This window comes from Harpia harpyja, chromosome 17, assembly GCF_026419915.1.
Source record: "Harpia harpyja isolate bHarHar1 chromosome 17, bHarHar1 primary haplotype, whole genome shotgun sequence".
Classification (NCBI taxonomy): Eukaryota; Metazoa; Chordata; class Aves; order Accipitriformes; family Accipitridae; genus Harpia; species Harpia harpyja.
In genome coordinates this window covers 2,374,225-2,604,524 of record NC_068956.1, presented here as the reverse complement: position 1 = coordinate 2,604,524, position 230,300 = coordinate 2,374,225, and the positions used below count along the sequence as shown (strand labels likewise).

General features: G+C 45.9%; 2 protein-coding genes across 7 annotated transcripts; both read right to left on the bottom strand.

Moving 5' to 3' along the window:
- Nucleotides 1-40,925: 40,925 nt before the first annotated feature.
- Nucleotides 40,926-51,975, bottom strand: KLHL35 (kelch like family member 35). The gene is made up of 7 exons (XM_052812935.1): nucleotides 51,848-51,975; nucleotides 48,505-49,395; nucleotides 46,415-46,599; nucleotides 45,723-45,841; nucleotides 45,033-45,221; nucleotides 44,182-44,370; nucleotides 40,926-43,362 (listed from the first exon to the last, which is right to left on the bottom strand). Exons 2-7 carry the CDS (start codon nucleotides 49,392-49,394, stop codon nucleotides 43,174-43,176), a joined length of 1,761 nt encoding a protein of 586 aa, XP_052668895.1. The 5' UTR covers nucleotide 49,395; nucleotides 51,848-51,975; the 3' UTR covers nucleotides 40,926-43,173.
- A 4,131-nt stretch (nucleotides 51,976-56,106) lies between these two features.
- GDPD5 (glycerophosphodiester phosphodiesterase domain containing 5) lies at nucleotides 56,107-229,302 on the bottom strand. Of its 6 annotated transcripts, none has more exons than XM_052812737.1 (17): nucleotides 229,066-229,302; nucleotides 166,990-167,164; nucleotides 106,541-106,644; nucleotides 100,788-100,881; nucleotides 100,049-100,108; nucleotides 96,676-96,774; nucleotides 94,441-94,534; nucleotides 90,640-90,785; nucleotides 80,347-80,429; nucleotides 76,950-77,100; nucleotides 75,408-75,626; nucleotides 72,888-73,045; nucleotides 70,818-70,965; nucleotides 67,439-67,521; nucleotides 64,687-64,701; nucleotides 60,257-60,369; nucleotides 56,107-58,880 (listed from the first exon to the last, which is right to left on the bottom strand). In XM_052812737.1, the coding sequence occupies exons 2-17, from the start codon at nucleotides 167,104-167,106 to the stop codon at nucleotides 58,765-58,767; spliced, it is 1,800 nt and encodes a 599-aa protein (XP_052668697.1). In that variant the 5' UTR covers nucleotides 167,107-167,164; nucleotides 229,066-229,302; the 3' UTR covers nucleotides 56,107-58,764. The 6 variants fall into 6 exon arrangements, with proteins under 6 accessions (XP_052668697.1, XP_052668699.1, XP_052668698.1 ...); XM_052812739.1 differs by lacking the exon at nucleotides 229,066-229,302 and adding an exon at nucleotides 224,798-224,817; XM_052812738.1 differs by lacking the exon at nucleotides 229,066-229,302 and adding an exon at nucleotides 222,945-223,025.
- Nucleotides 229,303-230,300: the final 998 nt, after the last annotated feature.

Here is a 230,300-nt window from a genome sequence, read left to right as displayed (position 1 = left end):
CAACAACGCACTGGTCCAGCACACGCCAATAAATACTTCTAGGTTTAGGCTGAAGTGTTATAACACTTAGAGCTGGGATTTGCTTTACTTTCCGCAAGCGCTAACTTTAAGCAACAGGCTGCTCTTCCCGCCCAAATTAATTATGCAAGGCAGCTACTTCATCAGAGGCGGGGAGAGCTGGGCAGCTTCCATGGAGCATGGCAGCTCCAAAGCCCTCCAAAACCAGAGGGTCTGATTTGCTGGGTGTAGTTAAGAAGGAAACTGCCTTGGGCTTGGAGGAGTCATTCAAGTATTTCAAAATGAAAATGCAAGTCCGTGATACACATCCTCCTCCTTCTATATAAGCACTCCTCCTATACAGACCCCTGTTCTGTGCAGAAGTAAATCAAGAGTGATTCCAGCCATGGCTGGACCAACTTTAAAATGAGTGAATGTTTTAGGAGACCCAATCTCCTTCAGTTGCAGAGAGCCTTGGTTGCTACTGCTCTTTGCTATTCATTTTGTACCAATGCTAAGGCACCCTGTGATGGCGAAAATCCCGAGGGTGCCAAGCATTGTACAGACACGGGACAAAAACACAGAGACCCACCCAAAGGACCGTGAAGGCAAAGCAGGAACCTAAAATCGCCTCAAGCTCCTGATGGTCACATTGTGGCGAGTTCTTTTTGGCGACAGGAAGGTTGGGAAGCACCTCCTTGTTAAAGGCATAAAATACAGAGGAATATTTGTAGCGACAGCGTTTGTACAAGCCAAGAAGAAATTAGAGTAAATCCAATCACTGAACCATTGCAAAGCACCTCCGAGAAGATGTGAATAGTAACTAATGAAATATTCAATACAAAGGGAAGTAGATTACATGCCTGTGAATAATTGTGCTGAGCGTGTGCCTCGCTCAGTAGCTGAAGGGTCCTTGTTACACGTGATTAAGTAATTAACTTTTTTTGTGTATAATTACCACGATTGCACAATTATTAGAGAGGAGCCCAGTCCAAAGCTCCAGCACCAGATGTCGGTGGCCTGCAGGAGGTTTTCCTCCAGATCCCTGGAGCTGCTGGTGTCCCAGGGAAGCAGGACCTGGCAGGCGTCTGGCTGTTGCTCTCTGATGTCTCGGGGCCCATCACTTGTCTCTGAATCAGATGCACCCGAGGAAAAAAGGCACCATAGATCCAGTCAGCAAAGGATCTTATCTATACACAATTATTTGTAGTAACCCAGACATCCATGGTGGAAAACATGAGGAAAAAAGCTTGTTCTCCCATCAGTATCTGATCTTCAGGGAGCTGGCTTGGAGGGGCAGAAAAGCCAATCCTAACATTCACTAAAATGAATATTTTCTGCCTCTTCAGCTCCCTGAAGCAGCTCAGCACAAGGTGAAAGCAGGAACAAGTGGCCACCAACTTTCATTTCACCAGTGGAAACTGTGGGGAATTGTGTCCGAAGTAGGAAGGTGAAATTTCACAGAGGTAGGTTTTGAAACAGTGGAGTTGATTTAAATGCTCACCCAAATCAAGGCAGAAGATGCCCACTTCAGAAAACATTTGTGTAACTCATAAATAACCACATAGTTTTCCACCAGACTGGGTGCAATATTTCAGACCAACCAACCAAAAAAAAAAAAATTAAAATTTCATTTCATATAGAAAGGCAGTGGTCTGATTTAAATCAGCATCTCCTCCTTCTCACCCCAAAATTTTCCTGTTGCCACAAGCTGGAATATTTACTGTTTATTAAGAAAAAAATAACAATTTTTGTATCCTGGCAGATTCTGTTCCCCATTGCTAATATTTCCCTCCCCTTTGTCCTGGTATCAACTGCTATCCTCAGTCTCTTGCTTCCTTCCACTTCTCTTTCCATTTAGCTTTTCTTCCCCTACATAGTATGTCCCACTCAGGTCCCTCCTACTCTCAAAAATAATTGAGTTACCAACTGTCATATTGCCCACCTGGCATACTGTATATAATTTCCTACCACGCTTGTCTTTTTAGATTGCAAAGTATTTGTGGCTGGGAGTTTCCCTCATTTTGTGCTATTCACTGCTCTGCCTGTCTTTCGCTTATCCTAAGGTATTACTGTAATAGACGTGATTAATAGGAATTATCCTCCCACTAGCAAGACTAATTCAATGCAACTGAATTTTGCATGACTGCTTTTATCTGTAGTGTACTCAGTACATCCTTACAACCTTGGCTGTGCTTTGTATATCAGCAGCGGTGCAAAGCTGTAAGGCTGAGGGAGAGGAAGGAATCCCCCAAGCAAAGAAAGCCAGGGCTAAAATAGGAGCAACACAGGAGACCAGAAATTAGAGCAAGGAAAGAAAAGGAATATTTCCAGATCAGAAATGAAATGCAATGGAGGGAGATAGAGGCAGGAGGCAAAGTTTTCTGTTCCCCTCTCCAGGAGCTGGGTAATAAAACTGGTCCCTAGAGAAGAGGAGCAGAAGTACTGGAAGAGGAAAGTGTTCAGGAGGGTGTTTCAGACTGGATTTTGCCCTTTTTAGGTCCCGGGCTTCACAGATTTGAAGACTTCTGCTGATTTTCAGGGAAAAGCATTACTCAAGGCTGAGGAGATGTGTAAAGTTCACAGGAGATGTTTCGCCCACCAGCGTGAACATGGATTAATGCTGCACAACTCCTTATCTGATGGGTTATTTCCATTTAATGAGGCAGTGACTGAAGGAGCTCGGTGGCTGGGGAGAGCTCCCAGGCAGATCCATCGAGGACAAGGGCAGAACCGAGGGGGGATTCAATTAGGATTTGAAGCCAACAGCATCCATGGTGTAAAGTGGCCAAAACTGCTGGATTTGCATCTGTTGGATTTGCCCGCCTGATTTATGGGCCACTTCCTCAGAAGGGTGTAAATACCTGCAACTGGATTGACTCCTTGCGGATTTACACCAGCCATGCCTGTCCAAATGGCACAGAATATCCAACAGCTCTTTTTAATGCTGTGAATAGCATGTTGGGTTTGGTTGGCTTCCCCCCTGCCGCAATGATTCCTAGATGACTTATGCTCCCTTGTTTCTTCAAGGCTCTTAAAAATCCTGACCTGAATTATTTAACCTCTGTTCACCCCCCCTTTCCTCCATCGCCTTTTCTCTTTTGTTTCCTTTACCTTGATGTGTTTATCTCCTGTTCTGTCACTCCAGACATTTCATTTCTCCTTCTACCCTCATGCATCTTTCATAGTTTACCCCTCTTTGCTCTGGCAAGGGGCAGGTTTTCCTATTTGGTGGCAATCACTTTTTGTGACATATCTAGGTTACTGTCAGGACTCCTTCTCTGTGTAAAATGTCTTTCATTTTTTATGAAACTGCTTTAATAATTTATCCCCCATCAATGATGTATAATGAAATCACCGTCCTGAAATGGCTTTTCCATGTTGAGGTAATGGAACAGAGATGGGTTGGAAGGTGCTATCCCCGGATGGTATTTTGGTGCAAGATAAGCCATGAGTTTCAGGGGAAGGAGAAAGCTGAAATAGCTGAGAAGATGCTATTGTTTGGGGTCTGGATCAGAAGAGAAAGGAATGGACCTGCCTTTACTTTGCCTATAGTGCAGAACATCAGGAGGTACATGAACCATCGTGATACTCTCACTGGTGGCCTTTGGCTCAGAGCTAACCAGCACGGAGGTGAATCACCAAAAATAGCAAGACCCAAAATATCCTTCCCATAAAGTCGTATTCACACATCTCGGGATGGCAAAATCACTCCATTACTTCCCTTCCCTGAGCTGCAAATTTCCCCACTGTGGTCCAAAATGGATCACAAGATGTAACTGAGGCTTATGACCCTCACCACATCATGAATTTATGGTGGTGGGAGAGCTGCTGTAGTCCTGGTTATCTAGGGATACCTGTGAGGCAAGGTTGGTGGAAGTTTTATCTTTTATTGGAAAAGGAACAAGGGTTTGAGAGGACATTTTCTCCGGATCACAACTGCTGCACTAAACTGAGTTGAGGCTGTTGATCCAGACCCTTGCAGTGTTCTAGGATGGGTTAATTAAGGAGTCAAATGCACACATGCAGTATTTTAATATGCACAAGCAATTAGAAGGTACAACCAAAATCCTCTTAATTTTCAGACAGGAAAGTGCATGGGCCAAATCCTGGTGTAAAACACCACCACTGCATTGCTTTGAGCCTTGGCTTTGGAGGAGTGCAGATGACTTAACACAGCAGAGGATGTCAAACCTAGGATCCAAAGGATGCAGCTTGTTCCTTCCTGACATTCAGCAAAACCAAACTGCCAGATCCCAGTGATCCTGACCAACGGAATAACGTAGCCTTGGATCCAGGCTCAGCAGCTGGAGCCCATCCCTCAGGAAGGCCTCGTTCAAAGAAGTACCAAATCCCTAAGTATGTAAATATTTTCTCTCATGCACCCAGAGTACACAAGTTATTAAAAATAATTAAATTAAAGCTGATATTGGATTATTTTTTGTGTTTTCATCCTTTATTCTCCAGTCACAATTCTCTGTAATCACATTTTTTAAAACCAATGGAAGCAGAGATATTTACCAATCCAACTGAGTCTAGCAGCTGCAAAAATAAATGTTCCTTTAAAAATAATTGCCTAAATTGCCCTAGGAGAAAAAAATAAAAGAAAATTTTTGCATGGAAGTAAACATGAAAGGAATGACTCTTTTTTGCCTGGTTCCTCAGTATTTATCATTTGAATATATAAATCTTCATAGAAGTCATTAAATAAAGCAGCTCAAGAAAACATAATTGATTTCCCTATGTCCTCTGTGTAGCTCATTTCTGATTAACTATTCCTTGTTTATATTTCCTCAGGAAGAACGATGAATATATGTTTATGAAACTGCACAATCACAACTCCCAGAACAGCAGGTTTTCAAAGGGTGAGCTATTTTTGTATTCAGCATGAATGTATTGCACAGGGCACTGACGACAGACATGATTGTCCGGTAGGAGTTAGCATCATGACAGAAGAAGAACTCGGTTATTCATTCACGTCTAACAGAAATATGATAAACCAGTTATTCAACCCAGGATACAAAACCCAAAGCAGTCACAAACCAGAAAGTTTCTCAAAACAAGGCAAGCTAATAAAACACTTAAAAAGCTCATGGCAAGGTGCTTAGGCTGGGTGCATTTTAGGAGGAGGAAGAGGTTCTCCAGAAATCCAGCTTAACTGTAACAATCCTTATGGGGTTTTATAGGAGATGTATATGATGGGGCATTCTCTTTTCTGGGCCAAAGTCATATTAACAGAGCTAAAATCTCCATTGGTCTTCAGGTGTTAATGCCACTACTCTCTGGGACATGTAGGCTCCTAAATAAATTTTGAAAACGGTCCTCAGGGAAGTGTTTAAATGGCCTTTTCCCATCCGCACTACCCTCTACACCACATTTCCCCACTTATGCATGGGCTTTGGTCTCCATCCCCCAGGCACAAGTAGATGAACCTGGAGGTGAGAGCATCACCAAAGGCCATGTTTTATTCAGATTCTTCTTCTAGGTTTACAACAAATGCCTCTATTGAACCTCACTTGGAATTAGAGTGACTGGGGACATCCTGAAGGGATGACTGGTCCAGCCTTCCCTTAGAAGGAGGTGGAAACAGAGACAGAGAGCCCAGCACGCCCAGGCACTGGTCCAGGCAGAGACCTGGGAGACAGGCAGCAGAAGAGAAGGGTAGAAGACTTGCAAGTGCTAGAAGGGATTTATCCAAGCACACGAGCCCTCACCATCTGAGATGTTTACTCCAGTCTCCTTCACAGCCAAAGGAGAGAAATGGGCACTTCCAGGAGACAACACATCTCATCCTAAGGGAAATGGTGAAGGTAGCTTGGATGAATTGCATTCCAGAGAGCCAAGCCAAGAATGACTATATCTCAAATGTTTAAATTTATATTTAGATGTCTGATGTCCAGGGAGTTGAATCTGCAGTGTTGGCACCCTGTGCCCCAGAGCAGCATATGCAAAAGTCTGGTAATACCTTATGTGAAGTTTGCATTGCATCAATGATTGCACAAAAAATGGAGGGAAAAGCCTTGCTGTAATAGCAAAGTGTAGATTCATTGCATCTAAATTTAATACATGCACATACCATCCCCAAATGATGTTAGAACTGCAGCTGCTAACACAATATTGGATCATCTGCTCTGGTGCTGTAGAAAAGCAAAAAAATACTTTTTTTGCTTGTTTGCAAATAGAAACCGAAGCACAAAGAATTTAATCACTTTCCCAAGTTGCTATAGTGTGACTATAGCACATCGCCGAATCTCAGTCCAGCATCAGTCTTAGCTCAAGAAATTCTTTTCTAAGCGTTGTCTTCAGAAACGTGCAGTTTTCTCCCTCCTGAAAGCAACCCAGCAGCTCAGAAATGGGTGACTAATGCATTTCCTGCTTCTGTCTAGATACACACAAATTATTCATAATTATTTCAGTGACTTTTTCATTTGTCTTAATTTGCATGGCATAATGCCAATGATGTGCTGGATTTCCCAGTGAAAAGTGCGAGGAAAAGGTTAAGCTGAAGCTGTGCTACAAAGCATCACTAATAGATTTGGGTAGAACTTGGTGCTCCTTATCTATCCACCCTCTCCACAGTCTCCATCATTTTTATCAGACAGACTTTGGGGTCAAAACCCTAGAAGACTTCACAAATACCTTTATGGACATGAAAATATATGCTCTTACTTTAATTAGGATAGGCTTTTTATTTTAAAAGACTGTATTTAAACATTTCAGGAAGGAAGTTGGAAAGCCACTTCCCCTCATGACAGGCTATTCTTGAAATGTTCCTTCTAGACTGTTTTCTTCCAATTTCCTCTGAAATAGCAGACATCAATCATTAAGGGAGTTATAATGCACAGCAGGGGCAATAGCTCTCCTCCAGCATAAAAATTCCAGTTCTTCACTGCTGGATTTTTAATTGCCTGAAATCTCTCATGCCCTTTACTTAAAAAAACAAAAGAAAAATAGGATGCTAAATTTCCAGTGGGGGAAAATAACCAACCCACCTCTTGTTTATAGGCATATGAATTTCCTTATACTCGGCGTAGCTAGATAGATTTGGGATTGGAAGGGTGAGGGAAGAAGATCCTTGTCCACACTCCCCTGAATTTCAGCAGAGCCCTGCTCATCTACAACATTTAAGCATCTTATTTGCATACCTGAGATGTTGAAGTCACTTCATGTTATGCATGGTAGAAGGAGTCTCCCCAGCTTTCTCCTGCAGTGAGATAATTTCAGATATACATGCAAAGCCAGCAAAGTCATTGGAGAAAAACCTGTCTCCTTACAAACATCTCTGCACTGGTATGAATGTCCAGCTTTGTAGATTCATCAATCATTTCTGTGAGGGGATGCTTGTTACTGGCCTGGCCAGTATCTGTGGTTGAGTTGGTGTCTCCACTACAGAATTTGAACCCTGAGATTCTCGCCTTCTCCAGCTCACCAAAATTGCTGTGCATGGCAACTTGACTCCCAGCTGTGCTGATTCTGAGACAAATACACTAAAACATACTATTTTCTTTCTGCCTCCACCATGACCTACAGTTCTGATCAGATTTCTGCTGCAGGACATGCTGGCTGGAAGTGCAGGAAAGTGGATATACATTCCTTCTTAACGGCAGACTGAGCTTGGCCTTAGGAGAACACAAAATGAGGAAGGGCTCGACACGGTTATTCTCTGAAAGACTCCAGACCTTCTATGAGCCTATGTTGTCACTGTTATTCTTTCAGTGTTTTTGCTGCCTCTCCTTTGACCCTTCCAGAGCTGGTGCCATTAGGACTAGGACGCCGGAGAGATGACCGGTTTTATCCAATACAGCAACTCAGTGACTTCCACTCTCCTTAATGGGACATCGAGGCAGTAGCACTCCATTGCTCAAGATGACAGCCCCTAGATGTCAGTGCAATGGCCACAATGGCAAAAGAATTTTCTCCCAAGAAGGGATCCCTCCCTCCAAACAGTCTTGGAGCATTTCTTATCTGTCTGGTCATCCAGAAGACCCCAATCCTGCAAACCCTTATGCCCATATGGGCTTTTCGTGATCCATACTTCCGTGCAAAGGGGTGCCACCATCCAGTTGATGGGACTGCATGTGACAGTTGTGTCCCAGACCAACCATTAAACACAGAGCAAAAAAACCCCCAGGGCTTAGTTCCTTCATCAAAGCTGAATTAACAGCAGTTTATTTCCTCAGCTCACCTTTCTAGCTACTAGCAGCAAAGCTCCTCCACCCTGCCCAATGTGTAGTACGAGTTGTATCTGGCAGGAGCAGACAAGCCTGACTTTGGTTTGTGCGACGGGGCTCAGGTTTTGGAACAGTTGCATAAGGAGGAAATGCGATGTGTGGGCTACCGTGCTTGTGGTTCAGCTTTCCAGTCATGAAGAAATAAAAATAAGTTAGTGGGTTTGCAGAAATAGGAAGATCTTGCAATCGCCACCGCAGCGATGTGCGGTCAGATGATTCCTCTCTGGGCTGGCTCTGTGGCCAAGGCTTTTCCACCCTTCCCAGTTATCATCAGAACAGAGCTCAGAGTTAATCCTTCTCATCCAGGAGGGCATCTCATCTTGATCTCATGCCCCAGGAGATGGGGAAGCCACCACTTACCTCGCTAAGCTCTTGTCTCTTGACACTTAAATATGCATTACTTTATTATGTCTGATAATAAATAGCCCTACTGAATCTCTAGGGGCTTCTCTTGGTGGCAACGCTTTCCTCTTTTGAAGGATGGCACTAGCCCTTTTTCCCTAGAAGATAACACTGATTGCCTGCTCTTGGTGACCCCAAAAGCCTATTCAGAGCCCTTCTTCCCAAGAAATCCTGTGCAGATCTCAGGCCACAACCTCCTGAATTTTCCCAGATTCTGACTTAGCTTTTGGCTTTGTTAACATGCATTTTGGCTGCACGGCCCCAAGCAATCCAGATTGCTCTGTGTGACTCATCATATTTTTTGTGCTGGCTGTCTTTGTGTTGTCTGTGAGTTATGTCAGTGGTAATTTTATATTCATTTCCAGATCATTGAGGAAAATGTTGAAGACTGTCAAGCCTTGTAGCCGCCTCTGTGGATCTCTGCCCAAAAGCTCCACAGGCAATCACAGATTTCAAACCAGCCAGGTCATCCAGCTCGTATCTGCTGATTGAAACCTATTGATTGCTTGTATCATTGATTAACATCTCCTTTTGCTGATGACATAGAAATATTTGGTCATTGTCATGCAGGGGAATTACAGCATCCAATATGTATTTCTGAGATTCTGACTATCTCTACTCAGTGACAACTCCAACCCCTTGCTAGGATTCCTCCATTCCCATTGCAGTACTTCTTTGCTATCTTCTCCCCAGTCATCATGTATTTTTCCTCGCAGCCTTCAGCTTCTCTTATTCATTTTCTCTCCTTCTTTGCCACTATGCATAACAGAAGATACATGCTTTCCTTTTTGCCATTTTTTTTTAGCATTTCTAATTGTGGACACTGAGCAGAGAAGGTTTTGACTCTGGCCAGTCCTCTTCTGTGTCACAAACCAAAATGTCTTAGATATCTTATTGGCTCTTGCTGAAAAGCTCCTAGATATCAACCACATTTTCTCAGGCTGAATTTTCCGTCTTAGTTCATCTCATCTACCTTGTTCCTCTGTGCAGAGGAAGGAGACATCTCAAACAATTCATTGCTAAGCCAAGGAGGAAAAAAAGGCAAATTGTTTGAAATCAGAAGGATGCATGTAGTGTCATTAATGTGCTTAAAAATGTATGAGTTGCAATTTATAACTCTGAGTTCTTCAATCACCTGACAAGATGTGGCTTGGATTTCATTTTAGTGCTAATGCGAAGCAAGCCAAGAGTGCATCGGTGCAGACGGGACTTTGTTTTTGGAAGAGCTGATCGGCTCCTGAGCTGTTTTCAGTAGACAGATCCGGGCAGCGCATGGAGATGCGGACGCTTCTGAAACATCAGGCAACTGAATGGAGGCTGATCTCTTTGGAAAAACCATCCTGCCACATTTAATCATGACAAGCGAACACAGGACGAGGCGGTACCAGCTGGTGCCATCTCTAGTGCTTTCAAGGAGCTCTGTAAAAAGTGCACTTGGAAATGCACCTTTGCCTCGGGCAGAATTTTAAAAAGGCAATGGCCCTACTCGTGCCACAAATTATGTTTCCATCTGGAAATGTGAAACAGTTATAATAATGCTCTAAATCACAAGAAATCTTCCCTTGTAGGCTTTCCCTGCCTCTTCCTTCTCTATGGAGAAAGGCAATTTTGCAACAAAGATTTATTTTCTGCAAAGGTGTGGTTTATGAACGGGGAGGCAGGAAGGCTGGCAAAAAAAATAAAGTGAAAACAGAGAAGGACTTGGGGATACTGGTGGATGAAAACTGGACGTGAGTTGGCAATGTGTGTTTACAGCCCAGCACATCTGACCAATATTTTTAGCACCATTTTGTAAAGAGGTCAGTTTTCAGAAAATCACAGAATCACGAAATCGCTGAGATGGGCAGGGATCTCTGGAGATGATCTAGTCCAAACCCCCTGCTCAAAGCGGAGTCAGCTGGAGAATATTGACCAGGTCATTGTCCAGTTGGGTTTCAAATATCTCTGAGGATGAAGACTCCAGAGCCCCTCTGAGAAAAATGTTCCAGTGTCTGATGCACTGGAAAAGTTTTTTCTTACATTTAAATGGAATTTTGAGTATTCTTTGAGTTGGTGCCCGTTGCCGCTTGGCACCACCATCAAGAGACACGGCTAGACAAAGACATGTCCACCCTGGCCTAGAGTTGGGGCTAATCCTGCTTTGAGCAGGTACTGGAGTAAAGATGTTCAGAGGTCCCTTGTCCCACGAGCCTTTTGTAGAGTTTGGCCACTCTCATCCAGTCTCTCTTCAGCAAACAAGGTCTCCAAAGGTCACCTCAGTAAAGAGACAGGAATGAGACAGAGACGGACTGTGCAATTATTGATCAAAATTAAAGCATGGAGCAAGCACAAGAGGCAACCCAACCGGTCTGTGGAGCAGAACGGGCTGCTCAGCCTTTCGGCTGTTGCTGCTGGAGCCAGACAGACACAGGCTTTTCTGGCTGTGATGAACGGAGGTGAAGGTTTCGCTGATTCACAGCAGGCAGGGGATTTTCTGCAGAAAGTGCCTGCTGTTAACTCTTTCCTTCCCTTTGCTTCCCACCTGGAAGCAAGGTAGCCTCTGGCTCTTCCCATGGTGGGCAAAGGGCTGCAGGGCTGGACTGTGGCTGGTGGTCGTGTCTTCCAGAGGTGGTTCTGGGGGACAGCTTAGCCCATCTAGAGCCTCCTTTGTCCCTTTTGCACCATACCCCTGAGCTGCAGGCACAGCTGAGCAACTGACACAAAGGTGAGAAGTTGTATCTGCTCCATGAGGTCATGGTGATGTCACACCGAGAAAAGGCAGCGTAAGGTGCAATGGAGCAAGCTCCACGTCGTGGGGGAGATGAGACAGGACTGGGTGGGTTGAAAATGGCACTGTCACACCTTTTGTGGCAATGGTTAGGACAGGCTTTGGGGTGACAGCAGCTCACACCATTCAGGAAAGGGAGTCACCGCAGCATGTAAATTCTCAACTTTTCTACCCAAAACAGAGTTCAAAGAAAGGGCCCCAAAATCATCTCCAAAGCCAAAGCACCTTTGCAGAGTCCAGCAGCATGCGCCCAGGGCCACACAGCCTTAAAGCCTCTCAGACCCATACTGATGGGTGCAATCAGTTCCCGGTTCAGGTTACTGAGTCCAGCAGAAATTTGAACCCAGCATTTTGGGTATGCTCTCTCTCTAGGAAAAAGTAGCCATTCATGGGGAGGAAAAATACAGGATGAGCTGATCTTCTCTTTCTCCTCTCTTTTTCCCTCAATGAAAAATTTCAATGGGTTTCATTTCCATTTTGCATAAGAATTTTTTCCATTTGGAGAGCTGTTGTTTATTATTCAAAGCCATTAAATATCCTCTAAAATCACAGTACTTACAAAATGAAAAAGGAGCTATTAGATCATCCAGTCTATTCATTTACGTGACTTATTAACCTCCGGTAGAGGCATCTACCACTCATCCCTTCAGGACAAATCTTGAGCTTGACTTCCCAAATGAGTGCATTCATCTCTCTGGCCCTAATTTGCATGAGCCTTTGGTGCAGACGCATTTGCAAACCTCCTCTGTGCTCAAAACCCCTTTACCCCCTCAGCCCTCCCAGCCACTCAGGTGACCCTGGAGAACAGCTAAAGTCCCTAAAGGAGACGCTTCACGTGCACGGACCCCACTGTTGCCATCTGCCAGCCCTGGTGCCTTTCTCCTTCCAGTTCACTGGACCGTGCTGTTCTAATTACGGCAGAGCCGCTCTTGTCTTTCAGAACTCAGTACTGGAGAGGAGATGGAAGATTTAGGTAGGCTGGGAGGAAAGAGGCTTAAGGACCTCAAGGAGCTGCAGAAGCGTGTGGTGGGGTTTATTACAACCAATCATCCATCCATGCATCCATCCATCCATGCATCCATGCATCCATCCATCCCACCCCTCTCATGTTCTCACTGAGCTTTCTGAACAGGACTTGTCTAGCAAGTTTAGTGACCCATAAAGGAGATATTTCCAACATCATAATTTCTCCTTCCCCAAAAGCATCATCTCATATATGCAATAACTGTGCAGGCTTTTTAGATGAGGGAGAGACAGGACGAGGTGCTCTGGAGCAGTCTGCTAGCTCTAGAAGTAGTAGTGTAGATGCTTTCATCCATGCCATGGGCAGCAAGATGGGTGGGAAGCACCCAGAGCTCACAACCATGGGGGCCAGCTCTTCAGCAGGGGCGAGCATAGAGCTGCTATCGCAGATAGGCACCCTGACTGCAAACTAATGAGGCAAATCCTGGTTACATCGCACTCTGAAGTAGGAAAACACTCTCATCCCTGCTCCACTGTGTAGTATACTAGACCAACATCTCCCAGTTGTGGCTGGATGCCATCGAGAGTATTTCTACTGCACTGGATTGTGCTTGTGTACTGATGCTGACGTGATTGAAAAACATAAAGAATTAAGTTCTTCTCAACCTTTCTGGACCCAGATGTCCCATGTACCCCAGCTATCACACCTGCACCTTTTTGTGGCTCTGGGGACATCTCTCATCTGTGACACTTTGAGATGGTGTTAGAGCATCTTGCCGCTTGCTAGATTTTGATGGAGGATGTTCAGGTGCCTCCTAAAATGGACTGTCCACCAACCTGTGCTCGAGGGCATGCTCCCTTGCTGCAGTTTACTCCACGTTTCCACAGGGTTGAGGACTTGAGTTAAATTCGATCCCAAGAGCAGTCCTGCTACGGGCTAAAACACAGGTATGGGCTGTAGGAAGGCACAGATACAAAAAAGCAGTAAGTTAATTAATTCCCACATGAGCTTTCTTTTGCAGACTGGTGGCAGAAGGTTGATATTGCAGCTACGGTGCAGAGCAGAGCATTAGTGAGGGCTTTGCAGAGAGTTTCTCTATAGCCATGAGGAGGTCACCAAAACTTTCTATGCCTCAGCTTATCCATTTAAGCAGGGTTTGCCTCAGGCTGTTCCTGTATCTAATGATACTAAAAAAAAAATCACTGGTCCTACCTCCTGTCCCTAAAAAAAATACCTCATAAGGATGTGAAAGGGCTCAGTAGCAGTTAATTTTGGAGTAACATCTGGCCATCTACTTGTCCACTTTCCCCACTGACTTCTGTAGGGCAAAACTGGCCACCCTTGTTCGAACACCTCTGACTCCATTTTCCAGCCTGTGGAAATGTATTTCTCCATGGCTTTTCCTGAAAAGCCTCCTGATTTCTGCATCCATAAATTTTGGTCGATGTCTTTAGCCTGGTCCCTTACTAAAATGGTCCAAAATGTGCTGTGTTTCTGCTCGACCAGGCAGCCTGGAGGTCTGCTGTGCATGCTGGTTTGCCACATGGATCATTACTTCTCTCCCTGGTTTCTGCGATTGTTTTTCCGTACTAATTAGTCTTCATAAAAGCCATTTCCAGAACAGTGTGCAAAGGCAGTCAGTAAGACTGCATCTGTGAAGTGCAATTTCCCTGCGACTAGCTTGGGGCTGCAGCACAGGAACCAGCTAAAGGGATTTAAGATCCCAGTGATAAACCTGCCCCTGTGCCCTGGGGAATGTCACAGTCACTGCCTGTGCCTCAGTTTCCCCATCAGTAAATTGATGGTCCTGACATTCATTAGCAACACAGCCATGTTCTGGAAAACAGATAATGACTGCAGAGAGCCAGGTAACTTAAAAACAGTTCTAATATCTTCTGTTTAAATCAAAACAAAGCAAGCCAATTTAGCCCCTTCCCAGTGATTTTAAAAAACATCTTTTCAATTGAAATGCAGCCTTTGGGGTCAAAAATCTCCTCCAGCAGCCTACACCTCCTATGTTTAAAGACTAAGAAATTGTTCAAAGACTAAGTGATCAACGAGGCTTCTTTTCTTTAAGTTTGCCGCAGGGAGATGTGAGCACCGAGCAAGGAAGGGGTGGTTGCAGGGTCAGGGTTTGTCTCACAGTCCGCTCCAAGCCCAAGTTCATCGGGGAACAGGTTGCAGCCTCCTCCGTGCCGCTGCGTGTCCGTGCCGGGATGGAGCCTCCCGCCACAGATGGACTCTGAGTCTGGGAACGGAGAATAAATGTGGGGTTTGGGGAGGGTGCAAAGACTTTCATACGAAGACGTTTAGGGTGTTTAGCGCAAGCTGTCACAGGTTTGCTGGCTGCTGGGCGCTCAGTTTTGACTGCATCTTTATGGCTTCCATTGAGGAAAAAGGGGCACTTTCTACCCCGGGGGCTGCTAATGAGGATGCTCAGCAAATGCAGAGGCAACCAGCATGGTTTAACTGCAGTTTTGTAAGTCTGTGAAAGGGCTTACTCCCTTTGTAATTTTGGGGAAGTCACCTTACTCTCTGCCTCAGTTTCCCCATGTACAAAATGGGAATTTGAACAGTTCTCACTCTCGGAAATATTACCCAATGCTTCAGCTCCTGTGCAGACATTCAGTATTATGTCTGTGGGGTGAAGGCCATATTGGGGTGAAGTTACACTATTAGAAAGCTGAGAGAGCGGTAAGATCCTGACATCCCGAATAATTGTGGTTTGTCAGCTCTGGGATGACAAGCTCAGGGGAGAGCTCTGCTTTGTCGGTGTTTGAGGCTGGGTGAGAAGAATCACAGCCAAGGTCTGCTCTCAGGACAGGATCACATGTATGCCCAGAGATGACCAGGCAGGTCCTTTGCTCTAGGAAAAGTCTTTTTACTCGCAGTAGGTGCTCAGGGTGAGGGGTCTGAGGCCACCCTGGAGAGCCTCCGCATGCCTCCAGGGCCTCTGGGAGCCAGCTGCAAGCAGAACATCTGGAATAGTTAGGAAAAACCCTTTCCCAGGACACTCAAGAGGTGCTTAGGGCCAGCCCTAAGGGATGGAGTGGATGTTGCGTGATGACATGCCTGGCTCCTGTGCATTTCTTAACCCATTTATAACAAGTTCAGAGTTAGTCATATTTGGCCCATTTATTAAAATGGACACTTTGGGGAAAAAAAACCCCCACACCTATAAGTCAAAGATTTGGTCCTTGAAGATTCTGATTAAAGTGTGTTCTGGGTAGTCTCCTTCTTACAGCATTAGGGTTGTGACTCATTTCCTTTTTATTGCTATGATTCGCTAATGAATATTCGTGGTCTAATAGCTGCCTGGTTTTGTGTTCAGGTTTCCTTTTTGTTTCCCTGCATCACTGTTTTCAATCTGACTCCAGCTCAGCAGAAAAATCAAATCTGAAATGCTGGCAAATGTCTTCAACTCAATTAAAACCTTGATTTATATGGTGCTTCTGCTACCTCAAGAAAGGCCATATATTTTCCTGATATTATGGGGAAATTACTCTGAGCCTATGAGAAAGTCAAGTTCGAGTTATGGTTATTGCATATTTCCATTAGCAAGCTTCTCTGCAGCCATGAGATTTTTCTTCTTCTTTGCTTAAAGAGAAACTTGGATGAAAACATTTGGATGTTCAGACCTTGACACATGCAAAATTTGGTCCTTCCTGACCCCACAGCATTTTCTGCACCCACTTAGATTCAGTGCCGCAAGATCTGTCTATTGCTCCCCTCCAAAGACACTGTTTATTTATTGCCTTTAAACCCTTAGCTGAGATTTCCAGGACCTTTAATTGTCTTTATTTTTGCTGTGAGTTTCAGTCTGAGATTCCGAGGAAGAGGCAAGGAGAAAGATGCTGTCTTACTGCCTTACAGCTCCAACCACCTTCTCCTGAGCTGCTTTCCTCTCCCTTCCTTGCATGCCAAGATTTCAATGTACAGCTAAAATCTTGGTGCTAAAATCGCGCAACTAAAATCTCTGGTCTTCACAGGGAAAAGCTACCCAAATTTGCATGAGACTGGCTAAATTTGGGGCAAAACCACAAGATTTGCTTCAGACATTTTGCTCAGTGGGAAAACCTGGCTGCTAAATTCTTCCAAGATGCCATCTTTGAAGGACATGTCCCACTCCCTTTGTGATCCCACGTGCATGGCTCATTCCCCTCTGGACATGACAACCAAATCCCTTGGGACTTCATGGCACTGACTCCATCTCTCCCCTGTTGACCCCTCTTTTACCTCCTGCCCATGACGCTCAGGCTGGATGGAAGTAGGTGCTTCATTCAAAAGGTGAGAGACAAGTAGAGCATTAGAGATTTCCCAGACACTTTTCAACCTAAAGAGCATCCGAGCAATTTGAAAATACACTGCACTTTGTATCTGCTGTTTGGCAATCAATGAAGGAGTGTGTATGACTGTGGGGGGGAATAAGCAGAATATTGTCCCTTGCCAGAAATAAGTTTATTGCTCTAGAAAAGCACAGTTTTACAGGGATGACTATAAAAAATTAATTAAAAAATCGATCATAAAGATAATTGGAACAATTCCACATCAGCTTCCAGGTACTGATGGTAGTCAGGACCAGCCCTGCATGATGTCTCTAGACCTTCAGCAATGGGGTTGTATTAGTGCACAACAGACTTGATTTCTGCTCTGTGAAACACCTTCTTGTGGCTTTATAGCTCATTAGTGGTCCGTGAACCACAGGTCAACACTGGATCAGTGCAGCAGAGCCTGTGCTTTACCACGAGCCACTTCTGGTCAGAGCTGCTTATTTCTGGGGGTAATTTCTTTGCTGATGTCTCAGAACAGAGGCATAAATCATGTTCAAATGCTATTAAACACAGCTGACATCTTCACGAGGCCTTTTGCAAGCTGATCACTTGTAGCTTTAATGACTGAAATGGTCATTGTTTTTATGGCCAGGATTTCCCCTCCCTTTGAAGAAGAGTAACATTCAGTCTATGAATTGCATCTCCTGACACCGCAACAGACGGCAGAGGGGAAGCCTCGACCCAGCAGAGGCTTAGTGAAAACCAAGAATCTAATACCCAAATCTTTCCAGAGGAAACATATTCATTATACGACAAAGCACCACAGGATTTGCCCACAACACCGGAGCAGGGATACCCGAAAGGGAGCTCGACCCTCTGAGAAACCCCAGGTTGGTGGGAGCTGCTGGTGACCAGCTTGTGCAACCAGCACCTTGCAAGCATCAGACCATGGAGCAAATAAAAAGGGAATGCTAACACATGTCCTGCAAATACCCAACAGCTAGAAAACCAGGGTAAAACTGGATCATGCTGTCTGAGCACTTCCCCAAAGAGCCTGTATTTACAAGATTTTTCTCTTTACAGAACAGCCATGAGTGTCCCTGCCCATTCAGAGTGGAAATTCATATAACGAGTCCTCTGTTTTGATTGTAGACCATATGGCCTTTCCGTCTCCAATCCCTAATACAAATCTGTTCAGATTGTCTCAGCTGCTCAAGTATTTGGTCATTTGTGCTGGCATAACTGCCTAATTGTCCTTCTTTGTCACGGCTCTTCTGGACGGGATTGGGTCTTGTCAGCAGCAGTGACTGAATTGATAAATCAGAGCATCTGTCAGAGGCTGGAGGGAGATGAGTGTCAGATGGGGAACGGACAGATGTTTTCTCATCCCTAAACCCATGACTGGCTGCAAAACCAAGTCGCAATTAATTCCCATTACAGCATCCCAGCTCCATCCGAGATGGGAGTATAGGGAAGCAAATCGAAAGATCTGGTCTCTAATAAATCCTGCCATCCCTTGTCAGACAATTTACCTCGGTGGCTTTAGCAATCTAAGCTGCAGCTATTTTATATATTTTTTAACAAAGAACGATCCTATTTCTTGAGTGTGCAATACTATATTTTTCTCATCTGCACAACTTCTCTCAAAGAGCCACTTCTTCTCTACAATTTTCCATAGAGTTAATTTAAATCATAATATTGCTCTGGAAATCAGCCCTGCAGAAACACTGACTGCAGGTACAGGCACGTGCAGGTGAACCCCCCACAGTCTGATACCAGCTGTGACTGCCCTCTATTTACCCAAATTAAATGTAAGCGAGTTAACATCCCTCATCCCTAGACAGTCATCAGCTTCCAATCAGTAATTCATCTTCACTCCCTGTTCCAGAGAGCACAAAAGGGAAAGAATACTAACTCTAATTTCATCAACTCTACTGACGCTTTCTTACCAGCTCTGTGAGCTTGCAAGGGTATTTCTTTCTCTGAGCTTCACACAACTGGCGATTTGCACCCCTTACTTATTGCTTTTTCTCTTCTTTCGCACATAGGACTGAGAGGATTTAAGAAATCACTTGGAGTTCAGCAGTCATAAGCTGTTTTCCGGTGGATATCATTGCCAGGAGAGAGCTCTTCACTTTTATGTAGTGCAGTTTTGCTTAAAAAAAAAAATATCCCACGACATCCCATCCTTGTCTTCTATGTGGAACTCCCTGCCCAGCCTTGCAGGTATGATTGTTTGCCTTCCTAGGATCATGAATCTCTGTTGTTCCTTTGCTTTATACTACAAAGACATCTCCCAGTAAGGTATAACTTTTGACAGAACAATTTTTAATGCATGTCAGGGCTGGTGTGCAGTGGGGAAAAAAACAGCATTTATAGAAGTCAGGCTTGGAAAATGCCAAGAACATGGGGGCAACCAAGTACTTTGGAGGGTGAGATGTCTCCCTATTAATTTCTAAAGGCAGCAGGCCCAGATGAATTTCACCTTCAGACACCCATTGCTGTCATCCCCTCCACAAAAGTATTTCAGGCACCGTAATGACACTGCAAAACCATACAGCTGGCCACAGCGTTCACTCTCCCAGGAGGAGATGGCTGGATGTTCTCCTGAGGTTCCTTCCAGCCTGGGTTACCCTGTGATCTCATGAGGGTGCTGGTCTGGTGGTCGCAGTAGGTGCCTGGCCAGGAGGAGCCAGCCAGCCAGCAGCAGACTCACTCTGTGCATTTAGTTCCCTCTCATCAGCTCCTCCTCTCTTCAAACCCAACATCCCCAGAAAACCACTCTTCAGATTGCTCTTTGCAGCATTTTCGGCTCTACTACAGGAAGACCAACTACTGGCATGAGAAACCAAAGCCCCCCTTGCTTTTAACACCAGTTTGTTAGCAGAGAATGCACCCATAGCTGAGAAGAGGTCCTTTGCTTCTCCAGGATAAATACACTAGCAACAAAAAGTATAATAGACAAAGTAAAAGCAAGCAGCTTTGAAAACATGCTGTCAGCAGTCTGTTTTCCCATCTGTCAATCCATCTGTCATTCCTCAACATACCTCTGGTACCAAACAGCTGCTCACAAACATCCCTTCCTCAGCAGGATTCCTCCCATAGATGCTTCAGGATTCCTGGATGTATTTGAGACCAATGCACTGGTCCAGCCATTTATCTGCCCAATCTCAGTAAAACTGAGAACAATTTTTACCTGGGATGTGGCTTAAACATCTATGAACTTGGGGGTTAAATCAGTGTTGGAGGCCACGACTTGTTCCTTATTTGCTCTCTAAACTCATTTTTACAGATGAGATACCTGTGCTTGTGCCCTGGTGGAATTCAAAGAGCCTGTGCAAGCTCCAACTTATGTTAAAAAAAAAAAAACGTAATGCAGGGATTTGGTGACTCAAAAAAACTCTGTTGGCCTCTAAGCAGAGATGGTCCCAAAATTGCACACATGCCCATCGTGCAAGGAGAAGGCAATATGTTCTCCCATGCATCCTTGGACATCCCAGCAACTGGGCGGCTCTGTTTTTTCCTCCTCTGTAGAAAAAACAGCAGAGAGGTGGCTTGGTTTCTGCCTAGTGCTCTTGATTTCTGCAGGCACTGCCACAGGAAAGGTCTGGGAGCTGAACTGGAAAGCCTCCGGCTCTGCAGACCCTCGGTGGAGCAGAGTCACTAATATGCCATGAGGGATGGGGATGTCCTCCCTGCTGCCTCAGCACTGGGAGCCACCAACCTCAGTCTCCCCTTTGGGCTCTTCCCTCTCCTTTTGTGTCCCTCTGGTTTGGTAGCCACAGGGAAGGAGCCTTTTAATCTCTCTGTCTCACCCTGCCCATTCCCAAAACATGTCTCCAATTTCCCTAGGCCATGTTGATGTTCTCAGCCATAACCAGGATGTGTATGGTCCTTCAAATGTAGCTCGCCTCCCAACTACCACCCTTTACCATAATCTTCTCCCTCATTCTATACTTAACACTCCACAAAAACACATACCCAGGAGAAGGTAGGGAGCTTGAAGGAAATAGAGAGGGAGAACAACCATATAAATGAAGGGATAAAAATCATATGCACCATGAAGGAGGTGATAATTTGAACAGAAGAAGAGGCAATGACCTAGGAAGAGACTGATTAAAGGGAAAAACAAAGAAAAGCCGGCCAAGGTTAGGAGAAGGACTGTGGTGGGGGCAGCTGAGCTAGCTACCTGTGAGATGAAGTCACTGCACAGCCTCCATGCGATGCTCGCCTTAGATGTGCAGGGCAGGATGGTGGCATGTGGGATTGCACCATCCTAGAGCCAGCCCAATCTCTGCCTGGACCACATTAACCCACCAGCAACTAGTGGTCTTCCAAAGTGGAACAAGGAAAAACAAGCTTTTTGCATCGCAGGAGCGGGCCTGGTTTTGATGTGGTACCCAAGGTCCTAAAGCTGGATATCCCGTATCGCCATTGCTGGCCAGATGGGGACTGTGGCATAAATTGTCCATGAAATTATGGCTTTAGCTCAAGGGTGAGATGTGCTGTGACATCTCAGTAGTGGGCACACAATTAACTATCACTATTTGGAGGATAGTAAGCATTTTCTGCAACGAAAAAAATCCCGCCTAATTCAGAAACAGTTAAAAGGTTCTGTTGCTTAAGAAATTGAATTCCTTTCACAGTTCTCAAAAGAAAAAAAGAAAAAAAAGAGGGGGGGAAGAAGGAAAAATATTACTGGTGTGTAGGTTTCTTCTCTTTGGAGTAACTGAGACCCAAAAGAAAGGCTAGCACTAGGGTTGCAGATGATAGTTTCTTCTTCAGGTCCAAAGAAACCCCTTGAAACCAGGGAAGCAGATATACAGCCACTGCATGCCCTGGAGGCAAAGCTCCTGTATGAACTTGGTCCTCTCTTACTGCTCACCCCAAAAGGATGCAGCTCACACTGCAGTCCCATGTTACCCCACCACTTCAACCAGTGCAGGTGCAAACACTAATTTAGGTCCCATACGTGCACCAGGAATCACCTTTCGGATGCAAGGGTGCAATGCAAACAAAGCCTCTCCCAAAACCTCAAACCTTCAGCGAGGTGAAACCAAAAAGTCCCAAACACTTTTCTCCTAATTCCCAGCCTGCTCTGTAGCAAACCTGATTAGTACGAACAGGTATTTGAGGAGAAGGTACCTTCCCACTCCCTACCCTCCAGCCCTTTATCCCTATTTTTTCCATGGCTAGGAAATCAGCATGCACAGGGCTAATTAGAGAGCAGAGATCTTATTATGCAGTGTGCTCAGCACGGCTAGCTGTGCTGATGGAGATGGATGGGTGTTGGTGGATAGGAGGAGAGCCGAGAGCACTTGTCATGAGCAGATGGCAAAGGGAGGGGAGGAAGGGGGAGAGGGGTCTCTTGGGGGAGTAAATCTAGCTCAGGAAAACATTCGTTTTACTCTCTGGCCCAGCCAACTGAATTAACGTGAAGTGCAATCGGCCTCTCGCCCATTAATGACGTGCTTTTGAAAGGAACGAGAAAAGAGGAGTCAATCAGTCGAGGTGTAATTGAGGGATGACTGATGGAAAGGCCTAATGCAGGAGCCTTTGCTGCATCGCGGTGAAATAATATATGGATGAAGCAACTCTCTCCCTTCCTGATGGCTTGGGGAGGCTTTTGAGCACACCGAAAACCCCCTCTGCATCTCCAGTGAGGGTGGCAGCTCGAGGGGTTGGGGAGAGCCAGGCTGGCACAGCACCGAGCAGGATGGGCCAGCACAGCACAGCACATCCCCCTCAACATCCTCGTGACAAAAAGCCACTGGTTAAACACCCTGCTGCAAATTTGGGTCCTATGTTTTCTCCAGGAATCGCCTCATGGCTGCAAGGGACCACCACGTGCTTGCTTTCCTTGCCAGCTCCACCACATCCTGCTAGGGCATCTTAGTTACTGGAGGAGGGACTTGGGCATCACCCTTGCAGTACCTGTGGGTTTGGTGGCTGCTGAGCTTTTATATGGATGGGGAGGTCAGTCAGTGCCCAAGATTTGCAGCTTTGGGTCTTTGCGAGCCAGAGATCTGCCAGAGTTGACCCGTAGCTGCTCAAACATGGTCTTCTGAGCTGGAGCCTGGGCCAACACACAAGAGAAAAACCATGGTACAGCTTTCTCCTCCAACCAGAAGGGATCCATATTGCATTTTCCCCGTACAAGAACAAGGATCTGCTCTTCACCCAACCCAGCCACACGGTTTAGTGCTTGCCCCAAGCATGCTCTGTCATCACCATGGCTGGAAGAGAGGACCAGGCAAAAAGTGTCTTGTTGTGGGGGTCGATGGGCACTCAGACACAACAGGCACAGGGACAAAGCGCTCAGCCTTTCCACAGTGCAAACATCCCCATAAATCATCATTACAAAATCCTAGGAGGTCAGGGTACCATTTAATGATATAGAATAAGAGAAGGAAGGGAGAGGAAAACAGAAAGTCAAGGAGATTCATTGGTCTAAGGTTCCTAGACACCCTCAGGCTGGCCTAGTTCTTTGCTAGTAATACTTGGAGAGATGGAGGTGGTCTACACATTCATCTTCCTGAAGCACCCTATTTCTTACTACTGTTTCTAGGAAGATGGCTCAGAGCATCTTCTCTGTTTAAGGGATGGTGCTGGAGGAACCACAGTCTGCTGTGGGTCAGAGTCCCATCAGCACTCCTGAGCTCTCCTTGAAAGCCAGAGGGTCAAAGGAGTGTTCAAAACAAAGCTCTCATCACAGATATGACGCTTGATTGCTTGAGGAACAGGAAAGCACTGAGACCCCTTTCAAGAGTGATCATGGTCTATTCAGGGCTGGCCTTGTGAGCAGTGGGTGGTTAGGAGCAATAGTATTATATTGTGTCCTGATCCCAGCCCATTTTTTCCAGGAAAAGGAGAAAAGGATGAATTGCATGTGTAGTTGGAGATTTCCAACCATCTAATCCTTATCGGAGACAGCAGCCCAACAGATGCACACCCCCACCTGCCCAGCAAACTCACCTTCATTTTCATTTTCAAACCTGGTCGCCCAGGGCTGTGCATGAGCATCACGGTGTCACGCACTGTTCAGCACACCTGCTGCTGGTACTGGCTCAGCCGTTTCCATGGCAAGCGACAGTGGGATGTTATTAGGGGCTCTTGCTTCCCAAGTCGGGATGCTGATGACAACAGAGATGCAGATGCAATGTCCTGAGATGCCTCCCTGCCATGCAACCTGTCCAACCTCAACCCTTAGGGGATTTATCATCATAAAAACCTCTCTCGCAAATAAACTTGAGGTTTTTTCCTGGAAAGGGGCTCTGTCGAGCAATAGATGGCCTTTCTTTTGCAAGGTGCCTACAAGCTGCTGTGGCAGTCTCCATTTTGCAGGTGGGGACCCATCTAGAGCGAGGCCAAGGTGAGGTGGATGGTTTGTAGTGGAGCTGGGTGCTGAGCCTCAGTGCTTCTCCCAGGAACCTATAAACCACTCTGCTTCCCCATGTACCTTAAGATAGTTGTGACCAGAGGTGAACTTGAGCTGGTTTGGGGAAGGAATCTGGACCCATGTTTGACGTTTGGTCTCTAACCATGACTCTTTTTTTCTGTAGCATATCCATGCTGTCATTGCATCTGTGTCTGCTGCAAAGCAGGGACATAAGTCTGCTTCAAACTTGTCTGCTCGAGATCTTAAAATGCTGTACAGAGCCCAGAGCTCATCCTGGGCAGCGCAGGGCACCCACGGAGGGAAATATTCACATGCAGGTCCCTTTCCAGCACCCAGTAATCGGGGTTAAAACAGCCTCCAGTATCTCGGCCTCTCCACAGGATCTACTCCAGGCAAGATACCTCTAACCTAAGTTTGTTTAAAACAAACCTCGTCTGGGAGAAAAATGCCCCAAACACACTCTTTTCCCCAGCAGCCACTCCCAGACTTCTGCTGCCATTACTGTGAGTTTCATACAACCACAGGACGGTTTGGGTTGGAAGGGACCTTTCAAGGTCATCTAGTCTGACCCCCCTGCCATGGGCAGGGACATCTTCAACCGGATCAGGTTGCTCAGAGCCCCGTCCAGCCTGACCTCGAACGTTCCCAGGGATGGGGCATCGACCACCGCTCTGGGCAACCTGGGCCAGGGTTTCACCACCCTCAGCGTAAAAAAAAGTCTTCCTTATGTCTAGTCTGAATCTATCCTCTTTTAGTTTAAAACCATTCCCCCCTTGTCCTATCGCTACAGGCCCTACTAAAAAGTCTGTCCCCATCTTTCTTATAAGCCCCCTCTAAGTACTGAAAGGCTGCAGTAACATCTCCCAAGAGCTTTCTCTTCTCTGTGTCTTAACTGGTTCCTTGCTACATTTAAATATGTTGGATCTAAAATATCACCTCTTCTCTTCTTTGCGTACCAAACCCCATTAGCCCATGTTTGCAAAGCGATAGGGTCCTAGCTCCTTCTCTCTGAAAGCAGCGCCCAGGTACAGCAGGACCCAGAACTGCAGGGCAGGGGATTAAAGATGGGGCTGCAAAGAGAAGATGGGTAAAAACTGGTGTGTGCATGGGTCATGTTGTTGTTGTCGACGGCTACTGATCCAGCCGCAGCCCGTGACAGCTAAGCCGGGACTCGTCCCCATGCTCTATTCTCTGCAAACCCAGATTGCAGTAGCTCTGCCTGCACTTGCAATTTTAAGGATGGACATAGCAGCAGGGAGAAAAGGACAACACCCTTTCCAGATTGAGAGAATCCTACCGGAAAGCACAGCAAGAGTGGGCTGAAATACAGCCTGGATAGAGCTACAAAGTCCAGGACTGGTGGTTTTGAGATGACACCCACTGGTGAGGAGCAAGACTGCAAGCAGGCTGAGGTGTCTTGGCCACACTGCCTTGAAACAACCTTGGGGTGAGTCTTCAGTTTTGCAAACTGTCCTTAAGAGAGACCAGATTTAACTAGCACACCAGGGGAAATACCCCCAAAAGTGAATGTACATTTAACTGCAGCCTATGGCTGGTCTGGGGCTGGCTGTCCCTCCCAGCTTCAGAAATGTCTATGGCGGTTTTGTAGTGATTATTTTACGTATCAGCAGAGCTTTTAAAAGACCTAGGCATGGACAAGGGTCCTGCTACTGTCCAGTTGTGGTAGGGTCCTATAACACACCCTCCCACAGATGGCACAAAGCAGGGGTTCCTGCCCCAGAAAGCTTATAGGCAATGAGAGAACAAGTAACTGATTGCACATGATTTAGAAAAAAAAAGGGGGGCAGAAAAAGGATGACCCATTAAAAAACATCAACAGGGACAATACTTCCAGCAGGAGCAGCCGTAATATGTGAGCCCAGGGAAGACTTTTACATGCATGGGAACCTCAGCATTCAAAGGTGGTTTCCCAGATCAGGGAACAAGCTGGAGTGAGGCTCAGGGGGACCCAAGCAGAGGTTAAACCCATAAAGTTACACCTTGAAGTCTGTCTGGGGTTTTACATGGGGTGTTCACAGCGGTCAGCTTGATCCTGCAGCCCCCCCTGCCCTCTGCACATATGTACCTTGGAGCAAGCAGGGGTGACAGCAGTCAGCATTTGTGTGGCAGATTAAGATGCTGAGAAAAGGGGGTGTTGGTGCTCTTGATGAATTTGGAGAATTAGGCAACATTTTCTCATGCGTCACTTCATGCCTCTGTTTCCCTTCTGAGCCGTAGCATGACCTGAGCAGCAGGTCTCTTGGGCTGAATTAAAATTTTCCCCCAACTTTTTCTTTCTCACAGAGAAGTCCCTGACCTCCTCAAAGTCAAAGATGGGTCCAATCCTTGAGCCACACAGCCAGATTTCACCTGCATCCCCAGGAAGCCATTCATATGCTCCCACCCAAGCCAGGCAGGCAATTTCCAATGACATAGGTTTTTACTTGAAAAAAAAAAAAAAAAAAAAACCACAACCCCGACCAATTTTATTTGACAAAAGTGAAAGTTTAGCGTTCACGGCCACTTTGACAAACCCGTTGTCTTACGCATTCTAAAGCGAACAGGTACCACAGTCCCCTCTCCAAGGTGGCCCAGGTATTATTTGCCTGGCCAGGTTCAAGCTGCAGGACCTGGACCCTAAGAAGCTGAGAATGGGCTGAATCAGTGCATGTCAGAGGGGGGTGCATCAAGCTTTGTTGATGCTAAGAGGAGTTGGTAAGCCTGGATTAAGCTATGATTCTGTGAGCCTCGTGCAGGACCTCCCCAGCTCCGCTGTAGCAGTTGCAGGAGTGTAATGGGAACCACATTTCCCTTTCCAGAGCTCATTTCAACCATCCTCTCCTCTGATCCCTGCACTTAAGACAAACAAGGACCAGTCTAAATGCCAGCCATACTGGTCGAGCTGGCAGCTCTGTGTGCACTGGAAAGGGGGTCTGAGCACCCTTGGCCCAAAGGGACACCCAAAGATGGAGAGGAACACAATACTCCCTAGAAGCAAAAGTTATTTTGCAGAGGTGCCTCATAGCCAAGGCCTGAGCCCCCATTTCATCCAGAAGATGGGAAACACCTTCTCCTTTCCCAGTTTTTCCAAACCGGATGGGTTTTGAGAAAATCTTGGGGTTTGGGGATGGAGAAGTGTTGATGTTGCAGCAGATGGCGCTTCCGCCTAGGAAATGGGGCTGGGAACAGGGTTCTTGGTCCCATGAGCAAGGCGGTGGCTTCCAAGCATTGACCATCCGAGATGGCATGTGTACCTTGCAAATAGCCCAAATTCAGGCTTGCTGGCCCTGCTTCACTGCTTTCAGGTGGTCTGCCTGATCCTCTTTCATCTCCCGCTGATAAATGCATCATTCACCACCACCCCCAATACAGAATATTTGCAGCCACCACCGCAAGCAAACCAAACTCCTGGTTTGGATCGGTCTTCACACATATTTGTGGCAACTGTTTGTTTGGAAAAAAAACCACTCAGGGAATTATACACCTTTAGAGATTTACTTCATGTTGAAGCTTTGTTAAGTGGGAAGGGAAGGGAAGAACAGGGAAGGAAAGCTTTCAACAAAATCAGAATATCATATTTGGCTATTACAGCTGGAAGTAGTGTTTTCAGGGTTTTAACCAAAATTACTTTGAACTGAATTTTATTATTATTATTATTATTATTATTATTATTATTATTATTGCATGAGCAATACAGCAAAATATTTCCATCTGCCTCAAAAACTAAATGCTCTTTCATGGAGAGCTTACGCTTTTTAAGGTCTTTCTATTGGTCTTGTCCAATAAAAACATAGGTCAAAATGTCAAGCAACAGCAAAATCTACACATATTTATATGCATGCACACATACACCATCCATCTATTCCCAAGTGCACTGTGAAATAATGGACTGAGAACCCATCAGATGGCAAGCTCATTACTTGACTTACCTGACCGATAATAATTGCTTAGAGAGAGGAGAAAAAAATATCAGTGCTCTCTGCTGGGTGGATGTGCAGACTTCCAGGGTTTCTCCCAGGGTGATTTCTGCATAATAAGGTTTTTTTCCTTATGGGAGAAGAAGAGGGCAAAGTCAGTCACACGATGGAGTTAGTGGCCATCCACATAAACATCTCTTTGCACAGCAGTGACTGAAACCAAGCTAATGCCCAGCGCTGATGGCAGATCCGTCTGGGTATGAATGGATGAGCCTCGGCAAATAAACTGCTCCTACCCCGCAGGTGACCCACAAAAAATTGCAATTTTCTGGCACTTTTTTGCTCTTTCTTGAATACTTCTATATCATAATTGAGGTTTTTTTCCCTCCCTTAATTGCTATTCTTTAAGGCGTGCAGGCTTGAGAGGGGCAAGATTTATATTAAAAGAAAGGCTTTTCTCTTTTCCTGCTTGAGCACAGGTTACCGAATTACTCTGCATGCCTTTGATCAGAAACACGATCAAATATTTATACAGTGGGACATCCATCTGTTCAGATGAATTCCCAGCAGGGTAGCTCCATTCCCGTCTTATTGCTCACTTTGTTTTCCTCACTCACTCCATTTTTCCTGGAATAAATTGGTTAAAGACTGACAGTGGAGGGAGTAAATATTTCTTATTCTGTCTCATCTGCACACATAGGAAATACTCTTGTTTACTTGCATGTGCATTTATTCAGCAGTGGGTTTGGGGACTGGTCTGCACACAAAGAGCTGTCCCCAGGCTGGGTTGGCTGTCGCCTCTGACTGTACATGGCTGGGCAATGCTCAGCCCATCAATCACCTATTCTGACACTTATCATGTGTATCAGCTGGAGGACAAATAAATTTCATGCTGAGATTCCTGCATTTCCATTTTGACCCCGCTGGCCTTCGTGGAAACAACATTTCTCTGTAATATCTATGCAATTATAGGGGTAGATACAGGACGTGTAGCAAGCATGGAGGAGAGGGGGGAGGATTAAACCTCCTATAGAAGAAAGCTCTTTCAAAGCAGAAAAAAATGCATCTGCATTGGTGTGGAATGTGTTGAGCCAGTGTGACTAATAAGACTAGAACAAAGGCTGAAAAATGAGAATACCAGCATGGGGATCCGTATGTATTTGGGGGCAGTTCAGCCCCAGGTTATGCCTGTAGGTCAGCCCTTGGTTCCCAGTGGATGGATGGTCTGTGCTGGGAGATTTACCCCAGCTGGGGCAGGAGAGATGCTCTCTCCGTTATTTAGCAGCCTCTCTTGACAAACTCAAATGGCTGTCCCGTAGGGTCACGGTCAATGCAGGCTGGAAGGGACTTCAGGAGGTCTCTAGTGCAACCTCCTGCTCACAGCAGGGTCAGCTCTTGGTTTAGATTCAGGGATTTATCCAGTTGTGACTTGAAAACCCTCAAGGATGGAGCTTGCACAACTTGTCTGGGCAAACCTTTCCACCAATTCTCTTCCAAATCCACCTCCGCTGAGACAAAAGCATCCTCTGGCCTCTGCCAGTGTCTCAGCAGGTGGGCTGAGGCCTCTTGAAAGAGCTGGTCATCCCTGGACAGACCAGTTCCTAAAGAGCTATGCTGTTATTACAACTGATTATAACATAGCCAGGTTTAAGCAAATCCATGTGCCAACACCTAAACCAAAGTCAAGCCAAGACCTATTGTCCGCCACCAGGAGGGAATGGGCTGAGATCAAAACCACGCAGCAAGAGGAAAGGAGTGAGATTGTAAGAAAACCCTATAGAAAGGAGTTTCATATAATACACCGTGTGCTGATTGCATTCCCATCTGTGTCTGAGAAGGGTGGATGGATGCTGACCGAGGCACCATCGGCGCTTCTCTAGGAGGTCACCACCACCGCAGGTTGGTGGAGGGGACATTCCTGGTGGAAACAGAAATACTGCATCACCGACTGGTATCGGAGACTGAGCAGGGGACAGGGAAAGAGAAGGAATGCCCCGAGCCTTTATCATTTATTTTATCTACTGCTGACTTTGTGATCAAAGCCAGCAGCTCTCCTCTCTGGCCCCTGGTTAGAAAGTGAATTGTCACCAGCCAGGGAAGTATAGTCAGAGAGCAAGGGACAAAGTCTCACCGGTTCAGAGCTGGAAAAGCTTCTGACCCACTGTCAAAAATCTCATCTGCAGCCAAAGCAAATCCAGCCCTGTCCTCTACCTAGGCAAGTCCTGACATCTGTATTTATAGACGTAGTTACCACTACATTAATGAGCTCTGGAGAGCGGCTGCTGCCAGCTTCTTTATAGATGGGTGGAAAAATATCATTCCAAGGAATCCCCCAGCTGGACATAAATATTTAGCATGTGATCAGCTGCTCAGTATTCCCCTGACCTGAATAAATCTGTGTTGTTTCCCCTGCCTTCAAATAAAAGGTCTATAATCAGGATCACTCCCCTCACTTAATCTTTTTGAGGGGCACAGTGGAGACTGCTGGTTTATATCTCTTTGTAGCCCCTGTATCACGCCATCTCTGGCAGAAAAGCTGTTTAAGGCCAAATCATCTCTCCGAGGCAAATTCAGCTCAGCCACAAAGGATGTTACGGTAATTCATATTGCATGTAGTATGAAGGCTGGTGGTGGTCAGCAGCTGAAACAGAGCCTGCTCTTGGGTCTTCCAGTTTGGAGCAGGCGTAAACTTGCCTTGGTAAACTCAGCCTTTTAGACCCCAGGAACAGCTATTTAGGCTCGGGTTAAACGTCTTACTAATCCAGTATTACAAGACCAATAGAAGGTGCAAGTAGATATAGAATCACAGAATCATAGAACGGTTTGGGTTGGAAGAGACCTTAAAGATCATCTCGTTCCAACCCCCCTGCCATGGGCAGGGACACCTTCCACTATTTGGTCAAAGCCCCATCCAACCTGGCCTTGAACGCTTCCAGGGATGGGGCATCAACCACCTCTCTGGGCAACCTCTTCCAGTACCTCACCACCCTCACAGTAAAGAATTTCTTCCTTACATCTAATGTAAATCTAGCCTCTTTCAGTTTAAAACCGTGACCCCTCATCCTATCGCTACACTCCCTGACAAAGAGTCCCTCCCCATCTTTCCTGTAGGCCCCCTTTAAGTACTGGAAGGCTGCTATAAGGTCTCCCTGGAGCCTTCTCTTCTCCAGGCTGAACAACCCCAACTCCCTCAGCCTTTCCTCATAGCAGTGATGTTCCATCCCTTGGATCATCTTCATGGCCTCCTCTGGACCTGCTCCAACAGGTCCATGTCTTATGCTGGGGCCCCAGAGCTGAACACAGTACTCCAGGTGGGGTCTTACCAGAGCTTTCCCTGTATATTCCCCCAGCAGTTTGTATTATATTTGTGCTTTCACTGTATATTCCCCCAGCAGTTTGTAGCTCATGGTTTTCTTGAGCTAGAAATGGTGTCTTTGTGTTAATACACCCAATAGGATTTTTCTTTCATGCACTTTGTCCATTTGCTTTCCTGAGCCCCTGTAAATTTTTGACATCCACAATGTCTTGTGGCAATGACTTCACAGATTAATGACATGAAGGGAAATATCTGCTTCAGCATGTTCGTAGCTTCCCACCTGGTAATTTAATTAAATGACCTCTAGGTTGTGCATTATGAGAATGACCAAATATTCTTTATTTATTGTCTTTAAACCACTTCTGGCATCTGTCATATTTCTCTTTATACAGCTAAAACGTCTCTGCCTGTCTAGCGATGTCTTTCTCGGCTCCCCCAGCCAGTCTGTGGTTTTGCATTGGAGTCATGCAAAGCCTGCTTCAATTCTCTTTGGCCAAAGGCATTGCAGACAATGCGAGGGATTGTAACCGGGCGAGCTCGTGTTTGCATGCAAGTAGCAGACTACAAGAGCTGAAAGAATTGAGACTGCAAAAGCCCTGGCACAGACCATGGGAGATGTACATTGAAATCCATGTTCTGCCACTGGCTTGCTGGGCAACCCTGAGCAAACAACGCAGAACCACCGCCCCTTGGGGCACTGGGCACCCCTATCCCATCAGGTTCAGTGGGAGACAGGTATTTCCTACTTTGGAGGTATCATACTGCTCTCCTTGCATGGAAGCTGAGCAAACTGCGCTAAAAGAGGGGCGTTGAGAAGTTAAAGGCATTGCAGATGTGGGGCAGTGGGTGCCTGTTTTAGCATGTGAAATGATTGATGGGCCTGCTGCAGAGGGGGGAAGGCAACCCCTAGGGCTCACCATCACCTGCTTTCACATGGCCTAAAGATGCATCTATTCATTTGCATAAGACAGCCCTTTTTTTTATTTCTTTTTTCCTTCTGTCATTATGAAAATAAAAGGTGATTCGGAGCCATTCTGCAGTTTTAGATGCAGGGTTTTTTGGTGGCAGCTTCTGCATGCCTTTCACATCGGGGGTTAAAAGAGGGCTTGGCCCTGAGGCTGCTGTAGTCAGTAAAAGGCTTTTTATTAACTCTCCTATGTTCTGCATCAGGCCTTAAGAGTTAAAAAATGGAGGGTGTTGAGTTAGTCACTAAGAAGAACTTTGATACCATTGCTAACACCTCCTGTAATAACTCCTGGAATGCCTTAATTAGAGGAAAAGAGAAGGAGAGAGCATGGTGTCTCCCAAAAGCATAAATCTCCTCTACTATTTGTAATTTCTTCTTGAGACTGGGGCTCTGGGAGTGCATTGCTTGGAGAGAAGGGGGAAAAAACCTCTTCCCCTTGAGAAAATAACCTTTGTTGTGCTTATTTTTACGTTTCTTAACAGGGTCTTGGGTCAGTCCAGGCTTCTTAGTTAAAAGGGTCTTAGTCGTAGTCTTCCCAAAAAGAAAGAAAGAGGGTGAAATAGTTTAGGGAAGATGTGGACTTGCTAGGAGAAATTTCTCTTCGTTGGTGTTTTTCAACTAGATCCGAATATGATTGCAGCCTGGTTTGCTTGGACTCGAGCCGTACACTTTACAGTATACCCAGATCATGTATTGCAGATTTCTGTTTTTCCAGGACCAAAAGGATGGGCCCAAAGCATACAGCCTCCAATTTTCATAGCAGCTTTAATTTACTTGAGTAATGATGTACTAAAAATGGTCCTGCTGATAAAGAGAAATGGTCACTAGGAGCAGGATAGGTGGTCAAATGCAGCAACACTAAACATCAGATTTAGAATAATCAAAGTGATCAAAATTGTACTTTTTATTTCACCTCTCATCTTCCTCTACAGTTTTCCAAAGCTTCACCTCTGCTGAGCCCATGCCTTTCCTCCACCACTAGCACGGACATCCCCAACAACTGTCATTTCAGGATCTGACCTCTTTCAACAAAACACTGCGAAATCAAATATAGGACCTCAGAGGTTTGGTTGCCAACCTCAGCACGAGAAACTATGAGTTGAAAGAAGAAATCAAAGACGAGCAAATTCTGAACCATGGCTTGCAAGCCAAGATGGGCTGTTACAAGATGTTGGTAGAAGAGTTGCAGAAGGAAAGGAAGAACATCAAAGACACAGCACAACAAAAGGAAGAAAGGCTCCGACTACTAGAATTCAAAAACAGAGCCCTGAAGTGTGCCAATAAACAAATCATCTTGCAAATCAGTGGTATGGCTGACCAGCTGACTGCATGTCAAGATTATCAAACTGTAACAGACAGGCTAGGAAACAGAAGTGAAGTTCAAAAAACCAAAAATTACGTTCAGTGCTTTGAGGACAAATTGGAAGGTGTCCAGCAGCAACATGAGAAAGAAAAGCAACAGATGTCCCAGTTACAGGAGGCACTGAGAGAGCTCGCCCAGGTATGCGAGAGTCAGAGGAACGATACAATGCAGCTGAAAGGGGAGTTGGAAACAGCAGGGAACCACGCAGCTCTCCAAAGATGCAACTGCAAGTGCTGGCTCCCCGTGGGATCACTGCAGTAGGATGGAGACAGGATTAAGATCATGAAAAGCTCCTCTGAGCCAGCTGTGATGAGAAAACTGCACTGGCTCAAGAACCTCAAGAAGTTATCCCTCTTCATAGCTTGTGTTGCACTTACGTGTTGTGCACCGTTTTGTCAAGGATTATTTCACTGCTGATGTTTTTCTGCTCTTACTTAGTGAACACGACATCTACGTGGTTGTGGAGCTCCTACCTCTATATCTTAACCTTTATCTTAAAAGGTAGTGAGTGGCCTCTTGCCAAGTTAGATTTGCTGTAATCCCCTGTTTGGCTAATCCTACTGAGCTTTGTAGTTTAAGAGTTCAGCTTAGTTCTGTGTCATATGTTTGTTATATAGGTTTTTATTTAAAATATGTATAATTTAGAGCAATCAAAATACACTGTCAAGTAGCTGTCCTTTCAGTTAGTTGTTCACTGAAATGCTCAAAGAATTTTTGTAGACACCAGAGAGATGATTCTTTCATTTAAAGTCTTATTTTACTTTACTTTTTTGTACTTCACCCACCTGTTCCCAAAATGAAGGCTGTTGTGCTGTGCTTCTTCAGAACTCATAGCACAGTGAAGAATTCCATTTGATCCAACTGCAGCTTTTTCTTCAGGGACCGGTGCTATAGCGTGGAGAAGGAAGGTATGTTGGATTCACTGATAAGGGAACAGAGATATTTGGTAGGTTAAATTACTATCTTGAGGGCTTAATTAATCTGCAGGTGAAGGTGGGTGATACATCCAATACCCTATTAAAGCTGCTAAGAGCACATGCATCTGTGGAGAGTGCCCCAAGCATGACCAAGGTACTGTTTTTATTCCAAGAGGACGAACCCCATACCAGTGGGACCATCCCAGGCTTCCTCAAAGCGAGGAGGGGAAGATGAGATGTACCATGTGGACAAAACCCCAGCTATTTCATTTTTTCTAAAGATATTTTTTTGGACATCCCAGAGCTCTTCAGATGCCCAGATCTGCCACCCAATTTGCATTTCTCTGGATTGGCTGGGCGGGTCGATGCAGGAGTAAGTTTTGTACCACGTGCTGTCGAGGTGTTGAGCTGTGGGTTGGAATGAGAAAGAGCCAAGGTGCATCAAAATAAATGGCTCATCATTTCCAAAGCAAAATGGCCATAAGCCACCTAAATCGAGTTCAGCTGTTAAGGGGGCAAACATAACCATGACATTTTAAAAACAGTGCAGAGATTTGAGAAATATTAGTTAAATAGGTAATTTTTTTTTTTTAATTGTCATTAAGGATAAGGGCAAAGGCAGAACAGAATTTTTGCTGTTGCTTTTGGTTACACTTCATGCTAAAGGTACATTTTTAATGGATAAATAAGATACCAAGAAGAGGTTAGACAAGACAGATTTAAGCAGTGCAACTTCAGAGATGGCTAAAGGTGCTTCAGGAGAAGAGATTTCAAAATGCTGCACCAGAGTTCAAGACTAAAGGTAGTGATGTACTTATACCAGCCCATGACCAGGATTCAGTGACCATCCCCCAGCTTTAGGTAGACAAGTGATGAATCTAAATTATCACCCTATCTGATACGCACTCCTTTTATCTTCAGTGAAGAGAGAAAAGTGCCACCAGAAGATAATTCAGATATCTTTATTGACCATAAGGTTTTAACCTCTATAAAGTGGTTTAAGTCAGGTGGGGAGACTCTTATCCCCAGCCCCCATCTCTGCTTCTTACCTGAGTCCTTGGGCAAGTCACTATGGCCTTTATCTATTCCTTAGACTGGAGAAATCCTCCAGGGCACCCAACAGCTTTGCAGAGCTGGGTCTTCATGTGCTTCCAATGCCCCCTCTTACTGAGGCATTTCCCCACCTTACAAGAGTATTACAAGGAGCGAAGCCCATTTCAACAGTGGAAGCCACATGTGGTGAGCTAGGCAGACCTACTTCATTACCGAAGCAACCACAGCTTAGCTCTTATGTACCTTTTTTGTACTTTATCACAAAGAATCACCTCCATTTTGCTCCACATCCTGGATTTTCCCCTCCTCTTCAGCCTTTGCATCCAGCTTTTGCCGCTCCTCTGAGCATCCCTGCCCCGTACAGAGGACGGAGCTGCCCGAGCAGCTTACGTGGGTAGAATAGCCTCCTCGAGCGGCTGCGGCTCCTCCGTGCAGAACAGCCCCTGCTTTCTGCTGCCAGTGGGGCTTGCTGTACACAGAGGCTTTCAGTAGTCTTTCGGTGTCTCGGTGGTTCATTGAAAACGGGCTCTGTCACCAAAGCGGTGAGCACAAAGGCTGCTGGCCACAGCCCAGGCATGCCTCTGAATCCCCTTTCTGCGGAGATTAATGGGAACCGAAAAGGGAGACCCCGCGCAGACTGTCAATGACCAGCGTTTTGCCAAGCCCAGGCTGGATGGGGGCCCAGCCAACATTCCCATGCAGAGCAGTGGGGTACCCTTGGCTGGATTTGTGGGACAAGTACCACCTTCTTCGGAGATGTTACGCCTGGTAACTCCTGCCTACCTGTGCAGTGCAGTCCTTGGGGACAACCCCAACTCCAACCACCCCTTCTGCAGCTAGCGGTGTTTTGGGGTAAGTTGCTCACGTCAAGGTTGCTCGGATGCAGATTTCCAGCTCTCTGGGGCTGGGTGAGTGTTGGTGTCTCAGTCTGGTGTCATCACAACTGGCTGATGCAAAATGAACTTTACGTACTTTATACCGTGTATCTCTGCAAAGATGCAGGAGGGCAATGCTTTCTCCAAGCCCAGTATTTGCTTGGACAAGGTGTCTCCTTCACACCACCTTCTATCATCTATGCTCCAGCTCATGTGGATCCATTTTTGGGTGACCTTCCAGAAATACTTGTGCTTTGTACATCAATCGATTGCTCTGTAACAAAGCACTAAGTCCCTCACCCTCCCTTCAGGGGAAGCTGCTCTCTTTTCTGTTTCGTTTTTCAGGTATAGTCTTAAGATTTTGATCACTTCCTAGATCGCTGAGATAGTTAAATTAGCTTTTTTCATTCTTGTTAATCCAAGAAACATATAAGCACCAGTGAAGGGAATACCTAGAGACGACCAGACCTTCCAGACGATCTAGGCCCTCGGTATAACTCTCTGACTTTTAAGTAAGTATTGAGTTCAACTTGAAATGTTTAGGACTTTTAGGTCACCCAGTTTTGTCTGCTGTTTGCACGCCTAGGAATATCTTTTTTTTTTCTCTACTTTGCAATAGTTCTCAGTCTAGCCTCTGATGTTGTATGGCCACAAGGTGAAAAACAGCATATAGACCGTAAAATATCAGCTGCTGCTTAGTATCGAGTCTCAGGACTTGGGAATCCTCTCCTTGCCTTCAGGCACAAGCTTTCTCAGGTGCCATTGCACCACATGTGAGACAAAGCAGCTGAGAACCAACACATGAAGCCCAACAGCTGGACAACCCCTGCTGTGTCTATACACACAACCCAGAGCTTGCACCCATGAAGAGCTGCAGCATGTGAGTCCTAAAAGCGGGATTCAATCCTTATCACTAGAAACTGGTAAGTATCTTATTCCACATGAAGTGAGAATTTGAAGCCAGGTACTGTGTCTGAATGACCCTGCCAGTCCTACCATTATTTGCATTTAATAGGAAATAAATCTGGTCACATTAATCTTGCAATAAATCTGACACAGTTCCCCCCTCCCCTTCCTTCTTACAGGAATATTTAAAGCTAGAGGGACAGCCACTGAAACTGCTATTATCTCTGCCCACCAGCTCCCAGCTGGCTATTGTGACCCTTAATCTGAGTTAATCAGCACTACCTCCTCCTTTCAGATGGGACTTGCATCCCTGCACACTGCTCTCCTGCCCCACGATGCTATCAACTCCTGCCAGCTGGACAGCTAAATGCAAAGACAGCTTTGACATCTCCAGGGGCTGGAGCGTAGTGATGCCCTGCCACATTCATGCTGGGGAGGTGTTTTTTCAGCTCTGTGCATTAAAAACAACAATTACCTTCTCAGCAAATAAGAGGGATTCATTAGAGACAGCACACACGTCAGTGGTCGGGTAAGAAGGAATAGGAGTAGGCAAAACAGCCCAGGCCAGGGGGATGTCATGGTATATATAGATGATATAACTCTGGAGGCCAAGCCTGTGTGTGACAAGACAAGACTAGAGAAGGAAGGTTTGGGCTTCAGAGAGGTGAAAGGGCAGCATGGGAAGCGGGAGGATGGAATAGTTTCTACGACCAGCGATAGCGTCACAGGCAGATGGCGAGTCAATGGCAGTCTTAAAGGTGGTCTCTGTCTGGGTCTGTGGAAGTCAGTGGTGGGTTTAGCCCAACCCCAGTCCATGGCAAAACAGTGAGGAGCTGTTGTCACCTCCCATAAGTAAGCCTTGAGTAAGCCTCCCATGAGAAAGCTTTGCCTGAACGCAGCTATCTCAGCCTTGCATTACATAGAGAGCAGTGGGTGGTGAAAAATGTTCCCCAAGGTGCCCGCTGCGAAGCACCTCCTGCCAAAGCACATACTAGTGACCTCTCCATGATGCCACAGCAGACCAGAGCTGGAGGCAGATGGTTTCACGCCATGCAACAGCAGGCTCAAACTTTCATTGAGACAAGTGCTATAATTACTCCTTCATTTATCACAGTTCCCAAGAGCGTGATAATTTGGGTAGAACTAAAACATCTCTTTCAAAAATGCATCTTGATGTAAAGGACTTGCAGGATAGGAGAGAGGCTTCCTCCTAAAGGAAGCCTTTTCCACCTAAAGGTTAGGTAGCTACTTCAAAGTAATCATCAAGGTCCCTCTCAAGTCCACTGAGAGTGAGAGGCAGCTCCAGTGGGCTACTCACCTTGCTCCAAGGCACACATCTAAGGCAAGGGGCTTGACTCCATCTTTAGAGGGGCCCCTTTTCCCTAGTGACTTTGGAGGAGGCTCCAGTTTCTATCTTTGAGGAGTACACCAGACTTTCTGATGGGTGAAAGCAGAAGCTTATGAACCTCAGGTTGGGTATATAAACCCTCATTTAGATTTACATGACTTGATCTTCCCACGATTGGGTTTTGCTTGCTGGGGAACTGAAGGACCCAGCAGTGTCTGTGAAGGTACCTACATGACACTCAGGTCATCAAGACTTGGTATCAAAAGCATCTGTGCCTTCTTTCTGCTAAATATCACAGACTGAGCACAATGTAATCTTTATCCTGCTCCTGAATAATTTTGACGGCTCTATTCTGCTCCGGAGGATTTTCATATGCTCCACCAAGTGGATCTGCTCCCGCAGCAGTGATAGCAGTGACCCAGTGCAGCCCTCTGTGTCAACCCTCCACTCACACATCCCAGAATCACGTCTCTGCTAACAGTATCACGCTGGAAACTATTTCAGCTCCTTCTCCACTCTAGCCACCAAATCCCTCTCTGGACGCTGCTCCACAGGACCCTTCTCGAGCTCTGGGTGGTATTTGTTTCTTGCCCAGTTGCATCATGTCTCATTTGCCTTCATGAAAAAGGCATTTTTTTACTAGGTAGCAAAGGCTAACAAAGCAGTTCAGCTTGCTTTCCACAGCAGCCCCGTCTTCCAGGTTATTTATAATTCTTCTAGTTTGTGTGTCACGGACGAATGTTATCAGTCCCTGAAGATCTTGCTGTCGACACCATCCATGTGATTTGTTCACAGTAAGCTTTTTCTTCCTTCTGGCTCCCATCCAAAATACAAACATACCCCAAATAACACAACTGCTGAGGCAGGCAGCAGGAAAACCAAAAGGAAGGGATGGTTTAAGTACTACTTGGAAGTGATTGACAGTCGCTGGTTTGGAGTGCAAAAAAAGTAATTTATTTTGTTTTTAAAAGCTTAAATACATAAAGCTGAAACTACCACACATGCTTTGCAGATGATCGCTACTTTCTTCTACATCTTTTGCTATACTGAGCTCCCACAACAAGTCTGTGCATTACTGTAAACACAGCAAGGAGGTGCTTTACATGTGGTCTGAGAAAAGTCTTCTCAAAAACTGAAGCAGATTGTAGTGGCAGGCAGTTTCATGCTTTGTGTTCTTCTGCCACACCAAGGAAGAGCAAGAATCAGCCAAGACAAATAATTTTTCATTTTCTCTGGAAATACTCTTTCCATCATGCCAAAATATGACTAAAAGTTTCCCCATCCTTCAGCTGAGTTTGAACGATCCAAGCACCTTCTCTACACTGACCTGGCCATGACCCCGCATAATAGTTAAAGATATCATTCCCTGCAGACAAAAAGCAATACCTTGAACTTCCTACTTGCTTAGACTGAGAATTCAAGTATCCCAGATAAAGGCTGGGATACCTCAAGGATGGTGCTCCCAAAGCTCCTCTGATGTTCCATCAACAACGTATTTTTGGAATGCCATGAAGCAATATGCACAAATGGAATCCCTGCAGCAAAAGCACTTAGGATTCAAGATGAATGTTTATTTCTAAATCAAACCAAGTTAAATTCCTTCCCTAACCCGCCCCTGCATGCCCAACAGCTCACAGCCCTTACAAAATACAAACACATTTCAGTGGTACAATGAATATCAGGACCAAGAATGAGGCAAACATTATAGTATCTATGCCACAACTTCCACCACCATGTTACACCTATTGCAACACACCACACATGTCAAAAGCACATAGGAAAGCTGACGAGAATATCTTCTACCCTTTTGAGCGTGTTTACTTCTACAGGAATAATGTGTGAAGTACAGTAGGAGACTCCCAGGAGGCATTAGGAAAAGCAGGAAAGACTGTAGAAAAAGAAGTTGTAAGTGCAACTGGAAAACTCTTCCTTTTTCCTACCAAGGCTACTGCTACATCCAAATATATTACTATGCTCTTTTCAAGAACAAAAGCACAAAGATCTGCCAGCAGCCGAGCAAGATACGCCTGTGTTCACAACCCTATTCTATATAACTTAGGCAAGGCAGAAATTTGGCGTGAGGACCATCCCTTTGATAAGGCCTGATTCCTCGCGATGCTCACCATCCTCAGCTGAGCAGACTTTGCTCAATGCATGCCCTTGCAAACTCTGGGTGCACTCATTCTCTTGAAAGACCAGCAGTGTTTTCCAAAGTGCAGACCAAGAGGAGAGTCTGTGGAGAGTTAAGAACCTCCTTGGCCATATGAATCGTAGGGCGAGGTGGAGATGCTGGGTCCAAAACAACGCACTTTGAAGGGGTGCCCATACCAAAGCGGTGAATTGCTTAAGGCACAGGGGAACAGTAAGAAGCAAAATTGGGGAGGAGAGATGGACTGTGATTTGTGGTCCTCAGGAAATCGGGCTATAGGAGGACAAAGGTCACTCTGGCCCTGAAGGTTACCACAGTGTGGGGTGATGTGCTCATGCTTTCTTTTGTGCCAATTTAACCAACTGAAGGAAAGGTTCCAGTTTCTTCTGAAATCTCCGTTCCCATTAAAGACCCAACTGTGGATGCAATTTGATTGCAAATAAAATTCCCTTTTACTAGCATGAATTTCCTTTTCTCTCCTCATGGGAATAACCTATCCAGCATTGAATCTCCTTTATATTGCTTAAAGGACACATTGTGCTGCTCATGATCTGATAAAAGGGCTAACCCACAGGCCTTAAGGAGAATTTGAGGCTGAGAACGTTCAAATAGTGCACCTCGATCAACAAAATGGCTATGAGAGCCCTGAGACTTTCCAGGCTTGACTATGATGAGCGTAAGGTACATTTCACGTAATGAAACACCTTGCTTGTCGCCTGGGCAATGGAAGAGCACACATTTCCTAAAGAGAAGAGGAGATCAGCGTGCCCTGGTTACAGCCAATTTTGGTTCTTCAGCAGGGACTTCTTTTTGCCATGTTTTACAGGTAAGGCTGATATTATCATGAAGAAGAGGTGAACTTCTCAGAGCTGACAGAAAACACAAGTACTAAAGAGGACCACATAAAAAACAGCTATATGGGGGGAAGCAGGCAAAACCAGGAGGTTTAAGATAATTAAAAGGCCCTGAAAAGGGGAGTATCTGGACAAGTGGACATAGTCGTTTCCTCTACTTCAGGAAGAAGTCATCATTGGGGTGAGGAAAGGAAGGTGCAGAGAAAACAGCAGCCAACCAGCAGCCTGCTGTAGAGGGGTGCACCCTGCAATGTACAAGTAATGGGAGTTTTTAAGAGACCCCACTCTACATTTGGCAGCAACTAAGTCCCTAATTGCACAACATGAACATTTACATGGAGCCATCAGAAATTACCAGTTCCTGTCATGGACTAAAGACACTGACACCAAAAGCTATGGCTATTCTACCAAATCAAGTGTGCTCAGGATCATTTCTAGACCTGAGACCAAATGGCTTGGAGGAACGCAGTCTGTGAAATCAAACACTTGCTCTCCGAATGAGCTGCAGATTCAGGCTCCCAGGGACTCTGTATCAAATCTGTTAAATACTGAGTTTATTTTAATACTTGCATACTCCAGATCCAAAATGAGCCAGATGTGATTCTGTGGCTACCATGCTTCAGGTCTTCATGCTTAATTCCTACACGTTAATATTCCCCCTACCTCTGCTCTCTGAAGAGGGAACTCTTGGCTACACGATTCACTTGTCCTCTCAATGACGAAGACACAGTGAGACAGCAGTCCAACCACAAAACATGCATGAAAAGAGATAACACTCTGTGCTTTAGAGGAATAAACCTTCATATAGCATGTGCAGCATGGAGTCAGAGCTTGGACTATTTAACCAGGCTTTTGGGGATTTAGTGGAGAAATTTTCTTGGGATATTGGCTTTGAAGTCTCAATCTCAGCTCTCCACTGTAATGGGATTAACTGTTCATGGATGTTAATGACCATGTAGGTCACCACCGTGGTTTGACACAGGGTTCTACAGACCTAAACACACAAATACCCGACAGCTTTAGCTAAAGAATTGGATCCTGTAACTGTAATTGTTACTGCAACAGTCTTGGGCGTCAGAAAGCAGCAAATACATGTCCTTGCAGGACAGCGAGCCTCTGTTGCCAGCATAACAGAAAACCATAATCTACAGGCAGAAAAACCTAAGTAAAGGTCAAATTCAGTAGTTCCAGGGGCTGCAAGGATACTTGAATCCTACTGTGGCAAGACCTGCAATGCAGCTTCACACAGCCCAGCACCCTTTCATCCTCTCACCTAGATCAGCAGCAAAGCCAATGGCATCATCAAGCCAGGAAAAACAAAAACAGAGGCTGCTCAGGGGCTGGCTGGAGCACATCATCTTCAGTGGCTTGTGTTGCCCTTCCCCACGCAAAGGTGAGATATCTGTCCCCAGGCTGGGTGGCCACTGTCTCAAGGGGAGGCTGTGGGTGGGAGGTGGATGCAGCTGGAGCCCCGTGGTCATCTGTTCATGCGCTGCAGGATGGTCACGCAGCCGTGATAACTGGTACAGCGCTGCAGCGGCGGCTGCTGCTCCACGCTCCCCATTACCGGGTCGAAAGTGAACGCTTTGTCCGTGCCTTCCCCATTCTCGTCTCGGCCACCCAGGATGTAAATCTTCCCTCCGCACACCGTCAGGCCACAGCTCTCCTGGAAAGCAGAAGGAAAACCCAAGAGCTGAGGAGCGAGCCTCTAGTTTTAGGCAATGGGGCTGAGTCATTGTGATGGGCTCAACTCTCACCTGCCCAGCAGAAGGGAGGAAAAGTAGGTAAGTGATGTCTGGCTCTTGGGGTGCTGCAATCTTACTGTTTTAGTAAGAGTTTAGGCACTTGAAACGCCTCAAGCCAGTGATGGGGCCGTTGCTGTTTCTGGCAGTCCCTCAGGCACAGCACAGACTCACAAGCATACCAAGAGACCAGAGATACAGCCCACCACCTCCCTGTAAAAGCCACTTATAAGGGTGCACTGACACGGGCATTTTAATTGAGATTGGGGCGAGCTGCGTCCCATCGTTCCTCTGCACTGTGCCATGGCTCACACTGCAGCGTGGCTTTGGAGTACAAAACCATGATGACACTAAACCAAGATACACGACCACCACCACTCCGTGTTCAGTCCACAGACCAGACTAGAGCCAGTATAACCCTCACCCTGAAACACATAGTGTGGAGAACAGGTCCTCAACGCCAATGGTTTCACCCTACAGATCCACTCCTCTGGCGTTAATAGCTAGTGTAGACCCAGCCTCACCAAGAAAACTTGGGTTTGCTGTGGGAGAGACATCCTCCAAGCAGCACGGACACCGATGGCGAGTACACGTTTGAGTTGCTCTGCAGAGGTCATGTTCACACGCTCAGAGCCAAACCCACAATATATTTTCCTTGCCTTCAACCTCAGCAAAGCACAGATGGCTCCTATTCTAGAGAGAGAGGGAAGGCTTGGAGTGTCTTTCCTAAACCTCGTCCTTACCAGAGGCCCAGGGAGGGTGGCCACTTCCCGCCAGCTGTCTTTCCTTGGATCGTAGCTGAAGATTTTACTGAGGAGTCCACCTACAACATAAATGATGTTGTCCAAGCAGACGGCACTGATGCACCTCTGGTAAAAAGGGGTGGGAGACAAGAGCGTCCATTTGTTGTCCTCTGGATCGTAACACTGGACCTGGGAGGAGAAACACAGCTATGGGAACACGAATTTACCACATCTCCCTGCTTGGATGAAACTGCTATTCACTAGAAATAAAAGCACATGGGCACAGAAACATGGATGGGAGCTTCAACACCCAGAGACCAGTGCAGTGAGCAAAGGGATGAAGGGTTCTAGTATTCCCTCTTGCATTCAGGTCTCCCAGACAAAATGGGGGCTCCCAGCATGGCTGTCCTTGACCACAGTTAAGCATTCAGAGATGGAGCTGAGAAGCACTGATGGCTTTTCCTGCAGCTCAGGAGACCAGAAGCATCACGTCTGGCTTGCAGAGGTCTCCTCCAGGCAATTACTACTGTTGCTACTTATCTGAAGTGAATGCCCACAGTGTTGGAGGTTTGTTCCTGTGGTGCCTCAGGGCTGACCAGGCTTCAGAGCAGAACAGGCTCTACTGAAACCATGCCTAATATACTGTCACCTCCTGACACCTTCCTTCTCTGGTCCCCAAGTCTCATTGGCTTCCATTTAAATGTATGGCTTCTCATCTTATTATAAGGGAGTCTTCATTAGTCTTCAAAAAAATCCTCCCTTGTGGCTTAAGGACAATTCCATTTCCTTCCACATTCCCTAGCAAACCTTCTTTTTTAGGTCTCTGTCCGTTCTTGATGCCCCAGCAATACCTTGTCAGTGTTAGCGGTGTCGTCCACAGCACCGCCCAGCACGTAGAGCTTGTTCAGGCAGGAGACCACAGCCGCCGAGCTCACGGCTTGAGGCAGCGGGGCCAAGGTTGACCAGCTGTTGGAGAAGGTGTCATAGCACTCCACGCTGGAGAGGCGGTAAAAACCATCAAAGCCTCCCACAGCGTAGATCTGCCACAAAAGGAGCAAAGCAAGCCGATTAGAAACTCCTGGACTCACCTAATGGACTACACTGCACGGCGTACGTGAGGGGAGGCTAGGACTTGGCCAGAAGGACAGACACCAAGCCATGGAAAAACTTTGGGGTTGGACTAGACCTTTAACGGACCTTTAAAAGTCCGTTCCAACTCAAACCATTCTATGATTCTGTGGAACACCCCACACTGTATAGCTTTCACCCAAAGACTTAATACAGCTATCTGCAGAAGCCTTGCACAATCCCATGGTAGATCTTATTGCTACAATGTCATTTGTGACTACTTCAGGTGACAACACACACCCAGCTGAAACCAATGACATCTTGGTTATGTCCTAGTTGTTCTCTCACCAAAACCATCTCTAAATGACCCATAAGACAAACACACACTGGCAGTTCCTCATTGTACTGGGCAGGAGGAGAAGAGGGGAACAGCGCTCCATGTGGCTTCTTCCAAAATTTGGGCCATTGCTTACCTTGCCCTGAAGTGTTGCCATTTTGTGCCTCCATCGGCCTTTCTGCAGACAAGCAACCTTGATCCAGACGTTCAGCTGGGAGCTCAGCACCCAAACATCATTGCTGCTGATGTGTCCTCCTGAAAAACAGAGGGATGGAGGGCTGGTGCGATCCCCAGGACAGCCCCATCACCTCAATACACCACAATTTTGCATAGTTCCTCCATGCAATGGAACAACTTAGGCCAGAATATGGTTGTTGGGTTATGGCCATGTAAATTCAGCTTCCCAAGGGAGATACTGTCTGGACTTTAAGGCACTTGTTACACTGCTCCATCCCTTATACAGAACTCATCTGATTGATAGGCATTATATTTTAAGTGAAGGACAGGCAGGAGATGGATGTTTTAGGAAACCCTGACTGACAGCCCACACCAAAACAAGCTCATTCCACAGCTGAACACTTGACAGATGCCCAACAAGAGGGAAAGGTTTTTTAATACTGCCATCCTCCCCCTCAAAGGTGAAACTGTTCCTTGGGACAGCAAAATCCAAACTGCCTAAGGATAAACTTCACCAAGAAGTGACTTGGCTCCAAAGCTGGGTTGCACATGAATGAGTCCTAGTGAATAGACCTAAGGAGTGGCTGTCCAAGCAGACGTCGTGCTACTCTTTGCAACCGGGAAGGGACCATCTGGTCCAGGGTATCTCACCTGATATGTACACATCGTTCTTCAGTGTGCAGGCAGCAAACTCTGACTTGGTGTAGCCAGGCACGCTGGAGAGGGCTGTCCACTGCCTGCTTTTGGGGTGGTAGAGGTCTGTGAAGGGCAGCTTGAGAAGGCCTTTCTTATCACAGCCCCCAATGATGATGATGACTTCTGCCAGCTCCATGAACCTAGAACATGAAAGGCATGGGTAACTCCCTGGGCCAGGCTACTCCTTTCCATCATTTCCCCCATCCTATCTAGGACCTTGGCACCACAGTCCAGTGGATAGACCAGGGTCCTCTCCTGCATCAGCTACCGATTTTCTGGGCAAATGATTTCACACCTGCACCTTCCCTTTTGTCTGCACGATCAAATCAAAGTCACCTCCCAACTTGGGTGGGAGGGGGTCCAAGCTGCATAGGGAAAGAAAACGGCAATGGCCTTTAGAAGTCCCTCATGAGATTGCCTTCTGCCACTCACCCTCCCCCTTCCAGCACAATCAAACCTAATAATCCTCAAGGCAAAGCCACGAGCGTGGAAAGCCATTCCTGGCAGCCTGCCTGCAGCAAGCTCTCTGCCTGGAGAGAGAAGTGTTTCCAGGAAATCTCTCTCTCTCCAGCCCTAATAGCAGTGAGCAGACAAGACAGACAGCAGGGGAAGGGAAATCCTGCCAACTAGGAGGTGGCAAGAGAGGAATGGCTCTGCAGGAGGGGAGAGGAGAGGAAGGAGGAGGGTGAAAGAGAATTTGAAAGACTTGGTCCAATCCCCAGCTCTGCCATGGTGTGTGCAGGCTGACATAATTCACTTAAGACCAAAGCTGCAAAAGGAGGGAGGTAAAATGTGGATGCTGGGGGGTGGGATTTATCCCCAGTGAATTTTAGCTGTTTGCATCCTTGAGAAGGTCACCACAGACCCTGTTGTTGAGCAGTTCTATATATAATAACCTGTTGTGATATTTAGCACAGAGAAGATGCGTCAAACCATCTCTTCCACCTGACAGAAACATGCCCTAAATCCCAGTCTGGGACTTCTGAGATGCACTGGGGCAACCTCCATCCTTCTGCCCAGGACGCTCCACTGAGCAGCAAAAAAACCTGCACTCCTTGGGCTGAAGAGCAGGAGAGCACTAGAACCTGGCCCTGCAGCCCCATGGTCATGGATTTCCTCTGGAAAAGGATGGGGAGCCTTGCAAACTGACTCGGTTTGATATGATCACCCACCCCAGAGCAGAGGTGTCCATCAGCACTCTTACCAAGCACACCCTAAGGGACCTGTGGCACCATGAAGAAACAGCAGAGACTTAAAAAGTGGCTGGTCAAATCCAAACTTCACAGTCACAAAAAAGTCCAGATTTCTACACACACACAACCCTAGAAATCACTTTTTCTTTGCCTCCTCCACTTTACACTGGCAGCTGCTTGGGCCAGCATCTCTTTATCTTCTTGCTGTTCATCAACAAATCAATGGAAAGAAAAAAAAAGAACAGAAAAAAAAAAAAAAAAAAGACATTTGGGGATGCCTAGGTAGCCACCCGGACAGTAACTGCTTTTTTTCCCTGGACATTAATTCCTGACCCTGCAGCAATGCCTTTGAGCTAGGCAACACGCTGATGGCCAGGACGATTGAGACTGGTCCAAGCCTTCCTGCTAACAGACAGCCTGGAGAAGGTGGGAGAGAGACCAAAAGAGGTGAAAGGAGAGCAGACAAGTGGCGGAGCTGGGAATGGAAAACACGTCTGAACCCAGAGCTCTACCTATTGGTGAAAGCAGATAGAAATAAAGAGCTACAAACACCCTTTCCTGCCCATAGTCTGGACACATATCTGGATAGCATCATTGCACACCCAGAGCAGTGTGACTAGAGCACTCCTTGCCAACCAAAAAAAAAAGCGTCACATGCATTAGTATAAATGTCACAGGAATCCTTTAAGCCAGGAAAACAATCTCCAATGCCTTCATTTCGGAAACAGGGAGGCCAAAAGAGAAGCAATTGGAGGAAAAGAAAAAAAAAAAACAGCCCAAGAACTCCCCTCAAACTTTAAGATCCATCAACTTAGGCCACGCAGGTCTAGAGAAGACGACAGCGTGTTTTACCTTCTGGGCCTTGATCGCAAAGAGCTGACCTCGTTCCCGAGGATGTAGTACTTGCGGGCCTCGTGCAGCAGAGGAATGCACTCCTTTGAGTCCTGGATGAGTTCATCCATTTCCACCTTCTCCAGAAAGTAGGTGGGGTCGAGCAGGGGCAGACGCACGTGCTCAAGGAGGTCCTTCAAGGCTCCCTTCCTGGCAGGTATGTCATGCCGGACCCAGCGCATGACTGCTTCAAAGACCACTTCCTCCTTGGGGACCACCAGCTGCTCATCGGACAGATATTCAACCAGCTCCTTCACACCCATCTCCAGGAACTCTTCATGACACGACACCTCCACAAAACACTCCAGCATGAACCTCTTGCTCTTTTCTGTCAGAGACGCAATGGAGAATGAATCGGCAAACTTCATGATGCCCAAACAATTGCATGGGTGAAGCTGGCCTTCGAGGAAGGTGACACAAGCATCTCTGAGCTTGGAGATCTGCAGCAAGTCAGACAGTTCCAAGATGCCTTCAACGTTGTCCTCCTGAATGATGATGTTCCCCCCATACATGTAATCAAGAAGGAGAGACATGGTGGAAGCAGATATCTTCTGGATGTTGATGATATCCTGGTGGCCTTCCTTGAGATTGCCACCAAACATGGCCCGGAAATACGTGCTGTTGGCTGACAAAGTGGCACGGTGACAGGGGAATTCTTGTCCATCAATTAATAGCACCACGTCTGTGAAGATGCCGCTCTGCCGGTAGGAGTTCAGTGTCTGGAGGATTTGCTCAGCATGGCAGGACCCACTGCAGAGCTTCATGTGCAGCTTTTCTTTGCCTGGGTCCCGCGTCACATTTTCCAGGCTGCTTGTCCTGAAACTTGATTCTTCTTTCATCATTCGATGCATCCTGATTGGGAAGCAGTGAAGGAGACAAGAGAACAGTACACTATTAAAATATCTGACTGCAATGTCCAAACACCATCACGGTTTCTGCATCTTCCTCGGTGGCATGAGGAAGTACAGATTCCAGCCAAAATAGAGTCAGACTCTGCCCCTTCATCTGCACACATGGCACCTCCTCAGTAACCAACATTTTCTCCAAACCACGGCACAGTGATGGGCACTAGGATATTTCCAATCCAACCCCATCTCAGTAGACAAACTTCTGCTTTTACAAGATGTTTCTTCTAAGGCAGTTGCCTTGCCCAACCTATGCTGTACCACCACCTTGACACCCTTTCTTTCTCACATCTTGCTTTAACTGGTTTCCCCATCCTTTCAAATGCAAGTGCTCCACGGTATAGCCCAGCTGGGAGCAATGCAGTATTTTGATTTTTTCTATCCATCATGTTTCTCCAGGTGTCTTATTCCAGGCAAAAATCCAGAGGTAAGGATGCGAGACTGAGATTTGCCAAAGGTAGCTGTGACACAACCTGCCCAAAAGCATGGGATATGTCTACATCTGACATACCTTTCTGCTCTATTTGTTCTCCAGATGATTTTAAGTGTTTCCTAAAGGACTTCATAAAGTGATTGCAATGAAGCAGAGCAGACTTCTCTTATTCGAACTCTAATGGTTCACCGTTCACACTGACAGCGTGAGCAGCAGGACACACGCCTGTGGGACAGGGAAAGTCATGTGCTCAGCCTGGAGGCTGCAAATAGCTGCACATCCAAAAGGGTGATCCCTGCTCAAGTCGGGGGGAGGCAGCCAGATCACCTGTAAAGAGTAACCCCTGGGGAGAAGGACCTTTGCCTGCAGAAAGGGGGTCTGGAAAGCAGAGGAGCATCGTAGAATTGAAATAGTGACAAGAATTGGCTATATCTGACAATGGTGAGTGAATCAAAGACCCCAAACACTCAACCACTGCCTCAACTGTCCTAGACCCGCTAACAGATTGGTGCTGCCCCATTTCTTCCACTTCTCCCCAAAAGCCTGCCCTGCCCCATCGCTGTGGCACAGACCCAGATGCTGGGGGGAAGAGTGAGGAGGGGACTGACCCTGGGTCTCCCTGCACTTGCCCAACTGCTCTCACCAGCTGGGTGTTAAATAAAAGGGGTGCAGTAATGCCACCACCTGTGTTTTAAAAGCATGGCAAAGAGTCAGCACCACTCCTTGAGCAGGGGTGCCAGTGAGGACCATCAACAGAGCACTCCTGATCACAGCTTCTACCACAGCCATGCAGGCTTTAGATTGCTTTTCTGAGGCTCTGTAACAGCAAAGAGCGTGTTTTGGGGAAGGGGGGTGGTGGTCAGGCTTTGCTCTTAAGGGCCCCCTAAGCTAGGCTCTGGAGCATCTCACCACAAGCCTCTGGCAGGAGCACAAGTCCCCACTGTGGTGATGAGTTACCCGACATCGGTGGCTTTGTAGTGTCCACACAGTCTCCTGCAGAAAGGCAGGTAGCACATCCTTTGAGGAGGGTTAACCTTGAATTTCTCACGAGTCAAAATCCCTGGCTTAGCTCTAGTCCTTCATCTCTTTTCCTATACCTGCATCTCCCGGACAGCCATCGCATCTGACCTCAAAGGTGCTCAGATTCTCCCATGCTCCAGAGGACACCTCCCGGCTGCACCTGCACCAGGGTAGCTGTGTGTAGCACAACCAAATCTAGTCCTGAGGATCTTCACCCCACCACCCCAAGAAAGCGTCACTGTATCCTTTGTGCCTGCAAAATCCCCCAGCAGTGGGGAAAACAGCTCTGCCCTTGCCATGGGGTTGCTGCAGGGACCTAAAGAGCAGTGAAGCAGCATGACAAGCCCTAACTAAATATCTAAGAAATCCTGTGGGAGCGGGTGAAGGCTCTAAACACCCTAAATGCCACCAATAGGTGCTCAGGGCTGTGTACAGAAGGGAAGCGCTGTTAGTCAGTTCAAAGTGATTTAGAGAAGTTACAACAAAGGCAGCTCTCTAGAGATGGTTTTGCAAACAGCACGGCAGACTCCACATTTCACCGACACACACGGCTCCAGCCAAAAAAAAACCCCACATCTACATCCCCACCTCTCTCCCTGATCCGCACACGTTTCCAAGCCATCAGGGTCACGCGCTGCTCCGCACGGCTCAGTGCTGGGAAGAAACAGCTCAGGCTGACCTCCTTACAAAGGGACACCCCTCCTTCCCTCCCCAATTAATCCAAATGCCCTTCCCCAGCTCACATCCCTCCTGTCTGCCCATGAGACAAACCATGCCAGCACCAAAGAAAGAGTGCGTTTGCTCCATTGCCCTCACCCATGCACACTCCTCTGCGGGTCACCCTCTCCACCCAAGTACCACACAGCAGCAAATGATGCCTTTTTTTTTTTTTTTTTTTTCTTTTTGCAAGCCTCCCCAGATGCTAGTGCAAGAAATCCAACATTACCTGGCCCACAGTTTGTGTTTTCCAGGTGGTACCTAGTGAAGACTCAACTTCCCTCTGGGCGAGCTCCCATCCACATTAGGGTTCTGCACGGAGACAGGTCCCCTCCGCAAAGCACACTCAGCCCTTCTGCGGTGACGCTTGGGGAAGCACAAAAGCATCCCCTTTATCCTCACTGCTGGAGAGGTGGAGGAGAAATCTGCTTTTGTTTCTCCTGAATGACATGCCAGAGAGCTACAGGGCATTAGCCATGCAGCTGTCAATAACAGCCAGCCAGGGAGGAGCCAGGACCCAGGGAAAACCCATCGCAGCTCAGGGAAAATACATCACACCAGGGCAGCTTAAGGGTCCGAGCCATCTGGAGAGCAAATTGAGGTCCAGGTGGAACGATTCATTTGATAGAGACTCCATGTCACTGGAAACCAGAATAAAGCTGATAAATAAAATACGGCTCTGTGAGCAAAAAGGCGCCCGGAGCAGGAATGGACTGGGTCAGGGAGGAGCTGCGGTCCCCCTCATTAACGTGTGATAATTAGGTAATTAGGTCCTTGAGGATGATAAGGACAGAAGGGGAGGTTTGTCCTGTGAGGCTTTCTGCACCCTCCCCTCTAACTTGATCCCAGTTGTTGGGTGAATTTTTAAAAGCTCACAGCAGGCATCAAAGCAGCCCCGAGGAAGCTCCACAAAGTAACCCTTGTGCTGAAGACTATCAACCCCCCTAATGTGATGCAGCCAGCCTTCCCTCCCTTGCCCAGCATCACTTCAAACAACTTCTATTATTTCACGCTAGACAGAAAAGAAATATTAATCATAACCAGCCCCTGCACGCTGTCATCCCAGTGACATCACCTTTCCATGGGGCACCGCTGCCGCGTTTGCTGGCTGGCTCCTTTCTGCTCCTCTCCCATCTCTAGGATGCAGGGCACAAGCTGGCATCCTGCTTGCTCCCAACATTTGCATATGAATAACTGGCAACCTAGAAGGGACTGTGGTTTCCCAGCCTGTGCCGTGGGCTGGAAGGGTTGGGGGATTTGCTCTTAGGACCTTCCACCCTGATAGATTTGGCACTGCCAGGCTGCACCGACCAGGGGTGCAACCATGTCCGCGCATGGATGGAGCTAGAGGTGACTGGAAGTGGCTCATCGGGACAAATAGCAGCAGAGCACCGATCCTGCCCTATGGGACACAGCAAAAAAGGTCTCCAGAGTATTGGAAACTCTTCAGCAAGGTTGCAAAGCCATCATCTCCTTGCAACCATAAAGCACGGGGCTACCAACCCGTTCAAAACCAAACCCCAGCTTCAGGCAGCGTGTGCAGCCCCAGGGTTGGGGAGGACCAGTTACTAGGAGTTGTAAACACACAAAGTTACCAAAATGAGAAGGCTTTGCAGGGAGCAGCTGTCCCCGTGCCCATGCCAAGCCGCCTATCGAGTGGATTTCTACAGCCAGACTGCGCTGCTCTTGGCCCTGGATCTCGCTGCGGGATGCCACCGTGCCCCAAAGCGGCTGTCGCTGTGCAAAGGCTGTGCTACAACCCACGCTTGTGGCCTTTTTGCATGAAACAGAGGGCATTAAACACCCCATAGAGCTGCAGGACGTGAGGGTGTTTGAAAGGGGTGTCTGCTAGGCAGCACCAGAGGAAGGATGCCTTACGCTGCCAGTGCCCTGGGTCTTCTCCCAGGGTAGATACAGATACCAGAAGCAGTGATTTTACAGCAGATTAGGACTCTAAAATCCCTTCTTCACATTAAAAACGCTCAGCCTCTGGCACGTGGCCTGTGGAAGCCATTAGGCACAAAGCCACAAGCATTAAAAGGATGCAAAAGGGAAATACGAGTATATAGGACCAGGAACTCCAGGCGCCTGCTGGGGAAAGCTCTCTGTGAATGTAGGACCAAAGCTTACTGAAGGAGCAGCAGAGTATGCATGTCAGGAGGAGAAAGGAATAGGAAGGAGAAGGGAGGCAGCTAAACTGAAAACAAGGAAAAAAGAATGGAAAGGTAGAAGGGAGTTTTGGATAAATCAGGTAACGGAGACCACGGTGAGACATCTTGAGGGAGACGGCCACTAGGATTTGATCGCGCTGTGGTCTGTACTTCCCCACCACACGCCCAAGAGAAGGAAATGCCTCCTATCCAGGACAGCCGTCTATGCACGCCTGGCACCACCATCCACGGCTCCACCTTGCCATGGAGAGAGTCAGGACACCCTCTTTTCACCCTCAGCCAGCTAGCAGAAGTGAAGGGCAGTCACCAGCCTCCGCGAGAAGAGACCAAAGCAGGAGAGCCAAGTAGATGAGTTAGGGCAGAGAAGTAACTAGAACAGAAACAGGATCCAGAAAGAAGACAGGGAGAAAACTAAGAGGCTTAAGAAGGGAAAAAAACCCTTAGTTTTCTATTTCACATATGGTCAATACTCACATTGAGCTTGAAACCCGGTCAGGAGCTTCAGCCAAGAAGAGGTTGCTTGCACCAAGAAGGGGAACCAGCCTTCAGCCTCATGCCACCGCTGCTGCTTACGTCGTGGCTAGACTTCTCACGCTGAGTTTGAACTTTGAAAGCTCCTAACCACTGCATCATATTGAGGCTTTAGCAGAGATATAAGAGATCCTTCTAATGGCAGGTAACTGCGTAGGCCTAGGGCATCAGCATCACCTCCCACACCCCAGGACTACAGCTCTACTGGCAAATTTAAAGGGCTGGAAATGTTCCCAGATAGCACGAGAACTATCCCAGCTATACCACTAAGCTCTTATAAATAAGGGCAGTTTTAGAGAGGAAGAAAAAGAGTTAAATAGCACAATGTTGGCTGTCCCAAGCCATTTGGGCTTAGAGCCAGCAACCAATCCTCCACTCTTTTATTTGAATAACAGACACAGCCTACATGACTCTCATTTCTCTCCTTTCAACTTTTCAATATCTTTCCCTAGGGTACAGCAACAACAGCCCCTAGTTAGGGATTATTCAATACTGTAGATATCAGGAGCTCTATCCCTTCCCCTAGGGCAATTTTATATTTAACACTCAAATGGTATTGCCAGAGCCAGTCAAATTCATGACACGGTACTGACTACCCATCACCAACCAGTGAGATAGCGTTGTATTTACTTTAATCCCTTCCAACTATCAGTTAAATGCAGCCATTCAGGGGCTGGAGAAAACAGCTGCTTAACAAAGAACAATCCCACACTGACCCAGACAAGATCCCCTTCTCAACCAAAGCACCCTCAGTTGCAGCTGGGAGCAGATCCTGGGGTAAAAATTAAAAAATAAAATAGAGCAAGCACCAAGCAAGCCTTTCCCTTAATATACACATCTAGCAAAGAACTGCCCAGGGACTTCCCAAGCTGGATCTCACGTCCAGACTCCTGTGTTTAATAAGTGCTAATGGATGTATCAGCCATTTCTTCCTCCTTGAACTTGCTTATGATTTTTGGCCTTCACAGCACCCTGGGGCAATGACTTGCATAACATGTGTTAAAAATAAATTGCTTCCCATTTGTTTGGTTTAAAACTGCTGCCTGATCCATTCTACGGGTGCATCATTGTCCCCATGTGGCCATACACACTGAAAAATTATTCTACAGTTACTGTTCATGGCTCAGGTCTGCACAGTTGCCTCGACTCCACATGACTGCTTTTCAGCTACTGTCTTCTGGTCATTTTTGTGACCCCCCTCTGGACCCGCTCCAACAGGTCCCTGTCTCTCCTGTGCTGAGGACCCCAGAGCTGGACGCAGAACTGCAGGGGGGGTCTCACCAGAGCGGAGCAGAGGGGCAGAATCCCCTCCCTCGACCTGCTGGCCACGCTGCTGGTGATGCAGCCCAGCATACGGTTGGCTTTCTGGGCTGCAAACGCACATTGCCAGTTCATGTCCAATTTTTCATCCACCAGTACCCCCAAGTCCTTCTCCACAGGGCTGTTCTCCATCCCTTCATCCCCCAGCCTGTATGGATCCCGGGGGTTGCCAGGTGGAGGACCTTGCACTTGGCCTTGTTGATCCCCATGAGGTTCACGTTGGCCCACTTCTCGAGCTTGGGATGGCTTCCCATCCCTCAGGTGCGTCAGCCACACCACTCAGCTTGGTGTCATCAAGAGGAGATGCAACACAGCTGTACCAATCTCAAGAAGGACAGATCTCCAAACCTCCCTCTGGTCAGACCTTTGGCACTCTCATGAAGCATGAAAAAGCAGAAACACAGGGAGAAGGATCAAGGCATCATCGTTATGCAGGTAATCCCAGAACACACAACAACATCACAGATTGGCAGGGGAATACTGACAGTTTATTTCACAGAGCATTGCAGAGTTTATTTTGGTCTAGGTCTATTTTCATCAAAAAAGTATCATCCTTTTAAAAAGAAAGGTAGCAAATATTCAGGACAATTATGGTAACAGTCAGTGCATTACGCATAAAGTTTGGGTCTCATCATTAAAAAAAAAAAGAAAAAAGTGAATTGTGAAAACAACTCTTTGTTGGATTGCTTTTAACACTTCCAAGCTTTTAAGCACTTGACCTTTCAATAAAGTCATCTCCAAAGATGAAAACAGAACATGCAGGTGATTATCAACAGATGCTGAGATTTAAACAAGATCTCTCACTTGGCAATGACAATCCACCAGGAATGTTTCAATACAGCACCACATTAAAGGGAGAAGCAACTTTGTTCTCAAAAGCCTTCAAATCCACCAAAATCTTGCAATTTTGCAGAAAAACCACACTGTATTTCACAGACTTGAGAGAGTACCATATAGAAGGACAGTATTTGGGGAAGGTAAGAGGCAGCATGGACCAGGGTCTTATTCCACTTACATTCATAAAAACCCAGGGTAGATACAAACAAATTCTTGATTTGCACTGCTTAGGAGGTCCTTATTAAAGCATGACAATTCATATTTTCATTATTAATAGGGGTGTATTTCTTTTACATAGATAATTTGGCCACTTTTGCCCCCAATTCTCACACACTAAGTCCAAGACTTTGGGGTTTCAAAACACTACTGGAGTACAGCTTAAAAAAAAAAAAAATAGAGCAGTTCAGTGCTGCCAAAACAAAACCAAACTGCTCGAGGCTGTTTTTATTGTGGCTTGTTTCTGGTCTTTGCAAGCCTGCTTTGTGCGTTGAATGTGACGCACGCCAGCATCCCCCAGACCACCTTCTTCTCTACAAGGTGACTTCTCCCAGCCGCTCACGGGCTCTGCAACCCAGCTTGGCCAGCACCCGAAGGACTCAGCCTCAGCTCCCATTCCCTCCATGGGAAACAACTTTGACGGTCCCATCGCTTTCAAGGCAGCCCACACCAAGCTTCAAAGGAAGATCGCGCTCAATGGGATTTCTCACGTCGCATGGCGTGTCGACCAAGATCCAGCAAGGAAGGAAGCAACCCCACACCAGAAGGCCACGGGGACTGAGCCAAGACCCATTCACAGCTCCAGCAGCCTTCCAGCTGGCTTCAGCTGCCTTGGGAACCAGCTCCGTGTGAACAGCAAAGTGACCCAAAAACAGGCTCCTCTCCACGAGGCCTTGAAGGTCAAGAGCAGAAAGCTCAGACCGCCCTTGGGCTGGCTGTGAGCCGTTTCAGGGAGGGGATAAAATGCAACTGTCATCTACTTAGTTTCTGAGCTTTTGGTTTGGTTTTTTTTTTTCTTTTAACCTCTGGTCTAGGATTTTGGTTTAAAGCCATTTGCATTGGAAACACGCTGATCCGAGCTCTTACCTTCATGAGCCTGTCAGCATCTGCTGCAAGACCGTCACTCCTTTGGAGGACGTGAACATGCAGCTTTTAAAGATCCTGCTTTTAAAGCAAGGAGGAAGGTCTCCTTGCAGGAATAAATTACACTCCAGGGCTGCTTCACCTTCCAAACTATTTACAACTCCTTCACCCATGGGCATCTGCTTGGCCCAGAGAGGGGGGGAAGTTCACACTGGACCACCACCTCCTCTTCCTACACGGATGCAAGGACAGGGAAGCAAGGAGCAACTGCAAATGCCACTTGGAGTGGCAGGCACTTTAGCCAGATCTGAGCGGTGATGGTGCCAAAGGCATTGCTTTTTGCAAGCCATTGGGGCTCCCGACAAAGCCCAACTCAGGGAGAAGATAGAAAGAAAGAAAAAAAGGAAAAAAAAAAATCAAGAATCAAAGCATTGCTGCCAGCAGAGGCCAATCTACAGCCAACACTCAGGATTTGCCTTCGAGACTGCGGCAGGACTTTTCAAGAGCGCCATTCCCCTGCGAGCATCCAGGCTTTGGGGAAGGAGGATGGGACAGGCAGAAGGTGCCCAAGTGACTGAGCCAGTGCAACCCCTTCCCTGGCTCTGAACTTCAGCAGGGAAGAGCAGTGCTATCTCCTCTCCTAGGAAAGCTTCTCTCCTCCAAACAGCCTCCTGTTGCATTAGAGCTAAAACTTCATCGCCCGGGAAAGGGGGAAGAGGAGGGGAAACAAAAAAAAACAGTAACAAAACCAACACTTCACGAGAACATCACAACGTTCAGCTACACAGTCGCTGCACCAAGGGAAGGAGTGGAGCAGGGCAAGGGGGAGAAAGGGGAGACACGTCCAACGTGTTTTTCCCAGAACCCCCCAAGGGGACTCAGGCTGTCACGTCAAGATTCAAATAACTTCAGCCATAAGGTCGAGGATTTAATGAACACGGTATTTCCACTCATGCCCTGGAAAAATTACACTCAAAAAAAAAAAAGAAGAGACAAAAAAATTCAGATTTTCTACATATTTACAAAAATAAGCCCCCCGACCTCACAACCAGGGAGGTGGAGCAGCTAATGATGGGGTATGGGAAGGGGTCTCTGCCCGACCAGCAGTTCCTCAAAGGTTCCCATCCCGCAGCAAGCAGGAAAGCATGGCTTTCGCTGCCGGAGCGAACGCGGGGGATGCCACGCGCCGGGGTTGGACCAGAGCCCCTCAGTTCATCCGCAGCTTGGTGTCCCGGTGATCCGTGGGGGTGACCATCTCGTTGGCATAGCCATTCTCGGAGCAGAGAGAGAGCTCGTCCGTGGTCTCCACGCCGTTGTTGATCTCTGGGGAGGGCAGAGAAAGCAGGGACATCGTCACAGGGCTGCAAGTCCCAGGAGCATCCCCCATGGATAGGGAAACTGAGGCACTGAGCAGCCATGCAATTCCAGCACATAGGATCTATCTGATCCTACAGGGATTTCACCCTGGGTTTAGTAACACTGCACTCATTTAAAACCAGTTCTGAACAGGATCTGCCTCCAAATAGGAGCTCATTTCTAAACTTCAGACCTTGACGATCTTGTCACCATCAGAGGCAAAACTGGATTCCCCCATATACATGATGCTACTCCACAGGCTGAGTTAGTCACCTGTGGGAAAAAGATGCAAAATACCTGAACTTAATCTCTACCCAAATGGCCATGCTGGAAAAGGGCAGACTCCTATAGTCACTGGTTTCACTGGGAAAAATGTGCAACCAACCACCAATGTTTTAATTGTAAACACCCACCCTAAGCAAGAACATTTGTTTCAGAGGCACAGAACTTTAATATGTATCCCCAACCTGTGAGGATATTTCATGTCTAGGACATTTTATGTGTAGAACATGTTGGGGAGGCTTAATTCTGCTGTGACCAACTGCTTTCCCTATCTGGGTTTCATGGATTTACACCTGATTTTCACCATCTCTAGAAGGCAGAATCCAGCCTGCATTTCACACAGTAAGCTCTTTGAAGCAAGAGTTGTCATTTTGCTGTGTATGTGCCCAGTACAATAAACCCTGATCCCTGCTGGAGGTCTCTAGCCCCTACATACAAAGAAGGAAAACCCATAACAAAGCTCAAGGGGAGATTATATTCACATTCCTTCAAATGTGAGTTTTCCAGCTTCACGCACCAACTTTAATCTTTTAAAGCTAAATGTTTCCCTCTTCGTACGCATTTCTGAGATCTTTCTTAGAGGTGGGGTGAGATGGAGACATTGCCAGCATGTTCCAACACAAGTAAACGCTGGGAGGAGCACAAGAATATCAGGAACCCCTCAGCCTGTAGTGTCACTGAATTCCAGGTCTACCCCAAGCTCATCACCACTATTTGTGGTGATCTATGCCATTATTTTAACGGGTTTTATAGCTTTTGACACGCTGTTAACAACTGAGAGCAGAGAAGATGTGGGACAGTACAAGAGAGCTCCATGGCGTAACTTGGGAAGTTAAATGCAGCATTTCTGAGCAAATCAGCGCTCAGACCTGCACCAGTTTGGGATGGATGAGCCATGACCATATCCCACAAGTGGTTCAGTGCAGCAGGGTCAGTCCAGTCATCCTGTCCCACCAGCAGATGATGACACCCGTATCAAGACCACCTCCTCCACCAGCAGAGAGCAGGGTGACAGCTGAGGGATGGAGCAAAGGGCTCTGGCCAACCAGCCCCATCCATACCTGAGAAGATCAGCTTCTCCTTCATGATCTTGACATCCCGGCTGGACCGGCGGACAGCAGCGCTGAGCATGATCTGCTCCGGGTTGTAGGTCCTGATGCTTCCTAGGCGCCACCTGCAAGACAAGAAGGGATCTCAGGGGCTGGTCTTCCCAACCACGGGAGCATCCTCAGTGCAAGTGGCCACCAACAACGCGGAGACCAACAAGTCCCAGAGACCCTCACGCCTTCGTTCCCTCGCACATACGCAACCCCTCACGGTCAGAGGATGTTCAGAGATGAGCATGTTATCTCAAAGGGGTACAGACATACAAGCAGGTCATCTTTAACCACCTTGAACGTCCTAATTCCACTGATTTCACCAAGGACAGCAGATGCACCAAACCTCTATCACATCAGCTATCCAGCTGCCCAAAGGAGGTAGGGCTGTTTTGACTCTTAGGGTTGGAAAGAAGGAACAGAACAAGAGACTAAGCCAAGTAAAGAAACAAACCATAACCTTTTCCTCACTGAGTGACATGCTCACGCTTGTGGGAGAAGAGAGCTCAAAGACAATTAAAGGTCTCAAACCTGAGACGCAGCAAAGACACTGACATGAGCTGCTCTGCAGGAAAGTACAAGCAGTCCCAATGCAGGTACCTGTCACGTGCCCTTAAATGTAGTTTCCCCCAGCTCACTTCCCTCCCCAAACGCCAGGTCTTTACTTAAATGTTTCTACACAAACCCTCCACTTTTTAAGCCTCAATGAAACTCAGTGTTCACCAAAAGTTTCCACCACATGAACAATATAAGGCTGATGGGAACTTGGCTCAACTTCAAATTAGCCAGACATTTATTCTCATTACTCAATGCATGTAAAGAAAATTACTGATGCCAGTAATAAGCAGCAACAGCAAGTTCAAGGGGGATTTTGCTTTTAAAGCTGTTTTTCAGCCTGGGAGCACCCCTGTAGCAGACCCTCAGCTGCAGAGCTGCTGGCATAAGGAGTGGAAGGTGGGCTGCTGCTGCTGCAATAAGGGAAAACAGGGCTCGGTGGGCTCAGACAAAGCAGCCGTACCCAAGATCCCATTGCAAAGGGATGCTGTTTAGGCCAGGCTTTCATAGCCCACACCCCAGCGATTCGTCCTACCTCCGGACCAGAGAGGAAGGCTTTCAAGTAAATCCCAGTCTCCCTGCCCGAGCCAGGGATGCTATAAGGCTATTTGATGAAGAAACAGCAGGGATTTAGGGTGTCTTATGGGATTTCTGATCTTCTGGCACCATCTAGTGGCTTACCTACACAAGGGAAGGTGATTTTTAATTTTTTTTTTTTTTTTTTAAAAGGTGACAACCACCTTCTCTTCAATTTCTAACCCTCTGCCCAGCCCCAGGAGCAGAGGATTTGAGAAGCCCCACACATCTCCAGCCTGGGTCCACAGAATCAGCCTGAAAAAGCGATATCTGCAAAAGAGGTTCTGCAATGTTTCTGGAACAATCTAGCTGGTGTTGATTTCATGGGTTTTCCATCCCTTTCCCAAATCCCAGTGGGTGACACCACACCATCACACTTTGACCAGGGTACGGATGAAGGCAGATGCTCTGCTACAGGGAAAAGAAGGGGTGGGATGGTGTCCTGGTGTTGGCTGGGATAGAGTTAATTTTCTTTCTAGTAGCTGGTACAGTGATACATTTTGGATTCAGTATGAGAAGAATGTTGATAACACACTGATGTTTTCAGTCGTTGCTAAGTAGTGTTTGTACTAAGTCAAGGATTTTTCAGCTTCTCATGCCTGGCCAGCAGAAGGCTGGAGGGGCACAAGGAGTTGGGAGAGGACACAGCCAGGACAGCTGACCCAAACTGGTATTCCATACCATGTGACATCATGCCCAGTATATAAACTGGGGGGAGTTGGCCTGGAGGGGATCGCTGCTCAGGAACTAACTGGGCATCAGTCAGCAAGTGGTGAGCAATTGCAGTGTGCATCACTTGTTTGGTACATTCCAATCCTTTTATTATTATTGTAATTATTATCATTATTAGTTTCTCCCTTTCTGTTCTATTAAACTGTTCTTATCTCAACCCACAAGTTTTACCTTTTTCCTTCTGATTCTCTCCCCCATCCCACTGGGTAGGGGGGGGAGTGAACGGCTGCGTGGTGCTTAGTTACTGGCTGGGGTTAAACCACGACAGATGGCAACACAACACAACTCACAGACCCACGGACAGAAGAAACACAAAGGAAGCACAAAGAGGTAAAGACATTAAAGTACAAAAAAAAAATTTAAAAATAAAAAAAATATTTTTCTTCTATCGTCATCATCTAAACTGAGCCACTCTGACATGGAAGATGACCATTTTTACCCTTAGTGTCCCATGCAGGCAGATCCCGCTAAGATCAATGTGGTTGCAAGTACATAGGATCTCACAGGATAAGACTCTCCTTAAACTATAATCAGGACCAAAACATATTGCTATGAGTCTTTTCTTTGCCCACATCATCAGGATTTTCAGCATCAGGCTGGGTTGTGTGGCCAAAAGGCATGATGATCTCTTGCCCATAGGTCCTAGACGTCCCACGGAGGGCATGGGCTATTTTGAGGCACAGACAGCCCAGCCTCAAAGGGGTGCAAGGGACCAAAGGCTTTTCTCCTCCTGCCAAGAGGAACGACCACTGCGCTCTCGTCCCCATCTCACATGGTGGCTGTGGTCAGACCCAGGGTGGTTAAATACGCACAAGAGGCCAATGACTCCTCTCACAGGGGTGCATTGCTCTGATTGAACAAGCTAAGAGAGGGTGACCCCAGTTTTCAGGGGTACTTTGAAATACCCTATTAGAAGAGCCACCGGTACATTTAATCACGATGCAACTCCAACACCATACGAAATACTCTGCTGGGCTCAGTAGCCTTTGGGTCTCCAGAAAGCTTGTTTAATAGAAAATAGCACCTCTCCTACCCCCTCGGACTCTGTTGTGATCGGCCACGTTTAGGACAGCAGCGTGCAAAAAGGCCAGACAGACAGCAGGTAGGTCTTGTTCTGGGAGGTTGGCATCAAAGCAGACCAGACGGACACGGGGTGGGAACAGACTAAAAAATACTGGGACAACAACACAGAGACAGCATACACCATGTTAGGGCCACGACCGGACCCTTGGTTTGGAGAGGAGATGCTAAATGGCAGGGAAAGGGGATCGGAGAGGGGCAGGTCAGGGAGAAAACGGGGTTGATTGGTACTGAGGTGATAAGATGGAGCGAGCAAAGACCCAAGCCAGCCGCAACCACAGAGTCCCCATCCTGCGACTGCTCTTGCCTAAAGCCTGCCCAACTCTTCCACGCCTGTCTTCTCCTTATCCACGAGCCAGGGAGCAAGGGGGAGGCGAGAAGGAGAAAACACCCAACCTCCCTGCACCCATAGAAGGGCTCAGCCCAGCCCCATAGCCAGGTCCTGTTTTGGGGAGATGCCGCGAGGACGTAACGCCGCAAGTCCAAGGTACCTCGTGGAGCAGGCAATGCTTGCAGGTGGCCAACCCCAAGCCCCGAGGCGGTAGGTGGGCAGAGGGAGAGGGGCAGATAAGCACAGACAGGGTGTAGCCAAATCCTCAGAAACACAACCCCATGGCACACAGCGGAAGGAATGGAGAAGGTTAAGACATGAAGAGTTTGGTTCGAGTACGGACACAGTGAAGGCTTTACTGCAGAAAAGCAACAGCGCTTCCCTCCAAGGGGAAGAGAACAACTGGTGAGAAAACAGCCAATACAAGGAGAAATCTGGGTTTCCAATTGATGGCACTTCCAATCCAGCATCCCAGGCTCACTCCCTTCCTGGGTGCAACGCTATTTATTTTCACACTGCATTTCCAGGCTCACAGTGGTGTAACTGAGAAGAGATTCCCGAAAGATCCCTTGCTCCAAGTGCAGCAATTGATGAGCCAAACCTTTTCAGCTATTAGCCTTATTAATTCATTCCCAGGGCTAGAGAAGCGCTACTTTATATAATTGAACAGGTTACATTATTTTCTTTAAAACTGGCCAATTTTGAAGAGGTTGGTCTCAAAAACCTCTGGTAAATGCAGGAAGGAAGGGGATATTTTGCATGGGATTATTTCTATGGAGAAGGCATTACGTCCACTAGGAATTTCCCAATTACAACACGCTGCAGGACCTCAGAATAGGGCTTTTTTAAAGGCAGCGACTTATACCATTTTAACAGAAGGTCAGATTGCCTTCAAAACATCCACCAGCTTCAGCATCAGGCTTCTGTGGTGCTCATGGCTATGGACTATGCAATGTTCAGACCCTTATAGTCCCCCTGTGAAGCCAGATGTTTGAAAGCATCATGAAAAGCTGCATCCTGCCCTGTCCATCTGCAGTGAAGCCATAGCAGAGAGGGAGAAAGAAAGAGAGAAAGGAAGGTTGAATGAAAAAGAGAAAGAGGAGGAAAGCACCAGAATTACCTGATCATGTGATAGCTGTGAGATGCCAGAATGCAGCAGAGAGAAAGAGGAGGAACATGCACAACAGTCAGAGCAGTAAGAAAATAAACAAGGCAAAGAGGCAAAAAAAGATCAGTTAGAAGTCATCACAGTTGGTATTTCCCCTCTGGAGAGGCTGCCACGATCCTGTCACCAGGGCTGAAGCAGAACAGCAGGAGCAATCCCTACCCATGGCTACGGAGGAGAGACAAGCCATGCGTAGGAGAGAGGACGAGCACATCGAAGCGGTGGCTCTGTTCCCACCCACCCCCTCATCCTTGCATGAAGGAAGCAGCTCTGTTTTGCCCCAAAAAGGACTTGGAGAAAAAAAAAATAATAATAAAACAAAACAAAACAACCACCATGACACTGAAGGCCAAATGCCAAGCCCATTTCCCGGAGCTGAATCACATCAGCAGGTAGTAGTTGGGCAATTCCGCTGCGATTTGTTTTCGATATATCCTCAATGCTGCTACCAATTCTTTCATGTGGTGGAGAAACTGGAACGGCAGGGAAATGGGTCTCTCCTGCGCATGCTCTTGGAAGAGCAAGCCCTTTGCTGCAGAAAGTCCAACTTCTAGTGCTAGAGTTTCTCCTTCTTCCTTCTACTAACTTGGGGTTGAGTTGTCCCGAAGGAGAGATCCAAAAGAAGGCATTTGGCCCTGCTACGATGGACCCCACATGGCCAGACCTCTCTGAGCAACTCAACTGCCTTTCTACATCAGGTCCAGAGGCTGGGCAGGCAGCTCAGTGCTCCAGGTTGATGGGCCCTGAGGAAACCTGCTAGCAGTTTCCAGTTCTTCTCACCTGTATCACGCTTACCCTGAGGGTGGAAGAGAAATCCTGCAATAATGCTTTCCTTCCTTACCATGCTTCCTCTTGCACTATTCCATCAAACCTCTTCCAAACTGGAAGAAATTCAATCTGTGCAGAGAGGAAGAGTCTGGCTATTGCAAAGTCCACGTAGCTGCAACTTCTCCCTCTCTCCAAGTGTGCATAATTTCACTCTGCTCTGAGACCTATAGTTCCCATCCAGCAGGTTCAATCAGTTTAATTTCTTCAGCTGTGGTCTCCCGGGTCTGATTCAGGAAAGCCTTCTAAAACTGACTTTGGGAGATGATACAAAAGACTGCACGTATTTCATCAACTTGGCCTTCAAATTCTGCTCTTCAGAGAGGTCAGTCCCTGCCTCCAGACTCCTCTGTGCATTTCTGTATCTGACAGAGAAATACAGGGTCTAAAGAGCAGGGACATCTCTTATTATCAACTGACAAATTTGAGGGAGTGGAGAAAACTTCCAGGCAACACAGCCACGATGCCCTTCTGGAGGAAAGGTTTAACTGGCCACAATTCAGATCACGAGACCTCTTAGAAAAATTTTAATCTCATCTTGGTCAGTGGTTTCATTAACTGTTGGGAAATCTAACCTGAGAGGAGAGTTTTGAATCTGATGCTCGCTCCGTTATCCCATACTGGAATTGGGGACCTGCTGGGCACAGGTCTACCAGTGCGGGACTATGCAAGTCATGAATTTAGATGCAATTATAAACAGACCCAACATGTGGCCTGAAGTCAAATCCATAGTGGGTGCTGGCAGGAGCGATAGCCTACTGCAACGTGGCAAAAATACCTGAGTAATTATGCACCCAGGGGAAGGAAAGAGGTTGCTGCAAGCAGATGATCTAGGACAAGGCGACAGCAAAATCACTAGCTCATGAGGCTGAAGCAAATTAAATTGCTGTTCCTAACGCAAAGGCATTTCAGATATCATGAAGGAATGAAAGTGTAGGTCCCTTGATGTCTCTAGGACAGTCATTTGTGCATGCCAAAGCAGATGAGATTATAGGGCCGGGGAAGAGGGGATGCAACTTCAGAATGACACATTTTCCCAGGAGAAGGCTGCTGCTTCTCGCTGGAGGCAGCGCATCTCTCTGAGCTCACGATTTTGCAGGAGAGGGTTATTACACTGTCACCCCAGACAGCTAAAATGCCTCCTAGGAGAAAAGGCACATCACCGGGAGGACACCGTGGTTTCCTCCAGTATAATCAAGAGGAGGGTAGCTAGGCCAGCTCTGCCATTAGGAAGTTGATTTACCTCCTCCTGATTTATCAGTGTCTTGCTCTGCTCCTAGGTTTTATGCTCCACATTTGTTTTCGGGGACCCTGGCTGACAGAGGAGCCTCTGCTGTGCCCTCATCAAATCTTTGCTCTCCCCTTTCTTTGGATGAATGGAGAGACTTTCTTTATGCATCAAACCAAGCAACTGATTTGATTTGCTAAATCATAATATTTCTATTTCTTCACCCAAATGGGAGCAAACTGATTTAAGAAAACTACAACATATTCTTTTTCAAGACTATAATGGTAGAATCTCAAAACATCTCCTCTTCTTCCTTTAAAGCATTTTAATCTCTTTCTCAACGTCCATTTCCCTAAAGCATTTACAGTTTCTCTCCCACACACGTTTATGAGCGGAGCAAGGCGACTATCGCTACTATTTTGAGATCTCTCATTCTTCTTAAAAAGCAGCAACCACATCCAATTCAATGTCACATCTCAGAAGTGGAATTATTGTTTGCAGTCTTTGTAGGGATTTTTAATAAACAGTTTCCCTGCTATTGCAATCCAAGCGCCTCAGGAGCACCGTGCTCCTCCCTCCCATCTCCACCCCGCGCTCTGAACAAGACCACACGCCACAAATGCGTGAAAGTCGAGCTGTAGCAATGGTACTTACTTCTGGAATATAAAAACTCCTACAATTACGATAAATGAAATGAGATCAGACGTGATCCAGATTAGGTGGTACTCGTCTGGAGGCTGGAAGACAAAAAACAGAAGCAGACCTTAAAACTTTCTGGTTTGTACAATCACAGAGAGACCACCCATTGCTAAAGTTACCACCAGGGCAGAAAGAAAAGCACAGAGCTGCAGGGGTCACATACAAATCACAAGGTTTATGACACTTCTAATGCTAGCTTGTCATCCAAGATGACATTATCAGGAAAAACTGCAAACAGGAACAATTTTAAACTCTCCATCCTTTCGTGTGCTGACATTTTCTCAGAGCTTTGTGGGCTGAAAGTTTCCTATCTCAGCTGCACCGCGAGGTGAGGGTAAGATGCTGTTTGGAAATCCGTCTGCGGGAAAACACAGAAATATATACACATTGCACATGAGACATGCAGGGTCCATTTTGAGTGCTAATGTTAGCTGTATAGCATAGTCCCCATGTTATAAGCATATACTTCTCAATTTCTGTCCTTTAAGGCACCAGTAGCTCTGGCACCATTTGCCAGTCTACGTGGCTGTGGTCATCACATCAGCTAAACCCATCATCTGAACCCAGCACAGAAGCACACGAGTTCACATTGATTTTTGTGCTGCCCAGGAAAGAGCACCACAAATAAAGACAACAAAGTAAAGTGATAATAATAATCAACTCTTGATGATGCTCAGAAGGCACCTACCCAGGAAAGCCACCAGTGGTGCTAATGATTTTCTCCTATCCCAAACCTAGACTAGTCCCAACCAGAAAAAGGTTGCTGATTTTATACCAGATGGATCCGTCACAACCACCAACACCAGCACTAATGCACACAAGTAATATTTCCTTAGAGAAATAGAATCCATAATGCATAAAGATGAGTTCATGCAATGGTAGTGTGACATGGATAAAACCAGTTGGGAGCCATCAACTCTGCTACCTCTGTCTCCCAGCAGAGATCAACTTGTTTTTCTGCTCGGTGAATCTTTGTGTGTCTCAATTTATCCTGTGAAAGTGTACCATTGAATTAGCAGGGCAATGCTTTAATTAGCCAATGCTTCTGATGGAGATTTAATCCCTGTGTTTTCCAGCTTAGTTACAACAGGGTGACATTTAATGTTACATTTACTGCCTCTATTAGGACGAACAGACTCAAAACTGATGCTTCCCATTTTCTTGGCAGGAGAATGCCATCATAACTATTTTGAATGAAAACTCAAGAGTCTTCTAAGTTAGAAGAAAATCTACACATCTAAATTTTTCATGAATGCAACTGTTGGTATTTCACAACTGAAGAACCCAAATAGCAGGTTTTCCTGTGGGGGATCAAAAGGGGAAAACTAGATATTTTTTTTTTCTTTCCAAAGACATGCATTCCACAAACATCATTATTAAGAGTACCCAGTGAGCAGATGCCTCCTCAGCCCTTCAGAGGAGGGAGCAAACATCTGTCGCGGAGGCAACTTGTTGTCCTGCTCCATCCACACCAAGACCTGCTCAGGAATTTGCTATATTTCACCTGCAGTTCCACTGAAACGGGGCTGTTTCATTGGGATTACTCTGGGTTTCTATAAACTTTACCCACTATAAGTCTTATTCCTGAAATCCTCACATTTGCAGCCGTCAAACCCTTCATCAATTTAGTGTAACTGGACAGAGAGCAACCTAAACCCCTGGCTCTGAGAGAGACTCCCAAAAATGCAGAGAGGGGTCCCACACTGGGCACCCGCTTTAAGGACATCAAGTTGGGGGCTGAACTCCAGCTCAAGCTTTTCAAAGCCCTCTATACCACATCTGATGGCCTCTCTTCTTACCAGCAGCTTTCCATCAAGGGTAGAGGGGAGAGAGACTGTCACTTTTTCTTTTTTGTTTTTTCCTTTTATTTAACTGAAACACAAGTTCAATGTATTTTTGCAATCACAAATGGCCCCTGGGTGAACGGCGCAGCACAGATTTGCACTGTTCAGCTGGTGATGAAGCCCAACAAAGCCCCTGAGGGCACTGGACAGCCAAAGCCTGGCAGAAACAACCATTTCACTCCAGCTCCCAAGCCATGTCCTACATGGTGGAGGAGGCTCAGATGGCAAAGCTGGTTAGATTACATCACCCAGGCGCTTCAATATGCAGGAAATCAAGGGATTTTTATGCTGCCGGTGATATAAGAGTGTGCACTTGCAGCAGAGGGCTGAGTTGGAAATCCAGCAGATGGGAGAGCCCTTGGAGAAGGGCTCCAAGTATCAGCAAAGAGGTTTTTGGAGTAAAAAGCTGCCACTGATAGGCATATAAATCCTGCCAGCTGTAGTGGAGGACAGATGTTTGCAGCAGCACAGTTCAGACAACGATTATCTCTTCTGCCAACAGATCCAGTCTTTAAAAAACCATTTCCAATTCTCCAGCTTCAGCACACATCAGTGTGAATTTGTGTAGCTAGACACAAGCAGTAGGTTAAGCTAAGGACAACACGCATAGATAGATGTTCATCCATCTAGGCAGTAGTCTTGAGGTCCTACCTCCAGCTAAAGATGCAGATAACTCATTAACATTAGATTCTCCTTGGGCTCATCTTATTCTCCCCTTTCCCAAGCATATCTGCCAGAGCAGCAGGTAAAATAGCTTTCTTCTGTCCTACCCCCAACAGGATCTGTCATCAGAAAATAGCTGAGGGGCTTACACCTCCACAGCTGAACTCGTTTGGGGAATACTTTAGTGCAACTATTTCATTGTTTTCCCTCAAGTCCAACATGAATATTTCTGTTTGGTTCAGAGACCCAAAGTGCTAGGGGCATTTTCAGAGCGTTTAATGCCTACGTGATGGGCAAGGGGGCTATCTTTGGGCTCTGGTTGTTCCTTGTCCGGCAATGGGGTAACCAGAGGTAAAACTTGTCCTCGTTTGGTATTAAAAATGGGAAAAAAAGCTAGTTTTGCAGCCTGGCCAAAACACAGAAGCCAGGTTTGCTGGTTCACCTGTGTGCCTGCTTCTGCAACTTTACCAGCTGCTCAGCAGGTCTGGAAAGATGTTTTTCTATCAGAGGAAAATGGAAAAATCACGTGGGTTAAATAGGGCAGGCACCACGATCTCCAAGCATCCCACCCAAACCCTGTATGGGGAGAGACGAGGCCAGCTGAAGGGAAGGATTGTGCAAGAGAAGCATTGATCCGTTACCATATCAGGGCTCAGGCATACAGAGGCGGAAAACCCTCAAGCCCAACAGCACGTTGAACCCAACCAAACCTTCCTGGAGAAACCCACTAGACATACGGCTGCAGTGGTCGACGGCCACCTCTACACCCCGCCACTGCATCCCCTCCTTCCAGGGCTTCACAGCACCTTCCCACGCATCGTGCTTACCATTAGCCAGATGGGAAAAGGCACCTTGCGAAGGACGTGGGAGCTGTCGGAGGTGACGGACTGGACACCAGCGCACCACAGGATGGAGTACAGCCAGGGCTCGTTCACAGTGTAGAGATTCACACTCAGGTTTGCCATGGCGTAGTCCCTGCCAGGAGACAGACAGGGTGAGATGCGAGTCCCCCAGCAAACGTCAGACCCTCATCTCCAAGAGGAAAGCTCTTGCCAGCAGCCACTGCTGTAATCACAGCTAGATTTATTGGGTTTGAACTGCACGAAATAGGTTTTTTCAACAGGGCACAGTCACTTCACAAGCAACCCAAGGGCACTGCAATCAAATGGTTTGAACTTGAAAGCTTTCTTCACCTCTCGGATGCTATCTGACCCAGGCCACAGACCATCTCAGATACTTCCTCATGAATGATGGACACAGCATGTTTTTGTAACAACCACCTCATGTTGATGTAAAAGTAACATCTGACTCAGATGCCTGTAGCACTTCATAGCCAATTTGCTTAAAAACTGACAGACACATTTCCAACATCAATTCCTACAACTTCCATGCCCTTGTTTTGGGGACAGTTGGAGAGATACAGCTTCCAGTCTCCTGAGGTCATTTTCCAAGCAGCTAAAACTGCAAGCTAGGGTACAGCAGCTGTCAGCAGGAAACCAAGCACTGATAGTGCACTCCCTGTTCCCATACAATTTGCATAAATTGCTCTGTTTCCTTATCTATGAAGCAGAAGCATCACTAATCTCCCTCACATGGGCAGCACAGAGATTAATCCTTGCAATTTAATACCAGCAAAGCACTTTGAGGTGGAAGGCCACTGTACAAGATGTGGACATCTCAAAGCTCTCAACGTGATCGAGATGCTCCAAAGGCTAAGGGATTCTCAAGGGCAGAGGTGGTTGCAGCAATGTTACATCCAGATGCTGATTTTGGGGGGGATTGAGAGAACTATGTTAAACCAGGGCTTGTTGAGCCTGCTCTGGCTTGTGCTGCAGGACTGCAGCAACATTTGACTGGGTACCACAAGACCTTCAGAGTTCAAGAAACACTCAGGTGGCAGGTCTGATTTTGGAGACAGCTGAGGTGGGATTGATGAGAGATTGGGCATAGATGAGAGAGTTGGCATATGGTCCTCTCCATGAGATAGAGCAAATAGGTAGGGGAAAAAAACAGGCAGGAATTATCCTGCAGGTAAAGCACAGACTTTGTTTTAAGGGCAAGCAACTAGACCGATGGTCATTGTTCAAGACACCATTGGATTATGCTAAATAGGACCACGCTCGCAAACAGCTGCAGGCTCAGCTCTTCCCTACTTCCAGCCCAAACATCCAGTAAAACAGCTCCTTTGGAGATAATTTTCTTCTTTGGGGAAAAAATTTAAACTCTAAAAAATAGAAAAGCTCTACTAGAGACAATCTGCCCTTTCTGAGAAGGGGGCAAAGCTAGGAGCTAGCACACTGCACGGTTCAAATACAGGCTCAAGCAGAAGGAGAAGAACCCCGTGATATGCCAATCTCATTAAAGAGTAGACCTAACCAGTCTAAATAGCTGACACAGGACAGTAATGAAATGGGTGAATCCTCTGCAAACCGAAATTTATGAAAGCATATTCAGACTTTGGACTAATCAAAATTCTGTGGTAGCAACTCTGGAGCAGACAAAGAGAAACAAAGGGCAGCTGCTAATGAGGGTGAAACAGCACTTGGAGGTACTCGGTGTGAAAAACCTTCACTTTTTCCCAGAGCTGACAGTGTAATAAGAATCAGACGATTCATATATCTGTATTTCAGAAAGGCTCATCATATACTGAATTAGCACGTAGAGTTATCAGTCAGCTGTGCGCGCCTGAGAACAGCCTGAATTCTGGGTGATGGGTAGGGACAAGCTTGCACAGCTCAAGATTTCAAGAGCAAGTCCATCTGAAAAGATACCTCCGTGCAAATAAGACAGCCTGGGATGATCAGAAAAGATGCTGCTGGGCCGGGGAGGCACAGAGCTGTGAACACCCGCCGTGGAGCACATGGGCTATCACGCAGTGTCCAAACAGAGGGCTGTACCTGACATCCTCGTTCGTGACCTTGGTGTAACGCAGGTTGAGCTTCACGATGCCCTTCTCCCTCATGCGCTCTGCATCCAGCTTGAGGCCAGAAGTCTGCTGGAAACCCGGCGCAATCTGTCTGACCAGCTGCCTCTCCGTGTCCGGCAGCCACATCACCTGCGGAGGGAGCGAGACAGAGGACCGCTATGGCAAAGATGGTTCAAAAAGCTGGTAACACGAGGTAGCTTTGCAGACAGTCAGTTTACACCAACCCAGAAGCAAAATCACACGAGAGACTGCCTCATTTGTCATACAAATTGGCTACGAGACACTTACAGCCTCCCACATCTTTAATCAAACGCATTTCAGGATTATCCTCGAGCCCAAAGGACTGTAACGCACAAAATCTTAGAGGTGAAAAGGGTTGAGATACAAAGGGATCAGGCCGAGGGCTCATGAGAAGAGACATGGTGTATCCTTGAAAGCCTGTCCTCCCTGCCCAGTTCAGGGCACAGAGAGAACCAAGGACATAAGGCTAAAATTGACAGTGCAGACAGGATGCACGGGAGAAGCCTCTCATGATCCCGTGGCTAAGACTAGTTTTGTTCACCCTCTTTTATCAGGGCTACATCTACTCCAACCCAGAGCAAGGATTTCCCTAAGTTCATACCACACTTTGAAAGCATGTCAAATTAATTACCATTAACATACTTAGCTGCTAAAGCAGATGTAGGAACCAAGCTGGGCAGTTCTATGGTTTGTGCCATGCAGAGGCTGGGCCCAACCAGATGATCTCAGCAGTACTACTGGGCATTGCACTGCTTTAACCTATGTTTAATAACTCGGTGACACTCATCTACCAAAGCATCAGAGCAGCACAGATGCAGCCATATGCATTTTCAATAGGAAACCATAAAACCTAGGTGAGAAATAGCACTTCACAACCGCACATCTATGTTTCGACAATTTTTCTCCTGCTCTCCATCCCAGTATCCAAGGAGAAGACATTATGGTCCTCCTTTGGATCTAGCCAAGCTGGCAGAAGCTTATGGATAACACTGTCACTGCAGCCACATAGTTAATTGGAAATTGGGTGACAGTGTCAGTTATTAAAAAGACAGATAGAAGTTGAAAATAGCTCCGTTCCCTCCTGGGCCCATCACTGCACAAGTCAGCGCTGAACTTGCCTGTGCGTGCAGATGTACCTAACTGGTACAGATGAAACATCTGAGCTGCGAGTGATGTAGTCATTCTACTTGCCAGCCTTACCACGCTATTTTCAACCAGTCCATGTTCAAGGGAGAGCACGGGGCAAATGAAAGAACCAGATTTCCTTCCCAAGACAGGTCAAGGAGAGAAGTTTTCCAAAGGACACCCAGAGTCCCCCATCTGGGTGCCCTTCTGACACATGGGGAATGGAGAGATCATTGCATCCAAGGGAGCTCCTGATAGGCTAGGTGAAGATCTATACCTTGTGGTCAGAGAGGACACAAGGCTGGCAGGACTCTGACTGCAACTGCCCAGAGCTGGAAATCAAAATGTTTGGCATAACCCAGCAAGGACAATTCTGGGGCAGAAATGGAAGTCTGGAAGAGATGTCTGCAGGTACGTGGACCTCCTTTTGCTGAATACCCCTCAGGTCCAGGACATCTGTTTCTCCTCCAAGGAGGAGCTGACTGTAGGCTGAAACAGTTGCTCAGCCCAGGGAGAAGGATTATTTAAAACTAAGGAGTCAGAGGGAGAGGAAGGTCTCTCTGCTGCTCGCAACCAGCCTCCAGGTCCTGCCTCTTCTCTCACGTCTGAGGCTCTTATAGAATTGCTCGGTGGGAAGGGACTTCAGGAGATCTCTACTCCAACACAAACCAGCGCCAGCACTGATTTCAGACCAGCTTGCTCAGGGCTTTGTCTAGTTGGGTCTTGAAAAGCTCTGAGGATAGAGATCCCTCAGTCTTTCCAGGCCCCTCTCAACACTTGCCTGCCCTGACAGGGAAAACTAGTTTCCTTATATCCAGTGGGAACCGCTCCCGTTTCAATTTACGACCACTGCCTCCCGTTCTCCTGACACACAGCTCAGTGAAGAGCTTCGGTCCAACTTCTCAACAACCTCCTTGCCAGTACTGGGGAGACCTAATAGCAGCTCTCCAAAGCCTTTTCTTTTCCAGGATGAAGAGACTCCCCTCCCTCAGCCCCTCTTTGTATGTCCAGACCCCCTGACCAGTTTGATAGCCTCTCCAGGACTTGCCCCAGTTTACCAACATCTGTCTTGTACTGGTGAGCCCCACACTGAACACATGATTGCTGAGTAAGGGGAATAATCACTTTCCTCCATCTACTAGCTATACTACCATGAGTACAGTCCAAGATGATATCGAGCCTCTAGGACCACCAGCCTGGAGGCACAGTCCTCCCCAGCATGACTTCTTGGCACGAAGTGGCATTTCAAATCAAGTGTGCAAATGGATCCAATGACACACTTGAGGATTCGGGGAACCCATAAAGAAGGCAATTTTGGAAACATCACCACCCCCACAGAACTCACAGCCTGTTGCCGAATTCCCGACACCAGGATGGTTTCCAGGGTGATGTTGATGTAAGTGCTGTAGTAGGGATGAGCTGGTGGCAGGTCCTGGAAGTTCAGGATGAGCGATGTGTTGTCCTTGATCACCTCTAGCATATCTGCCAGCTTGCAGACCGACTGGTTGGCAGCTTCCAAGTAGTCAGACCTTGAGAGAGACCCAGCCGTCCAGAAAGGGTCATTCTGAAAGCAAAGCACATCCCAGTATTACTGCCTCAAAGTCCAGACTCCCCCAATACAGGTGAAGACCCTTTTCTATCCCACCCTGGCAACAGTGGGGCACGCTGACAGCTACTCTTGATGGCCATCTTGCAGCTTGCTGAAGTGTTTCTCTGTGCCTCAGTTTCCCTACCCAAGGGGAGGTCACAGGTCCTTACTGAAAGCAAGGTATGCTGGACATGTCACCCCATTTCCAGAGGAAGAGCAGAGCTATAGGGCAGTAATGTAATTTTCCAAGGTAGTAAGCTAAAAATGTACTTTCTCACACTAAGTACGCGATCACCAAGGATTCTTCAGGATCCAAAAATAAAAAGGGCCAGCTATTATACAACTAAGAGAGATCAGAGAGGAGCTATGGGCTGTTGGAAGAGATGGGCTCCTGACTTGACATTCAGGAATGACTGCTTCAAAGTACATGCCAAAAAAACAGCCTTCCAGATGCTGTCTTGGCCCTCCTCATCTGGCAAGCAGCAGTTTTCCCCATACTCCCACAACCACATCTGCAAGCCAAGCAAGTTTCTGTGCAGCTGTAATACATAGACATCCTTGTCATACCTCCAGACCAGCTCAGATCAGAATGGCAGCGAAGCTATCACGGTTTCAGTCTTCCACCAAGCAAGCAGCCAGGGAACTCCAAGCAGGCATACGAAACCAATACCTGAGCTTGCATCACTGCAGCAATACCTCAGCAAGTCACGTTCAAACTTGCATGAGTGTGCCAGAGTGCTGCAGCCCTCCTTCCAGACCATGGCTAACGCTCTCCAAAAAGGTTACGGCCACTGGCCAGGGAGCAGCTTGGCAAAAAGAAATCCCATTTGCAACCTGCCTGCATGCCGAAGGACGGGTCAAGCTCATCCCACAGCAATTCCCCCCCCCCCCCCCAGACTTCGAAGGCTGAATTCCTTGCTTTTTCTTTGTAAAGACAATTGTCTCCAAAAGTAAATTAAAGAAAAAGGAACAGCATATAACACACTGTCTTTTCTGTTCTCTTTATAATCGCATTCCCCCTCCTGGGGGTCTTGAAGTTATTTGTGGTGTCAACCAGGCATTAAGGCCCCTTCTTCCAGGTGGTAGAAGAGGCACAGGAAGACAGCAAGTCTTTTAGACCAAGTCTAAGTTTAGTAGAGGACAGAACTAAATATGATTCATGGACACTCGGTCTAGCTGCACTTCAGACCACTCCACCGAGGAGATGGATCTACACCTCTCCACCTCCAAGAAGGTTTAGGCATGAGCTTTCAGCCCATGGCCGTAGCTCCAGGACACCCTCTCCATGGCTGTACGCACCTTTAGGAACCACTCTCCAGCATTGAGCTTTTCCAGGTCGGTCCAGTTGAACATGGAGGAGTGCTCGTAAGCCCGCTCTGGAAACAATTCCTCCACATTTGTTGTTCTCCTGAGTGTCTTGTCATGCATCAGAAACGGCACTCCATCATAGCTGCAAACAGTCAGAGGCCCCATTACAGATGAAGGTGCACAACCTCCTACACAGTACTAGAGAAATGCCTACTCCCACTCCAGCTTCTCTCATGGCTTCATATCAAAATCATTGTGAAGATTTCAACCAGCTTAACACATCCCCGCCATCCTCAAGACGAGTTGAAATGAGATGCACCCAGAGGAAAAAGTCTCTTAGATACCTGCTAGGTGTTTGCAGTCACTCATACACTGACATAACCCTATCCATCCCTCCCTCCCTCCTCCCCACTACCCCCTCAAATATGTCCAGAGTGCCAAACTCGGGTAGCTTGGACAAGAACACCCACCCTGAATGCTCACGCTAACCAAAGCTTTATACAATGTCTGTAGCTCCCAATAATGTCAGAGGTTTTCCATGCCCTGTATACACAGATACACACACACAGACTATTCTCAATTTGTTAATAGCAGATGAGTAAGATTTTCAAAGGCTCTCAGACTATATGAACTTAATGTTCATGGGCTTTTAAGCAAAATGCAAGGGCTCCAAGCTACCAAAATTGCTCCGAAATTGCCTTTTCCAATTGCAAATTGGTTTCAGGAAACAACCATGCTCACATGAGTTGTTAAGTTCATGCATCTTAAAGAAAACCCATCTCTCAGATGAAATGGAGTAGCCAAATGCATGTCCTGTGGTCTTTAAGCCACACATATTACAGAACAATGGTTCTGGGAAACCTAAAAAGCTCTTTAAACTTTCTTCCAGCCCAATTTTCTGTGACTGGATCAGTGGTAACACCACACAGGGCAGTGAGGGTTTCTATCAAGGGCAGGGAAACAGTAGTCCACACTCAAAAATCAAGATAAGCCCACCACAGCCACCCTGATTATAATGACATTTTCCAAATCAAGGAGCCCATCTTCATAACAGGAAACTCAGATAAGGTCTGGAAAGGAGATAGGGTTAAAATACAAACCCCATTTGAATTAGGAGACAACCCAAAGCACTCACCCCCAGAGCCAGAGGGAAAACAAAAACCAGTTTTAGAAGATGGAGCAAACGCTGCCTCAGCTTTACTGTTGCCTGCAGAAGTCCCTTATCACAAAGGTCACTGGCATCTCTGCTATTTCTAGCATGCACTGTGCCAACTACTTTCCCCTCAACCCAAAGCAACACGCTGACACAGCAAGACGTGCTGCTGCAATCAGAAGGGTTATTAATAAATACAGTTAAAAGAAAGAAAGAAAAGATGCTAAGCAACTGCAGAATTAAGAATGTGGAGTGTTTAAGGGAGATAGGAGCTCAAGTCTTAACATCTCATAGCAGAGCATCATCAGATACTGCTAAGCCTTTACCAGTGTGGAAATCCTATGGGGCACTCAATGTTCACTCCCTCCTTTCTAATCTTTCCCTTCACGGAGTCACTCTGCTCTACCCAAGGCTAACCACAATGTATTAGCAGGCACAGGTTTGAAAAAAAAAAAAAAAAAATTCAGAGACAGAAATCAGAGCTTTAGAAGAAGAGATATGGGAGGAGGTAGAAGATGAGAGAGGAACACACAGCAATACTGTGCTTCTGCTGCTTGAAGCAAAGTTGGCTTTATAACCAGCGCTGGCTTTATAACCAGGGCCACCCGGTTTGGGGTGTGTAATGGGTAGGGAGCAGGATGTGATGGGTCTAAGTCTATGTCCAAGCAGCCCACTCGTGGCTGATATGTGCCTAGAAGAGCATGGAAACATCCCAGGTGGAGTGGACCCATCCAGCCACAAGCACAAATAGCATCTTTCAAAGGGATAAGGACAGCAGTGGGTGTTGTGCCACAAACCCTTCCCCAAAGTTCCTGCCAGCTGTATCGAAAGCTCACTTTTTGGTCTGAAGGTCACTGGAGTCCTCTTTTTATAAAGACACTTGGGTCTCCTAGAGAGGTCCTCAGATAACTGGGCCATCAAGGGCATTAAGCTATGGATGCTTGGAGTGCTCCTCTGGGATGGCTGATGGGTGGCAACACGGAAAGCTCTTGGAGCTTTTCCGGCTCTCCTCCTCCCAAAAGTCCACCTTACTCCTTGGCCAGTGCTAATGGAGGCAACTGATTCAGCCACATGAGCCAAGAGTGTGTCTGTGAGTCTGGACAGTCAAGTAGTTGACCCTTCACAACAGTTAATGAACTAATTTTGGAAAGATCAAGAATTGTATCACATACATGCCAATTCATACCCCATCCTTCCACAATAACCTTCCCCTCACCACTGGGAAGAAATTCCTTTAGTTTTTATATCATTTGTTCTCAAACAATTATACAAAGAGAAGAAAAAAGCACCCCAACAATTAAACTTCAGAAGCCCATCTTCCACCAGGCAAAAATATCTTTCCATCAACAACGACCTCCAATGTGGTCAGGGAAAAAGAAAATATCAGCTTTGAGTCTCTCTTATATTTATAACTGGAACTGAGGCAAACTGACGGATCGCCAAGGTAAGGCATTACTGTTCCCTTTGTGCCACTTCTGCCCTCTTGCACATCTATGTAACTCATGCAAAAAACACAGTTCAGAAAAGGAACAAGAATATTAAAGAATGATCACACTCCTGGAACAAAGCGCAGTTCTTGAAATTACCCTCTCTAAATCAGCCTTGTCAATTCAGCTCAACATTTGCCTGCAAGGAATGACTTTTTGACAGTCAGCAGAATCTCCAGGTTCCTGCTTCCCCCAGCACTAGTGACATGCGAGGATGGGGAGAGGGAGAAAGGGCTTATTCCTCGGCTGCTAAGTTCTCATGGCAGTTTTGCACGGCTGCTAAAAAACCCTCATGAAGACTTGCAGCACAATGCAGTCAGTCTGGGATCTCCACTCTTTCTGCACCTGGAGCATCCCAGCAAAAGTCACATTTAAGCAGTTCCATCTCTTCCCAAGGCCAGCTGACCTCCAGCCAGGCTAGAAACCAGGTGCTGTGTTTCACTGCACTAAAGCAAGCTCTAGGATGAACTACAGCCTTCCTGTAAATGAAGATTAGTTTCACCATAAAGGTATTCAGGTTCCCCCACCTGGACATTTCACCTTTAATCATCATCTCAGTGAAACAATTAGTAGCATCTGTGCATTACAAATGGAGACAGCTCGGAGTTATCGGACACATTCACCACAAGAGCCCTTTTCAATGGGAAAGAACAGTACCAACCAGACACACATCAGATAGGAAAGACCCACCAGCATGGTTTGGGCTATCCCCAGAGAAAGTTTCAGACCAACCAGCACACCGGCTTACCTCAGTACGACATCAGCTTGGACTCCATACATCTTCTGCTCCACTGCCTTCTGGAAGGACATCAGAGTGTTTTCTGGTGCCAACTACGGAGGAAGAAAGAGCATTGAGAGATTAGTAGGTAAGTGGAAATGTTTACGAAGTGGTGTCAATGAGGTTTAGAGGTATTGGGGAGCCAAAACCATCTTGTTTTGGAGATAACGCGCCAGCCAGTTACACTGGCGTAACAGCGTTCTCCAGACAGAATTGCATCTCGCTGAAGTCTGAAGATGACCAATGCATTTGCCTCCACTGATGGTCTTTCACACACAGGATAGAGTTCAATGCAGAGTTATTGTGGCCTGCAATGCCAGAAACCTGGCTAGCTTGAGATCAGGTGCAAAATTAGTGTGCGAGAGACTCACTTACCCATGTGGTCTCCCAAACAGTGGCTTGCTGAAGACCCCCAGCAAGTGATTGTTAATGTGATAGTAATTCTCTATTCACAGGTTATATCTAGAGCTACCTAAACCACCTTAACGGTTCTTCATTCTCCTACTTTTCTATGCAAACAGTGATTACGATGCCATTATAGAAAGAAGAAAGTCCATAAACCAGGGTATTACCCATACCATGGAGAACAACTAGACCAGTTTCTGCAGCACACATTTTATTTCCACGTTTACTCATTCAATAGTCATCCATTACTCAGTCTAAAAATCAGTTGATTTCTCTAATAACAAATGTTCTAGTTAGTTTTAACAACAATGCAAAAAAAAAAAAATAGCCTTAAGCCTAGAAAATTTATCCCAATGGCCATGACAGATGAGGACTTAAATTTTATTTCGAATTCCTTCCTGTTGAATGAAGCAGATAGTAACAGAATTCGGGTTTGTTTAAAAACAATATAATGTGAAGACAAATACTTTGTTTTTCTACAAAACTAGTACAGTATATCTAGCCCCCAAATGTCCATAAACCAACAACAGGCAGACCGAAAAAAAAAAAAAGGAAAAAAAAAAATAGAGACAACTGTTGAGAGAAAACCTGGCAGGTTTTCTGTACTGAAACATGACCATGTGAAAATAAAGCTATTTTAAAAAAACATTTTCTTTTTTCCAATTTTGCTTTCAGGTTTAGAGCACGTGTAACATCCTGTTTTTCCACTCGTCTCTGCCACCACCAGGATCAGTAAGTTTCCACCAAGACACAATGAGCATTCCCAACACATGATTTTCAAGAATTACTCAGGGGTTGGAAAGAGGAATAATTAAGAAAAAAGGCCTAAATGCACTATGCAAGCAAGATAGACAATAAATATAAAAACCTGCTCAAGAGTTGAAGGTGTCTCTAAGAATTATTTGTTTTCTTATAAGCTGATCACCTTACACGCTCAGGTCAGCAAAACTTTGGGGTAAAATAATCAGACCAAATGTCAGCACCAACCTTCACATAGCTCCAATATCTCTCTACTGAATTCCTCTGGCTCAAGCCACGCATCAATACTAGTTCATTTTTCCGTTTGCTTAACAAAGGCAACACAGAGTCACGTTATCTTCCTAAAAAAGCTCCCAGTCAAAGCCTGACTTGTCTAGGCGAAGACAGAGGCAACACCCCCATCACATCACACCCTCTTGCACAGCCCAGCACTGGGTCACGCAAGGTCGGGCTCAAAGAGCTTTTTGCAATATATACACGATGCCCAGAGCTGTCAGCAGGGAGCAGCAGCCACAAAGATCTGAAGATCCCATCCAGACTTTACCTCCTTGGGTTGCTTTCAGCATCTCGGGTTTCCCTTCCCAAGTAGCTCAGGTTTCCTCAGGGTAACACTGCAAGGTGATCCTCTCTCTACAGGGTAATGCTCAATATTTGCTTTCGGAGACTGCAGTAATCACAAGGAAATAAAGTGAGTAGTCTTCAAAAAAGAGACAGCTGACCTAGAGAAACCGAAGGGCAATACAAGACCGCCAGCCTGTCAGGTTTGCTGGGTAGATGCAACGCGAGTCCCAGCTCAAGATGCAACACCATGTCAAGCAGCAACTGAACCGACACCCCTATAAAGCAGTCTCGCCAGGGATGCGGACATACAAGGAACAGAAAAGAAGCGTACTGAGTTGTAGATCATCTCTCAGGCTAAGGGAGACTGGAAAGGGCAGGTTGGACTCCCTCCACTAAGCAATCAACGTAAAACCCTTCAACAAGGGTAGGATGACACTGCTGTTACCCACCTACACAATAAAGAGCTCATATGACATGAATCCGGGCTAACGAAGGCAAACAAGCATGGCTACAACAGTATTTCACCTCTGTAGAGGTGGACCAGCATGACCAAGGTTTCTCACGTCTTACCCATCCACCAACGTCTGGCACAGCAGAATCCTAACGCAGAGAGGGCACAGGCTCTGCTGTTTGATAACAAGATTACAAACCGCTTCTTGCCTCTTTTCAGTGTATTTCAGTTTCTGTAGGACCAGGGTCAAGCCTTGCTTGGACACCAGCCCTCCTGAGATGCAGTTGGTTTGAGATGCTGGGGAAGCTTTAACCTAAATGCCAGGGGAGCCCCAGCCTCCACTGCTGGAAGCACTTGAAGGAAACACAGAGCCAAACAAATCTGAGGTGGCAAGTCAAGACACAAGAGCTTCCATCAGCTGGACTATGGAAAAGTAAATTTAGACAGAGCTGAAACTGCACTGCATGCATCTTAGGGGTAGTGCTATAATACAGGTTGCAGCGAGCTAAAACCTGAGATTTTCATTGAGTTTTAAAACTCAGTGCACTATGTCTGTCCCATCCCCAGCACTCAGACAGTTGCCACTGAGCTTAACCCCATGGACAGATGATCCCAGCCCCAGGAGTGGAATATCCCACTCCTGCCTCATCTCTAGCCCCTACAGAGTTTGCAGACCAAGCTTCACTCTTCAAGAAGGGCAAAACTGAACTGGACCCCACCAGGGCTGCGTGCAGCTGCTCAGACCTGAGGCACATCCATTCCTTTCCCAGGAACTTGACCCCAAATGCAAATTAAATAAACTTACAAAACTCGGGCCAGATCTGTGTTGAAAATGCAGCTGTGCAGAGGAAACGGCATTTTAAAACTGTTCTAAAAACAGATTGTCACTTAAGGTCCAACCATCCAAACATGCACTTAGGAGCCGTAACATCATCTTCGTCACACCACTAGAAGTGAAGAGCATCCTTTTGAAGAGCATTCACAGATGGATGAACATCTCTGGCTGCTCTGAATCAGCAAACAGCGCGGACGTCAGCCCAAGTGCTCTCGGTCACACCGTGCCCCACGATGGCATGTGCTGGGTAGTCTCCATAACACCACAACGCTCTTACTGGACAGACCGATTCCCTGTATGTCAGAAGCTTTTGAAAAGTAGATTGTAAGCCTTCCAGGCAAAGATGTCATCTTCTTGTGAGCGTGTGGTGGGTGAACTCCTAACCTGGCCAGAGCCAGTCACCCTGATATAAACAATTGCATCTCCAAATGAGTCCATCATCGATGCAGAAAGCTGTCCTCCCCAGTTTCTAAACCTCTCGGTCGATCCTAGCCTTGAGGGGACTCAACAAGCCACTCACACCAATGACATAACCCAGTAAAGGTCAACCAGAAAACCAGGAAAGCATATTTAACCCTGTCCCCTAAAATCACATGCTGCCTAATTCCTGGAGGTTCCCCTGGCACCACTTTGGAGGCAGGATCTCTCTTTACCAGGAGTTCATATCCCTTACAATGTGAGTTTTTTGTGAAGTGAGAGAATTTGAGTAACAGTTATTTCCATCACCCCAGCCTGTCTCCATCTCCCCCGAAGAAAGAGGGAGCTGAAGCCCCGAAGTCAGAATGTTTAGGGCAGAGATGCATCCAAGCAGTACAGAAATTACTTGCCAAGATTAGTGCTGATTTTTTTTTTTTTAAAAGGTTTTACAGCAAAATGGCAATAACAAAGTAAATGCATAATCTTTCTGCTTATATTTCTCTGTCTCTCTCCAGTTCCTTTGATACAATACATTCAGGCACGCTATGTCTAAATCCCAAATCCGGGTTTGCAGTGATCCAGTGCAACTGGACACAACCAATTTCTTAAGAAACCAGTGCTGAAGTGAAGAAGCCCTGGGGCACAAAGCAATGATTTCACTCCAAAACCTCTGTCCTATATAAACCATGCCAACATCCACTGAAAGCCACAGACAGACCCTGCGCAGGTTTCTAGAAGCTATTCCTCCTCTTCACACTTGCTTTGATAGGCTCATCCCCTGCAAAAATCAGGCTACCATTCATTTCTTCTTACTACAGAGACGCAGCAAGTAATTTCTAGAAAACTACCCATGGATGAACTCATTTTGACCATTTTTCTGCTCAGAAATCAATCGCAAATGCTTACAAATGGAGTCAAGAGCTTTGGATCTTCCTTAACAAAGATTATGAAAGCGTGCTAGTTAAAGCAGCATAGCCTTGCTGCAGTTGGACATCACTACACTGTATTTTCCCCCTAATTAACCACCTTGCCAGGCCTTCAAAAAAAAAAATCACTGCATCATTTGTACATTGGGGGGGTGGCTAATGAAGAAGCTTGCACAGAAGAACCAAATTTGTTCCAAAGTGTAACTGCAGCCACTGCACACCTCTGGCATTGTGTGCTGAGCTGCAGTAAAGGATTTGATCTTTGCTTCATCGAGAAGCTTTAAGGATATTTTCTCATCCTTTTGGAAACATGAGCATAATTTTAATTTTTTTTTTTTTTTTCCCCTCCCTTATCTCTCCTTTCCAGTATCAGTCTCCTTGTAAGCCAATAATTGGACTAAAAACACAAGGCACAATTAGGGCAATACCTGAAAAATGGTATTTTTCTTCCTGTAAAAAGATGCCCTTTGGAAGTTCCCTGTATGGGACTTAGTTCGGGCTCTGCCAGTATGTTGATTTCAGCATTAGCGTCCCATCATGCCAGGTCACCATGATGCAATAACGATACTTATTTACAAGAAATAAAATAAAATGTATCTTTAATCCCCAGGAATTCTAGGTATTTCAGAGAGCATCTGTATCCAGCACTTCTGGAAACAGCTCAACTAGCCTGAAAGGAAGGGAAAAAGTGTAAAACAAAAAGAGAAAAAAAATAAAGGATTGCCTTGGACAACAGGATAAACTCATAAGGAAAAAGCCATTAGAAATTTAATAACTAGATACAGGAGATGAGACCTCATTATTGTTGTACTGCACACAAAAAAAGCTGAAGCTTGATTTAATGAAAGACTACCTAAACTTACGTAGATTTATTTCAGTGAACATAAGCCTTTCTCCAGGACTGTCAGAAGATGCTAACTGCAATTGATTGTTGCTATCAATCGGACCAGCAGACAGATTAACTGGCCATATTTTTAATAGGTGGGTGTGCGTAAGACGTACAGCAAGCCAAACACTTCTTGATTTCAGCAGCATGAGCAGCACAAACCAAAGCACTTCAGAGCCCTTAAAAAACAAAGCCATCCCAAATAGGTAGTGGCAAAGTTTTGGTTGGTACCCAAGATAAGATGAAGTAAAGGCCCTCAAAACCACCAAGAAAACAAAACCCCCCAAAAAATAGAAAGAAATCACCAGTTCTTCATTAGCTGAAAGCTCTCCAATAAGACACAATCCCACCCAGAGGTCTTCATTACTGCTTCTATCAATAGTTGGCACCACAAGATGACAAAACAGCATCTCTGTGAGAACGCCAACATGTATTGGAGGCTTCACCTTCAGGTGTCAAAAAACCCCCCACAAACCCAAACTCCACATGTGCAAGGCCATATTTGCTGGAATTTTCTCAGGAACAGCACGACACACTCCCTGTCGAGGCAAAACATTCCCATGCAGTAATCCAACAGGCAAATCCTAAGCGCAATTAAACGTTGGCTGCCCACCAGGGTACTTTGTCCCAGCAATGGGTACTTTTCCACTCTGGACTTGTGCAAAGCCAATGAGTCAGCACGGCCAAAAAAATGCTCCTCCCGGCACCGTGCCTGCACTCAGCAAGGAGATGGACATCATCTGCCATGCAGGAAGGAGCTCCATGGCATGAACGCCGCATGTTCCCGGCACTCGGACAGCTGTTTCGGCACAGCCTTTCTCAGCGCTGTTAAGACATGCCAAAAACCAGCTGCACGGGTGGTTTGCCAAAAGCATTTATTTCAATGCTATTTGTAGCCTCCAGCTCTGAAATCAAGAGCTGTTCTTGCCTCTGACATGCTTGGATGGTTTCCACGGGTTCAGCCTGATTGTTTTTAGACCAACCAGTACCTTTCTGGTCCCAGTAATGGGAGGTGAGTTTCCAGGCTTCAGGAAGGTTTCCAAGGAGACAGGTAGAGCTCTTGCTCAGATAAGTCACTGCTATTATTAATCCTTTGGGTGATTTACCTACAATTTGACATCAAAGATCATCGTGATGAGCCTAAATATTTTTATAAGAAATGTACTTTTAGGACTAACAACCTAAAAGCAAGTACAATTCAACATTATGGACAGCATCTTCTTCAGATTCCAAAAGCAAAGACAACCTGCTTCAACCTGAAGTGAGGAAAGACATTTGGGAAAAGACTTTAATGTGCAAATGGCAGTAGAAGTTAGTGTCCTACTGGATGAAGTTCCTCATTTCCGTCTCAGATTTGGTCCCAGATTTTACCTTCTACCCTTGTTTTGGCTTATCCTCGGCATAAGTGGCATATTTACCGTCACAGGGAGAAGACAGTCAAGTTTATTGCCATCGAAGACAAAACACAACTAGATTTCTGTAAGAATAATAAAAAAGATGGAAGACCAAAGACAACAGATGCCTGCTCATAAAACCATCTGAAAAGTTTAACACATTAACAGGCAAAATTTACAGAGAACCCCATCTCATGTTTTGGGGTGTCAGACCATTCCTGTGCCCATCAGAATAAGACCCTTTCAAACCAACAGACATCAAGTGAGGGCTGGAGCCCTCAATTCCCAGCATATTGCTGCCACAACCCTGATGCTCTCCTGATGGGAGTCCAGAAGGACAGAAACAGATCTGGAGGCTGAATAATTCATTTCAAAAAAGCCTTTGAAAAGAAACCGATTGATTAACTAAACGCCTGCTAAGAGAAAGGGTTTTCAGATTGCACCCTGGTGGGAATGGACATTTAGCATAGCAAAAAGCAGGCATGACTGGATGACATTTAGGCAAGGGAAGGTAGAAGGAGTCATGCCAAAGAGATTTTCTAGCAGTGAGTTAAAGCTTGTGGGGGAACAGGATGATACCAAAGGGATGTTGCTTGGAGGAGTGCTAGCACTACAGACAAATGGTCAGCCAGTGTGGAACCAGTAGCTCTCCTGTACTGCAAAAAGCAACATTTCAGCTAGGCACAGATGCCAGGGTGGTTTCTGATTTTCTCTTGCTACTTAAAATGCAAGGACTTTTTCCCCTCCTCCAGTGTTTCAAGACAAATTATAAGAGCCATATGGCCTCTGTTCCTCACTTTTTTCCTCCACAGAACAAGGACAGCAGTTGAGTCCCACTCACACAGACACTATGAATGCTGCTCTTAAAAAAATCTAAAGGGACATGAGAAGAGAGACAGGGTGCATGCATGCACAGAGGAAAGCAGGCTCTGGAGAGCAAAGGAAGATCCTTGAGGAGCAGGCTGCAAGCACAGATGGATCAGTATCCCTCAGTACTGTATCCCTCAGGAAGTGCACACATCTACAGCTTTCCTGGGAAACTTTCCATTTCACTGCCTTTGGTCCCATATACCATATGCCATGTCCCCAGCAAATCCTTTATTTCAGGGCGACAAGCATTTTCAGCCATCCCATGGATCTCCGTGGCCGGCTTTTGTCAGAAGAACACTCAGTTGTATTTGTGCCTTTCTAGTATAAAAGCGTTGGACCTGCAAATGCAATATTACGGACTCAGTCCTGCCAGACGGGCGAAGCAACCAGCTATCAGGCTCCGTCAGAGAGCATGTTTGTCTGCACAGCAAATCACATTTGTCTTGCTTCAGGAGATCCGAAGGCAAATATTGCATCGCTTTTTATCATCTCCAGTCCCACTAGATCTAGTTTCACCTCAGGTCCCAAACTCCCAGGCTCTGCAGACTTTTGATCTTGACATTGCCCAAGGGAGGATGTCTGTGTCCTACAGCTCAGTCTCCAGACTCTTCTCTGGGCTATTTCCTCCTCCCCAGCTCCACTTGGCCATTTCTCCAAATTAAATCTACATGCAGTTGGGCTCAACAGCAAAAGCAAGACGCCCTGTGAAACAAGACCCTATAAGCAGAAACGCCTTCTGGCAAGGCTTTAAAATCATTAGTTTCCCAAGCAGATATGACTTAGTACAACCTGAGGACTTGCACTGTAAGTAGAGCTCTTCAAACTCAAGGTGACATTTCATACAGCGAAAAGCTGGGCATAGATGGAAGTACAGAAGGGAGTTTTGACCACCTCTCTCTAGTCCTCATCTTTCTTACCCCATATCTCAGCTTTGCCATTCAAGGGCACAGTCGGAGGACACTCACTACACGTACAGCAAAGGCAAAGCAGTTGGATAAACCTCCTGCCAGCTCACCATGGGACAATCAGACTATTGCTTGGAGGTTGGAACAAGGCTTGCTACTCTCTGATCTTGCTTCTCATGGGCTTCAGAGCAAATCATCTGCTGCTAACAGACAACCAGCTCTGTATATCAGGGAATGGCGAAGGGGAGGGATGCACCCTGCTGAACGACACCTGGGCCACAGTTCCACACACAGCACTGAGCGTCCTCCACCGCTGCTCTTGATCAACCTTTGCAATCCTCTGCACCCAAACATGCAAGCAGCATCTTCTTAGATAGGTTTATTCCATACTGCAAGGAATGTTTGCTGGCTCCAAGGAAGACCATGAAGCAAAGCAAAGGGCCAAGTCTCTGCTGGGAGTCTTGCTCCAGATAAGGTTTATGTAAACTATCTGGAAGATAGAAGGAATTTGTCTGCTGTTTAGTTTCTTTAGAAGGCTATAGGGGGCACGCAAGCTGGGAAACCCCACAGGAAGAAAATCTCTTCACAGGTTTTGTGATTTGCTGCCATGCAGGAAGCATGCAGAGCACAGGTTCTCACTTGGCTTCTTCTGGCCTTCACGGCTGGTACAAGCTCAGTAGGACAGGAAAAAGCATTTATCATGCCCAGAACTTCATTCCACCACCCACAGAGGCAATATAGTTAAAAAAGTGACGCAAATCAAGCTGGCATTTCAAGATATTGCTTAAGGAAAGAAATCATTAAAAATAAAGAGAACTAAAAAATACTTCTGTGTCATGACAGGTGTTTATCTCACCTAGCTAACTCCCCTAGTGCACAGTCTTGGACTCAGAGAGGAGCTCAAGCATGCTCCAGCCTGCCAAATAGGCTCTGACAGCCTATACAAATATATGTTTCTGCTTTGAATGTCAGAAAAAAAGTTAGTTGCATGCCTTAAAAAAAAAAAAAAAAACAAAAACCAAAAACAACAACAAAAAACCAAAAACCCATTCACAAGGCCAGTGCCTACACTGCAGTACACTATCGTGTCTGAAGTCAATCAACCACCAGAGCGAGATGGAGGTACAACTATGCAACAGACCAACGTGCAGAAGCACCCAAACTAGAGACGCAGGCCAGTATGTCCAAACATCACAGGACAGCATTATCCATGCCAACATACTCCATCTTTAGCCTTGACATACCCAGAAACCTTGGAGAAGAAAGGACTATATGGTTATGATTTCAAAATCTACCCAGAGGCAGGTGACAGGAATGTTTCATCACCTCACCCAGTCTCACGATGATCTGCAACGCAAGAGTACCGTGCAGTCATGTAGGGTCAGCACAGCTTGTTTGTTTTTCCAGCTTGCCACATACTCAAGGCATCTTGCTGTGAGCTGAGTTTAACCACTGCTGGTGAGGTCCTGCAAAGGGCATGAAGACTGAGACTCAAGCTCTAAAAAAATCCAAAAAATATCACAAACTGCTTCTGCTGCAGCACAAGGGCCAAGCCTGGAGAGCAAAAAACAGCAGAAAAAACAGCCAGAAAAATGCAATGGCACAAACCACCCTGAACAAGACAAGGATTGCCCTTTTGTTTGCAAGGCGTCTAGAACATCTGGGGTGTGACTTAACTCTGGGTTCATGTACTGATTTATGACCACGGTAATTCTGGCCAGGAGGGGTGCCTCAAAGCTACATTTGCCTTATGTATTCTCTGGAGAGCAGCCTGGAGACCATCAGGTCTGTTACCATCCTTTACACAGGCAGAAAAGTCAGACAACGCAGTACCAACGATGTAAGACTACTCACCATTGGTGCTCCACGGTGACCTATAATGGCTGGCTTTGGTCCCAGAGCCTTCTTCTCCATTATGCAAGGGGACGAGATGGTGAGGGGGACGAGGTAAAGTGCAACTACAACTGCAAGGTATGCAGTGAACATCAGCATCTGAGAAGCTGAGATGGAAAGAGAGAGAAAGAGCTAGTGAAAATGTTGGTCCTGACCTCCTCACACCACAGGAGTGAAGTCAAGACACCTTCATCTTCCTCCAGAGGAGAGACTGGTCTACAGCCATTGTCCCTAGTACAACAGTAGAGCTCTGTGTTTAGGGAAAACCATATTCTATTCTAAAAAAATATCTCTGAGCTAATCAAGTCCTGAGGGAGGTTTTCACTTCATTTTGTATTGGGGAAACAAAAAGTTAAGTGAATTGCTTAAAGTCCCAGCAACGTAGCCCAAAACACTGCTGGTTTCCAGCCCTTTGGGGGCAGACAGCACCAAATTTTGCCCTGCCTGACAGCAGAAATAGATCACCAGTTAAACATATCTACAAATAAGTCACAGCACCATGTCGGTGCATTTAACATCACTTGGGTTTATATCACTTGTGTTTACATTGGTGGTTCACCAACATCACCCATTTCAGCCAGGGTAACGCCACTTTAACTGCTTCTGCATTAGGATTTGTACCTGCCAGAACCGAGCTCATTTACAATGTTTTACTGCTTAAATTGGACATGTTTAAATAAATCCTTGGGTTGTGATGGTGCTGCACTCCCCGGGGTCTCTGCAAGCAGCAATATTACAGGACTGACAAATGCAGCAAAGAGGGTGCTGGCTGCAGCGCTTGGGGCCAGAGGAGCAGTCCTGCCTCCCACACCATGCCTCAGCCGCCGGCCGCTGACTACCAGTGACTTCCCACAAAGTCCAAAGTATCTGGGAATCTTTCAAAGGTGCTGACAGCACAACAGAAGCACCCCTTGTACCCAGCAGACATGTATTCCTTGTAAAGAACAACAGGCACCTTTGAACTCCTGAGCTATTTGGAGTCACTTGAAACCACATATATTAAAGCAAAAGACGACTTTTTTTTTTATTTATTTTTTATTTTGCAAACTCATTAAGGCTTTGGAACTCAAGGGAGAACCTCAAAAAAAACCCCTTTAAAACAAATATTTGCAACGGACACAAGATGGAGAAGGCAAGTTTTTTTAGGGGAAGGACAGAACAACCCAGCTCTGGTCCTGACCGCAACTGATCTGGTTTCACACATAAATAAGCTGCTTTTTGCTTCCAGCATCTAATAGCCTCATTCAAACATGTTTCCACAAGCCAGAAAGTAACACTAGTAACTCTGCCAGCTAATTTTTCGTCCTCTCTGGAAGAGATGTCAATCACCCACAGAGCACTCAAGGAACTGAATGGCATCTTGCTAAGTGAGCTCACGCTGTGTCCTGTACCATAAAAGTATGGAGTTGTGCCTTACCAGCATCAAAACCTCCAGACGGACCCAGGACATGATCCGGACCCAATTCTTGCTCACCCCAGGAACACCGCACACCAACCAGGCTTTGAAAATCAGCCTGATTGTCAGCAAAGTCTCGGGCTGTGCAAAGAATCTGGTCCCTTCCTTCCTGGTGCCGTGGTTTAGGGATTAAACAGCTCAGGTTCAGACTAAAGGCAAGCAGCGTGTGAGATGCGGGGGCTTCCAAATATTTTTATCATTGGACTGCACCCACAAGGAAAGGATGCCCCAGCATGGGTCACAGACCATGTTAAAATGGAGCTGAAAACCCCACCCAGCCATGCATATGTGGGAACTGAGACCACGCATAAAAAACCTGAAATGAAATACATGCATGAAATACAAGCAAAATACATACTGTTCAATTTGAGGTTAGATGGTTTGTATGGAAGCAGCTCTCCTGGTGACCACCCAAGCTAAGCAAGCAGGACAGATAAATCTCCCACTTTCTACAACAGGACACTGCCAACGACAACATTTAGATGCAAGCCTTCCTTCCCCATTCCTCCTACTCTTAGTGACCACTCCAGCCTAGTCTGGGCTCCTAGAAGAGCATGTTTCTCACACTGCTGTTTGCTACTCAAGGTTTCCAGGGCTGCTTTGAGTCCAATGTTTTCTACCTGACCTGAGAAGCAAGCTTTGAAAACAAGCTACTACTTCTTAAAACACTGCAGCTTTTCAAGAAACTTCTGTTCTCCAGGTTTGGAAAAAGTAGCATGGGGAGCAAAAAAAAAAGTGTAAATTTTCTCAGTAAAAAAGCCGGTTGCTGAAGATTGTCACATGCCTCAAGAATGACAAGAACAGATTGTTGCACCAATGACTGCAGCTGCACCAGTTATTTCCAAAGGATTATTATTAGTGAGTGAAATCTTATTTTGCCATTACAAGCAACTGTCAGTTCTCACAGAGATTTTAGTTCTTCTTTTCCATTTTTAACACCACCATGTCAAACATATCTGTACCAAAAAGTCTGTAAACTCCTCCAGGTATGATACCTTTCACAAGTAAAATGACCCTGAAATAAGTTTAAGATCCAATGGTACAGAAGAGATTCATGTTTTTCCTTAAACAAACAAACCAAAAAAAAACCAACCCAGGAGCAGAAAGAGAGAAGGAAAACAGCTTCCTGGCTTATTAAAAACAAACAAACAAAAAATGCATTTTCAGGGAACTCAGCTGCAAGAGAAAAATCATGAGGAATTCACAGGGAGCACATGCAGTCTCTGCTCTAGGCGCAACCATAAATCCTCCCTCAACTGGCAGCCTAATTACATGCTAGAACATATTTAAGAAGAATCAGGTACAGCTTTATTGGCATATTTATAAATTAAGGCAGAGCAATTCTTTCTTTGAAAAATCTCTCTGGATATCAAAATCTTTCCATCCTCAGACACCGTTTCCTCATTCTTAACTCCCACTTCTTGGAAGTCTTTTGCAAGCGCTGCCAAATCCTTCCAGGGCTTGTATTTCGCTGCCGGTTAAATACCAATTAAAATAATTTTTCTGGAACTGGCACAAATGTCTGAGAACATCCATGGATGCCCTGAAGAAAAACACTTCTGAGGGCACAGAAGGATCAAATTATTTCACAAGAAAACCTAGAGGAACAGCTCAGGCTTGGGAGAGCCCCTGGCAACACGGTGGGACAGGGGAGATGCACAGAGGAGTGCACTTATTTCAGTGGACAGGACCATCAACAAGAAGAGCTGGGTTCAGCGTGTCCTTCACCACTCTGCTTCTTTAGACCTTTGACCATGTCTCAACGTGCATTTAAAGAAGCACCTAACCTTCTGGGGACCAGATCTCTACTGAGCCCTCGAGGTGCTACTGCATCACAAGCAGCAAGTCCATGAAGGCTTTCAAAAGCCAGATCCACCTAGAAATGCAGGTGAACAAAAGCCAAGGAGATGGGGCTAGGGGGAAGTGCTTATAAGATCCAGAGCAGAACACGGCGTGTTAGCTACGGAGGGTGCATTTATGTTTTCTAAAGCAGATTGATGGAAATCTGGATGCTTTTATTCATTGCTTCATTGAAAACAGCCCTTTCACCTCCAACTCTGGCGCACTTTTGACCACAAAGCGGCAGCCGTGGGATCTGGATGCATCCCCAGACCAGATACACCCACTCCAGTTTCAGCCAGGTTATTCTAGGAGAGCATCCACCTCCCCAACGTGGCTGAGCTGGAGGCTACTAAGCGCCGGGAAGGAACTACCACCTGCCAGGTGGTTCCCAATGGGAGCACCCAACGCCCCAACCACCACCCATCAACCCCCGACCACCACGCAAGGACACGAGTGGTACTCACTGGCTTTCTCCGTTCGTGCAAACTGCCCCGCTATCAACCACGACAGGGCCGTGACTGCCGCAAGCGCTCCTATGTGCAAGAAGGGGGCTGTGGCCTGCAGGACAGAAGAACAGGAGAGAAAAAACGATGACAAACGCCCCAGCACTTCACAAATTCATTGACCTTGCAGGCTGCATAGTGCATCAGACCACTCTGTTTCCAGCTGGATTTCACACCATTCCTACATCAGGCTCCTGCATCTGTTTTGGCCATCTCTTCTTCCAAACCCTAACATTGTCTTTGGCACTTAGTCCACTATGAGGGCAGAGCAGGAAAGCTCTAAACCCCTTCTTGGGGAAGGGCTCACCCAATAACACAGATATTTGGAAAAGGGCTCCTTAGACACTATGCAAATTGAAGTAAGGCTCTTGGTGGCACCAAGTTTTAAATTTCTTGTAATCCAATTGAACGCTGGTCAACGGCTCAACATCTGGATGGAGATCAGTGACGAGTGGTGTCCCTCAGGGGTCCATTCTGGGACCAGTACTGTTTAATATCTTTATCAATGACACAGACAGTGGGATTGAGTGCACCCTGAGCACGTTTGCAGACAACACCAAGTTGAGTGGTACAGTTCACATGGACAAGATGCCGTCCAGAGGGACCTGGACAAGCTCGAGAAGTGGGCCCACAGGAACCTCATGAGGTTCAACAAGGCCAAGTGCAAGGTCCTGCACCCGGGTCAGGGCAAGCCCTGGTATCCATACAGGCTGGGGGATGAAGGGATGGAGAGCAGCCTCGTGGAGAAGGGCTTGGGGATACTGATAGATGAAAACTGGACGTGAGTTGGCAACGTGCACTCGCAGCCCAGAAAGCCAACCGTGTCCTGGGCTGCATCACCAGCAGCGTGGCCAGCAGGTCGAGGGAGGGGATTCTGCCCCTCTGCTCCGCTCTGGTGAGACCCCCCCTGCAGTTCTGCGTCCAGCTCTGGGGTCCTCAGCACAGGAGAGACAGGGACCTGTTGGAGCAGGTCCAGAGGAGGGATACAAAAATGATCTGAGGGCTGGAGAACCTCTGCTGTGAGGAAAGGCTGAGAGAGTTGGGGTTGTTCAGCCTGGAGAAGAGAAGGCTCCAGGGAGACCTTATAGCAGCCTTCCAGTACTTAAAGGGGGCTTATAAGAAAGATGGGGACACACTTTTTAGTAGGGCCTGTAGCGATAGGACAAGGGGTAACAGTTTTAAACTAAAAGAGGAAAGATTCAGACTAGACATAAGGAAGACTTTTTTTACGCTGAGAGTGGTGAAACCCTGGCCCAGGTTGCCCAGAGAGGTGGTCGATGCCCCATCCCTGGGAACGTTCAAGGCCAGGTTGGACGGGGCTCTGAGCAACCTGATCTGGTTGAAGATGTCCCTGTCCATGGCAGGGGGGTTGGACTAGATGACCTTGAAAGGTCCCTTCCAACACAAACTATTCTATGATTCTATGAACACACTGGACTATGTGTCACCATGAGAGAAAGCTTGAGGTGGATCCTCTGAGTCATGCTTCTGTTCTCCAATTGCCTGCCTAAATCTTTAAAAAGCAAGAAAAGGGAAGCACTTCTGAGAAATGTTAGTCACTTGTGTGAATGCTATTTTTTCCCCTGTGTATTTGCATACTCCCAAATATACAGCAGTGCTCACCAGTAAAACCTCTCAGGCCTTTCATGGGCAAAATATTTTTTGGACCCCTTTTTGAGGAAGAGGTCTATCAAGAAATTAACAGTTTGTAACTATTTTCCTCTAATACTTATATAGCCCTGCAGTATACCACAAATCTTTCTTAAAACAGGACTAGAATACAGAAGTTGCATTCTTTTTTAGATATATATAAATTCATGTGCAATGTAAAAACAAACCTAGAGTACTCCTCCCATAGGGCTGGGAAGAGCATGATGCCACACCAAGAGGAGGAATTGCCCTCTCCCTCCAGCAGCTGAGTCATACCCAGCCTCAGTATTTTCCACCTCAAACTCTGCAGCCAAGCCCTGGTTTGAGTTTAAGGGAAAGAGCCCAGGAGATGGAGACAAAGTGATATAGTGGCCTTAAGGACTCCACAGGAGTTTTGCTGCAAATTTTCTCATTGCCAAGATTTCAATATTGGGAATGACAAATGTCAAGACAGGATTTTATATAGCAGAAAGACACAAAGTCCATGACATGTAGCTGCACTGGCCCCTTTCCCCACCCAGAGAAGCATTCTTGCAGACAACTTACTTGCAGGGAAATAAATACCATCTCCCATTCGTCGTCCCAAAGCTGTGCTATCGATGACATGGTCACCACAGTAGTTATCAAGGTCGTCATCAGGCCAATCTGCAACAAATATGAGAGTATTTACATACTGGAGCTTATCATTATCATGTAAGTTTTACAGATTGGGAAACGGAGAGAGAAAACCTTTATACATAATAAAAGGCCAAAACCAACTAGCCTTAGGACCCACAAGGAAAGAGGTTGGGCTTGTGTGCTGTCCCAGCATAACCTCCCCTTTTCCACCACTGGAGATACAACACTGGTCTAAACAGGCCCAGGAGGGCACATCTCAGGGATGATCTCTTTCTTCACACAGCGACCAATGGAATGGAAAGATCAGGTGATTTGCTTTGCCAACAAACTTGATCAAACCAGCTTAAATAGAAATGGGGTTCTGCCAGGCGACTTCAGGAGGTGATCGCAGACTCCCCTGGCCCTGCTGCAACAGCCTGTGAGGCACACCAGTGCTGTGGGAGGTTGGCGGACTTTGCTTAACTTGACTGTCCAACGCTTCTGTTCAGTCATAAACATTGAACACATCCAACAGAGTGAACACTGCACTTCCATAAAGGCTAGACATGTGTGCAAGCAAGGCTGTGCATCCCCATCACCAAGGAGTCATCTTGAGATGGGTCAAGCACAACTTTGTGCATGAATGTGACTTCAACTGGGTCTGAAATGGCAACAACTGTCCAGTCAGCATCCAATTCACATTAACAGAGCAGTTATAGCAGATATTGCAGCTTGAGAAGAGGCTCTGGATGAGACAGTGGCTGAACTGAGATGGCAGACCAAGACCCAGTCCATCAGCCACCTTCCCCCAGCCTCCCTCTCCCTCCATGTGGAAGCACTCAGAAGTCTGAGGAGAGCAGTCAAAAAGAAAACGTCACTTCTGTTTTGAAGGTAAAAAGTTCAAAACATCAAAAACTCTCATAGAAATAACTCCAGCTGTAAAGACTTAAAATCTGGGCTATCAAAAAATAGTTCACCGTTCTCCACCTTTTCATCTGGTATCTCAGTCTCTGCTGTTCCACACACCTGCCGGATTTAAAGGATGCTGCTGCTCTACGCCTTGATCTCATGTGCTGTCTAGATCTGAAATCTGTGTGGGAGACTTGGGCAGAAAAGGCCAACTGATACATAGCAATGAACTGATCATCTAAGATGCACAGGACATCACTAGACCAATTTCATCTTTACTTAATACCTTAGACAAGCAAATAAAACCCCCACATTCCCAACATTTACAAAAAACACTTTTGGACATAAGGACAGGATTTCTCTTTCTAGCTTAGCCCCAGTTCCCACCCACTGTTCCTCTCCTAGATGCCCAGACCTGCCAACAGCACAAGAGGTGTCCATAGGAGAGCAGTGGCTCACCCTGAACCTCCAACTTTTGCAGAGTGTGAACAAAGTACACAGGGCAGCAGAAGGGACCAAGAGATCCAGCCGCCCCAGGTTGAATAGAATCCCCGAGCCAAGAGGATGCATTCAACCCACCTTCTAACCCTAACCAACCCATTTCTGCACATCCAAGGTAGGATAGGGTTTGCTTGCCTATTTAAAAGACACTCCCCAGCAACCTATAGTGGCAAGCCACACTATTTCCAGAGATTTCCTCATTAAGGACTCTGCAGTAATACAGCACAAAGCAATGCATGTGGACAATTGCACTTTGCCATGGGGCTTTGCACGCCGTAGTCGTTCTGCTCCCCCATCGTGTGGTCAGACCCCTGGGCCACTTGCCAGAGTGTAACATCAGTACACAACCCAGACTGAATCTACTTTTCATCCATTTTATATCCCGCAAAGCTGAACTCCAAATTCAGCAGCAACAGAAGACTTTGTCAACTAGATTTCTTCAGTACAGCCCTAATTCCCCTTGATGTCGCTGCCCTGTGCAGCACAGAGGTGTCAGGACACAAGTGTATCTCCATTCCATCATTTCCTCCTCCCATCACCTCCAACTTATTGCTTCTTACCCTCTCTCATGCATCTCCAACTTGGCTTACAATCCTCAGTTCTTTTTGTAGGATTACAGGAGGAAATTGGAAGGAATCATGCAGTTTGCACATACCAGCCTTTCCCACATGCTTTAATCTATATTTGAAGGTAATTCAGCACAGTTGCAGCAAAGAATATTAACTTATTCCAGTCTCTTATCTCAACCTCCTTAGAAAACTGAGGGAGGTGTGGGGAAGAGACAGAGCAACACATCTGAGTTGTGATGATCAGTGGACTTTTTTGGAAGAAGGGCAGGAAGGGTGGGTTTCTGTAGGCAAGAACTAACTGATCTCCACCAACACATTCCTCTTCTGGACTTACTCATCCAAACCCATCAGCCACCTGGAGCGTGTCTGAAAAATTCCATTTGCCCCGATGAAGAAACATATGTTAGACTCAAGAATCGACAATTTATTTCCCAGCAGCAGTCAGACGGTCCCCGCCTCCTCTTTGCATTGCATCCCCTCCTCCCAAGGAAACATAATTTCTATCTTTTCTAGGAAGAAAAAAGAAAAAGAGACGGGGGGGAGGTCTGTGCTCTCCCTGTCCTGGGGGGGTGGTACATCTACTCAGGCTCGGATCCTGCAACACCTTATCACATGCAGAACAACCAATTTCAGGAGGAGCTGTGTATCAGTAGATTCAGGACTGGTCCCTTAATTACCTATTAGCAGATTGCCAGTTACAGCTGAATCCTGCCAAGCCATTTTCTTTGGCACTGTCTCTCCCCACAGCTTGCTACATACCCTTCCTCTCCCCTTCTGCGCTCCAAGCACCAGATCTGCATCTTCTCTTACATTTCATAGTAGTTTGAAAAACTGCTTTACATACAAATCAGGACCTCCTTGGGTTCCAGCAAACCACAACCTGCACATTGCACACCCCCAGTTTTAACACCTTCATCTTCTCCCAAGGCTCTTCAGGATGTGCTTGGAGGACCTGACTGGAACAGCTTCACTTCTGCTCAGCCCTTCCTCGGGGCTGGGTTCAGCACAGAAAGGAGCACCAGAGGGGCTCATAACGGAATACCACGCTGAGCCGAGACCAAAGTCAAGCCACTCTAATGACACGGTGTTTCTCAGTCTCCAAAAGTTGGCCCTCTGTCAGCAGGGACCCCCGAAGCGTTTCACCAAGGTCTTTGTCCCTGGGCTTTGACTGCTCCTACTATACAATCTGCTCAGTCCTGAGATGAGGCCACATGCATCAGACATCTACGATTTATGCTCTTCCCAAAAAGACTGTGGCAGTGAGTGCCACACACAGCACCTGCTCCTTAGACTCCCGTTTCACTGAGATCCTGCTCACTTCCAAGCTGAGAAAAGCCATTTACCTTGTGAAGCCAGTGCAGGTTCATTTGCTGTCCCACAGCTATGTGACATAGTGCTAGTATCTGGGAGGAAGAAATCAAGAGTCAGACACAGGCACATCACAACCTTTAAGTGTTTGAACATGCAGGAACACATCACCATCCAAAAAGATAACCAAACAGGCCAGGGCAGACAGCAGGGCTGGTGTGAGGATGGTCCAGCAGACACCACTAGCTCAGTTGTACAAACAGAGCCGTTCCAAAGCCAAGAATGTGGAAGGAAAGACTTTGACCTCCAAGAGGCAGGGACTTGAGAGGTTGGTCCATGGGTCCACAGCTCCCAGGACTGCAGGAAGCAGTGCCTGCGTGGGGCCAGGTACCGGCACGCTACCGGAATGGACACTGCCTTGGAGGTCCCAGCACCCGGGGATGGGGGGAAACAATTTGCATTTGTGACTGGCAGATACACCGAAATGGGAACTGGGCCATACTAAGGGGAACAAGAGCTGTGTTGTGTTTCTCCTCAGGCCAACTGCACCACCAGTATCAGGGTCTCTGGTTTTGCTCTTGATCGTCTGAGGTCACAGGCTATGCATTTTTCACTTTCCATTTATTTTAGGCAACTTAAGGCTAAGAGAGAGAGAGGGGGAAAGAGAAATCACTTCTGAAAGGAAAACTGCTCAAGTCGTAGGTGGACTGAGAAGTTCGTGCCCTTTTTAAAACAAACACAAACCTCTAGGAAATGGCATTTTATCCTACTCACCAATAACACTGTAATGTACGTAAAGCCAGCAGCAGTTGTTACAAGTATTGGAATGGACCAGTCACTCCAATATCCCATTCGATTATATAAAAACCTGAAAGATAAGTGTGAAGTAGAGATTAAGAAGAGATTTAACACCATAGCAACTTCACTAGAATTAGACAAAACTTTAGAAAATGGGTCTTTCCATTGCTGCTGTACAGACGAGAGATAGGCAGCAAAAAGCACAAGTCACTCTGAAACAAACCCCAGTGTTTGTGCTTTGATCCCTCATGGGAAATTAACTCTGCAAAGAGGGATCAGACAATTATGTCAAACACAGCAACAATGTTATGTTGGAAAAAAAAATAATCATACAGGACCAGGACTTGTGTTTCCTGAAAAATATTCCCTACGAACAAGAGGAAAAGTATCGCCACGTGTGGCGGTGTTTGCCTAAACAATAGATCCAATGCTGTCCCACATGCTCATAGACTAATAAACACAATATAGAGATAGTATCAAGGACAGTGGAGGAAAACTAATGTTGCTGTGCACAGCTGTGCTATATACTCAAGACGCAAACTCTTCATGGAGGGACAAGGTGGCAGAAGAAATTAGGTCTCCTGTACTTATCGGAGACAGTGTCTCTTATTCCGATGGGCTGTAGAGAAGATCCAATCCTGCAACAGTGGACACTGTCAGGAGTTGGGCTCAGGACTTCCCAAAACAGGGCTGGCTAGAGGAACTGCACCCTTTTGACTTTCTCACCTTCAACTGACTGAAGGGTTGGTCTGCCCAGCCTGAAGGATACCTGTGGGGTTTTTTGGCTCAGTGGGTTTCCTTCTCCTGGTCCTTCTGTTTACCTAAAAGCTCTAACTAAGAGACGGGCCGTTCAACAGCTCTGTGATCCAACCTTGGCAAGAGGCAGCAGCAATGTCCTGATGCGCTGGAGAATCACAGCAGGGACTGAAGCAGGGTTAGAGCAGTACTGAGGTATAGATGACACTCTACAGGTATACCTCCAAAGCACGTACCTCCAAACCAGCTGCTTTGGTTCCTCTAGACCATCACTCACCAGTGAATTCCCCAGTTTCCCTGCACATGTGCAGAACAGCTGCCACCTCGTCAAGGCTTAGCAGCACAAAAGCATGGAAGCCAAATATTTTTCCTATAGCCTAGTAGTCACAGCGCTGCTCTAGGAACAGAGAAACCCACATTCGCTCCCCACCTTCGCTTTTGGGATTGCAGTGCTCTTCCCCCACCACCTCTCCAACCAACAGGCAAATAGGTAGGCTTCATTCTCCTGCTGAAGCTGATTTTTCTTCCCTCCTCTCCTCTATCCAGGTATCCTCCCCACTCTCAGTTATCAGGCTTTCCAACCCTGTATTTCAGAGAGCAGATTCAGCTCAGCATCCTGCCTCTCCTCATCGCTTTCATAAAGCCAACGGACAGTGAAAGCTTTATGAACAGGAGCAGCAGATGAAGCAGACCATTATTCACAGCAGCAGCACGGTAAGAGACACTGTCCCTTGTGCCTAGCAGTGGGTCTCAAATGTCAAATTTGCATTTAAATAGCGATACGCTTCCCAGTAAAACTGTCCTGGAGCTGGATTCAAGAGTCATTAAAGCACATTACAGCAAAACCACAACAAGACATAAGAAGGTCTTTTCCAAACATAACTATTCTGCTCTGTTCTAAAGATAGACACAGTCCGCTACCTTCCCTGGCCAGAAATGCAGAAGGACACCCAGGCCCAACCACACCAGGAGAGAATTAGCCAAATCCCAGAATCCTTCTTGCAATTTCTGAAACTTCAAGCCTGACCTGGATTAAAACTTTTTCCGCTGGATTTTTAGAAAAAACATCACTAGGTTGACTTGGATTGGGGTTAACTTTATCTCCATGCAAATCCTCTGGCACAGCAAGGATGAGGTCAAAGACTCAACCTCCTCCCCAGCACTCAAATCCAGCATCATTCATCAGCCACAAACTCTGCTCTGGCAACTGCCCCACCTATTCTGTCCAGGAGTAAAGCTCCCACGTAGGATCTGGAGAGCAAATCCTTGGACTCAAACATGACCCTTGTCCAAGTTCTGCTTAGGGATTCAAAAAGCCATAACAAAAGGGACCTGGAGGGATTCAGACATGCTGTTAGTAAAAGAAGAGGAAAGAAAGGAAGGAAAGAGGGCCCCTCTGAAGTCTTTGCTCATGCCACCACCAAAAGCTTCCTTAGCTCAGCTTCAATACATTTAAGCTTTTGCTCTGATGTCCCTTCAAGTGGCCCTCTGATAGTGTCAGGTCTTCACTTGATGTGCAAATGACTGTTTTAAAATGCTGTTTCCATGGTAGTTATGAACCAGAGAGCCTTCTCCAGAACTAAGGAAGAAAAAATTTGCTACACAGACTTGCATTTATAGTCCTGCTCCAGAGGGAACACGGCCAGGTTCGCAAATTAAAGTATCTCCCGCATCCTTCACTAACCAACGTTAAGCTTTCTGTTGCAGTACATAGCCTGCACACTGGAGATCTATAGTATAATGCAATTAAGTGTAGACACCACAAAGAAATGCCCAAAGCAATAAATTAAAAAAAATATTTACTTAAATTTAAGAGGCACAAAGCCATTTCGCTGACAAGGACCTCGTTGCATATTCAGCCTCGCAGAAAAAGGTTAAAAGCCTGCAGCAATACGTGCTGGGCTATAATTTTGCCTTGTCTTTCTAAAGCCCATTTCAATCCCAGAACAGTCCCTTAAGTCTTTACAAGTTTAAAGGCCAAATTGCCACATTTAGGTAGGTAAACCCTACCACTGCCACGATTTAACTATGTTAGTTTGGTTTAACATAGATATGGGCATCCACTGCTGGAGCCTGAACATGCTGCCTGAAGCACAGGCAGGGTTTGCTACACTCATCTGTAGGTTTCTGCTACCTCTTAAGTCACCTCTGGCAGCTGCTCAGCAGCATTTAGCAAAGCTCTGCACATCTGCGTTAAGAAACGAAGAACATCATAATGAATTCAGGCTCCAAGTACCATTTCAGCCAAAAGAACGCAGAAGAGAGTGATTGCAGCGCGTTGTAGCTCCAACTAGAAGAATGAGGCTTCACATTAACATGCTAATAACCTTGCCAAGAAGGACCTGGGGTTATGAAGGACATGAGGTTGAATGAGCCAACAGGGTACCTCCACTGTGAATAAGTTAAACTACTGGGTGGCATTAAGAGAAGCGTGGCCAGCAGACCGAGGGAAGTTGCTCTCACTTCTGCTCACCACTGGCGAGGTGGCACCAGCACCGCAGTGCCCTGGTTTGGGCCTCCCAGTTCAAGGAGGATGCGTAGGGGATCCAACGCAGAACTACCCAACCAAGATGGTGAGGCACCTGGGGAACACAGCTTACTGGGAAAGTTTGAGGAAGCTGGGCTTGTTTAGTCTCATGGAGAACAGACTACGAGATGATCTAATTGCTGCCTACGCTGTCTGACAGGCAATTATGAAGATGATGAAATCCAAGTCTTCAAGAGTGACAGACATTGTCACAAGGGGAAATGGCCCTTAGAGGTTTGGGCTGGAAAATCTTCCCCTCAGAGGGCGGTGCAGTGCTGGAACAAGTCCCAGAGAGGGGGGAACTCTTCATTCATCCTGGTCTACTGCTGGCAATAGTCCTCCTTTGAGGGGCTGGTCAGACAGATGCCTCCAGTCTTTCTTCACCTGCTGTGGTGGGACAAGTCACAAAAGTTCAGTTCAGGTGCCTGCACGTGATGTGAGGAAGGAAAGCTCACAAGGATGAGTTTTGGAGGGCAGGAACAAGCTCAGCAGCTCATCACACCAATGTGACAGCAATTCTCTGTCCCAGTTCCTCCAGGAAGCCCCTACCAGTAGCTTGGTGTGCTAGGTCCTTTGCAGAGATGGCATTTGCCCCAAAAGAGCCCTTCCTCTAGTCTGAGAGAGGTCATGACTCTCAAATAAATCAGTGGAGCAGAAAGGAAGGCAACAGGAACAAGTATCAAAGAAACCTCGTCCACAAATATGGCCCAGAAGCAATAGCCACTGAAGAACAGCAAAGATAGGGTTCCTAAGAGCCAGAACCCCACTGTATCTCATCAGCAACAGGCTCACAGCCCTCTTGGGACTAAAATGATGTTTTCACCTCCTTTACATCCCGTCCTGCTGAAAAACGTTCTGTTTTAATGGAGCCCACACATCTGCACTGGGAGGGAAGAGGGCCAGGCTCAGCCTGAACAGACCCAGTGGAAATTGTTTCCTCTCTGCCTGGAACCAGCATGTCTGTAATTAAAACCTCACCCCATGTTATCATCCTCCCTCCCAGCCTTTCCGCAGCATTCCAGGCTGTTTTTCAGAAACCCTGCTCTTCTCAACCTCTGGTGCCAGTGCATGGAGCAGGGATCTAATTGGGGTTATAGCACATACAAAGCACTGACCAATTTTCAGCACTGAATAGCACCGCTTATACAGATGTAGCTCTGTTATTTTTCACCCAGAGAGCCTCTTCCATGACTGTTGTGCACAAGGGCTTGCTTTTCCAGTGCTGTCAATCCAAAAGTGCTTCTAGCACCCTGAGCGCCGGGTTGCATGGCAGGGGAAGGGGCTTTGGTCTGCAGGTGATGTGTGTGAGCATTTTAAAGCCCAAACAGCTCTTGCGCCCAGAGCAGACCTGTACATCTCCTCCTGTTCCTGCACGAATATTTGGGAACCCAAAACTCTGCAGCGCTGTGGCTGCAATGCCCATTCACAGCATTCCCAGGGCTTTGCTTCATATCTGCGTGATTTTTTTTTAGCCCTTTCTCAACTCTGAGCTGACAGATTTGGCTTTGCACTGGAGCGGACTAGGAGCACTCACATCCCTTACTGAAGGTATAAACTGAAAGAATGAGGAGTTCCAAAATATCATTTAAAAAAAAAAAAAAAGGCATTTTTTTCATGCTATCATTATAAATAAATCAAGAGCAGTGGTGACAGTTACAGTTCTCAGAGCATGGGTCTGAGCAAAGAGAAAAACCACACTCCTGGGAGGAGACAGCTCACGTCATTCAGTTAGTAAACAGTCTCCCTTACACAAATTCAGCATCTAAGGCAAGTGATTTATTTAAGGGACCAACTACCCACTGTGTTTTAAAATACAGTTTACATATTATCTTTGACAAGAAGATGATGTCAAAGCAGTTTGGTTACAAGAGAGCCCAAGGGACTATCAAAATGTTTTAAGATGCTGCTGAGACAGTAAAAAGAAGAATAATTTCCAGCACTGGGGGGAGCTGGCAACACCCTAAACTCCCCAGCACATCCCACTGGAAAGCTTGTTTTCAGCTCCTTCCAACTTTGCAAAATTTTCCACACCCGTGTCTTCTTCAGGCTGAATTTCCGTCACTTCTATTTTGTGGAAAGTTGCAGCCAAATTCCTTAGCCGCTTCCAAAAACAGCCAACCATAGAAACAAACAAACAAAACAACCACCAAAAAGCTTCCACATGATTTCAGCACCATTTTTGTTTTCGAATGCTGTTCACCAGGTAGCACACCTCCCCCAAGCTCTGTTCCAGCCACGCAATGGAGACGTGAGGCCACGTTACATCTATCAGCGCAAACAGGCAGAAGGTCTCCTTCAGTCCCACCTCGCTTTCCCTTTACCGTCATTAACAAGTCCATCTGAAGGACATCCAACGCAGCGTCAAACAGCTCTTAGAGGCGTATGGTGGCAGCCAAATTTGTTAAGGATTTGCCCCTCCGCAAGAGGGAAACTCTACTCAACTCACCAGTTGATTTCATTGTAGTCGTTGTGAACTTCCCACCAGAAGTAAAACCAGACCAGGGTCAGGAAGAAGGACGAGGTGAGGATGAGGAACCAGAGGCGCTCCCACTGCAGATGGAAAGGTAAGTCAGCATTAATACTACCCTCTTTCAGGGCCAGTGCCCCATCCTCTCCCTCATCTCATCTAGAAGCTGTTGAGGTTGGATGGAGTAACCAGACATTTCCAAGGGCAGATTTAAGACCTTTCTGCCCCGGGGGAGGTGGGAGATGCACCCCTGGTCCCCAGCTCTGGGCAGAGGGGTGACTTATATACATCCATCTTACGTAGGGCTGGGACAGCATTTCTCCAGCTCTCAGGGCATGTGGAATGAGGGGGCATTTCTGGATACAGAACTGGTGTTTTTGTTTGGTTAGGGTTTGGGTTTTTTGGTTTGCATTTTGAGGCAATTTTTTAATTAACTTTTCCATTCACATGTGAGGGATGCATCTGGGCGTCTTACTCTCTCATTGGTTCAGCCTAAATGACTGAGTAGTTCTCACATGGCAAAGACTACGCAGCAGGTTAGTGATGCTACTACTACACAGACATATGAACCCTTACTCCTTCCCCCAGGGCACTCAGATCCTGTAGAGCCAAACCACCCACCCGCAACATTTATTCCCACCACCACCACATATGCAAGTGTTTTGCAAATAATATGGCAGGAGGAGAGACCACACCAGCATCAAATGAAAGAGATTTGCGCTGACATTTAGTTTTGATGAATGTCTCAAATAATACTCCACACCACCACTACCCAAAAAAAAAATCCCTAAAACATCTGTTCAGTGCCCTGCTCCAATAGCATGGGTAAAACCCTAAACCACAAGGACATCCATGTAAAGAACAATGTTGCAAGAAAACTGTCCCTAACCAGCACCATTTTCACGTGCTCGTTGTTGATTTTACTCTGCAGGCATTAAATAGTCCACACATGTTTCTGTTTCAACTAGCATCCAGTCTGTTTGGAAAAAAACACTGGAATAAATTCTTTATGGAAAATATTCAAATGAATCCTCTCTTCCCAGAATAAGCAAGAAAGGATGAAAATTGAAAAAGTGTATGAGCAACTCCACTACTATAAATTCCTTCCAGACCCTGAGCACAGCATTAATCTCTTTTGAAAATGCCCTTTTCTCTAGTGAACTGTCTCACGGCTTTTCAATTATGCAAAACAACGTAACCAATATAAACACTGGTTTGGTGATAGAAGAAACACTACTATTCTTTGCCTTCCCTTTCCATCTTAAGGGCTGAAGCTATTTATTCAACTGTGTATTGACTATTTTTCATCATGCATCACCCTGGATACCAATCTTGTGATACAGCTCTTCCTTGTATGCTCCGTCTTACAAAAAGTGCCAAAAGAAAAAGAAAGCAATAAAAAGGGTTGGAATTATTTAATTTTTGCTGCGCCAAAGAAAAAAAAAAAAGATGTTTTCTGCTAGAAATTCCTAATTCTTGGCTGGGGTTATGGTTAAAACATTTTTTTTTAAACTCAGCTCAAGTTTGTTAGCCAACTTCTTTCAAACCTCAGTAGCAGCAGGTGCCTAAGTCCCATCAGGGGCCTTTTGTTCCAGATATATGGGGCAAAAGGGATCAGAAGGAGGTACAGAGGGACTTTACGGTGCAACTACCGAGTACATTCAAAACCACATGGCCAAACTGCTCTGCCATGAGCTTAGAGAGTATAGTCTCTCCACCTCATGCACAGATCTGCACCTATACGCACAGGTGAGCTCCTGGAGGGAAAGCACTAAGGCTGGAATGGGGTTTTTTTCCCCCAAAACACCCCACCTTTAGTAGCAGGATGCCGGCCACAGCGTCTACATCAGCTCCATAGCCAACACCAGCCTTGCCCCGTCCTAAACGCAGCAGCAAGGCTGCAACATCTCTCCACGACGAACCTCCTCCATACTGACCACCGCTGCACAGCCAAAGCAACCCTTTCCAGCCACAAAGCTTCAGATTAAAATCCACCCATGGAACATCTGGATTATATAAACACCCAAACCAAAACCCACTCACACCTTCACTCCATCCCACCAAAATTCCCCAGGAGGAAGCAATTGCTAACCCTTTCAGCAGACTATGACTATTTTCTCCTGGATCCCTTCTGGTCTGCAGGTCTCCAAGCTTTCAAACCTCATTTTCCCTATTGTTTGCTGGTTTTTATCCCTCTCCATTAGGGTCTAGCACCTCCTTGCACCTATCAGCAACACTGCTGAATTGGTTAACTGGACAGGTTTTTGCAAGGCAAGTGAGGTTTAAAGTATCTCAAGTGCTGAGGACCAACATTGCTACAAAGAAAAAAAATCCTCCAGCTCTTTAAAGGTCATTGTGGGATAAGCTTGGCCAGTATTCATGCACCAATGACACTAATTTGATAAACAAGCCAAGGAAAATATTTCAGAACATATCTGGGCTTTTTTTTTTTTCCACATACGTATATATTTCCCCCCCCCCCTCATTTACATGCAAGTAGCATAGCTTGTATCAAGCTCTCCAAAACCTATTTTTGGTCTGTCCTTGATGGTGCACTTGCCAGATATATTTGCCTGACTGATTTTCTGAAAACCCAGTCAAATTCTTCAAGGGTTGACATACTTCAGTGAGTTCAAGCACAGTTCTGGGTGGGCTTTCGGAAGAACAGGGAACATCTTCCCAGCATCACTGATGCTGTTCAGCACAAACCGAACCAGAATCTGAACCTACATGCACAATATATTGGATTTAGCCTGGGTCCTGTAAAACCTCCCTCCACTAGCCCCTCATCAGAAGAGCTTTACAGGCCCCTGCTTTGCAAGCTCCCACATGCTTTAAAGCAAGGTGAAATCTGCAACGTGCAACAGCTTCAAGCCTCTACTGCCAAAAATAAAGACTTAAAATCATGTCATCCCCATCACTCAATCACAACCACAAGTAGGTGGAGGAAACCATGCCACTTCACCTACAGAAATTCAGGCAGAACCACTAACAAGTTTGAAGGTGCTTGAAGAACCATCCATATTTTCAGCTCCATGAGATTTTATAAGAATGTCAGTACTGACATTTTTGGCAGTTCTAGAAAACTTTCCCTTCCCCCCTCTTCTCTTTCAGTTTCTCCCTCTTCACACTGGGATAAGATGGACATGCTCACTAGTTGCCAATTACTTGTACTAAGTTTAAACATGCCCAGCTCACACAGGACACAGTATTGTCCTACAAATGAACCTGACCAAGCACATCTGCATTAGCACCTTCATTCCTATTGGGATGCATTTTGGAAGTAGCTCACCATTTTATCCTGCTTTCTGTGTTCTGGTTCACATCACTAAAGGGCTTTGGGCGAAGCTAAACCAGAAGATGTGCTCCAGGAGTGAACCCAATGCACCTCAACTACCAGTGGGCACTCAGTCCACAGGACCAGATTCAAGCTAGTCCTAAGTGACCACACCATCACTTCCAAAATGCTGGGACCATGGATGTCAGGATCTCAGCACCAGCTATGTCCTTCCACAAACCTCTTCTGTCGACCCACACTACTCACTAATGCGGAGGTAGCCATGATGTCTTACAGAATGGCACAAAACAGCTTTAACCTCATTATACTGACATTTAATTTTAAAGGAAAACAATAAATGAAGAGTCACCCTTTTCCTCCAGCTAAATGGCCAGGGAAGACACGTACCATGCACTCAGTTAACCTCAAAAAAAGCCAACTGGTAGACAAACGACGTCTTTGCAGAGCACACCCAGTGAGATGGCCACAGCCCAAAGAAGGATAGAGAGAGTATCAATTAAAATAAGAAAAAGTGACTTTGAAGTGAGAATATTTTAAAGGATTGGGCACAGGTTGAAGATTTTGCACTGCAGAAGCACTTTCAAATACAGGCATCTTACACGTACCACTGTGCTTGTGATCTCAGGTCTATTGTGCGGCCACTTCTAGCAACGGGAGTAAGATTTCTTACTCTAAGAGTAGCTAATCAGACATAATCAGAAGAGCCCCCAAAAGGAAACAAATGAAGACAGACATGTTACCAAGTTGCAGGTTGTCAGTGATTTTCTAATATTTTTAAATCATAGAATCCTTAAAGAAAAACAAAACAAAACAAACAAAAAAATCAGCATTTCATCCACATTCTCCACCACTTTTGTGCATCCCCAATCCCCACCCTACGTCAGGGTGCACAACCAACTCCAAAGTAAGGGATGATGGGGGAAAAAAAAAAAAAGAAAAAAGAAAAAAAACCCCAAATTAAAGGAACTTGCCACAGAAAGAGCTGGTTTGTGATTCAACTGTGAAGTTGGCTCGCACATTTTACCTGCTATTGCGCTGCAAATTTTAACCTTACTTGTTTGAAACAAGTTTCATGTTTTCAGAGATTTTTCCAATTTGGGGATTAGTTTTGGCTAACCAAAGTCTGCTCCGGCCACTTTTGCTGCAACTCTCCAACCCAGACGAAGGCTGCAGCATTATTTACCACCTGGCACTGGTGGTGCAGGAAAGCAGAGCAGCTCAGGAAGATTATTTTATTTCTTGTAAGATCTATAGGAGATATTATGAAGTTCACCTACATACACACACTCCCACCTACCCCTCCTACAGGGACTATTACAATTTAGTCAAACTTGCTATATTAGAAGCGACGAGATCTCACCCATTTCTACCTTCTAGCTGATCGCACATAACACTGGAAGACATCTCTTCACGCGATACCATTTGTAAACAAAAGAAATTCCTCAAACAACAAATCCATGCTTTTTAAAAAGTTTATTTAGAGGAGGTTCCCTGGCTGTCACTAGAAAGTGATCGCCTGCCAAAACTAGCCACGTGCAGAGCTAATGCACGTTCGTCTGCCACAGCTATTCCCTGCTGAATTATGGGGTGAACACAACTCAATGCTGTGCCGTTCTAGAGAAGCCAGAACCGTGTCCATTTGACAAGTTATTTGATGAACCCTTATCAAGCCTTTAGATCAGCAAATTGTCAGTTATCTTCCCAAAAAGCAGATCAGCACAGCATCAGGATCTAAATAGAATGCGATTTAGAATTAGAACAGAGAAGGAACATTTAAGATGTTAAAATCAAGATTGCCCAGCGTGAGACTCCATTGATCAGAAGTGCCTGTCACTGCATTTACAGGTGCCCCTCTTCCTGAGGTTTAAATATTTTTATAATTAAGCTGGGTCTATCAGAAAATAAGTCCCAAGCCCTGCCTGGAGCATACAGGCAACAAAACAGAGATGTACAACATGTGAGACCACATTAAATTGCCTATTTACTGCTACGTATATCCCCAAAGGTCACAGAAATGCTGTGAAGTGAGCTAAGCTGCCCCCCTCGCCCTTCTTTGCGCCTGGCTGGAGGAAGAAGCTGCATTTTCAGAAGGGACAGTACACTGCTGGCGCAAGGTCTGCTCCATTAAAGCCAAGAAAACCCAAGGCTAGAGCCGGCTGATTTGCTGGCAGCCTACGGATGAAGCAGAGCATAAACGTTTTGCTTCACTGAAGTTACTGGAGTCACCCCAGTTGACTCCAGTCCTGAAACGCCCTCCCCTCCACCTGCGGCGGTTGCTGGAGAGCTCTGTCAGCTCATCCCAAGCGAGCAGCCGGACTTGCAGCCTTGAGATGCACCTACATCTCCCGACCTTGGGATAAAACTGCAGGAGCCCCTCGACAGCAAACCCACCGCCTCCAGCATCCTCTCCGGCACCCAGAAGCGACGTCGAGTTTCAAAATGAACTGGAAGGAGAGAAGCCTGCTTTGAACTGTGAATGGGCGAGAGGAAATGCCAGGGCTGGATGGATTAGGGCTCCATTCCTACACCGATTAGCTCATAGCAAACAACAGTCCAGCAATCAATCAACGTGGGCGAAGTTGGGTCCCTTCCAACTTGTGCATCCCTGGAAGCTTTCCAGTGAAGGAAGTCAACGCCACTGCCGTAATGCTGCTGTGAGCTTGCCCCAGTTTATACCAGTATAGCTAATCATGGCAGCTCACAAATGGAAACAGACTTTTTTTTTTTTTTTTACAGTCCCCCTTTTGATTCACATCCAACTGTGAGGATTGCACCAACATTCACATCAAACCCTCTGTGGCAGTAGGTCCCCCAAAGCTCTCCCAGAGCAGCTGAAACCACAGCGAGCAAGATTTCACCTAAAGGGCCTTAAACGTAGGCGTGAGGCAGTGGTTGCTTGGAAGCAAGGAGATGCACAACAAAGCAGATTTCCTGATAAAGAGATATTTTCTTTAAAATACTAAAAGCCAGGAAACTTTAACAACTTTACACTAAGGCACCACTGAGACCAGTCAGAGGAAACAAACTTCTTCCAAACAGTAGGTTAAGTCAGATAAGTGGAACAAGTGGGGTTCCATAATTTTCTTTTTCACAACGCCCCATGTAAACCCTTCACAGAGAGTGCAAGGGGGCTTAAAAGAAGGCAAGAATAAACCTGCATTCACAATTCAAGTGAGTCAGGTCTACAGGTGCCTTGGTCTTTTAACAACATTGAATAAAACAGAAGACAGTTCTTCAAAAGAAGGGCTCAAACAGCAAAACGCAAAAAAAAAAAAGAGAGAGAAGGGGGAAGGAACAAACAACTATTAATTCCCTTCAGACTTAAAGCTCCCTTAGCCTGGAGGGCCTCAAATCAAGAAAGATCACTAACATTTACAAAGGGAAGCCAAAAACCCTAAACCACAGAGCAAGGAGGAAAAAAAAAAAAAGCAGCACCCTTCACCACAGACCACTATGTAAAGACCCAACCTTCATTTGAAGAGCAAAGACAGGAACGACGGGTAGCGTTTGCTACCAAACGGAAAGACAGTGTGACAGCAGGGAGGCTGAAGGGCAGCAAAAAAGGATCAGTTGAGCACACCAAAATCAATAGAAAAACTCCAATTCACTTCCCTCCACTCTGGCTTTGAACCAAAAAATCTTTTATTGCTAGATTCATTATTTCAGGAAAGTGGATAAACTGAGTTCCCTTTCAATTCTGCATTCCTCTTGGCTGTTAATTTCTATTTCACACTGCACCAGGAAATCACTTGTCATTAAATGTTATTGGCAGAGCAGACTCCCTCCTTGTCGCATTGCTACTTTGAGCAGAACCGAAATTTATTCTGCCAAAACTGTTCAGAGATCCCCTTCCTCCTTTTAAATACGTATTTTTTTCAACCTTCCTCTTAAAATATCTGGCTTTCCAAATGCAAAAACTGAGTGCTGTATGGTCCCATGTTTGGAAAAAGTCAGTGCAAACCAGAGCCAGAAAAACATCTGACTCGCTTCTCCACATTAAGACTGAGTTATAATAAACATTCTGTAGAGTAATCCAACCTAACAAGTTAGTTAAAATTATTTTTCCATTTCACCTGCTGATAAGATCTGTGTTCTGGTCAGAGGTTTCTGTGATCAGAGACATTAAGCCTGCTTCCAATAAATATAACCAGTTACCGAAAAAATGCGGAAGGAAGTCGCTCCACACTGAAAAAATAGCAAGTGTATTTATCTACAGCCACCCTGGACAAGAATTATTATCTACGCATACGTAAGGCTGTAGTGGTCTCCATGTACAGTCAACCAAAGGTTTGCTCCAAACAAAGGTTTTGATTAAATGATCTAAATTTGCTCTGGAGGAAGCTGGCCCTCTCCACTGGCTATATAAAGAGCCTCTGAAACCATCTTCTCACTTTCAACACCTACAACTAGACGGTGTGAATATCTCCCCACCATCCAACCCATGGATCTCTTTCCGCCAACATTAATAGAAACACATTCCACCTCCACTCCCCATGACCGGAGAGGATTTTCACGATAACTTTGCGTACAAAGGGTGCTAAACAGTCTCAACTTTCAGCCTGCTCCCTCCAGCATCTCTGCAAATACCACCGTTCGAGCCAGGACCATGGTGAACCATGCAAGGTGGCAGATGTCCCAGCATAGCTTGTGCTCCCCAGCTAGAAATGAAGGAGCAGTCGGAGGGACAGACTGGTTTCTGCAACTGCCAGTCATCTGACATGAAGAGGGCTCTTGTTCAAGTCAAAGTGCCTCTGGGAATTCATGGCTTTCGGTCTTTGTGGCAGACCCTGCCCGTTCTCTGTGTCCCGAACACAGTAAACCTCCTGTTCATTCATTAAAAATAATTAAATAAGTAAATAAAAATCAAACTAGAGCAGGAAGAAGCTTTTTAACAATGTCTTCCCCCTCCCCCTTTTTTTTTTGTCAGAAAAATTCCAGTTGTGAAAAACAGAAGCCTTTTATAGGAAATATAATATTTTAAAGCAATTTCTTGCTGAAGGGCATCTCAGCTTGAGGCTGGAATTTCTGCTCAGAGGAAACCGGAGAGAGACTGAGCCCTCCCAAAACCTGGCAGCACATCGGTCAGGACATACACAAGCAGATGGAGAACAACAGCACGTGGATTTGACCACACACACGCACAAAAAAAAAAAAATCAAATGTGGGCATCTTTCTCCAGTTCCACCCATCCAGCCGTGCTACTGGAACAACCGCAGCTGCAAACTGGGCAATTTGGAAAAGTCAAAGGGGAAAACCCAGAAGTCTGGAGAGGTGATGTTACATGCTGAGGATAGGGGCAAGTCACAGGGACAGACCTCAGCTTCTTGAATGCCAGCCTATCGTAACCCTAGCCACCAATCTCATTTGCTTTTTATTTGCATGCAACTCAACCTTGGGTCCATGCTCTCTTGGCTCCAGTCTTCTCCCCATCACAGGTCACATCCATAGTTGAGGAAAACCATCCTACATCAGCTCTGCCCTGCCAGCACTAGGATCTCTAGACAATGGCTATTTTAGACTGCTTGGTTGATTTAATACACCCTGGTCAGATCCTTAGAATTGTAAGCAAGCATCATCCAAGAACAAACCAGGGTTACTCGATTTTGTTAGAAGTACTTCAAAACCACTAGTGAGCAGTAACTTCAAACAAATTATGGTAGTACCTCCATAGCTCCACACAGATCAGATGTCTAGAGGCTTCCCTTAGGCTATGGTGAGGTCTCCCTGACTCCCTCCTCTGTTCTTGGCCCCATCACTATACATCTAAACACTCCTCCTCCCATCACTCCTTTTAAATTCAAGCCTTCACCCCAGAAGAAAGCACCAACCAGTTTAAATGCAGAGCTTTCAGAAGAGCTAAGCTACATTAACCAGAGCAGGTAGGCGACCTGTGGATGAATCTCATCTCCATCTCCCTGCCACAAGATATTTATCATTTTCCCACAAGACACTGTAAATGTCCATGCTGAAGGCTTTACATTCAGACAGCATTCACAGAGATATCCAATACAACCAGGCCCTGAGACTTGCAAATTCAGTAAGACAGAAAAGGTATTTTATCTTCCTGCAGTGCACGCCATCCTTGTGTCCCTAAATATCCACCAGCCCAGGCACCTGCCTTTAGCAAATGAATGGATGCTGTTTTCTACCTCAAGAACAAATACAAGAGCTGGACTCAAATTGGTGCACCACCATTACTCAAGTGTGTTTTCAGGTCGTTTAAATTCACTCCCGGATACAATGAAGAGTTTACTAGTGAGTCTTCACTACAGTATTTTCTGACATTTTCAAGAATCAATTTCCTGCAGGCATTTATCAGTATTAGCTTAGAGCGGAAAGGAGGCAAGCTAACATTTATCCAACGAATACAAAAGAAAAATTGATGGCATGATGCTTCATTTCCGGATTACCCAGTTGGGCCTCATTCGAACAAACAAAAGAAAATCTTCCTCAAGCAAGTTATTAAATCATCGCTGAAGATGAAAGATGACTACATCTCCCAGCTGCACCCATTAAAACTGGGAACTGAGGATAAACAAGAACAAATATCAGCTGGAGCATTTTATCAGTGTGCACAATACTTCAGTTCCTACAGTGAAATTACAAAATTTCATTAATAACTCATGGTATGTGAATGCGTAGTCCTTAAAACAGCGACTTGCGTACTATAAACATGAACAGTTTTCCACCCCAGTTGATTTTGAGCTCATTAGCTCTGATCAGTCTCAGAGATCAAACGCAGACCCCAATAAACATTTAAAGATAAAATAAATGAGGCAGCAAGGGGCCTCTGGCAGGCTCTGCTCTAAACACCCACTCAAAGCAAGGCCAACCGAGGTCAGGTTGCTCAGGGCAATGTCCCAACAAGGTTTGAACGTCTCCAAGGATGGAAATTCCCACCTTCCTCTGGGTCCTGCTCCAGGGTTTGACCACCCTCACGGGGAGAAACTTTCCTACTGTCTGACTGGAATTTCCCTTGATGCAGCTTGTGTCTATTGCCTTGTGCCAAGAGCCATCTTCTTCTCTACAGCCACCCCTTCGATAGCTGCAGAGAGCAGTAAGATCCCCCCTTCCCTTCTCCTGCTGCACAACCCCAGCTCTCAGCCTCTCCTCGTATGTCCCAGGCTCCAGCTCCAACCAGTTTGGTGGCCCCACTGGGCTTGCTTCTCTCTGTTATTGCCTGCCTTGGTTTTAGGGAGCCCCAAACCAGACTCAGTGCTCAGATGTGGTCTCTCAAGTGTCAGTAGAGAGGAAAACCCACATCCCTCAAGCTGCTGGCTGCACTGTCACTATTACAGCCCAGGATGCAATCGGCCTTCACTGCCGAGAATACATCCAATAGCTGAATCTCATGTTGCAGAGGGATGTAACAAAGAGAAAGTACCTTGCGCTCCAAGGATTTGAAGCATTTAAGTGAGCAAATCAATATCTTCGACTAGCAGATGTTGACCTACCAGACCTTACGTATGTCAGGAACAGAATCAAGGCGCCTGGGCTTCAATTCCCTCACCTTAAACAGGCTGCAGAGGGATGAGTCTTTTATCCCTCTGTTGGATTTAAGACTTGTGAATCCAAGAGAGCGTAGGCGGCAGTCTGCAGGACTCCACAGTGCATCGGTCCGCTCTCATAGTACTTTGTAATCTGTCCAAAGGCTTCATTATCTCTCCATCTAACAACCAAGACCACGAACATCTGGTGCAAAACTCCACTTGAACACATTCTCCAGCTCTTGCTTTTTACTCTTCATCCTCAACTTTCTCTCTTCTCCCCATCTTTGTTTAGTACTTCGAATCTCATAAGGTATGGGACTTTTTTCCATTTGCTACAGCCTTCTCCAGGCAGGAGATGGACTAATTGGAAGGATACATCTGTCAACACAACCGATTTGAGCCAGTCTGGCCACTTTGTAAACGCTGCAAAGGTTTTGGCTGATTCATTACTCCTAGGTAACACGCTGTGGTCTTGCATAAGAGGCATCTGCCAATAAATAAATAAAGGGGGGGGGGAGAGAGAAATTGGATCTAACGGACAATGGGTCTGAAGTAAGAAGGGAAAAAATATTCCTGCCATTCTGGCTGCTGAGGCTTCAATAGCTAACCAGATGCTTCCTAAAGTAAGTCATTGCACATCTCAGACATATCTTATTTGATTATTGTAAAGACTAGGCTAATAGCTCTCTGCACACTTTGTTAGAGAAGACCATGAATGGAGATTTCTGAGCTGTGACATGCTCCATTTACAATTCAATTTAGCAGGTCAAAGAAAGTGGCAGAGAACATATTATTGAAATATGCGTTCCTGCTGGGGCTGCCGTAATTGAACTGTAGATCAACAGATGCAACAAAAAGAGAGCCAAATCTCTAAAAATAACATTATCACACTTTGTAAAACACCTCGACTCCCAGCCTCCACAAACACAACCAGAAAGGTTCGTCAGGCAGGACTGCTAATTCCCTGCAGGCTTCAGGGCTTGCAGCCTTGCAAAGTTGAGGAGCAATTGGGCAGTTTTGCTTGCCCAGATAGCAAGCAAAGGGATAAAGGTATCCAAACTAAGGGAGAACCCATACGTGCCTGCCCCTCTTTCCCCCCCACACTCTGCCATTACAGAGGACCAGTTTCTCTCTAGGTGTACTTCACTGAACAGAGGCAACACCTAACCATATCCCAGCAGCCGCATTCATCACAAAAAATGCTGGCAACTCTCGACGGTGCACAGCTGGAGCCAGGGCTGTTTCTGGCTATTAGTGGCCCCAGGGGACTTTCTGCAGTAATAATAATGTCCTGGACCAGCCCTGCCTCCTGCAATTACATCCTCCCTCTTTCATTCAGCACAGAGGTAAACAAAAAAATCCCCTGGGAGCCTGTGATTCATGAGAAAACAGCACAGAGTGATAGGGGTTCCCCAATCTACCCCCCGCAGCATGATTTACTTCCACAGCTCCTGACAATGTGTTTTTAATCTACTGGATCTTTCGCAAACAACATAACCAGAGATACCCAGTGTTTCTGCCCATACTAATGGAAGGATTCAAGTATTACAAACCTATTACTGACGCTAATGAGGCACTATTCCCTTTCTCCTTACCAAACAATTTGCATATTTGGAGGGCGAAGGGAGGCAGCTATCTTTTCTAGTCTAAATAGGTCCAGCTCTTTCAGTCTCTACTGATGAGGCTCATCTAGGAAAAAAAAAAAAAAAATGCAGCCCATTGCTCTTGCCCAGACCAACTAGATAAGGTCCAAGCCTTGCCTGAAGTGAAGCACCTTGCTGGGCACAGCATCCCTGCTGAGCTCTCATCAGCATCAAGCAGCAGGAGGACCGCATGCTCGATGCCTCCTGAGGATGTTATTCCTGCTAACACATTCCAGTCTCATGATAGTCCTTTTTGCAGGCACATAATGTTGTTGACTTGCATTCAGCTTATGGTTCACTTTAATTAAAGCACCAACATCCTGGGGCAATGGGTTTTAAGATTAAAAATAGGTTTAATAAAAAAAGGACTATATAAGTTAACTAAGAATAGAGCCAATGAAGGCTATTAAATTTAATGGCCTCAGTACCACCCCTTACTCAAGAAATCTCAGAAAAACTGATTTCCAGGAGGAGGATCATTTTGTGCACATCCTGGGGGTTTTGAAAGGTCTTTCCTTAGCTGTCTGCTTCTGGCCCCAGTTAGAAATAGGACATTTGGCTAGATGGGTCCTATACCAGGCCTAGAAAAAGGATGTAGTTATTAAAAACACCACACACCTTCAGCAAAGCTATGGCCCAACCACCCTGCATCTCAACAGACCACTTACGCCAGAGGAAAAAAGCCCTGCATTAGCCTTCGTTGATCCTATTTCTGTCCTGGCCCCAGACTGCTTTTGCAGTTTGTCCAGCTCAGTCTAATCCCAGGCTCTGACGTGCCTCCAGCTCTTTGTTCTTATGAGTTTATGAGTTTAATAAGCATGGCTTTCATTAGGAAGAATGGCAGATAGGATAAAAACTGAATATTTATCCCTATTTAAAGAGAATTACTGTGTTGCGGGAGTGTTTACAGGAATTCTGTTGTAAATTGCTCTGGTTCAAAGCAAATAGTCCTATCCCAAATAGTCTGGTACAGATGTCAAATGGGTTCAAGGGCAAAGGACTAGACTGGGAGAAGAAACAGCCAGTAAGCTGATTCCTTGGACAATTTATTCCCCTTGCTGCATCTTACTCTTGGCAGCAAATGTCTGCAAACCAACACTAAACATGCCACTTTGTCATGATGTTTGGCACAAAAAAAAAAAAAACCCAAGGATTTCTTTGCTGGTTGAAAGGGTAAGAGCATCACCAGCCAGTGCTGGAAGACAAACACCTGACAGTAAAAGAGGCAACGGGTGCCATTCTTGATATCAATATGAGGTCTTCCACCTTCCCTCAAAAGCAAAGATAAATAGCCTTCAACTTGAAAGGAGAAGGAGTCAAAGGAGAGATGCACAGAAAGCAGGACCAGCCGTTCACAGAATGACCAGGAAGCCCACCCTGGCAGTGGCAATCTGAAAGGACTCCTGTATCACACCCCCGATTAGATTCCGTTTGGGTCTAGGAAAATCCCGCTTGGCTCCCTGCTTCATACGAACAACAGATACCAACATGCGGTACCTCCAGACAAGGTGACGGGCTAATGCACATGAAATCTGCCATCCCCAAAGCCAGGCTTGTCTCACAGTGGTCATTTTGCTCCATCTGCAGAGAGGACCATGCCCCCACCAGCAGATGCAGAAGAAGGAAGCTAAACCAGGAGTATCAACAAAAGCGGTGCCAAAAGGCAAGCCAGAACATTTCCTCACATGGAAGTCCACATAAGCTCTTCTCTTTCCATCAGGGTCACAACAAACAGGTGACAACAGCTTAAAAAAAGGCATTTGCAAGGGCAGACTATCCAGCTATCCTGCCCGATGGGTCCGCTGGACCCCAGTTGAGGGCAGCAGCAACAGAAGCTATAAAGCAGTAGATATCCAAATGCTTGTGTTATTCAGAAATCAATGTCCAGAAGGCACAAAAATGATGATGACAGTAAGCAAAAATTATTGGCTAATAAAAGCTGCAGCAAAGAAGCTGAAGATCTGACTTACGCAAGGTCCCCTTTCCACTTTCCAGCAGCTCTGACAAATCACACATCACTGTTGTTGCAGTTGGGCGTTTTCTGTGATGTTTATAATTCTGGCATAGCAAATTCAAATTATATAACAACAATTCTGCCACGCTTGTCTAGAGGGAAGCCACAAGATTCCCCTGCAGCTATTTCCTTTCACTACCCATCACCATGACTAAAATGCAGGCGGCCAACTTGCAGACAAGAGAAGTAAGTCGTTTCCATCCTTTTTTAAGCAGGAGCAAGAGCCCAATTGCTCTATGCATGTGTTGAAACAGGCATTGCAACTGCTTTGTCTCCTGGTGCTTTCCAAAGGCAGGACTGTTCAAATCCCAAAATAATGGTACTGCCCAATTAAATCTATTTTTCTTCTCCTTATTTACCGTATGACCATCTGCAGCAAAAGCACAAAGACACGCAATGAGCAGAGGACGTCGCAAGTGAGATGAGGAACAGAGCCCCCAGGGGAGGGACATTACTGATTCACTTTTCCGGAATCAGAGCAAACTTAACATTTCTGCTGGGATGCCCACTGGGTGCCCCTGGAGACAACCAAAGCACGCTGGGAGGATGCTCTTTGGAGAGAAAGCTCGGTTCATTTCCTTGCCATAAAATTGTTTGCAATTTCAGAAAAGGCATTTTAATCTCTCATTCTCACTCTGTAAAAACAGGAATAATTATCCTTCTTATCAAAAGCTACACATTGATTAAAGCACTTCAAGTCCTCCAATGGAAGGTGTTGCAGAAATAGCAAGTCTGCCACACCACTGTTTCTGTACCTTGCTGTACTCGAGAGTTTTTTCAAAGCAGCATCATGGCCAGCCTGACTTTCCACTCTCCTTTAAGAAGCTAACCTGAAGAGGACATTTGCTGGAAGTTCAAAAGAGCTCACACTGAAAATAACCCAGACAGTCAGAGTTCAAGATTTTTCCTGGTTTACTGCTCTTTGGTTGTAAAACATGCCAGCCAAAAGTGCTAATCTTGCAGCTCTCCTATGTGACACTGGACATTTTGCATTGAGGAACCTGCTTTCACACAATCTCTTTGCACAACCCAACATAGATATTTAGCAAGTTGGAGATAAAGCCACTGTTCTGGCCAGGAGATGGATGGATCAGATACCGTGCACAGGAAAAACATCTCGGGGAAGTATGCGGGGAAAGAATTCCCAAAGCATCACTGTCTTGTAGCCTGGGATTTTATAGACAACAAGCAACATGGCTTTTGGCTTCACATCTAGGATAGATGCTAATAAAAAAATATTTCCAAGCACAGGAATAGACCATGACACAGGCACTGCTCGCAGTGTCAGCAATACCATCCCAAAAGATACTCGTAGCAAAACCACACACAATCTCTCTCCTGCTATGGAAGAGACTAAGGCAGCCATTTGCTTCAGCCCAAAATTAGGTACAACCTGCATCGTACCAAGGTATAAAGCCTGCATTCAGTGATCCTTCACCAGCTTTCTCATGGAGCAAAGGAATGCCTTTCCTTGACATAGGTCAAGCCACAATCCACCCTCCGTGATAAGTAACAGCAGAGTTTGAGCTCTCCCCTACACTACCACAGATTTAAAATGTCCAGAGGATTAATACGTATATATATTCATTACTCACTTCCTCAACTGTCCATGAGTTTAAAAAAAAAATTAACTGCTCACAAAGTTGCTTTTATAGGCATAAAAACAGACTTCTTTATAGAGGAGCCAAATATGCTGTGAGCACCAGAGCTTGACAAACGGCTCAGTAAGAGCAGGGCTGGCCCCCTTGGGTGTAAATGTTGATTTTTGCAGCTAAGGGAGAAAGGGTGCAATTGCAGAGGCAGACAGCTGCAGGGCTCTGCCTGCACCAGCGTTTCATGGATGTGCCACCTCCTCCCTGCACAGAGTGGGGTGGGAAAGCAGATCAAGTATTTCCACTTTATGCTGGTTTTCATCAACTAGGCACTGTGTGGCAACCCATAAAACCCACCTCCAGTTCATGGATGATCCAGACAGGCAGGCAACGGCACTTTCCTGACAGATGAGCCCCTTGCTGTGAATCAGAGATGCAGGAGGAGAACCCAACCCATGAAGCTATGCAAACAAGAGGGGGAAAAGGAGAGGAGGGGATCACAGCAACATCCCACCCCTGCAGCTCAGATCCTAGTATACCATCTTCTCTCTCATCTTTTAGAAAGCTGAACCAGACAATTTATCTGGCTGGTCTTTCATTAGCCCTCCCCATGATGATTAATGGGAATAAAGTTGTTTCTCCTATGGCATTAATTTACTCTCATATCTTACTGGACATCAGGAGAGACAAGGCCATGATCTGAACAGTGGTGGGTATCAGCCCAGCTGTCCCAGCACAACCTCGTGGAATGGCCACAGGCTGCCACATCCATCGGAGGGTACTGCTCCCTTTCCATCCCAATTAATCCACGGTAAGCTGTGGTCTGTACAAAGCTCCTTAAGGCGTAAGGTAACCCAGCAGACAGGCCAATAATATCCTCGACATACAAGCGTAGAAGCTGGAGCACCAGGGCAAGGGATAGTAGGACTCAACATCTAGAGTTTCCAGAGATCAGCTCAAGCCTTTGCATCCAGCAACCCTTTGCAGGTAGGCATTAAAACAGTCAAAAGAAACCCTCGTTAGGTATCTTGTCCTTAATAAAAACTTCAGTGGAAGTGGCAGGAGAGAAGCAGGGAGGTGAAACCCACCCAGGCATTAACAGCTCAATACATGGAGACCCTTCAAGGTACTTTCCTCAAATGAAAGACCCTTGCAGAGAGTCTGAGCAGCCAGCTTAGGCATGCAGGTTGCCACAGGTTTTTTTTCTTTTCCACTTCAGAAGTTTAAAAGCAGCTCTTCTATCTATTTCTTGTTACACGGTGGAAGGGAACCTTGGCAGACAGTCAAGATGCTCTACAGGCTGCTGACCACATTGCTATCAGAAGCAATTTTTTCTCCCCCTACTCTGTTCAGACCATGACAAATATCTTGGACTTGAAGGAATAATGAGGGGAGATAAATACATGGTAAAGAGGAAAAAAAAAAATTGGATTTTTCATTAATTTAGTTTTTACCTCCCCCCAAAAAAGCTTTCCAAACCATTTCTCCTCCCTGCAAGAGTATAATTGCTTGTGCAACAAAACCCACAGCAGGAAGGTTATCTGCACAGTCACTGAAAAGGCATCTGTCACCTCTGTGGGCTTTGACATCAAAATCGCTAAGTAGAAGATTGTATTGTTGAGGGAGATGTTTTAGGGGATGAATGGTCGAGCAGGCCATAGTTCTGCCTTTACTTGCTAGCTGGGCTTTTTTGGGCCCCAAGCTCTTCAGTGCATCTCAGAGCATCCACGTTTTTCGAGCAAGAAACAGCTGGTGAGGAAAGGATGCCTAATATTTCAATTAATAGCACAGCAGTCACAGTTCATAATTACAACTAATTATATCAAGGCATGTTAGGTATAAGTCACCTGCTTATGGCCTGCTTATTGTTCATACTGACAATACAGCCAGCATTGCCTACACAAAGCACAGGGTAATGGAAAAGTAAAGCCAGACTTACAAACCCACAGCCAAACACGCCGCTGTCAACTGTCTGCCTGCAGGACACCCGTCCAAACAATCCAGGTTTCTTTGTCACAGGAAATATCCAAATTATCTACGGCACCTCAGCTCCCATTTCGGTGGGACTGATGGAACTTCTAAATGTAGCATACGCAAAGCCATATTTCCAATTTTTTTATAGACCTGGTAAAAATCACTCTTCGGCCATCAGGTTATTAATGCTTCAAATAAACTAAGAGAATATGACAGGTATTTTGCAGAGATACACAAGGACTCTTTGTTCCTTCCTATCCAAAAACAGGCTAGGAGGTAGGAGGTGGGTCTGCTGTTTAAGTTTACAAGCTCAAGAGGAGACTCGCCTTGGACTTACTCCAGTACCAAACATGCTGCAGCTATCAGAAAAGGCAAATAAAATGAAAAGCAATGGCTCTAAAGCTAAGAACAAGCAGTAGCTCCCGACTCCCTAAGGGATGCAATCTTTTGAACTTTCTTGTCACATTTAATACCAAACTGGTTGTGTTTTATTAGGAAACTCATGACAAAGAAAAGACAAAGATAGATTGAACTGTGAGCTTTGGCCACAGAAGCAAGGTGGCCCCGAGCCCCATCTCCCTGACAGGCACAGCTGACCAGCAATCACATGCACATGGCCTGCGATTTCCAGTAACACAGGGTTGGTCCCCACTGGTCTTCAGACTCTGCCTGAACTATTCAAGCAAAGGCTCTTCCATCATCTCCCTCAACATTCTAGCTCCAAATGATCTCCATTAGGTGGTGAAAGTTCAAGGACTGCTAGCACCATCAACCCGGCCCTGAAAGACAGATGAATTTTCAATTATCTGTCTCATATCACAGGGGGCATTTCCCAAAGCATTTGCTGGCCATGGCCAGTAGCCCTGGGAGTAACACAAAGGATTGACAGGATAAAAAGATGGAGCCAGTTCCTGCCCGGCATTAGAAACATTTTTTCCACCAGCAAAAGGGCATGAATCTTTGATGAGCAAAGCTTTTCTGCCGATTGTTCATCCATTAAGGAAACAACGTCAGAACTGATTTCTCCAGCCCAGTACCCTCCCAAAAGTCCTACCTAATGCAAAGATTGCACTATGCCAGACAAAAAAAAAAGTGTTAATAAATCACATGGCGGCAGCCTGGAAGCAGGCTGTGACCACAGCCCAACCTAATTTACAGTTGAGCTTGCAGGAGGCGAGAGACAGGAAAAAGGTGGAACGCGACCCTCCCAAACCTCAAATTAGGAAGCCACAGGGAGAACTGCATACGGATGTTGGTATTTCCAGCAAGAGAATTGTTGCCAGAGACGGGCGCTAAAATATCCAGTTTAGCCAAGTCTCCAACATAACAGATGCTGGACCATTTAAACGAGCAGATCGAGCTTGCTGGTCCCTTACACAATTCATATCATGTACTCCAAGATATATCCAAGCACACCAGCTCCATTTGGCTTGATAAATCCATGCCTGAAAAATGCAACAAGGGAATGAAAAGGTTTCTCTTCGCTTCGAAATACCCAAAGGCATAGGTTGCACAAATGGGAAATTATGAGCCAAATTCACTCGCCTTTTGGCCAAAGCCCATGGGTTAATGCAGTTTTAAGAACAGAACCAGCCCAGCCCAATTTTGAGCTCAGTTCTGCTCAGTGCTTGACTATTCACTGGAAGTATTTATTCAGCAATCGTTTGAATGGCTGGGAAAACGGTACTCCAGTGCTTTCTCCCCCCCGGTGGTGGTCTTCCAACTCTTGTCCAGAAGTTTGGGTTGTGCTCAGACAGACGGAAGCTCTCTCCTTGCACATCGCCTGCATTAGGAGGCCTCCAGCGAATGATTTGGACTTCAGAGGAACTGATAGATTTATTCTTGTGGCCAAATCTTTTTTCTCCTTGATATGCTTAACGCTGTCTGCAAAATGGAGTTATTAGCATGCAGTGTTCCCCAGTGATTGGCATTTCACAAGCAGATGAGTATGTAGGAAACCGCAAGGCAGATGCGGTAGTTGCCTGGGGTCATGCAAGAAAGAGTATAAAATAAATATGTCAGAATCACACAATAGCTTGAAGAAGGTTGAACTCTGAGTTTTCTGCTGGCAGGTATTTAAAAAAAAAACAAACTCCACCTTATCAAAACTAAGTTCTGTGGTACACAAAAAATGCTTTATGCATACGGCTGGGTAACAAATGGAGTATACAAAGTCAGTACTGACTGAAATCTCATCTCTGCTTTGTCACAGGGCTTGATACAGCAAAAAAATAAGGGGCTTCTTTAACCTGTTGCTCGCACTGGTGGAGTAAGGAGCCGAGCATCCCACTACTCCACTGTCATATGCAGGGAAGTCCAGGCACACAGTTAAATGTGAAATCTTCCAACTGAGATGGAGCATCCCTTCAATGGATTAGGAAGGGCTCAGTATGATGAGCCTATTTTTCTTCCAAGTATCTCAGCTTCACCCTTTCAATAGACACTACTATGTATATACCTCAAACAACCATCACTTGGGAGGTTTCCTAGGTTAGAATCACTAAACATTTGCTAAAGGAGAGCCAGACACTCCATTTGGTGCAAAGCAGCATCTAAAAAACCACCATCCCTGCACCAGCTATGGACTTGGGATCCTCAGGACTCACACAGATACCCTGCACTCACAAAACTTGGTTGCAAGGGCTAAACATCCCCAAACAGCTTTGAAAGCAACAGGACATGACTTCAGAGCAAGGTTCATGCCTTCATTCATCCAGGCTCAGCCAAACTAGTCCCACCCTTCTCTGAATTTCAGATCATTCAAGGGCTGTATTCCTCAAGCATAATGCAGACTTCTCCCCTGCACTGGATTATGAATAACACAAGCATCTTGACCATCTCCAGACTCTCAACTGATATTAGAGCCATGTGGTCTGGGTGACTAAAAGCTTTGGCCGTGCTCCCTATGGAGCACAAAGACTCCTGCCCTACTTTTCACTCACTTTAACATAAAAATTCCCAGGAGTTTCTTCTACCAAGCTGCTTCCCAGAAAGCATTCAAAAGCAATAAAGGAAGGTCTGCTCTGTCAGCCAACGAACTTACAGAGCAAAAGGATCTACAAAGGCTACAAATCAAGGCTGAAATAAGCCCACTCTGACGTGTACACGAGCATCCCTTTCATCACCATCATCTCACATATATTCCTAAGAGTCTCCTCTCAGGGAGTCGCCTCTCTCCAGCACAGAGATGTTGGAAAGCAAGTCCTATCACCACACGGGCAGGCTCATTTCCCCCCATCTAGAGAATTTAGACAAGCTATTCTTGGTTTGCGGCAATAAATTCAGAAGACAGTGGCACGCTAGAAACAAAACAAGGTAGCGCCAAATGGGATAAACCAGCCCATAAAAGCAATTGCACTGTAGGTGTTATTGAGCTTACTAAACTGCTTCTAAATTATTAGGTTTGGCCTGCTATAACATGCCTGCCTTGATCAACAATCTATAGGCTTATTGGATTATAAATTAAAGTCAACAACTCTAGCAGGGTACAAATTAAAAATCTGCTTTGGAAGCGTAATTACCATAATGCCATAAATAGCGATACATGGTACCTCCCTTCTTTTATTCTTTATTACATTTAGGATTCACTTTAATTTTATGATAAAAATTCTGTAGCATGAGCATCTGTCTCCAACAGCATATTTTTAACCAAATAATCTTTCTGTACTGGCTAAGAAAATAGCCCACAAACCAGAACATTTACTCATCTATGCAGGGTGATATACAGAAGCAGGAGGCAAAAGATCCACTCTGCACAATGACAAATAAGAAAGCAGTAACAGCTCAGATTGAGATCCAAGGGATATATCTCCACCAATCCATTTGGCTGGTTGATGGAGAAGCCAGGAGAGAAAGGGGAGAAACTTCTCCAAACAGTAATTCACGAGCACGGCCAAATTTCACGGAAACTCAGCAACTTTCCTTGCTACAACACAGCCCAAGCTGATCTAGTTAAATCAGGAAAAAAATATTTTGCCTTAGCAAATCCTGCTTTTATTGGGCTCTCTGAAGGAGCAAACCTGTCTCAATGGGCTAGAGCAGCACAAATAGATGCTGGAGGTCACACAGACATTTTGTTTGATTAGAGTGAGTATCTCAGAGATGTCTAACAAGTCAGAAAATTTATATGGAAGCTAAAGGCAAGCAAGGAAGGGCAAACCTATTGTAGTTTCCAGCCTCTTCTTCCCCAGGGTTGGATGAGCATCTGCCAAGACTCAGGCGTTCACACAGAATGTAGGGTTTCCATTTCCCCTTCCACATCTCTTGTGAACCCAACGTGGTGTCTACACCTCCCATAATCCTGACTGTGGTTCATGTTACCCAAACACGGGGACTATTTGACCAGCCAGAGCACACTGCAAGCCTTTGCAGCTTCCAAACTTTGGAAAGTTGCACCAGCCTTGCTCCTCAGCTGAGGTCTGTCCAGCCACCGCTGCCAGGGACAGACAGATAGGAAAACCACAGGCCTGAAGATATGTGTTTGGAGGCTTTTCATTATGGTCCTAGTTTGCTAACCAGAACATGACAAATGCACAAGCAAAGCTGCTTTGTAGCCTTGAAAGTACCCACAGTAGAAAAATAAAAGAAATAAATAATAATAAAAACACAATGCAACAGCTAGAGGGACTCCCCTGAATCTGGAACTTCCCCACAAAAGTTGTCCTTTGGGGCAGAGACACAGCTGAGGACGCACAGCAACATTTGAACACATGGCAGACACTGGAAAGAGATTTACTGCTTGCTTAGTCCATAACCCAGCCAGCTCTCCACCTGCCAGCAGCCCAGTAATTTTACAAGCCCCCAGCAAGAATTCAGTTTATCTAATTTCCCACCACCCTGGGTACCTGCTCTAGCCCAGTTTTGTACTCTTTAACCATAGCTTTTCTAGTGTAACATATTCCAAGAAAGCAATTCAGCCTTTTCCAAGGATGAACTGTCATCAGATGTTCCAGAAGGAAAGTCACAGAAAGGCCAAAGGAATCGATAGATCTGTATCAAGGTTCAAATAGCAGCCAATAAGTAATAAAAGCATCTTGAAAACAACTGTATTGAACATCCCTCTACACCGAGCAAGGCAAGGGAAAATCAGCATGCCAGTAGAACACTGAAGTGTTCTCCTCCAGCAGGGCAGAGAGGAATTGCTCCTGGATCAATACCTTTATGATGTTTTGCTTGGACCACGTGCAAGTCCTACACATGTGAACTCTCCCCACTTTCTGCAGAAGATCTCATCCTTTCTTTCCTTGTTTCGTGGGTCTGTGAAAGGAGGTCACGCCTGCCTTCAGCCACAAAGAAGAAATGCTGCTCAACAGCCAAGAAAAAGCTGGTGCCTGCAGCAAGAAAGTCCAGCAAACCTTCCAAAACGTAGCCTGACCTCTTTGCACTCTGTTTCTCCTCCTCATCCACAAACAGGGAGGACCATGTACTGCAAGGATTCATTCCCAGCCAGAAAAATTACTTTTTCTTTAATGAGTGCAGCAAGCAGAGCAAGCCCAGCTTTGGGACCAAGTAAAAAGGAGAGATGAAGGGAGCAGGGATAAAATAGCACACAACTGATTCATAGAAATATGGCCCATTTTCCCTAAAAACCAATACCAGGATAGCTTTTCTGGAGGAATCGTAACGATCAACAACTTCATGCAACAGCCAAGCAGATCTCTGCTGCATCTGTATTTTATTTTTGCCCCTACTTGCAGTTCAGAAACAGGGATACAAGAGGTTAAATCTTGAATTTTTCCAGGATTCCACAACTCTGACATGTCTTTGCTTGTAAAAGGCACAATACTGTTTGTCAGCCCTGAAAACAATTAAAAATATTTGCTTCTTGCATCAAGCCCATCACAGGATGCCTGCACTTGTTTCGTTCTGAGATGACAGCAATAGGCACGTTTTATAAGCACAAGCATTTGCATCAAGATAACACAACCTATTGCATTTTCCCCACAGCCTTCTCAATGTCTCTACAGGAAAAGTAACATTTTCAAGAAGAGACTGATCTGGATAATTTGGTTTTCAATATTTGCAAAGCCTACAAAAAGATACAGACTGGCCCTGAAGTTATCTTTCAAGCTCGGAGCCCACAAAAGTAAAGTCTCTATTCATAGACAGCAAATCAATCCTGACACCCTCTCTAGACCTCTGAGAGAATTAAAATCATTTTTAAAACCCAGCAAACTCTGACATCTGGAATTTGACTGCAACAGGACCCCGAGGAGGATAAATAGCTGCAATTTTGCAGACAGGAATGACAGAGCACGCAGCTATGGAGGACTCCTTCCCTACTATTTAAAATAATTAGATTCATATGTATATAACCCTCCTCCCACCAAATCATATGAAAGCAAATCTACTGTAGAAAGCTATAACAAATATAAAGCAGTAGACAAACACACAAGAAGCACATGAGTTATTTCACAAGCTTTCATCATCGGTGTTAGTGTCCTTACATAGTAAATATGGCTTAATAAGAGAGCTAAAGTCCTCCTTAAGCAAAATTTCAGGAAGCCAAGAAAAACAAACCATAATCCTATTTCAAGCCAACACTATGATCATAGACAAAAGTGTTTAAACAAAGCTCAAGATGTTGATACATGAATTACTAAGCTCAAAGCCTCTTTTTCACCAATTCAGAAGACACACAAAAAGCATTTCATCACAATCCCACAAGCGAGACAACAGTCCAAAAATTTGCCAGTATGTTTGTTCAATGAGCTTTTCCCCGAAACACGTCCACGTATTTATTTTTTCTCCACTTACTAATTCCTTCCTGGTCATCTTTTGTCTCTGACCACCCAGGTTAAGGGAGTGTAAGCTCTTAATTTTGGGACAGCTTGACCTCTTCTCTATACACAGTGCTCTCCAGGAGGATGGGCATCAGCTCATCCTCTCAACACTACGCAAAGCCATCCAAAAAGTTAAGTTCTGGTTCTAGCAATAATAATCCTCAAAAAAAGCAACAAATTCAGAGGTAGGGTTGGAAAACAAAACTCCACGTTCCCAAGTCCCTTTTTGAAAGCAGATACTTCCTAGAACCCCACAGTAAAGCATCTTCTGCACTTTTTCTTTTCTCTGAACTTGAGATGCACTTATTTTACTTTTCCAGAGTTGCCAGAATGACTACTATCGCACAAAATATTCAAGAGGCAAGAAAAATAGATAGCTACTTTGTCATGATGAATTCTTGTCTAAACATCCACTGTTTCTCTCCACCAACTCTCAAAATCAAAATATTTTTCGATATTTAGCCACATTTTGCCACTCTAATCAAGACCCAGTGGGAAGGTGGACACAATGCAGGATGCTACACAAGAACTCATTTCCAATTAGAAGATACCAGCACTTTGCATTTTGAACAGCTACATCCGAAGTTAAGAGGTCTGCAAGCCATTTCTGGCCTTTACTAAATGTGCTCAATTTTGACCCATCACAGCATAAAGCAGCACTATTTGAGACTCAAATGCAGGACAGTGATTTGCAGTGACAGGCACATTTACTAAAGCTGCCTTCATGCATTTGTTAAACTACCATGATCTCTACTTCAAAATAAAAAGGATTTTGGTCTTCATCAGATGGGAAATGATTAAATTATTCTTTGCAACTATTTACTGCCTGATTATTTTAAGTGCACCTTAATCCAGGTGCTCCAGCAGACTGCACCCGGCTGGTCACATGCCAATCCGCCCAGCAGCTGCAGCACTGGGTGCAGGATGACAAGTCAAGGGCGCTCCTTTTATTCGGGGTCACCTCTGGTTTTGCAGGTTTCTTTGCACCTCTCTGCATATTTAGACCATCCCAACTTGGCCCAGCATCCAAGTGGGCTGTGCACAAGTGTTTCCACTGAATACGTGGCAGTAACTGGAGGCAGGTGCGTTTGCACTTGTGGTTTTAAACAAAAAAGTTGGCACAGCTCTAGTTATCTTGTTTTCCAGACATCTAGCCCCAGTCTGCAACATGTCATTTACCCAGCCCAGTCTGACACATGGCTCTCCAGCCAATGACTGTAACTGGTATCCCATTAAGATAAGCCATATACAAAAAAGCAGCAGTTCTACAACCATGATTTGCCCAATACAGTATAAAAATCCCAGTAAATTTAGGCTACTTGCCTCTTATGTTTGTCCCTGGTACTGAGACCAGGACTTTAACCTTTTGACTTTTTCCCCTAACACTGGGAGCCCATTTACTTATATCTAGCCAACAAATTGCAATAGACACTTCTTTATAAAGTTAGGCTCAAAGACTACCTCTTTCTTCCTAGGCAACTGGAAGATGGAAGAAAAAAAAATGTCCTAAATAAGAGCTGGGATTCTTCTTCAAAGCTGTGTATTAATGCAACTTTCAAGGTATCTCTTCCAAGGGAAGTTTTACCCCACAGCACAGAAGTGGGAACAGTGGGAGCTGACATTTTCATATACAGAGATGAAATCATCATCCAAATCATACAAGCAGCAACCTACATTTCAAAAGCAAGCTAGCATCCTAACACCCTCTTAACACCCTCCTGAAGCCAACAGGAGCTGTGGGTTACCTTAAATTAGGAGGTGATTTAAAACTTTTAGGAATGCCCCAGTGTCCTTGCAGTATGAGGATCTAATTTTAGCACCAATGCTTGAGAACAGTGTAACCTTGTGCCACGCTAGGGTGAGAAACTTGTGTTCCCCAGTCTCCAATCTGGTATCCAGAGTACATCTCATGTCTTCCAGCAGAGGCTGTTGGCATGGCCAGCCAAGCCTACATCCACACAACCCAGGAACATAACCTACCACGGTTCCTCCTACACATGCTACTTCTCTTCAGTCAAATGATCTTAGAGCTGGACTTTGAAGAGTCGAGTCATTCATCACTGCTTAACTCATCTGAAAAATAACTTATCACTGTCTCGTATTTTGAGAGGTTAATAGAGAAGACAGCCCATGCATGATCAAAAACTCACCCCCATAACTTTTCAAGCATGCATCAGTGATATCCAACGAAGGACAACAAGGCAAGGTCTGTATGGAGCAATAAGCCACTTAATAGTGCTGCCCAGCTGAGACAGCCTAGCAGTCTTACAACGTCAGGAGAGGAAGGAGTGTACAGTGAGAAGCCAGCAAGTGCAAAAAAGCACCAGGAGCCTTTGTGCCCTGCCTTCTTCACACACAACACACAGGCCAGCGTTCACGTTGCTAGACACTGCTCTTTGCTAACCCCAAACCACCCTGTTATGTCAAAACACTGCAAAGTCAATCAACTAGGCAGGACACAGAAGTGCTTTTGCAGAATGAGACAGTACACAAGAAGCAGCGAATTCAGTATATTCTCTTTCAGATTTTTGCCTTCATAAATCCTTAAGGGTAAAAATTGTTGATTGGGAACCTTTTACCTTGAATATCTTTACTTCAAGAGTTTCTCACAGGCCTGGCAGATCAGCATCTGTGCACTCAAAGGGTGACACTGGATACATCAACCTTGGAGCCATGGGAAAAGCAGGAATCCTCACAGCTAACACCGATGAAGGGTGCGAAAGCTGCACTTCCAAAAGCCTTGGCCTCCCATCAGATGAGAAAAGCTGTAGAAGAGAGGTCCTAAAGCCTTTACAGACCAACAACTCATTCATGCTTCCCCCTAAAGCACAGAGACTGCAGAAAAGGAGAAGTTTGGTAAAGAAAGAGGAAGGAAGGAGGAAAAAAAATGCAGACTCTACACCCATCCCCTTACAACTAAAATGGGGACAGGCTGAATGTATAGACATAAGCATTCATTGAGGCGCATCAGCAAGATGCTACAGAAAAAACAGCAGGTACGTCCCCTTTGAAAACAAGAGTAGTGGCAAACCAGGAGCTAAGGACTGGACCCCACCTGCCAGCGCAGTGCAGCCAACAGCAGCAATTTCATGATGCTCGTTAGCCCTTTTCCAGAAAAGCCAGAGCTTTAAGCTACAAAAACATATGTCAGTCAACACGTTGCTGAGCATAAGCCTATTTGGCAGAAGACAGGGACAGGCAGGGCCAGGATGTAGTGAACAGCACAGAACAGAGCTTATTTAAGCCTGGGATTTTGAACCCAGCCATCATGGGCTGTGACAACGCTTAATCCCTGTTCACATAAAGGATGGAAAAAAGCACAGCTTTTACCCAGATGTTATTGTGCAGTAGCCCAGGAGATGTGTTTTGCACAGCTGCATGCCAAGAGCACGTTATCCTAGGACAGACTAGGACAAAAACTCTGGTATTGCCCATCCAGGCCCATGTCTGATGTCTGAAGTGAACGCTACTGTATTTGACAGGCAAATGAAGAAATTCAGTTTTCCTCTTGCACATGTGGTTGCATAGTTATCATCATCACAGCAAAAAGCAGCAGCTTTAGGTTAAATAATCAAACCATTACATTTTCAGAGCTGGTTTTGCAATGCCACACCACCCATCCTTGAGGATTGTACTCCCTGGGGCTCCAAAGCTTTCCAAAAAAGAAAAAAAAAAAACCACAACAAAAAAAACCAACCTTCTTCCTTTATAAAGGAGATGAACGATTCCCAGCTAGCTCCAGGGACAGGGGGACATTGTGCAACACTTCCATTTTCTCATGCTGAGCCAGACCCTGGGCTCTCCATCCAGGCATGTGGCCTCAGCCTCCTCCCTGGCCGGGGGGACCCACCTCAGACACCCAAGAAATAGGCAACACACTACAATTCCTCTATATATGTTCATGAACAGCCATATGGTACCAAAGACTATAGGTACTGCAGGCAGTCTCAAACCAGACATCTCTCTCATAACCCTCCAAACAGTCCTAGCAACCTGTAATCCAGCCTGAACCACGGGGTGCTTGTAGAAGGAGGTGTCAGAGGAACCTGCCAAGATCCAGGCCTCCATAACAAAGGCATCATCATTCCCATCCTTCGGAAGATACCAATTTCTCACCTAGGAACCAACTTTCCAGAGATAACTGGGTGGCATTTAATGCATCTGCTGATCTTGCATCTCAAAGGCCTCCTCCATCTACAGGAGACATGCTTTTGAAGACATCACTTACAAATTTTTCCTTTCAGCTCCATGTTTAGAGTCCTCTCCTGATCCCAAATCCCTCTCCTTTTCAAAGATTTCCCTGAATGTACTGTTGTGTCACCACTCTCTATAGTCTCATCCATTCCAGCATGGAGAAGAGGTGATTTTAAAAGGTCCAAGTGGGATTTGTAAAATTAACTTGATACTCCGCTCTGCCAGGTGGTCAGCCTTGTTTTTACAAGCTTTTTATTCCCCGTACAAGCATTTCAGCCCACAGACCTCACTCCCCCATCCCCTCTGAAGCCTCCAAGGTTCTTTTGGCCAGTGCAACCATCCAAATGTGCCAGATCAGACCACGGGTGACATGGGACACCCCATGCCCTCGACCTCTCTGCGTGCAGTGACAGATCAGTTCACTCTCACGGGTCTCCTGCGTGGGAAACAAAGAGCACGTCTCAAACGACAGTCACATATTTAGCAGGAGGAAAAAAGGGAATTTCCTCTGTGGGCGCTGGTTTGGGGGTGGTATCACAAGGCGGGATGTGCTCATCTTTAGATATCACTGCCGTAATTAATTTTGGGCACAAACAGCAGCTGCACAGACAAGCCTGGAAGTGACGGGGGTGACAAAATTCACCCTATAATAAAACAGCTGGACTTCTTGCTACCCCAGGGTCATGAAACAGCCCCAGTTTGGCACAGCTACCTTCGACCCTAACTCTTTGCCAAATGTACAGCTGGCCAAAGCCAGCCCCTGCATTTTCTGCAACAGCACAGCCCTCCCCAGGAAAAACCCAACCTCTGTGCCCTGCAGCTTCATTTGTGCAAGAGCTGAGGATATCTAAAATCTATAGAAGTCTAACACCTTATTAATCACTACAATTCACTCATGCCCCTCAAGCTGTATTTGCTAAATCTTGTCTTTCCTCTGGTCTCCGACACGGGTTTTTATGCTGTTATCAGCATCTCCCTTCACAATGAAGAAAAGAGATACAGAGGGCACTGCAGATCAGTACAGAAACTGGAGCTGCAGAGCCCAAGTAGCTTTTAACTTGCTCCAAGGAGGACACAAACATGCACAAAACAATGACAGCCTATAATATTTTTTTTTTCCTCCAGGAGTTTCCACCTAATTTTAACACCTACTGCCCAGCAGCATCTGAGCAAGTTGGTCCTGAAAAGGTTGCTCACACACTTTAAAAAAAAAAGAAAAGTAGAAAAAATACGAACAGCACTGCCCAGCAGAAGGAACACACTCTGCCTGTTTCTGAGAAGTGCCATGAGTGTCACCTAGCTCTTTTCTTTATAGATCTCAAAGCAGGGGAAAAACAATCTCTTTCTTAGTCTGGTGTTGCCTTAAAATCAGCATCATCAGGAACAAGAGTACAAGAACTCATTGTCCTCAGCGAGCTCTAGTACAAATGAGATATCTGAGTTAAAAGGAGTTTGCATTTGAACAGTCTGATGTTACTTGGATTGCAGCTCTTAAGGGAGAGATTTTGGCTATTTCTCTCCTTGTAAGCAAAAAAGAAAAAAAAAAAAGAGATCACAGAAAGGAGGAGAAAAACAGAACAGGGAAGAAAGGAGGGGAAGAAAAAGTGTGCACTAATTAAATAAAAAGCACAAAGCAACATGTGTAATTTTACTGCCAAGCAAGGAAGGGGGGAAAAGGCGGGGGGGGAAGAGTTCATTCAGGGCAACATTAGATGTCGAACAAGCCCATGTTGCTGGAAGCACTGCAGAAATGGAGAAGCTGGAGCCTTTCTTTTCCCCCTGTTGTTTTTTCTGACCTCAAACCCTCTGGAGACTTCAAAGGGATTGTTCCCAGCAGGGACACTGGACCCTCATCCACTGCCGCCCCTACTGAGGATACCACCCAGCATCAGCACCAGGGCTGGGAGACCTTTTTCCCTGGACCACATTCACCCTCCCAACTTCACTGCAGCCTCCTGGAGAAGGAAAGTCCAGAAGCTGCTTCAAAAGCCATTACAGTATATCAGTTGCTTTTTGTTTGCTTTATTAAGCACTTACATTCGGTGTTAAAAGGCACCTTTGAAAAACACTTCAATCAGTGGTAAGGATTATAATGGGGGATTTCGCAGTCATTTCAGCCTCTTCCAACTCTCTAATAGCTTTAAACATTGGTTGCAAGTGTTGAAAATCTCAAATTTAATTTGTTTTCAAGCCACAGAGGTGCTGGACTATTAAGAAGTTGAGTGCTGGCCTTTCATAAAGCAGTTTTAGCACTAACTGCTCATAAACCAGTTAATGTGCAAACACCAGCGGATGTTTCCAGAATTCCCCCTCTGGTATGATAGCCAGTGTTGCTGATGGGAGTCATTTACAAAGCAAAGATAGTGCAACACCCTTAAGAGCAGCATCTTAAGGGTAAGATGACTATTCTCATTTGCAGACAAATCAGAGTGAAGGGAGGAGAGGAAGACAGGCCTTAATCTCCAAAAGATGATAGAATCATAGAATCGTTTATGTTGGAAAAGACTTTTAAGATCGAGTCCAACCGTCAACCCAACACCACCATGCCCACTAAACCATGTCCTGTAGTGCTTTACAAGATAGCCCTCAATAAGCAGAAGGGGTGTGAGTCAGGTACTCCTGAAAACAAAATGGGTCCAAGACCATCATCTCACACATGGCAGAGAACCCTAAAAGGTCCCAGAAAAGCAACCAGCAATCCACTCCAGCAGCTCTTGTGGGTTGCAGCAAACCACATCACCCTGACACCTGCAGTGACAGATTGCCACCATCCATCAGGTTTTTTATGCTTGCCCAGCATCATTTTGAAGGAATTTGCAGGAGCATTTCTAGCCCGCACCAGACTGGAGGTGAATCCATCCATCACTTCTGGGCAGCCTTGGAGGCAAATATATTCCCTTAGGGAAGCTGGTGTGCCCAGCTTCCAACCACATATAATGACAGGCTGGAGAACAAGTGATAATTGATAAGGAAAACAATTTGGGAGCACAGGGAGTGAATTATCTCATGAATCACACCTAGACAGGGAGGGCGGAGAACGCTGCTAAACCTTAACCCTGTTGCAGAATAGAATTGTTTGTTTAGCTTCACTTGTCAGCTGACTTAATACCTTAAAACATCCTGAGAGGTCAATGCAGCCAGGGACTAAAACGTGTCTAGCATCAGCACAGACAAGTGTTCCCTCTTGCCATGATCCGACACACAGATCCCTTTAGCAATGGTCCAAGATTAAAAAAAGAACATCCTCCAACTTGCTTCACACCAAAATTGCTGAAACACAAGGAAGATGCAAAACTAGGAGCAAAACTGAAAAAGAAACACACTAACTAGATGTAGAACTAGTTAAAAACACTCAGCAAAAGGAAGATTTGAACCAAGACAACTACAGGGAGCCTCAGCCAGAGCTTCCCTCCCAGCCCCTGCTCTAGCAGGCAGACAACTGGCACAGATTTGCAATTGAAATGTTAATGAGGACAGGCTCTCGCAATCAGGGACTCTGTAATTTAGACTGGAGTGCTTGCGTTTTGCCAAAGAGACAAGAAATGTAATTAGAGCATCCTGTTCTCCAAGGCCGGTGCAGATTTGCAAGTCACAAGATGCCTTTGCCTCCAGGGAGCATCTGCCTCCCAGAGCCTCAAGCCATGACCTTGGTGCAGCCCATGCACCAGACACCTTGCTCCCAACCAGAGTTTCCAATCCAACTCCTTACCTGGCAAAGCCAGGCTAGGAAAAAAAAAAAAAATTAAGCTTTGACCAGTGTGGAAGAGGGAGAGAAAGGGAGAGAGATGGTCATTTCATCACTCTTCCACAGCTTTAAATGCTGAGATGCTCTTACACAGGTCTGCTTTTAATGTAACAAGTTCACCATGGGAAAGTTTTGCTTCCTAGACGAGGAGAAAGTGCTTCCTTGAATTTTGCAGAAGTTTCTAGGAAAGGGAGAAAGGAATAACTGTAAATAATTTAGCTTGGCTGCTCAACAGAAAAGTTCATCCATGGATCCCTATATTTGAGCACAGCAATGCATGTTCAACCACAGCATCTCCCCAGAGGGCATTTGGTCTCAGTGTGAAGACATCAGGCCTGGAGAACTGCTCCAGGACATATCACAGCCCTTTAGGACACTGTATCCCATATGTCACATGTAAGTGCCTGTATACACCAGCGTCCTCCTGCAGCCACTCCACTTTCCAACAGCCTTTGAAGAGCCTTTGCAGCATCATTGCATTGCTGTCATGTTCAGAGATTAAAAAAAAAAATCACCTCTTCCTGCCACTCCATATCATCTACTGGCTTTATACCAGGAAGGTTTTAAACATTGACATTACAAGATCTCAGGAGGAAAAGGTTTATATCAGTTATTTGGCCACACACTACAGGAGGAGGCAGAAAGGATCCTGATAAACTCATATGTATGCAAATACCCAATGAGACAGATTCTGCTTAAAATGCTAGAAAAGCAGAAACAAATCAACACGTATTGCCTACCAAGGTTTAGACATGTTACATACATTGCTAACTTATTTTCCAACCTCATCATGGGTGGCATAGCCCACAACCAATTACAACTTCAATTCACATCGCCTCGATACGGGCAAAACCACAGCTTTTTGGCCACTGCAACATTTGGTCCCCAAGCAATGGTACACGCACACATTAACTAGCTCACCACCACTTCAGCACTTTCACACATGTATTTTCAGAGCACTGAAAGTGTTAAACACCACTTCATTGATATCAGGCCAGTGCTCCCTATCAGCAGATGAAGAAGAAACATTAAATTGACACCTTGAAAGCCAAAGACTGGTAAGACAAGGGCCAGACCCCAGCCCTACATTTAATTCAGCAGCCCCCATCAGATGCATCATTCAGGGCTTTTATTACAATAAAAAAAAAAAAAACCACAAAACCCACACACAACAGGGGAAAGACAGAATATTAAGGCAAGAAGCACAAACACAGTCCAGGCTGCTTAGAAAGATAAGATTACAAAAAAAAACCCCAAACTTAGGACCAAGCACAATTTTTATCGTTCAATGAATTCTAGTCATCTTGCACAATGAAACACAATGAAATGCACTGAATCACAGTTTATTAGCATAATGCACAGCTCCACCGTCAATACTCCATATCTTTGCTAGGAAAACTGCACAAAACAAGCAGCTCCCTGTGCCCTGAGAAATTAGCTGTTTATGGAGGAGACTGAAGATTTAGCAATAGCACCCAAGGAAACACCTTGCAGTCTGGGATGGGGACGTTCTCAGCAAACCAGGGGAAAAGTTGGTAAGGTTTTTGGTAAACTTCAAAGCAAACACACCATTATTTATTTTATTCAAGACAGAATAGAAGCAGCAATAAAGAGCAGCAGCTCCTGATAGTGCTCCAGCTTCCCCAAGCAGGAATACAGTCATTAGCTAAAACTCCTGGGTGGTTTTCTTCCATATCAATCCATTTACTTTCTGAAATATACCTGCTTCAGTTAGACTCATCCAGGCAGAGGACAGATGTTTTCGATACAAGCCCAATAATCAGCTCAACATCACCACCGCTCTGCCAGTACAAAGGAACCTGATCAAACCTTGAAGGACACATTGATTTTGGAACACTGGCGAGCCAGATGTGTTTGTATTTCACCTTAATCAATCCACTGTAAAGTCAACTAGTTCCTCACCTCAGGCTCCATCAGACAAACCAAGCTATGTAAAACAAATTAGTTTGGCAATAATTATTTTTCTGCTCATCTGTAACACCCTGGGGAGAGGAAGGAGTGATGGAGTTGTTATCCAAGTGGTACTGAGATACCACCAAACTCCCCAGCAGAAACAAGCTCCCAATCACACAATGGCCTGGATAACAAATATTGCAAAAAGCAGCGCGCAAAGATCCCAAACCCAACCAGAAAGTCAGATAATGAACTTAGGCTGAAAGGAACTACCAAATGCAAACGCTTGGCTTAACATTATCCAACAAGCAGTGACAGTCCACTCTGTGGGCTGTTGATTGCAAGAGTATTACCCTACACTCAAGTCAGACCTTGGTGGGCTGAAATCAGAATAAATCCATCACACCACCACCTCGACCCACAGCCTAGAAGCGGGGAGAGTAAAGGCAAAGCACTCATACATGCATTCGCAGCAGTCAGCATCCCTTCCACATCCACGATCCCATTTGCAAGAAAGGCTTGGACTGTCTCGGAGACGTTGGGCTGAGCTGCGTGTCCTACAACACGGTCGGGGTGTACCTCCTCCGACAGTCCCTGCGTGATCTGCTGCACAGCCACCATCTACCTCCTATGAGGGAGGGTGCATCTGCTTGGGATGTGCCCCTGAACAGCACCGCAACCCATACAGACACGCTTTAGGCTGGAAATTCAGGCAGTAAAACAGTAAGAATGTCTGAATTATAATGCTATCAATAGGCTTCCAGACTGACATGTGACACGGTGCTGAATTACAAACCCTTTTTCCCAGCACATATTTATCTCCAAGGATAGGGTGCTTACACAGAGTCCTAATGGAAATACATCTCTCCCCCCCACTCCCCAGTTAGTTTCTTTGACCCCAAATGAACCAGCTTTGTTAAATCTGGTAATGAGACAGAGCTCCGTGATTGCACATCCTCCATTTAGGAAGGGACTCCTGCAAAGATGCACAACAGAGCTGGGGCCAGAAACCATCTCCCAGTTCCTTCTTCCACCAGTTTCCCCCTCCCAGTTCAGGTCAGTTTTGTGCTGTTCTGCTGCACAACACCTCTCACAGCAGGTCTGAGATGGGAGCAGGACCCTACACCAAATCAGCAGGAAATGAGATGAGGGGGGAAAACAAGAGAAAGGCAAAAATCTGGAAAAAAAAAAAAAAGAAAAAACACCTTGAGATTACCATTTGCTTTTTAATTAAGAACTGTTGCAAATCTAAAACTTGTGAAAGCAAGTACTGGACCTACGCATCAATCTATTCACTAGTTATTTCCACTGAAGACAATTAAAACCCTTAAACATAGCTAGAGGCTCACTGCCTTTGCACCGAGTAACTATTTAAAAGACAACTCTGAGCAGAGTTTGTCATCAATCCCAAAGAAATCCATTTTCCAGTTATCCCTTTGTTTAGCCCTCCGGGTTCATCCCAATGAAACTGGCATTAGGATGCTGACATAAGAGCACAGGTTGCTTTAATGGTATTTGCTGTCACGTCAGCCCAGGGTGAGCAGAAGGACTATTTTTATTTGATTTTCTCAGTTGCCTTTTATAGGAAAGGCCAGGCCACCTCCCATTTGGTTTAATACATTTGCAGAAGGTAGGCTGGCCGCTTCATGAAAATCTCCCATCACAAGACCAGTAATAAAGTTTGAAGTACTGGCAACTCAAGTTTTCAACAACTGCTGGTAAAAACTAACTGTAACTTCAGAAATACTTTCTTTCAAATTGCCATACTCCACAATCATAAGCAGTCCAACTCAAAGAACACAGGGAAAGCTATTTTTTACTTTTATTGAAATAATAATAAAAAACAACCACATATGAAAAGGATAACTTTTTCCTCCAGCTCTAACTTAAACAACTGAATATATAAAATGCCTCCCAGATCTCTGCTTGAAGGCTTATATGTATGCAAAGAAAACCTTTCACAGATTTATCTGCTGCCCATAAATATTGTGTTTTATTATGGAAACACTGACAGGCTTTCAGCAAGGAACTGATACTAGAGCTGATGAAATTAAACCCAGCAAGAATACCCACTGAATTATAGAGCAGGGAGTTGCTCAAAACCCTGTTCCAGGCAGCCAGGGAAGATAGGGAAGGAAAAAATAATGACTATTTCCCAGGTTGGCTAGAAGTTTTAAAGGGATATTGCTGAGACAGAGTTGTATTCCAGAATGAGCAACAGAGATTTAAAAAAAAAAAAAAATTACTAAGTCCGTTACTTTGGAGGGACTTTTTACTCCAAGGAAGAAATGGGCTACTCACTCTCAGATGGGCCAAGCTCCCCACATCACACATTTGATGGTGGATAAATGGTGCCCTGTGATGTTTTTCATGCCAAGCATTACAAAGACGACCCAGGCTGGGAGACACTGCTCATCTCTCTCCTTCTAAATGTGTTTACGCTATCAGCCTCTAGGGAACTACTCAGCTACCAAATTCCTCATCGTGATCCAAGCTGTCACTGTTATTAACCAGCATTTCCATTGAAAACAGACCTATAAATACTCAGAATCTCTTGGTTCTTCTGCATCAGTCATGCCCTGGCATCGACCTCTCCCACTGTAGCAAAAGTGTCATGACACTTTCCCTCAAGACAACTGCTTCACACCAGACCTGCCATGGCATCCTAAGGAATCAGGATGAATGCAACAGCAGCCTTCCCCTACACTTGCACAACCTGGGAAAAATCTCTCTATATCATCTCAGGCCATCAGAGCATTATGTCCTTTGGGTACAGACAGATGTGGGTTTTATACTGTAAAGCACAGGTCAAAAGGAGAACCAGTCCAGACCTAAAATCTCAACCAGCTGGGCAAGTTCATCATGAAATAAACATTTTGGGTTTAGGTCACATAATTTGCACATTACAGTAGCCACAATCTTATCCTCTTTACCTACACCATCTCTCAGAACATGAAGTCAACTCATTCATGAGCAGCTCACAACTTGGGTCTAGGTCAGATGCGAACAAACCACACTGATTTAGATGAGGTCACCTGCATTTCTGGTGCCCAGTTCACACTTCTGAGCAACAAAAACGCAACAATCAGACTGAGCCATGCATGAACAAGAAGTTTATTTCTTACTTTATTTACAAGTTCAGACCCAATAAGACTCGTGCTCCCTAGAAGCATTATGAAAATGATATTTTAGCACGGCACCCCTAAAAACTACCTTGGGGAAGGAAAAAAGAAAGAAAAAAATCTTTAAACAGCAAGAGCAGAAAACCAGCAAAACATGACGATCCTGAATTTGTTTCTACTCCCATGCAGGTAAGCTCTGCCTGAGTCCTACGGTACAAGGAAAGGCTCAGAGCAGCAGAACAATATCCTAGATTAAGAAGTATGTGAAAATACAATGTATGGAATGAGGTCCCTGGGACCATCTCCAACCACTCATCCAATTCTCCAGTCTTCAGAGGGAGTGTGCTCAGAAATTACCCTATTGCTGTTTTATTACTCTAAAAAGTCCATGTGTCCACTCAAAGCAATCTCACTAGAAAATTAATTTTTTTTTTCCAGTTCTAAGATACTGTCAAGCAATAGCTATTAAATTGGAAAGGTTTTTCCACTCACTTTCCAGGCAAGTTGATGAACATCAGATAATTAAAATCAAGAAGTGCAGCCAACTATTGGATCAGAGTCACATCCCTCCTCACTGCTGTTTTATTTCCTTGCCCTTCACCCCCGCCTTCCTCTTCCCCAGGCTTTGTCTTGAGGTTTTGCAAGTCTCAGTACATCAGGACAGCAAGCACTTATAAAAGAAACTCAGTCTCATAAGCACAAGAAAAAGGGTTGGAAATTCAGTCCATCCATATAGCTACAAACTGCTATAAAGGAGCAAAAAAGGGCAAGATAAGATAAGAGCCCCAAAGGAAAGGAAGAAGTGAAAGTTCACACCAGTACTCATCCCCCTAACAGACATACCACCACGCAATGCATGTTCCCTTAGCCAACCGCCCGTGCCTCAGTTGCAGAAGTCACGTTAACGACTACACGGTGCAAGGCTGATGGTCAGCTGTATGTGGTCAGCCTGTAGGTCCTTCATCCTTTTGTGATTTATTAGTTTAAGTAGCTGGCAAATAAAAGACTTTCTTGCTAAGGATGCATATTAGCCAACCAAATTTCTCATCACCTGCACCCAAACTTCAATCCCTCTCTTGCAGTATTCTGGGTTTTTTTGTTTCTTTGGTTTGGGGCTTTTTTTGGTTGGCTTGGTTTTTTAGACCAATGGATCTCCAGGTGTGTTTTAAATCAGAATTTTTGTTGAAGCCTGTCCCTTGGGCTGCTCATAATCCCCTTAAAGGTGCCAGGCAAGTTGCAGCCCCTTTATGATACTTCTCTTCGAAATGGATGCAGGGGAAAGAACAATAACAATATTTATGGCAGAAGAACACTTTTCCTTAGCCCATTCTGAGTCAGACCAAAACCCTGATCCACCACCTTGTTTCCACACCACCTCTCCACTACCACATCCCCCCAAAGTAGGGACCTCCAACCGCCAGATACACTGACCCGTTTCCACCATTTCTGGGGATTTAATGTTAGACAGTGTCCTGGTTTCAGCTGGGATAGAGTTAACTGTCTTCCTAGTAGCTGGTACAGTGCTATGTTTTGAGTTCAGTATGTGAAGAATGTTGATAACACTGATGTTTTCAGTTGTTGCTCAGTAGTGTTTAGACTAATGTCAAGGATTTTTCAGCTTCTCATGCCCAGCCAGTGAGAAAGCTGGAAGGGCACAAGAAGTTGGCACAGGACACAGCCAGGGCACCTGACCCAAACTGGCCAACGGTGTATTCCATACCATGGGACGTCCCATCCAGTTTAGGAACGGGGAAGTGGAGGGGGGCAGGGATTTTCACCGCTCGGGGACTGGCTGGGTGTCGGTCGGTGGGTGGTGAGCAATTGCACTGTGCATCATTTGTACATTCCAATCCTTTCATTATTGCTGTTGTCATTTTATTAGTGTTATCATTATCATTATTAGTTTCTTCTTTTCTGTTCTATTAAACCGTTCTTATCTCAACCCACGGGTTTTGCTTCTTTTCCCGATTTTCTCCCCCATCCCACTGAGTGGGGGGGAGTGAGTGAGCGGCTGCGTGGTGTTTAGTTGCTGGCTGGGGTTAAACCACGACAGACAGCCATCTGGGTCTCCAGCACATAGACCTCCTCTGCCAGAACGAAGATCCCAGCACACAGACGCACAGCCAGCATCGCCTCTTCCAGCACCTCCAAAAACTCTTGCTGAGATTGTGTGCACCTTCCAACCCTGATTTATCCCTCCCCTTCCCACCCAAGGCCCTGCCTGTCTTGCTTTCATCTTCCTCTTGGCCAAGTTGACCGTCAACTGCACCGGGAAGAGGAATATGCCCAACATGCATGTTTCAACCCATTTATTCATCACTGGGCAGCACCCCTAACTCTGGGTGTACCTAAAGGGCACAGTGGGTAATGATGGATGCTTCACTTGCGTCCCCTTCCAGTTACCCTGAAAGCAGTTATGGTCTGTTCACCTGCAAGAGAAGAGGCAGCGAGCCCTTGCTGCCCTATTACAGGAGTCCTGGGCTCTCCCTCACCTGCCTGACCTCTGATTCTACTGCTTGCCCTTAAGGAAACATTTCTCCAGACAGAGATACCAGGCTAGAAAGCAACAGCCCAGCCCGTCGCAAGCCCTATGAGCAGAAACACATCCTCCAACAAAGACCTCAATTCAGAATCAAGCCAGCTTCCGATTTCTCAGGAACACCTCAAAGCGATTCAAGGATCGTTTTTCAGATCACAAGCCATTTTCTATTTTACAGCATTTCTGAAGCAAGCTGTTGGCACAAGGTCGCTCCAGATGAGCACAGGCAGCTTCGCGGAGCAATGCTATGTTTTGCATTCAACCACTGCTTGCTAGAAGCCAGGAGAGAGAAGAAGGGAACACAGAGCACAAACAGGACGATCTCTTGCTCCTTTCAAACACCCGTTGCTGGGCCCTTGCAGAGACAGAATGCCAGACAAGATGACCTTTTGTCTGACCCAGTTGGCAAGCCCTATGTGCTTGCACTTTGCTCCACAAGACGTTGCCCCATCAGTACACAGACTTATTTATCCCACGTGATGAGATCCAGAGGGCAAAGGCACAGCTGTTAACAAAAGCCATTGAACAGGCTACTATGCAAAATGCTTTCTCCCCTATCTTTGGGGGCAACCCAGTGACCTGAAGGATTATAATAAGAAAGATTTAGAGCAGGCAAAAACTGAAGTACCTCTCTTCTTAGGGGAAAAAAATCAATAAGATCAGGGTCCTCCCTAGCCTCCACATGCCCAGCTAATGTGAAGAGAGACTATCTGAAACAGTGGACAGTGACATGTCAGATTTACCAGCATGAGGTTAGAGCTCAGCTTCCCAGAAACAAGGGTGCACTTGTTTCTCTATCTGCCAGACAATGGGACACTTTGTGCAAGTCAAAGAAATCATGTATTCTTGACATATGGAAGGGATTTACCTATTTTCCCTGCAAGAGATTTAAATGGGTTCAGTGCACTGCCAGAGGGAAACCAAATGAAGTCACAAGCTTCAGCAGCAGCTGAGTATCCAAAGACAGCATCCATCTGGAGAGAAGGCAGAAGCTTTGCTTGAGGAATTTATTTATTTATTTTTACCTCTCAAGCGCTAAATGTTAGGGAGGGGGAAAAAAAAAATCAGCCATCATGGGAATAATTTAAGTGCTGGAGTCTGGTCATCACACAACAGCCCATTCAAGGCCTTATATCCACAGCAGTGTCACACTTAAGCAGCACAGATAAAATGCACTGGAGCACAATACAGCAGCAGCATCAAGGCAGGTTTCACTTTGCATTGTGCCATTTATCATTCACTTCTTGCTGAAGAAGCAGGAATCCCCCATGGCTGCAGACAATTGCAGTAAAATAGCTTGGTCAGACTCAGGCACGTTGCTAATAATTCTTGCAAACACATGCACACACTAATTCGCATCGACCTCAAGAACAGCAACAAAATGAGATCCCCTTTCCAGATATCACTCAGCTAAAAGCTACACCACCCCACCCAATTCAGCTTCAGGCTCCTGACCTTACTGGGGAAGGAAAACACCAAACCATAAGGCACAGCTCACAGCAGCGTGGTTTGCTCGAGATCTGCAGTGGTTTAGGTGGTTACAAACCAGGCTTGTTAAGCAAACCCTGAAGTAAGGCATAGCAGCGTGTTCTGAATTAGAGGAACCAGGAGGTGGTTTGTTTTTCCAGAAAGGCCAGCATAGCTGCATCAAAAAAAAATGTAAAATATGAAGAGACAGCAGCTAGCAAGAATGAAAGAACAGTCGTGCAGTGAAACCAACAGTCTGGGAGAGCGGAAAAGCCAACACACGCTCTTCCTCCGACGTTAACCTGCGGTCCTCGGCCTGGCAACAGGGCTGACGTCACCGGAGGCTTGCACAACACTGATACCAAAAAAAAAAAAAATAGAAAATAAAACACCATCACCCTAAACATCACAATTAAGAGAAGGGTTGGTTTCTCCTGGAAGGGATGAGAAGGGAAGCTGGGTCTCTCTCCTCTCCCTTTGCTAAGCATCCAACTGACTTGATCCCATTGAGATGGTTGAGTTTTTAATCACTTTGGGAATTTCAGCCCAGCAAGGAGACTCTTGCACAAGGTGAGGTTAAAGGCACCAGGCTTCTGCTAGTCACATCACCCTCAAGTCAAGAGCTGCCTATCACCGCATGGTCCCTGCCCAGCAGCCTCAGATGCCCAACTGATGGGTAGGGAGGTAAAAGCTGCTCTCCACAGAGCAGGGGCCATCTTTGGCACATGTAAAAGGATTTGAACAACCATCCAAGCTTTATTTGATGGTTATTGATGCTGCTGTTTGTCACCAAAAGCAAACTTCAACTTTACAACCGGCCAACAAGGCTTCGGGAAAGCACACAAGGAAGTTGATTCAATTTTTAAGAGTCAGAATGCTCCAAGTTTAGAAGACTTCAAACAAGGCCTTAGTCTTTTCATTATTTTTTTTTTCCGTAATTCACGCTGAAAAAGGGCCTCTTTTGACTGCACTGAAGTCAATTGATTCTCGAGTGCTGGCTGACATCATCTGCAAATAAGCATGCTGCCAAATAAAGGCTCATAACCACACGTCAAGGAGAACATGACAAAAGATGGGTCCAGACCAGTTCATCAGCTCTTCTCCTTTAACAGCTCACTGTAGAGACAGCACAAAGGAAAAAGAATAATTTTCAAGGTTGAGATGAGCTACAAACACTAGCCACCAAAAAACCCATTAAAACCTCCAGCCACAGACAAGCACAGCTTCTCTTTGCGCAACTCCGGCTGCCGCTTATACACTTGAAATCACGCTTTGGAGCTCAGCAGTAGTTCTCCTAAAAGAAAAAGGTTGAATCTGCAATCAAACACCCCTAAATGCAAGGCCCCTTTTTCAAGAGGGGCTCATGAGACAGTAGAGACAGTCAAAAATTGTAGATCAACTTCACAGCCAACACTGAAGAACAGTCATATTTTTAAGCTTTGCTAATCAATGTTGTTAATAAGCCAGCACATTAGCGCAGAGGTTCCCAATTCATAAAAAACCAAGCGTTTCTGGCATCCAAGTTGAGCACCTCAGTGTTGAGGCAGTCTGGATCCCCACTCAGATCCCACAGGCAGCCAAGTCGCCTCCAAACCAACAAACTGGCAGATTACTAAGAGGTCTGGTGATGGATGCCAGGAAAACCACATCTCCCCGTATCTTCAAGTTCTTCTCCACTAACCACACAAGGCTGTAGAGCTACCTGCCAGAAACCAAACCACCCATGCACACACGATCACAGCGCACAGTCTCATTTTACCCACACCCACAACACTTTTGAAAGTATCGGAAACCTGCACGCACCACAGGACACCCAAGCAAACAAGGTGTAACTCAGACACCCGTGGGCTCTCAGCTTTTCCACCACATTGGCAAGACAAGGCAGAGACAGGGTTGCACTCCACCATGGTGTATCCAGCTCAAACCTTGTTTGCAGGACTATGCAAAGGACCTTATTACAGGCCAAGGATTTAACATCATTAGTCAGTTTAGTCCCATTTGCACAGCAATGTTTCCCCTCCTCACCCCACTAATGCATTTATTGGGCTGAGAATTGAATTGCAGATGGCACCTCAGGGAACGGGCAGCCAAAAGCACCGCGCAGCATTGCTAGCAAACCGGTTTGCTAGCAGAGTCCAGCAGGAATGAGGTTGCAGCAACTACAGCCAAGCTCTGACATTAGTAACATGTAATTTCAAGGTTTCACACATGCACACACACACACCCCCCCTAAGTGCACAGGACTTTGGGTCAGGAGGCAGAGCTGGTCTGGCAGCCACTTTGGGTGTTTGCTCAACGTCCATCAAGAGCAGCTTGAAAGAACAACCCCCCCAAAAAGCATCATCATAACCCATCCGTGCTCCCCAGTCTTTGCTATGAGCTTCCCAGCTTCAACCAGCCTTTGCTTAAAGCGGAGGAATCTGGCCTTCACTGCAGGTCAGGATCTGGCCACCTGCACACACGTTCTGCAGGGCTTTTTCCTTGGCCCCACCATGCAACCAGCACAAGGGAAAGGGTTAGGAGAAGTCTGGTGGGGCTGGCTATGACCGCATCGCTGCCGAGACCTGAAGGGGATTCAGAGCAGGCATTACGAGCAAAAGAGTTCAGGAGAATGAAATGTGCACTGTTTGTCCTAGATGCTTGCTCACATATGCTAAGAGCACAGAAGATGTTTTGCTGCCAGCTCCTCCTATTTATTACACGTCTCACAATCTTTGGTGAAGCTCTTGAGCTTCAACTGCTGAAGAAGCAGACTTTACAGGAGACACCCAGCTCCCACTGCAGCGGTGTTCGTCTCGGACACGATTTCTCTGCCCTCGCGCGCACAGCAGGGTGGGAGAGGGGTCAGGAATTCAGATGATGCATGCTGGAGGTTTAGAAAAATCCCAGGGTAAATAATCCCATTACTGAACTCCCAGAGTAAGGAAGTTTTGCAGCTTCCTGAAAACCTGGGCCAGAGGACACAGCCTCACAGAGAAAGGGTCTGCTCTGGTCCTAAACAAAACAGCCACAATCAAAAAAGTGCACCAGTCACACCACCTTTCTAGATACCAACACTCTCTGTTTGAGCAATAAGCTACATGGGGAACGGAGTCTTCCGACGCAGAGTTTTGCTTCCCAAAAATACTTGCAATAAGCACGCATACAAAAAAAGAAAAAATATCTGCTGAACCGCTACAGCCTTTTCCTGGTAAAGGGGGAGGAAGACACAGCCACAACCGTCAGATTCAATTCCCTGAATGAGCACCGCTGCAATAACCCACACACTGTAAGAAAGCTGCAGAGTTTCAGTTTGTGGTGGCTTTTTAATTTAATGGGACTAGCTTGCAAACTACAAAGAGCAATTGCCCCGTAGGGAAATATGCTCTATCTACCCCTTTAATGCAAAAACCAACCATGTGTCTGAAACAGCGCATAGTTTGATTTATTAATAAACGGATTGGAAACTCCAGCAAGGAAATTACTCTCAGGCTGTACCTGTTCTGGGGTGCTGTTGGGGTGAAGGGCAGGACCAGGAACTGTGTGCAGTTCCTCTATGCAGAAACTTGGCCAGACTCCCAGAATAGGAGGCATGAATATGAACATCTGTATTAAAAGGCAGAAAGATATTATTATGCAAAAGCATTTCAGCTTCCAAGCCTTTCTGTTCCAGGACTTCTAGCAGTCTCTCCTTCCAAATTAGGATGAACAGCTGCGATGTATTTGGCAAGCTAACCTCTGCCCTCAATTTAGAAGCTTTTTACATCACAAAATAAAACACATACATTTTAAAAACCAAAGGGACCATTAAATCATCTGGCTTGACTTCTGTACAAGAAAGGCCACTGAATGTCACCCACTTACTTGAATATTGTGCTACAGCTAAACATGGTTTTTAGGCACACTTTTCAAAAAGGCATCTGATGGTTTTGGAGAATGGGAATCCTCAACGTTACCCGCAGTAAAACACAGAGAAATAGATCTGAGTAACACACTTTTGTGAACTGTTAGAGCCTGTTCAAGTAAAATTATGTCCGTCAATGCAAATGAAGACGGTTGGTGCAGACTTTAAACCATTCCTGCAGTATTTTCTAAGGCCACAGAGGACATGTGACAATTCAAAATAGGGCAACCCACTCTCCAAAACAGCAGGCCAAACAGTGCAAGACAATGCTGTTTTGCAGAATAGCATCAAAAATCACTGAAGAGCACTCAGAACATAGCACCAGAACCTACAAGTTAATCCTTAATATGTCCACGTCTGTAGCATGATGCAGTTACCACTTATCTTTAGACATGGCAAGACGTGCCTCATTTAGAGCTATGTCCCACAAATACTTTGTAAGGAAAGCCTGCACGCACAACTGCCAAGAAATTCTGTTTAACAAAAAACGAAAATCAGCTTAAAAGAAAGCAGAGCACATCAGGATTTTTCAGTGTAACCTTCCAAAAAATAAGCCAGTTATGGAAGTTTGCCAGGAAACCACAAGATCTTTCATCAGATTTCTTAAATCCGGGATGCAACTTCTGGTCTAAGCCAGAGACTACTGAGATAGACCAGTCTTTTTGCTGGTCAAGGGGAGGAAAAGCCACCGACTATTTGGGTATAGCATTTGAAATGGGATGAGTGCATATCTAACCCATACTAGGTGGGTTTCTGCTCATGGGCCAGGTGGCAAGCCAGACAGAAGAGAATTCTTAGCCACAGGCTTTCCCATGTGGTACAAGACATTGCCCTCTTCCCAGATGCTCATTTTCAGCACCTGTAGGAACTTAGGAGCTCCAAAACCTGCCACCTCTGCCGAGATTTCTGAGCAAGGCTTGTTACATGGCTCTGTTAATCACAGCTTTACAGTCCCGCAGAAGGACTTGGCTTTTCCCTGCCATTTTTAAACAAAGGACCTTCCCACACACAAACCACCACGTTCCGCAAAGGAGCGCGAAGCTGTCGCAGTAGGGGTGTGTAGTGGGGCCGGGGGAACCACAGCGTGACAAAAACACTTGCTCTTTCATACTGCACTGTCTCTGTGGCTTTCACCAAAGCAATAGGATGTGTCACCCAAGGAAAATAAAAGCAGATGACACACACGCATTGAAAGTTACATCACTTGTGAAAGAAAGTGCACAAGAGCATCCCGCTCCTCAGCGTACCCTGACCTCCAAATCAGTTAGCAGCAGCACAGAGGCAGGAGTCTTATGAAAGGGATGGGAGAGAAGAGGGTATTGGTGTAGGCCTTCTGTTTCCCATTATATCAACATTTCTCCCCTTTCATAAACACATAGGATGGCAGCAGCTGTTAAAAGCAGCTGCCTATTTAACTGTATTTCACTGAAAATTTACTCTGCCCAAATCTTTTATTCTCAATTCTGCATTAATCCAACACCAAAGGGATGAGGTTGAAGGAAAACATGTGTCTTTGGGCAGAGGAATTAGCAGAAACAAACACTGGGCAGGCTTAGCTCTGTGCCTGGCTGAAGCTTACAGCAAATATTTCAACCCCTCGCTCGAGCACCCCTGTACTCAGTTGCACAGAGCTTCTAAAAAGCTCTTTAGCACAGCAGACACCTAGACAGGTTTCTCCCAGATGATGCAGGACATGGGAGAATCTCTCCCAGCTCAAGCCTCACCTTCTCCCTCCAATTCTCCCTTTTCACCCCCCCAAAGCACGCTCTCCTCCCCAACATTCGGCAGCCCATCCCTATTTTGAAACCTTCCCATCCTAAGCTTGCTCTGTCTCCCCACAGCAGCAACCGATATATCAGCTTGTGCCCCACCATCTGCACAGCAGCATCTCCCACCCATCCCAGCTGGCAAGAACTGGGCTTTCCATCACCGCATCTTTCCTCCTGCTGGCAAAGTACCAGCACCCCCAGGGAGCACCCAAATCCACTCACACATCTTCCCTGGAACCTGATATACATCTTGGAAGGGCTATAGCTACAGGACACCACTTTCTTGGACCACCTGTGCTCCACACATGGCTTTGCAAAAAAGTTCAACCTCTTAAGCACAGAGATCTCTCTACTTTCTTTTTTCCCTTCCCTGAAGGCTGCTATTCACAGCCATTTAAAATTAATGCTAAAGTGGTGCCAAGTTTAAATTTTTCTTATAAATATCTAATCCACCGCTGAAAATAAAGCGAGGACACCAACAGGAGACTGTTTGCAAAGCACAGCTCATCAGCAGTCCCCGAGCAGGGCCCTGTGGGAACACAACCTCTTAGTTTCCATCAACATCTTGCATGATTATTTTCAGCCGTTCACAGTTTCAGTGGGAACAGCTGGCTGCGAGCTGGGATGGGGCCAAGCAGTAGTGAAAAGGAGAAGGAGATTGTCCCAGGTGACGGACACATGCTGGGGAAGGCAGGAGACCCCATCTACTCGCAGACTGTTGCTCACATAACTTCCACTTCTGTCCCATCACCTCTGTCCTTATGCAGACACTTAAAAAGGGAATGTCATCACAAGCTAATCCTGCTCCTTTTTATTTCCTCCCTTTCATTCATTTACTCCCACTGGTGCCAGGTTTTCTTCTCATCTAGCTAATTTTTGTGGTCATTTTGGACCCACAAGCATCCTTGATCAACTCCCTCAAAGTCTACTTTTATGAGAGGCAAGGAAATTTCTTCTACTCAAGGGGAAGAAAAAAAGAAAAGAAAAAAAGCCTTCTCCATTGACCAATACACCCTCCCAGGGCATCCAGCCACCCAGCAAGAATACGCTGCAAAGTTGTTCTCCAACATTTTATGCTCTGTCACAGCACAACTGCCCTTGGATCTCTTCCAGGACACCCAGGAATCAGGGAAAGGCACTGGGAAAGCAGACTCAGTGGATCAACCCAAAAGTTCAAACCCAAAAGTAAAGTAAATCACTCAAGTCTGACTGATGGGCAGCAAGGTCACAACCGCTTCCCTCTGGGTGAGAAACATAAACCCTCCTCTGGAAAAGGACCTTGGTTTTTCACCATCTTTGTTGAGATTAGAAGGAGGACTTCAGACACCAAAACAGACCAACAAGTCAAACTTCCATGATGTTAATATTTCACTTCTATCATTTGCTCTCTTCAGAATTCACACATCTATGGCTCTAGACATGGGAAAGACTAAATATCTAAGTAAACAGCAACACATTGAATTAATCTGTGTTAGTGCAGCTACCAACAATGAAGTTTGCACTGGCAGGAGTACAGGTTCCCATTGCCTCTTTTGAAAAAGGAGTTATCCAATTCAATTTAAAAAAGCGCTAACAGCAACTACACAGCTGAGAGGGAAAACATTTGTCTTGGAAAGCAAGCAGAACCACCACCTCATCCCCCCCCTCCTTTTTAGAAGGAATTCAGTAAATATTCTACCTTGATGCTGTATAAGCATTCTTCAGCAACATCTAAAACATCCTTGTGTTATCAACACTGCTTTGGTCACAAATCCAAAACATAGCGCCATACCAGCTACTAGGGAGAAAATTAACTCTGTCTCAGCCAAAACCAGTACAAGGGACTCACAGGGACAGCCTGGAAAGGCTCTCCCATATGGGGTGACAGGTTAAGCCCTGAGTTGATTGAGCATCCAAGTCTTATCTCTCACCCAGCATCTTTTAAACTGGTAAAGATTTTGCGAGAGCGGTTGCACACCACTGTCTTCAGACTAGAAGGACATTGCTGTACCCAGGTGTCCAGGGAAAAGCCCTGGAAAAACCCAACTGACAGAGCCACCAGCTCCTGTTTGCAAAGCGCAGCGCTGGCTCTAAGGGACCATGGCCCAAAAAATCCCTCTTTTCCCATCTCCCACCTGCCTGCCTCCCCACTCTCTCCAGATGCAGCTCCAGTTCAGTGCTGGCTGTTTATAGCCTGAAACACATTTTGCAGATGCTCTGCAGTAAAAACCTTTGACACCTATAAAGCACTATAAATCATAGGGCACGTTAATCACCCAGTCTGAGCCCATAATCCTAACTCGGGCACAACAGTCAATGGGTTTTGCAGACTCCCTCCCACAGGCATTTTGCCTACATCAGGGCTAAGCCAGATTCAGCATTAGTCAAACATCCTCACCCCGACAGTGTTAGGCTGCACCAGACAAGTTATCAAACACTGTGGCTTTCCTAGGGTGTCAAGGACTTGGGATTTCCCATCCTTCAAACAAGCATTACTGAAGTAGGAAACATCTTTCACATGGAACAAGCAGGAATTTACAGAGGCCACAGTATCTAGTCAATGACCGACTATTTATATTGAAGAATGGCTTTGGAGGAAGAACACAACCCAAACCCATTAAGGCTGAAACTGTATTTATTGAATTGACTGTAATTTAGAATGCTGCCTGGCCTTTTGGTCAAGCAGTCATGAATATATCAACTTTCTGGGCTTGTACCTCCATAGTAGGATCTAAAGGTGACCAGCAATGATCTTCTGTAGGCTCATCTAAGCAGGCAATGGCTTCAGCATCAGCCTTGCCCATGGCAGGTTTATCCTAGCCTCTCTAGTCTGAGGATGTGGGTCTCAACAATAAGCAAGATCATGGCAGGTTAAGCCCAGTTTCTGAGGCTAGCACACTGCCCTGCTCCTTGCCAGTCTACCATGGGACTCTTACCCAGCCTAAGAGAGGTCTTGCTCCTTCAGAAGGCCAAAATATGCCATTCCCAGATAGACCCAGTAACATTCCTTGCAAAGTCTGATCTGATGGCACCACACACAGCAAATGCAATTCCTGCCTGGCTCAGCTGACCACAGACCTTCTTTAGGGAATATGCAGTGAAGAGAATGAGATAGGGGAGAAAAACCATGTTATAATGACAGCACAATACCCTGTGTAAATTCAGTTCAGCCTCACAGGCTGGCTGCAGTCACACTTCAGACGAGCTCTTCTTTGGCAGACAGCCTTGGGAAAAATTGAGAGAAATCCTGCCTTTTCATCTTCCCCACCGGGAAGGAAATTCCCACCACTGCTGAAGCTTGAGTGCATTTCAGCATTCAAACGTCAATGAGCAAGACAACATTTGAACAGCACCTGTGCTCCCAGGAGACCCACCTGCAACCCCAGACACAAGGTGAGGTCTGCACTTTTCCCTGACCCCCAGGCATCTCCCACAGCCAAGAGAAACAGATTTCATGACTGAGCAAGACCGCAAACATGGACAGCACAATTCCTGCAAGGCAGCGCAACCATGAGGGCGACAAACCTGAGGGAGTTCAGCAAAACCTGCAAGCAGGAGCCGGAGGCTGGGCAGGGTGAGGTGTCCACAGGCAGCCAGGAGCATCTCAAACCCCTTCCCTGCACAATCATCCACCCTGTGTCATCTCACAGCCTCCCTGGAAAATGAAGGGCTCAAAGGTGAACTTAAAGGATGTTTAAGTGATGTGTAAAGCCCTGAAAACAGGGTAGTTTTGCTTTCAATTCCAAGCATCGGGGAAAATTAAAATCCATAAGAAAAAAAAAATCAATATTTAATCCAACAATTGGATTTTCCTGCATTTAGCCCATCACTCCAACATAATCAGACACATCCATTCATGGGGATTCAGCTCTGAATCACACTGGTCATGTTCAACATGCAGCATCCAATGCCTTAGTGCCCAACCTCAAATCAAACAGGATTGAAAAAGCATCTTTCCATCAACAACTCCCATGTCCTCAGACCTACAGTCATAAACATTAACAAATTGAAACCGCATGGCAAAGGGCAAATTCACCCATCCTCTAATAGTGGTTTTCAGCAAAGCAAGCAATTTCTGGGACCAGTGACCTTTGGCCGTCTGGGGATTAGCACTGAAGACCCAGCAAAGTCCCAGCTCCAAAGCCTATAGTCACACAAATATATCACACCAACAGGGCTTAGATCATCTGTTCAGGTCATTTAACAGCTCTTGCCGAGCAGGAATTACAAGACTCTTTCACTATAAAGTGAATTAATACACATATCACAGACACAGCACAGCAATCCATTATGTCGATGGATCACAGCTCCTCATTTGTCTTTTCACAAAAGGACCCAAAAAAGCATCAGAAGCCTCAGTTCAAGGCCTCATGATGTTTTTAACCAGATGGACCATCTTGAATCATTCACATTTCACTTTAAGGGAATAAATTTTAACAGCAAACGCCCAATTCATTAGGAAGGGTTTGATATCTCATTTATACTGACTTACAGCTACATGAGCAGCAAGATACTTTAAAGGCAGGGAGAGACATTACAAGTATTAGATATTCCCCCCACCTCCCCTCCCATATCTATACAGTTCAGACACCTTGCATTTATTTAAACAGAGGATTAGGAGATGCGCTATGTAAAAACACCATCTCCGAAAGAAAAGCAGCAGTGCAGCTCCTCCAGTGCTGCTGCTGCTTTCTAACGAGCATGTTCAGCTGCCCCATGGGCCATAACAAACCCACTGCCTTCACCTCTCACACCAGGGCATCTGCACAAAGCATTTATTCAAATCATAAGGGGCAATTTGGTTTCTAATCTCCGTTACAGCATCTCTCCAATTTTTCCTGCTAAGTGAGCACTGCTGATGTTTTGATGATGCTGCTTGCAGAAAGGACAGGGAGATGCATCTGGCTCTGGGCATTTTTGTATTTCTCCACTGCTCTTACACATGCCCCAGCAGTCCCCATCTCTTTGCTATGACCACAACATGCCCATACGAGAACATGTTTTGATAGCTCAGCAGCAGCCAACGCATGCCATACCACACAGCATTTATAATGTACCAGTTATGCTGGTGGTGTCACCCTCGATAACACATCAGCAGTATTGTGAGCAGAAATTAGGAGTAGCTGTGCTCCTTGCTGGGTTGCTTTAACTGCTCTGTGCAACCACTTGTCAGGTGGTAGGAAGAGGTAAAGTATCAGCTAACATATCTTCTGCCTTAAACGTGTCTGTAGCTGATCAATGGACTGAGAGCACCTTTGTATTATCCAATTTTAAAAAAAAGCTACAAAGCAAACACACACGTGTTCAGCAAGTCTTGCACTGCAGTATCCCAGATGGGACATGCTGCATCAGAAGGCAATAGATGCATCCATCGAGCCTTTTCTTCCCCAAGTACCAAAATCTGGATGCTTGTCATGGAAACATTGGCATAGCCATAACCATCCAAGGAGGAATTCAGAGATAGAAGCCTCAAAGCAAATTATCAGGGTGAACATCTCACAATCTAGAGCAGAGCACCTGAGGTCATTTTTGGTTGCTATTTTGGCAACAGGTGCAACTTCCAAGTCTCAGATCAGCTTTTCCAGCACAGGGAACACCACGATGGGCTGCAGCTTCCTCCCATCTCTTCCATCAGCCCCCTGGAAACCCTCAAACTCTGGCCCAGTCTCTCTCAAGAAACTCACTCCAGTAATAGGTGAGAAATCAGTGCCCTCACAGCCAACTATCTAAGCCTTTAAAGTTTCCTCCTTCAGCAGGGCTTTATCTTCAAGAGCTCCAAGGCACCAACCACATCTGCTATCAGCCTTTCTTCTTCCCCAAGCTGAGCACGGCAAGTTTGAAGTCATCGCTTTCCAAATACTTTCTAGGAAAGGCTTGGCTAAACCCCCTGATAACATGTAATGAATTTCCTGGGAAGCAGAGGCAGCCTAGACTTCTGTCTGGAAACCAAAGATAAAGGGGGGAAAAAAAAAAAGTATAAGAGCCATCTCCTCAGGCTGCTGCTGCTGGAGTAAGGACAAAAGAAACGTGGAGATTTCTTGAATATCAGAAACAGGACAAGTCCAGTTTTGTCCCGACTTGTCTGGGGATCTTTAAAGGGTTTGAAGGTCCCTTTTATGCCTATATCCTTCCTTAACTTTAAGGTGTTGTTCCCATCTTCTTCCCCCATCCCCTCGTCAAGAGCCCAAAGCCTCTTTTTCCTGCACGGACAGCACTTGGCCACCAGTCCCCAGATCTACTTGCCTACACAGACTACAGACACACTAATTATTCAGCCCTGTTTTAAGCTGTTAAGTCAAGGTTGGTTTTCAGTGCAACCCAGGATGAAAACTGGAGGTGGTAAAGGTCCATCCCTACAATCTTCTTTTGGATTGCTGTTCTGGTTTTGGAGCTTCACCAGCCACTTAGGGACTTTCTGGGGCATTTTATGTGGGTTTCTTTAGGCAAACAACCTACTGACATTCAGTAATTCTGAGCTCACCTTCCACGATTACTTTTTAAGGCAACACAATGCACACAGTTGCTTCAAGGAGGACAGGAGAAGCAGCATCTGCTATGTCTGCACCTGAAAAGGTGCAAGAGCAAACAGGAGGAAGGAGGGATGACGGGCTCCAACGATGTAATTTTTCACCCAGATAATTAGTACAATGCCTAAAGAAAAAACAGTCGGAGGGAGCACATCTGGCAGCTATAACAAGGAAATGCCACAATCTGAATAAAACCCTGGAGGCCCGTAATGTCAGAAAAGTCACAAGGCACCTTTGTGTATCCGAGAGGGGCTGGCCTGGCCATTTATCACAGGGAGCTTGCGCATGGATCGCTTCAAAGTTTCTGAATAAAGTAGTAATGACAAAGCATTAGAAATTCTCTAAGCCATTGCTATATGAGCTAATCAATCACCTATAAAAAGGTCAGCCCCGTCCAGGGGCCACTTATAATATTACCCAGAGCCTGAATTCACAGGCAGACAAGTTAAAGCTGCAGCGAACACAACTATGACCCACCAAGTTAGCTGTGATTCCTGGTGGCATCGGCCACAGTGCCACACGAGATGCTGTTCCTAGCTCCTCACCTCCAAACCCATGGGCAACAGCCAGTGCCATCAGGAAGGCCCTAAGCACATTCACAGGTACCAGGGAGCAGTGTCCGTGTTAGGATGATTCTTGGGATTCAAAATTCATCAATGCTGGCCACCACCAAGTCATCTCACAACAGCTTGAGTTCCGTGCCTCGGTTTACCCAGTTACAGATTAAAAAAAAAAAGCTGGCAGAGGGATTTATGCCACTTCACACACAAAACATAGGAGGGTTTGGTATTTTGCCTGAGTATTAGCAATTCCATTTATTAACACTGGAACGCTATACTGAGGAGGGAAGGGAGGTATCTGGAGAGTGCTGAGCAAGAACTGGCTGGCTTGGGAAATTCTCAATTCCCTCCCACTTCAACATGCCCATCTGCTGCAGAGGCCTCAGGTCAGGAAGGCTGAGGCCCTTTGCCAAGCCCTATTAAGTTTTTATTGCACTAAATCAGAGCAGCCCCAGGAAGGTGTTGAGAACACATCTCGGTATTTTCCCCAGCAAAGCTATAAAAGCCTGTTTATCAAGAGGGACGGTGAATGAAGCAACACTCCTGGCCCAAGGTGCTTCCAAAGAGCCTGTAATAATTAGCTACTGCCGCCCTTCTAATGATCAGGTACCAAAGACTCTCAACCCGCAATCCATCAGCGCATAACATGGCAGCTCCTGAGCTCCACAAACTGTGGAGCATCTGCTGCTGGGTTCAGAGGAGCTGATGCACTCGCTAGACAAGGCATTGCTCCGGGCTTGACAGCTCTTCACTGATGGGAGCAGCAAGCCTGCAAAGCTACAGCAATGAGGAGACATCTCCGCTACAATTACTGAATATTACTGTCAGAAGAGGACGGAGGCAGAAGGGGAAAGGTTGCAGCAGCTACTTGTAGGACCAGAGCAGCCATGTCCCAGATGGGGAAGAGATGACCTGCAAGGACACGCGTTTGGGGAGAGGACAACAAAAAAAGAGCAAGGACACTTACTGGCACATAGAAATGGAGTCTAAATACAGCAATGGGGAAATGCCACACAACGGCAGTGCTGGAAGCAAGGCTTCAGGAGTAGCTCTCCCGACATCAGAAGCTGATGGGCACCAGCAACCAGCATTTCCAAGCTCTTGGGCCAGGTCCCTGTGCTGCTCCCATCAGCAATTAATGGGGATCTCTGAGAAAGGAAGGGTGGCAATGCCTTGGATGTGTAAAAACGAGCTTTAAAAAATATGAGGCTTCTGGGAGGCACAGGGGCTTTAAACAGGCTATGTTCATATATGCCTCAGCCCTACAAAGCTACACTGAAAGATGGTAAGAAGGATTTTTTTTTTAAGCTAGATTCTGAACAAGTTGTGTTTTTAAGGACAAAAACACATCAGTGTTATACCCAAAATCCAACCCATGTTGCATTGGCCATCAGTCCTGACCACCCCCAAAGCTTTCAAAGAAATCCACTCCTGAGCTTGGACATGCATCTCATTAGCTCCAGTTTCACCATCTTTCCAGATTCTTAACAAGGGTTTGGTTTATTAGATGCTCAGGTTAACACCTGTGGGATCAGAGCATTCAGGAAGCAGTGGGATTTCTGTATGTATAAGATGTCATCACTAATACTGCTCCTTTCACTCACACCACCTCAGGGGTGTTTACAAGAGAAATGGGAGGAAGAAAAGAGAAGTACCATGAAGTGCAACATTCACAGAAAGCTCATGAAGAGACGTCCATTTAAATGTTGTAGATGACATTGAAGAGCAGAAAAAAAAAATCACAGGGATCTCGCAGTTTCAGTCACCTGGGATCCAAAGCTGCTAATTTTGGGTTCCTTCCCAGGTGATGATGGCCCTTCTTACTGCACCTAACCAAACCAGGCACCTATCCTTGCCTATTCTTGGCAATTTTCTGGAGGAAAAGATAGTTTTGTAAATGTGGGAAGCGTCCAAGGGAAATGGGGGAGACAAGAAGAGTTCCCAGTCACATTTTGTCTGCCTCAACTTTTATCTCAGAAGGTTCATGGTTGGGAAGTACAGCATCAGCTGTGCCTGCTGCTAAGCAGAGAAGCCAAAGTCCTTTGCAAATGGTGATAGTATTTTATCCTATTTGACAGGGAACTAGAGATAAATAAAATAAAGATCCCTAGATTTTTCAATACACAGTAACTGCAAAAATAACCAGCCAGCCAATAAAAGTGCCACCTTCTGTTTGTTGCATAGATGAAAAATGATCATTGCCATTTTCTTCTACAGAATATCTCTTTCCCCACTCCCACCTAGGATGATTTCCTAGGTGTGATATTTGCTGTGTACGGACAACGTGGTTTTGCAAGCAATAAAAAACCAAAAAACCTGAACAAAACCAGTTCTTAGATTTAACTTCATGTTTATACAATGCAACCCATCAACATCTCCCATGTGAATACTGATCCTGCAACATCTCTGGATGGATTTTAAAAGATGCTGCAGCCAGCGCTGGACTCTACCCCGGGAGCAAGAGCTATTCTAGTGTCATAACACCCAGCAGCAGTTCATTTTGGGTGAAGCACACAAGCTGTGCACAGAGCACTGTGTTTATACACTGCAATTAGCAGTGCCGCGCTCTGTGTTTAATTGCTGGCAATCCATCAACAGGATCGTGGTATCTGGGAGCTGCCTTGGAAGCTGCCATCTGAACTTCAGACCTCTGAAAGCCCGTACGGCAACTACAAGCCCAAGCTTATTTACCCACAGTTTCTGTGTTCAGGGCAATAGAGCCCTGTTAAGATGATGCACTGACTTCATAAGAACTACCTCGGTTGAATACCTGACGAACAAGCTGTAGTTAGATCACAAATTGCTTCCTCACACCAGCCACAGATTATAATGGTCTGAATCTCAGTAAGACCATTTCTTCTTTTTTATATGCCTTTCATTAAAAATTTAAAAAACATGAAAGGGGGTCTTGCCATTAAAGCTGAAGGCACACAATAGAAAAAGGAATTTTTCAGCTGTTCAAAATTTAAAAAGGAGACCAAATGTGCAGGTTGGGTGCCTTCAGCCCCCCTCCTCCATTCTCAAAAGGTCAGAGGAAAGCAAGACAATTACAATTCTAGCAAGCAGTCTCCCAAAAAACTTAGAACTCAAGCTTACAATTAAAACTCATTTTCATGTAAATTTTTAATGTGTAGTAGAAAGCCTGATCCGCATATATTTGGGGGGGAAGGAGAGGAAGCATTAAAACTCTGGCTGTTGAGCTGCAGCACAATTCAGAAGAACATTCACAGTTATCAGCAGATTTCAAGGACTCGAGGTTGGGTCATAACCCAAATTTAAGTGAAGGCCTTTTATTCTAGAAAGTTTGATTTTTTAAAAAGAAAGCAGATAACCATGCTGGAGCCTACACTAAAAAAAGTTGCTTTTTGAATACATGCCTTGCCTTCTGATAATTACAGGGTATAAACAAAACATGTACATACCCTATTCCTTCCTTCCCAGGTAGCTCTAGATTTTTGCAAGACTTAAGACCTCTCAAGTATGCCATACACCTTTTTATAGAAACCATGCTCAGGAAAACATGTATTATACTACAATTGCATCTACTCCGGTCTTGCAGTGGGCTGAGTTTCTCTAGGGTCAGATACAGGGCAATACAATAGGTATTACCATCAATATGCCACTGCCTTTGTGTAAAGCAAATAGGCACCTAAATTATGGTATGGTATTTTCCTGGTTAATCTTTCACAGATACACCCAAATACTGTGGCTGGATATATATCAATTGGCTGGAGCCAATTAGCATATGTAACACCTCCTATCCCAATCCAATACCTTGGGATCTTGGCAAGTTCTCACACACGCCAAGTCCTCTCACGGAGACCAGAGATCACTAAACCCCAATGCTGGGAGCACCTTGTATCTTGGGGTAAGTCCATCCCTGCTTCGGAGCTTCACTCAGCTGCAGAGATTGGAGTTTGCCATACAAGTGGTCCTGAATTTAAGTGATACCATGAAACCCTCTCCCACCCCATCTGGAGAGGCAGAGGGATGCCAATACTAGTTTTCAGCCCGTAGAAGTTACCTTGCTTGCACAAACAGCCAAGGACTATTTTGCAGCTAAAAAAAAAAAAGAAAAGAAAAAAGTTTCTCACTCATTTTACATATATCCTAGAGATCACACCCATTGTCTGCAGATGCACATGCAAATAGACCTGTCCAACAGAGGACAATTTGCCTTCATTTGCATTTTCCCCCTCCAAATACAGTGTTACAATCAAGCTCGTTCCAGCACTAACACCTGCAAGGCACTTCATTGACAGCAAGATGGGAACAGATTCTTCATACTTTGGTTTTGCATAGCCTGTAGCTCATTTTAGACTTTCTTCTCTTCCTCCTGCAATAGCTGTTTTCTCCATTTCTGTATTCAACAAAGTGGAAGTTGAGGCCTCATGTAGACCTTAAAAAGCCCAACTCAGACTGGACATTTTTAAGCCTAGCTCAGGTACCTTTAAACACAACAAATTCCTTTCTAGCACTAGAAAAACAATTGAAATTACAAGTAGAATTGGAAGGCTGCCACTAATATTTTTTTGGTAAAATAAATCACTGCAAGCAGAGTCAGCTTTCACTGACAAATTAAGTCAATGGCAATTTTTCTATGGTTTTTTAGCTACGAAGCATAATGTTCTGGTTCACAAGGCATACGGAATTAGGCATTTTGAGTATTTAAGTACATGCACAGATGCCAAGACATTACATCCCACTGTTTTCCTGACAAAGTCTTAAAAACCCACCTACACCCACCACTACGGATGTGCCCGGGTATTTGCCCAAAGGAAACTTCTGCTGGCTCAGAAGCAGTCACTCTGACCAAGCTAGCCAGACTGAAAGCAGAGGAAAACCAGCACAAACATTTCTACTTTGCAAAAGGAAATTTGTTTTACGCTGCACAAACGCAAGCCATGACTTTTCAATTCACATGGGAGCTCCTGGCCAAGCTGCACCACCAACAATCGATGCAATTCAGAACCAGGAGCATTTTTGGCATGGGATCTGCTGCCCAGAAGTGTTTTCTCCTTAACAGCCTCTTTTCCAGAGGAAAGGCACTCCACAGCCAGGAAGATCCCTGGTTATAGACTTAAAAATAAAACAGAGAAACTAACTGTCACCGGAGCAAAACTAAGCCCTCAAAAAAGCAATGAAAGGATCTCCTGGGAGCACTGCCAGAAGAAATGAAATTTAAGTTTTGGGTTGGGGCTTTTTTTTATTTCTTTAAGTAGTAAGCATGCTAAAAAAACCCCAGACAGCATGAGAGCACAGAAGAACAGTAATACACAACCATTAGCCAGAAGATGTAATGGGACAGCTTTGACAGCAGTTTTTTCACACTTCTTCCTATAAACACGTCAGTCAGGTCTCACGAGACCCCATCTCACAGCCCCAAACAACAGGGAAAGCACAAGTCCAGCCCTGCTGCCTGGATTCCCTCTGTCAGAGCTTTTAAAAACTGCATTTATCCAGGGGAGGAAGAAGTCACCTCTAACAGCTGTGCCGTTTATTACCAGCTAGTTCTCACCTCTTGCTGCCTTTCCCTACCTACAAACTTTTTTTCACATGCACAGAAGCTAGAAACTAGGCAGAAACGCAGGTCCGACGCATTCAGCCAAAGAAACACAAGCACACCAATAAGACACAGAGCAAGGAGCAAAACAGAAGTCTGCCTCAGCACCAAAAGGAAAATACGGACAGATTTGGCCAAACCCATACCACTCAATCCCTTTGAGAACCACGACCAACTAACCATGCCCCTCTGCTACGTCAACCACATGGTGAGAACTTCTCACTGACCTCCAAGCCACAGGGCCAGTGGTTTCCATGATCTATCCAAGCCAACAATAAAAAAAAAGAAAAAAAATCAAATATCCAGCCCTTTCAACCAAGATCCACACCCATCCCAAAGTCACTAGGAAGAGGTGACGCGGTCAACTACCCACCTTGGTGGTGTCGTCATGTGACCGCTGGTACCGTTTCCAGCGGCAGCCGTAGATCCCGGTCAGACAGGACAAACATAGCTGCGGCTCGTAGTACTGCAGCGGTTGGTGTTTAACCATGCTCCTTCCAGCCCCTCAGGAGCGAGGTATCAGAAATCCATCAGGTCCTGGGAGCGCCCTTCAGCAAGAGGAGAAAATAAAAGGGGGTAAAAAAAAGGAAATTAAAAGTGCCAAGCAATATTTCAATATGTTAACAAGCAATTTAATAATTAACCATGTCCTCTGGCTATTAAGAGAGGAGGAATGATAATCAGATCTACTCCCAGCCCTGCCAACATCTCCAGCTTGTTACTCAACAAGACCAAGAAGTTTAATTAGTTTGCAAGTTTTATTTCCTTGTGCAGTTTCTCCCACACCGCTAAAAGCAAATGTATTCATAGGAGCTATCAGTAAGAAAAGCCACACAAGGACAAGAGCAGTAGATAGATTATTTACAGCCCAGATGATTAGATTTTTATGAATGATTGAAATGTAAAGAACCATACCCTCCACAAGCACAACCTTAAAATTGATTCAGAGACCTCTGCAAACTTGAAACCCAGCCAAGGTAAATCAGTTTATCTTGAGCATCCTATGGAGTCTGCAAAACAGTCCCAGATGAAGAGCTAACACTTCTGTGCATGCTGGAAGAGGCAGGTATTACCCTCTCCCTTTATATGCTTCTCCAACAAGGGCTCACAGGGATGCAGAGCTGGTTGCAGCCTTCACCCAGGAGAAGGATCCCCTCTCCACCAAACAGCCTTCTCTCCCAAAGGACCAGACTGACTCCGATGCAACTGCGCTATTTGCCATGCGTGGGAACATCACTGTTTCAAGGGAAGTACTCCGCTCCATCGGCTACAGGCTTTGTGCGTCACAGGGTTTTGTTTTGGTTTTTTTTATATATATATTTAGATGCTTGCTTTTGTCTCTGGCGAGATTCGTATCAAGAACAGACCAAGTAATCATACGCTCTTACTAATTCATAGAGTCAGCGTTCGGGGATGGGAACCTCAAAGCAAGTATTTGCCAGTCTGGTGACATCATGCTGCTCTCAGCTGTACTTAACTCCCACCTGGGGTTTTCCACAGGTTCCTGGTACACACGTGTACACCCACAGCCCCACACATTGCTGTTGCGTGGATAGTCGGCGCGCTACAAGCGATGCTCAACAGCAGTTGAGCTTGCAAAGTCCTCAGCTACCTTTCCAGAGCGTGCAGTTTCACGCATGCTACGTGGGCAGTCGGGAAATTGCACCCTCTCTAGGGTAAACGCTTCATTTCCTTATACGCAGGATCCCCAGTGCTCAGGTCTTGCAAAAAGCTATGGCAGCTGCGAGCAGCAACATCCTCACTGGCATCAGCAAAGCGTGACAGGGCTTAAGGAGATAACCTAGCCACCTAAGAGCCTTTCGTTGCCACATCCCATGGAAGGAAGCCGCCAAGGATGGGGTTGGCTGTTTTTCATTACAGCCGATGCATAAGGGGATGCCGCAGGCATTGCAAACGCTGCGGCAGAGTCTAGAAATGTCAGCGAGGACACAGACAGCTCAACCCTTCCAGCTTCTGTCCTTCTTTGTGCCCGTTGACGCTCTGTGCTTCATGCTGACAGCCTAGGACAGCCCTGTGCTGACTTTCTCTGACCAGGACTCATCATCCTGGAGGCAGACAGATCTTGCTAGTCGGTCGTTGTGGTTTCAAAGCCCATCAGACCGTTACCGTGCTGTCTCCAGAGCCCACAACCCATAGGTCCTCTGCCTTTCTCTTACACAAACCCACAAAGTGTAGCTTTGTCCTTTCGACAAACCTCTCTCTAATGCTCTGGGCGCTGCTCGAGGCATCGACCCAGGCAGAAGACGTGAGACATGCAGGACTTGCATATCTGTTTGTAGCTGGCCCAGATCCCCACGTGGTTTTGTTCATCCCCTCAGGGAGGACATGCAGGACAGAGGCACGAACACATCCAGTTTGAAACGGGAGCTGTTTGCTGATCATGTCACCCCGTGCTCTCCCAGCTCATCTGCCCCCAAGCGCTGCCGTGTTACCTCCATGGCCTCATGCTTGAGGTCACCTCCCTGCCTGCGTTTCATCTCTTCTCGTGCTATTTATAAAGCTCAGCATTAGTCACTGCACAAGTTGCCTCCTATCTTCAGCTTTTGTCTGCTGCAAGATTGTACCTACAAAATGAGTTTCCCCGGTCTGCCTTCCCCACGCGCCGGCAGCATACTGCGGGCAGAAACAACTGTCAGTTAGAATAGGGCAGAAACACCGAGGGCATGCAAAATTAGATGCTATTTAAGGGTCTTGGACAAAGCCCTAATCTCTGCCCTGAAGATGCTAAACAGCAAGTGATGTACAAGATGTTGTGGGACATAAGCAGGATGTAAAAGTTATGTATTGCCTATTAACAACTCCACTGCCGAGCCCCATATTACCATCCTAAAAACCTAGTAGGCTACAGTTATGAGAAATCCTTCACGAGTTAACCTCCAAAGGAGAGCATCTCTCCCAGTTTCCACCTCTTCCTGCTTTAGTCAGGCATGGCAAGAGGGCAGACAGACCACCTCTATCTCTAAAAGCTTTGACCACATATTTTATTTGCTAGCTTACAAGAATTGTGTTGCAAACACAAACACAAGCGGCACACTCGAGCATTTCATCACTCCAGTCTTCTGGAAAGGCCCTAGCTGTTTTCCAGCCCAGACGCTCGGAGAAGTGGTGCTGTACACCAGCCACACACATACAGAGCATCAAAGCTGGCAAACCCTGACTTTTCAAAAAGCAATCCAGATCATCTGAAGTGGTAGGAGCCTAGGAGCAGAGGCTGCCCTTCGGAAATAATATAACTCAAGTTATGGATCCATCATTCCATTAACAAAGTTGAATCTCAAGCACTTATTAAAGCTCCTAGCAGAAAATTCACAACTCACAGGAGGCAACAGATAAGGGGAAGGGAAGGGAATGGGGCAAGTTTGGGCCAGCCCCACCAGTTAGCAGGTACATGAAGAGTTCTCATCTCAGGGCTATCACCAGGACCCTCAATTCAACCGCTCAAGATACAAACATCACTCTCACGACCGCATATCCAAAGCCATCTGTTAAAGGCATGAACTTTGCTGCACAACCAGAGATAGTGGAGGCACGAAAGCCTTTTCAAACTGCATAGCTTTAGTAAGGTACGAGTGCACTTCAGAGATGTGGAGGGACCAGCAATCAACCCTTCCCCCCTGGAAAAAAATCCTACTAGGAACACCAACAGCCAGGGTAGATGCAAAAGCTTTGAGTTTATTGTCCAGTTCTGAAGAGGATCTACCAACCTCCCACAGAAGCATTTAACCCAGCATCTCCCAATCTCCTGGCAGAGTTCAGGAGGAACTTTTCAGTACAAAAGGGGAACCCAAAAGCACACCTGCCCACCAAGACCATCACCAGAAAGCACTGCTGGAAGGCTTTAAGAACAGCAGAATCTACTAAAAACAACCAAGAGGATAAAAATTACAAGCTAGGGAAAAATACAGCTGAAAAGGCTCCATAAGCCACCAAGAGAAGCTCCCACCCTGGTTCCTCTCACTGAACCCCAGCACAAGCAGATCCTATGGAAGCCCACAGATTCAGGCTGCTCTCCATAAAAGCAGTCAGGAGAAGCACAGAGAAAAGAAATCCAACATGAGTTTCAAGAAAAACCATCCCTAAACGCAGTTGAATTGCACGAGGCACAACCTACAAGCCTAAAATCATTCCCTCTTCTCTATGAACATCATGAGCAGATGCACAAAAGTCCACAACAGGAAAACACAAAACACAGCACCCATCCTCCCCACCACACGCAGACACCTGAGTAGTAACAAGAAATGCAGAAAGAGACTGAAGCACAGCAAGAAGATGCTGCTCAAGAGAAACCACACTGATACCATCTGTCCGGAGGTCCTTGCTTGGCCAAGATCATAGGCTGAATACTTCTCCTGCTTCCAGAAATGGATTTAACGGAGAGAAGCAGAAATTCCGTACCTTACAATCACCGTTCCCATGACATCTACAGCTTTGAGGTGGAGAAAGCAGGCTATGAATGATTCAAACCTCTGCTGGTTAGCATTACATACAGAAATGAAAACAGGAAGCAAGACAACATACATTAATTATTCAAATTCAGCAACGTGCACCAGAAGGGGGAAAAAAATTAAATAGAAAACACAAACCCACATAAGCTATGAACCTTGACTTTAAAGATGCATCATCTGCAAAGGCTACAAACTTCTTCGAGCTGAATAACTGAGTTTGCCAGCCAGCTTGCCCAAAAAGGGGAAGCAGGGAATAGTCCATCTGCAAATACAGCAGGAGCATTTTCTGAAGGCTCCAGGATGCCTAATTAGCACACAGTGAATTCCTGAGACACTGGACTGTAGGTATCCGTTACAGCCTGTGACACATTATTCCTTTCCAAACAGCTTTGGAGTTAAAAAAAAAAAGGCAAGAGAGAATTCAAGCTGCAAATTTAAAAGGGAAGCTCTCTGGGGACATCTGCCCTAAAAATTTGGATTTTTGTCTATATGAGTTAACTCCTCCATCCCTGTAGCCTTTCTGAGCAATACTCAGAAACCTGGAGCAGAGAGGGAACAGAGCAATCAAGACTGATTGTTAAACCATCTCAATGCCATCATTTTAGCAAAGGGAAGAGCAACAGCATGAGTCCTGAAGTGCACCGAGTAAATAATGTGAACAAAGCCATGGAATAGCAGGTTTAATAGCATCTAACCCTTTCACAAGGCTTGGTACAGTCCAAGCCTTCCCCTCTAATCCCCCTTCAAGTTTTTTTCTATCAACCCAGTTTCACGCAGGTCACACTGATCTCATTCAGCATCTTGGGACAAATCTTTTAATAGCCCAGAGACAAGCAGCTTACTGCGCATCCAGCGACACTACCGACAGCTCTACTCTGAATACCTGCATGGTTTGGTCAGGGTGGTTTGGGGGAGCTGGGAGCTATGGGTTCCTGCCTGCCTTACCTTGACCTGCTACCTCCAGCCTTCTTCCAAATACCCTAGGCTGGTTCAGTACAATAAGCACATGACTTCTTGCTTGAGCCTGCCAAGGGCTCTTAAATTGGATCAGCGCATACCAAAAAGAACCAAAACATAGCCAAGGATGCCTTGATGCACGCTTATGAATCCTGAAGTCCAAGGAGATGCTGGAGTGTGCAAAACCCAAGTACTTGGGGAGAGGAGGACACACGTGGTCTTCTACAACATCTCCATCCATCAAGATGTGGCTAGAAAGACCCAACGAATGGAAAGCGTAGGCTTTCCTTGAGGAGGCTCCCATGGTTTCAGAGGAGCAGATTTCTTTGGAGAGCACAGGGGACAGCAGAAAAACGCCATCACAGCCATACCTCCACATCTGGAGAGGCCAAAAGGCCATCGCAGCAGTGGGACATTCAATAGCCAAGCAGGCCTCAAGCACACAATGTGCAATCTCTCAATAATCAGGCCCAAGGAAACTTGCTCCACTTGCAATGCAAATAAATGCAGCTCCAAGGCTGTTTGAGATTTATCTTTTTTTTTTTTAGCTAACCCATTTTAAAAGAGCTTTGACAGATTCTACCAATTTCCACATTAAAAGAAGTGTTTTTCCTCTCATTGGTGACTCATGGGATCACTGTTTATCAAGAATCTCTGTATAATTTCAACATCTCCGTCTCTTATTAAAACTGCTATCAAGCTAGTTACACTTAAAATCTTGTTAAACAAATAGTTACCTATACAGATTAGGTGAAAACATCACTGATAACCAATTATCCCTATTGATATTCTTGTAAGTGTTCTTGTCAATTGTTTTCCTAATTATACTGGAAAAACCTGATTTTCCTTAAACACTTTCTAAACAATAGAAGTTAAGCTCTTCCAGAGCAAACCCTCCAATTCCATAGGCAAAAAAGAAATCCTTTCTCTTGCCCAGCAAGGACTGAAATGATTTAAAGCATTAGAAGGAACTGATCTAAATTCTTGTGACTTTCACAGACTTTTCATGGTTTTCATAGCAATCTTTTCTTTAATATACTGAACTAATCCAAACCAAAGTAATGCAATTTCACTCTCCCCGACTTGGAAGATGGAAATGGAAGAGGGACAATATCCCCATCTGTTTAATAACAGAAAAACTTGCAAAGGGATGTTTGCTACAGCCGTTCCCACAGGAGGCAATCTATATGCGCACACACACACTGAGCAGTACTTTCCACATTTTGTTGGCCCAGACCCAGAACATCTCAACTTGCACGACCAAGATTTAATTTCAAGGCGGGAATGGTAAGAGAACACCCCAAAGCCATAAAGAGCCTCAACTGCTTAGATGACGCATTTCGGTGATGGAAGGTGCCCAAGTAACAGCTGTGATGGCCCCCTGATTGCTGAAGACCTCTTGATGACCCAGTGACATTATTCTTTCTTGCTTATGCTCTGCTCTGGAAATGGAAATTGGGTTGGGTGAGAGGTCTCCCTCCCACTTTTCCCAGGCTACAAACATTCAGTTTTATACAGATAACACTGTAGAGTCCCTGCACAAATAAAAGCAGCAGATGCCTTAAAATGCCAGTTACTACCTAAAATTTTTCCCTGGCAAACAACAAAGAAGATAATCTGAAGCAAAGTGTTCCTCTCCATGTGCATTTGTGCATGGAAGTGGAACCTTTTGGATGAGAATTGAGGCAGGAAAGCACACAGTGGCAAAACACCCTTGTTCTAAAAGCCAAGTGCTGCTGCCCCAGTGACAGAAAATAGGAGGGGAACAAATAAAATTAAAAACAAATATATTAAAAAAAATTTAGAGGTCTACAGGCCATGTCTTGATCTATCAGACAACTCTTACACCTCTGAAGGGGAACATCACTGTCTCCCTGATGCCTGGTGACGCCAAAACCCTATGACTACATCCTAATCCAGGGAGACAGCCTGCAGAGCCGCTTTGATTCACGAAGTAGCAAGTAATGACCCAAATAGTCAGGATCTGGCTGACGTATAGCCCCTATGGGTCTGACCTGTTGTTTATTGTTCTTAAATTTTTAAGAAAATTAACGCTTTGAAACTAGGGCAGCATGTAGTTTGGGGGTTGTACATTTCCAGTTAATGAAAATTCAGACTTCAAAAGATAAACACTTCAAAGGGATTACAAAATAAAAACTTAGACTTTAATCTCGCTAAATAAATAAGCACAGTACATACTAACGCCCTCTGCAATCTAGCTTCTTAATGTTTTCCACAAACTAAGGGCATATTGGGTGCCTAACATTTTAAAAGAGTTGAAGAAGCGGAAAAAGGACACCGGAAAAACCTGTACAAACTTCTTGCAGAGCAATAATCAAATGCAATCTCTGCTTTCTGCACAAACCTTTGCAATAAAACCTTGCAAGTCAAGGCCTCGGTGCAGCTCTGAAAACCCGACATCTGCTACAGTCAAAGCTGTTAAGAGCCACCAGGTTCTCTCCCTCCCAACCAAGCCAGGAAGCAACCAATACCAGTTACACAGATCTTTTTAATATTAGTAGGACTGTGCTGCATTTTTGTCTGTGATGGCAGTGGTGGTAGGTGGTCACACATTGCCTGACTTCAGGTTGTACCTGCACTGGCAGGTCGCAGCAGAGTCCTTTCCTACAAGCATGCCCTCAAGGAGATCCCATGTTGCAAACTTAGTCCTAGTAAGAAAATTCCCCATTTAGTTCAATTTCTATCTAAACAGCAGTTTGCATCAAAAAACAGCAGGAACAAGGTTCTGCAATAACCCCAGGTGCCAGCTATGATGTCCAAGGCAAAGATCAACTTATTTTCTTTGTCTTGGCAAAGAGCACTAGGGATGGACAAGGCACAAACAATCCAGTTCATGCTCAGTTCAGATTCTTCTTGGAGAGATATTCAGAAATGGAGACCTAGCTGATAACAGATGAAAATGGACAGATACATGCAAGGAACCCCATGAGTTATGCCCACCTGTTTTCTAAATGACTGTTCACTGGAAACCAGTGCAGCCATTTCAAATGAGTTCTGCTTCATGCTCAGAAATTAGAAAGCCAACAGAAAGTTGGACGTAGGTAGAAAAGCCATGAGGACACTCCACATACTTACCTGGGATACTGTCTTGCCCAGACAGCTCCAGAATCAGAGAAACAAGAAGCAATGTAGACCAAAGATTTCTGCACAAAGGAGACTAAAGTCACTTCAGACTATGAAATAACAGGCGATAAATAAGACATCCAACATCTCTCAGGCTTCCCTAGTTGGAAAAGTCCAAGAGTACACATTGATTGCTTTGGAGTTTAATGGTGGATTTTCTAAACCACAAGAGCTCTGAGAGCAGGCTAATGCAGCAGAGACCATCTTCCCAAGCCTCTACTTCATGGTTAGATCCAAGTGGCCAAAACACAAACCCTGCTCAAAGCCTTTCCTGCAATGGGGGTAGTTCCTGTGCAATAAACTTCTGTGGCTCACCAAAAGAGACGTCAAAACACAACTTCCCTTTTCCCTTGTTTGGTTCATCTCTTCTATGCTATTCCTTATTTTTAGCAAGCCCTGTGAGCCCTATCTCCCACACCTCCACTATTCTTAAAAATAAATAAATCTAAAAAAAATTAGATGAAACCACAAACAGGTTCTGAAGTTATTGGAAGCAGCAGGCAAAACACAGATGGGACATGAGGACATTTCATTAAAACATGGGATACTTTTGGTCCCCTCTGCCAAAGACTTCCTAGCAACCCAAGTATGAAAATAGTTTGTTCTTCTGGGGGCTAGCGGGGAAAGGGGCAACAACTCACAAATTGCTCTCATCTGCAAGTCTAATGAGGTTCTTGGCTTTTGGAAGTAGCAAAGAAGTTTTAAGCAGCCAAAAGGGTGTAAAACCCCATTCTTCCTGGCAGTGAATGTCAACTGTTAGCCACTCCAGAGACAGATGGTTGGTGGGAGTCAAAAGTACCCAAACAAGCTAGAAAAATGCATTAAGTGACACAGAGCTGATCCCAGCTCAGCATAGCTGGTGGATCTGTCAAAAGTCTGCTTCATCTCTCTGAGTCTGTGCTATAGGGGAGGCCCAAGTCAGGGTGCCCGTAGGAGAACATCTCCTTGTGCTTGACATGAAAGGCCAGCAAATGTCAGGCAAGATAGGCTAGTGTTCAGCAGGCACAGAAACATTTATGTTACAGCAATGGAATAATGACAAATTCAGTTGTAAGCAAAGCTGAAAAGAAGTGCCCAAAATTACCAAAAAAAAAAAAAGAATAGAAGAAAGATTGATAAAGGCAGTAACAGCAACACCCTGAATTCCCATGCCAAGGAGTTAATTAGTTCTATAAGCACATTCCCTTTACATAGTGCTTTCTGGCTGAGAAAAGCTAGGAGTCTCAGTGTTGGACCATGGTCACTGACCAAGATCAGAAATGCAGTTTACATGAAAAGCTACAGCAGCCCAACTGCTGCACAACCTTTACACTGTGAGAGAGTATACCCCAACCCTACTGAGCCAACAGTCTGCTAACTTCCAAGCTAGAAAATACCAGGAGACCAGTGAACTTTAGCAGATGCCAAGTTTCAGTTTTCCTGTCCAAGAACAAGCCAACTAGACTTTCCAAGAGGGCCATGCCAGTATTGCCTTGAAGGAGCTGCTCAGTGGCATCCAGGACCACCAAACAAAAAGAGGTCACAGCATGCTCTTTGTCCTTCAGAAAGATGGACATGATGCATTGAGAAGTTCAGTCAGGCACCAGGAGGTGCTGACATGTTAAATAGTAACGAGGTCATCCTAGCACTGCTCAAAACAAGGGCTCCGAAATCCTCAGCCAGATCAACCAGAAGAGATCCCAGTCACTTTGTTGAAGTTTTCCTACATGCAAGTAGTATTCCAGCTAGCGGGAATGGTGGTGTTTGGGAAGAGGGAGGGCAGCATCCAGGAGGCTGTTGGGATTTTCCATGGTACAACAGCCCACCGTTTGTGCCACTGCCGGTAAACAGCAGAGAGACCACAGGGAGGAACCTCTGGGTTAGAGCCAGCACCAACCACAGAAACAGGCTGGGTGCAGAAGGTTTTTACTAGGCACAGTCCTAAATGCACACAAACACCTCTGACTTCCCCAGACACGTGCAGGCACAGGCTCCAGTGTGTGTTTGGTCTCAGACCACCAGCTCTGCCAGGGAGGAAGACATGCAGACCACACTAAAAGTCATTGCAGCACATCAGTTTGGAGCAGTGGTGAGCACTGCCTTGACACCATGCCTGGTAGAGTCACCTTGGGACAGCATGCCAGAAACATCCAGACCAGCACAAGAACACAGCAGTTCAACAGTTAAAAAACCCCAAACCAATAGCTCAACAGTTAAGCTGGGGTGAGACAACACAAGGACCCAGACAGCACCAGGAGTGGCTGTTGATCTTGGCAGAGGACGTGGAAGAGGAGGTATCTGAGCCACAAAACCAAAGAGGCATGCAGGCAAGCACTGAACAGGTCTGGGAGAAGTTGGAAGGGGAAGGAGGCTGTGTCTTGCCTGAGAGACCCCATGTTCAACATCTATTGCCTAAAGATCATCTGAAAGAGAATGCGCTGTGATGCCAGCATGGTCTGGGTGACAAAGACACATCAGCAAGGCTGAGCACAGAGATAGCCAAGGTGAGAAGAGAGGAAAAGCCATCAGTGGAGGAAGACAACAAGACAAAGCACAGCTAGATGCTGAAAACTCAGAAGGGGCTCAAGCACAACGAATTTAAAAATATTTCAGAAATTAAGAAGATTGCATAATATTTTTCCTTTCCACAGACTCCAAGAGTTTTGCCATCTTCACCAAGCTGCAAAACAAAAGTTTACATCAAACCTTATCCATTTTCAGCACGTGTTTTTGCTGAGGAATCAAGCAGCAACAGAACTGGTTTTGAACATGCACACCCTGACAAGCAGTTTCCTTTACAGACAAGCTTTTCTCCCCCCCCAATTACACTTTCCTACACACACCCCTGAAGAGTTCACCGTAATCACATGTGAATTGTATTAGCTGGCCCTCCAAGGGGCAGTTATAATCTTCTCTGGAAGGTGTTAGCAGCTAAAGCAGAAGCCTGTCCAACACATTGCTGTAGAGAGCTCGTTGTCTGCTTTCCCTAAGACACATTCCCTGCTGTACTGCTGAAAATTTGGTTCATGCCAGCAGGAAAAAAAAAAAAAAAAAGAAGAGAACTGCATGAACCATGCCAATAGCACTCATCTGAGAATGAGCAAAATGCCTCCACACCCACTGCATGCACTTTAATTGAAACAGTAAGGGAAAAAAAAACCAGCAAGATTCATTTTACAATCAATATTCTACATGTCTGCTGTGCAACTGCTGTCCAGAGAATTAAGCATGAATGTCTCTTGCTTAATGAGAGGTGGAAAGTCCTAGTTAAATGGATTACAAGCTCTTTATTTCCTATGATTGATTCCTTCCATACGGTTGCAAGAAACGTTCTTCAAAAATATGTTCTTAAGCAGCAGAGAAGCTAAATTAGTGAAGGAGCAAACTTGCTTTCACATACTCGCTGCTCCTTACCTCCCATTCTGCACACAGCCAACGCGTGCAGTGCAGCACCGAAATTCCCTCACTGATCACATTGGCAACAAGATGTGCACACACAAGACCTATTCCCTCCACATCTTCCAAGATGTCATTTCTACTTCCCTTTCCAAAGCAAATATTCACTGCTCCACAGCAGTTAGCTGTTCCTCTGTAGCTCCCTTGTTCTACAAGCCGGATACTGTTTCGGCTTCCTACACCAAGAGTGCATAAATTAATTTGATAAGACTCTAATCACACAGCAAACTCCTTCCCACTACAAACATACTGGATGTGCTGGGGCCAAAGTAATCAGAAAAGAAGATAGTCAGCAGGATCTGGTGACGTGAAAGACTCAGAAGTCAACTCCATCTCCCTGATTTTGGAGAACTTTTGGCTCTAGCACTTTTTGTTTCCTTCTCATTGCAACTGGACTGATTTGGAGCAAGCGAGACAAACCAACTAACATTGGAAAGGCCTTAGAGGTATTCACTTTTGGATAGAGCACCCTAAAAAGCCACGAGCTAACTGATGAAGCCCAGGAGAGTTCAACAAGCAAAGTCGGCCTGGATTAGGAGATGAATACAGGAGGATTGTTGACTGATCTTTATAATATAGACATGGGGTGGGAAATACCAAAGTTCTCAGCAAAAATAAGAGCATGAAGGCATGTGATATGAAGAAACAATGGGAGCTGCTGCCTCATGCCTGGGAATGCCAGACATGACATGAGCTCTCAAAGCAGTCTGAAAGGTCGATGGCAGACACGTGCACCACGTCTCTCCAACCACTTCTGACTCAGGGAGGCTCTCAATGCTAGAGGTATCTCTGAAAGGTTGTACAAGGTCCATCCTTGGAGGTTTTCAAGACCTGACTGGACAAAGCTCTGAGCAACCTGGTCTGAGCCCAGTGCTGACCCTCCTTTGAGCAGAATGAGATGGAGCAGAGCCTTCCTGAGGTCCCCTTCCACCCAAGCAACCTGACGGGTCCAGGATTAAATGAAATATCAAGTGCCACCCCCCACAGGAGCCTCAACTTCCAGAATGACACGCACATGCGGGTTTTTCAAGCAAGCAGCTACAGCACATCCTGGAAGCCCTTCTCAAAGTGACTCCAAATTTGAGATGTTGCCCCCCACAGCTACTCCAGCCTGTGAGAAGATAATTCTCTTCTCACGAGTTGTCAGGGCAGACTCGCCCAATTGGCTGTTTCCATTCGTCACCTCCACTACAGCTTTCTGATCACTTGAAAAACACATTAACAAATATCAGAAAACTGAGATATACACAACCTCCATCCCTATTTAGCACAGCCCTTCCTCTGTCAGAAATCAAAATATCTGCTAACATCCAGTCTACCCTTCTTCTGTTCCAAAGATGTTCAATAAAGCACAGGTTTGTCGCACATTCCTAAAGCCTCCTTCCAGTTATTACTGAATTCTTCCCAGTTCTGTACAAATCAGCCTCTGTTCAATGCAAGGAGACATACGTGAGAGTTTCCCTCCCAGAGGATTTACAAGCTCAACCTAGACACTGCGCAGTGAATGAAAATGGCACCTAAGAAAACAAGTGGGTAACAAGAGACAGGTTACAACCACCCCATCACACATCAACGCCAGGTAAATATTGTCTTGACTGCTGATGTGTGTACTCTTTCAAAACCTAGAGTTGATCTTTAGTAAGACATGATTAAGGATGAAGTGATTTTACTCTGTTTGCAGCAGTATAAATCTTTCAGAAGGAAATTTTCTCAATTGACTTGGGAAGCAGTTGCAACATTCTCAAATGCTCCTCGCTTTCCAAAGAGCATCTCGAAATGCTGGTCAAGGTCATTCTGACTCTGACATTACAAGTGACACATCAAGGGAAAGGGAGAGAGGGTGAAGTCAGGAAGGAAACCGCCCCTCCATCCACAGGGTGACTCCCAGAGTGAACAGAGGAGATTCACAGTCATTTCCAACCCATGCCTGGAGAGTCCCGTTCTAATAAAAACAAAAAACCAAAACGCCATCTGCCAGTTACATCAGCTACTATCTTGTTTTCCTTATGGAAAGGACCAGTCATGAGGGATTCAAACTCATTTACTGATGCAAATCCAAGACCTATTAGTCAAAGTGCTTTCAATCATTTTTGAGGACTTTTAATACAACAAGCATTAACCCACTCCATTCCAGTGCCCTCCCCAGCATCAGTGACACACTTCCAGACAGCTACCAATGGTACCACCACCCAGCACATTATCAACAGTGATGAGCAAACCGGAATGTTCAAGATAATCATCATTAGAGTGAAACAATGACATCTGCAGCAAACTGTCTTCACAGCAAGACAGTCATCTTCCCTCCACCCCACCTCCAGTGAAACCCTCCGCAAAGCTAAACAGGAGTTATTTGGGCAGTCAGTAAATCGTAAAGAATAGGGGTACCCTGTAACTTGTGAAACGCTGAGCGCTGCAGCCATTTCTACATCTTTCCCCCTCCTTATTCACAGCCATCAGGTGACTGATATCAGTCAGGCAAAGGTATCCAAAGCAAACTTGTGGCCAGGTTACGATGAGCCTGGGGGTCTGGGGATGCTGGTGCAAAGCTCTCCATCTGCCATGCCTCAAAGCGCTAATGCCCATTTAGGTCATTGCGTATGATCCTCAGCCTCATGCTCAGCTCTTGAGGCAAGACCCCAAGGGGTCCATTAATACGTAGCTATGGAGTTTGGTGGGAATTGCTTCCAGCCCAGAGCAGCTTATCCAAACATCTGCAGCAGCTAAGCAGCAAGTCCCACAGGAGCCCAGAGGCCAGGATGCAACCTGTATTTCTCTTCCCTTCCCTGTAAAACACTAAGCTTTCTAGGAAAAAGGAGAGGCTGAAAGTTCATTTTTCTTAAGTAGCTCTATGACACTGCAGTAGTGAAAAGAAAATTAAAGATACTCAACAGATTTTTACGCAAGCATTAAGGGAACAAGAGAAACACATGCTAGTCTTCAAGGCTATGCATGCTCTGAAGACAGAAGCACCTACCCAGGTGGGTCAGGCACCTCACACACCTGGAATACAGACCAAAAAGCAGCCACACCCCAAGAAAGCAGAGGACAACTTTCTGGAGCACAGAACTCCCACAGAAAATCATTTTTTATTCTCCCCTCCCCCCCATTTATTAAGAGGCTCCCAGGAAAATTAGCCTATGTAACTTGAAAGGGCAAGCCAGCTGCACACAAACACAGCATTTGAAGGATTAAATGGCTTTTAGTTAAGCCTACTTCACTTCACTTCCCAGTAAGCCACTTTGGGGTTTCATCTTAAGTCAATTCAGATTAAGAGCCTGCCTCGATAGGAATGTTGAGGGAAGCTGTTGTCTGCTTAGGAAAACAGGCAGCTTTCCTTACACTAGCCAAGAGCTAAAAATACCTTTATTTTCAGCTAATTTTCCTAAGAAAACACAGTGTGATTGCATAAGTGTCTCTGTTCCTGTTCTCTTCTACTCTCCCCTACCTTTCCTTCCATTCCCAAGCAACAATGCCCTGGAGCATCAGCCTCTTCCAACCCACAAAGCGGTTATTGCACTGGCAGCAAGCTCTCCAAGAAGAGTTGCTGCTGGATGGGAAAGGATCAAATGAACCTCACCCACAAGAGAAAAGCAGTTCTAGTCCAGCCCGCTGTCAAAGACTAGTCAGCATGTACAGCTGGAGACATGAAAGGATGGAAGTGGGAAGATTAAAGATTTGAAATAAGTCCCAAAGAAACTAGACTTCGTTTGCTCTTGGGTCGTTTTTTGGTTAAATAGTAAAACATTGAGAGCACCTCACATTAAATAACTTGCTGGATGGATGGCCAAGCCAGTTTCTGCCACCCTCTTGAACATACTGAAAAGGTCCTGAAAAAATACTGGCATATTCATCAAATTAAGAGAAAGCACCAAGTATCCAAAACAGCATCTCTGCAAGCGCAAATTCAGCAAGAAATTTCAGGATTAAGCTTTATAAGCACTAGAAGCAAACAAACAAACAAAAAACCCACAAACAAAAAAGACCATTGGCAATACCTTTCTTTTTGTTGGAATGGTTCTTAAATATTACTGAAACTCAAGGGCAAATCAACATAAAAATTACTGTTCCCTGGATGAGCACACCTGAGTTCAAAGCCACAAGCATCCAGACTGAATAAACCAGAAGACTCTTAATTCCAAAGGAAAAGAGCTGGCCAAGAAAGAAAGAAAATGAAAACTACAGAACCAGAGGGGGGTTCTCCTGAAAAAATGGTAACAAAAATGGTAACTTCCTGACTAGAGGAACATATTTGGAAAGTACATTATGGGCGTGGAAGAAAGGGAGGTATTTGTCTCTTTGCCATTTTGAGAGACCGTAGTGGAAGGCTGCAGAGAGCATTTCTCAGCTGGGTAACTGGTCAGACTGGAGAATAAGAAAAAAAAAAAGAGACAAATGAGGGGGGTAATAATCAAATGTGTTTCATGTCTTTGTTCCCAAATCTGGGGCAATCTAGGTGTTTCTCCATGTCTTAAGAACTATTTTCAACTGACAACAGGGAATCAGACATGAATGCTCAGTCTGCTTTACTGCTGCAGGAGTTTCAGACCTCCAGTTTCCCCTGCATCCACGAGACGTGAGCATCATGGTCTCGGTAAGGCACGGGAGATAAACAAGAGCTTCCACCTTGCTTGCCAGAACTAGAAGGCTTTGCTTTCCCAGCTAGGACACAATTTATAAACCAACACGGGTACATCCACATGAAGATTACAGTCTGGCTGACATGTGACAGCAGGTCTATGTGGCTCATGGTTGGTTTAACAGTCGCTTGAATTTCTCTGTCAATCTCCAGCAGACCATTACCTCCAACAGGTCCTTCTTCATTCCCAGTAGCATGATCCTATTTTTGGATTCTGTGGGCTTATCAGCAATATGTTTGACTAGTGTTTTGTTTCCCATCTCGGCTATCTCTTAAGCTGGTTTAAGAACAGTTATGTAAGAGTCCTTCTGGGTTACAATGGGAAGGAAGCACTTACTTCGCTGACCTGAATTCTGACATTATTAGCACATCTTCCAGATGTCTATCAGCCCCAGCCTTACTGAAAGTACTCATTTCAGAGATCTAAAACAAACCACTTAGCTCCCCCAAATTAAATTATTTTAGGTTTTATACCACAGAGCACTTTCCTAACCAGACAGTGACTGTTTCTCCTGAAAAAGCACTGAATGGAATGACTGAGAAACACCACCTGAAGCAGTGTCTTACCTTTTCCAATACAGTCAAACCACAGCTCAGCTATCATGTAAATCTAGTTTCAGAAGTTCTTAAGCCAAGAAAGCTGGGAAGAAACAAATACATGCATCTTCAAGCCAGCAAGAAGCTGATCAAGAATTCCCAAGGGTGGATGAGACAGAAGATGCCTCACACATGAAAAAAAGTCATTCTAATCTCTGCACCTACTAACACCAATGGAGTTAAACTAATTACCTTCCTTGGCTCTAAGCCAACGGGTGTCAAGTGAGAGACATGAATCAAATTTTGCACATTCTTCCTGCCCTCTCCAGTTGAGCCAATGATTTTATTACTTGTATCTCAAAGGGGGCCAAAAGAAATCGAAGCAACTGCTAGAAGACACCTTCTTTTCTAGCCAATTCAAAGGGGAACTCTATTATTATTCTTTTTTGTGAATTCTGTTGTGAATTGCATATCAGTCAAAAAAACCCAGCAGACTTAGACCCCTTGGCTCGTGCTCTTCTGTGTGATACAGGGTGGGGTTGTGGTGGCTCCTGCTCATCCAGCAGCACTTTTGGAGTCAGCCTATGCATCCTGCAACATCACACCAGGCTCTGGCAACCCACAAGATGCAGCTGTCAGGGTTAGTTGATCAACTTGCTCTTCAGATAATTTCACAGCTGACCTGAGCAGGTGGTTGGATTAGATGACCTGAGCTCCCACCCAAGCTGAACTATTTAATCTATGATTTTATATTTATGTACAGGAATCACTTCCTTCAAGGAATGTAATGCTCTGCCCCAAACCCCAAGCTTTGCGTTCCAATAAGTTCTCAGAAATTGCTTGACAGCAAATTACAGAGGAACACCTCCTATTCTGCAGACTGCTTGATCAGAGCCAGGCTTACAAACCCACTTGAGCTCAGAGGAGCATCTAGCTCTCAGCACCCAAAATCTGCCCTTACAAGGTAGCCAGAATCCACATTTTCCAAGCTGGGTTCACTTACAGGAGGAGCATTCACCCAGAAGACAAGCTGTTGAGCCAAAGGCATTTTCTAACTCTTTTAGAGCATGAATTGGGAACACTGGTGCCCTATCACTGTGCATAAATGCTTGTGAGCCTTCATTTCCTTACCTCATCAATCAAGGCAAAACATGGTCCTGTTCTGCAGAAAACACAGCTGGACACTTGACCATTGCACCAGTAGGACCAATGTGACTGGTCCGAGGCTGCCTCCTGCCTGGAGTTGTCACTGACACACTGGTGGCAACCACATTGTACAAGAATATTGATGAGCAAGGTGCATGTTTGAGTGATGCTATCTCAAAGTATCATAAGAAAACACAGGAAGCAAACAGAACAAATTACTGCTTACTAGTCAAGGTGGGGACAAAAAAAAAAAAAAAAAGGCTTTTCAGGAACCTGAAAGCCCAGAGGTGTTGCATTTTCTTCACAGACCTATGTCAGTTTTTCTCCCATGCATCAAGGCACTGTAGAGAAGCAAGGAAGGCAGTGCTCAGGCAGCCTCCATACAGGAAAAGTATTGGAGAGGTATCTCTGCCTCCCTGCCAGGGAGAGCACAATCCAGTGACCTGGGAAAAAGCGACCACCGCTCGCACCATGTTCAGAGATTAATTGAAAAGAGGACTCAGGAGAATTTAGTATTTTCCCCTTTTCCTCCCTTTCTAAATGGATGTTTCCATTAGAGAAACCAAGCGCTCTACCAATTTTTAAAACAGCCCAAGGTTTACAGCCAACATATAAACTCCAAAAGAGTGCAGCTGGTCAGGATGCAAACATCTTTTCCAGCATAAAACCCTCAAGCTAGCAATGTTGGCCAAACTGCTGTAAATCACCATCTTCTCCCTCTTTAATCCTGGCTATTAACTTTTAACTATCTAAGCAATTTTGCATATTCCAGCAAGTTGGGGTTTTGGATCATGCTGCTTTCCAAGAATGCCCATTTATCTCTTTAGCAGCACAACAGCTGCAAGCTATTGAGTAGCCTGTGGTATTTAAAAAAGGGTGATAACATTTTCATTGGGCTAGAAAACACACTGTCCCAATATAACTAATATCTTGTAAAATCAACTTGAGTTCTAGGCATTTTCAAATGGAGTTGTTTGCTATTCAATCTTCTGCCAAGCCCTCGAGAACGCCACATTTTCTCCTTTTTTGTTCCATTTAATATTGACTGACCGAAGCCTGTTAAAACCTTCCTTTTTTTTTGCAAACAGCCAATACCACCTGCTTCCAGCAGCAGGGACGAGAGCAGAGCATCACGCACCCATTTCTATTCCGGTGACATTATGCAAGTGCCTTCTTCACACACCACCTACGCTTCGGTCCTCAATCTGTTTGGCTTCACAGCATCCCTCTGGAGTGAAAACACAGAGGCAGCTCCATGTCTCGTCTAGCTCCATCTTTCAACGGGCTGTTCATGTTTCTTTTCACAGCTTAATAAGGTTTTGTTCCCCATGCTGGAGAAGCATCTTTGCCACCTAGCACTCGTTCAGCCCACAGGTTTGAACCCAGCGTATGCAGCTCGTTCAGCACACCCAAGCTCAAGAGCCCTCTCTCTGCAACAGGTAGCTCAGTTTTTATGGGGATGTAAGCGTGATTTCTCTTAAATCTCTCCTTGAGCTCAAAGTAGACATTTTAAACATAGGATCCTGAAAGCCCTTGGGTTTTCTCCTTAACTAAACTGACATGTCAAAGCTGTTGTTTTTCAAACCTGCAGATGAAAACCCAGGCTATTTACTGTAACAGATCTGCTAATTTGACAAGCCCAACTTTGGTGGTTGGCCACCAGGCACAAAGAAATAATCACAGATATAGACATGCGTAGAAATAGCTGAGGGGGGTAGAGCCAGCCATTCTTTGGTAATGGGATGCTCAGTAAGCAGCACCTTTCCCTAGCATGGGATCCTTCCCAATAGGGTTCAAGGGAAGTTTCTTCTCATGTTCTTAAGCTTCACAGAAAGTCCTAACAGTCTTGCCCAAAACACTTCAACCACGTGGCAGGAGATAATCCTGCTGGCAGTTTGGTCACAGCTGCAGAGCGCTCCACATGGTCCACAGCCAGCACATAGCTAGATTGCACCCAACTTCGAGTACAACTCAACACTACACTGCTGTCTGCAGACCAGACCCAGGGTAAACCAAGTCTTATGTCCAGCCAACACAAAACAAGCTGCTTCAGGCCCCATTATAAACTCCCTGCACAAGCAGTTCCCTGCCATGCGCTGGAGGAAGGCCAACCATTCCAACTATCCCACTATTGCAGCAGAGATCAAAACACAGCTGGATGCCATAGGATATGTTTAATGCTCACACAACAGTTTAGTCTCTCCCCACCATGAACCATCCATTGCCTCCACATTTATCTATGAAAAAGTTTCCAAAAACATAAGGCTGCTTGGCTTTCAGATAGGAACAGACTCAGTGGTTGTGCCACTAAGGTCACACCATCCTGTTAAGGAAAGTAGCACAGAGGGGACCATACCGTATTTTAGACACCCTTTCATATGGGAAAATGGTTTTGCTTTCTTCTGTAGCAAGATCAAAAGAGTTGATATGACCCTGAGTTGGTAAACCCCGACCCTATGCCACCAGCTTTCCCATTGACTTCCCCAGTTTCTCATCCCTTGTTCAGAGACTTCAGGAACTAGACAAGATGCAAAGTAATGGGATCTCCCAGGCTTGCTTAGAAAGGATGCAAAGGCTTCACTTATTACATTATCATCACACCTGAACTCCCTGCAGCTTGTCTTGTCTGTCCCAAGAGACTTCTACAGAGCAAATGACATCCAGACACATCCACCCCACAGCAGCACAGTGAGGCTCTCACAGAAAATGTTGAGGGTTTTACGCACAGATGGCAGCATCTGAATTCTTTGCTGTCAAGATAAGGAGAGAAGAATGGACACTTGGGGGATTTTATTTATATTTTTTTAATTTATTATTTAAGGGGAGTGAGCTAAGTGGCTACAAACTTATGCACCTTTCAAGGGCCAATATCCCTAAACTTCAGAGCTTCCTCCTGTTACCAACATTACTTTAGGATAAGCAAAAAACACACAAACAGTGGCATCCTCAACGCATCAGCTCCAACCCCCTACCAGAATCCACAGGTATCACTGGAGGAAGGAGCAGAGCACACAGAGCAGATCAGAGAACAGACGAGACAACAAATCAAAGTTTTTCGTTACAGCCAGAGTGTATTTAAGAACAGTCTCATCCTTGCCACTCTTTGCTCTTACAGAAACAGCTTGAACTTACCAGGAGATAGGATTTTCCCTTTTCTCCTCTCACTCAAGCTATCAAGTGGAAGTGATTGAAACAAAGCCTGAGAAGGAAGAGGGTTCAACATGCTCATGAGCACCTAAAACATAGCAGGGAGACACAAGGAAGTTTGCAAACTTCCTCTACAGCACACCCAAAAAGGACACCGTTACAGTTATAAGTCACTTCTTCCCCCCAACCATTAACATCTTGGGTCTGCCACATTCTGTGGTAGGTTTCAGAAGAAACATGTATCTTGGTTGCTTAGTAGCCCCAACTTTTCCCTACACACCCTAGAAACCAAACACAACAAAATGACCTTTTTAGACATCAGAATAAGCCTGGTTCCCCCCCCCCACCCTGGGAGAGTTCAGCAAGTAGCACAAGCAGATTTCAAGCCTGTCACCTACCACACTGAAGGCTGTGGAGCCAGCTGATCTTCTGTTTTGCCCCAAAATAAAATCTAAGCATTCTGCTAGAGCTGACCACTTCACTGAAGGAGGAAAAAAAAAAAACAGGTACAGGATCAGTTCCAGCAGGTCCAGTGCTAACACCAGACAATCCCAGCCTCAACAATGCCATTTAAACAAACATACTTGCATTTAATTTCAAGGAAAAAGTCATCTCTCTCCCCTACCAGCTGTACTGCATTAACCTTTGTCACCACTGTGACAGGTCACTCTCCTGCCACACCTCCAGCACAAAGCTCATCAGAAGCACAAGAAAATGAGAGCTTTTAAGAGGACAGTCAATATTCTTGGCAAGAAGTTTGAGATTTCCTTTTTTTTTGTTTAACTGCACATTCATGCTTTGTCACAAATGTTCTCTGCTATGAAGGCTGGAGCACAGGACTCCCAAAGACTCAAGCTGTCAGCAGCTTTTCTCCTCCTTTATGGAAAAAAATACTCCCCAGAATAGTTTCTCACTACTGACTTCTTTATTTTTAGCTTGGCAGCTAGAAGTTGTATTCAAGATCATCTCCATCTTTGTATTATGACAGTCCTGAATTCTTGCTTTAAGTTACAATGCAGTTTATTAGCTGAAAGGATTTCCAGCTGCAGTTATTGCCTAGTAGGAACTGAACTGATATCCATTCATCATCCCCCTCCTTCCAAGACGAGATTGCACAAGCAAGCTGAAGCTCATCATCAATTTCCTGCTAAAATCAGGTCCTAAAGGCAGAAGAAACTCATTATATATTTTAATCTTGTTGGGCTTTTAAATTCTCCTCACGAGATGGTTTAACTAACACAATTTGGAAACTTGCAACAAAACTGGGAACGGGAGGTGGCCAAGACTTCACCTACACAACAGCTCAAACATTTTGCCTGTCATCTATGCAACACAGCAAAGAGATTCTAGATGTAGGCAAAGGATGGCAGATTTATGCATAGATTCAGCAGCCATTGAGCTATTCTTTGCAGCAATCTGTGTGCTGAGTGTACTAGAGCAGGCTGTTCACAGAGACACTTGCCCAACGTACAAATAAATACCACTTGGTCATCAGCAGCTGAGCAGGCAGAAGGGAGAAGTTTAAGAGTTCAGAATAATACTGGTTTATTTGAACTACACCTGGAGATGAAGAGAAGGTCAGATGCAACACAACACAGAGAGAAAAGCTCTATAAAGAGACAGGGATGTTAAGCAAAGAGTAACAAGACCTTCACAGCACTCTTGTTTGACCCGCAGCGTCATCCAGGGACTAGAACCACATCCACAGTTGCAAAACCAGCACGTGATTCCCTGCTGTGTTTGCTGGAAATGGGAATACACAATGGAGGAGGCGTATTACAGCCACAAACCCAGGTTACCTTAAAAGTCCATATAAATCGTGACGGTTGAGTGCCCTGGGTGGGGAGGATTAGCTATGTTCATGCACACACACGTGCAGGATGTGTTTCATCTCCGAGGGTATTTCAAGCAGAAAAACAATGGCCCCTTTTTGCAACACCTCTCCTCCCCAGATGATCTTTTATACACCCACGTGCCACGCAACTCTGAAAAGCGGTTCTCAGCATGTGCTTTTAAAACACAGCAGCACAATTAAAAACCTAATACCCGAAGGGAACAATAGGACAGCCGTATGGATTGATGCGAACAGGCTGGATGGCAGGTAAGAGAGGGAACAAAAAGAAATCAAAGGTGCTGTCATTGCAATCATTGCAATTCCCAGACCTACCCTCAAATTAAGTTCTTCCAATCCTTTAAAAAGACTCAGGCTCTATCTTATATTTACTTTTAAGCAGTCTTCCTACTATCAAGGCTTGAACATGCAAAAGCCCTGAGGAGAGAGATCAAACAGCAGGGCAGGTTGGGGAAAAGTTCAACTCCCAAAAGGTCATTCTTGTGCAGAGATGTCTCAAAGCTGCTGACACTTTTTGGCAGCTAAACATTAGCAAAAGGGGCACAAATGGGAACAGACATGACATCGCCAGCTATTTGCGCAAGGCTTAGATTCAGGTTGCAGTTTCACTAGCGTCAAGCAGATACAGCAGGTAAGCCACTCTGAAACTTCCTTGGAAAGAGAAAAAGTTCTTTTTGGCTAGATGTGTGTACGTGCTACAAAAAAATACAAAGCAAAAGTCTCAGTGAAGTATTATGCCTACTTTAAAAATATAGTGAAAAATCCATTAAAACAATGATCATGTCGCGTTAATATGGTTTCTATCACTTTTACCCATATACCTGTCTTCAGACCACACAATTTGCTTTATATTTCAGACTGACAAAAAAGCAAATAGGCCTCTAGAGAATATAACCACAAAAGCCCACAGCAAAATATCACCTACGCAGATGAAGAAAGACCAGAATCGTGCAGCAGGTTTTTCCTTCCATCGTAGGTTGAAACCCTCCCCTATGGAAAAAAAAAAAACCAAACAAAAAAAACCCCACCCAGTTCCAGGATGTTACATTCCCCTTTTCACCAGATTACTGAAAAATCTGCTAGAGATGCTGAATCACACAGGAAGACTGGGGACAAGAAACAGCAATGAGAGCTAGAAATCCTAAAAAGAGACCCCCCCACTCCCAAAACCACAATACAAATTGCCATCATGCTATGAGAGGTAGCACAGAGCGACCCAGGTTTCTGCAAATCTCTGAAAAACAAACAAACAAAAAAGACATGCCGATAGTTGGTGCCACTTTGCACCTCAAAACCTATAGATTCACGCAAGGATGCTCCCCACCACGCAGCCCATCAGCTAACCCCGCTCTCCCGTCCCAGCTTCCACGCTAGATTCCCCATCGCACCAGACTCCATCTGGCACGCCTGTTATTTCAGAGTGCTGTTGCAACAAAGCTCTTTCTCACAGCGCACAAAACCTCGACAAAATCATCCTTCGACTGCCCTGCAGCACTTCACCAACGCTCGGATGCTTCTCCAGTTGCCACGAGCCTACTGCGCTCAAATCTTTATTTTTCCCCCCCGCATTGGGATGTTGCAAACCAGCAACAAAACACACAGAGAAGCTCTGAAAAGAAATCTCACCATCACGTTTGCAGCACGGATGATTTCATCCCAATTACTTGCTCTTGTCATGCAAAAAGAGCTACAGGAGAAGATTTAAATCCTGATCCAGACAATACAACAGCCAAAAACGAAGACGCTGCCCCAAGCATTTATTTCAGATTTTTACATGCTGGGATCAGCCCTTCAGAGGCTGGGGAGTCTCCCAGAAGTGCTCTTGGAGGACAGACAGACATTAAAGCCCAATTACACATCTGAATTTAAGTCTTCACCCTCTGATTCAGGGGAGCCAGAGGAACACGCACATACAGGATTAGCTCGTTTAAAAAGAGGACCTAAAAAAAAAAGTGTGCAAGTTATGCAGAGAAGCCAGGCAAAGAATGCAAATTCTGACCTACTTCTCCCTCCTGGCTGAGAGAGGGCATGAGGCAGCTGCTATTGCTGCTCCACAAGCACAAGAGATGAGCAGGAGCCCTGCCAAAATTTCTGCAGCAATGCCTCTTCCAGACGCAGGCTGCTCCGTGCGGGCTGCTTGCAAGGCAGAGGCAATCATCCTTCTGCCCGGGCAACAAGACCACAACCACCCGGTCCAGCAGCAGATGTAGTCAGGATGGGCTGGGGTCTCTGAAGAGCCTGGCTTCAGCTCTCACGCCAGCAGTATTGCCCGCTGGACTCCTCTGCCAGCATCTGCCTTAGTTCTGCTTCAGGCGGGATGGGGAAGAGCAGTGTTTTCCAGGTAGGTGGGAGGTCAGGTGCCTTCATAAAGCCTCTCTCAAAACCAGCCTCCAAGATGGGAAGGGGGACAGGGACAGAGCCATTGAGGTGATAGTCACGTTGGCTTGACTGCAATGCCAACTGGACACCTACGGCCAGCAGTGTCTTCTCTCATCAAGATCCACACAGAAGCCATCCACTCTCCCAGTGCAACGGGCCAGTGATGCAAGGAAAATACCAGAGGAACAGGGAGCCAGAACAGGAAGAATTTCACTCAACTCCTCCACTAGAGGAAGTTTCTTGCTCTTATTATGCAAGCTGAGGCTCTCAAACCAGATCTTCGTGCTGGACTACCTATCCAAGAGCCACCGACCTTCTGCACAGTCGGTCTACAGGAAAGTCACTGGCCTTCAGCTACTTCTCACCCCAGCAGGATGGAGTCCAGTCAGCCCAGTTATTCCAACCAGAGGTGAAGTGGAACCAGTGGCATTTATGCAAGATTCACCCTACAGTACTTTCCATCTCCGAAGGTTCAAGTTTTCTCAGTGCTTGCAAAAAACTGAAAGCGATCTTTAGGAGATATGAGAAGTCTTCCTCCCAAGCTATTCTTCATACCTTTCTATAGGAAAAAGTCTTTCAGATGAAAAAAATTCATCCGATCTCACACAGACACAAGGTGATTGGGTTAGCCATCAGCTTAGGTTGGATGAGTCTGAGACATGTTAATTGCAGAATATTTTCACTAAAGCACCGAGCTGCGTCAGCACGAGGTGATATAGAATAAATGCAACCAAGAAGCAAGAGCTAGCAATCTTACATCAACCAGAGATCCAGCTCATTTCACACAGTCACATCTTGCTTCACCCAGGGCACACGATGCAGCTGGCTTTTGCCAATGAGCTCACACCTGGTGCTACTAGAGCAATGCTTGGGTGGAGGTTACTGATGTTCCTGGCTTATTGCAGCCAGCTGAAAAGAAATTGGGACAAGCAGAGAAGCACTGAGAGTAGCATTTTTCAAACAGCCCCGAGTCTCAGCACATTTCCAGCACTAGCATAAAGGCACACCGTGCCCACAGGGGGTAGAAGTTACCTGCCAAATTTCAAACGATGGGAACATGAGCAGCACTGACAGTCCCACATCCCAGGGGGAGAAACAAGTGTCTAAAACTGGTTTCTCATCAGTTCTTGACATGCAAATACTACCATTTATTATACACGTTAATCTCTTAACAATACAGTCCAAGGTATATTATTCAGCATCTCCCAAACTTCCTGGCTGGCATAAACGCAGTTATAGATAGAGCCATAAAATCCTTGTTGTACTGGCCAGCAATTGCAATTTCTGTCCAAAGCCTACTGCAAACTCTGATTATAGAGAAGGCTTTGTTCAGCCAGTGTCCTTCCTTTCCCTTGGGAAACCTGTATGTCAAAAGACCAATAAATGCTGGTAATTTATTATGTGGAAAGACAGTCATGCAGCTAAGAGTAAGAGAGAACCGAGAGCTAAGCCAGGTTTATGTTTGAAATAGTCAGAGCCCTGCGGTGGCAAGTCAAATTTGTTGCTCCTCTGTTTATACGCACATAAATATCGGGGGGTGAAGGGATGTAAAGTAGAGAAGGATTATCAGCATCACAGGAGTGTTGAGCAGAAAGATGTAGTTCAAATTTAAAGACTGTTCAGGGACTGTGTTGCAAGAAAACAGAGGAAAAAATTTACGAAGAATCACATAGCTCCAATTTGAACAGTCTGTTCATCAGCATTGATTAAGGAAAGATTGGTTTCATCCTAAAGGACAGCAGATGAATCACCACAAGGCCTTTGAGTTCTCATCCCTCATTAATAGATGCCACTCCCCTGGGCTCTGGAAGCATCTCTGGTATAATTTTGATGTTTAAATAAACAAGAATCACATACATGGTATTTGGGGTTCTTCCAGCCTCCCAAGGACCCAAGGAACGGTCCAGCAGACAAAGGATGTGGTATCCTGCTCATCACCACCTATGAAGACCCCTAAAGCCCAACCTGCCAGATGATCCCTCGTTTCTCTCTGGCCTCTTCCCAGGGACTGGAAGATTCAAACACCACCTGGATAATTCATTTGCCCATGCCTTTTCTGTAGGGCTGCAGTCAGAGCAGGCAGGAAGACTTGGCTGCATTTCAGTTAAGCACACCAAGCAGAATGACTTTCTCCAGCTTCATGGGGTACAGCTTACAAAAATCTCCCTCTCCCACCCTACAGAAGAAAGAGCTGGTATGTTTAATAAAACACTTAATCTTTCGCACCAAAACCAGTCTGTAAACAGCCCAAGGGTTTAGACAGGTAGCTGGGATGTGCAAGAGACTTTCAAACTGGTGTTGTCTTCCTCCCATGTCCCAGGTGAGCCGCTTGCCTTGTCCATCAACAGCATTTCTACTCAAACCAAGAGAAAGAGAGCGCTCAGCTCCAGGATGGAGAGTCACCAAGCACGCTATGCCGCTGTTGCTTTGGGTTTAGACAGCAAGCAGATGTTTAGAAAAGCACCCAAGGTCTGCCCCCATCTGAACCACTACTACTGGAATAGCACAGGGACCTTAGGAATACTTTACCACTCAAAAAATATTTGTCCTCAGCAGCCTTGCTGCCCTGCCAGCCGCCTGCCAAACCCATTTGGCCATAACACTTAACCAGCCAATTCCCATCAGATCTGTTGGCAGCTGCTGACTGCTCTTCACAAGGATACAAGGGTTTAGCAGGTCCTTCAAGGTTGCTGGCAGGACACTGCTGCCTCTGCTTTCACACATACCTGTGCTGGTGCACCAAGGTCTCAAGCCAGCTCTGAGCAAGTCAATGCATTGCAGCTGCTGACAAGATGCTCTAATCAGGGTCTAGGTAGATCCCCATGAAAGGAATCAAGCACCACACAGACACCTCTACTTCAGAGATGTTCAGCATGGTGCTCCCATGGAGATCTGTCCCCACCAGTTGTTGGGCAATAAAGACATTTAACTCTACATTGATATTCTTTGGTTTGGAGGAATTGAAGATACTCAACTTGTGTATAAAGAAGGGGAGGAGGAAAAGTGTTACCCAAGCAGTTAAGTGTTTTAGACATGGCAGACACCACATGGGGGATAGGAGAGCACTGTAACTTCACAAATGAAGCAGATGGCCTGAGCCTCGGTGTGGCCAGTCACAAAGCAGACATTTAAAAGAAATAAATATGTACTGGTGCCTCCACTTCCAAGGAAACGGTGGGAGATCCACTGAGAGAAGTAGAGACATTCATGATTTCATATCAACTGGAACTGATCAAGGAACCCAATTCTTGCCTCTGACACTGCATTGTGTTTGTGAAACACATGCTTGGCAGCATGAAAACTAGGCAGGATTTCTTCCTGCACCACTTTCTACCTTTATCAGCCCTCAACACAGCTTCACACCAGCTCCTGGACCCACCTGTGCACCCACTCCCAGCCTTCATCAGGTCACTCATAGGCTCTGTGCTCTCTGTGAGGAGGAACGGCCTTTCCCCACCAGTTTGCAGAGCTGGACAATCAGTTTAGTTTTATTTGCTGCAGAGTGGTAGAAGAAAAAAAGCCCTTTAAGTTATTGAGGTACATGTCTAACAGTAATAGCTACTGCAGGAACACAACAGCACATCTGCTCAAAACAACCAGGGAGGCAAACGAACCTGAGTTCGTGCAGATCCTGCTCTCCATTCTTCATCCTTTGAGGACATGGCAACTGTTCCCCTAGGAAAGGCACAGCAATTTTTGTGCAGGAAATCAACATGCAAGCTGTGCTGCCTGCCGAATAAAGCACTGCCAGTAGTTTGGGTCACTCTGCTCTATTCATGTCCTCAAGCTTTTCTCCATAACTGAAGGCAAAGCTTTTACTGAAGGCAGAAATTCTCAGGCCGCTGTGAACTCCAGACTGGGGATTTCAGAAAATCCCAACAGCCACCCATCAGATTCAAAGAGGGAAGGGTAGGTGGAAATCAGAGCTACAAGCCCATCGCAATCCGCCCCAAAAGGCTGGACGCTTGTCCCTTCTTCCATATCACCCCAGCCTCTCTTCCAGCAATCCCATGCTGGTAATGTAACTGGTTAGCTGGGCAATAAGGCTTTTCAGCCATCCTTCCTCTTCTCCCAATTCTCCACGACTGAGCTGGGATCCTCTCTTGGTCTTCTCCAGAGAACTTTTATTAATGCATTGAATATATATGCGCTCATGCACTAATGCACACAGGCTACCTTTGGGGCATTATCCCCAAAACACACACCACAAGCTACCAAGTGTTCTGTTCTAGAGGTGTCCTCAGTGGTAAGAGTCACATCCCCCCTTTCCCTGGAGCTCACTCTTCAAGCATGAGTGGCTTCAACACTGTCCTACCACACAGCTCCTGGACCAGAACTTGTTTCTTCCTCAGCACTTCGAGAGATGAAGGCACACAAACACCTTTTTAGGGAGATAAGGATGTAAACTAGCTCCCTAGCATATTTGGATAAATGTTAATTAACTGTGTCTCTACGCTTACAGACCTAGCTGTTTTAGGAGTCTTAACTGCCTCAGGTTTTAACAAGAAGGTCACTTCTATATCTGCTAGGAAAGCTGTATTTTGTTCCTCACCACCTCTAGCCTTTTTAGATTCAGAATTAAAGTCTTTATACACAGCTTGGAGCTAGATGAAAGAAAGCACATGGATTTCTCTTCACCTCCAAGGCAAGTTAATACCAATCAATCAAAAGGAGAAAGCAAGTCACACAAAGTAGGGTTTAAACCTTCATAGCAGCAAGGTCATTTTCACAGCAAAAAAGACAGATGAGCTGCTCAGAGAGTAGCTGGTTGCATTTAATAGTGGCTGGGATTCACGTGGGATTGAGGAAGACCAGGGACATCTCAGGTCCACATTCCACAGCAGACACAATGGGAAAGGAGATCTCAAGTCATCATCCCCATTTCCCTTTCTCCATTCTCTGTGAGAGACAGTAATTGCATTCTCTGAAGTTTGCATCAAACCAGGGAGGGCCAATGATCTTTTTTTGCAGCCTTAAGAATGGCATTCACCAAATAAGAGATGGGGTGTGGGGGGGAAATCAATACATCAAACATTTCCTACTTTGCAAGTTTAATCACTCCAGCAAGCTATTAACACACTTCATAACACAGTTATCTGCCAAATAGTAGATTTTCAGTTGCACTGAACAGTAATTAAGATACTCAAGTCTCCAAGAGTTAAAGAAATGGTTGTGCAACCTACCAAGGTCTCAGCTTGGCTTCCTGTGAGCAACTCCAGTGTCCCACCAAGCACCGGCTTGCACAGAAATGCTGTGTTCAAGGCTCTGCCTTCGCTAAGTTTTCCTTAATCTGCCCCACAGGTTCATGCGTTAAAAAGAAAAACTGAACAGTTGCACAAACCTTGTTTTCCAAGAGGCCAAAAAGGAGGAAGAAATCCGCACTGATTTGTAAAGATGTTGATCTATACACTGCAAATATATGCTGGAAGGGGGAGGAGGATGAATTAGCACGGACAGTCCAAGTCGACACATCTTTGTTGTTAGCCTCCTGTCATCTCTGGGACAGGGATCCAACCGCAATGGAGAGCGTGACTCCATTCCAGCGTCTCCGGGTCTGCCCGCCCCGGTGATTAACTGCACAGATGTTAATTACAGGATGTAAACAGTGCCCTCGTCTGACCCATAACTTGACATCAGACATTTACAGCTCAGCCGGTGTTCTGGGGAACCAGCCAGCCATGCAGCATGGTTGCACACATGCCACCTCTTGTCAAGCCACTGCAGCCCCTTCCCACCACCCTCCCAGTTTGGGGCAGCAGATGACATCAAGCATGACACCACCTTTACTTTGCACTCGGTATTTCAAGACCCTTAAACGCTTCCAGAATTTCCTCTGCCACAAAGACACCACTGCTGTCACAGCGGTATTTAGCAAGAAAGGACTCCCTAGTCAACAGCCCACAAGGACTGCCGCTCTGTGACCAAGACAGACAACACTGGCATCTTAATACATGTCACCGTGACCTTCTGCTGCTCCAGGAATAAACAGAGGCATAACAAGATAACAGGAATGCAAGTACACCAAGGAATAAAGCAGTTATCCTGATGAATATTCATTAGCACCTTTCCTTGCTGTAATCTTCCCAAACATTTTTTTTATCCAAACGCCTGGGAGAGGAGAAGAGTAGATCCTACCAGCCCAGGAGACGTCTGACTCTGCTAGTTAATAAAACCAACACACAGCTTTACAAACACACTCTGAGCCTTTCCACCAAAGGAAAGGCAGAAAAACACTCTCCCATCTCCCAGAAAGTTTGCCCTTACATTAGCTTTCCTCCCAGTATTTCCGTAGGCAGCTTTTGAAACACCTGAAAAGCACCATTTCATGTTAAATTCATATCCAGAAGGCACAGACACTGAAAGAGCACATGAAGCAGAGTCAGGATTCCCAGACTGGTTTTTAAACTGTAAGCATTTAGGAAAGCACATGACCTTAGGTGTAGAGAGCTGGCATTAATGAGAATTCAACACCAGACTCTGGTTTGGGTATTTGCTTTTAAATACACACCATCGGATGCTGAGCATCAGCTCTTCCCCATAAGGGGCCAAAGAACTACCTATGCACGGTGCTTACAAGCACCAGGGTTTAGTGTGTGGTTACACATACTTATCTCACAGGGCCCAATACAGAAAAATACACAGGACCAGCAGCCCATTCCTGCTTAAAATGAACGGGGCTCCCACACCCTACAGTGCGGTCCCTGATGCAGAGCAACCTAAGAGGCAAGTGGTTTGCTTATCCTCATTTTGGCCAACACAGCCCCAAAGCACAGAGATTCGTTTCTTCCTTGAGGTCCCAAGGAGATGCAGAGAATAAGGCTGGAACAAGGCACATGCCACATCGCTGTCACCCATCCCAAAGGGGTGGGAAAGCCCCAGGGGGGACAGGACTTGTGCCAGCACAAGCCACCATGACATTTCAGTGGTGCTTCCAGCTATGCCATACACACCTGTACATTTCTTTAAGCAGCCCTTGCCTTCCAAAGGCTCATCCGATAGTTTAAAACTGTATTTTCCCTCCTTATTTCCCCCCCCACACACACCCCACAGTATGAAACACAAACTAATAAGCTCCCCTTGGGCCAAACGTGATGGGCACAGATAAGGTCAGTCTGGTGCTTATCTCCCACAAAGCTGCCTGTTATTAGCAAAACAGGCTCCACTCTACAAACAGTGCATTAGTGCAGATCAGCCAGAGCAGCCAGGCCACCCCACAGCCGTCACCTCAAAGGGACCCGACTCGTGCCAGCATGCTGCAGGCGGCCAGCAGAGAACTGGGATGGTTTCACTTAGGGATGAAGGAGTCCTTGCATTAGGTATTCCTTTGCACTACGGCCCTTGTGGCAGCTCTCCAGTAACTGGTTCAGAACACAAAGCTTAAAGAAAAAAAAAAGAAAAAAAACACCAAACAAGAATTTGGAGGTAATTTTTAGCTCTAGATACTGCAATTTTCTCTCCACGCTTTTGCAGGCAGCCTCATTCATCCACCACTAATCTCTGCTCAGACAGTCTCTGTTGACACCCGTAAATCTAGGGATTAAATGGGGTGATTCAGATGACCAAGGTCAGGCTGAACAGGAGCTGAAGCCACCCTCACAGGAGCAGCACAGACCTGCCCCATCCATGTCATTCACAGTCTCTGTCTCAAGGAACACGACACAAAGGTCCTCCCTGGCTTTCTGCAGCACCAAGCTACGGCTGGTGCCTTTGTACGTGGTCTGGCTGGGGATCAAACCGCAGAGATGGGAGTGTACAGGAGCCCAAAACTCACCCCAGGAGGCAAAGAGTCTCCTGGCCTCTTCACAGTGCGGTTCCAAGAGCAGCAGGTCCAACATCAGAAGTGATGGTCACCACACAGCTCGCCTGCAAAACTCCTTGGCATAAATCTCCATGATCTTAAGGGTCTTTTCCAACCTAAACAATGCTACGATGGGACACTGGGGAGACCAAGTTTATAGACTTTCAAGGGGGGGTATGCTTTTAAGAGCAAATTCCATCAAGACCTCTTGTAATAAAACAGTTGTATTTAAACAGGGATATAAGTTTTACACAGCTAATGCAAGACATCTCCAAGCAACAAGCGTGAAGGCTGGAAATGTATATCTGATGACAGCGTATCTTTAAGCATCAACTCTGTTCCTCTGCTCTTTTCTACGCCTCTGGATCAGCTTTGCATTGAAGACTTTCCAGAAGTACCTTCCCTGGGGCCCAAACTTCAGGGTGATTCAGCTAAGAAAAAAAGGACACAAGGGAAGAGCAAACAACTTGTGCAGAGTCAGCAGCGTATTCTGGTGCCTAAATCAACTGACTTGTTTTCTTTTGAGGAATTGGAAAGGAAGGAAGCAGATCAGCACTTCAGAAAAACAACACTACTACAGCTGTATCCGTGGAGCATTTCTGATTCAAAACAGGCTCCAGCAATCTAAGGGCTGCTGCAGATTACATGGGAGCTTGTCTTGGAGACTTATTTGACATTTCTAAATGAGCCAGCGATGTTATTCCTCACACAAAAGCTATATGTGCAGTGCTTGGAAGAGGACCCAAGTTGGTCTCTACAGGACTTCTCCCCAAACTTCTGCCCTTCTCCAGCAAAAGATGCCCTGGAGAACACATTACCACCTCCCAATAGGAGAGGAGGAGGAATCTCAGACCACCTTGCAGAATAAGTCAACCAAGAGGAGACTTGAGCCCCAAAACCTCCAGCCTGGCCAGCACCAGTTCAACATTTCGGTGTTTGGACCCCCGCTAAAGAGAAAACTCTGCATCATGCTATTTTTAAGCAGACTCACCATTTCCTGCATACCTCCTAACAGCTTGTCACTTTGTGATTTTTTTAATTTTCTTTTTAAAATTAAAAGCAGCAATAACAAATCAGAGAGAACCTAGGTAAATTCAGTCCTTCCAATACACACAACCCGAGCTAACAGTTTTGCTCAGCAGCATGGGGGGTAGCATTTTAGTTGCTGCAGCCACCACAGTTCCAGTTCCCACTGCATCAGCATCCCATCTGTGCTTCCCACAATGCCCAAATGAGCTCTCAGTACAAGAGAAAAGTCCTCTGCGCAACCACGCCTGTCCCCATGAGACAGCATTAAACGCTTTTGACAATGTCTGTTTAAACGTTGTCTAAAAATACATCTGGCTTTCGACGACTGCAGATACAGGTAAGCCTCACAGTGACTGTGATGTGACAAGGACAGATGCTTAGGTACAGCTTAGACTGCGCTGTTTCAGGGTCTTATCTGTCAAGTCAGCAAACAGCATCATTTCCAAAGAATTCTCAGTCAGTAATCATTTCAGAGGATTACTTGCAATTCCTAATCTCCACAGGCTTTGAGAAGGGCACAGAAAGGATTTTTTTTTTTTAAATAAAATGAAAAGGAACAACAACAGATGCCTAACTAACAGCTCACAGGAGAAGCCAGAGTGATAATTTGCATTGGTTTCAATTCTTCAAGACACCAAACAGCCTCCATTCCTGTACATGTAGGAAGGCAGTCACCTAACTGGCCATGGGTACAATGAGGTGCCAGACAAGCACTGCACACATCCCCCTCACCCACACCCCAAAAAAGGGAAAAAACAGCCACCTTGGCCACGGCAAGTGTTAGATTTACTCCATAGTACTTCCACAGTACAGATTTAGCCCAATATTTTTGTGGGCAAAACATGTGCTGGGAGGTAATTTCCATTCCCATGGACCCAGAAGGACTTAGAGGTGCTCTCGCCTCCCCACAGCCTGGCCCATGTAGCATCCATCCACCAAGATCTCCTGCAAGCAAAATCTCCTCACCATCTCCAAAATCCAGGGTGCTTGGTACTGAGCTTGGCTGCAACCTGCGACATGAGAAAAACGTGGTCGGAGGTGGGAAACGCACTGCAGTTCGTACAAGGGTCACCACTCATCTCTGCAGCCTGGACTACCCTGGTGTCTTGTCCTCCGCTCATATAGAAAGTCACATTAAGGCCAGGCAACATATTCACACCCCTGTAGCCTTTCAATTTGCTTCTCTAAAGAAATTAAACTAGTCATGTTTAGGTCAAGTTCCACCTTACCTGGACTGCCCAATGCCTTGGCATTTCTGATCCCCCCTTGTTATGTGTGGAGAAAGGAGGTTAAAGAGAATCATTTTAAATTAACCCCCCCAAAAATTCCTTTAGAAATATTAGAACTGATGACTCTACAAATACAGAGTTAATGTATGCACTCGACCACCACTCTGCCACATTTGGGTTTTTTTGAGGATTCTTGCATTAACAATGGAAAAGTCACTCCCCTCCTCCCCATTTTTCATTAACTGCATTGGCTTTGTAAGGGCAACCAGGAAATCAAAGGGATCTAGAAACAATTCAACCAAACCATTAGCAATGCCACTGAAGCCAGAAAACTTGAATTTCACATTCCTGGGCAAGGTTGGAGCCTTCCAGTGACAGCTGGATCCCAAACTTACCCTCTGGACTGTACTGGAAGCAGAAGGTGGTGTTAAATCCTCACATTTGGCTGATTGTTACAGCTCTATCACAGTTCTCACCACATGTCTTAGAATTGACATCTACTGTAGGATCCAAGCCAGATACTAACATAATTTCCAGAAAAGTTGGCCTCATCCTCCATGTTACTGCATGAGGACTGCGCTCCTGCAGAGCATCCAGCTATGCAAGCCTCCACCACAGAAAGCCCCCAGTTCAAGTGAACGTATAAATCTGAGCTTTCCAAGAGAAGCTCCAATCCAAAACCATAACTACGGCAAGTTACCAGTGCCATGAAGATAAGTTTCTGCAGCAGAGGTGGATTAAGTCACCTACATACACCTTCCCTGCTCTGGGGAGTGGAACAGTCACCCACCCCACCAGATAACTTCATCTCCAGCTCTGCCAAGTGGAAAGTTTTCAGACACTCATCAGCTTTGTACTCCAGGGAGACAACACCCTCTCCTCCTCTACACTAGTCATTTTTAGGAGGGAAGTGCAGATGTGCTTTCACTTTTCAGCTTCTTCTTCCTCCTAAATTCCAACCCCAAGGCTCTCATTTGCTAGAAAAAGTGTTTATGCACCAACTTGCTAGAACGGGTCTTATATCTGCAGAGTTTTATTGCTGCTCCGCAAACTGATGAATGAGAACAGAAAGCAAGCCATGAACTGCACAAGGTCAAGGGATCCAGCTCCAAATTTTACACACAAAAGGACAGATCAACACCATCCCAACGCCCAAGGACAGACCCTGGACACCAGGACAGTCTTTGAAACCCAGCTATATCACTCCATCACATATAAGTTGCAGCTGAAAGGATTTAGGTTCACTTCTCTCCATAAAATTAATTATGTACCCCATACAAGAATGTAGTTTACCACTGCCCAAGGGAACAAGGTTTTAAATACCCACCATGGGCTTCCCCGAGCTTCTGGCTTATTCTCAAGTTACAGCTTTCCATTAGAGCATCTCGCACAGGCTCAGACTGTTAATAACTGTGTTTACAGTGGGCGTTGGCCTTATCAACAGGATGAATGTATTCTGGCTGCGTGCCCCATTCTGCTGAAGCATGATATAATCCCCTAAAACATATTATCAAGAACTGCTATTGCTTAATTAGACCATGTGATTTCCACCTAACAGGAGAGGGCAAAACCCATCAGTTTGCTGCTGCCTTTCCTAGCTCAGTCCATGAGCTAAGCAATCCAAACCCTATCATGAAACATTCACACCAGCTGCCTTTCCTCTTCCTCCCTGGCATAAATCACCACCAGCTCCCTGCAGGAAGCTCTTCTGATAAATGCTGAAAGGACCTGGAAGTTCTTATCTGCTGTGTCATGGAGTCTAGGGGATATTTTGAAAAAGAAGTAGGTCATAGCAAAGTAACTGCATAATCAGGTGATTACTTACATCCTTAAGCCTGTAATATCCAAGGGCTTATTATTTCTGCATATGGCACACCATGAACTGCTCAGGTCCAAGTCAATCCATGCACCCCACAGGGAAGGCTTAGTGAACAGATGAGCATCTTGCTCATGCTGCTCTCTCGAGGCCTGATTTATGACAGCTTTTCTTTGGAAATGCTCTTGGAGAACAAATCCAATCTTATCACAGAATGGTTTGGGTTGGAAGGGACCTTTCAAGGCCATCTAGTCCAACCCCCCTGTCATGAGCAGGGACATCTTCAACCAGATCAGGTTGCTCAGAGCCCCGTCCAGCCTGGCTTTGAACACTTCCAGGGATGGGGCATTGACCACCTCTCTGGGCAACCTGGGCCAGGGTTTCACCACCCTCCGTGTAAAACATTTCTTCCTTACATCTAGTCTGAATCTACTTTTCTTTAGTTTAACGCCATTACCCCTTGTCCTATCGCAACAGGCCCTGCTAAAAAGTTTGTCCCCATCTTTCTTATAAGCCCCCTTTAGGTACCAGAAGGCTGCAGTAAGATCTCCTCAGAGCTCTCTCTTCTCCAGGCTGAACAACCCCAATTCTCTCAGCCTGTCTTCACAGGAGAGGCATTCCGGCCCTCTGACCATCTTTGTGGCCTCCTCTGGACCTGCTCCAACAGGTCCATGACTTTCTTATTGATAAGAAATAGTATTCAAGGCAAGTCTACTAATTTTTAGTATAGTGGATGGTATATGGGATTAATATACTTCAGAAGCAGAGATTCTCACGGCTTTACCGTTTCATCAAGTTATTTGCAAAATACTGGCTGGTCTGAGATGGACAGTATCTCCACTATTTTCTTCTTCCCCTGCCCCAAACGAAGAGATGGGTGTCTGTCTCCATCTAGCCACATGGCTGATAGCTGTTCAGACCCACTGTCTAGTTTGGCTTCACCTCTTCTCCTCTGAGTCTGGTCCAGAAAGAGAAGATGCAAGGCCTGACAGGAAGAAGCAAGGAATTTTGGGGCATTGCAGATGCAAAAATTTAAAAATAAAAATAAAATCTAAAAAGATTTTCAAAGAGGCTTGTCTCCCAAAATGGATGCATTTGAAAAGCTTTGAGCTTAGGCTGATTGCAAAAAAACTCCAGCTTTTTCCTAAGGAAGAAAGCAGCCCTCCCAAGAGGAGGCTGCATCAACTTGAGGAATGAAACCCAGTGGTACTATGAAGCCTGTTAAACTTTGCAGTCCCATGTCTCTGGCAGGTAGAAGCTGCTCTGATAGTTAATTCTCTCCATCAGCACTGAAACATCTGGTTTTGTGGACCCCGTGATGAGGATCCAAGCAGAAATTATAAAAGAATAAGAGGGACCTGAGCAGGACAAAGGAAAGTAAACCAAAGATTAAAGCTGAACCCACACATCATCAGGAGAGCGCTTCCCACGACAGAGAGGAAGGGGAAGGAAGAGAGTCAGCTGCACAGGGAACAATTGCTCCAAGGAAGGGGAAGCAGCATTGAGACATTTAACAAAAAAGCATGTAAACCAATCCCCCAACCCCACCCCTCAAAAGAGCAAAAAAAGAAAAAAATATGCCATAGTCTTTGGGGAGGCTCAGCTCCACCTTGACATCACATACCCTGAGCCAGAAGGGAAGAGAGGCTGCTTTGTTTCATTTTTCCCGAGCTGCATTACCAGCCCTTTTCCCCAGGAAGGAAACCTTCCACGCTCCCCTTCCCCTCAAATTCACAAAGGCTGAACCTGGCTCCTTATTCCACCTCCCCCAGCAAAACAGGCCACAGGACAGCGGGGCCATGCTTTCACTGCCCTGCTCGATAGCTCCCGAGAGCCCTGACGGTGCAAGGAAATAGGAGCAAAATGCAGCAGCTCACCACTGGGTCACAAATTCACATCCAACCCAGGGTAGCAGGACATCTGCAAGCTCTTCAGGAGCTTTCGTGGGAAAGCCTGCAGACCCAACACATCCCTTTCCTTTCCCCCTTTCATGGAGAAGATATCCCTCTTTCCAGCAGGGAAGACCCCAGGGACATCTGCACAGGCAGGAGAAACCGGGCTGTGCACATTCTATTTAGCAATGTTAAAACTCATTGCTCCAGCTCAGTTAACTCTAAGCCTCCCTGCTGTAACATGATCGCAGCTGAATTTTATTCCACTTAAGCCTTTCCCAAAATACCTGTGGTCCTTTGAGGTACTTTTTCCTCTCCTCAAAAGCTTTGCAGAAATGAAATCCTATTAGCACATAATAACCATGCAATATCTCTAACATTTGGGGTTTGTTGTTTTTTTTTTTTTTTTTACTGACACTGCCTCAGTAAAGACTTTACCATACCTTCTCCTTCAAATATGAGGTTCAAAACATCTGAAGCCTCAAAGCATCCTTCTGTGCACAGTATTTAGCACTAATCCCACCAAAGGTACCCTGCCCTTCACTGCTAACGGTGGTAATAACCCACTGTTGGATCTCAGGTCTCTGCCTTGTCTTATCCCAGCATCCACAAGTGCAGCTTCACTACGTTGGATCATTTCTGGTCCCTCAAAGTACAGCTCAGGACAACCTTTAACTGATTGTTAAAGAAATCACCTCCCCATGATGGCTGGCAGAGGCAAAGCACTTGGCATGCTTAGACTTTAATTGATCTCAAATGCTGCAAGAGCCTCAAATCACTCTTCTCCACCTGCTTTTTTTAGTGCTAGAAACCTCACATCTTTGCACCTCTTCCCAAGGGAAACTGGACACACCTGCTTATCATTCACAAACCCCATTATCTTTAAGCTTTTTTCTACAAGTATCTCTGTGTGTTTCAATGCTACAGCAGCAATATCAGGTCAGACACCACTCCTTCCTTAATATCTTCTCACAAGCTCCTATAGATACTCTGGAAATGAGTTTTCCACCGAGAAGAGGAGGGGACACTGGCAGGGACCAGCTGAGTGGACTTATCTAGGCTGTCCTGGCAGCATCAAGGAGAGGGATGTGCCTGAAACACAGTGCTAGGGAGACCCTGGAGATGTCACCCAATTTGATTCCCACCTCTGCATAGGAGGTTAATTTGTCAGTCACGCACAAGGTTTAGTCCAAGTGGCTCCCAAAACATGGAGTGTTGAGGCCCCACAGCCGTGCCCCAGCACATCACTACCAATGGAAAGATGTCCTGCTACTAAACCTAAGCCACCTTATCTCCAAATGAAGATAAAAATCCTTCCTCTTGTTTTCCCTAGTTCTCCAAGATTTCAGCCCCAAGCTGGAAGTGCAAAACCTGCTAGGAAACAATTACAATCCCTTTGGATCTTCTTGTTCCTTCAGCCAGCTATCAGCTGCATTACCACCTTCTCCTAGGCCCTAGATAATCCCCAATTCACCCCATATCTTGCCAGAGCAAATACAGCATGGCACCCAGCCAGGGCTGAGGATCAAGAGGTGTCCTGGTTTCAGCTGGGATGGAGTTAATTGTCTTGACCCCCTGCACATAAAAGGCAGCAATAAAACTACTCACCTTTCAAGAAAGATCTTGTCAGCTCACATTTAGCTTGACATTAAGTTGGTCTTTTAAGTCATGGGGTTCACAGCAGTAAGACCTCCCTCCACCCCCAGTTACCAACAGGCAGTTTTATTTGTAAGCTATTCCTGCACCACACACACAACCCAAACACAAGAGCAACAGACCTGCCAGGGAAGCTGTTCTCTAAAATCCACTGCTCCCAGGTAGAGTTTTGTGACACTGGTGACTTCCAGAAGAATAATTTAGAATCCCATTATAGCAACCAGCTTCCCATACACACACACACTCTCCAGGTCTCATGTTATAGAGGCTGACAACCAAAGTCAAATTTCTGAAATTGTCCCCACTTTGACCTGCAGATTTTCACTGGCATCTCCCACAGAGCTAGAGACTGGTTTTGAGGGAATGCTTTCAACCCAAACGTTAAGGGAAGAAGCATGCAATTCAACTCTGACATCTGCTTTCCAAGGGCATTTTCTCCTCTGAAAGCTCAAACGATAAAAAAAGCCTTATTAATCATAATAGGAAGTCTTGCAATAACTTTGGGAGGTGAAGGGTTTTTTTAAGAGGCAGATATTTTCTGTCCATTATCCGAAATAGCTTTCTAGGCTTCATTAAGCACATTACAAACTTACTTTTGTCAATGGAAGTACAGATGCCATTTGATCTAAAGATTAGGACCACATTTCCTTCCTCTAAAGCAAAAGACAAACATTAGCAAGGACTACTGGGGTTAAAGTTTAATTATTGCTTAGGAGAGGCCCACACTTGCTGAGGCAAGAGACCAGGGTTTAATAAGTTAGTTTCAACATATTAAGGGGCATTTAAGAGACAGCTACATGTGGTAGCAACGTTCAAGTCATGCCTTTATTTCAACCCTTCCACCACTTTTGACCTGGCCAATAAGCCATCCACAGACCACACGGAGCTGAGCAGTGCCCAGCACCACAAATAAAGGTAGGGACAGGCAGAAGCATCCATGTGCAGGGCTGCGAGAAAATTATATTGCAATACTGCTACTTGAACAGATGTCCTCCACAAGACTCTCCAGTCCACAGCTTCAGCAGGGTCTTCAGATATTTGCTCCCCACTCAAGGGAGAGCAGGGACTGCCAAGGAAAGGGGTGCAAAGCAGAGATACACCCCGCTCAGGGAGCAGATCCAGCCAAGGCTGGATTTAATCCCATTACAGCTGAGTAGGACCAGTTGATAAAGGCTTTGGCAACAGGCTTCAGGGAGGCAAGTTTTGAGACACCAGAAAAACTGTGGCTTAAGTCACCCCAAAGGCTGCAGACCAGGGTAAGTGTTTGGTTCAATGCCTTCATGAATATCTTTGCTAGCCAAGAGGATGGCTGCAACATGCTGACTCCTTCCCTCCCAAGGGTAGTTCCTTCCCGAGGGTAGTTCCACAGTTTTGTTTTCCATTCTAAGGGATGGGAGGTCATTGCATAGGTATTGATTTAGCTAGCCATACAAATTTAGCTGGAGACCTCAACAAGCCACTAACACAAAGCCAGCAAGCATCTCTACCCCACACATTGGGGGAAAAAGTGCTAGGACCATAGCCAGTCTTCCCACAGAGGCTTGTGGAACAGATACAGCAGCTCTTCAACAGTTTAAGGAGCAGCTTATGGAGCCCAGAAGCTATAGAAACCCAAACCTACCATGAGATCCACGATACTGAGGGTCCTGCATCTCACCCCAAAGAGGATGAAAGGCTAATGTAGAAGTTCCCTATGAAACACTCTTTGATCTGTAGCACCAGGCAGCTTTTTTGGCCATGATATAATCAAGTGGATGGCTTGCCACTATCTAACCAGGACCCAAAGCATTGTGTACCTTCATCCAGGCACAAAGCTGAGACCTCTGAAGACCACTGGAGTCCAGGTGACTGCTGGAAGCCCTGGACACAACGGTGCTCTGCAAAGCCCAGCTCTGACCCTTCTGCAAAATCAACTTTTGTGCAGGAAACACGGAGAAGGGGAGAGATGGAAAATTACAAAGGAAGCAGTACACAGTGGCTGAGTAGAGCCAGTAGCAACTGGCTGAGCACCCCAGCAACTCCTTGTCCAAAATGCACGATGGCAAGCAGAACACGCAAACTCCATGGAAAAACCAAAAAGCAAAGAAGCCACATGAAATCTGTTCCACTTCCATACTCATTCCCAAACATACAACTGGCCAAGTGTTTACCTCTTATCCCTCAGATCCTCACTTGTACACTAGCTGCGACAACCCTTCTCCAAGAAAAGCCTTCAGCTACGGGATCTGTCACCAGGCTGCCGTTCAAGAAGATGCTTTCTATAATGCCCTGCTTAGCACCTTCCCGACTGGAGGCCTATGCAAAACACAAGTGCAGTTTCCTTCTGGTGGCCAAGCTTCTCAAGTGTGGAAATAATCAGTGTACGTGCCAGGCATGGCTCTCCTCCGAGCCCAATTCCTGCTTGTCAGCATCCAGGCTGTGGCAGTGTTGTACCTTTCAACTTCCTCTGCCATAAAATTGAGTTATTCTAGGCTCATAATTGACACCAAGTCAAACTCCATCTGTTTCCACCAAGATAAAGATTCCTCTGAGGTTGCTCTGCTAAGTACCTGCGACTTTGCTGCTCTGCCTCCCAGCACAGCTCTCCTGCACTGGGAGCAGAGAGGTGTGTGATGCCAAAATTAGTCCCCAGATTTGCACAGTGTTTATTCTGTGCTGGGTGCAAGGCAGTATCTTTGTGCTATTTAAGTGCCCAGACCAATGCAGCAAGTCCAATGCTATGCATAGCATCAGTAAGTGGGAGTCTTATAGTCTGGAGTAAAAAGGAAAATGCAATCATCCCAGGAAAAAAAAAATCAGGGGCAGTCAGCTCTTTCTGAAGCTATTCTTTGCTACACTGAAGTTTCATAAGTTACATCTGTCAGGCAAGTATCCCACCTATACATAATTCAGTTCATTGCTTGTTTTAATTTTTACTATTAAAAAAATATTAAAACCTTTCCAGAGGTGCTACAGTGCATGGCCAATATCCAGGGTGGGAAGGCAAAAGCCACAGCAGCATTGAACTTTGCACCCAACAAGAAATGGGGTTAAGAAGACTCAAGCATTGTCTGTAGTCTTCAAAGCAGAGAGGCTGCATGAAAGTATTAGTGAGCTAGAGGAAGTGAGAAAGCCAAACAGCAAGAAAAAAGGGTATGCAGGCAGGAAATAAGAAGTGTGATTTTCTTCAACAGTATAATTATGAAAGATCAAGCTATTGGGTGACAAATCCATTTGTGCTGCAGAGAGGCAGTCAAGCCAAGTTACCCCATTGCCAAAACTAGCACCAGGAGGCCAACGACTTACTGCAGAGTCATTGCACTTAGTGACAGTTTGGATGCAATTTGAAACTGTCACCATTACAGCCAGTGGGCAGGAACCAGGCCAGCAAGACCAGCACACTACCAGCATCTTCCTCAGCCCCACTCGACCAGGCAAACGCTGCATGGGAAGTTTTGTTGCCCACTTGGTTCTTTAAAGCCAGAATAACCACTGGAATTTCTAACCATGTTTTCAGCAACCACCCCATTTAGGTAGTCACCCTCCCATAAACTGGTTTGGTCTGCGAGCTGTACAGCATCATACCCACAGTACAGTCCTGCATGGATAAACATCTCTGCAAGGTTTGGTTCCCTCTTATATACCAAGATATTCTTTCCCAGTGCAGTGCATGCATGATGGGCAAACTGTGTATTTCCCAGAGGAACAACATGGACAGGAGGCCTGTCCCTTGACAGGTAAAATACAGCATGAAGCAGCATCACATAATTGCTGTGCCATCTGCATCCATGCAGCCAGTGTCTTGCACAGAAAAGGGTTTTATGAGGAATCCAGCCCTTTCTTAGCATCTGCGGAGAAGTCAAGGGTGCAAGTGTGCCGACAGCAAAACCAACACCAGGCTCGTGCTTTGAAAAGCGTGAGCATTTTGTGAGAAGTCAAAGGTCTTTGCAGACCAGAGCCCTCCCTCCAGCAGAGGGCCGATTCCCTCCTCCAAGGGCTGCAGGATTGGGGGGAAAATGAGAAAGAACAAGGTCTGAACACAACCCTTGCCCAGGCAGCCTGCACATATCTGGATGCCACATGGACCTTCAGTGCCACCAGGTGATGGGCATCCCATACCATATCAGAAACTGTTTTAGACCCACAGCCCACACACCTGAGCCATGCCATGTATTAACCCAGTTGCAGCCTCCAGGCTCATCCCAATTTGACCCAGAAGTCCCCACTTATGGCCAGAGGCATCACCCTTGGATCTAGCAACAAATCTTGCCAGAGAGCAGCTTGCCTTGCTCTCCCCTCCACACGTAAAGGCCACTGAGCTTTACAGGCATATTTCACAAAGGAGACTGGAATTTACTTTTCAGTTGCTCATCAACACCATATGTTCCTACAAACATACACCCAAGTAAAGGTACCAAACCCACTTCCTGAGCAGGGGCTAGGATAGGCATCAAAGCATCCCGCCTTACAGTGCAAGGGATGATGAATCTCAATTAAGGTCAGGATCTTGATGTACCAGCAATGCAAGTTCCTATATTGCGTGAAAACCACAAGCCTGAGTAACACACAAAGTTCCCCATATCTCCTAGCAGACAAATCCCACTACTGTCCCCAACTTGCCAGCAAATAAACTCACACCACAAGGCAGCCCTTTGAAAGATAACGTCTCAGAGAAGATATAGTTTCTTCTCTCCTTTTGCTTCAGATGGACCAAGTACTTTAGGCACCCTATGAATATTCCCTCAGCAGACCCCCCACCTCCATCTCACCCCACCCATCAGCTTCACGTTGTATTTCACGACAATGCGTATTGTGCCGCTTCTGCTACGCTGTGGGGATACTCACCAGGTTAGCAGCTCAGCAGAAATTGGACTTACCAGTGTTGGCCAGGGTAAGAGTACACAGCAGCCCCAAACTCTCTCCTGATTAAATCAGTTTTCACTTTATTCTGTGTTTTATCCCATAGCAGCTCATGAGCTGTCCTAAGACGACCCACGTTTAGTCTGAAAACCACCCTTTTGCCAACAATATTTGGAGAAACTAAGTCATGCCATTCAAAGTAAAGCTCATGCTGTTCCCACCTCCAGTGGAAAGGTTATTTTGTGTGAATAAGCATCGTGAAAATGATGCTTTACAGTTTAACATCAACCTTCAGAGCAGCCTGAGAGCACCAGTGGAAAGCTGAGCCTCCAGAACTAAGCAGACCTCCCATGCTCATCAGCTCCAACAACATCCCCCACTTATTACCACCCCCGCATGGGAAAGTGCCATTTCCATATTGAACGCAAGGAGCCAACACATTCCCTACTGCCCTCCTCCCAAATTATTCACAGAGCAACCCACGGAGTCTCTCTAAACCAGGCTGGTGGGGGTGCAGAGACAGGTTCAGCTGCCAGACACTTCTGCGCCATGTGCAAATGCCTCTTGGGGAAAAGTGGCTAAAGATAGCTCACAGTCCTGTAATCAGACCCATAAGACTGGGATTTTACTCCCACCCCCAGCTGATCCCCAGTTACTGGGATAGATGCCTCCTCTACACATCTAAATCATTACAAGCTGCTTTTGCAGGAGCTGCCTGGGTTTGAAGACCTCTCTCATGTTCCCAGTCCAACCCCAGGGCACCAAAAAGTACTCAGCCATCGGGATGAAAAGCAGCGATGTTCGGGTAATGATTTCTAGCTGCAAAACACACTGCAGTGAGCATCCCACAAGGTGACGAAACAGTCCCTGTGTCACTGCCGCAGCAGCGGGAAGGTTTTCCCATTACCACCTTCATGCCCCGCTGGCTCCAAAGATGCTCTGTGAACTCAGCCCATTGGCATGCTCAGGATGAAGTGAGCAGAGCCCTTTGCCAAGTACCAGCCCCCCCCCCCAGATCTCCCAGCTATTTTTAGCAGGTTGTGTCCAAAGCTGAAAGTATTTATGGTATCTAGTTACCATCCATCACTGGGGGGAAAAAATAAATTTAAAAAAAATCACAAATTAAGTGTTCATCATTTGGCTATTGCACTGGAGAAAAACTGTTAGAAAGGAAAAAGGAAAGAGAAAAACTATTGCAGATTCCCTTTTCTTGTCCCATCCCACATACTCCACTTCCTCCAGTGAACCTGTACCACTGCTCATGTGAAACAGTGACATTACACTGCAGTTATTATTGTAATGGAGCAAAAACTATGTACTAAAACATTGGAGCCAGGCAAAGGCTCCTACGCAGCATTTTCCAGACCTTCTCTCGCATCTCAGCCTGCGCCACCCCCCAAAAAACCCACCCCTCAGGCATGTCTCACCACCCTCATGCAGGCATTGCACACCCTACCCATTCCAGCCCATCACCAAAGACAAACCTCCAGCAAACCACCTCCCTCCCCAGAAGCCACCCAGCTCCTTCTGCAGGGTTGCTCAACCACCACCTTCAAGTCCTCCACGGCAGCTCTTGGAGAATATTTTTGCCTACTGCAAGAGGAAAGCATACCTGCAGCATGCACGCACAAAGCGTTTGGGGACAGGGATTGCAAGACAAGGCTTTGAATCCCAGCTTCATCACAAGCTCAGTGGTACAGATACTCGGGTGATTCGGTGTAAGCATCTGTTTGCCACGAGGCTGTGGATGTTGTCTACCTAGACTTTAGTAAAGCCTTTGACACTGTTTCCCACAGCATTCTCCTGGAGAAACTGGCTGCTCATGGCTTTGACTGGCATACACTTTGCTGGGTAAAAAACTGGCTGGATGGCCAGGCCCAAAGAGTGGTGGTGAATGGAGTTAAATCCAGTTGGTGTCCAGTCATAAGTGGTGTTCCCCAGGGCTCAGTACTGGGGCCAGTTCTGTTGAATGTCTTTATCGATGATCTGGACGAGGGGATCGAGTGCACCCTCAGTAGGTTTGCAGATGACACCAAGTTGGGTGGGAGAGTTGATCTGCTGGAGGGTAGGAAGGCTCTACAGAGGGATCTGGACAGGCTGGATCGATGGGCCAAGGCCAACTGTATGAGGTTCAACAAGGCCAAGTGCCAGGTCCTGCACTTGGGCCACAACAATCCCACACAACGCTGCCCGGCAGAAAAGGACCTGGGGGTGTTGGTCAACACCTGGCTGAATACGAGCCAGCAGGGTGGCCAAGGTGGCCACTAGCATCCTGGCTTGTGTCACAAATCGTGTGGCCAGCAGGAGCAGGGCAGTGATCGTCCCCCTGTACTCGGGACTGGTGAGGCCGCACCTCAAATACTGTGTTCAGTTTTGGGCCCTCGCTACAAGAAGACATGGAGGTGCTGGAATGTGTCCAAAGAGCAACCAAGCTGGTGAAGGGTCTGGAGCACAAGTCCTTTGAGGACCAGCTGAGGGAACTGGGGTTGTTTAGCCTGGAGAAAAGGAGGCTGAGGGGAGACCTTATTCTCTACAACTACCTGAAAGGAGGTTGTAGCGAGGTGGGGGTCGGTCTTTTCTCCCAAGGAACAAGCAATAGGACAAGAGGAAACAGCCTCAAGTTGCACCAGAGGAGGTTTAGGTTGGATATTAGGAAAATCTTCACCAAAAGGATTGACAAGCATTGGAACAGGCTGCCCAGGGAAGTGGTGGAGTCACCATCCCTGGAGTATTAAAGACATGTAGACATGGCACTTAGGGACATGGTTTAATGCTGGACTTGGCAGTGTTAGGTTTACGGTTGGACTCAATGATCTTAAAGGTCTTTTCCAACCTAGATGATTCTATGATTCTATTCTCTGATTCTACTAGCTCAAGCTAACAGTGTCGCAGCAGGAACAGGCTGAGCAGCCCACCTAAGGAGACACACTTTCCAGGAACAAGCCTCTTTCCTTGACATATAACTGCTCAACAGCTTGTTTGCATTGCTTCACTGGGTGACCGTAGGAGAGCAGTGCACAAATACTCCTATGATAACACCAGTCCTGCAAAAGGTTTATACAGACTACTAACACCAGTCTTCAACTGAGGACACACATCTTGACCCCCAAAAGGCAAACCTCAGAGAAAGAGGTGGCTCACACCAGGTCCTCCTGGTGCCTCTCCCATCCCAGGGCATGTCCAGACCTGGTTGCAAGTGTACTGGAAAGCAGACACCTGACTCCTCACATAAAACCATTCATTTTTTACACCATCAGACATGTCTGCAGAGCAGTTGCGTCAGAAGCACAATTAACCAATTCACATCCTCATCCGGCCCCACAGAGGCAGCACCACATCCTTTACTTTGTGGTCACAGAACTAGGAAAGACGCTTATCTCCTTGACCAAAACCACTGACGTCTGCATAAAGCAGACAGATGAGCCCCAATCATCACCCAATACCTCAGACATCCTTCCTTCAGAGTCATCACCAGAGCATCAACCCAAGACTTCGTGGTTACCTCACAGCATCTGAAGACAAATAACCAACAACTCAGGTGTTTCTTAAATTAAAAGGCAGGATAAAAAAGCTCTGTCCTTCATTGTTCCCAGGCTGAAACAGGAGGTAGATGGCACAAGCAAGAACTAAGCCCTCTTCTCTTGAGATGGTAATTTTCAGATGCCTTCATCTTGAGGAAGGACCCAGAGTTCACCAGTTGCTGCAAGCAAACATCTCTTGCATGGCCAAAGGAAGAGAAAGATTTCTGCTTGGGACTTCAGGCTGCCCACAGCATCGCTGAGGTGAACCACTGTGGGACAGGCTCCCGGGTAGAAGTGAGACCTCAGACCCACCAGAGAGTATCCCTGAAGCTGTAGCAGATGCAGCCAGCTGTGGACAGACCAACCAACATTCCTGCTTTCTCCTTCACTGCCAACTGATGACCCGCCATGCATCCACTCCAGCTCTCTTGGTTAGGCGTGGAAGAGGCCCACCAGTCCCCAAGGGCCCAGGGACAACCAGTCACTCCCAACTGCCATTTGCTGTAGGACCCACGCGAGCAGAGGGGACCACATCACAGAGAGCATCCAACAGGGACACGGGCTGACATGGGACACCAACCACCTACACCCAAGGGTTAAAGTTCTGCTTGCTATGATCCCACAAGGCTCAAAGCAAACACTTGCCCTAAAACCCAGCACGACTTGAGCTGCATACGAGAAAGGTCTAGCTTTCAGCAGGGGAATAAGGGAAACCAAGGCCAAGCCATTTTTGTGGGGTGGTGCATACAGGCAAGTCCTGCTCATCCTTCCAGTCAAACTCTCTTGCTCTGCCAAGCAACTTCCAGGAGGAGAAAAGAAAAAACAAACAAAAACACCAAAAAAGAAGTTTTAGACACAGGCACTTTCTGCCTGAGCTGAAGTGTGACAAGACACAACTGAAGCACTCTGGGAGGAAAACATATCAGCCTGAGCAGACCTCAAACACCTGAGAGCTCCAGGATGGCCATGGCATACAGGTCTTCGCTAAGCCTATGCCACCACAACACCAAGATCTTTCAGCATTTTACAGTTCTTCTATGAAAGCAGGAGAAGTGGCAAACCTTACTTTGTCCATCATTTACAACAACAACAAAAAAAAAAATCAACCTCTGTAGCTCATTTCAACTCTAGAACAAGAAAAATTTTTAAATACAGCCCTCATGTTTCATGGCAAGGAGAGGATTTATTACTACTGGAACACAAGACTTTCCCCACAGGCAGGTAGCTGCTGCCTTCCCAAATTCCCAAATCTCCCACCTGGCAATGAGCCCTGGGGGGAATCCAGACATCTCAGCAGTCCCTACATATCCACTCACCAAACAGGCACAGCATAATTTATTTCAAAGCTCAGCCACTTGCAGCTATATTCATTTTTTTAATACCAGCTACATTGCCTCAGCCCAATGCTCTTTCTCAACAGCTCTGCCATTTAGCAAGCATTAAACCCAATGGTGCATGAGACATAACACGGTTTTACTCACACCCCTGTCCAACAGCTGGCTCAGTAGAGCTGACAGCCACAAGTGGTTTAGGCAATATTTATCTCATACCTTTCCTTCCAAAAAAAAAAAAGCCAGCCATTTGGAATCAAATATATGGGATCCGTCACCAAAAATGGTCAGTTTGGGAGCAGAACACCTCATCAGCGTCAGGCAACGCTGAAACACAGCAATAAGTTTTAGGGTGGCCAGGCAAAAGCAGCCAGTTGAAGACAACAGTGGCCAAGCTGAGACATGTACAAGGAGGATGTGAAGTCCAGCTTCTTGACCAAGCACTGGGGCACTCCCATGAAACAGCAACACTCAGACAAGAGTTTTTCTCTCCCCTAGATGCCTCTCTTGGGACTCCACAAGCCTTTGTAAACCATTATCTTCTGAAGCCTAATAAAGGGTTGGGAAAAAAACCCACATGAGCAAATAAATCGGGCTGAGGTCCAGATCTGATGCCAGAGACTGAAAGGTTAAAGAGGAGATGGTACATACGTAACGTGATTTAAGCTGTGCTTGCTGCCTCCTCCTACCACCACTCACTTATTTTTTCTTCCTCCCAGATCTAACACCAGGCTCCACCACAGTTGTATTTCACTTCCAACTTGAAGCAGAAAACTTTCTGGAAAAAGTACAAAATGGGTCAGGGATCCAGCTAGCAGCTCTCCAGGCAAAAAGAGGATTTGAAATCACCGCAACAACCTTCCCTCGATGCAAAAGGCTGGTTTGTGTTTTCTGACTGTGGTATTTAAACAAGAGAAATTTCACAGGAGACACTGCCTTAAGCATAAGGTGTTTGAGCTATAATCAGTACCAATACATGCTCTTTCTCCCCAGCTTTACAACATTTTGAGTCAATTCAGACATAATTATTAGCGTATCAATTCTGGTAGAAATCAGATGGCTTTGCTACACAAGGTACTGGAATTGGATAGCCCCAGGAACTCACATTTCCACTTATTTTAACTCTGGCTTTTTTAGATTAGGTTGTTATCACAAAGCCAAGTTAGAAACATTGGATGCTGTGTTAAATCCCATTAGCTGATTACATGGCTGAGCAGCAGTGAGCATTTGCTGAAAAAGCGAACCCAACTGCCCAATTTGGGAACCAGACGGTCACGCTGACCTTGCGCGCAGCAGCATGTAACAGCAACGAGTGTTTTCTCCCACTTTTGTCAAAAGCCCTCTATCTGCAGCACAGCCAGGGCTGATGTTCCTCAGACTAACCCTGGCTCAGCCCACCTAAACCCTGGAGCATGGGGTTTGCGGACAGCAGGCATATTTCTGCCATCACACTATAGAAAGCATCACTCTTTGCCAAGTCCCAGCTCCTTCCCTCCTCCATCTCCTGCCATGCCACCAGGTGGTTCAAACCAGCCTTCATGTCCTTCTAGAGAACCCCTCCCAGCACATCAATACAACAGAAAAGGAAATAAAGTTATTCTAAAACTGGGATAAAAATAAAGCCTTCAAGAGCAGGGTCTGGGACAGCCTAACACACACAGCAGCAACAGGGACTGATTTGTCCTGTGTTCACACCAGAGGGGACACTCGTGCAAGAGGATGGCAACCTAGAGCAACCTTCCTGCCGTGACCAACAGCAGATGAACCTCCCGTGACCTTCTGTACATTTGTGGCATTGCTGGCAGGAGTCATGAATAAAAACAAGGAAGCAAACAAGGAAAGTGCCTTCCCACCCTGGCTCCACTTCCTAGTAGGAGCAGCTAAAGAAACAGGTTCTTTTTCCAGGTCCTTGACTTGTTCTTGGCTGTCTGGTTTCAACCTCCAGGCTCCATCCCTCCTGGGAAGGGGCTTTTACAGAGGCTGGAGACTAACATTTTCATTTCCTCATGCCAAAAGGAAAAGGAAATTTCTGAACAGCTGTTCTGATCACACCACTCTCCTGTAAAGCAGGTATCACCACATCTCTCTTGGTGAGCTTAACACAAGAAAATAAACCCTGTTCACATTTTTAGAGAGAAGCCATGGGCAGCTATCCTCTGGAGGAGGCTCCAAGTTGCAGATCCCAAGAGGATGGAGATGTCTGCGTAAGTGTGGAGTCAGCTGCTCAAATCTGAGGACAAGACGTGCCCACACTCAGACTGCAGCAGCCTCCCCACTCATCTCAGTGGGTTCAGGCAAAACAGGGGAACTGCTGGGAATTACGCACTTCCAAATCAAGGTGGGAGCCAGGTGATTCTTGGCCCATGTCTACACCACTGTACCCTTTACCAGCTTCAGCCTGTTTTCACCGTCCTTGCAGAGGTCAGTGCCCTGAAAGAGCACCAAGCCGAGTTGGGAGAACTGTCCTCCCCGCACTAGAGTTCAAGAGTTGCACAAAAGCTCCAGGAGCTCTTTCTCCAAGCAAAGAGCAGCCTGGTGACATGCAAGAAGGTGGATCCCTCAATTTAAATCAGTCCACATTGAGACCAGCTACCACCTCCATTAAGCATCAGCCAGCTCATTACATGCACAAACATACAGCACAGTAACCAGCCGGCTGCATTTAAAACCCATGCTTGGCCAGTTTATAATCCCCAAATTGTCCACTTCCTTTAAAAAAAAAAAAAAGCACATTTGCAAGGGACTTACAGAGCAGCAGCACTTCCAGTGTGATTCCTCAGTGGATATTTCCGTACCGCTAAAGGACCTGGAACACCGACATCTCTCAAGCCTTACTGATCGTTAAAGTTTTAATAGTGCTGATAAGCTCTCAGCTGGAACAGCTCTTGCGCACAGTAAGTTTTATCTGCCACAGAGCACACTTGTTACAGAGCCTTTCTTATCACTACTGCAAATATCAGCAGAGATAGAGAGAAGTACGTAATGCCCGGGATGGGAAGGTGCAGAAATACAAATGGACACGTTGTCTTTTGACTCCTTCTGCCCACACTCGTGACCTTGGGGGCTCCCAGCTCCTCACCCCACGTACCCTCAAAACCTCCACAGCCCCCAGTGAGGACAGCCCTACATCAAGCACATCAAGAAGATAAAACCACAAGGGGTTTTCAGCCCAGCATGAACTTTTGCCTTCAGGTCACAGGCTCAAATCCAGCCTTGCTATTAACCAGCAAACTTCTCTCCTCCCCACACCTCTCACCCCCTACCAGAAGGGCCCAGACACCAGCAAAGGTATTTATCACCCTGCTCCAGGTGACACTGGGGCAGGTCACCAGCATCATTAAGGCTTCCCAGTATGTCAGTATTCAGCCAAGCTTGGTTTGAGATCAGCATATACCAAAGCTTTCCCAGCCTGGCAGATGGGACCACAGCAGGCAAGCTGTTTGCAACACCTCTATGGAGGTGACCCCTAACAAACAGCATTTCCAGTCTGCAGCAGCTTTTGGTGGAGGTGGAGTTGCATTATAGACCCAGCGCAGGAACAGCACAACAGAGCAGGTTTTGAAGGCTGGAAACCCAAACCTGAATGAATCAACCTCGCATTCAAGATCAACAGCTTGCAACCCATATCTTTCTTTTGGGGGAGACAAATAGGTATGTTCAGATTTGATCTAGGTAGGCATATTGCCTCAAGAGCTCTGACGGCTCCCAGCTAGAAGCCATGTTATTTTAATCTCCCCTGGAAAGACAAAAAAAACAGTAAAAGGCTCCCACTTCCCCCAGTTGGTGGCAGGGTGCTCTGCCCTTTGCTTGGATTCCCTGTCTGTCAGTCCCTGTGGGGTCAGTCGCCAGTACCCATCGAGCCACAGCAGGTGGTCGCGTGAACTCCTGCCATGTTTTTCCATGCCTTAAAAAGAGACTATTTAACAGCTTCTTTGATGGTCATCTTCACTGCCAAAAGATATTGGTCTGTGCCACTCCAAGCACTGCACCCAGGTTCCCCATGCTGGTGGCACTGCTCACCTTCTCCCCAGTACCCTCACCCTTCCACAGGGAGAGCAATTTTCCAGGCTACATTGGGTTGATGGAGCTGCATTACCAGCCACGTTCATCTCGCTTCAGACAACGCTCACAGCTTCGTTTGCTTCAGTTAAAGACTTTTGCCTTAAATGAAGCAGAAGAAAAAGGCTGGTAGATGCTAAATCCTAGTCACTAAATGCAAGGTATGCTGGGCAGACTAGTCTTTTTTTTTTTTTAAAGGCTCCCAAGTTATATGTGTTGGTCCCATTGCCAACATCTAGGAAGCTGAACAGGTTCCTGCCTCCACCACAGCTCCTGTGACAGCCAGAGAGATGCCCATCCTCCCCAAAGCAGCTTTTCAGGAATGGTTTGCACCAAAGGCACAAAGACCCTCTTGCATCCAGAGACCCCCTTCCAGCTCTAGAGGTCTAACAAACCACAAAGCAAGTTCTGAGCTCCTTGTTACCCACGTTACTCCTCATACCCCACGCAAGCTCAGGACCGGAGCTGAAACCACAGCACATTGCAGGGCTGATACTTGCCCGGGTACAAACGCAAGGAAGGATATTTCCTCAGATGCTGGCCTTCAGCCGCACCGCTCCTGCCCATGTTTTCAGGGACAGCAGCTCTTTTGCTATAATCCCACAAGCAGCTTTATTTTTCTTTGCAAAACGAAACTGTATAAGGAGAACCCACACAGTTTGTGTTTCAGGAACACGTGCCTATGCGGCGGCGTGACCTTGCGAGGCACAAAGGCTTGCCTGACAGCATAAGAGACACCAGAGCACGCTTATTCCCATCACATTAACATTTTAACATATACAGCTGTCTTACCCACAAGTACACTGCATTCCTTTAACATATAGCTCTCCAAGAGCAAGAGCCTAGAGATCCAAACAAAAAAAAAAACCCACCCTTATGCAAAGGAGACAGATTAGGAAACACTTGTGATAAGGGAAAGTATCTCCAGCTGAGCTGTCAACCTTGCACTTTAAATTAGGCTTTTAATGAGGACTGCAAGCACTCTGCATTTCAGTGATTAACTCTGAGCTAAATATGAGTTTAGCTGCTTTGTTTTTAACACAGATTCTGCCTCCAGGTTCCAGGCAGGAGCAGAAACAGAGGAGACAAGCACAACTACGAGAAGCTTGCGGGCTGTCAGACACCAGCAACTTTTGAAGCTAATGCCAAAGGCCAAGCAGAGGGGTAACCCACCCCTAAAATAAAAGCCACCCACCACTATATATGTACGGAGCATCAAATGCAACACAGCAAGTGGTTTGGGAGCTCACAGGACCCGGCTCAAGAGCATAGGGAAAAGCGAGACAGTAATATATATTTTTTTGGCAGGCATTTTGATATTTGTGTAAAAGCTGGAAAACAGGGCTTACAAGTTCAGTGTACTAAGTGCAGAGCAATCATTCATGATAAACATAATTTGCATGTGAACAGGAACACATCTAAAAATAAACATTTTTAGAAGCCATAGGTCTCGCCTTACCTCTTAGCTTGACAAATTCCAGGGCTCCTAACAAGCCCCAAACCATCCACAGATTACAAGGACTATTCAGCCATTATTACTGTGCAGATCTCTAAGCTCAAACAGCCAGCTCACAGCCACAGATGAAGAAATCACAACCTGAAAAGCTTGAAAGAAATGGAGCAAGTCACACAGCTGGATTTCTGCCTGGACACCCAGACCAGGACACAAGCACTGCCTGTTTGCTGGATTTCAAACTGCAGTAGGTTTGACTGACAGTTTGAAGTCTCATCGACAAGATTCATGAATAATTAGTAGGTGATTGACACCAAAATTCACACAATACCTGCAAACATAATCACTGCTGTATCAGGCAACTGCCTACAAAACATCACCTACTTGACAGCCTCAAGAAACTTCTTTATGGGGCTGCTTCATACAAGAAAGTAGTTGGGTAAGAGACACACTGGTTTTGAACATACACTTCTTACCTTCTCCAAAAAGCCTTTTTTGTCTCCAAGAAAGGTCAGAGGGTTGGATGACTCCTTCCTACATCAACAGCTGAGACATGCGGGAAATATTTTAATCCCATGGAAAGCATTAATTACCTCTTGGCAAAAAAAAAAAAACCAAACCCAGAAAACAAACACACATACAACAAAACCCACCCAACTAGGACAGAGTGACTTCACCACCATGGTAAATCCCCATAAACAACCCTAAGCCCTCTCTCCATCTCAGAGCCAGCATTTGGGCACCAGTATCACCTCCAGTTAGCACGACCTGGGAAGCCCCCAGCCCCACCTTGCCTCTTGGCAGCGTGATGGAAAAGCACTGGGGACCTGAGGCATGGCCCTGAATATATCCCAGTTTTACCACCATCCTCCAAGGTTTTGCTCAGAAAAGAGCTCTCCAGCCAGCACATGGGTTTCAGATGGGGTCACACACAAGGGACACCTTGGAAGGGCCAAGCCTGCCCTTTAACACCAGGTTTCTGCCCTCGTGGCAAGGTCCTAGGAAATTTAGCAGGAGAGCAAGCCTAGACATGAGCCTCAAATCCTCTCCAAGCTCTTAAATGACCTGCTCCAGGATTAGACCTACTTCCCAACAACCTCACGGAGCACTCGGTGCATCAGCCCACGACCTTCGGGTACCGAGTCCGAACCGCTAGTCATGGGGCTGTAGCCACCTTCAAGTCTGAAAATGGAATACATTTCATTTGGTTTGCTGCAATTCTGCAGTAGGCAACTGGACCGCTGACTTGATTTTAGACTCGGGCAATTTGATTGATGATTGAGGTGGCTGTCAACTCAAGAGATTCATCAATATGAGGTAAGTGGCCCAAGATATAATCTATTAGAGTGGCTCAGAAGAAACGCTTGGACATTGAAGGGTACAGCCAGTCCGTTAGATCTTTTTAAACGCTACACCCAAAACACCAATTAAAGGAAACTCTGGTCTTCACCTTGTGCTATTTAACTCCGATGCAAGATGCTTTCCCTAAGCAACCTGTGCAAATGTGAGCCTGAAACTCGGCGCAGCTAAAAACAGTGGACAGCCAGAATATTTCCACACTACGCGTCTAACCTCAGGCTGGGGGAGGGAGACGTTTCTTTTCAGCTCACCAAGGGGGGAAGGGAAGAAAAATGCAGGGACCAGACACTTATGAAGATATTGTACAAGTTACAGCAGAGTTTTAAGAGAATTAAGAGAAATGGCAGGATTTAAAAAAAAAAAAATTAAAAATTAAAGGCAAGCTTGCTTCAAGGAGAACAGTGCAAGATAAAAGCTGTTTTAGCATAGTGCTACATAGTAAATCTGAAAGTGAAACAGATCCTTTTGAGCATTCCCAGACAAGAAGAGCACAGACTTACAGTCCATCACCTCCAAGTCCTCCAGGATCCACCAGCCTGGACCCCAAGCACCAGGCAAAGCTTCACGGAAAGCCTGGCTCCCGAGCAACCGGCAACACGGAGGACACAGCGGTTAGAGAGCACGAGGATTCAGTTTTGTCATGACTAAGGAATTACATTAAAACCAGTATAAGCTATTTCCAAGGAAGAGATTAGCTGCCAGCAGGACTCCGCACATATGTGGGAGCCTGGCGATGGAGCTAGTGCCCAGATTTGTGCATCACCCCAAGCAAGGTGCTGTTTGCCTCCCTCCTATCCCTATCCCATCCTTCATCCAGTGGGGGGAAAAAAAAAAAAAATACCAGCCCACTTCAGCAATACCTGGACCCACAAAAATCAGTGCAAAAAAATATTCACAAAAGAAACATTTTTCATAAAGCTGATCCTGCCCAAAGACCAGGCAGGCAAAAGAGATGGAGCTCAATCACAACATGTAATGGATTCAGTATGTGAAAACACGCGATGCATCGAGATAGACACGAGCACAGAAAAATTTCCAATTGCCACCCAAGAAGGTCCTTGTTTGAATACCCTTCAGGGGAACACTCTGTACCTTGAAACCATTCCCTGGCAGAAACCTTATACAAATATTTAATTACATATAAAAATAAGGCCTTTTTTTCAGGTTATTGAGCAATGACAGGATATTTAACCAAATATTCAGGCAGTTGTCCTGCCAGTATCTGTGGGTATTTTTGGAGGAAGCAGGGAGAACGCAGTGGTTAGCTAAAGAGGAAAAAGCAGCAAAGCCAAACACCAGTGTGCAGCTTTTTTTTTTTTTTTTGAAAGTCAAGACATGCATTAAAGTAGCTGTATCTAATCACTGTTTATAGAGGGGCTGGCAGGCAAAAGCAACTGCTATAAACAGTCTTTTAAATCCCTTTTCCCAGCATCATGCTTAGAATATTCCTACAAAGGTCTGTTAAAACACCGGCAGCGTACTCAGGGTAAGCCAGTAAGGAGCAGAGCTGGAAGGGAAATATTTTGCTTGGGAAAGAAGGGAGAGGGAACGAGGTGCCCGGGTCCCACATGCACACTGGATATTGCACACTGGATATAGCACACTGGATATTGCACCCCTGCAAAACCCTCTGGGACCCCTGGGTGGGCAGAGGTTGTCATCTCCACGTCTATTTTCGCATGGTTAAGGAAGCAGCTCGTTGGTGTGACACTGCCCTCTCCTGAGCAGAAGGAACCGCTCAGCTTCATGCCCAGCTCGGTACAATAATTTTGGGGAGCAACGACCCTGCTACAAAGAGAAAAGCCAAGACACACCCCACAACAGCCACAGTTGGCACCAGCAAAGCCCAAAGCACCTACAGCCTCCTCACACCGACAGCACTTACTCTTTTTCCACACAATAGTGAACTACCTACCACCATTCGGTCTCCTCGAAGGATAATTATCAGCTGCTGCAGCCTAACGAAGCCTATTTATGGCCAAAGCCAAGTGGCTGCCAGGTGGAGCCCATCACTTCATCTCCATATCAGCAAGAAGGTGCAAAGCATCTTGTTAATGGGCATTTTCTCAAGAAAAAGGAGTTGCAAACAAGCCTCCAGGGAAAGCATCTGCCTACACCCCATGTCTGTAGGAAAGGTGCTCTCAGGAGGAGCCCTAAGTGCCCATCCACGTCCAACCCCAACGCTCTTAATGTTAGCGATAACCACACCTTCACGCACAAGCCCGTAGCTGCTGGGCAGCAATGCCATGAGTATTTCAAAGGTGCAACCATACCCTTTTATTTTCACCCTCAGGAAGACTTACAAAGCAAGTTAAAGGACAATATTCCCCGCAGGTGTGTCCGTTAAAAGGGGACTCAGATCTAACTTCCACCACCTGTGAGCATCAAAGAGCCTCTAAACAAAAAATAAGGTGAACGAGCCATCTGCTACCGACATTTTGACCTCAACCTATGACACTATCTGCAACTGTGAGTTACTGTAACCCACACATTATAAAAAAAACCCTAAATATACTGATTTTGGCATTGAGCAGTGTGAAACACTACGGCAATTTTAATGCAGTTACTTGAGATCAAATATGCACGGCAGTTTACGGATAAAAGTACAACAAATAGTGCCTGGCCCTTGCAGCTGGTTCAGTATCTCATTATAATCTTCCTGGTTCATCAAAGCTATTTGTTGCCTTGCAAAAACTAAACCCTTTATCATTAATTCCAAGCCAGCAGTTTCTGAATCTACAACCTGACATCAAATAAACTGATCCAACCAGAACTCATTTTCTTTGCGCTGCTCATTGTCTACGCACAAGACAAATATCAGTCATGCTTCGCCTTCAAGTACAGAATTCATCGCAGGGAAGAGCATAACGTGCAGAACATGCTTATTTAACAGAAAAAGTACAGCTTGACAGAGACACCCACTCTAAAATTAACTCTGCCTCAAAGCAGAGCTTATATTTGCCACTGAAGAAGCACCTTCTAAATCACAGAGAAATATTCTGTAGCTAAATATTGCTGGGATATCCACGTGAAGATGCTTCAAGTCTTGACGGAAGAAAATATGTTAAAATAGCAGGCTTTAAGGGTTCAGGATGCATCACTGCTCAGGTGGATAAAGGCTGTGTAATGTATTAATGGACCACTTTCTGTAGCAATCTGATGACTGGTAAACACAGACATGCCAGACAAAATGCAAGGCAGGAAATCCATTTACTTCAGCTTTTCCCCAGCCACACCTGCCAAGTGCAAGCTAGCAATTTATAAGAAGGAAAGAAGGTAGAAGGCATTTTATCCTGCATCACTGTGTGATCCAAACCCAAAAAAGCTCTTTAAGAATAAGCACTGGTGTAACTTTTACTTGCTAATAAGCAACAGTCTAAATTTCCTGGCAACTGGGAGCATCCCAAGGAGAATACAGCATCCGAACAGCATAGTCAGATTTAACGTTCTCCACGCACGGCATAACTTTGTAACGGAGAAAAACCTGTATGGGCTTACTGAGCGAGCGCTCGTTTTCCTTCATACAGGGACAAAGAGCTAGCAAAGAGAACTATAATTCAATTTTTTTTAATTTCACATGCAGCATGGTCATGACTATTCCGATCATCTATCTGTAATCCCCTTCCAGCCCCAAAATAACCCTTAAGCCAACACGATTACAAGTAATAATAGTGGCTGTAGAGACCCATCCCTAAAAACCCAAAGCATGGCAAGTTTGACAAAGCCAGGTTTTTTCTGGCTGAAGAATCCCCATTTCCATCTCGCCAGGGGTGAAATTTCACAGCTTCAACATCAGGAATTGCTACAACAGACCTTTTCCAGAGGAAGGCTCACATTTCGACTGCAACTCCTCAACGCCCAGTTTTCTAGGTGGTGAATATACAGGACTTGGGAGAGAGCTTCAATGAAACAGCAATGAGATTATTTTTTTCCCCTCTTTTCTCCCGAATTACTCCTTTTTCTGAGCAATTTCTTTGCCAAGCATCAAGACAAAAGAACACCCTCTACGTTCACCCTTTTTCACCCTATCTGCTCAGCGCTGGCAAGAAATTTGGCATCCTTAACGCAGGGTTTTGCTCCGGACAGGGGGGGATGTCCCCAAAAGCCATCCAGGACATCCCTATCGCATCCTCAGAGGGTGCTAGAAGAGCTCAGGTGCTGGATGGACACAGGGTGCCCCTCCAGCCGGGCAAGCAGCAATAAATCCCTCGGGATTTTGCTGCCTCAGGATTTTAGGGTGCCGGACAACCCCGGTGTAAAGCCCGGGGGCCGCAGGACACTGCGGATGCCATTATTTTGAGAGCGGCGTGTAAAAATGAAGCATTACCTGTAAAATAAGTAGGGACTGAAGGAGAAAAGGGGGTGGCTAAATGCACACCCTGGTAACTTGGGGGGGGGCTGGAGACCCGAGGGGGTACCCCAGGACCTCTCCCCGGGTGGGTGCCCACCCATGTCCCCCACCGCACGGTAGCACCCCGTCACATCCCAACTTTGCTTGGGATGCTGTCTGCCAAGTGAGCCACCCATGGCAAGGGGGGGGGCACACACCGTTTGGGGGGGGCACAGAGGGTAAAGAAACACCTTTTGGGGAAAAGAAATACCTTTTTGGACAACGGAGCACCTTTGGGGGGCATAGCTGTCACACACCCAACACCCCCCCCTCCCCGGGGGGCACCCTGCACCCTCCTCACCGGACAGCCTGGGGGGGGGGGGGGGGGGATGCAAAAGGCCACCCCTTCCTCCCAGTCCAACCAGTCCAACCCTTTACCTGCTGCCGCTGGGAAATCCTCCAGGTCGCCAAGTCCCCAGGGAGGGGGACCCGTCCCCCCGCCGAGCGATGCTTTTCCCTTCTCCCCCCCCCCCCCTCCCTGGGGCAGCGATGCCGGCGGGGGTCCCCGTCCCCTGGCAGAAGGTGGGATGGGGACAGCGAAGGGTCGGGAAAAGAAGGGAAGAGGCTGGAAGGAGGGAGGTGACACCACCGTGTCCCCGTCCCCGCAAACCCGGCTCGGCTCCGCCGCCCGCTCCCGGGAGCGGGGCGGAGGTTGGGGCGGGCGGCTCCGCCCCGGGCAGCGGCAGCAGGAGGAGGAGGAGGAGGAGGAGGAAGAAGCAGGCTGCACCCAAAGGCTTGGAGATCTTCTTCTTGGGGGGGGGTCCCCGAGGGGATGAGTCCGGCTGCGAGCAAACCTGGCCGCGGTGGAGGCGGGGGGGACACCCAAGGGTGCAGGTTGGGGGGGGGTCCCTGCTAAAGGAAAGGGTGGGGGGCACCCCTGGCAAGGGAAAAATGTTGCTCCCCCCACGGTGCTGCCCCGAACAGGCATCCCTGGGAGCCCCAAGGGGCTGGGAAAGTCGTGGGGAGGGTGACACTATGCCGTGGGGATTGGAAACGTCGAGTACCTCTCCTTGGCCTTCATCCACCCCCGTCTTCCTCCTCTGGACCTGGATGTCTGGAAATTGTTCACCCCCGGGGAGCAGCATGTACATACACACACACGCGTGTGTGCATAAAATCAAAAGCGAAGCTGGAAAACCTCCTCAAGTTAGTGCAAATATATGGCCCGGGCTGCCATTAACCGGGCACCAGTAAATCCCCGCTTGGCAGTGGGGAGCGGAGTGGTCACGAGGGAGAATAATCATTCATATTTCTATTTCTCGGGTATGTATATTGAAGGCAATCATGTCTCAAAGCCTGCTTAGGAGGGATGTTTTGCACAGCGGGGTGTTCCCACCTGGGTGGATGGAGGAGGATGAAAAGGGTCAGGTACGGGTTTGGGCTCTGCAGCCTCCTGATTTCTCCTGCTCCGATAAACGTGCCCTTTCCAACCCACCCATCATTTATTTTTCCATCCACTTTCATCACCTGCACTTGGTCTTACATTAGATCATGATCTCCCAAGCGTGTAGGTGCACCACGGATGGGTTCCCTGGACCTGATCTACACATTATGGGCATCCTGGCACAGGGTCCTCGAGTAGCAGTTTGGGGAAAGGACGAGAGTTTTGATGT

What these genes read in the sequence shown, in the direction of transcription:
- KLHL35 (XM_052812935.1), bottom strand. Translation starts at nt 49,394, where the DNA reads ATGCATCGAATGATGAAAGAAGAATCAAGTTTCAGGACAAGCAGCCTG. An exon ending in GAACGATGTGTACATATCAG is followed by an intron (nt 45,842 to 46,414) that starts GTGAGATACCCT and finishes TCTGTTTTTCAG; the next exon opens with GAGGACACATCAGCAGCAAT. An exon ending in TGGCAACACTTCAGGGCAAG is followed by an intron (nt 45,222 to 45,722) that starts GTAAGCAATGGC and finishes CTTTTGTGGCAG; the next exon opens with ATCTACGCTGTGGGAGGCTT.
- GDPD5 (XM_052812737.1), bottom strand. Translation starts at nt 167,106, where the DNA reads ATGGTTAAACACCAACCGCTGCAGTACTACGAGCCGCAGCTATGTTTG. An exon ending in GACTACAATGAAATCAACTG is followed by an intron (nt 100,882 to 106,540) that starts GTGAGTTGAGTA and finishes CTTATCTTTCAG; the next exon opens with GTTTTTATATAATCGAATGG. An exon ending in TGGTATTTATTTCCCTGCAA is followed by an intron (nt 94,535 to 96,675) that starts GTAAGTTGTCTG and finishes TCTGTCCTGCAG; the next exon opens with GCCACAGCCCCCTTCTTGCA.